General features: G+C 37.1%; 3 protein-coding genes across 3 annotated transcripts; all 3 read right to left on the reverse strand.

Moving 5' to 3' along the window:
* Positions 1-713: 713 nt before the first annotated feature.
* GTF2A1 (general transcription factor IIA subunit 1) lies at positions 714-24,287 on the reverse strand. The gene is made up of 9 exons (XM_026712697.2): positions 23,781-24,287; positions 21,890-21,991; positions 19,643-19,850; positions 18,198-18,262; positions 16,824-16,899; positions 11,135-11,268; positions 7,943-8,353; positions 7,044-7,133; positions 714-4,625 (listed from the first exon to the last, which is right to left on the reverse strand). The coding sequence occupies exons 1-9, from the start codon at positions 23,808-23,810 to the stop codon at positions 4,518-4,520; spliced, it is 1,224 nt and encodes a 407-aa protein (XP_026568482.1). The 5' UTR covers positions 23,811-24,287; the 3' UTR covers positions 714-4,517.
* Positions 24,288-41,354: 17,067 nt separating this feature from the next.
* On the reverse strand, positions 41,355-125,414 carry STON2 (stonin 2). The gene is made up of 7 exons (XM_026712672.2): positions 125,142-125,414; positions 113,069-113,196; positions 107,323-107,544; positions 102,519-102,716; positions 56,543-58,405; positions 50,527-50,729; positions 41,355-45,279 (listed from the first exon to the last, which is right to left on the reverse strand). The coding sequence occupies exons 2-7, from the start codon at positions 113,154-113,156 to the stop codon at positions 45,196-45,198; spliced, it is 2,658 nt and encodes an 885-aa protein (XP_026568457.2). The 5' UTR covers positions 113,157-113,196; positions 125,142-125,414; the 3' UTR covers positions 41,355-45,195.
* A 3,574-nt stretch (positions 125,415-128,988) lies between these two features.
* Positions 128,989-161,669, reverse strand: SEL1L (SEL1L adaptor subunit of SYVN1 ubiquitin ligase). Its single transcript, XM_026712712.2, has 21 exons — positions 161,540-161,669; positions 155,970-156,007; positions 155,212-155,431; positions 153,534-153,701; positions 152,172-152,277; positions 151,617-151,779; positions 149,867-149,920; positions 149,720-149,779; positions 149,271-149,352; positions 148,143-148,297; positions 145,496-145,552; positions 144,119-144,187; positions 142,496-142,573; positions 141,614-141,676; positions 141,053-141,140; positions 140,057-140,205; positions 138,372-138,537; positions 136,558-136,632; positions 135,959-136,131; positions 135,364-135,492; positions 128,989-132,925 (listed from the first exon to the last, which is right to left on the reverse strand). The coding sequence occupies exons 1-21, from the start codon at positions 161,640-161,642 to the stop codon at positions 132,722-132,724; spliced, it is 2,400 nt and encodes a 799-aa protein (XP_026568497.1). The 5' UTR covers positions 161,643-161,669; the 3' UTR covers positions 128,989-132,721.
* Positions 161,670-288,358: the final 126,689 nt, after the last annotated feature.

Here is a 288,358-nt window from a genome sequence, read left to right on the forward strand (position 1 = left end):
AATTTGAAAGCCCTCAGCTAAACCTTATTTGTGACATCTGCCTAATTGTATAGAATAACGGAAGAGACCTTGGAGGTCTTTTAGTCCAACCCTCCTGCCTAGGCAGGAAACCCTACACTTCAGACAAATGGTTATCCAACATCTTTTTAAAAACTTCCAGTGTTGGAGCATTCAGAACTTCTGGAGCAAAGTTGTTTTTCCTAACAGAATTTATACCCATCCCCACACAAACACATCACATTTCTACATTCAAATCGTGCAAAATCCCAGTAATAGTTTGAAATTAAACTTGAAAATCCAACATGCATACTACATGTTCATATTTCATTCCACTGGAGATTGCATGCACAAGACAACAAGATCAGGACAGTGCTTGCTCTACATTTTAACCCTCAAATGAAGAGATAAAAACCATGCTTTCAATTTTGTCCCAGAAGTAAATCATTAATTTTAGAATAAGCAAATGTTGAGCAAACTACAAGCTCCTATAGAAGTAATATTATGCATAGAAATTGAGAAGTCTATGAAAGGCCTATAAGTAGCACCTAAGATCTGTTTAACCGTAATATTATATTTATTTAACCACAATAAAATAGAATCCCAGCCCTGTATGTACCTGGTAAAAATGATCTGTATTCCTTTTCTCTGCTTGGCTTAACAATTTTGTCATGCTCTTTATGGAATTAAGTTAGAATAAAGTAAACACAGCTATATACACATTAAAGTATTTTAATACACAAAATAGTAAATAAAGTGGCAAGCTTATTTTAAATAACATCTTTAATTTTTTTTGCAAAGGCAAAATATTAAACTTAAAATAGGTCTTAGTACATCAAAATACTAAGTTTCTAATTGTATTCCAAGCATGGCCTTTGAAACACATCCTGTACATCTTAGGAAGAACATCCTTGATCTTTAATTGTACAGATCTTTAATTGTACAGATTTTACAAACATAATAAATATATTTACCCCCTTACACATAACAGTATATGTACAACAGCAGTTGACAGTAGTAGCTCAAAACAGCAACTAAGTATATTTCTCACTCTCTTAAAGTTGTTTTTGTACCCTAGGCACACAAGAGCGAATATGTGATGTCACATGCAGCTAGCCTGCCATTAGTCTTCCACTTAAAATCTTTTGTCCTCCTAAAACACAAATCAAAAACATCTCAACCAAAATTGTTATCCTACTGATCCCAAATGCTTGATTTCTTAGAATCTCTTACATAATTTAAGATTATGCAATATGAAAGAGATTCAAATGCAGGTTTTTCCATTGGATGTCCTCCAGATGGAAGGACATTTCAGGAGAAAAGCTATTCTAGCATTTTCTAAACAATGAAACTCTTTAAAATCAAATCTGTTCTAAATCACTTTTGCTGATTTTTGCAAAAAAAAAAATCAAAATAAAAGACTTTTTGAAGCAGAAGAGCAAATAATAACTTTTCTGTAATGGAACTACAGTTTATCCAGTAGTAATTTGATTGGGATGTTATTGCTGTTTGATGTATACAGAGAATGAAAACATAGTTGTGTTAACATTATTTCTAAAATGATATCTCTGCAAATCTGGTTGTAACAATCACTACAAATCTGCTTTTCCTAGAAACTGTTGTTCAATCACAATTTTAATCTCCCTTGAAAAAAGGGAGCAGAGTATTTGTAAATTCATGATCCATTTCTGTAGACATGACTGAGAATGAAAAACAAGTTGCAATAATAGACAAGTAAGAGAGAACTTGGATTGCCACTAAAGGGGGAAAATATTTTACACATTAAATTTAAATACTCCAATATAAAATCATTTGTGACAATCTAAAACCTTCTAAAAAGACAATGTTTAATGTAGATGTTTCAGATGATTGCACATTCTAGAAAGCCAGTAAGATTAGACTCAAAATATTAGGTTACAATTGAAGCTTTTTAGGGTATTGTTTACTAAAGGAGACCGATGGTCCTAAAACATGGAGTAAAACAGGTGTATCTGAAGATTGCAAAGGCACAAGACTTTCACCCTTTGTGTAATTATACTATAAATCTTCATATTAGTCTAACCAAAGTATTTGCTTTCTCTATTTTACCATTTTAAAGTGAAAAAGGTGCTCCTGTTCTCTGTGCAAATCTAAAAATAAAGCCCTTCTTGCAAACCGTTAATTGCTTCAAAAACAGAGGTACTGAACTATTCCAATAGTAACTACTTCCAATTCTAAGCCAAATAAGAACAAAAGCAAATAGTTTATTAATACTTAAGGATTAATCATGGGAACATTTGCTCTGCCTCTCCCTCAAAGGAATGATAATTTTAGTGAAAACCTAACAAAATGGTCTACTTAATTTATATTGTTAAAACCATGATTAAAATTCAAGTATGGTATAATACTTGTAAGTAAGCTATAGTCCTACAGGAAGCTGCTCCCATAAAATGTAACTTAAAAAGCACACTATTTGATTTTTAAAAAGGAACACTTGATGAAGCAAGTAAGAGCACAAGTTTGGTATATGACTGGCTTCCAGAAGAATTTCACAGGTCCTTTTATTAACACCCTCATCCAACCAAAGCATACCCATAATAAATTTGCAAAACATCAAGTCTGTTTCCATATAGACCTATTTATAAGTCACTTTTAAAGCTGTGGTATTATTTTAAAATAAATAAAAGGCTAGAGACAAGCCGATATTCAGTGTCCATGATGTCTAGAATGTTAATTCATTTGTACAGTATACGTTTCAGTAATGAAAAGAAACCTGTAGCCTTGAGTTTCACAGTGCTGTATTTCTCAATTGTTTTAAAATCTATATTAAACCAGGGTAAAGGACTAGGATATACTATGGCCACAACATACATAAGGATTTAATGGAAAATGGCAACTGATTTCAATGTAATCAAAAAATTGATATGTATAGTAGTGGTATGTCTGTTTATTTTATACAGTGGGAATAAGCTATTTGAAGATATCTACAAGTCCAAAGCCAAAACTCCACTGTACCCAAAAGAAATTCAGGTTCAGGGAACAATCAATATGGCCAGAAAATGAAGCCTTCAATTACATTTATGTGGTATAAAAATGCAAATACCTTACAAATGTTATTATACAACAGAATTAACATGTTTGGCCAGCTTTAGAGATAGTGTGGGATAGAAAAATTGCCCATTGCAATATATTATGAGTTTTCTGCAAGCAGAAATAACTGATAGATTTACATTGAAATGCAAAGAAATTAATTTGGGAACAGAAGAGAAAACTCAAATAATGGTGAAAAATTGCACTGGCAATTTTTCTTAGTATTCAAAATGTTTCATTTTTGTAAGAGCAGAAACGTTAGTATTGAAGAAAGATGGCATTCTTACTATCACATACTGTTTTCTTTACTTACCATTCCCTGGGCTTTTTTCACTGCTTTTCAGAGTTGGCTAACATGTGTAATACATATCGTGCAAGAATGAACCATTTGGAGGTGTGTTGCTTCCTTGATATGGCTGGTGTTCAGCCCTTTGCTCTTCATTAGGAAAGCCTGCATTGCTGAAAACCTGATTCCCACACACTATTGCTACAACAGAGAAATTTATCTTCAACAATACTTTGATATTAAATTATTACTTATTAGAATGAATGTGATTCAGTTCTCCAATTATGATTTGAGAAATGGAAGCTCCTTCAATGCTTTAGATCCCTTTTCAAAGTGCATAGTCACCTATAACTTCTGGTCTCGTTCGTCACTTGCAGTGCATATTCACTTGGCCTTTGAAAATACACATTAAGTTCACAAGTGGAATTATTTTTAAAAGATTACTAATTCGCTATTCAACCAACAAGTTACTAAATTGCTCAATCTTCAAGAATATTCTAGAATCTTTTCTTAAGAGAGCAAAGGGAGATGGAGATTTTTATCACTTTCATCCATAGGCTAAAGCACAACCTCCTTTTAAATAAAATATTCAGCATTATTAAATTTAAAATACAAATGAGATCTTTTGGTACCAGGATCAAAATTTATATAAAAGGCCTAAAACTGTCAATAAAATTATACATGGCCCAGCACAAGATTTAAAAATAGTTTACTCAATAGTAATTAGAACTCAACACCTCAGTCCTCACCAATTGGCTAAATCTCCATGTACAATTTTCAGCAAGATTCTCACCAAGCCCATTCCCCAGGGGAGCGTTTCAGCACAATTTATGCACAAAAACACATTAAGCCTTTTCCATAGTATTGTTACCAAAAAGAAGAGTTCCTTCAAATCAGCGGAAGGGGAGATTAAGCATCACATGCTAGTTACCTTTATCTATAGGTAGAAGTGGTTAATTAAGGTATTCATATAAAACCAGCTGTTGGACAGAGCTAGCTGCACCAATGCCTCAATTTTCCCATTTGAAGTAGTGTCAACATTGCCATGCTATTCTTCTGTCCTGGTAGCCTCAGTTTCTTTATGGGTCTGCAGGTATTTTTCTGTTGAAGTGTACTGTCCAAGTCTCAACCTTTCTTGTCTTAGTTTTGAGTTTATTTTCTGTATTCACCATTCTGCATCTCCAATGGCTTTGGAAAATACATAATCTCTGCCGTTAAGATTCATGATTCCATCTTTGAGGTGAAACTTCCACTTATTCTTACTTCTGTGTATCTGGAAAGATGGGATGAAAAAAAACAAGAAAGGTCTTGCATTTGGTTCAATATGTTGTGAATAGATGGTAAGATTTTTGCTTGTATGTGTGTGAACAGAGCAGCACTATTGTGTTTCTTGCTCTAAAAACTTTGTTTTAAATTAGGTACTATAAATATTCCAAGTTCCAAAGGAGGACATTAATACAAGTGTGTGTGTGTGTGTGTGTGTGTGTGTGTGTGTGTGTGTGTGTGTGATTATATTATATATATATATATATATAAGCTGAAAGCACCAGCCTGAGGATGGCAAGTGGGACCTCACCGAAATGTCACCAAGATACTCTTAATCTTACACGGGGAAAGACCCGAACACACCTAGACATACATACATACATACATACATATTCCTTTCTTTCATAGCTATGTCAAATAAATCACAATTAAAGTAAAAATAAAACTACTTCATTTAATAATAATATTAAGTGAAATAATATTTCTAAATAATATCCATCTGAAATCCAATGTTTTTTGTAAACATTTCCAAATTACCAATCCAGCATGCTAAATTCCTCCTGAAGCAGAAAATTAATGATCCTGAACAGGACCTTGGAAAGAGGCAGCAAGATCTGGACGCATCTGTTAAGGTGGTCCTCTCCTACATTCTCATTATTGTGCACGGAATTAGATTTATATGTAATAGTTGTCATTCAGTTGAGGATTTTTTAAATTGCTAAATATTTTCCAAATAAATTCATCCGCCTATTTACTGAAATAATTCTAATTGTTGGGAAATACTTTGCTAATATTAATGTAAGTATACAGTTCATTCAGAAAGTATTTAGACCCCCTTCACTTCGATCAGTTTTGACTGCTGATCCTGCAGCCTGATTCTACAGTTGCTGAAACTCATTTGTTTCTCACTGATCACTCAGGATCACCCTATTATGACAACATGAAAATAGAATTGTAGAAATATCTGTAAATTTATTGAAAAATCACATTGGCATAAGTATTCAGGCCCTTTGCAACAACACATGAAATTTAGCTCAGGTGCCTCCCATTTCTCTTGATCATTGCGGATATGTTTCTATACCTTGATCGGAATCAACCGGTGGTAAATTAAATTGGACATGATTTGGAAAAGCATACACCTCTCTATAGAAAGCCCCAAGCTGACAGTGCATACTGTAGCAGACAGAGCAAAAGCCATGAAGTCAAAGGAACTGCCTGCAGAGCTCAGACAGGATTATTGCAAGACACAGATCTGGGAAAGGCTACAATAAAAATTTCTGCTGCATTGAAGTTTCCTAACAGCACAGTGGCCTCCATAATTTTCAAATGGAAAAACTTTGGCACAACCAGGATTCTTCTAAGAGCTGGTCACCCAGGCAAAGTGAGCAATTGGGGGAGAAGGGCCTTAGTGAGAAAGGTGACCAAGAACACGATGGTCACTTTGACTAAGCTCCAGAGATCCTGTGTGGAGATGGGATAATGCCAGAAGGACAACCATCACTGCAGCTCTCCCTGGATCCCGACTTTATGGCAGAGTGGATAAACCAAAGCCTCTCCTCAGTGAAAAACACATGAAAGCCTGCTTTGCGTTTGCAAAAAAGCACCTGAGATACAAGATTCAGCTGTTTGGCCTCCTAAATATTATGTCTGGAAGAAACTAGGCACTTCTTGTCACCTGCCCAATATCATCTGAACAGGAAGCATGGTGGTGGAAGCATCATGCTGTTTGGGGGTGTTGTGTTTCAGCAGCAGGAATGGAAAGACTGGTCAGGGTGGAGGGAAAGCTGAATGAAGCAAAGGATAGTGATACCCTCAATGAAAACCTGTTCTACAACACTCAGGACCTCAGACTGGGCTGAAGGTTCACTTTCCAACATGACAACAATCCTAAGCACACAGCCAAGACAACACAGAGTGGGTTAGGAACAACTCTGGAAATGTCCTAGAGTGGCTCAGCCAGACTTGAACCCTATTGAACATTTTTGGAGGAACCTGAAAATGCTGGCTGTTCACTGACAGTCACCATCCAACCTGAGTTTGACAAAATTTGCAAGGAAGAATGGCAGAAAATTCCCCAATCCAGATGTGCACAACTTGTTGCATTATACAGACTTGAGGCTGTAATTGCTGCCAAAGGTGCTTCAACAAAGTACTGAATGAAAGGTCTGAATACTTATGCCAATGTGATATTTCAGTTTTGTTCTTTTTAATAAATTCACAGAAATTTCTAAAATTCTGCTTTCACTTTGTCATTATGGGGTACTGAATGTAGATTAATGAGTAAAAAAAAAAGAACTTCAGAAACCGAAGAATCAGGTTGCAGCATAACAAAATTGACAAAAGTGAAGGATGGTTGAATACTTTCTGAATACACTGTATGGACAGACGCATATAATAGACAAAGGCATTTGGCTTTATATATTACCTTATCATACTGGCACACTACAACATTCTCAGTGTCAAATAATTCCTGTCCTTCTTCATCACTAACATCATCTTCACTATTGAGAGGTTCCTGGAAGAGATTTCGTAAATCAATAGAATTGACAATTGCTTCATAATATAAACACAGCACTTTAGATGTAATGTAAGCATTTTTCTAATTACACGTAATCCTTGACTTACTACCACAATTGAGCCCAACATTTCTGTTGCAAAGTGAAACATTTGTTAAGTGAATTTTGCACTATTTTAGACCTTTCTTGTCACAGTTGTTAAGTGAATCCAGTTTCCCCACTGACTTGTCAGAAGATTGCAAAAGATGATCATTGCAACTGTCATAAATACGAACCAGTTGCCAAACAGCTAAATTTTGATCACATGACCATGGGGATTAAGTGTGAAAAATGGTCAGAACTCACTTTTCCCAGTGCTATTAGAACTTTGAATGGTCATTAAACAAACTGTTATAAGTTGAGGACTACCTGTACAATTTTTTTTTGGTTTTTCTTTTCAACTTTTAACTCCTCCAAATTAGAGATGATTGTAGTTGTAAGCCAAAATGCTATACTTGGGACTTTTGCTCTTTTGGTTTCCCAGCAATCCATTTAATTCTACCACCACTCTTCACTGAATCATTCAATAGTAGTAACTTGTTCTCTTAAATTCTAAACAACTGTTGTAAATCGAAAATATCCATGAACATGCTGGCATTTCTCTAACCTGTAAGGGGTAGCTTTCAATAACATAAAAAGAAAATAATTGACTCAGATATTTACGATTGATCCACAACAGAAACTACTATTCACTCAGCCAAAATGTACATATTAAAAATGCATCTGTAGGTATAACATAAAACAACTTGAAACAATTATCAAAATTTACCTCCTCAACCTGGCCATCTTCACCTCCATCCTTTTCTTTGTCTTCCTCTTCATCATCGTCATAATCCTCCTCTTCCTCCTCCTCTTCCTCAGATGATGTATCACCTGCTCCATCCACTTGCAACACTGGAACTGCCTGTGATTGTGCTGACTCATACTCTTCCTTCTCTGCTTCATCTTCAGATGATGTATCACCCACTCCATCTACTTGCAGCATTATAGGTGCCTGTTGTTGTGCTGCTTGTTGCTGAGGTTGTTGCTGACCAGCTGCAGAAATCTGTGCTTGTGCTGATGTAGGCGCAGCCACTGTTGTGGGTATTACTTGGGCTTTGTTTCCGGTAAATAAGAGCTGCTGAGGTTGAATAATCACTCCTGTCTGTTGCGAAATCCCTCCAGGAAGTGGGGTTATAAGCTGGTTAAAAATAAAAAATAATCCATGTATCATGAATATGGCTATACATCAGTGATGGCGAACCTTTTTGTTATGGTGTGCCGAAAGCGCACGCGCGCCGGCACCAACAATGCAACACCCCCCACCCCCCTGCGCATGCAAAATCCCCGCCCCACCTCCTTACCTGCACTGCACATGCGCGCACCTCCCAGCTGGTTTTCAGCCTGTTTGAGGACGTTTTGAGGCCTCTGCAGCCTCGGGAGGCCAAAAAACGGGCATTCCAGAAATACAAGGTGCCCGTTTTCAGCCTCCAGAGGGCTTCTGGAGCCTAGGGGAGGCCATTTTTGCTCTTCCGGAGGCTAGAGGGAAGCCTCTGGAGGCCAGAAAACAGGCCCATTTTGGCACTTCCAGAAGGCTTGTTTTTTGGCCTCCTGAGGCTGCAGAGGCTGCCCTCGAGCCCCTGGGAGGGGGAAAACAGCCTTGCACAGTGCAGATAAGTTTGGCTGGGGCTTGCATGCCCGCACAAATGGCTCTGCGTACCACCAGTGGCATGCGTGCCATAGGTTCGCCATTACAGCTATACATATTTCAAACCCCGAAAAAAAATCATCACATTCTAAAACTTCTTCCCATTTCAGATTGGCCACAGTTCAATCCAGGAATATTTTGGTTGTTCTAGTTGGGAAATTACTCCAGAAGGCTCCCAGAGTGATTTAACAGTGTGATTAGGGTAAGGCTGCTCCATATCATTCCTTCCCAACTTCCAGTCATCTCTCTAGACCAGGCCATAATCCAAATTCTTTGCTTCCTTCCCTTTTCTGAACACATTTTAATATACTGGTCTGGACATCTGTTCCTTTTTGTGATGGTATCAGCAACCGGATCTGAAAATGGCACATCCTATCACTCTGCTTCTTCCCCCAAAGTTCTCCTTCCTTTCATATGAAGTATTAGCCCATCTGTACTAATCTTCCCAGGGCTCCCTCTTCCTTTCTCAGCCTCAATTGCCACTGATGCCCCCAATCAAAATAATCCACTATCTCAACCAGCCACCAATCTTCATAGCAACTTCCATCAGCAATTGCCACTTATGTCCTTGGTTTTCTCATACTCTTAACTCAACCTGCCCCAAAAGCCACTTCAACATGGAACAATAACATTTTATCTATATTTGTTTCAGTCAGGTTGAAATCAGCTGTTCTGAGCAAGAAATAGCTTGTACATTAGATATTTAGTATATCCCAAAGTATTTTCAGAATTTGAATAATCTCAGAACTTGAATACAAAAATATCATTTTTATGCTTGAATACAAAAATATCATTTTTATGAGTGATCAATTACTTTTACGTTTCAGTATTTTATAGAGTAAGCATTTCACTTGATAAATTGATATAAGATGACATTGTCATAAAAGATTACCAGTTATTTTCTCATGGTTCTATTTCATGTAACGGTGATAGCTGAAAGGAACTAATTACAATAAGGATAGGCAATTTGGTTGTTTCTGGGTTCCCACTGTGCTATCTGCCTCTTTTTTTTTTTTTTTGAAGTGACACTTTTATTAATAATAAAAATAGGAGACTGGCATGCTGTGAAGTAAAGTGGTCTCTAGCACATTTATTTCCAAATACACCATTGGGCCCCACAGTGAACAGCGTATTACCTTTGGTGTTTCTTAACTGGCTAGGCATTTTTTGACAGCTATTCAGTAATTGTACCCAGAACATGCTCTCAAAATTCCAGATGTGACCTGCTCAAAATAGAGCTAGGTAAGCGGGGGGGATCTATTTTTGTTCCAGTATCAGCTTTGCTCTATTACTACAGTTATGTAGCCTTTGCACATGTAAGCAATATTATTTTTCACACACTACAGTCTAAAGCAGTGGTGGCTAACCTTTTTGGGCTCCTGTGCCAAAAATTGCACTCATGTACTCGTGTGCCAGCACCCAGAAGGCAATGTGTGCAGGGACCCCCATGCCCTGTGCATGCGCGTGCAACCCCCTGCATGTCTCTGTGCATGCACGCATGATTCCTGCGCCATGCATCTCTGTGCATGCACAAGAGGCCCCTGCGCACATGTCTTCCGCGCGCCCCCACATATGCACACCAGATACCAGACAATCAGCTGTTGGGAGGGTGCAGTGCGCAGTGCGGCTCTTTTAGGCAAACTCTCACATGTTGGCAGAAGAGGTTCTGCGTGCCACTTCCGGCCTGCGTGCCATAAGTTTGCCGTCACGGGTCTAAAGACTATATAGTGCTACCTCGGTATTCATTGTTAATTGGTTCTGGAAGGCATGATGAGTACCAAAAACGTACTACCAAAATATAGTGAGTTACAAGGCAGCAGACATCAACAAATTCTAGCTTGTGTGTTAAATACCAAACAAATGACAAGTACCAGAACAAACTTTTCATGTGAAAATACATTGAGGACCAAATTGGATGAGTTTCAATTCAGTTGAATACCAAGATGCCATTGTATTTAAATACAATTCATTGTGAATTAGGGTGAACAGAACAATTGTACTGATGTCTACAGGCATACAAGTGGAAAATTAGTGGAAGTAGATGCTGCATTAGTTGATGGATTCCTGTGGCGTAAAATAGTTTTTTTTATCAATACAACTAGGTCAGTGTGAAAATAGGAAAAGGGATTTGGGGGGGGGGGCAGATCCAAAATTATAGCCTGTAAACTAATTCAGTATTCCCTACATTACAATTAAGCAATTTTTAAAATCCAGATGGATTATGACATTCAATACAAAAGAAGTTTAGAAAGGTCTGCTTAACAGCAATCTTACTTGTTGAATAACAGGGGGCTGAACTCCACCAGGCTGCATTTGTGGTATAACCTGCTGCTGTAGAACTACTTGCTGCTGAGGCTGAATAAGGTATTGAACACCGCTGGCAGTTCTAACCACCTGTAAGAGTTGGCCTGTAATAAAAAGGAGCCTAGTTCAATATTTAAGTTATTGACTTAGGTAAAGGAGAATGAATGCATACTGGGTATCTACAGGAGCCAAAACCAATGGGTTCATGTAATATAAAATAATCATGAGTTTTAAACAGTCAAATAAAAAACAAGTTAGTATGCTTCATCTATAGAGGAAGTTATTCCAGAGACAGGGCAGCACAACAGAGAAATCATTATTTCTAGCTGATATATCAATAGCATAACCAAGACAGCACTGAATGTAGGTTTATGATTTATATTCAAAGTTATGGCATCTGCATAGCCTCTGCAGTCACAAGAACAAAATTTGTAGGGTTGGGGATCTGCCAGTTCTTACTACCGATTGCAAGGACAGTGCAGCTGCTCCTACATGCCTATGTTTTTCTCTCCATCCTGCTTCATTGGATCTTTGAACCTAACTTCCACCTGGCTGGCTTCTTATAGGACCTGAGCCTATTTCCTGTCACACTGGATCCCACACCTTTCGCATCCCTCCCTCTGTGATAACTCACTTCATTTTTTCTGAAGATCTAAGCCTCTAATGGCTCAGAAAATGATAAAACATGATTTTAAAACTCTTTACCCTGCCAAGACTCTCAGTATACCACCCATCTTTTCCCTTTTCTGTCTAGTGGAAAAGGTCGATAATTTTCCACATTTAAATTTCTACCCTTACATAAGAAATCCCTCTCTGAAAAAGGAACAGATTTAAATGGTTAATGGCACTTTCTTAGTATCAATTTCTTAGGGGGCAGGGGGAGTTCTAAAAAGGGAGAGAAACAACAACTGCCATCTGCGACATGGAGAACTTCTGTAATAATATCCTTTGCATCCAAGATTTTAGTATTTTTACTGATAGCAGATAAGTTCACGTCAGAAAACTTGCTGAGAACTATGCTATATTACAGCATCTTCTTTCCCAAACAATAACCATTCTTCTCCTGTAGAGGTAAAACCCTTAGATCAGAATTTGGAAGTACTGTCACTATTAGGAATGTAAGTCACCTAACAGCTATTTGGGTTGGAAATATATAAACCAGGATAGACATTTTATTACTCTAAGGGAATGCTAAAATTGTAATTGGGTGTGGTTACTCAAACAGCCATAAGATGGAGCCAGAAACCTGGGTTGTTTTAGTTTCAGAAGAAGTCTCAGTGAGTCTCTGTTTACTTCTGTTGGAAAGAGTTGACTGTTACTGATCATTGATGTAAGTCTGTTATTGAACTGTTTTTGATACTGGACTTTGATATTCAGATTATCCCTGAACTGAACACTGACTGCTTTACCTGTGAATGACTTGGATTGCTTGTTTGGACTTTGCTTAAACGTTTATTGAAAGTAAAAACCTACATTAACTGTACAATGTATCTGTGTGCTATTTGTGTATTATTCAAAGGCTACTCTCACTACGTCTCCCTGTATGCGCTCATTCTCCTAACAGGGAATTACCTCAACAGTCACCATCCAATAATGTTGCTGAACATAAGCTGCCTCCTATCATGTTTTCACTTAAGAGAGTAGTAATAGATGGACTACTGCTTCCAGCATGTCTTGCACAAGTGTCTTCATCAATATGCATCCAAGATTTAAACAATATGTTGCTTTTTAAGTTGCCCAGGTGCAAATTGCCAGTCTGAGAAGATTCCTGTTTTATAGGCATGAGTTAATAGATAATTGAATTTTTGAGACGTGGATCTGATCGTTTACAAGGCCAGAAAATGATCACAGATATCAGGCACATTTATTTGGGCATTTTCTCAAACATCCTGTTGCCATTTTTTTTTAAAAAACTGTCCTGTTCAGCTGCATGTACCCCAAATCTGCATAGGTTATTTAAAAAAAAAATATTCTTCTCAAAAATCATTGGGATTTACTCCCAGGAAGATGACTTCATTATATTTTATCTGAGCTGGTTAGTTTTTTGTGTGAGATCTGATGATTTTCTCCCACTTTCATACTATTTAAACTGTCATGCTTCCTCATCTTTATTATCTCCTACCAAAACACTATTACCAGGTTAAGTTCTATTTAATAATACTTATACTATAAATAAGCAATTTATACCTCTAGGACTCTTTCTCAATGTCTGAGAATATCTGTCAGAATACCATTAATGTTCTCTTACATTAAAATATCTTATAGTACTTTCAAACTGCATTAATCCAGGTGATCAACAATCATCTGAGATTCTTCAGAATTTATTTATTAACTACTGAGGAAAGGAACTTTGAACATATTTAGATGCTAAACATCCAACAGCTTTCAAAAACTTGAAATGTTTTGATGATGGACTAGATGAGAGAGAATAAGGCAAACAATGCATAAATTGTGTACATTGCGAATGAAGGAGCCAATGTATCTTCCTATAGAGAACCATTTGGGGCTACACAGAAGGGCCTCTCTCTTGAACCAGACAGACGAGCTTCTGGCACTTTAGGGCATCTTCAAAAGGAATCCTCTTATTAAATGACTAGATAGTTTCACAAATATAGGTGTCTCTTTGTCAATCAAGTTTATATTTTAGGCTTTAAAAAGCCCCAAAACTTTAAATATTGATCAGTACATAAATAGCAGCCAACCTAGATCCTGCAGTGTAAGTATCTTGTTATCTTGAACCTTGGTTAGCATCCTACTCTCAGCATTCTGAACTAACTGCATTTTTCAAATTCTTTCAAGAGTAATAGTAGTTTTAACTGTTCAGTCATATCTTAATCTTGGAGACTTTATTGGCAACTGCTCTCCATGCGACCCTGTCAAGCATAGCTTAGCAGTTGGATGTTTATCTTTGTATCAGTTTTGATAGTATCAAGCCAATGAGTTCTTTGTTTGCCTCTTCTTCTGGATCCACTAATCATTCCTAGCATCATTGACTTCTCCAATCAAGTTGCACACATGACATGGCCAAAGTAAATATTTCAAGAATAGCCCTATGCAAAACCATGTTGTATTACTAAAATATGACATTTTAGTAGTAGTGTAGAATACCACCTCAGTAATTGGTAATCACCTCTGGAGAACCGGTAGTGGAAATTTTGAATAGCTCAGAAAACTGGCAAATACCACCTCTGACTGGCCTGCCCCCATCTATTCTCTGCCTCCTGAGTCCCAGATGATTGTCTGGGTCTTCTTCCCTGCACAGAACGGAGCTGGAAAGCAAGTTATGGGGTGGGGAAGGAATGGGGATTTTGCAGTATCCTTCCCATCACGCCCACCAAGCCATGCCACACCCACCAAGCTATGCCCACAGAACCGGTAGTAAAAAAAATTTGAATCCCACCACTGAAGTCACAGCTCAGGAAGCATGATCTTTTTAGAAAGTCACAGCTGGTACATAGCCTTAATTGTGCAGGCATTTTCCTTACTAAATACAGCTCCTCAACTTATAACAGATCACTGAGTGACTGTTCAAAGTTACAATAGCACTAAAAAAAAAAATGACCATCACTTGAACTTACGACCATTGCAGCATCCCCATGATCACATGATCAAAATTCAGATGCTTAGCAATTTGTCATATTTATAATAATTGCAATGTCCTGGGGTCATGTGATCAGCTTCTGAAACTTTCTGACAAGCAAAATTAATGGAGAATCCAAATTCACTAATAACCATGTTACTAACTTAACAAATGCAATGATCCAATTAACAACTGTGACAAGAAAAATAAAAAAATAGGACAAAACTCGCTTAACAAAAATTTCACTTGCCAACATAAATTTTAGGCTCAATTGTGGCTATATCGGTAAATCTAGAGACACTGAGGTCAAAAAGTACTCCCAGAATACAGACTAGCTTTTTTAGTGCAAGTCCTTCCAAGCGAAGCTTCATCTCAATTTCCAAGTCCAGGTTTTATTATAGTAAACCTTGTCTAGATATAACTTCAGTCTATTTTCTTGCATCCAGTCCATTATAAAAATGGACTGGATGCAGCATTTAAAAGTTGTTGAAAATTGCTTCCTTGTTAAGGAGATATTGAATTGTGTGCTTGCATTATAGAATACTTTATTAAAGTAGTTAAAACTTTGGAGTGTTCTCCTTAATAATTTTGAGTTCTTGAGAACAGTGCAGTTTTCTAGGCAAGTTTTTGGAAACCGAGTTTTAAGAAAATTTTATTTATTTATTTATATTTTTACTTTAATAGTATTATTAAACTATTGAAAAATGTAAACTGACTTTCAAAACAATGTGGTACAGTGGTGAAGGTGTTGGATTACAAATGGAAAAGCCAGATTTTTTAGGCATAAAAGCTTCCTGGGTAACTTTGGCCGAGTTGTTCTTTCTCCATAATAGGTTGGGAACTTGAAAAAAATCGATCTAACAAGGCACTGGACCAGCATGGTAGATTACAATCCATAACTTTCAATATGATCTTTATCTTGTAGTACCATGTTTCTCTGAAAATACAACCCACCCTAATAAGCCCAACTTATTATTAGGGTGGGCCTAATATTACCCGTACCTCAAAAATAAGCCAAGTATGGGTGTGGCCAGCACAAGTGGGAGCACGGGTGCAAGGGAGGGGCAACTGTCCAGCTGCAGCTCGCTGGCCCCTTGGGGCAGTGCAAATACTATTTTTGCCCTTTTCTTTCTGGGCGCTTCTACTTGTTGGGTCACTTCCCTGAAGCCAGCAGCTCCTGGCCAGCTGCTTTCCTTTTTCCAGGAGGCTCACTGGAGGCACCAGCATGGGGGAGGCAGGCAATCCAGACACTTCATGCTGGTGCTTGTTCAGTGCAGCTGCAGGCAAGCCAAGAGACAGTGGGATGAAGGGGCCAGTGCACTGGGATCACCTCTGCCTCTCCCATGCCTCTGCCTCACACACCCCACCCTCTCCAAGACAGCCACATTCCTTCACTAACCTGCTTTCCAGCTCTGCGAATGAAGTGGCCCAGGGGTCAGGCAAGGCATGTGTGTGGGAAAGTAGGACACCCCTCAAAAAGATGGCCTAGCCATTTTGGGGGTGGGGGGTGGTCAAAAGAAAATAAGACCCTGTCTTATTTTCTAAGAAACATAGTACATTGATTTCGCTTCGGATAATTCTATCTGTAAATATCTCTATCAACCAAGATCAGCTTACATAAGCTGGCTCATACCTTTTTGTGTTTTCCTTTCCATATACTAATATTCAAGGGTGGGCTGCTGGGAGTTTGCAGGGGTTCAGGAGAGCCTCTAACTAAGATTCTGTACAGTTTGGAGAACCCCCAAATCCCATTCCTGGCTGGACCTGCCAACTCCACCCCTCCCAGGAGTCCCCACGCAGCCCATTTTGGATGCAGATAAGTGCAGGGCACGCACGGAGGCTCGAGGAGGGTGAAAACACGGCCTCACTGTTGGTGCAGGAGGCCAACCAAGCTACGCCCACCACCCAGCAACAGGCAGAGAACACTTTGCTGACATTTTTGAAGCCTACCCCTGCTAATATTGATTTGTTTACATTATTTTTGAATAGGATTGAAATAGGATTTGTTGCAAGCAGGCTGAGATTTTAATAAGAAGCACCATATAAATATTTGGCCTGAAAAATTAGATTATAAAATACCTGAATTTGTGAGTATCTGCTGAACAGGAGTAACTCCACCAGGCAGAGCCAAAGTGGCTGCTGTAGCAGCAGCACTCTGAAAAATAAATGGTTTACCAATAAAGTACAAAACATTAGTTAAATTAGGAAATCAGACCTGACATATAGCAAGACAGGGATTTATAGATTATTATATGCTAAATGCTTTTTCACTCTTATTTTAGTCAAACAAAGTCACATTCAATATCATACGTATTCTCATACTCTATTTTTCATTTAAAACATAATGTTCTATTCTTAATTTTAATGAATTGACTTGTCAGAAGTAGAACATCACATAAATCTTTTTATACAAGAATGTGGATTTTAGACAACAAGTGAAATTGAATGTTTAGGTTCTCTTCAAATTTAGAAATCAAATTGATATTTATTCAGTTCGTTGATAGATTTAAATCCAAATAAGACAGAACAGTATTTAAGAATGCAGCACAAATTACATTGCCTACGCATGCTGTTGTCAGCTATGCAAAATACAGCAATTCTGCCCCCCACCCCCAAATCTCTAATTGTTGATGTGACCCAGATTTGGTCATGGTTAAAGAACAGTTTACAGCAGCCCATGAAATTTTAATTATGATTATATGCTCCTATAATTTCATTTTCTTTAAATGATAGGCAAACAAAATGAGATGTAAAAATGTAGAGACCAGAGCTCCCTATTAGTATACTTCATTGATATAATTTTTAAAATATTAAAGCTAAAAACCTCTCAAGATTAAATGCAATGCCCTATCTTAAGCAGCATTTGTGTGTATGAATGCAAGGATGAATTTAGTGTTTGCTTGTCATTTTCTGAAAAATTATATTGCTTGTAAAACCAAAACTAATTCTAGTTACATACAGATGTGCAAAGCTGACATCAGTTATTACCAATAGTACAAACCTAGTGCAAAGTGTTTAAGAAACAGAGAAAATCTATTAATGGTTTAAAACCTAGGCTTCTTCTCAAATTTTGCAACCATATTATTTTTTTAAGAAAACATATTTTCCTTTGAATTGGGTCAATGAAGCATCTTTAAATAATTTAAGGGATTTTTCCAGTTAACAATAAAATAAATTATTTTAGTATTAAAGTCAATTAATTGGAAGAGACAAATTTTAATGGGAGTGATCTATTGGCATGAGATGGTTGCCTTTAAGAAAACATTAGCTTGAAGGCCGGAGATGATTCTATCTAAATCATGTTTTGTTAAAACAAATTCCTAACAACAGCTGAAATCTTGAACCTGGCTAAAATAGTAAACATAGGAAGAAAATATGTTGTTAAGAGAACTATCTTCCCTTATCTGATTTTTATCATGTACAGTTAAAACATTATGAAATACATATTATTACCATGGTTGATGCATTCATGTGCTGTATCATTTTGGAATCTGGCATAATAACTTGAGGCTGAGGTGCTGGAATAAAACAAGCAATCACTGCTATGACCATCATAAAACATTTTACAAGGTGTATTGATAACAAATTATGCTTCCTCTTGTATTAAATATACTTTAAATTCTGATATAAAAATATACAGTTGAGTAACAAGCAGCCTGTAACAAATACAGAAATCCTGTGATTAATTTATAACTGTTCTTGCAGTGGTGTGAAATATATTTTCAATTTGAAGCACATTCTACTTCCAAGTTAAAATGGCTGTTTTGTTAATAAAATTACTTACTTACTTATTTATTTATAAAATTTATTGGCCACCCATTTTACCATAAGGTAACTCTGGGCAGCTTATAATCATTAGTTATTAAATTAGTTTCGTAACTGAAACCTCAGCTTTGAGGTATAATTCAGTAAGGAAAACTCTACATTTGGCTGATAATATGCTTCTTTCTCAGCTCCATCATCTCCCTATCCTAGAATCCCACACTTTTCCCTCCACGAGGATGGGCAAAGAAAGTCTAATCAGAGATTAAAATGGAGCATTACTTCTCTGAAGATTTATTCACTAATGCCCACATGCATATTGTGGGAGTGGGGAAATATCCTTCCTTGACCTTAATTTTGTCTCATTTTGTTTTAAAAAACCATTAAATGCAAGTTGAATATTAAAAAAACTATCTCATTCAAGAAATTTGTGTGCCTGCTTAGGCTCTGCCACTGGCAATTTTTGGCAACTATTTTTCATCTGAACTCTTTCAACATTTAACCTATCCAAAGCCTGAATAAGTCTGAGAATTACTGCCTATGCATTCAATGATATACTTATGGCAAAGAGAATATCAGACACATACATACATTAATATAAAAATGGACCCTAAAAAAGTTGCTCATCCGTGAATTAGAATTTCACTTACATTTAAGAAACTATTTTAATATCAACTTTCCTGCATACTACATGGACATATTTTGCTTTCAGGTGATACTTTATGAACTCATAATTCAAATGGGCAACAGCTGGAAAAAACTGAAACTACTATGTCAAATATTTTTGTTATTTAAAACATTTAAATATCCACTATCTTATAACAAACTCTGGGTGGCTCCCAATTAAAATGACATAAAAACCATATTAAACCTTTTAAAATCAAACTCATAAAAACAAAAACTAGACAGTAACATCAACTGAGTTTCATATAAATCCTATGTGGTAGTGACTTGGGCCAGTCATTCTCTCCCAGACCAACCTATCTCACAGGATTGTTATTTTTAATAAAATATTTTAAAAATTGTTTTTGGTGACCACACAAGGACCTACACTACAACCTGGAGTGCCAGTAATCTCCTGATGACAAGATTGGAACATTGGCAATAATGCTCTTAAGATTCAGAAAGGGTCTTACTTTGCTGTGTTGCCGGAATAAGGACTTGCTGGGTCTGCTGGGACTGTTGCTGAACTGTTTGCTGTGACTGCGAATGGTGGTGATGATGGGAATGCTGTTGCTGCTGCTGTTGCTGCTGCTGCTGTTGCTGTACTTGCAGTAAAAGTTGCTGTTCCTCTGAATGAAATCCATCAACAGCTTTGGATTGCAGCAATTTATTTTCCCATAGCTGTATTTATTTAAAAAAAATATTTACTGGTGAGTAAATAACAATGTAAGTTATAAATACACTTTAGGTTATGTTTCTTTTTACCGACATATGATAGCTACACATTTTTAAAATGTAACATTGGAAACAATTTATCAGTAGTCAGCTGACTCTTTGTAGCATGACATCAATTTCTTAAAAAAAAAAAAAACACCCTGACTTCATTGGCCAATGTTGGGTTAGAGCAGTGGTTGCCAACCAGTGCGCCAGGGACCACTGGTGGTCCATGAGAAAATTTTGGTGGTCTGCAGAGAAATGTCATTCCCAAAGCAATTAATCCAGGCTGTGCGGGAACACAAGGCTGCGCTGCCCACAGGGCCCGCGGGAACACAAGGCTTGCGTCGCTTGCATTGCAAACAACACAAGGTAGTGAGGGGAGGGGGGGAAAGGGCGGAGGGGGGAACTTGCCCCACTCACCCCACGTGCCTGGCCTGGCCACCAGGCTGCTTCTTTCTTCTGCTTTTGAATGCACGCAAGGAAAGCAGCAAAGGTCTCTCTTTCTCTCCCCCAAACTCCACCAGAAATGAATCTTTGGGACTCTGCAAAGCCTCCTGCTCCAAGAGGCTGTGCTGGCATGACAAGTCTCACAAAGACTCATTTCTGGCGGAGTTTGGGGGGAGAGAAAGACTTCTGCTGCTTCTGTTGCTTTCCTTGCATGAGGCAAAAGTCTCCCCCCCCCCCACATGAACAGAGTTGGAGACAGTATCCTGCAATCCCAAATAAGGAATGATCGATTGGTAGAAGGGGGGGAGATTTTCCTACAGACTTTTTTTTGGGGGGGGGGGTGTTTCCCTGGGTCTCTGGTTTGCGGGATGTACAATTATGAATTTGATGGTCCCCGAGGTCTAAAAGGTTGGCGACCCCTGGGTTAGAGTGTAGTTGAAATTTAGTACGGACCATCATCCAATCTATTTTTGTATCTGTTGCATGGAAAACAAGGGAATAAAAGCTTCTTTTGAGTGTGTATCAATACCTATAGAGGAATACTTGAAGCATACTGGATAAAAGATAATTGGGTTTTTAATATTTTAAGAATGAATTTGAAACAGAATCATGTATTAACAAGGAACGTGTTATTGCTAAAATCTATAATTTTAATTGACATGTGAGACATTAGAGTTGAATATATAAAATGGCTAAAATTTTGGTTACAATATACAAATGGAACAAAGGGAAAATAGGTGGGTTAAAGTATTAACATTTCCATTATGTTCTAACATTAATGTTTTTAATAAAATGATGCATTGTCATATTTGTCACCAAAAAATGGTCTGGAATGCATAAAGGTGTTTTTAATCTTTGTTTTAAATATGAACATCATGAAGGGACATTTTATTATGTTTGGTGGATATGTTAAAAGCCAAAACTTGTGTGATACAAATACATACATAAATTCATTTTAAAAGATTAAAGCACTACTGATTAAAGTCATGGAACTGTTTTTATATAGAACTGTGGTAAAATTATTATATGCTCAAAAAGTGGAAAGGTTTGACACTATCCACAACGAAGGAATGGCTAGGAAAGAATGGTGTTTGCAGAGATGGCTGAATTAATTTCCTTGACCAGAGAAAAGATAACATCTACATTTATGGCTGAATGGAAATCCTTACAGACTTTTTGCATAAAATGTTTGTGGTTTTGATAGATAATAGAAAAAATAATTTTTGTAATCATAAGTGTAAGATATAATTTTGTAATCATATTTGCTGCAGAAAAAATCAGAAGCTCCTATTTCTTTTTATTCTTTCACACTGCACTTTTTTCCTTCTTTTTTCTATTTTGTAGTTTGTTAGTTTTTACGTCCTCTTTAAAACTTTTAATAAAGTTTATTAAACATACTCGAAGCATTTTGTATCTAGTTTCTTCACACACAATTTATTGACAGACTGATTTAAGCAGAACTATTCTTCACATGCCCAGCATTTACACAACCATGTTTATAGTCATCGCCTGCTAAAGGGTAAGAATTATTTGACACACATGAAGTTATAACTTACTGTTTTAAGTTCCACAAGGACTTGCTCATCCACACTTGCATCAAGAAAGACTTCTCGGACATCATTAATGACATCTTCAATCACAGACCTATACAATTTAGGCTTCAAAAAGTGACAAATAACTGTTTGAAAATGTTTATATATTCTTGCAATATTTCAAAACATTGAAGGTTTTTTAAAAATGAAAACCTTCATTGAGTGAGTGAAACATGGAAACCCCAAGTTTTCCAGCATACCTGCCTAGCAGAATTTCACTTTTCCAATGTAAAAACAAATTAAGACTATGGCAACTATGCATTTCAGAGCATTCATTACAGAGCATTCAAGTGCTCCTCTCTGATTTTTAAATCAAATTAATTTTGCTGTAGGGCAATATAGTCACAATGACAACAGTCATCAATTCTCAACTAAATAAAACTGGCATGATTTAGAACAATTCAATAACACCCATTAAATTTTTACAACATTCCAAATGTGAAAAATGTTTTAAGAGCAAGAAAAATAATTACATGAGGCATCTTATTACAAACTGTAGTGCATGCTGTTTTGATTTCCTATTGAAAACTAATTCAAAAATCCCACTGCACTCAGCTATAGTCATTCCATAGAACTTTTATAAAATAAAGGTGGGAAAAAAAATGATTTGTAAAAAATAACCTTATACAGAAAAATAAGAAACAGCAGCTATTTATCATGTGAAGGTGCTTGAAAAGAGCCAGCGAAAGCTTCTAACCAACAGACAGCGCTTTTTGGTCCTTGCCTATGTAGTGCAGGCACCTCCCAGCCTGCTTTCCACAGCTCTCTCCGTATTTAAAGGCTGATGTGGTGTTTAAATGGAGAGGCGGTGACGTGGGGCTGGAAAGCACCTTCCCATCCTGGCAGAGTCTATATTAGAGAGCGGCAATGGCTCTATATAAACAGGGCAGCCACAGGGAGGAGGAACACAAGGAGCAGGGAGAGAGAAAAGCAAGGGAAGCCATGATGGATCTGAGAGCACAAAATGAGAGCCTCCAAATCAGCATCAGGACTTCGGTTGGTCAGCAGGGGTTTATTTTGGGGCCGGTGGGGTGCTTATTTTTGAGTGCATTTGATTTGCATTGGGTTTTTTTTTCCTTAGTGCCTTAGAACCAGGTAACAGTGATGAAAGGGGCCGGGAGGGTTTTTTTTTTCCTTTTTTTTCCGTGTGACTGCTTATTGTATACCGATGTGAAACCGAGACTCAGAAACTGAGCCTGTCCTCTCTAAAAGAACTGAAAGGAGAAGCATAGAAAAGAAGGCGGGAAAGAAAAATGCTATTAATAAAAGCGCTTCCTGAAGAAAACTCGGATCAAAAGGGCCCTTTCCCTTATACAAGATAAATATAAAAATTCATCTCCCTGAGTGAAGGGAAGGAAGAGACGTTCTCTGCCAGACTAGGAATTAAAAGGTGCTTTTCAACCATTCGTTACCAATGCCTTAATAGTCTGCGGAAAGAGGCGCTTTCGATCACTGCCGTAGCAGGTTAAATGCTTGGGGGGCGAAGCCTCACCTCCAGGCACGTTTCTCTCCCCCCCCCCCGCCGGCCTTTCCTCCAAGGCGGGGAAAAACCGCCACCTCACTCCCAAACCTCCCCCCCCAATATTCCCTCCCCGCCCCCCATTCGCAAGAGACGAAGCGGGCTCCCTCCAGACCCCGCGGCGCCTCTTCCGCGATTCCCCCGAAGCGGCACCCAGCGCTCGCTTGCCCCTCTCCTTTCCCCAGAGGAGGGATGGACGGAAGCCCGCGAATCCGGGGCGCCTGTTACTGCTGCTCCCGCCGCCGTCCCGCCCTTGCCCCGCCACCCCCAAACCGAACACCCCCACCCCTCCGCCGCCCTCCCGTTCAGAGCCCCTTGCGCAACCCTAGTCCTTACCACGGGGTTTGCGTTAGTCGAGCTCGCCATGTCCCGCACCACCCCTGGTAGGACACACACACACACACCCCGAGGCAGGGCGCGCTCGACACCCCCCTCCGGACAAGAGCAGGCTGAGGCGAGCTAGGGTCCCCCCTTTCCCCGCTGCTGCCGCCGCCGCTGTTGTCCGCCTCCTCCGCCCTGTCTCGCCTCAGGGGCGTCCTCCTCAGCCCGGCTAACCCGCCCGCGCGGAAGAAGCCACCTTCTCGCTCTTCTTCTCTTTCCCCCCCCCTCCCCCTCCTCCTCCTCCTCCTCCGCGGCCCGGCCTCACACGGCGGCCCTTGGGCTGCAGCCGCCAGCCGTCTGCTCCGCTTGTTTCGCCCTTTATATAGCGAGTGCCGAGCAGCTGCGCGAGCGGCCAGAGAAAGGGGGAGGCCACGGAGGGGAGAAGGAGGGAAGCGCCGCGAGAAGGAGCGAGAAATCGTCTTCCTCCGCCTCCTCCCGTCGAACTTCTTCCGCCTTCCTGGCGCCAGAACGCGCAGAGGTGGGGCCAAGTCGGTAACCGCAGTGATTGCGCGACAGTCCTTTGGCCGCGAGCGGGATTTTTTTCGCGCTCCAAATGCGGAGACGCCGATTCCTAGAAGAGGGTCATCCATCCATCCATCCATCCAGGACAAGCAGCGATGTCCGTCCCGCAATGTTATCCTTCATTTTCTAGAGGTGCTTCGGAGATTTCTGCCATTAAAGGTGGAAAATAGACATTGTAAACCTTGTTTCCGGTTTCAGTGTTCGCTAGGCGGGAAAATGACCCAAGCTACGTGATCCGTAGACTGGTATTATCTTCTTGCTGTTCTTCCCTCGTGCGCAGAAAGAAAATACAAAGGTTTCATAATCTGCTGTGCTAATATCAAATGAAGACAAAACGATGCCAATGGCAATCGCTTTTTGAGGAATTGCAATAAAATAAGCAAGATTTAAAATAAGCAAGACCCTGCCTACCAGTAAAGTCAAAATATTCTCCATTCTTTCGATTACATACTACCATGAAGATGTAAGGGATGGAATTTTTGTTCGGAAGGAGCAACTCGATTTTTGATCTGTATTCGGATATATACGAGTTCAGATTCTCTTTTTGCTTTTATATAGAGTCTTGATTGATGGACATTTGATAAGTTTGGAAAGCAAGTTGGATATCACTTTTTTTGTGAACCTCTGGATAGTTAAAATGATGTGCTTTTTGGACATTTAATGGTTAGGGTTGACAAAGCGCTACTATTTTACTGGTAAAACCAGTAAAACATGTACTGTCACAAATCCAGTATTTTTCCAATACAGAGAAGTAGCAAAAGTCAAAATTATATTTTTCACAAACCGGTAGTGATTTATGAATCATAAGTTTTCTACAAAATTACTTATCAATGAAAATAGCTTCCTTTTTAGAATAGGCTAATACAACTTGGATCAAAATAAAAAGAATTACTATTGTAGCAGATCTATTGACAAGTAACTTGTATTACTTTTTTTGAAATGTTGTGAATGGAAGCGAGTGAAACTGATCGATACCTGTAACATTAGATACTGTATTGGCATGGAATGAGAAACCCAAATCTGTGCTTTTGTCTTGCCAATAGTTCATAAACTTGGTAATGTATAACAATGATTCCCATAAATGAAACTTAAAATGCACTAGTGTGCACTGTTTTCAGAGCATCACATGCCTTTTATCTTGTATTTCTGTAACTTACCATTTTTTCAGATACTGCTGTTTTCACATTTACTAACCTCAGAATCCTAGTTGACTGATACTCATTGGTTTTGTACATAGACATTCACAATCGTCCTATGGACCTCATTTTAAACAGAAGGCAGTGTATTTATTGAAAATGGACACAAGATCATTGGCCCAGTCTTTAAAAGCTATATGCTATTTCAATGCAAAGTGCTAAGGCAGAGCTGTAGATTTCATTTACCTCCAAATTCTATTTTATGTTATACTGATTTCATGGAATCAGACAACAGTACTGTATTAACCATAGAACATTTTTTTGAATCACAGTATATTATTTATGTATGTAGCCCTGCCCTTATATAAGAAATACAAGAGTCAAAACTAAAAAGAGCAACAGGGAGAGTGGTTATTTAGGAGGGACTGCAAACAAGTTGGTGAAAATTGAATATAATGTAGACACTGATTTTGGATAATTTAACAAAGTAAATAAACAAAAAGCCCAAGTAAGAGCAATCTTCTGTAACTTTCTGGCAAAGGTGGGTCTGAGAGGAAAGTACTTCAGACCCAACTTGCTTTATTAGATGTCATGGGAACAGTCTACAATATCCCCTTTTTAAAGTATGGGTAGACTTTCCCAGCCCATAGGGAGCTGCATGCAGCCATTTTTACAGCAACCAAGATCAATTCAAAATGTTGAAATGCTTTTTTAATTTTGTCTACAATTTTTTGTCTTGATTATTTTTTCTCTTGCTCATCAGCTATTACTTTGGAACCCGCTTTTATATCATGGTCTTACCCACTGTCAGAGTGATCCCACTGCCTGTTTAACATGGCTCTCTTGTCAATAATACTGTGACTTTTAACTACTAAAAGAAGCCCTAATCCCGTGACAGTGAACCTGTGGCACGCATGCTTTCTGTGCATGCGAGCTCTCGCCCCAGCTCAGCTCTGCTGTGCATTCACCCCTCCCACCAGCCAGCTGGTCTTTGGATCTCTGCTGTGCATCCATGGGGTACATCTGTGGGGCGCATGCGTGGGGTGCATGTGTGGCAGGCACATGTGCATGTATGGGGTGCATGCATGGGGGGACATGCACATATTGCATTTTGGGGGTCTGCGCGTGTGCATTTTGGGCATTCTGTGCTGAAAAGGTTAGCCATCACTGCCCTATTCCCTTTGTTCCTAAAGGAAATCAACCTTGACTGTCCTTGGAAGGACAGATGCTGAAGTTGAAGCTCAAATACTTTGACCACCAAATGAGAACATAGGACTCATTGGAAAAGCCCCTGATATTGGGAAGGATTGAAGGCAAAAAGGGAAAGGGACAGCAAAGGATGAGATAGTTACATAGTGTCATCCATGCAGTGGGCATAAGTTTGGCCAGACTCAGGGAGACATGGAAGATGGCCTGGCATGCCATGGTGTCACACAAGCAGCAACCAAATAACAACAATTCTCTTTGTAAAAGTTAAACATACTTGGATATGTACATCAGCTGTTTTAATAAAACAACAATAGTAAAATTACAAGGACTCCTTGACTTACTACTGTTCATTTAACAACAGTTCAAAGTAACAATGCCTTATGACTCATCCTCAAACTTACAACAATTTCACCATCCGCAGAGTCATTTGAGTGCAATCTGGGTGCTTGGCAACTGGCTCGCAATTACAACATTTGCAGTGACTTGCAGTCATGTGAACACAATTTGTGACATTGCCAGCCAGCAAAGTCAATTGAGGATGCCAGATTTACTTAAGGACCACTTGATTCACTTATCAACCTCCTGATTTGCTTACTGACTGGTAATTAAGAAGATGGTATAAATGGTAATAGAATTGGGTCTGATCATGTGATGGCTCATTTAATGACCACATCAGTAACCAAAATTTTGGTCCCAGTTGTGGTAATAAGTCAAGGAGTACCTGTACTAATCTAATGTTGCATAGCCTTTTCTGGAACAATTCATAATATTAGATGCATCATCAATTGCAATATTTGTTTGCTTGCTTATTTATTTATTCATCAAATTTCTTTATCAAACTTCTTAACCACCATTTCTCATAGAGGGACTCTGGATGATGGGCATGTATTGAAGTGGGATGTTATATACAACAACTTAAGTAATAATAAATTTATCTCTAAAATACCACAATTGTCTTTTGTTTTTCACAGCTAAAAAAAACCCAGTGTGGTTACTTCTTCCTTTAATCAAACTAAATGTAAAATGAATTATTTGACAGATTTTTGTATGAATGCTATTTTGAATGTCATTTTAAAACATTTACGTATTTAATTTACATGTAATTTAAAATAGGTTACAGAATCATGAGAAACAGCTAGCTATATTTAAAAACCTAATACAGAAGAAAAGATTATGGGAAGGAAATGCAGAAAAAGATGTTCCCCTTTTTCTGTTTTTTTTTACCCACAAGTATACCTGCATTTTTCACATCATTATCTCCTTTTTAATAACATCCATAAAATTCTCTCATTGCCACAGCATTCCTGCAATTCTATATCCTCTTTTACTAAATTCTTCCTTTCTCCAACTGAACATCCTTCTTTACCATCTAAAATGTCACTTCATCCAAACTGCTTCAGCACCAGCCACTATTTAGTCTTCAAATTAATTCAAAAATTGAGACTTGAAAGCACCTATGAAGCTGTGTTTTACTGCTAACAATAAACTGTAAAACTACTGTTTCCACAATTTTTTGCATGTGTATTAATTTATGGTTAAGGTTAGGGTTATTCAGTCAAAAAGACTTAAAAACATACATGCAATGGATTTCAAAAGTTTGAAATTACAGGCAGAGACTCTAGGTACCTCAAAAGAGAAAAGGGGATGGAGAAAGAAAAGGCAGAGAACTGAGATTTGGATACCAACTAATAAAATAATATACGTCTCATATTGACAATGTGGAATAAGAACAGTTCTGAAAAATTATTGGTTGACCACCTCTGACCCCAAAGCAACAATTAATGAAGTTAATTGCTTGATAGTGAGATGGGCAGCATATAAATGTAATAAATACATGAATAATCTTGCTTCTCATCCATCTCTTTCTGCTGCAAGCTGATAATACAGCTCATGATCTATAGTTAGTGTAATCCAAGTGAATGTGTACCATTCTCTGGTAAGTAGTTCCAAATAACAAAAGGCTGGATCATGAATTTTTTTGTGCTTATGTGTAGGACTTTTACAAGAAAAGCAACAGCAGCAGCCTTCCTGGCTAGAAATTCCTATAAAGATCAGTGCATAGTTAGACTGGATGTGGCCTACCATGCATCCTACATTTCTTGATTTAAAAAAATAAGTTTTTAAGACAATATGATACAAAGCACCAACTTTGACGCATATTTAATTGCAGTAATGACTGGTTCCCACAGTTAAATATGCCTCTAGAAGTTGGTGCTTTGTATTGTGTTGGCTTTTCAATTTATTTACTTATTTATTTATTTTACTTATTTATTTTTGCAGAAAATGTTGATTCTTTTGTGTGGTGAGTCTCCATTGCATAGCTGTTTTAATCAGAATAAATATTTCAGTATTTGGAAAGAGGGATTTCATAATGGATGTTACATGTCATAAAGCAATCAATGATTCAGCCAGAATATGTTCAGATTAATTTTCACCAATAAATGGAATGGTGGTTTTAAGAATGTCTGAAATGCATCTCCAAAGAGCTTTCTAAAGCACTTCCATCAATGTTGCATGTCATCATCTGTCAACATTGATTGTAGTACTCTGCAGTGTAGGTCTTTATGCACTATTTTCCAGATACAGTGAAGAATTTTGGAGTATCATACAAAATCCCGTATAAGAGTGTGACTTCGTTGTGTGCAGAGGTTTCATTATTCCAGATTAGTCTTTGGAGTGTTTTGACTCCAAAGTCTTGCTTATAACATTTATTTAAACAATAGGCCATCCTTTGATCTATGGTTGAGCATATTTTGTTGGGAAAAAATAAAAGAGAAACTTGAAAAGAGGACATATCTGAAAGAAACTCGAAAGGATTGAAAAAGTGTTTATAATTTTGCTTTACGAAGGAAAATTCAAGAGTAAAACTATAATCAAGAAAACTAAATTCAAGAAAACTATAAAATGCATATTTTAAAAAGGACAATTCAATCTTCATGTTTCATATGAATGTGAAAGACTGCATTAAGTGGTATCAATTGTATGGTAAAAGATAAATGACAAAAGTGAAGTTTTGAAAAATAAATAAAACGAAAAGACTGCTTACTGAAAGAAAGGGCTATTTTTTATGATAAGGTAATTGTAATACTGTACGGCCATGATACCATATAAGCCCCTGCAGAAATGTGAAATTATATTTGCAGCTGCTGAAAAAGCCAATGCGGTCATAGGCTGCATTAATAGAGGGATAGAATCAAGATCACATGAAGTGTTAATGCCACTCTGTAATGGCTTGGTAAAATCATGCTTGGAATACTGCATACAGTTTTGGCTCCCACAATGTAACAAGATATTGAGACTCTAGAAAGAGTACAGAGAAGAGCAACAAAGATGATTCGGGGACTGGAGGCTTAAACACAAAGAACAATTGCTGGAATTGGGTATGTTTAGTTTAATGAAAAGAAGGACTAGGACTGAACACATGATAGCAGTGTTCCAATATCTAAGGGGTTACCACAAAGAAGAGGGAGTCAAGCTATTCTCCAAAGCCCCAAAAGGCAGGAAAAGAAGCAATGGATGGAAACTAATCAAGGAGAAAAGCAACCGAGAACTAAGAAGAAGTTTCCTGACAGAACAATCAGTAGAATGATTTGCCTCCAGAACTTGTGGATGCTCCAACCCTGGAAATTTTTAAAAAGAGCAAGGGGTTGGACTGTCTAAGCAAGGGGTTGGACTAGAAGACCTCCAAGGTCCCTTCCAACTCTGTTATTCTGTTATATTCCTAGTGATCCTATTTTTTCTTCCTATTTTTTTTCCATGAACAAATCCTGTTAGAGCATTATCCTCCAGGATGGCAACTGGTATTATCTATCCCCAGTTTGGTGTTTGATAGATTTTATTGCCTTTCAAAGTGTGGCATCTCAGTGGTGTCTATATCAAGAATGATTCTCCAGAGGCTGCTTCAAAATGCACCTTCTAAAATTCTGTTCAGGAAATCAGCAAATAGAAAAGACATAGATGCTCTGAATTGCATTTAAAAATCAGCAATCTCACTAGAAACCAGCATTGTCAGTCACCAAATTCAATGAATGATAAATGCATGGAAGAAAAGACTTGTAAGAGTTTCTCAGATCAGGGTCTTCTCTGTTCTTTCAGGTTAATTCTGTCATCGTAGCCTTGCCCTCATTAGTGCAACTGCAGGAGCTGATATGACAAATGCTTTTTTTAAAGTTTTAGAAAATGCTGACAGTCACCTTTGACAGTTTCAGTGGGTTCTGTTGTTGCAAAATGCATCGCTGAAGTAAAACAGTTATGTAGTGTGATACTTGGGCTCCCTCTGATACACAAGAAGTCTTTTCCAAGCTATTTCTTCCGTCTGGCAAAAGCCAAAATTGATTCAGTCAGTTTTTAAATTGAGAAAAATGTAACAAAATAAACTCAGACGTATGCTAACTCCCAATGAGTTGTGTTGTGGAAATAAGGGCAATGAAAGAGGTTAGTTTCCAGAGTTTTTTTTTACTTGTCTTTCATTTTGAAATATACATTAGAATAGATATGATTCTATCTTTTATTTTTTATGAAACATTGCATTTAAAGCAGTGGTGGGATTCAAATTTTTTTACTGCCGGTTCTGTGGGCGTGGCTTGGTGGGCATGGTGTGGCTTGGTGGGCGTGGCTTGGTGGGTGTGGCAGGGAAAGGATACTGTAAAATCCCCATTCTCTCTCCACCCCACTAACCTGCTTTCCAACTCCGTTCTCCTGTGCAGGGCAACAAAAGAAGACCCAGCTGGGACTTGGGAGGCAGAGTATAGATGGAAGGGGGCAGTCAAAATTTCCACTACAGGTTCTCCAGAACTGGTCAGAACCTGCTGAATACTACCTCTGATTTAAAGGTTGAAAGCTGATTTAAACTTAAAAATCTGAATTAAATAAAAAAACAATTGATTTCTGCCCCCTAGATCTTATCTGCTAGTAATATAGTTTATGGTGTAGAGTGGTTATCAAAAATATTATAGAACATATGTTATTAACACCTACTAATAAGATTTATTTATCATATTTATATAGCAACCATATCACAAAATGTGACCATGGAGGCACACAATAAAAAATATTTAAAAAACAATAAAATAAAAAGCAACCCACAATTAAACAAAAACATTACATTTTTTAAAAAAGGCAAGGAGAGATCCATGGAAACTAACAACAGTGGAGCCACCCCACCAACTCACCATTCCCTTGGGTTCCCCAAGCCTGAGAGTGAAGCCTTGAGGGACTTGCAGAAAGTTAACAAGGATGGCTGCGGGGATGATGTTTCTCAAGGAAGGTGGCAGAGCAGAAAAGGCCTATCTCTGGGATCCCACCAGATGTAGCTCTTTAGCAGGCAGGACCTGTACCATACCTCTTCTGCTGGATCTGATGGCATGGGTAGATATAACTGGGAAAAAGCAGTGCCTCAAATTATATTGCATTTGAATTTAAAATGGCCTATTTTATAAACTAGATACCGACATCTTGACATCTTCATTATCACATTCCATAGGCCCTTAAAATGTCCTCAGGACTGTTTGGAAATGCCCTTAGGGTTGCACCCAGTTTATTTAGTTGGAACTAAGTCACATTAAATTCAAAACAGTGTAATAAAAAATAGATAATGGAAAACAAATATTTTATTTATCACATCTACAAATGTTTGGTAATTGTGATCTTTGCTTATATTTTTAGATAAGGCTGATTCATTATCAAGTACCCCTATTCCAATGCATTTAGAAGACACCAATGAAAGAAGACAATTCTCATTGTTAATTCTGTGTTAATTACAATTAACAGATGTGCTCATTGAAATTTTGGAAGCTAGATTGAAATCTTTCAATAATCTTCCACGCAATCATATTTTTAAAATTCCTTTTTTCCACAATGGTCACTTTGAGATCTGTAGCATTGTCCTGAGCAGTTGAAATGTTCCTATATTAATTTAAGTCTTGATATTGAAGTTGGGTCCATTAATTGTTTTGTACAGAGCTTCTCATATTTATCCTATGTAAAAAGAGGGGCACTATTGGCAGATGATAATGCACTGCAGTTCCTAATTGATAAGGTACTTTCAATCTGCATCTGCATAACCAACCTGTCTTCCCCTCCCTTCCCTCACTAGTTGTTAATTGTTACTTTGAAAAATTGCTTTCTGATTTCAGACTCTTTCTGATTTCAAATACATATTGGCATTCAAGAGGATCTTGACAAGCTGGAACAATAACCAGAAACTAGGAAGATGCATTTCAACATGAAGAAAAGCATATTCCTGCATTAAATATATGAATATGTATGAATATATATATATATATATATATATATATATATATATATATATATATATATATATCAAAGGAATGATATCTTGATGTACCACAAGCTGAACAGAAATAAACAATGACATGCAACTGCATAAAAGCTAATACCATCGTATGTTGTATTGACAACCTAGGCATTATTTCTCTGTCTTCTGCATTAGCAGACTGTCCATAGAATATTGTGTTGTATTCTGGGCAATGAATTTCAAGAAAGCCATTGTCAATTAACTAGAGTAAGTCCTCAAGACTTACTGTATGCAGCCATGATGAAAAGAGTGTTGGAGCAAAAAAAAAAACGTTGGCGGTATTGCGTATAAATAACCTACACTGTAGGAAGATTTGAGTTAACTTCAAGAATCTGAGCGATTGTCATTTGTTATAGAAATGGCTCGTTAATATGATTATGTAAAAGTAAAAAGTTGAGATTTGATGTTAATGCCTTATTCGACTGCTCCAAAGGGAGTCAGAAGTCAATGCCTTTTTTTCCTTTTCCCCCCTTTCTTTCCCCCACTTTTTCTTTTCCTTCCCTATTTTCCCTACTATTTACTTTTGTAATTTCTTTGTATGCTATATTATAAACCAATAAAAACTATTTTTCAAAAAGAATCTGAACGATTGTCAAATATGAAACCGTGAGCCTGGGTACTACCCTGAGGATCCTTCCCCTTCCCTTTTAATAACTTTTAAGGTCAAATTTTGCCCCATCTTTATTTTTTTAAAATTTTATATTGTTTTTGTTTTGTTTTATTTGTACACTACCCAGACTCCCTCTGTAAGGGAGATGGACAGTTTCTAAGTATGATAAATACTTTTTTTTTTTTGAAAAAATGATGCAACTGTTCACAATTGTTCCAGAAGACTGGGCAAAAAAAAAAAAGGTGAGTTTAAATTACAACAAAATAGATTTCAGTTGATTATCAAGAAAAAAAGATGCTAAAGATGAGAACTGTTCATTCATGGAACAGACAGCCTTGGAAGATGGCACATGATCTTGTAGTGGATACTGATGGTGGTGATTTCATTATTTTAAAAATAAATGAAAGAAATGTAGTGGATTCCTACACAGGGGAGAGGTTTGGACCAGATCATGTCTAAAATATTTTCCAATCTTAACATTTTATGCTTTTATGAAACAAATGAAAACAAATGGGAAGAAAAAAATGGCAAACTCGACAATACTGTATTAAAGGTTCTGTCATTATGAAATGAACAATAATATTTTGAACTTACAGTGTATAAAGTATCTACTTTGGCCTTAGTACAGCTTAAATTGAAGCCTACAGATATTTCGGTCATGTAAGCTTTTTATATTGTAAAACATCATGAAGTCATAAAGAAATGCCAATTTTTATTTATGCTTACCAGACTATATTTTCAAAACCTTGATCTAGAAATGTGAAAAAAATATAATTAGATTAATGATTAAAATTACAGCAATAACGTGCAAACAAAAATAGAATTAAAAAATAGAAAGTGCAGAAAATAACAAAAATAATATAATTAAGAAAAATATATAACAAAATGAGTTATCACCTTCAGCACAAGTAGTATAAATTCTTCATCCCCTAAAATACAACAAATTATCTCTTTTTTCCATATCCTATCTTTTATCCATAAACAAATTCATAAAGTTTCTATTTCAATTATGATCTCAACAAAAATTCATTAAGTGTCATCAGAAATACTGATATGTAAAATCTCCTTGGTCATATATTTCTCATACACCAAATAAGCTGATTAAATCAAATGTTAAGAAGTTATTCATAAATCTTATATTTTCTGCAGTCTTAATGGATGCCTGATACCACTGCCTTGCAATCATCACCATAAATTATGCCAATATTTTCTTGTCTGAACTGACTGCCAACTATGGCATTTTTTTTGTTAATTCTTCTTATCTGCTATTTACTTGCTTTAGAACTGGTAAGAGACCATGTGTGGGAAACTTGTACCCTTGCAAATATTGTTGTATGTCATCTCCAATTGCATGGGCAATACTTGGATATGAATAGAGTCAGAGTCTAACAGCTTTTTGGACTTGTTCCTCAACCTATCCCTGGTTAGGTTTTCCCTGGTTTTTCTTTCTCAGTTGCTTTGATAACTGATCATTGCAGGTCAACCAAATCTTTTGTTATTATTATTAACTTTTTGGAAAAAGTAAGTGTCCATATTAGACAGTAAAAGCAAGCTGTGATAGGTTGCATCCTAAAAGGAAAAAAAGATCAGAAGGAGAAAAAGAATAGAAACAGATTTGAAATTATCTGTTTTTTATTTTGTACAAGTATGCTTTTCTAATTTACAGCAATATGACAGAAAGGATGATAAAATAATTCAGATCAATATTTGCATATTATTGATTATGGATATTGGTCTCTTGAAACATTGATGCCAATAAAAATGTGCTTATTCTTTTAATTTGTATTATGATCTGTGTGGAATGTATGTAAATAGCTGAAATTCATTTGGATCCAACTCCTGATGAAAATTTATTTTATAACTAGCTATGTTCTGATTTTATTGATTTTATTTTTTAAAAAATTTCCTGACTCTGGCAGTGTGTGAAAATAAGTATCAATATTTTTTGTTTGTAATGTAAATGTCTATTTTTAAAACAATCTGTATGCATCTTCTTATATTATAAACACATTGACGTTGTGTATGTTTTATTGAAATTTAACTCATTTTACTAGATATTTTGTCACCCAGTATGCGTTACACTACCAACATCAAACCACAAGATGGCAATAGTTTCTCAAAAGGGGAAAATTGAATAAGAAGTGGTTAAGTATATCAGTGTTTCTTCATTTTGGAATTAAACCAAAACAACTCACAAAAGTGTCAAATATTGTAAAATACTGATGTTACTGGGCTAACAATAAAATCTATTTAAAAAGGAGAAATGACATATGTTTCAGTCAGAATTTGTATATGCATAGGAGTTTCTTCTTCTTTTGGCTCAATTCTTTTGCCAAATTGTTAACCAAAGTATAAAGAACTGTACATTATAGAAAATAAAAACTATAATTGTGCATTTTCTTTTACTTAGGTTTATTTTAGCAACAAATGCATCTCCACATTCACCTGCATTATTTTTTTTTCCTTTTCTTACTGATGCCTACGAAAGGAATTATACAGAATAAAGGAAAATAAATAATAAATTTCAATTTTGTTCTTGTGTTACATTGATCAGATATTGCATGTATTTGAACAGAGCTGCTCTCCCCACCTTATATAGTAAAATGCTGTCCTTTGACACCTAATTATAATTTAATAGTTAGCAGAGGATGTCCCATTTATAAACAATAATTGCTAATTTTATTGTTAAGCTGCCATACTCCACTCTGTTATATACAGATTGATGGATGCAGAGCAAAATTAGCTGACTATAAACAGGCTGGCAGCAACTCTCCAAGCCTGACGTAGAGAATCTCTTGTGATGGATAGGCAAATACTGTCCAGAGAAGTTTTTTTATCCAGCTTGCAAGTTTCTTATGGGAAATTCGCTTTTCTTTGGCATGGGCAAAAGGACAGGTGGACCAGTAACAAATGTGGTGTGTGGAGAGCTTATATTTGGCACTGTTGAATTACATCAATTTTTCCTGGCATTACTAGTCCGCATTCTGACCAGAAGAACATAGAAGCAAAGTGAGGAAGATTCCCAATCAAAGTTGAAGAGTTTTTAAAGTTCCCATGTTTTTTCTTTCCTGAGATATTGAACTTATTATATTGAACTCAGTGGTAGAGGTCATCTTAACGTTTTGCTAATAGTTTAGTCCATAATACTTAAGTGGTGAGAACTGTAATCTAAAAATACAGATTGCCTAATGAATGGTAAAGAGGCCAAAAGTGTTGGTCCAATGGTGTTTTCCTTCAGGACCTATGCAAGGCAAGTGAATAGCATCAGTGAAGATTGATAGTAATGCTCTCATTTTCCCCTATTAGCGTAATTCCATATACTGAAAAATGATCAGATCAAGTTACTTTGTGATTAAATGACCCATCATTTTTAACTACATCAGATTATAAAGGTGCATAGCACAAATTATGACATTAAGAAAATGAAATCAATGCCCTTACCTATACTTCATTCTGTTTTATGGAGCTTGTTGGATAATTTAACAGATAACAGATAATCAGAGTTGGAAGGGACTTGTAGGTCATCTAGTCCAACCCCCCGCCCAAGCAGGAGACCCTATACCAATTCTGACAAATGGCAGTCCAATCGCTTCTTGAAAGTCTCAAGTGATGGCGCTCCCACAACTTCTGAGGGCAGGCTGTTCCATTGGTTGATTGTTCTCATTGTCAGAAAGTTTCTCCTTATTTCCAAGTTAAATCTCTCCTTGTTCAGTTTCCATCTTTTATTCCTTATTGGGCCTACAGGTGCTTTAGACAGGGTCGCCAACCTTTTGGACCACTAATACATTTTTTTAAAAAAAAATATTTAATATAAAATTTTAAAGTTTTGATATATATATATATATATATATATATATATATATATATATATATATATATATATATACACACACACACACACACACACACACACACACACACACACTATATATATATATATTTTCTGAGGTTCTCATGGTATTTATATGTGGATCTTTGGTTGTTCGGGTTTTCTCCGCGTAAGATTCGAGTATCTGAGCAACGTTTCGATGAAGTCTCATTCATCTTCTTCAGGCTTCTGTCTCCGGCTCTGTGCTTCTCAGAGTAATGTGAGATTGTAGCTGCTTCCTCCTTTTAACTGCCAGTGGGGGTGGGACTTGATTCAGTGGGGGCTTGGCTATGTTCTGATTGGGTGGGGGGGTGTTCTCATTGGTAGGGGTTTGGCTGTGTTCTGATTGGTTGGGGGTTAGCCGTGTTCTGATTGGTTGGAGCGTGTTCTGTTCAGGTGGGGGTTGGTTGTGCTTAGGTTAGTCTTAGTTGCTGGGGATTTGAGCTGGTGAGTTGTGATCTTGCTGTTTGGCTTCTAGTTCGTGGTCCTGCTGCATCTTCATAGTGGGTGTCGGTTTGCTTCATGTATGGCTCAGAGGGGTTTAAAGTGGGTAGTGATGCAGCTGCAGTGAAGCTTCTGGTCCAGGGTCGTGTCTCATCTTCTGGGTGGGTGGGAGTCTGTTTTCTACATGGAAGTGTGGTGGTGGCATCTTGTGTGGCTCTCATGGGTGTGGGTCTGGTGTCCTTCTTCATGTTAGGTACTCGTCTGTTCATGAGGGCGGGTTTCCAAATGGCTGGAAGGCGGGAGGTGTCGTCTCGTTTGTTCATGCTGTGTGGGCGTTTTTTATCTCTATGGCTTCTCTGATTATTCTGCTGTTGAAGTGTTCGGTTTTGGCGATAGTTCTGGTATTTTTAAAATCAATTTCATGTCCTGTGGCTTTGAGGTGTTGGACCAGGGAAGAGGTCGCTTCTTCTTTTTGATTGAGTTCTTATGTTCTTCAATGCGTGCACTTATTCTTCTGTTAGTTTGTCCAATGTATGTGGTAGGGCAGGCAGTGCAGGGGATTTCGTATACTCCTTGGTTTTCTAATACTTTGTCTTTGGGGTTTCTTAGGATGGTGGATATTTTTCTGTTTGTGCAGAATGCTGTTTTGATGTTGTGTTTTGGAGGATCTTGCTAATTTTGTCTGTAGTGCCTTTCTGTGCTGGGTGGTGGTGTGAGAGTGCATGTAGATAGAGGTCTAGTACATGGGAGGAGGGCACTCTCACACCACTCACCCAGCACAGATCAATTCCGTAGCCAAGACACTCATCTCCAGAACAAAATGCTTAGCCGATGAACAACACCAAAAACCTAACTACACACTCTCACCAACGTACTTACAGCCAATGGATTCCAAAGAAAGAAGATTACCCACCTAATCCAAAAAGAAACCCCAACCAAAATCCAAGACAGAGAACAAGAAAACGGCAAAGCCCTCCTCCCATATATAAAAGGCACTACAGACAAAATTAGCAAGATCCTCCAAAAACACAACATCAAAACAGCATTCTGCACAAACAGAAAAATATCCACCATCCTAAGAAACCCCAAAGACAAAATCGAATTAGAAAACCAAGGAGTATACGAAATCCCTGCACTGCCTGCCCTACCACATACATTGGACAAACTAACAGAAGAATAAGTGCACGCATTGAAGAACATAAGAACTCAATCAAAAAGAAGAAACGACCTCTTCCCTGGTCCAACACCTCAAAGCCACAGGACATGAAATTGATTTTAAAAATACCAGAACTATCGCCAAAACCGAACACTTCAACAGCAGAATAATCAGAGAAGCCATAGAGATAGAAAAACGCCTACACAGCATGAACAAACGAGACGACACCTCCCGCCTTCCAGCCATTTGGAAACCCGCCCTCATGAACAGACGAGTACCTAACATGAAGAAGGACACCAGACCCACACCCATGAGAGCCACACAAGATGCCACCACCACACTTCCATGTAGAAAACAGACTCCCACCCACCCAGAAGATGAGACACGACCCTGGACCAGAAGCTTCACTGCAGCTGCATCACTACCCACTTTAAACCCCTCTGAGCCATACATGAAGCAAACCGACACCCACTATGAAGATGCAGCAGGACCACGAACTAGAAGCCAAACAGCAAGATCACAACTCACCAGCTCAAATCCCCCAGCAACTAAGACTAACCTAAGCACAACCAACCCCCCACCTGAACAGAACACGCCCAACCAATCAGAACACGGCTAACCCCCAACCAATCAGAACACAGCCAAACCCCTACCAATGAGAACACCCCCACCCAATCAGAACATAGCCAAGCCCCCACTGAATCAAGTCCCACCCCACTGGCAGTTAAAAGGAGGAAGCAGCTGCAATCTCACATTACTCTGAGAAGCACAGAGCCGGAGACAGAAGCCTGAAGATGATGAATGAGACTTCATCGAAACGCTGCCTAGATACTTCGAATCTTATGCGGGAGAAAACCCGAACAACCAAAGATCCACATATACATACATATATATATACATACATACATACATACATACATACATACATATATATATATATATATATATATATATATATATATATATATATATATATATATATATATATATATATTGTATTCAGCTTTGTTCGGTATTTTCCACGTCATTATAGTTGTGCTTTTAAAGTTGTAGCAACGTTTCTCGGCAGAATCTCATCTGCCATCATCAGAATTCTGTATTGGGTTCGTCTGTGAGTCAGACTTTTACAGTTGTTTCCGTTTCCGTTTCAGACTTCAGTAAAAGTCTGAGTCACAAACACAATACAGAAGCCTGATGATGGCAGATGAGATTCTGCCAAAATGTTGCTACAACTTTAAAAGCACAACTATAATGACGTGGGAAAATACCCGAACAAAGATGAATAATATAGATAGATAGATAGATAGATAGAGAGAGAGAGAGAGAGAGAGAGAGAGAGAGAGAGAGAGAACTTGCACACAATTCTTCGCATTCCTCCAGGCCTGGCTTGCTGAGAGGGGAGAGCAGCCCTACCATCTCTGCTGCCTCTCCCACGGCCCCAGCCATCGCTGCCCAGGGAAGGCACAGGAAAAGAAAGCAAGTGGAAACATAGCTCTCACTGAGGCGAAAGAGCGGAGATCAGGGGAGGCACAGGCAACAGAATGCAGTGCTTTTCAAAGGCGGCACTTGCATCTTCTCTTGCCTGTGCTTTCCTCGATCTCAGCTCTTCCACCCCAGCGAGAGGTATGTTTCTGCTTGTTTTTCCTGTGCCTTCCCCAGGCAACGATGGCTGGGGCCATGGGCGGGAGGGGGGGGGGAAGCAGAGCAGAGCACCAAGAGGGATGAGAAAACTGCTGCTGCCACTGCCCCATCCCTCTCACAGTTACTGCTATTAAGCCTGGTTTCATCCAGTCTATATGTGTACTTTTGGTTTTTCTTGCCTAAGTGTAGGACTTTACTTTTCTCTACACTGAATTTCATTTTGTTAGATATGGCCCAGTGTTCTAGTCTGTCAAGATCCATTTGGATCTTGAGCCTATCGTCTTGGGTGTTAGCTATTCCTGCCAGCTTAGTATCCTCTGCAAATTTCCATAGGGATTCCTTATGGTAATGCTTTGCAAAGTAGGTCTGGACATGGTTAGGATTTGAACCATCAGGAAATCCAAGGGCTAAAGACTAGACTGGAAAGTTAAAAGAACACCCAGAACAAGGCAAACATAAACCACTATGTATGTTGCAAAATTACACCCATGTAGTCACCTTTTTAGATGCATCTTGAAACTCTGAACCATTCATGTTTTAATAAGTCATTATATTATGGCATTATCTTTTCCTTTTGAACTATATAAATTAATGAACAACAATGTAAAAATGAAGACACCACTGCTGTGAATTTCATTTGCATTTATTCAACAATCCTTCCCAAACTCCAAAATGACATTTCTCTGATGGGGTGGAGAAGTGCCACAATATATTTTTAAAAGAATTAGCCAGTGTATAGACTTTTTCAAAGTACATTAAAAGGTAGAAACCTATTAAAAAATATGTAAAAAACAACAACAATCACATTAGTGCAAGAGGTTATGACTTATTTGTATGGAGGCACTGAACAATAACATAATTGCAATACAAGCCCTTTCATTTATCTTCAGAAGTCTTTAAGGACTTTGGGGTTGCTTTATGTTAGGTAACGTTTTCACAAAAAATTAATGGGATTCCCATTACAAACCGGCCAATACCATAGAAAGATGTTCCCATATATAGGACTTAAATCAGATGGTAAGTTACAATCTGAAATTCACTGGAACTGCATACCAGCAAGTTAATTAAAAGTGAATCTATATAAAGCAGATATTATTAATTAACAGTGATGGCTCATTTGTGGGACCCAAATATCAGCCAGGAATCTTAGCTTCTCCTCCTCAATTCTACAATTCCCTCTCTCTTGTTAAGTCTTGTTAAGTACAAAATGTGGCTGTTATTTGCTAATCATTACACATTCTCTTATACCTTAACTGTTGTTAGTACATTCTTCATAAGGATATATTCTGAAAAGGACTGACTGCTCAGACCATGTTAAGCTTGATCACTGAGGAAAGAATAACTTCTGGGTACCCTTAAAATATGTTAATATTTACATTTTAAACTCCCTAATGGGCCACTACTACATTACATAGAAATAATCTTCCCCATGTCCATTTCCCTTTGTCAAATCATTTTCTCTGAGATTAGGTAAAATCTAATTAGGCTTTCTGAATATTCTACCACACCCATATATCAGTGTGTGTGAAATAAGTATTTTTTAAAGACTTCCACTTAATCTCATGCTTAACCTCATTGAAAAAGGCATTCATCAATTTTTGAGGCAGATTTTAAATGAAGTTGAAGGGCTGGTTCAGACAAGCTTGCATAATATTTAAATACTTTATAAATATTGTGATTTACAACTAAATGTGCAAACCAACAACAGTAAACAATATTCAGCTCAATGCAGCTAGGAGACATAGGCAGATGTGCTTCTTGATGTGCTAGAATATGAAGTCAGTAATGGACATCAACAGGCCTTTTGTCCTACAGTTTACCCAAATTAGAAAATGCTATATCATTACAAAGGCAGGGACATTATCAGTATTGTGAGAATTATGTCTCACACAGTCAGTGAAAAGTAAGATATAGCAAAGAAAGGGCAGATGAAAACAAGCCAGGAAACTCAAAAGTGAAGACCAAATAGTCTGGTATATAAATCAAGAATAAAAGTTAAAATACATTACAGAAAAAATTAGTTCTTGGATCAAAGCAGTTGTAGAAAGTTGGTTATGGCTTTGCACTCTTTCCAGTGGGGACACAGTGGCTATTCCATTCCTTACCCTGTTACAGAAGATTCACTGTATGCTATAGATGTATGTTGTAAAGTCATCTATAATATATGTTGTAAAGATTGTAACAGTTACTATGGAGACAGACAAATGGAAGACTAACAGAGCACATCCATGAACACCAATTAACAGTCAGAAGACAGGATGAAAACTCCTTAATCTCACAACACAACACATGGACTGACTCAACCATAATTTCAACTGGGAAACTGAGCATCTTAGACAAAACTAAATCCAAAAGTGCTAGGGAATTCCTGAACATTTGGCAATCAGACAAATCTGCCATTAAGAGACACATAGAGATAAATTACATTTATATACCATTCAAAAGAGACAATTAAAAAGTTAAGAACAAAAAGACCAGAATATATTCTCTCCAGCAGCCAACAGCCAAATAAGCAGGGAATAACACCAGGCAAACAATCAAGCAGAAAACGATACCCTACTAACTCAAGACTTAAATTAACAATAATTACCAACAGAAAAATCACCAAAACTGGCAGGGCAAGCTACTGTATATGAACAGTATACAAACAGCAAAGCCCACACTTACTGTATTTGCACTGATGCTATTATCTAGTTGGATAATGAAACATCTGTAAGCAAACAACTAAGCTCAGACGGCAGCAAGGACTCTAGAGTTTACCCCTGAGCTCCACATATTCTCTTCTACTGAAATTGTTGTTGACCTATGAGAAAGTACCAATTACAGCTTCCCCTCCTTATACAAGTGATTGGACAGTAATTTCATCATCAAGCCCCATTTGCCAGAATAATATGGTCTGTAAGATAAAATATGTGAAATTTGCATCTAGTCTAGCTCTTGTAATTTATTTAGAACTGGGATTTATTACAATACTAGAATATTTCAGTCAGGATTCTGTGTGTAGGCTTTCATGGCATTATCCATTGGGCAGTGTTGTGCTTCAGGGTTGAGTAACTAGTCTAGACAACAGGTTTCTTGATGTCTTGCTGGCAACTGTGGCTGGCATTTTCAGAAGCAAATGAAAACCACCAGAATTTTCTGAACTCATACAAACATATCAATACCCATGGAAAAATACTCCAAATTCTTGCTTGAGAAAGTGTGATTATAGATATGTAGTTCCCCAACTTGGTGCTCCTCCCAATATATTGGACTATAATTCCTATAGCAATTTGTAACTTTTGCCTTTTCGGCACAGGGGGGATTAAAAAGAATATAGAGAATACTGAAGTTCCAATGTGTACGCATAGAAAGTTCTTCAAAGATATTTCCAGACATGTTTAAGAATATTCCCAGAAATCTGAAAACTAGAAACTTGATTCTTTAAAAAATAGCTATAAGCTGAGATTTTTCAAGAAGTCAAGTTTTCATCTCTATGAAAAAGACAGTGTGGACACAAGAATTCACAAAAACCTTCTCTGAACTGCCACCATGTCTACCTTGTATAACGTAATAACATTAATTACTTACTAACATAGAACATTATTTTTTTGAAGTATCTCTGAAATAAAATGTAGTGTTAAGACAGAATTTGAAAGTAGCATTATCAGCATTTACAAAAGTTAAGGAACTTTTTACCAACCCCATCAAAACTTAAAGTTCAGCATATTAATGTATGCAGTATGGTAGTGCTTTGAGGAACACATAGTAACCAGCCTAGCTAAATATATAACTAAGATTAAATCTATTTTCCCCAAGTAAGAGTGATCCAAAAGTCACCTAGTCCCTTTCAACTGGTAACTATAACTAAATCATGTCTAAAGAATAACTGTGGCATTTCAGTAAATTGCATAAAAGATTTCTGATTCGCCAAGGGAAGTATACAATATTTAAATATTCTTCTTCAAAGATGGCATACAGGAAAACTGAGATCATGTGTCTTTCATTTGAAGTTCCCAGTGGCTCTCTCTACCTATTGGTAGTTGATAGGAAAGGTGTGATAGAAACACAGAAAATCTGGTGTCTCTCTTCCATACCTCCCATCCCCAGGGCTGTTACAGATCACCTGGAAAAACTCCACTGAAGACTGAATTACTAGTCATCAGGACATGTCAAGTGTATGGTTGGAAAATACTTAACAAGATTAGAATTTTGACAACTGTAGCTGACAAAATACAGTTATTTTGCTCTAAAAGGTATACTGGAACAGATGAAAACAGGCTTGAGTGCATTGTAAGCCTATATACTTAGTGTAATTCTACCCAAACTACTCAGCAAACATATCCCAAAAGACTTTTTAAAGTATGTTCAGAGAGCAAAATGTCACTCCAAATATTTCTTGGTTCTTCGGACTACAGAAGGGAGGCATGGTGTTCCTTTTCTTCAATTCTTGTTGCTTCTATTGTTTTCACATAGCTACTTCTTCCTTTCATTGCACAGCACATTCCTTGGCATTATCGCCGTCTTCTCCCAAATTATCCGGATTCAAGCTTTTTTTCCTCTCTATTCCCACCTGAAAGAAAAACAAACACGTTTTGTGGAAAACAGCAAAAGGTCACCAGATTTTTGTTTTGTATATTTCACTCAAGAATGACTTGTCCCAAAGCAAGAATGGGCAATACTCCTCTGATTCACAGATGACAGGTATACAGAATTGACTCCAGCAAAAGCAGGTTCCGCTCATGCTGCCAACATGGGAAATACTGAAGTGGTGCCATGGAAAAGTGCCATTTGCAGGATGGAAAAGTCCACCAAATGTAGTGGACATATAAATTTGAGAGGGAAGGATCCCCCTAACCTTATATAAAACAAGTGGGGGAACAAACAAACAAAAACCCCACATATATGCAATGTGCTTTTTCTTTTTCTCCATTAGATTTACGAACATAGAAATTATACCGAGTAAGGGATAATTATAAGGAAACCCAGCTATTTGGACAACTTGTGGCAAAGTTTGATAGCTACTATTATTCTTTAAAATAATAGTAAATAAAGATAAATTCTAAGATAAATTCTGGGAGCTGGTGGAGAGTTGGACCTCAGAAGGCCAGGAATAAACATTAATTCTTGTGAAACTGTATTGTATAATTCAGATAAAAAGCTAAATTGCCATAGATGTTCAAAGAATGTGCTGTGTTTCATTTTGGTGATGGGAAAAATAGGCAATATGATTCCAAACAGTAGGTACAGACTGATTTTGGAAGGTATGAAATATCTGGGCATCCTACTTTGTTCCTATAAAAATAAAGATATAAGGAAAATAAAGCACCCAGGGTTTCAGCCAATGAGCCAATGCTTTGCCTACCAGAAAGTGTGTCTTCCATCAGAGGAGATAAATTGGGACAGGAAACACTGAAAGGATTTCAATGTTAATGTGAAAATACAGAAAGAATAAGACTAAGGCTATAGGCCAAAAGTGGTAGGAATGTTGGCTGGAAAGGTGCTGGATGGCTCATAAAAAGCTTCATTAGTAGACTAGAAAGAGTAGCACTGCCTGAGGAAAGCAAAAAATGGGATGACTCTAATGAAAAGAGAGCTAAAGTTAGCAGTTTCAAATATAAAAGAAAGACCAACATGTATTTATTTTACTTATTTATACTTTAAATGTATAAGGACAGCCAACTCACAGAAGAGTACAGATTGGAAACAAAATCCAATACATTAACTCAACAAAGAAATAAACAGATGAACATAGCCAGGAGGGACAGACTTAGCACAATACTGGATATAACCTTTTCAAGCTGACTCATACTCAACTAAGAGGCTGGGGAGACAGCCAAATCTTCAAGGCTCATTTAAAGAATAGTAAATTGGCGAAAGGCAAGATGAAACTCTTCCAAATATCATATCTCTGTGGAAATAGGGCCAAACTGAAATGTTGAAAGAAGGTGGAGGGTAAGAGCTTTTTGAACTCCAAGAGGAAGGTTATTACACTGTGCAGGTAGGATAACAGAGAAGGCACACTTCTAGGTAGATCAGGTCAGGAAACAGACTACAGTAAGCAGTGTTCCAATATTTGAGGGGCTTCCACAGAGTAGAAGAGGTCAATCTATTTTCCAAGGCACCTGAAGGCCAGACAAGGAAAAATGGATGGAAACTGTTCAAGGACAGATTCAACCTAGAAATAAGGAGAAATTTTCTGACAGTGAGAACGATCAACCAATGGAACAGCTTGCCTTCAGAAGTTGTGGGAACTTCATCACTGGAGGCTTTCAAGAAGAGACTGGAGTGCCATTTGTCAGAAATGGTGTAGGGTCTCCTGCTTGGGCGGGGGTTGGACTAGATGACCTACAAGGTCCCTTTCAACTCTGTTAATCTGTATCAAAGGAATCTTGCAACTACATTTGTGTTTTATCTTCCCTCCCTCTTTTAACTGATTGATTTAGGAAAGAGCCAGCCTGAGTATCTTCCTAACAGTATCTTCTTTCCAGCATTCAAAGAATACTTCTGTTCTTTTTGTTTCTGATTTTTGTTGTTGTTTTTGTTTTCTGTTGTTTCGTTTAATCAGAAACTGTCCCATTATCTCTCCCTTTGGAAAACCAATTGGTCAGGCTTGATTAACCCTGAAAATTTAATTTTTCCTTTTGAAGACTAACAACAGCTGATGTACTTAGGATACACAGTAACTGTAACTACGGGATGTTTTTACTATTGTCCTTTTTATGTATTTTCTTGAGTAACATTTTTATTTCTTCTTGTTTTTGAATTTTCAAGTAGATATACTATGCATTAGATTATTGAAGTATGATCAATATTACATGGACAGTATGACCACAATGCCGTCCAAACTGCAAAAACCTTGAGGGTTTCTTTGATACCATAAGGAACCAAGCACCTAGGGTACAGAGCCTTTGGAGAAGGGCCCCCACTATACATGGTAAGGACATGCATTGGCACAAGATGCAGAAGGGGAATGTCTCCAAAAAGATTTCTGCTCTTTACCACCATGAAAGGAATGAGCTCTTTAATGTTCAAATGAACAAAAAGGAATAAAGCCAATTTGATGAAGCAAGCAGCTAAAGTTATAACTTAATATTATGCAGTAGTTGGGGAAAAACAAGACTCATGTTACAGAGAAAAACTTGCGTACAAACACTAGAAGCATATGGAGTCATGGCAGTAGGATAGTAGCTTCTTTGGTGGTATCTATTGTTCGTCCTTGATTTGGAGACCTCTTATAACTGATCCAGAAAACAATGTGCAGAAGAAGCTATATGGTGAAGAAACATGATATGGGAAGGTGTAATTAACCTAAACAATGGAATGAAATTACACCTTGGAGTTAAAAGGTATGGCATAACATACATAACATAGGCCCATAGAGACACCAAATAAAGAAACATTAAATTAGCAAATGAGTCAAATTGTTAAACAGTAAAGAAGGGGCAATTTGACAATAAAGTTATTCTAAATCTAAGTCTAAATAGCAAGGTCTACGTAGACATGAAAGTATGCATACTTCATATCTATAAATGTGAGCCATTCTACCATTTTACAAATGGGAAAGATGTAAGCAGTACAACAGATGTAATATCCCAAAACCAAGAGACTTTAAAAAACATTTGAATGGCTATGACTAACACATAGCCCGCCTGTGCATGGTACCACTTACATAGATGTGATTAGCACATCAACCTACCTCTCATCAATAGCAATAGTAACAGGATTTAGACTGTTTGTATATACAGCTTCATAGTGCTTTACAGCCCTCTCTAAGTGGTTTACAAAGTCAGTATATTGCCCCTAACAATTTGGGTCCTCATTTTACCAACCTTGGAGGGATGGAAGACTGACTCAATCTTGAGCCATTCAAAATCAAACTCTTGGAGCTAGCAGGAAGTTAGCCTACAGTACTGCATTCTAACCACTGTGCCACTACGGCTCTTAAGCCATGGGTTAGCTTCTTCCACAGGAATGCATGACCTAAAGTACACAGAAAAGCACTTTTTTGGAAATAGGGAAGTAGAGCTGAACAGTATTAAATAGGGACAATTGAGAAATAGCTGGAGGAGAGCCATTGCTCAGAGATGAGCCTGTTGTTCATTGAAACTTCCTAATGGCAATTGGAGAGAAAGAGAGAAAAAGACCCAAAGAGACAAAGCCCAAGCAGTTTAAGTAATTCAAGACCTAAAAGGTATTCCTAGAAGAAAGAATATGAAATGGTGAGCTGAAGAAGGGAGATTTAAGTTGAAAATATGAGTGCATTTAGGCAAGACTGCCACTAATCAGCTGACTATCAACCTTTCTAGCAGAGTAAATTTTACCAGGAGAATTGAACTGAAACACTCTTGAAATATGTTGTGTTCCTGAGACTCTTTATTTCTCTATGTGCTGGTACCACTTATATAGGTGTGACTGTTTAAGATGGTTTAAGATGGCTGCTGTGTGATAGCCCTTTTGGTGAGCTCTTTATCCTCCTATTATAGCTGCTTTTATATAGTTGTAAAATAGTTTGTTTTTATCTAATAGTTTTATTGAGTTTAACTATCAAACTGAATGCCTAGGAATTCCAGGTAAAATTGACAGGGGAGGCAATCTTGTAATTTTCCTTAACCATTTGTTATGAAAAAGAAAGGAAGAGATGGAAAACAGTTGAGCAAAATATAGGAAGGCTGGGAGAAGGGCAGCAAGATTCCTCAGGGAAGTTGCCACAGAAGTGATTAGGAGAAGGGTAAAGGCTCAAGAAAAGAATGGCGTTGTATAGGCCAAGGAAATGTACTTTTGTCCTATAGTGAGCTATTGTCCTCTGCCCAGATGCTTGAAAGAAACAATTGGTAGAAACAAAAGAAGTGACTTGGGGGAAAGGGGGAGGGGCTTTAAACTAATAGAGTTCTAAGTTACCTGTAAAACAATAAAAGATCTAGCAAAATATTCAAGGAGGAGGTTTGGGCAAAAAAAGAAATCAATAAGTACAGAGAAAATTTTAAGGTTAAAAACTGAAATTTAACTAAAGAAAAGTAAATTAGAAAGAAGGACAAGGTGTTTTGAGGAAAAAAAATAACTCTAGGAAATTTTGAAGCAGAACTGAAGGAATATTAAGAAATATTTTTTAATAAGGAAAGAAAAAAGTAAGGATGTTTGATAAAGCAGAAGGATGATCAGATCAAGCACAAACATGCTAAACACTGTGGCAAGTCCAAAACAAATCCAAACAAGCAAGTAGGAGGATTAATGGATTAAGCAGGAGCCATGTCTAGTTGGACAGGAGAATAGGGCCTTTCCCAAATAATGCTATATGCTGTACATGTCTCCAAATATGGCTCTGCATAGAGTGTTATAACTCATGGGAGTGAATAATTCTGTTCTAACAAATAGGATGGCCCCTAAGGTCCCTTCCCATTCTATGATATGGTAATTTAAAAGACCATATTAAAAAGCTAAGTAATGCACAAACCTTTGTCCCATTGTAATTAAATGTGATTCTTCTGTGGCTCAGGAAAAAAAAAGCTTCTGATTTTTATTATATGAGCTCATATAATTTGAGATGTCAGGTTCTGAGCCTGGGGCCTCATATATTCTGCCAAAAAGCTGGAGATTGTTTTAATCCATTAAAGTACTGCAGGCAAGATACATCAGATAGCATAGAGGATCTGAGTATTCATACATTAGTGTTTCTGTAGAAGGCATGCTATCAAAAGTTATCTGAATGCAAAAATAAACAAACCCAGAAGCTCCAGTAAGCAACGCCAGCTTTGGAAGAAAACCAAAAGTGTGGGTGTGGGTGTAGGTGAATGGGTGGTTATCGGTTATTCAACCCTACCTTATAACTGTAATGTGCTGCATAATTCACCCACTTCCTCACATCAGTCTTGCCTTCCACAGAGATGGATCGAACAGCAGCCTTGGATGCTGAACTTGCTGGCATATCAAAGTCTACATCCACATAGCGGACAAAATGAGAAGGCACTTCCCGGTCTGAGCCAAGTTCCAAGTGGCAAAAGAAACAATGAGGATGACCTGCAGCTAAACAGAAAGGAAAGAATACAGCAACTGAGAACACCAACATGGAATCTTAGAAGAAAAAGGATGACAAATACCAAAAGAAAGCCACTGGATTATTCAAATGATTATGTTAAAATTCTGAGGTCAGCATTTCTGACATAAAATATGGAGACACTCAACTTATTTTTTAAAATCAAACTTGACAAGACACACAGGCATTAAATAAAGCTTCACTAGAATATTACTAATATCACATATTCTAATTCTAGAACATGTCTAAACAACTACAGCTCCTATAATCCTTACAATTCATCATCACTGTCAAAATTAGATAACTGAAGGGAGTTGGAAAGCCATACTGCCCACACATTTTAGTATTGCTACACAACTCTTGGAAGAGTCCTTCTGGCATTCCTTGCAATTACTGTACATCACAATGAATCTGGGAAAAAATACTTGAAAAACTGTCAGCTAATGATGGCTAAAGTCTGCTTGTCTCTTCTTTCATGCAGAATTATCACTTGACATCATATACAACAGTACCATAGTTAAGGCTGATGCATGGTATTAACAGTTCTACATGTTAATTTAGAAAAGAATAATCCAATGCATACAAGCATGGTCTTTTAAAATGCTCAATCCCAAGGCAGTAAGGAAAGCCCAGTTTCTTTTAAAATATAGATTGAGGTATGATACAGAGAGAAATAAGCACAACTCATAGTTCTTGGCTGATGACCACTGATAATCACTTTGAACCATGTACTGTCTTATGAAAAGTTAAGAACAAATGCATGATTTAATTGGGCTGCAAATCTTCGGTATACATTTGTGTAAGGTGCAAACAAAGGTTATGATTTATTACAGAAATTGTTCATAAGAAGATATTGAGGTATTTTTTAATGAAAAGCTAACATCAAAAAGAAGAAATAAATTTACTTAACTCCCCGCCCCCCCCCTTTTTTTACTAAATGTATTTGTCAGCTGCTCTTCTTGCTGTGAACTCCAGATGACTAATTTGCTCCCATTCGGAATTGTTTTCTCATGTAATTTTATAAACATATAATTAGGCTGAGAGAATATAAATTCTAAAGCAGGGGTGTCAAACTCAAGGCCTGGGGGCCAGATCTGGCCCATGGGGTGATTAGATCTGGCCCACAGGGCCACCCTGGAAACGGCGAAAGACTGGCCTGCAGTGCCTCTGCCAGCAAAAACAGAACTCGGGTAGGCTGCACACAGCCCTCTTGAGCTCTGTTTTCATTGGCAGAGGGTTACTTACAGGAGGCCGTTGCAGCCGAAAACGGAGCTCAGGAGCCTGTTTTCTCTGGCAGAGGGCTCGGGCGACCGCAGGCACCCCTGACCACACCCACTCTGGGCATATCCACTCTGTCCCTCCGAGGTAAAATACAATCCTGATGCGGCCTTCAATGAAATCGAGTTTGACACCCCTGTTCTAAAGCAACATTGTGATACATTGGATTAAACAGCAAATACAGGAGTATGGAACATGGTTGGTCAAACTTTTGTCCCAAATACCTGAATCTAAGTGTGCCTTCTTGCAATATCACAAAAATCACCAATGGCAGGAACCTCAGTAATACTAAAACTAGTAACTTTCTGCTTAAATATGTGAATTCTGTACTTGTCTCTCATTCAAATCTTGCCAAATGATCTTGTGCAGCCATGATCGGAGCCCCAATCTCTCTCTCTGTGATATAGGAATAATCCCATGTTATTCCTTTGTGAAGAGTTTTCAGCTTTGGCGTGATTGCTGTTACACATACTAGAGACAAAAATGGTACAGATGCCATACATCAAGATCACCTTTTGAGTATTCTCATGGCTATAAATCATGGTTTATATTATTTTGCCTTTCATGTAAGACAGAGGTCCCCAATCCCTGGGATGTGGCCCACTAGGAATTGGGGCATGCAAGTGGCTGGCTGGAGCGCATGCACCTATGCAATTCTACTTGCATGAGTGGCAGGGAATTGTATGTGTGTGTGTGGTGGGGTTACTGTGTGCATGCGTGCCAGCCTGCTGCTCACACAAACCAGTTCCCCTCTTGCCCCCTAGCCGGGCCACCAAGCTGCAAAGGTTGGGGACCGCTGATGTAAGATACCAATGAAATGATGCATACTACCAAGCTGAAATTAACTATGATAGCTAATGCATATATGTACATGGAAGGTTTCTTTTTTTTTTCTTTGACATTGTGGTATTCCTTAGTATAAATTATGTAGATGTTTGCTTAAAATATGGAAGGGCAGTCGTATCCTTTTCTAATATCAAAAGTTCTGTGTCAGCAATCAGTTTAGATTCCTGGCATGAACTGTCAATCTGTTCAGAAGTTTTCTGGATAGAAAGAGACACATGAGAGTGTCAAAAGAGAAGAGAGAATAAAGGACAAAGGGGCTGATAGAATGGGAAAATGATGTATCCTAGTTGTCTTTGGCTTTTGACCTGCTCACAACTTGCTTCAGCCAACAGATGAGTGATATGCAGTGTCAAATTATCCTGAATGCCATTCAATAACAATAAGATTGTTAATTTCTACTTTAGAAGCAGAATCAGGGTATTATTAATTTTTTGGTAGCTTAAAAGACGTCTCCAGAGTCTCACCATCATCTAGAGGAGGAGTAAAGAATGTCTGAGAAGCAAAGATCATCCAGTCTTCTGGAGGACACTAGCAATATGGAATCAAAATTGTTCACTATGTTTGCGGCATTATTTGGGGAAAGTTGCCTAATTTAAGAGTGTCTTTTTCTGTCTTTCTCTGCAACTGGGATTGAAAACTGCAACAAAAATCATGGTTTGTTTATCTATGAATTACTTAATAGGCTACAATTGTCTTGAACATCAAAACACATGTATCATAAATCACAGTTACAAGCCATTCTGGCTAAGTTCAAGCAATACCCAAAGCCTCAAACCAAAGATAAGTGGAAGTCAGTGTGACACAAAAACAAAGCCTGCTTGCTGGCATGTGCATGTGTATAATCTATACAATACTTTGCAAGGGATTTATTTTAAAACTTCAGCAATTTTCACACAGTACACATTGAGAAAGGGATGTTTGATTAAATGTTGATTTTCTACAGTGTACAGTCCCAAAGCTGTACTCTATTCTTATTCAATATGTGCTGGCCTGTTTTCAGGCTAGCAGCAAAACATTCCATGAATCAATATTTTCTCAACATTCTTTATTCTGCCTGATGCTGTCTAACTAAAAACACCCTTTTGTACTGAAGCAATGAATCATACGCAGTTGGGACAGAGATTTCTCACAGCCTATAAACAAGGCCCGTTATTTATCAGCCAGCATCAACAAATTGTTTATGGAGAAGCACACATCAGAACTTATCAAGCTGCTGTTGGAACAATACTGCAAAGAGCAATACTTTTCAGAGGAATTCAGCTTATCTGTTTTGATCTTACAACTTCAAACTGGCCCAACGTAACTTTTTTTAAAAAGTTCAGAGTTATGACATCATAACAGCTGTTTCTCAAACACAACAAAAGACAGCTGCGCACTTGCCTTGTGTCCAGAATGGACAATAGTTATTTCTGTGCATCACAAAATCAGTTTACCAAGGCCCAAGTGAGAAGTAAAATGTAATTATGCCAAGGTCATATGAACATCCATTGATTACAATGGCCCAATCATTTATATGCAACAGTTCTACAGTGTTCATGCAAAGGATAACGTTGGCTTCATACTACAATGTTCATGCAAAAGATAATGTTGGTTTCATACTTTTATTGGTTCATTGATTTTATTTGTTTAGAATCATATGGGAATCCAGTCTGTAAGTTGGTGGAGTAACCCAGCCTCTGGACTTAAATAATTAATATTATAAATATGTAAGCAAGTAATTTAGAAAATACTTTTAATTTTTAATTTTTATTTTTGTTAAGACTTTGGATTATATAAAAAGTACAAAGATACGTGACTGGACTCAAAAGATTTCTGGAATCAGAAGAGATCTCCATGTAGAATAGAGGAGCTCAAATTCTATGACCAATCCTTTTCAATTTCTGAGATCTTAACTAGATGCATTTCTAAAACTTTCAATTCCATGAAATACTTTTTAGCACTTCCAGTATTGTTTTGACAAACTTCCTCAAAATATATCAACTCTGGAACAAATTATGGAAGATTTTGTCTTCCTTTTTTATACCACTCCTCTATTACCTGATAATCTCTGCTGCTATTCATTTGATTATCCCTGACTTTATTTCATATGTGTTTCTTGTCTGACACAAACAGGAATGCTTTTCAGTATGAGAAAAATCATTCTGTTAATGGTTTTTAATCTGTTAACTAGAGCTAACTGTGATTCAGTGTCAACAATGGGCTAGAATTACTGTGCTGTAGAGATATTTCAATTTATTTACTTATTAAATTTCTATGACACTCATCTCCCCTACAAGATGATTCTGGGTGGTTTATAAATTTATAATATAATTTATTTAATAAATTTCCTATTCACTGTCCAATTTTACAGAAGATGGTCATGGGCTTTCAGTTGAAAAACATACTAAAGCTTCAATTGCTTGAGACAAGCAGTCTTATCTTTTCGTATGTTACAGCAACAAAGCTGATGGAACAGAAAGGAACTGACTCTGCTCTCAGTAGAGCCTTGCTTGTAACATGCCAGGAGATCAGGCATGTCCAGACAAGATGGTGCTGTACTGTAGTCAGGCAGTTATCAGCATTCTCTGAAATTCCTCTCATGAAGCCAAACTGCTGAGGAAAGATATGGTAGTTGTTCCCAACATTAGAGAAGAGTTAAAACTAATTTTAAAATTCTGTTAGTACTAAAATTCCAGGAGTTCTGTTCCTCAGTTTCAGTTGAGAACAGAGTATATTAGGTAAAATTTTAGGTGAAAAATGATTTCCTAAAGATTCAGAACAAAAGAACAACTCTGAAATCTCACACATGCTGAGCTACTTTACATGTGAGAAAGGTTGGCTGGTGCCTTTCACTGAAGTTTCAATTCAGAAAGTACTGGTTTTCCTGGCAGATTATCAATTACATCTTCAGAAGGCTCAATGTGTTACAGCTTCTTGTTTTTTTTTACAGCTAATAAGTCATGTGAGATTTGCCACAAGAAATAAAATTCTGAAGGAGGCCTGCTTAGTGATTGAAACTAAATAAGGGAAAAGTTTCATATTAGACAAAATAAAAATAGTTAGCAACCTGAAAAATATTGCATCGATACATTACCAGGTCCTTTGTTATCTTTCTCCTGATATTATCCTTGTGGAAGTTGAAAACTATTTGGCTGTTGGACAAGGAGTCTACTATATGATCAAATGCTTGATGATATAGCCACTTTATGAGTTGCAATGAGGGGTTAGTTACACTCTCTCTCCACCCCAAAGCATATTTATTGAAAGAAAGTTGAGGTACTACCGTGTTTCCTCAAAAATAAGACCAGGTCTTATATTTTAATTTTTGCTCCAAAAGCTGCATTAGGACTTATTTTCCAGTTAGGTCTTATTTTTTTAGGGAAATGCGGTACTAAATGTGTTCATCTGGCTGACAATCTTAACTGGGGATTATTTGGGAGTGTAGGGTTTATATTACAAGCATCTTAAAAAATCATGCTAAGGCTTATTTTCCAGTTGGGTCTTATTTTTGGAGAAACACCATATACAGATGATGAAATTATTGTTGTAGTTGTTGTTACTGCTACATAGTCATACTTTCAGAAAATGGAACAACTTCCATTTCATACAAGAACTGATTTGAATTTTTGAATACGATACCGAGAAACTATACTAACATGCCTTTCTTACAAGCTAATCTAATTCATGCCACAGTACCCACCAGAATTTTTATCAGGCAGGCGATTTATCCTCCACACAATGGAATTGAAAGCATGCTCGTATTTGGCAGTTCCTAGTGTTACTCTCATTGCTGGCTCGGAGCCAGACACGCTGGTAGATCCAAAGCTAGCAGTTTTGTTCACCTTTGCTTTCAAGGACTTCTCCCCAAGGACACTATCTCTCCGGAAGTTTTTCACCCACTTATGCGGCACAGGATAACGAATCATCACATTTTCACAGGGGACTTGACTTAGAGGATCTCTGTTGGATGAGAATCCTGGTGACATCATCAGCCAGCTCTGAAGCTCCACCTCAGCACCATTGACACTAGCCGTAACCCTTAAAGTAAAAGGCATGGTCTTCTCAGAAAAGACACTCCTAAAGCGCATCAGTTCAAATCGGCAAGCATCCAAAGGGTTAAACATAATGACACGAGCACTGGCAAATGCCTCTTCATCCACACATGAATGGAAATGGCAATCATTCAATTGAATCCACTTGGTAGTGGTGGTAGGCATGATGTCCTGCCGCAAAACAATTTCATTCCCTTTAATAAGAATGTCATTGAGGCCCAGTCTACACTCTGCCAGTCCAGAAAGAAAGCTGAGCACATGTACTCGTGTCAATACATTATGCTGCAAGATCCTGTTGTCTCCTTTGGCCAAAATTCCATAGAATTCATCCTTTACATCAACAGTGATTTCTTGCTCTTGGTAATTAAGTCCTACTGTACTTAAATCTGTTGAGGAAGCAGGCAAATCCATCAATGAATCCTGAACAGCTCTGATAAAGCTAAGAAAATCATTATAATTGGTGGTGCCTAGCTTAATAACCTGTTCCTTTTCTGCTATGTGAGAAACAGCTGGCTTTGGTTGGTATTTCTTTTTTTCTTTGTAAGTAATACGGTCTATTCTTACACTGTGTATCCTTCCATTTTCATCATAATTTTGAAGCTTGGGCTCTGAAACCTCATGATTTATTTCAAGCTTGATTTCCTTAAAAGGCTTTTCCAGTCCCTTTTCATAGAAGAGCTGCACGTATCTTCTGTCTTTCAGTTTGACATATATTGGACCCCAGTGTCTAGAAGACATTATATTCTTCTTTTCTGGTATCCTCAGCATCATTGGCCAGCCATCTTTTTGCTGAGGTGGCCCCAAAGTGGACAAGGTATTATAGAGCTCACTGGAGATTGTAGGGTCATCATCTGGCAGACTGAGGATGTTCAGCTGATCTGGATCACCAATATGAAGCTGCTTGAGTTGCTCAATAGCATCTCTATGTCTGAGGTGTGTACTTGGCTCATTGAAGCTAATGGAATCAGATTCCTGATGAAGGATAAGAAGAGAATCTCTTTGTTTTTTACTAGAGTTTCCAGATAGAGAATTGCCTTGGGTATGTCTATCCCTTTCCTCAAAGAAAGAACTGAATGGATTGATAGGAGAAGGTTGAACATCTTTTAGTGATACATCTAGGAAAGGATTAGTAGCACTCCAGGGCGGTGTTCCACCAGCTGATGGCACCAAGGTGATGGAAGAAAGATCTAGCTTCTGAACTTTAGAAAAATCACTCAAGGTGCTCTTGGGGCGTTCCCTTTTTTTAAAGGATAAAGGGGTGCTAGTGTTCACATCTATGACCTGTGTGGTTGCTGTTGTTGTTCCTTCTGATAATGGTGACGATTCTTCTTTCACAGGAGATGTAGTTATTGGAGAAGTGGAATTAACTTCATTGTCATCAAAAGTCACCCAGCTGGGGAAACGGGCTGTGGTTGCACTTTCATCATGGCCATTAATAGATGTGTTGTTCAGCTGCCAGATGCTGGCCTCCATACCTAGCTCCTCATCTTCAAGAAGAGATGAAGAATTGTCTGACAGAAGGAAAAAAGAATATCATTACTACACAATGACTAAGATATTTTTATTATACACATATTGATTACATGGTAATGAAGGAATGAAGATATTCCAGTAGGCTCATAAGGTTTTGTGGGAGGAACAGGTTATATTATGGTCCCTTTTATCTCATTTATATAGAAGCCATTAATAAAATCTTAGCAGAAATAAAACTACCCTTCTCAAAATCACTTTTCTTGTATTGTTTAAATATCTTTAAGTAAACTTGTAGAATCTATAAATATCTATTAAATAACTAACAGATATTATATTTCTTTTACAGAAAATAAGAGCAGACAGTTTTAAGGATGACCATTGTATAAGGTCTTTTCTCCTCGTAGGTGTTCTAGCTCTTATGTATGTTTAAAATAGATCAGATATTTTATTAAAGATAACATTTCATGTCATCACATCTGTATAAATGCATATTTATTGCAATGTCAAAAACCAGTTTTAGGATGGAAATATAGATGGGTAGTGGAAAAACAGACTCCTGTCTCTCATAAAGACAACGTAAAAGCTAGAGAATCTAAGCCACAGGACATTCTGAAAACAGAAAGACTCTAGTTTATACACCTGATAAAGTGAGTTCCAGTCACAAACACTTTTAAGAAGCTTTTTTTTTAGTCAGAAAAGATATTATCAGACTGCTATTACAGAGAAATGGTGTAGATTTTTTCTTCTTCACTATGACAGCCTGAAGTGCAAAATGTTCTGCCTACAGTGAGTAACATCCTTTTATGTGTTACTGTTCTTTTGCACTTACATCCAGCCTTTCTCTAAGAGCTCAAGGCTACCTCCAGGAACAGCAGCATTGATTGCCGAGGAACAATAGCAGAAAACTATTCTGTTCTACTTGTGGGTTTCCTATAGAAGAGGAATATGGGAAACAGGATGATGTATTAAATAGATCCTCTGCCTTGTTGCAGGTAAGATTCTTTTTATATTTCTAGACAAATTCTACTTTTCCATCTGCTTCTGTTAAAGAGATAGATGCATATATTTTGATATATAAATGTATACCAAAATAACAATTCCTGTAGACATAATAGTTAGATCTTATCACCACAGAATATGTAGGACTGGAGTGAAGTTTATTGATCAACAACAACAAATGGTAGAGCATAAAGTAGTAAAGCATTTTATTCTTTGTATATAAATACTTGACTGAAATCAAGAAACCATGTGAAAGGCTGAACAGGTATGAGCATTTGCCTTTAGCATATCCTCAAATCTAAAATATCTGATCCTACAAAACCACTGGAATGGCTTGCCTCCAGAAATTATGAGTGCTTCATCACTGGAGGCTTTTAAGAAGAGACTGGATAGCTATCTGTCTGAAATGGTATAGGTAGTGGTGGCAAACCTTTTCGGCACTGAGTGCTGAAACAGGAGTGCGCGTGCACCGGAAACTGGAAGAGCAGCTTTTTGGCGCACTGTGTAGGAGTGCCACAAACTGAAGCTGGTTTTCCAGTTTCTAACGTGCATACTTGCACGAAGACCACCTGCTCTTCCGGTTTCTGGCGCTCCCGCATGCGCAAAGACCAGCTGGCTGGCACACATGCATGCATCGGAACCCGGAAGAGCAACAGGTCATGGCTGGCATGCCTGGAGAGATGTCTTTCCATGCCACTTCCAGCATGTGTGCCATAGGTTTGCCATGAAGGGTAAAGGGTCTCCTACTTGAGCAGGGGGTTGGAGTAGAAGACCTCCAAGGCCCCTTCCAACTCTGTTCTCTATGTTCTAAATTAGACTAAATACTGAGGTTGTACTCTCTCAAAAACAACATTCATGGTACCATGAAGGTGAACAATTTTTATCTTGATCTCAATACTTCATGAAATATTTTAACACTGGATTTTCCAGAGTAAATGATAGCAAGTTCTTCTTTACTGCAAACAACTTAATTTAAGAACTAGATTATTGATCAACAGTGTAGCTATAATACTGGATATCTACCATTCTCTGAAGGGTAGTCAGAAAATAATTCTAAATAAAATAAACAAAAAAAGCAAAGAAAAACTACTGTAGTAGCTGCATGAGAATTTTGAACCATGTGGTCTTCAGTACCATGAATTTTGTTAAATAAAAATGAATAGAGTGACCAGAAGATGATGCCATAAAACTAAACTGTATTAAAAAATTATTGACTTTCTGATTAAAATAGTTTAATATTAATTGTTAATATTACTTAACATGTCTTTAATATTAAAATTCAATATATTTACTGCATGAACATTTTTTTTTGCCAGAGAAAAGGTCATTTATATGGTCAAATATTGCCACATATAATAACCAGGCCATTACAAAGCTTTCCATGTTATATATGCTATTAAAAATTATTTATTTATTTTATTTATTTATTTGATTTGTCAATCGCTTACAAGATAATAGGTATAAGTATAAACATGAGTAAGAATACAGGAAATAGGTACAAATAAATGGGGACAATAGGACAGGGACGATAGGCACGATGGTGTACCTATGCACGCCTCTTACAGACCTCTTAGGAATAGTAGATAGATAAATATGGCAGTGTGTATATGTATTTGCGTAGGTATGTCTCTATTTCTATGTCTATCTCTTTAAAGATCTCTATAATTCCCTAGAGGTGTTGCACAGGAATGTGCATAAGCTTATAGCAATAGCAATAGCACTTAGACATATACTACTTTATAGTGCTTCACAGCCCTCTCTAAGCGGTTTTATAGCGTCAGCATATTGGGTCTTATAAAAGAATGTTAAGTATAGTTTTTTATATAATGGCTCTATATTCAAGTTCTTTGTAAGTGTAAGTTTTTCAGACCTGCACCAAGCTCCAATTTTTCTTACTGTCTCATCATTTTGCATGAACATGAATATGGATTCTTGGATTTCTAAAAAATCTGTGCATTCCAGTTATATATGTACCCATTTCCTGTGGGTTATGATTGGAAAACCTCAACCACTCTCTTTTTGCTTTAGAATGTTATCAGCTATTTAAATCCACATAAAAGAAATATAGTCACTCTTTGTTTAATAACTATCTCATTTAGTGACCATTCACATATTTGACAGTAATAAACAGTAATTTAAAAACAACAATTTTCTGACCAATGTGCACATTCCCTTTCAAATTTCTTGCACCTGACAACAAAAGCCTTCAGTGTGAAACTGATTAAAGTCTGGTAAGTTTCCGGCAGCTGTGCAGTCATCAGGAAGGTTCTAGTCTAGCAATTAAGGTCACAGAGTTGAGTTTGCTCTGTACTGTAGAGAAAAGCAGTTCAGGTAGAGAGAGCTTCTTTAAGCAATCTCTGTCCTGCAAAGGGATAAAAGAAAAAGGAAAAAAAACTGAGGGAGGCTGAATGCAAGAACAGCAACCAATGATATTCACAATGTCTTTTTCAGTCACATGATCACCTCATGACCATTTTGCTTAGTGACCAAAATATTGGAATGGAATGTAGTCACTGAATGAGGAGAGAATGTATAAACATTTGACTACAGCTCATCCGTAAGACTAAGTAGCCACGCCCACCCCAGCTCTACAAATGGGAAAAATGCTATGAAACATCACGTGATGGCAATGTGAGGCGGCGAGTTTGACACCTGTGAAGTAGATAGTTTGGATATTTTTTTATCTTCTTTTGCTATTTTCATTAACTTGCTCTATCAGAAACAAAACTAATCTTCATCTTTCTTAAATTCTCAACTGCACTCAAAGAACTGAAGCAGCTAACAATGTACCCACACCAGGCAATGATGGGCCTCATCACAATTTCTTTTTGAATTAAGAATCCTCACTGGTTTAGAATACACTCAGCTTTCACCACTATTTGCTGTGGGAAAGGGATTAGATTAGATTAGATTAGATTAGATTAGATTCAACTTTATTGTCACTGCACATGAACACAGGCAACGAAATGCAGTTAGCATCTAACCAGAAGTGCAAAAACAGCAATGAAGTAGATAGATAGATAGATAGATAGATAGATAGATAGATAGATAGATAGATAGATAGATATAGATATACAGATATAGATAGATAGATAGATAGATATAGATATACAGATATAGATATACAGATATATATATATATATATATATATATTTGTTTTCTGAGGTTCTCGCGGGTATTTGTATGTGGATCTTTGGTTGTTCGGGTTTTCTCCCGCGTAAGATTCGAAGTATCTAGGCAACGTTTCGATGAAGTCTCATTCATCATCTTCAGGCTTCTGTCTCCGGCTCTGTACTTCTCAGAGTAATGTGAGATTGCAGCTGCTTCCTCCTTTTAACTGCCAGTGGGGGTGGGACTTGATTGGGTGGGGCTTGGCTGTGTTCTGATTGGGTGGGGTGTGTTCTCATTGGTAGGGGTTTGACTGTGTTCTGATTGGTTGGGGGTTAGCCGTGTTCTGATTGGTTGGAGGCGTGTTCTGTTCAGGTGGGGGCTTGGTTGTGCTCAGATTAGTCTTAGTTGCTGGGGATTTGAGCTGGTGAGTTGTGATCTTGCTGTTTGGCTTCTAGTTCGTGGTCCTGCTGCATCTTCATAGTGGGTGTCGGTTTGCTTCATGTATGGCTCAGAGGGGTTTGAAGTGGGTAGTGATGCAGCTGCAGTGCAGCTTCTGGTCCATGGTCGTGTCTCATTTTCTGAATGGGTGGGAGTCTGTTTTCTATATGGAAGTGTGGTGGTGGCATCTTGTGTGGCTCTCATGGGTGTGGGTCTGGTGTCCTCTTCATGTTAGGTACTGTCTGTTCATGAGGGCGGGTTTCCAAATGGCTGGAAGGCGGGAGGTGTCATCTCGTTTGTTCATGCTGTGTGGGCGTTTTTCTATCTCTATGGCTTCTCTGATTATTCTGCTGTTGAAGTGTTCGGTTTTGGCGATAGTTCTGGTATTTTTAAAATCAATTTCATGTCCTGTGGCTTTGAGGTGTTGGACCAGGGAAGAGGTCGTTTCTTCTTTTTTGATTGAGTTCTTATGTTCTTCAATGCGTGCACTTATTCTTCTGTTAGTTTGTCCAATGTATGTGGTAGGGCAGGCAGTGCAGGGGATTTCGTATACTCCTTGGTTTTCTAATTCGATTTTGTCTTTGGGGTTTCTTAGGATGGTGGATATTTTTCTGTTTGTGCAGAATGCTGTTTTGATGTTGTGTTTTTGGAGGATCTTGCTAATTTTATCTGTAGTGCCTTTTATATATGGCACATACATACATACATACATACATACATACATACACATACATACATACATACATACATACATATATACAGATATACAAAATATATAACTATATATTGATATACAGAATATATATCTATGGAAGGAATATATACAACTATACAGAGTGTTTATGAACATATTGAATATAAGTATAATGAACAGAGAGTTTATACAAGATATATTATGTATTATCAGGGGAAATATCAGTGTGTGTGGGGGGGTAGATGAGTTGAGGAGTTCAGTAAGGAGAACTTCTTTCCAGATGGAAGAAGGGTAAACAGTTTATGGGTTGGGTGGGAGGAGTCTTTAACGATGCTGTGGGCTTTTCGCAGACATCGTTTTCTCTGAATGTCCACAATGGCAGGAATTGGGATCCCTATAATGCGTTGGGGGTTTTTCACCACCCTCTTTAATGCCTTCTTTTCTTTAATGGTGCAATTTCCATAAAGGGAAAGGGAACAGTTTTGCTCAAGCTATGTTTCAGGTATTTCTTCTCATTGAGGAACCTCTGACCAATTATCAAAGAAATCAGGATTTGAAAAACACATGAGGGTTGCATTAGAAAGTACTTTTTGGTTGACCTACAATGCTGCACAATATCCAGTAGCATTCTCAATATTTCTGAAACTGCAATGTTCAAGTATTTGTGAACTGATTAATTCATTTTACACCGATCAAAAGATTCTTTACGGAGAAAACCTATCTATGTGGTTGTTAAGAGTCAACACCAACATGACAGGAGATAATCAAGTAATCCCTGAAACTCTAAATTAAAAGTTCATTTTTGATCTTATATTGTCTTTAATCTTTTATCTACATAATACAAAGTAAGCGTCAGTTTGATATAGTAGTTAAAGCATCAGGCTAGAGTCTGGGAGACTGTGAGTTCTAATTTTACCTTAGGAATGAAGCCAGCTGGGTGACCTGAGGCCAGTCACTCTGCCTCAGCCATAGAAAACAGGCAATGGCAAATCAATATGAAATATTTACAAGAAAAGTACAGGGACTTTTCCAAGTCAGTTGCCTCTGACTCGAAGATACACATGCACACAAACACACACAGCACTATTAAATGCAAATCTGCCTGAATGTACCCTGCCTGAATGTATATAAAATTGTGCTGTTAGGGTCTTTGATGATTAAACATAAGCTCTGTGTTTAAAAATAAAAATGAATCTATCATAAATGGAACAGGTTATGAAGATAGTGCCTAGTGCCAAATGTCTATGGAGATTCTCAGTCAACCTAGGTCCTAGGACAACTTAGTGTCAAGAATTTCTGTCTAGAGAGGAAAAGCCTGGAAAATACTGAAATACTGATCCACAGGATAAAAATCTGTTGGCCTTATTTATGAAATCTGAGGATGACATTTACTAGCTTCACTAGAGTTGTCCTTTGGAGGGCCCAGGGCCTTCCTTTAAACTTCCAATGCAAATATTTTCCTTATATGATTATACTGCTCATCTAGGTAAACAGTTATTATGATTCTACTAAAGAGAACAGCTTAGATTATCTGTTCAAATGCATGTTTCTATACTTTTATGTTTTCCGATAAGAGTTTTCATAATCTTTCTATTTTGGATACAATCTAATCCATAATGTAAGGAAATAAGAAATATTTCTTGTAAAGGTTTCTACTTTTAAAATATGGATACACACCAACTACTTATGCCTATGAACGTGTATAACACCTTCACATTTATATAGGTGACCTTGAACTAACCAAAACACAGAAAGCAAAATATCCCATTCCTGGGAACAAGTGCATCTCAATTGCACAAACACTTCAATATAATTATAATAAGCTACAGAATATACAACCAAAACAATATCACAGCTATTGCAGGCTGCGTGGGCAGCAAACTGTTTCAAAGAGGGAGGGGTTGGTGAAGAGCAGAACTGATGAGAATTCATAAGATGAGGAACAAATAGGAAATAAGCTTCCTTCTAACCACATTGTGCTGGCTACAAAATAGATTATTTTAACCATGTCTAGAAAACTTCTCCTTTATTATTCACAAAATGACATCTTGAAAATATGTTGTGTTTGTGTAAGAGACACTTTAGTAGGTTTTAGCCCAGTTCATAGTTGAAGCATATTCTTACACAAATATCTCAGGGATAAGTATTGCTGTTGATTTGCTTGGAATATTTTTATTGGCATTATAACTGTGTTGTTGGTGTTTGTTTGAACCATCATTTGTAGTATTTTAAATATTTACTTGGGGATTTTATAGAAATATAATCTGAAGTTTTGTTAACCTGACATCGTAAATTTTGACTCTAGGGTTTCAGTACTATAATTGATATATTTCCTTACAGTGTAACTATTATTTGGCCAGGAATAGGCTATAGGAATAAAAAGTAGAGGAGTAGCGCTCCCTAAAAACATAGTATGAGTTGAGGAAATTAAGGAGACATTGTCAAATCTCCCCTTATCAAGTCTGAATCAGTATCAGAATCCCATGTAATCTAGTTCTGTCGCAGGGACATCAGTATTATTTTAGAAATTCTGACTATGAGTAAGACAACAATTCCAAAAACACCAGAGATCTTAAGAGCAGCAACAACCTGAAGAAAACCTTGCTAAATCAAACCAGACTAAAAGTCATCTATTTTCTATGCTGTCAAAGTAGATGCTTCCAGAATACTTCCTCAAGAACCTGAAGGCTCTGAGATTCTACATTTTGGATCCCAAGTTATTGGTACTGGAGACAAATTGCCTCTGAGCCCAGAAATTGCTAACAACCATAATAACAAATAATCCTTAAATGAATATGCCTACTACATGAGAAGTTGTGGCCTTTTAAGATGTTAAATCTATAGCCATTCTTTAGAGACATGCTGCCAACTATGTTGACTTATTTCATTTACTTATATAATTTAATATCTGCACCCTAATAGAATCTTATCAAAGATAAGTGTGCACAAGAGATTCATTGCATCATATCCATACATGGTTGGAAAAAATGACAAAAAAACACATTGATTTAAAACCAGAGATATTTTCAATGGATATTATACCTGAAATATACAGTAGAGAATTGATATACTTGATTGTGAATGTATTAACAGCGGCTAGAATTGTATTTGCTAAAAACTGGAAAAATGAGAAAATTCCAGTGGAGGAGGAACTTATTAGAAAATAATGGAGTGTGCAGAAATGAGTAAATTGACATTTGAAATTAGAAAGCAAGAAGATAAACAATTTTATAAGATATGGGATTTATTTTCTCAACGGTTAGACAAAAAAACAGGGAAATGAAATATTTTATAAGATTATTTAATACAAGTATAATAGAATTGTAGAGAGAAAATAAATTAAGGATATATTATTATTGAATTGATTAATGAATGTTATAATGAAAGCTAAGTTAAAATGATGAATAGCTCACATAAAATGATGGAATGTTAGTAATAGTCAAATAAATGATTAACAATGACAATAATATACAGATATATATTTGATTGATAATATGAGAATTTATATAAACTAGAGGGGAAAGATTATGGAGATCATGCACAAGAGATTTGTATCAACCAACACTATATGTAACTGAAAGATGGTTTTATGTTTTATGTTTTGTTTATATATGTTTGTGTAAAAAAAAATTCTATAAAAAAAGAGATTCATTCCATCAGTATATGCTCCATCAGTATATGACCAGCTAGATATTTCCACAGACCTGTGGGTCAAAAAACATTAAGTGTGCCTCTTCAAACTATTCAGCTGTTTTTATGTCTGGGATCCTTAAAAATCCATTACTGTTAAGACTATTTCTAGAAACAGTTATTTTCCAGGAATAGAATGACAGGAACAAAAGAAAAGCATACAGAAGATGCTATCCATCTTTTATTAAAAGCTCCAAGCGAAAGCAAGTTTAGGCAAGCAGCTTTTTGTATGATACCCTTTCTTGTTCTAATTCTGATAAATAGCATAGTGCATTCACTTTAAACTCTTACCAAGAAAAGCACAAAGAATGAGATTTCCCTCCTCTTTTAACAAGGAAGATATATCAACCTACTTCTGTCTGTCATATTCTAGTTGGTGGAGTAATAGATAGGAAGTTTGGATTCAAGTGGTAAGAAGACGGATGCTATAGATCCACCAGGGACAGAGGAGATACAAAATAATTTTAAGATTACTTCATAACAGAAGAGGATGACTTAGTACATCAGTCTGATGGAACATGAAATTACTATTTTTATCAGTTGTTATATAGTCAATTTCCTGCCCAGTTAAAGGGTAGAGTTTTCCATAAAAAAATTTTTATCAGCTCCAAAATGAATGAGAAAAGCGTGAGCTCGCCTGCCACTTCCGCAGCCCAGTTGCAACCAGGTCACAGCCCAGGGATCCTCTACCCCTGATAATTAACAGATGCAAGAGTAGAATTAACAGATGCAAGAGACTGAGGCCAGAGTCTTTTATGTGCAACCATATAAATATATCTCTGGCTTTCGTGTTCCATAGTGTAGACAGTGGCTGGGTTCAGGCATCATATTAATCCATGCCTATTTTATTGTAATTGAATAAATTACAGTGGGCTCATATATATCTCTAAAGCATAAATTGTGATTTATAATCAACTAGATTACAAAATCCGCTAAGCCTAAAAGAACACTTTTGGTGGCTTGGCATGACATATGAATGGACACCTTGAACACAAGAGCCTTACTGCATTATTTGTCTATGTTTCTCACACAAGTTACCTAAAATGCTCACCTATAACTTATTTGTTGCATGAAAACACTATTTTTCTCCAGGTTAGTTCTGTAGTTTCAAAGACTGACATTTTCTTCCCCTCAGTACTCAAAATAACAGCATGTTCTTTTAGTGTGGAAAGTGCCTTTTCCCTCCCCAGATTCTTCAGTAAAATGCAGTTAATGTTGCACAAAGAAGAAATTGCAGATGGTGAGAAAAACTACCTGCACAAGATCTTTTGAGTTAATAAACAGTTATGTTTTTCTCAGTCCTGGTTAACCATAATCTTGTGGTAGAGGCAGACAAAGCAACTATATTTAATCTGTAGACAGCAAGCTAGAATTTAAGAAGAGCCATTCAAGTAACACTGAATTAAAACTGAACCAAAAATAAACCATTCTGGCAACCTGAAAGTAAATCTGGCAGAAAATAAGGTCTCTAGTTTCCTTCACCTCTCTCTGACCAGAATGACAGCCTGATGGCACTCCAACTGAGGGATCATGAAGCAACTCATGCTACTTCAATGCAGTCCATATTCCCCTTCTTTGGAAATGGGCGACCCTGGGGATTCCACAAACACAGCAATCTTTCTGTAGTTACGGAAATCTTTTTCAGGCCAGACATCAAGACTCCAAACAAAAGAAGAAAAAAAGTGGGTGCAGTTCCCTAAACAAGAACACTATTCATACACTGACCTTCATCTCTCGAGTAGAGGACCTTCTTTCTTTTTTCTTTGAGATCACTCAGTGACAGATACTCCTGTCAAGGAGATAAACAAACCTTCATAATAAAGCTTCGAATTCGGACACAACTGCAAACAATTGCAGGAAATTAACAGAAGCCAATATTGCTTTGTTATCTTTCTGATGTCCTTTTTTTTCTGTTTGTTCCCGTTGCGTGTGTGCAGAGATGAACAAAATTCATGAGGTTACCAGGGGTCGCATCACAGAAATCCAGGAAATGGAATTAACGAGAGGCCAGGACACTGTTTCCTCTCTACAATGTTTTGGACAGAAGGAACTAAAGTCCAGACTAAGCATTGAGGTTGCAATTTTAGAAGAAAGGCTAACCAATAAGATGACACAGTCAACGATGAGCAATGATATGATAATAATACCTACTGGTAATAATTTTGGGATTGCTTTCTACTTCATATCCCCAAAATATTTCCTTTTGGGGGAACTATGGAGTCTCTTGTTTCTTATGTTATAAACCTGGGTTAATTCTGAGTTATAATAACACAAGGCCATTAATTTTATTTGTTTGCAGGTGAGTGTTTTTCAGTGATGAAATTCTTTATCTTTACCAGGAAAACTTTTGGTAGTTATTCAAAGTATTAAAATACTACAACTGAATATTCCAATTAATGCATACAAATTAATTGGAATTAATGCATACAAATCTACAGCGCAGACAATTCCACGTAACAGTTTATATGAACTGACTCCAAATAGTTCTGGACATTTAAATATCTAATCTTTGTCCTGCTCTAGAATATTTTTAACATTGTGATTGCAACCACTTGCTCATAATGGTCTCATTTCCATAGCTAGTATATCCCATGGTGCTACATTCATGCTGTTAGAATTTCGGACCACACACTTATTTGTCTGTTCGATTTGTAAAACCACCTTATTATCTATGGGACCAGAGGTGGTATTCAGCAGATTCTGACCAGTTCTGGAGAACCGGTAACGGAAATTTTGAGTAGTTCGGAGAACTGGCAAATACCACCTCTGACTGGAGATTTTACAGTATCCTTCCCCTGACACACCCACGTCACAGAACCGGTAGTTAAAAAAATTGAATCCCACCACTGTATGTGACTCAAGACAGCATATAAAGATATGGCAGGCCTTTTAAAAGGACATATAGAACCATCATGATCAAGAGTTAAATGATGTAGGAGATTTTTATAGGCTTATGCTGCCTGAAATGATGGCTTGCACCATACATTTCTCCATGAAAATAATCATTATATCTTCTCATGAATGATCTTTACACATCAGTCTGTATTATGATTTCATTTTAATCACTTATTTGTTATGGCTGCACAACATCTCAGTAGCTGTGTCATCTGGGGAAAAGATGTGGCTACTTTAAAGGGTTGCAGCCAGATACCCACATGCTATAAAGTACTCTTTGGGGAACTGAATCTACTCTATTAAATGCTATTTTTAAGAATATGCATTCTGTCAAGACTGATTCGCACTTTCACCTACATTTTTCCTTCGCTCACAGCTTGACAATAACAGGGAGGGGGTGGATGGAATGCAAGGGTAGGAGAGGGTATTCAAGCATCCGTTGGCACGGTGAGACATTGTTGGCATCTCAAGGACACACTGAGCAGATGTCCAGGCATGACTGGCTGTTTCCCATAACAAAATGAACAGGAGTGATTGATGGACGTTTTGGACTGTGGGTGGAAAAGGGGGAAATAACTATGCTTGCTTTTGCACAGGAAACCCAGAGCTGGTTTCGCTTCTTCTATGCAAATGTGGTTTATTCAGTAAAGTTTTATATTCTTGGTAAAATAATATCCCAGGAGTTCCTTTTTTTGGATTCACCAACTGGATAGTGGATACATTCTTCCACAGACGTTCAGAGAAATCTACTATTGACCTCACTCCTTTCCTAAGAGGTCTATAGGGGGCGTGCATAAGCGCACCAATGTGCCTACCTTCCCTGTCCTATTGTTTCTTTTATTTTTCTTAGATGTATCCATTTCATGTATTCATAACTATGTTTATTCTTATATCTATTATCTTGTAAGCAATTGACAAATAAAATAAAATAAAAATAAATAAACTTTAAAAAGACCACAACAACAGAAATTTAAAAACAAAATAGACAGTAGTAAAATGTCTTCTGATAAGGTCAATTCCAAAAGCACTTTCAGAGTAACAATATGTAATCAATAAAGAGGTTTGATATGATAGGGAATTCAATAACCATGCAGTCAGGATCCTCACCCTATTAGCTACCAATTTACCTTCCTAATTAGCTACAAATTTACCTTCCTAAGAAGGTAAATGCAGAAAGCAACTCTTTAAAACAGATATTTTGGCTAAGGTAGCCTTTATTTGGCTGCAAATGATGACTTGAGCAATCATCTTAACTTAAACTGCCATATAACCCTAAAAAATATTTATCAAAAGAAGATTCCATTCCAGGTAATATACGTTAAGAATGTTATTTCATCACACCTAAATCTGACCCCTCCATCCCACAGTTTTGCTTTAACTTTTTTATATTCACAAAGGATATGCTTAACTGAAAAACCACAGATAATGCAGAAGAAGAAAAAGAACCCTCAACCTGTTGCTATAGCAGCAAAGCAAACAGAAATCTATGGCAGAGTCTGCTGTTTGTTCTATGAGCCAATCAATTTGAAATCTCTGTCCAACACAAGGTGTCGCTTAATGAAGTACAATTGTGTGATTACCCCTTTCATGAAAGATTATGTTTAATTGTTTCCTACAGTGTGTACTTTACAGTTTATTAGATTCAAATCCAGAAATGTACTAAATTTACATATCATCCTGAAACTCCCTTAGTGTCAAAGTATATGAAAAATAGATTTGTTTCATTGTTAACAACAAAGTACAGAAAAGGTCATTTTTGTAGCAGAATATCCCCTTCCTACCTGTAGATCTCAACAGCTGCAGATGAAAGAGGACAAGAGGTTAACACAGGGTAGCTATGCACCTCGGGTTGTTTTTATTTTTGTTTTCTGCAAGACTGCTTGTTACATGCAGAAATCTTTATATTTACGAATGAGGCCGACTTCAATCACATACAGAATATTGGCTTAAGTCACATTAACTATAAACTAAAATACTCCTTAATAATGAACTTCATTTGTTGAAATCATCTGGAAAACAGTAAATATCATACAATAGCCCAGTAGCAAGTAACTAAGATTTGGTTGTATACTAGAGGGAAAGTACGTTACAACTTTTGAACTCAATGAGCTATTGTAGACCATCATAGTCCATATAAACATGAGACCTGTAATATTTCCTATAATACCAGAGTTATTTTTGCTTCACAAGAGATGATTTGAGGATAGTTAATGGATTGATGTTTATTGGTTGAATAACTATTGCTTGTTTTTGTAATTTCAAAAACTTCAGATAGGGAGGATAAAATGAATTGCTTTTGCATATCTGTGTAGGCATCACACAGAGCAGCAAGGTAGCACAAGTGACAAAACACATTTTGCAATATTGTGGTACAAACTTTACTTGTTATGTAATTGTGTGATATGTTGTGATACAAGTATGATAGGGTGGTACTTGCATCATTGATGTTGTAATGCATTTTTGCATCATCACAATTAGGCATGGTTATGGATGGCTATGCATACGTAGACAGGCAGATAGCTAAATATGTCTCAGTCTAATTTGGAAGCACAGGAAGTAGACACCTTTGATTCCAAATGTGACAATGGAAAGAGGATAGATAACGAATCAATCCAACAACTCAATAAATATAAATTCTGAAGTTAATAAGGAAATGCCAGGCTTCAATTCAACTCTTCTTCTTAGGCAGCACCATAAGAATACAGTCTTGTACTCTTCTGGTTCTTCTGATATTCAAGGATTCATAGCTTTTCCTTTTAATTCAAAGGAATTTGTGCCAAGGACAATACCACTACCACCATTATTGATGTAAAATCATAGTGAAGAAAGGATCATGATTGATGATGTAGCTTGAACTAAAGAGTTGCAGAGAACAATTTATGAATTATACCCAAATTCTTTATTAAAATGTTGGCAGCAGTGACAGGAGTCCACCAAATTCCTTTTCTGAACCAAAAAAGTATAGTAGTATCTAACTGATGGTAAACGTTTTCTTTTTCTTAAAAGAGAGAAAAAGAAATACTATTTCTGTTGTGTCCAAATTTCAGAACTAAACTAGATTCTAAACAAGCTTTTTATTATCTGAGTTCTTTACAACAGAGGTAGGTTTATTTATTTTGCCCTATAAAGGTCATTTTACAAAAATAAATACAGTAGAACAGAATTTGCCATTTCAAATTGCTGTTACTACCACCAATTGCAAAATAATTGTTTCTACAGATGATAATTTTAAATAAAATATTTATTTATTAAGTAAATTTATTTATCATCCATCAACGAATAAATTTAATAATGTAATGAAATGACCCTGGATTACTTAAAACATGAAACATTAAAAGTGTAATATATAAATATAGAGTCTACTCAATTGTTATTCAGTTTGCTAAATGCAAATTCCAACAGCTCGGAATGCCTGGGCTAGTCTTTCTCCCATGCTTCAAGTCAGAATAGAAAAGCTTCAAGTCAGAATAGAAAGTTCTCAAACTATGGCCTGCGAGCCAGATACAGCTCGCCGAAGCCATTAATCTATGAGGATCATGAGGCTGCCCTGCCCACATCACCCCACTTATCCTCCGGCACCCACCTTCCTTCTGGAGGCAAAGGAGAGGAGGCCAAAAACAGGCCCATTTTTGGGTGGCAGAGTGGTTCCAGAGGCCGAGGCCAAAAATGGGAGGCATGGAGGCCTCAGGAGGCCAAAAACGGGGCCATTTTTGGGTGGCAGAGTGGTTCTGGAGGCTGAGGAGTCAAAGAACGGGAGGCATGGAAGCCTCAGGAGGCAAAACTCAGGCCTCCAGAGAGAGAGGGACAGAGAGAGACAGAGAGAGAGAGAGAAACACACACACAAACACACACACAGAAATGACCCTCACACACCCCCATGGCAGCCACATTCATTCTCCTGCTTTCCACCCCCAGGAGCATAACAAATTAAAGTTTACTTTCTGTGTATTGGTTAATTGACTGCTAAATTGGCCACGCCATCCCAGTCACATAACCACCTAAACACACTTACCCAGTCACATGACCACTTAGCCATGCCCACCTAGCTGGTCTGCCCCCCCAAAAGCCTGAGTGACCGTAAGTTGGCCCCCTGTTTAAAAAGTTTGGGGACCCCTGGTCTTATAGATCAGAATTCCTGCAAATATTTTAGTCCGTGTCTGGCCAGGACTTGACTCTGTAGGCTACAAACTGGCTGCAAGACAAAAAACTTAATATGAATGAAATAAATTCTTTCCTCTTTTGCAAGGCACAATGAATCAAGTATCACATTTTATCAAGGACAAACATTTTCTTTTGCAGAGGAGTATGAACAACAGTAGCAATAAATTGGATCATTATTAGTACAAAGGAAGGATACTTTTCATTTTCAACAGATAGCTAGTGCGGGGCCAGTATGTCTTACAAAACTTACACTGTTATCTTTCCAGCAGAAAACAAGGGAACAAGAAAAATAATATATAAATTATGATGTTGATAGATGAATTATTGTTAAATTATTCTGGATTTCGATTACTAATACACATACTTTGCATTTTATGAAACTACCCATCATAATCCATAATGTGGATTTTCTCAGTAAAGGGCCTTTAAACATTTCCATGGAAGTATAGTAGATGTTTTCCTGCAAGCTATTTTCACTGGACTAGAGCAACATGTAAATGATCTGACTGCCTGGTAGGGTGCCAGTTCTATGGCCGGATTGTGCTCAAGCAGCTCATATGACTGGGTTTACCAAAACTGAATAAATCTGAAACTTAAGAGCTATAGTTAGAGTTAGTTCTGATAGCCTTTTTAACATGATGGTAATATTATAAAGTCAACTTTTTGGAAGGATTTTCCAGTATTTATTTCACACACACACTTAAAAAGATAAAATTAAAACTAAAATGAAGAAAATGTTAAAAAAAAAGTGCAGAAAAGAAGAAAAAGAATAGCAGAAAAAAACAAGATAAGAATATAGTGAAGAGAAATAAAAGAAATATACAGTATAAAGAAACAGCTTCACTCATCAACACAAGTATAAATAATTGTAATAACTTATCACCTTCTATTAAAATACAATAAATGATTTCTTCTTCTCATACAGTATGTCATCTCTTAGCTGTAAATAAAACCTTAAAAGCTCATTGTTCAGTCCTGATCAGCAAATGTGCATTAGGGGTTACCGGAGATAACAACACACCTAATTTAACCTTGATCAAATCAAATAATTTATATTCTTTCATTTTATTTTTAACAATATTGATCTTTAACCCCTTTCAATAATATCTAGAATTTGATTTCATCTTTCCCCCTTCGTCTCTCCTCACAAGATTCTTCAAAACTTTAACAAACCTCTTTCATAAATCCAATAAGGGAAAGTTATCTAGGTCACATTTTTAGTTTATTATTTGTATAGACCTTTTAATATGAAGACATCAACTGGTTTTGTTTGTACATCCCATATAGCCTCTCTTTCCTTATCATTCTTATGACCTGATTTTTAAACCCTCTTTCAAATTAGTATCAGTCTTGTAGGTAAAACTTGTTCTTCTTATATATCATCTTTGAAATACAGTCTCTTTATAATGGCAAACACTTAAAATTAAATCCTGGGCCTATTCTTCACACATATTGTCCAATAGTGAAACTATTTTGTTCCAATCCTTATTGATATTAAATTTAAGCATTCTTCTCCTTTAATTATATTTTTTCTCTCTTTCCCTCTAGTGTCCAACAAAGTTCCATCCAATTTTTTCCAAGAAACAATAGCATTTTCCCATGGAAAGAACTGTAATAATTAATTTTGAAATCTTATTTCAAATCCTAGTCCATTTACAACTTTCAAAAGCCAATGTTAAGGATTGAAGAAAAACCACAGTATTATAAAACATGCCATTTTGAAGGTTCGTAATGGCTTCTCTTTGTAAATTAGTTATATCCAAACATGATTAAGAAATGAAACACTTGTGAACGTTATGTCCATAAGAGCTACCCTAACTCTCCCCTCCTCTCTCTCTTCTCTTTTCTCCTCTGCCTTTATTTTCTCCCAAATCCCTCCCCAAAAATTTAAGGGAATTTGGGGGACAAGAATTGTTCTTTTATTGGTGTGGCAAGGGTTAACATGCCCCATAATCTGGAACAAGAAGAGCTGGTTTTCATTTTCCTCTGCAATAATTGAAGAATGCTAATGTAACTCCCCCTTTCAATAATCTTTTCTCAGTGTCAGACATGTAAAGGTTCTTCAATCTCTCTTCATAGTATCTAGAAGGGCCTGACTTTCTGATGGCCTGTATCTTTACCTATTTCTCAGAATCATTCTTAATGTGTGATTCCCAGAAGTGGACACAGTACTTGAGATCAAATGTGGTCAAACCGAATAAGGTTGAAAAAACTCCTTTCCTTGATTTAGAAATTATACTTTCCTTGGTAACAGTTGAAAATTTCATTTGGCATTTTTGCAATTTTATCACATTGCTGCTTTTACTGAGACCAACAACTGCAAATTTAGTGTTTTTGTCCCATCCTTTAGTATTTGTTTATGTGTAATAAAAGTGTGTGTCTTAATAAAAGAACTTTGTACTTGTCACTGTAAAATTCCATTCTGTTGCTTGCAGCTCCTAGATAAAACTTATTATATATTCATTTGTATATCACCCCAAACCCAATGACTATGGATGGTTCAGCTAAAACATAAAAACAAGATGGAAATATGGCAAAACCAGGAAGCAACAGACACACAACCATTCCTCAATGGGGGCTACACCCATCCTGCCCAAAGGTATAAATGAAATAACTTCTGGGTGTTACTTCTCCCACTCAGTTTTATTTCATTCCATAAACATTACCTCCATCTCTTCATTCATGTCATTAATAAAAATCCTAAACCACAAAGGACTCAAGATTGATCTTTGCAGCATCTCGTCAATTCCTCTTCCCAAATAGATGAGGAACCATTGATGAGCCACTCTAAATATCATTTTAAGGAAAGCTTTATATGCATTTATTATAATTTCATCTAGCCAACATTTAACTGACATGATCATTAGCAAGGTATTCTATCAAATGACTTCCTAAAGCTAGTATGTATTATATCTAGAGTATTAAGAAAGTTATCTGAAGAAAATAAATATAGTTCATGAATGAAAGCAACTATACATGCCCCAAAATAATGCTGCAGGTTCCAATCTGGGTTGGTAACCAACCCAGGTTGGATCCTTCAAAATATAGTTTGCCAAAATTTCGGCTTGTAATTTCTACTGTGTAAAATAATTGCAGTATATCCAGGGATTCAAATTTTTTAACAACTGGTTCTGTGGGCATGGCTTAGTTGGTGGGCGTGGCTTGGTGGTCATGTGACTGGGTGGACATGGCTTGGTGCTCATGTTACTGGCTGGGAGTGGCCAACTCAACATCATTCACATTGAAGCACGCATTTCCTTGCCTGGCCTCTCGTGACTGTGGGGATGCTGCAACAGTTGTCAGTGTGAAAAATGGTCATAAGTCACTTTTTTCAGTGCCACTGTAACTTTGAATGGTCATTGCACACAAGCAAAATACCAGCAAAGGAGGGAAAGAAAACCTCCAGAGAAGTTCCAGACACAGGAAGTCTAGTCCTGCCAAGAATATAATAAGGGTTAATGGAGAGACAGTTTCTGTAAGCAACACCAGAATGTTTTCTTCCTGACTTCCTTACAGGATTAGGCCAGTAATTTCTTCTAACAACCAGTTCTCTGAACTGCTTAGAATGTTAATAACCAGTTCTAGCGAATAGGTGTGAACTGGTAGAATACCACCCCTGAGTATATCTAAGATGTTGGCAGACAATCTCTTTGTGAAATCCTCTTGCATCTTTCTAGGATATGGCCTATATATTGCTGAATTTTACTGTACTTTATTTTTTTGAAAACAGTGAGAATATTTGCTCCCCTACACTCATCTTGGCCTTCAGTTCTTCAGGATTTCACAAGGGTAATACATAAGGCATGCAATTAAACTGATTTTTGTCATTTAAATTAATTTAAAATGAAGTTATTCTTCAGCCATATTTCTATCAATCTGGTGCTTCAACCTTGCCCTTTTCCTGGCTCTTCAGTTTCCTGATGGATACATATTTGTTATTGGATCAAACTAAAAAATATGTGAGCTGAGTTGTTTGCTTTTTCATTGTAATATATTAATATTTATCTATTTTTATTAAGTAGCTGTTTTCTTTTTCTTTTCTTTTGAACACTTCCACAAAACCCTTTTTATTCCCCTTAACATCCTGCGTTAACTTTGGCTAATTTTACCCTTTTGCTTTCCTGGCAACAGTTCTACAACACAGAACTGAAAACTTTTGGTTTTTCACGAATCATTTATTCTGCAATAGCCTTTTTGCATTATTTCTCTATTTTTAAAAGCAATGTTTTCATGGTATGTTTAATTTCAGAGAGTAAATCCAATTCACTCACATACACCAGTACTCCATGCATTTTGGCTGAACATTGTAGCTGTGGTTTCCAGGGCATTGTCCCAGTGAGAAAAAAAGGCTGACTTCCATTTCTGATAGTAATGAGTTTTAAATGTACTCTGAATGTGTGGGGAAAAGGACGAATACAAATATATTGCAGTGATCCAGAACACCAGTAAAAGGAAATACAACATCTCTCAACCAAATGGATACTCATACAACTTTATCAAAAAATCACACTAGTAATTCCATTACATCACAACCAACACACATTATGAGAAGAAACACTACCATACACCACAAACATCTCAAAAACAAGTAACAGACTATTACAACCACACAGCATTGCTATACCATACAAAGCAACTAAAGCCCTCTTAAACATTTTAAGTAAACCAAATGACCCAATAGTTCAAGAAGAAACAGGAGATATCTATAATATACAGTGTAAGGACTGCCGCTATTATGCAGGCAAAAGACTAGCAGAGTGTATCTATGAACTCCAGGTAGACACATAGACAGAATCAACTGGAAAACTATTTCAATTGGAAAACTGTGAGTATTGTAAACTAAACTAAATCCAAAACACTAAGAAACTCCTAGAAGCATTCAGCCATCAACAGACACATAGAGATAAACCAAAGTTACATACTATTCAAGAGGCAATATAAAAGCTAAGAATGAATTTTTTTAAAAAACAGAACATATCCTCTCCAGTAGCTATCACCAAGTTAAACAGAAATTAATACCAGGCAAACTATCAAGCAGGAAACAATACCCTAAAATCAAGGAGGAAACTGCACCCTCATGAAAACTGGCAGGGTAGACTACTATATATAAACAGGAAGCAAACTACTCACTTGCACCGATGATGTTGTCTAGTTGGATAATTAAACATTTGCAAGCAAACAACCAAGTTCAGAGAATACCAAACTCTGCTATATAGACCATTTCACACAGAATATGACTGGAGGACCGAAATCTTGAAAATTCAGTTCCAGTTCCAAAAGCATTGGTTCTTTGGGCTTCTAATTGACCACCGAGTGCAAAAGAATAGTATGAACACACAAGAGTCTTTGTTTTTGCTCTGATTTCTTTCACTCTTCTCTCTTTTCCCCACCAAGAAAAGGGAATGCTCAAAAGTACATACTTTCTATCATACCATGTAACTTCCATGATGTACACTATTTGTTTTTTGTGGTCTTAAGTATCAGTCTTTAGATGCTTTTAATAAGCTTAGTTCTACTCACACATGTAACCCATTGCTTATAACAGCTCACCCTTTCTCAAGCCTACTGACATCAGTGGGATATGTCCAATACTTCCCTCTTTCTCCCTGTGATATCAGACAACACCTAAAGAGAGAAGCTATTCAGAATACCAGAACACCTTGAAATGATGGCTTTCTATTTCATATATCCCTCACCTTAGATGAGAATAATGCATTTGTGGCTCACTGGAAATTCAATGTACTCAATGAGATTGTGAAGCTATCCCAAGCTTTATAATTAGGATAGAGAAAACTGGTAGGCAAACACTGGCTTGCAAGTGGGAAGTTCTCCATTCCTGTTCCAAGCACCAGAAACTTATGACAATTTGTAATTGCCATACTAACTGAAAGAAGACAGAGGGAACTTATGAATTGTGGAATTTCTATCCATTATGTCCATTCTACTGATATGATTATATTAGAGATAGAATAGATGTAAGGCACTTCCACCGCAAATCCATAGACATAAATGATGGAAATTTCTGTCCATTTTACCCTCAGACATTTGCTCTTAATATCTCTTAATGTTTACTCTTAATGTCTCTTAATGCCCTTAAAGCTTGTATTGTAAACATACATTTAAACAAGAAAACAACACAAAACAGAACAAAGATGGCAGAGATAACAAACCCAGATGAGAGCAAAGAAAAAGAAAAGGAGGCTTCAGTTATGTTCACCAACAACAACCCCTTCAAAAAAATGGGGCTATTTGAATCTTGGGTGTATAATGTGTAGAACTGCATGCAGACTGGGGAGTTCTGAAATCCACACATCTTAAAAGCTGCCAAGATTGAGATATTGTGCTTGATGGTACCTTCTCTCTCTATGTACTCAGAACTTGCTCCCATCACTTGAGCTCTAATCCTAATGATATGTGAAGCTTGTATTCTAATGTTCATTAAACCTACTACCAATGGTTTTTCTATAGTAGTGTACTTATGGATACCACACATACAGCCAAGCAAAAAAATACTCCATCACTGCTTTTCCTCTGATATCCCTCCACTTCAATATGTGATAAGACCAAATACAAATAGATAGTGCTTGATATACAGTATATAATTTCTGGGTTTGGGAGTGAAGATAAAAAAAAGCTTATAGAACTGCAAGATTTCCACAAATACATTCAACATGTAAAAGTAGACTTCTAGTCCAAAAGATTGTGGAAGGAACTTCACAAAAGAAGTATGTTATAATGACCACTAATTGTAGCATTAACTTTTTTTATATCCCACTTCAGTAGATGCATTCTGCACTAGCCCAATACTTCTCCGTACCTTTAAGTTGCCCCAGAGCTCTCTTGTGCTATAAATTGTGACCTATTCAAAGGCAATTGAAAGAAGTCTCAAGATTCTTTGGGTGCGGTGGTGTTATTGGATAGAGACCAATTATTAAACACTATTTGGCATTTGTTCAGCCAAAGAGAAAAGAAGAAAACAAATAAATGCAATTCTACCTAGAAGAACATCTAATGATACAATTGTTATAACAAAATTATTCACTCAGCGACTTATAAAATTAAAGTCTTGGCTTTAAGGTCACAACAGTGATTTCCCAGGAAAGTTTATTTTCTTCAAATCTTATTAAAACCAAGATTTGATTACCTCGTTGCCATATCAATTATTTGAATGTAAGCCTGTATTTTTTTACACTATAGAATGAATTATTTTTCAGATGCCCCTTTTCTCTGACAGATTGCTAGATTTAATATTACCATAATAGTTGTCTATTTTAGTGTAAGTTATTCAGAAGTCTCACTAACTTTATCCCAGCAGTACATTTCAGTGTTGAATGTCAAACTTGCAAAAAAGTGAAACAGAAGATGAAATGAAACTCTTTTTAAATAAAAGGTTGTAATAATTGGTAGATTTTACAAAAGCAGGTTTAATTCATTAAAATGAAATTCACTGTAATTGCCTTTATGAACATGTAAAACAAATCAAAATACCGTACAGAAATACACCTGTCACTATTTTTAGATGTTGGCATGCTTTATGGAGCATTCTGTTGTTTATTTTAAGAAAACCGGAACAAACAAACCTTGGACTATCCCCAAGTAAGTAAGAAGCTTCTCCTTCTTTGCCATTCAGTAAGTGTGCTAAAAGCATAAACATTTCTTCTTAAAATGAGGAGCAAGCTCTCCCCTGATGAACCCAGTCCAGTACTATGTACAGGTACGTGTATGAGCCGATTTTTTTTTTTTTTTTTTACAAAAGTTAGAACCAAAAAGAAGCAGGTTTGCCAAGGTGCAGATGTAGGCAAAGGGTAGCCGGTCTTATCCCTTTAGGCTCCCAGCTCAAATCACCAGTTAAAAGCACATGCTCTTTACGCCACCTTAGTATTCTCAGGTTACACATGCAGTTAAACCTTCAGCACCAGCTTCAAAGATATTGCAAGCAACGTGTTGCTCAACTCAACCCCCCTCCCATTTCACATACAACATTTGCTTCTGTTTTTGCCTTACTGGCCATTTAAACTTGCCAGCCTCCTTCCCAAAGCTAAAATGAAAGAAATACCTTGTGGCACTCAGGAGATGGTGTCGTGTGTTAGTTAGTTGAGTAAAGTGCCTATTCGAATGCCTGCCGTGGTGAAGCTTCCCTTTGCATCACTGTAGGAGTGGTATGGGGCGGTATGCATTATACATGCTTGAGCAGGAGCTGTGGCTGTTTGCTTGCCTCAGTCAGCCCAGCTCATTTGGTGTGGGCAGGGCGTAAGGGGGGCGGGGGTGGGAAGATGGGAGAGAACTTAGCAGGTTACTTGCAAATCAAACAAGGCACACCCAGGGAGGAAGGAAGAGAGAGAGACTAAAAAGAAATAGGGAGCATAATACCTTCATATGCTTGGAACTGGCTAATGATTTCTGTGGAAAGGAAGTGATACGTGAAAGGAGAAGCACAAAAGACAGGGCCATAGAATCATCATTTGTTTTTTTAATAACTGCCTGTGGGCAACAAAACTCAGTGCTTAAAGACACAGTAACCCTATTGTGAAATAAATCTGAACAACAGAGACCATCCCATTTCTGGGATGAACAATCTTGCTTGTTTTTTTTTTTGTTCTTTTTGTTTTATAAAGAACTACTTCAGATTTAAAAGAAGTAAACTCTTAAAGATCCTGTTTTATTTATCTTAATTAATACTGTATTAAATCCAGGCATTTTTCGGATCATACAAACTGATGATAAATCCTCTTCTGACAATCAAAAATTTTATATTCCACAAGTAACTAGGTCAATAATAGGTGGTATTTTAACAAAATATTTTCTTCTAAAAGCATGCTGATAAACTACTAAGTAGTTGAGGGAATATTTTAAAGCAACTTAATTTACAATAATACCATCAGTGTCAATCATCTATGTGCAAAAGTCAACTGAGATTAAAATCAGAATTGAACATAAAGTCTGGAGTGAAAAAAAGCACTCTTATCCAAAGCACTGGCTAATATTCTCAAAGTTAAGTTTTCAGGTTTAAAGAAGAGAGATGAACTTGTAATATAGTCTTCCCTCATCTGATGACCTCCAGATGTATTGGGAAAACTCCCATAATTCCCAACATGAAAAACAATGGAAATAGGAATCCAACAAATCCAAAAAAACTCCAGGCTATTTTAATTTTTGACCCAGAAGTGGAACTTCTTGTTGCTCCTTGGAATCTCCTGAAGATGTCATGATAACCCATGAAGAACAATATTGTAGGCCTGCAATATCCATTTCCTTTTCCTCAGTACAGGCATACAGTAAATAAATAATAGAATACATTGAAACGTCAAAGTATTGGACAATGATACAATACAGGCCAACATTCATAATGATTTACATCATTGTACAAAGGTATTTTGCAAGTGACATCATCTTCATCAATTGCATGATTTCATTACCAAAATGAACATCTAATCAAATATACATATTTTTGTCACTTGTGTAATTTTGTTCTTATGCAAATTGCAACATTGCCATAATGACATATTTTCTATTTTGTCAATCAGGAACAATGAACATCTGCTACTGGTCTATTAAAGTGAACTTTTACCTGGACTTGGTTTTCCATGGAGGAGATTGCACATTTAATCTATAAAAACTCAGCAAAATTGGACTCCTGGAAAGCCACTTGCTAAAATGCAAACAATACAGCATTGTTTGCCTTTCAGCAAGTGGCTTACTGGGGTCAAATAATAGGCAGTAAATAATCAAATAATAGGCAGTAAATGATCAATACATCAGACTTGATGGTTTATATTTACTACTTAGTATTAGGCAGACATACATAGATTTAGTATTAGCTAATTACATGCGGGTTTATTTGTTTTTTAATTAACTTGGTATTAGGTTACACCACCTTGTGGCTAAAGAAAGTATAATTCAGAATTGACTTGAACAAAGTTCTGATTGATGGGCAAGAATATCATTAATGGAGGATGTATATTATGCTTCAGCCTGCATTATATATTTATTAATCCTTGTCTTTCTAATATAAATGAGTAAAATGGCAGTCAACTAAATGTATCTATTTTCTAAAGGATATTATTGTTGTTGTGAAGTCTGAAGTGAAGGTTTTTTTCTCCCAAAGATAGCCTTAGGAAGAAATCTTAAGCTTTGTCTCCTAGATAGAAGAGGCACATTTTACTTTTCTCTCAGCTTCATCTTTTGTGACCAAGAACAGACCTCAACCATTCTAGTCATTATCAAGTGATTATCATAAACCCTTTTCAGTCTTCTGTTCTCAAGACTAAACATTCTTGTTGCCTTCAATCATACGACTTTGCTTCTTGTCTTCTGATCATCATGATTTCATTTCCCTGAACCTGTTCCAGTTTCTCTGAATTCTTTCTGAGGTGTGGTAACCAGAATTGGACACATTACTTGCAGGGAAACTGGCCAATATTCTTCTTCTGTGGATCTGGATGAAATATATTTTCCTTTTTTTGTTTGCAACAATGTCCCATAAATGACTCATAGTTAGCTTGCAATTAGTTATTATTCCAAAATCGTTTCTAAGATTATTCCAAACACTATCATCAAGCCAGATATCTCCATTCTAGAACTGTGCATTTAATTTCTGTTCTCTAAGTGAAGAATGTTTTTTTTAATATTCAGCCCATTTTGCTAATGTATCAAGTTAATTTCAAGTTATTTCTATTTTTGAGGGATATAAATCTTATCTCATCTGCAATCTGTCTAGCATTTTCATTCAAATAATTAATAAAAAATAATTCCTACACGGCAGAAGACTGTGCCTTATTACCCCATTCAGTACCTCACTCCATTTTGATGAGAAATCACTGAAGAGCGCTATTGAAAAAGGATTTTATACGAACCATAATAGCTATGCCATCCACCTATTGCTTTACTTCAGGGGTGTCCAACCTTTCACCTTCCCTGGGCCACATTAGAAGATGAAAATTTGGTTTGGGCCGCACATAAAATAAAATAACAGTAACGATACCTGATCATCCCAAAAAACCATAGAAAACATAGTTAACATATTAAATTTATTTGGAAATGAAGTTAGTGAGATGCTTTTATTATTTATTATTAATTATTTATTAAAAATATTTTTTTAATCACTTTTTTTTATCACGGTTTATCACGGTTTATTTTCCGGCCAAATTTTGCGGGGGAAGAAAGCTCACCTGCCTCGTGCCTACCTCTCCTCCTGCAAATGGCCCGGCTGGATGCGGCAGGACTGGAAGGCAGAAGCAGCAGTGGCGGCGGGGGCAGAAGCGGCGGCGGCGGCAACAGCAGAAGGTGGTGCTCTGATGGCACCTGCCTTTTCTGTTGCTGCTTGGCATGGCGCTCGCCTCACCCCGCCTCGCACCTGCCTCTCCTCCTCCTCCTCACTGGCTCTGGCACGAAGGTTGGGGTGGGCACTGGGCCGCATTACGAGGCGACCTGGGCCGCATGCGGCCCGTGGGCCGCGGGTTGGACAAGCCTGCTTTACTGGTTTGCAAATCAGAATATGGGACATTTTGTCAAATGCTTTGCAGAGATCAAAATGTAATTACATCAATTTCACAATCTACTAAGGCTAAAAAAGAATAAAATCATTGCAAAATTTGGTACTGCCATATCTACATTGGTTTCTTGTGATTACTGCACTGTATCTAAGAAGTTTAGAAATTGCTAGATTGGTAGTTTCCTGGATCCTCCATTTTCCCTTTTTGGAAAATGCCTTAAGCACCTCTACTCATCTGATACTTCATCCATTTTTCAGAACACCTGAAAGGTAATTGAGATAGTCCTCACCTTACAACAGTTTGTTTACTGACTGTTCGAAGTTACAACAGCACTGAAAAAAGTAACTTATAACCATTTTTCATAGTTATGACTGTCAGGAATATAAGTCACCTAACAGGTATTTGGGTTAGAAATATATAAACCAGGATAGACATTTTAACACTGTCTCTTTAAGAGCACGCTAAAAACTGCAATTGGGTGTGGTTACTCAAATGGCCATAAGATGGAGCCAGAAACCTGGGTTGTTTAATCTTAGTCTCAGAAGAGAGTGTGTCTCAGTGAGTCTATTTTTCCTTCTGTTGGAGAGTATTGCTGTTCCTGTATTGGCTGATATTCTTGGATTTGATGTAAGTCTGATACTGAACTGTTTTTGACACTGGAATTTGTTATTGGATTATCCCTGGATTGAAAACTGACTGATTTACCTGTGAATGACTTTGGATTGCTATTTTGGACTTTGCTTAACATTTCTGGAAGTAAAAACCTACATTTACTGTACAGTGTATCTGTGTGCTGTGTATGTGTATTATTCAAACACTACTCTCAAATATGTCTCCCTGTATGCGCTCATTCTCCTAACAGGGAATTACCTCAACAATGACCACTGAAGCATTTCCATGGTCACATGATCAAAAATCAGATGCTTGGCAACTGACTCATATTTATGATGGCTGCAGTGTCCTGAGGTCATGTGATCCCCTTTTGTGATCTTATGACAAGAAAGTCAATGGGGAAGCCAGATTTACTAACAACCATGTTACTAACTTAACAACTGCAGTGATTCACTTAACAACTGTGGCAAGAAAGGTCATAAAATAGGGCAAAACTCACTTAACAACTGTCTCACCTGGCAACAGAAATTTTGAGCTCAATTGTAGTCGTAAGTTGAGGACTACTTGTACAAAAAGGTGCAGCCAGGTATCTACTAGTTCCTTCAGTACTGTAAGTGGCAATTCATGATTTATATTCATTAAAAGTAAATAGGCCATATCTGACCATTGACTATGAACCCTAAGCTTTAATTCTACTCTTCACAGTTGCCTAGTGAAATACATGCTCTCTATTTGGAGAAGACTTAACCAAAATATAAGCTGAGTACCTAGTGCATAAGTCTTTTGCACCTTGCTTACATTTTGCCATCTTCAATTAATAATATATTCATCTCCATTAATTTTGAAAATATCTAAATCCCTTTTTATTGTTAGTGTATATCACCAACCCTAGCATGTTATCAAGCTTAGCTTTCCTGATATTCCTACAGAATCTTCCTTTTGGAAATCTTTTGCGGCCTGAAATATCATGCTACATAAACAGCTTTTTTTTAAAAAGTGCTTAGTTCATAAGCTGAATAGAACATTCTAAAATAAAATATTCTTTTTATTTTGATTTGGGTGAAGGTGGTAACATGCTGATCAATCAGACAAGTGAATTTTAAAGTTTGTGACAGCCAGACTTTCTTATTAAGAAAAAGAAAGCACCGGGGTCCTCCCTTCTTCCAAAATACAAGGTTCTGAACTACTAATTGCTTTCAGATCCATGACAACTCCACAAAACACTTTCAGAGTGCAGCCATTACTGTTGATTCATTAAGGTCGTGATCTGAAAGTAGGCTAGGACCAAATAAATCCTCTAACCCAGCAACACCAACAGTTTAATGAAGATGTGCTCGGTCACCCTTATTAACTGGGTCTGTTAAGCAGAAGGGCTGCTCCATTGCTTTACTGTAAGGCACAATGGAAACTAATTTCAAAATAATGTTTTGCTTGATGTTCTTTAAAACTCATAACCATGACATAGAGGTCATTAATCAGTTAAAAGGGATAATCAATTAGTGACAGAAAAAAAGATAATCTTTCAAATCTTGCTGCAGTCTTTTCCTGCAATTTTATTTGATCCATGTCTGAAAACACAATAGTTCACAATGCCATTTCTTTGAGTAAGAAGTTGCACAAAAACCCTTATAGGCTAACTAATGCTTCTAGTAACAAAAGTGCTTCTTTTAAAAACAAGAAAGCAATAGCCTAAACTGTTATAAAAGGACTAATAAAAGTCAAACAATGAGAAAGGAAAATTTTAATACAAAGAACAAATTCTACCATTGCCAACAGGTTCAGCCAGTTTCTGTTCCCAATAAAATTTTATATTGTCCAACACAAAATTATGTAAGAGAACAACTTTCAGTTTGTAATATTAGACATGTGCACACTTAAAGAATATGAAATACTTAAATAATTAAAGAGTAGAACTAGTTTCATTTTGAACTAGTTTCATTCAGGATCAAACTAAAAGCTAAATTTAGAAAACTGAAAGTTAATATTATAGTATGTCAAGGAAAAATCCACAAAGGATTGAGAGAAAGCAATTAATAAATTTGGATAAAATACTAGTACAATAAATCTTACCAAGGAAATAAAACAGGTATGGGAGCTTGGTGTGGACATATGTATTTATTTTAATTTTCCAAAAGGAAAATACCTAATACACTGTTGTTTTCTAAAATAGGTTCTGCCTTAATCTGAGTAGTTGTGGGCTTTGACATGTGAATTTACCATGTTTAGTTTTTAATGGACTGGCATTTACACAGTGAGTGAGAACTGGCATACAATTTGAGAGGTCGTCTTAGACCAGGGCTATCAAACTCATGGCCTGCAGGCCGGATGCATCATGTGCTGGCCACGCCCAGTTTAGCGAAGGGGGAAAAAGTCCCGATATGTCACGTAATGCCCCTGTGACGTGGATTTGACATCCCTGTCTTAGTCTTCTAGCTTCTGCTAAAAGAACAGGTAGTAACCATAGCTTGGATGGCCTTTGTATAGTTTTGTCTCCTGCTTCTCCTTTTCTAGACCAGGAAGCCCTACTCATAAATATTCATGCTTTGGTCACCTCACATTTGAATTATGACAATGGGGATTGAAGACCACTTAAAAGTTACAGCTGGTCCATCATATACCTACATAGGTAGCATGGGTGTACCTTGAAATATCCATGTAATATAATTTGACTGCCTTATTCAGATTGACTTTCTGTGCAGCTCAGGACTAGGACTCTCTTAACAGTCCATTAAGCAGGAGTAAGTCTAGTGCAGTTTACTGTTCTTTCAGAAGAAAGTTATACCCATATTTACAAGAATTACGTATAGGACTGGACAAGTGATATGAAAGTACTAGGCAAATAACATCTTTGTGGAAATCAGGTGTCCAATTCTGCAGCTCAAGCCCAAATGAACATGAACGACAGTTTCCAATGATCAGTAATGGTGGGATGGTATGCTCATTGCAGTGTAAAGTGGCCCATGAATGCTGGGCAGATTCCAGCTCTAACCATATAGCAACATATTGATGATAAAGTATATGAGACCACATTCATGGAAAAACTGTGGCAGAAGAGGAAAAAAATCAGTTTAAATGGAACAGTTAAGGATGATAGTTAACTGCTGAGAGCAATGTCATGAAAACATGGTAGAAAAAAGGGATTATTGGAATACCTGGAGTGCCTGGCAAGGGGTCACTTTCCCAGAAAGGAGAAAACAAAGGAATGAAGAATGGGCAGATATTTGAGCATTTTAGGTTCACCTCTTGTTTCATCTTATGGCTAAGAATTAATGCAAAGCATCAAGAGAGATTATCAAAGCATTCCTTCTACATTGTCTGCTTATAAAACCCACCAAAAATGCGTTATATATTTCACAAAGAGGGAGGGGGGAAAAAAAAGCAGAGGGAAAGACGAACCAAAGTTGCCATGGAATAAAATGCCTGTTAGCTTCAGTTTTGAAAGAGATTAAGAACAGAAAAGACTTAAGAAAATCTTGCTAATCTCCAAGGATACTCTATAGTTCACACTGATATTACATTGCTTGAGGCAGTTGAGCCTCTACAAACAAATCAGCCCCGAAGCAAGAGAAGAAACAAGTTCCTGAAAGCAAAGCACCCAAAGTGTTCCAATTCTTTTATGCAAAGTTTCCCAACCAAATTCTAATGCTGCGCAGTTAGAGAACATCATGTCACAAAAGAGGCACAGCAAAGCCCTTTGGAGAATACTAACTGCCTAATCTGCAGAGCCAGGATTCTTTTATTCAGTATGATTTAGCTGTGTGCTATAATGTTTTAGGACTGGCAAGCATCCTACTTCTTCTCAACTCAGTTTAATACAGAGAACTTTATAAAGCATATAACAACTACTTTTCATCCAGTCAGGACTCTGAAGAGCTATACCCGAGAGACATAATTAAATGCCTCTTTATCCTACCTCTTTCCCCCTCCCCCGCAAACAATAGAGCTCTGTCAAAGTACCTTCAGGTGAGGATGCCTGACCAAAAAATCTTTCAGGATTTCTTTGGAATCTGCACATGAAATCTGTAATCTGAAGATTTTCTTACACATTATACAGTGTTTTCAGTGAAAATTAAATCTTCATCAAATTCTAGAATATCTTAGATAAAAATTGTGATGGATCATGTAACTGATAGTTATGTGTCAATTATTTGTTATACTTTATTTACATCACATATTGTTCTGAACCCATTCAAATAACAATGGATTTAATTCATGTGCCATAATTTTCACATTAAAATAAAATAACAAATTTGGCAAAAAAAATTGTTGATTTATAATTATCTGTTTTATTGTTCACAAACAATTGTCCAATACACAATAAAATTGCACCTTCAATTTTTATTTGTATTTCATCTTAAAACATAGAACATAGAATAATAGATTTGGAAAGGATCTTGGAAGTCCTCTAGTTTAACCCCCTGCTTGAGCAGAGACCCTATATCATTTCAGATAAATGATTGTACAGTCTCTTTTTGAAAGCCTCCAGTGAGGGGGAAGCTACAACTTCTGAAGGAAAGTTGTTCCACTGGTTGATTGCTCTCACCACTAAGAAAATTTTTCTCTAGTTCTAGGTTGCTTCTTTCCTTGGTTAGTTTCCATCCATTATTTCTTATCTTGTTTTTTGGTGGCTTTGGAAAATAACTTCACCCAGTGGTGGGATTCAATTTTTTTTTACTACCAGTTCTGTGGGTGTGGCTTGGTGGGCGTGGCAGGGAAAGGATATTGTAAAATCCCCATTCCCTCCCCACTCCTGGGGGATGGTTACTGCAAAATCCCATTCCCTCCCCACCCCGCTAACCTGCATTCCAGCTCCGTTCTCCTGTGCAGGGCAACAAAAGAAGACCCAGACAATCAACTGGGACTTGGAAGGCAGAGAATAGATTGGGGCAGGGCCAGTCAGGGATGGTATTTGCCGGTTCTCCAAAGTACTCAAAATTTCCACTACTGGTTTTCAGAACTGGTCAGAACCTCTGGCTTCACCCCCTTGACTTTGTAGGAGGCCCTCAAATAGTGGAACACTATTATCATGTGTCTCCTAGTTCTTTTCATTAGACGAGACATAATCTATTCTTGTAACCATTTTTCCATATGTTTTAGCCTCAAGCCCCCTAATATTTTTGTTGCTCTTCTCTGTATTCTTTTCAGAGTCTCAATATCTTTTTTTATATTATGAACCGGATGCTGTATTCTCAGTGTGCTCTTACTAAGGCTTTGTAAAGCAGTACTAGAATTTCATATGATCTTGATTCTATCCCCCATTAATGCAGCCTAGGATTACATTGTCTTACATCCATCCTATAATGAATTATTATATCCACCCTACAAGGAATAGTTAATGTTATATTTAATTACTTTACTCAATCTGTATATTTCCTGACCCCCAACAACTACATAATCACTTATATATCCATAATGGTTTAAATCCCCAAATAGTTTAAACTCTGGGAAGATTCTCAGAAATATAATGTTTAAATCTTTAATAGACTGCTTAAAGGGGAGTGGGATTTTTCTCCCTCCCAGCCTGATGTTGTAATCTAAGCATACTTATTAAGAAAAGGAACCATTGGATTAAAAAGAAGTTGATTGTGAAATCAGAGGTAAACATGTTTTAATTTCAGTTTTATGTTTGTCCTGTGTAATCAATTATTTTGGCTTCTGAATGCTTTACATTTACTCTGATGTCAGTCAAGAGTTAAATTGTCTGTTTATCCCACTCAAACACACCTATTAAATTTATATCTTTTCCTCAAAATCTCTTTAGGACATTTCAGGAAATTACAGCAGTGGCTTTTTAAATTTCCATTTCCATGTCTGAGCTATGATAACCATCAGCAAACCTCAAGCATGAGCTAATAAGTGTCTGGGCACTGCTGCCTGGAGCTCCAATTTCAATCAATTGGTTACTTCATCAAAAGCAGCCAGTCCCAAATTCAGCGCTTTATTTTCCTTTTTCCTTTTAATTGGTGTTCGAGGTGTTTAATGAGAAGAAAATTAAAAACAGAATTGTGAGGAAATCTAAACAAAAAAAAAATCCGCCATTTTCCTTTCCTGAGGACAAATTAAAATGTGTCTTGGATTAAAATAATGAATTTGTCAACCACATTATTAAAAGGATCACAGCCCACAATGTCAACACCAAACAAAATTATGTCTTCTTAGGGTTCTGAATTATTCTTAAGCCCAAATCAGATAAGTTAACATATATTTTTATTTTATGCTCTTTGTAGTATTTCTTCAGCAGTGTCAATATCAATTTTTTCATTACCATTCCTGATTTCAATACAAAGATTCTTACATTTGCATAGCACACCTACTGTAATTTCTCTAAAAGTTCCATACGTAATAGGTCACACTACATTACCATTCTCATTATTTTTTTTTATTAAATAAAAAGAAGAAAATGCAATTCTGATAAAGAATAACAAAACAGGTGCATCATCATTTTTTTTATAGAGACCAAAGAATGACAACTAAGGTGAGTTCAGAGGCAAAAATCACCATTTCAGAAAAAGTCGGAGCAATTCTAAAACATCACAGTTACAAAGCAGAATTAGGTGAAGTAAGATGGACTTGAGACTTTGAATCCTATTCAAATATTGTGATTTATTTGTTGTTCTAACTTGGTCACTTGGGAAAACTATCATAAACTCTCTAAATATTTTATAAATGGAACATAAAGGTATTAAGAATTGGAGAAAGAAACAGAAAAAGAGGAAGTGCAAACTTGGGAAAAACTGTTCTCTCTTAAATCCACGAAATTATTTTTTTTTAAGAATCTACCATACTTTTATTTAAAGGTTTTGAGAAATGGGGGAATAATTCAGAGTAAATTTCAGTGATTTCCCTGCTCTTTTTCAGTTATTGTATGTTTCACAGTCTTCTGACCGCCCGAGAAATAGACAAATTAGACTTAAAGTTTTTGACATTAAGAACTAGATGATACCAAACCTCACAGATACTGGCCTCTGATTAGCCACTTCTGTGTGTCCAATCAATCTCTTGAGCACAGCATATGTGATCTTCCACTGAGTCCCACATCCTGTATTAAGCTTTACAATGGCAACACAAACATCTAGTAGTTTTTTTCTCTCTCTCAAATTGCTACACATAGTAGATATAATTATTCTATTAAAATTGCATGTGCTAAACATACAAAGGGCAGGAGTGCATATCTTTTCCACCCAGTTCTACTACCTCCACTTGTCCCAGAAATAACTGTTCTTCAAATTAAACGATGATTTAGACTTTTTAATTCTCAAACAAAGACAGAGGAATATTACTCTTCCCCATTTCTTAAAGAGCAGTTCAAATATAAAAATTGGTTAGTGCATATTATAAACAGAAAAAAATGTAGATAAATAGTGTGTGAGAGAGACAGACAGAGAGAGGGGAAGAGGGAGAGAAAGAGGGAGGAAGAGAGAGAGAGGGAGAGAAAGCTGATTCTCAAATCAGCTTACTATGGTACAAAAATAATACCTGGTTTTAAAAGACATATCCTCATAACATGCCTCTACTTTTTAATGTTCTCATTCTAGTCAAGTGGGAAAATGCCTGAAGTTGAAGTGAAGATCTGCCTTGGATCTAGAACAATATTATTTTAATAAACCAGTAAGTGATGGTTACATATCTGACCCAGCAAGGTAAATATAGAGTTAAGTACATTTGCCCTGCATGCTCTAACAAGCATTCAAATACCGCTCAGTCTCTCTCACTTGAAGGGAAGTTTGAGCCATTCAGTGAACTGCGATGAATGAAAAATGTTTTATATGTTTTTCTATTCAAAGAAAAGCTACAGGTTGCCAGTATAGCCTTAATTCTGATTGATAGCCTCCACATTTTTTCTTAATTATATCATTTTCTTTTTATCATTCTTATTTGATGCTCAGCCAGAAGGACTGTTATTATATATACCATATTCTAAGTTGTATTCTACTTAGGTTTTGTCTATTTTAACAATGAAAATTAATCTCTGGTCCAAGCTGTGGCTTTTGCTAATTACTACTATTTCAATAAAGCTTCAGGTATATTCTAGCTGTCTGGTCATGATTATTCTAATGATTGGTATTTTGCTTGGCAATTAGATCAAGCTGCTTATCTCTAGATTTACAATAAGTCAGGTAAACGAAATTACGGAAAGTATAGCAACAAAACGTTCTGATTACTGTTGCTCAGTGGTGGTATTCAGCAGGTTCTGACCAGTTCTGGAGAACTGGTAGCAGAAATTTTGAATAGTTCGGAGAACTGACAAATACCACCTCTGACTGGAGATTTTACAGTATACTTTCCCTGACATGCCCACAGAACCGGTAGTAAAAAATTTTTTGAATCCCACCACTGCTGTTGCTCATGTATCATGAGTTTTCCAGGAAATCCCAAGTCCTATGGAATTTTCCAAACGGTACATAAACTGATATTGCAGATCTAATTATGAATCACCACCCTTCTGATAATCTCATGAAAGGAAATTGTGCATTGGCCAATCAGAAACCTATGAGAAAAGTGACTCATCCTAAAGTGCCCTCAAGTGATCACAAAGTTCAGTTACCCTTGATTATTACAATTTCTTAATTCCTCTTTTGTAATTAGTAGAGTAGCAGTAGATTAATTAACAAATCTGCAATTTCCAATCCTCATAGGACTAGAGTACCTCTGACAATAATTCCTGGCTCTCATTTGTTCTACCCAAACTCTGGATTATATAATCAACTGTTTTCATTTCTGTTGGAAAAAAAAGTCTGAATATTTTCCAACACTTACCATGCCAGATGCAATTTGAATTTTAAGTGATTGATATCTAGCAGATCAAATAGTTGGTCTCATTGTGATGCTGCTGCCATTGGGGGAGGGGAAGTATATGTTTTTTATATTGTGGATTTCTAATGTTGTAAGCTGTCCAGAGTCATCTTAGTGTGAATTGGGCAGCCACATAAATTTCAGATCCTCATAGTATACAATATATAATATGCTGCATCTAGATCACTACATAAAATATAAGAACGCTTACCCACCCATCCAAAGGCATAAGTGAGGGATTAAATTTTGTGATGAAACTAAATTGTGATTAAAAACACTTTTAAACACTTTCATCATTGTAAACATTGATTGCTTCATAGATTACAGCTTTCGCTCTCTCCTACATTCCAAAACTCACCAAAACTGCATCCAGTTTAGGGCACCACAATACTAAAAAGATGTTGAGATTCTAGAAAGAGTGCAGAGAACAGCAACAAAAAATACTGGGACTGGAGGCTAAAGCTTATAATAACACTTAGCAATAGCACTTAGACTTATATACCACTTCACAGTGTTTTACAGCCTTCTCTAAGCGGTTTACAGAGTCAGCCTGTTGCCCCCAATAATCTGGGTCCTCATTTTACCCAACTCGGAAGGATGGAAGCCTGAGTCAACCTTGAGCCTGGTGAGATTTGAACTGTCAAATTGCAGGCAGGCAGCAGAAGTAGCTTGCAATACTGTACTCTAACTACTGCTCCACCACAGCTCATAATGAACAGTTGTGGGAACTGGGTATGTCTAATTCAGGGGTCCCAAATTTGGCAACTTTAAGACTTGTGGACTTCAACTCCCAGAATTCTCCAGCCAGCATAGCTGGCTAGAGAATTCTGTGAGTTGGAATCCACAAGTCTTAACTTTGCCAAGTTTGGAGACCTTTGGTCTAGTCTAATAAAACGAAGGACTAGGTGTGACATGATCGCAGTCTTCCAAAATTGGATGGGCTGTCACAGGAAGGAGAGAGTCAGGCTATTCTCCAAATTACCTGAGGAAGAACAAGAAGTAGCAGATGGAAGCTAAGAGAGAGTTCAAAGAGAGATCCAATCTAGAATTAATGAGAAATTTCCTGTCAATGAGAACAATTTAATCAGTGGAACAGCTTGTCCTCAGAAGTTGTGGATGCTCTATCACTGGAATTTTTAATAAGCAATTAGACAGCCATTTGTCCAGAATGGTAGGGTTTCCTATTGAGCAGGTTTGTCTAGAAAACCTCCAAGGTTTTTTTTAATAGATTAACAGAGTTGAAAGGGACCTTGTAGGTCATCTAGTCCAACCCCCCACCCAAGCAGGAGACCCTATACCATTTCTGACAAATGGCACTCCAGTCTCTTCTTGAAAGCCTCCAGTGATGAAGCTCCCACAACTTCCGAAGGCAAGCTGTTCCATTAGTTGATTGTTCTCACTGTCAAAAAATTTCTCCTTATTTCTAGGTTGAATCTGTCCTTCATCAGTTTCCATCCATTATTTCTTGTGTGGCCTTCAAGTGCCTTGGGAAATAGTTTGATCCCTTCCTCTCTGTGGCAGCCCCTCAAATATTGGAACACTGCTATCATGTGTCCCCTGGTCCTTCTCTTCACTAGACTAGCCATGCCCAGTTCCTATAACCGTTCTTCATATATTTTAGTCTCCAGTCCCCTAATCATCCTGGTTGCTCTTCTCTGCACTTTTTTCTAGAGTCTTAACATCTTTTTTATTGTGTGGTAACCAAAACTGGATGTAGCATTCTAGGTGTGGTCTTACCTTCTAATTATGTTATTCTGTTTTCTGTATCCCTGGGTGTGTAAAATTGGGTAATATTAAAAATATTAAATTGACAACGATTAAGACTTCTGTATATACATCATATATTAGCTAACTTAGATTCAGATTATAAAATAAACCAACATTTTCTTTTTTCAGGAAAGAGTGGGAGAATTGCAACAAATTCTGTCAGAACAAGTAACCCAACTTTTGAGCCCAACCCTTTTTCTATGGCTCTCTATTCTTTTTATACAAAATCTGCTTCTAATTAGCTCTCTATCATTTAAAATGGCTGCTTCTAAAATTGGTTCTGTAAACCTCCCATCAGTGCTAAACCACATACTTCTGCTTTTTACCAATTATGATCTCATGATTCTTTCCCACACTTTTATGCAACAACCTTAAGTGGATTTTTTTTTATTTCAGTAAGCAGATCTATCACCACCTCTTTCCTTCCAGTACTTGAGACAGCAGGATTTTTGCTTTGTTTTGATGATGGAAAATTACACCTTTGCATGGATAAGTCACTCCAATGGTCAAATTGAAGTGATGTACAATAACACTTACTGTTACAGTTAATTCTCATCTCCATCCACTACAGAAAATACATTAATCACATATTAGATTCATAATAAGGATTTAACATACTGTGATGCTGTGATTATGCACCATAAATATTATTTGGCATATAGTTGTACTTTGCTTATGTAGTTGGTCTCTACCCAGAGCTAGTTTGCTCTCAGACATAGTTTCAACATTTCTCCATGACTATGATTGTACAATTGCCCTCTTATTCTCAGGGTTTTACAGGGTTAGTTTGCTTTAAGAAAAAAAGAAACCCTCTCCTTTATTTTTCCACTGTACTTTCTTCTGTCCAAAGAAAACTGGTCAAGGAGGGAAATAAGAAATAGCTACATAATGTATTTGGAGTCCTCTCTATGGAAACAGCTGCAAATATTCTTAGAAGCTGAATTATATGTAGCTAATGATCTTATTCAAACTTTGTACCTATAAAATATTTTTGTAAAAAAGAAAATTATTTTATAGTACACAACTTGAAGACAATGAACGTCTATGCTTATGTTGCAAAATGTATCAAACTTTACTGTACATGAATTTATCACAAAGCAGTGGGATGATCTCCAAAAACCCAAAAATACATAGGAATGAACAATTTAATTTCACCAAAATATTTTTTTTATAAAAGTTTTATGTAAGTTTTCACAAAACATACAAATACAAATAAAATATCTTTTTTTGAGAACAGCATGACCACTTATCACTTCTTCATACAGACATAAACTCAATACATATTTATCTTATACATTCTAAACCATATCTTATAACTATTTTCACATTTTTTCAATAGTTTCCCTTTCTTTACTTCCTATAGCCTTATTTTAAATTATCTCATCCCTTTCTTAATTCAATTACATATCTTTTTCTAATTTTTAAAATCTTTCTAATCAATGTTTACTTTCGTCTGTCCTGTTTACAATTTCATATTATCTTTTCTCATAAAACAAATTTTCCCCTGTAATTATTATTACTATTTCCCCTTATAACTATTTTCCCCTGGAGTGTAACGCCTTTGTATCTTTTTTCAAATCTTGTTTAAAAATTTAAGTTACATCTTTATAGTTATAACATTCCTTTTTTAACCTCTATTTTATAACACATAACTATTTTCAATCGAATTCTGCTTGGTACATTCCCTGAAAAGTACACACTAAATTCTTAAAAGAAAAAAGTATATATGTATGTATATCTGTGTATATATGTATAACAATAGTAAATGGAATAATTATTCTATTCAAATATAGCTCTACCATATTAATAACAATCTTTTACATTTCTATTTCTTTTAACAAACATTACCTAGTAATATCAGTTGTCTTTCACTTTAATCATCTATATTTCATATTTTACTTATTACTGCCTTTAAATAAAAAACAAAACAATAGTTATTAACAGTAGTCAATAAAATTATTATTCTTATTCAAATTCATCTTGTCAACTGATAAAAATCTTCCATGTTTCTTTTCAGGTTTTTTTTAACTTTCTTTTTAAATCATTAAAAGGCTTATTCTCTTTCCAAATATTCCATTATACATCAATACAAATTTTTTCTATCACTTTAATCATCTAAATATATTTTCTAACCCTTTTCTATTTCTAATATAACAATGCTATCCCATGCACCCTTGCAGAATCCTCTCCTTAAGTTAAATTTTAACCATTGTCCCTGTGTTTTTTAAATAGGTTTATACCTTTAATTCTTGTACGCTTTTCCTGTACCTTTATATCTTGTTTCTCTCCTTTGTAGCTTCTTTTCCTTTCCCTCTTCCCTCTCTTCTTCTCCCCACCCCCTTTTTCCTTTTCTATCTGATTCTCCCTTCTGTTATCCTTCCTTCTGCTTCTTCCTGATATTATGATTGCTTTTCAAATTACTCTTTTTTTGGGTTGTTGATTCAATGCTTAAGTTTTTAACTCCCCTTCCCCCTTTCCTTTTTTACCCCACTTAAAGTTGCTTGGTCATTAAAGATGGCTTCTTCTTTGTCCCGCCCTTCTTGTTCTGCCAGCGTTTCATAGTTCCAAATCTCAATTTCTAAAAATTGAAATACGAAGCCAAAAGATCCTCTTGCCTCTTGTGCTTCTTCTTTTTGTTCTTTAAGTCTCATTTTTAACTCTTCAAGGAGTGATGCCATTTAAAAAAAAATTAAACAACCTCCAATTGATTTTATTTTGTTTCATTAGGATCTACCACCCAAAATTCCAGGAATCATCCAATAATCCAAAACTATTTCTTGCTTCTTTTCTCACTTTCTTTTTCCAGGAGCTTTATTGTCTTGTAACAAAGTTTCAGCTACAATGTATCTTTTGCAAGCCTTAAAATTCCAGTATTGGTTTTTTTAAGTTCCAGGTGGTCTCCTCCGTTTTCCAGATTCCACCCTCGTTTTCTTTTTCCCTCCTCTGCTTTCTTTCTTTTTTCTTAAGAAAATTTTTAAATTATCCAAGAATCTTTATTCCTTTGACACTTTATTTTCAGCTAGAAATAGCCTATTAATATCAAAGTGGATTAGTATCAATTTCTTATTCGAATCTCTTCTTCTTAACATTCCAAGTCAATTAAAACTGTCAATGTGAGAGGAAGAAAGCCAATTCTGTTTCCTTTCCCTTTCTTTTTATCCGCTTAAGATCTTTTTTAGGAATAGTATTAGTCTTTAAAGTTCAGGTTCCAGGTACCTTAAATCAGTGGTCACCAACCAAAGTACCCTCCCCCAAAGCAATTAATCCAGGCTGTGCAGAAACACAAGGCTGCTCAGCCTACATGGCCCATGGGAACCCTTCCCGCCCACTCACTCCTTACCCAGAAAACTTGTCTGTTAAGTTGCTATTTTTCCTTTTTCTGACCATCATCTGTTCTGCAGTGCTGGGAGATTTAGATTAGCTAGGAAGCAGGAAATGGTTGGATTTCTTGCTTTTTAGCTAAGCAGAGCCGAACCTCCTTTAGGACTGAAGGTTTGCTTGCAAGCAAATTCAGTGCAGACTTACGGCAAGCAAATTTGAGAGACTGAGCTAGCCGATGGCCGATAGATAGATCACTGTATGATTCTGTGAGCAACACAAACTGCCTGCCTACTTTGCCTGATTTTGGATAAAAGTTGCTCTTTTATATAAAAAATTCAATATTTACATGCATGGTGTGTTGTGAGTTAATTTTGTGAGTTTGCTTGCAAGCAAATTTTGTGTGACAGACAGTTAGCCAATGGCAGATAGATAGATTTCTGAATGAATCTGTGATTCTGTAAGCAACTCAATCTGCCTGCCTGCTTTGCCTGATTTTGGGTAAAAGTTCCTCTTTTTTTATAAAAAATTCAATATTTATGTAAATATTTATAATATTTACATACAAGCCATTCCCAGCCAGTCACATGACCACCAAGCCACACCCACAAATTGGGACACACCCACAGAACCAGTTAGTGGTCCCTGGGATCTAAAATTATGAGTTTGGTGGTCCTTGAGGTCCAAAAGGTTGGTGACCCCTGCCTTAAATAGATGTTCTCCACTCAACCCAGTCAGTCAAGCTTTCTCCTTTAAACTTCCTCCTGCACAGTCTTGTCCGGTCGGGTTCTTTTTTGAGGTGGCTATTTCTGACCACCGCTGCAACCACCTTTGGGAAAGGGAGTAATGGCCAGCTGAGGAGGAGAGATGAGGCTCTCCTCAACCCAGCTGACAGCTCCCCCTTCTTCACCACCTCTACAGGGTGGCTTCAGCCCTGAATCCGGGTGGCTCGGGGCGCTCCAGTGGCGAGCATGGATCAAAACCATGCACGATCGCGGATTTCAGTCCATCGCCGAAGAAGCCCGAACCGGAAGACTAATTTCACCAAAATATTGACGGACATTATATGTATGGCTTAAGGTGAGCATCTTCCTACTTTGATAACATACCAGGCATCCAACATTAGAAGTAGTCCTGGGGTTACAACACTGATAGAGACTAGAGTTTCCATCACTAAACAATGTGTTTGTAAAGCACATGGAACATGACAGTGCTGTTTAGTGATGGCAATTCCACTACAGATGTGTGGGGTGTGTACATAGAAGGGTACAAGTGCAGACAGGAGCATGAATGGGTGTGAATGTAGGCAGGTGAGTGCTACAGAGTACAGGATCCCATTACTGTTACTTATTTGAAATATCAAATCGCAATGTTTCCCATCAATAATTTTTGATCTTCATTTTCTACAGCATTCCAACATTAATCTTAGGGTCAGGATAATTTTTTTTTTGTAGTTTTAAACACCATGCTTTTTTTAAGTAAACAGATATATAGAAATGGAAAACTAAATTAACTGAGACAATGGCAGGAGAAAATTAACTACATGTTTCACAAAGCAGTCCCTATATCACTTATTAATGGGGAAAAATCCTATCCTGGTTTAACTGGAAGGGCTGGAGATCCCAAAGGTGCTTTTTCAAAAGGCAACTGGATTTTGGATTTTTTTTCCTTGAAAACATTTTGCTTCTCATCCAAGAAGCTTCTTCAGTTCTGAACTGAACTGAAGAAGTTTCTTAAACGAAATGTTTTCAAAGGAAAAAATAAGAAAGTCCAGTTGCCTTTTGAAAAAGCATATGTGGGACAACCATGACCTGAATGACTAAAAGTCTCCATAGACAAGGGATGAAGATCTTTAAAATGTGAAAGAAGTACCAAGACACTGGGGCACTGTAAGTAAAACTTCAAGCACATGTCCAACATCTACTACCTCAATACTGGAGTTTGATAACTGGAATAACAGCATCCAGAATATAGGAACAAGACAAACTGGCTTACTTGATGCTGCCTGAAGTATGAGTGATGGGAATTCACTGGAAACAGATATCCTGAATTATGTAAGTTTATTCAACAACATTTGGCCAATAAAAGGGAAGAATATGACTAGAGTTGTCTGGAAGGAGATAACCTATAAATACATTAAACAAACAAACAAACAAATAAATAAATAAAGTGTTTCTTACCAGTTGAATCTTCAGCGGATGCTCTACCACTAGTCAAATCCTCTGTATTTATTGATTGAAGATCAGTGTAGGAAGGGGTGATACTTGGGCTGCTACTGTTCTCTGAAGTAGTTGTCCAGCTGCTCTCTGAAGTAAGAGGTTGTCTCTCTGAATATCCCAAAGGGGGACACATCCAACAAAATATTTTTGGAGATGACGCTTAAAAGAAAAAAATAAGTTTATTACATTTAATGGCATAAAAAGAGCTCTGTATAAAGGGATTATCAAATACAAGAAAGGAATGTGTAGAACATGGAACTTGTGGTTTGCCAGCGGCCTTGTTTCCAGACTAAACATATTCATTTAGTCCAGATATAGGCAAAATGGGGCTGCTTTTTCCTGGATTAGGAAGAAAAGGCAACTCTTCGGGTACAAATGTTTTAAGAGGAACAGTCTGAGTTGGCAAAGGTCAGGATTAGCAGCTGTTGAGGAGACATGGAAGTGCTGGAAAGATTAGGAGAAAGTACTGGTGGAATGGGATATTATCAGCGTGGTAGAGGGAGAGAAGGAAAGGATAACTATAAAAAGGTTGTTGAGACTCCAGAAAGAGTGCAAAGAAGAGCAACAAAGGTGATTTGGGAGCTGGAGGCTAAAACAGATTGCAGGAATTGGCTAGTCTAGTGAAAAGAAGGACTACAGTGACATGATAGCAGTCTTTAAATATTTGAGGGGCTGCCTCAAAGAAAATTAGGTCAATCCATTGTCCAAAGCACCTGAGACAAGCACAAGAAGAACAGATGGAAACTAATCAGTGAGAGAAGCAACCTAGAACTAAGAAGAAATTTCCTGTAAGTGAGAACTATCAACCAGTGGAACAGCTTGCCTTCAGAAGTTATGGGTGCTCCATCATTGGAGGTTTTTAAGAAGAGTTTGGACAGCCATTTGTCTGCAATATTATATGGTTTCCTATTTGGATTGGGGGATGGACTGGAGAACCTCCAGGGTTCCTTTCAACTCTATTATTCTGTTTTGTTATTTTATTGTTCTTTATATTATCACATGCATCCATCCCATCAAACCTAAAGAAGGTCTGGAATGGATAGGATATCCTACCATGGGCATGGGTTTGGACAAGAAGACCTCCAAGATTCTTTCCAACCCTATTATTCTATGTTCTTACTCAGAAAAATTTTGGCTGACTGCAACTTAACAACTTAATTTATAACAGAGCAATTTCTATTAACTGTGCTGTATAGTTACAATATTTAGATAAAGACACAAATCGCGCAGAAATAACAAAGCCAGTTAGATTGGCTAGGAAAAAAACGCTGAACTTGGTCATAATGAAAAGTAACAGTCTTTATGACATCAGACAGGAAAGACAGAACAGAGAACAAAGCAGAACAAAACCAATTCTATTAACACATCAAATTTCTTTTAAGTGATAAGCTTTGGTGTTTAGGCAGACTTTACAATTAAACTGAATGCTTCTATAAGTTAAGAGGATTAATATTAACAAAGAAACATGGAACTTAAATGAAGCAATTCTTAACTTCCTGATGTAAGGTGATGTAAAGGCCAGATTTACCATGACGATTTGGGATTTATTATGATGACAGAATTATTACTGAATTTAACATTGCTTTTTCTTAAACATTGTTTTGTTTATTCTGATTTGTTAGTTGCATTCTCATCCTTATCCCACATAGAATTAATAAGTCTAAAATTAGTAATTCTGAATTCTTCTGGAGAATTAACTCTGCTGGAAGGAGATAGGGACAGAAACCTGGAAGTCTGAGGCTTGCTGTAGATCATATTCAAAGTAACTCTTTAATATAGGTTATTCGGTTGCATGCATACAACTTTTATGAACTTTTCTTCCTTTGTAAACAATATCAGACAGTATATATAAAACTTACATATGCGTAGACTATATGTTCACACAGGAATGATCTATGCATGAAAAAAGCTAGGAAGATCTGCCTCTACTTTTATTATCCTTATCTCATGTCTGCAGACATTCATCTGTACATACTCCAAAAATATCTGAATATGGTTATAGTTTCTGCTTGAATGCCATATTCAAAAAGAAACTACCAATGAGACTATTAAAATCATAGCTATCATTCCATACACCCTGAAATAAAATTCCACCTGGTTTAATTTTTTTCTAAGAAATTAATCCCTCATGTCTCCAGTTATACTGTAACCTTGCAGTGCAATCCTATATTTGAAAGCAAGTTACACTAAAGCAAGACTGGACTTCTGACAATACTTCCAGCAACTCAACTACAAAAAGCTTTTACCCTGTCACCAAACAGTACTTTTAAAATCTCTTCATTTCTAGTTATTGCTTTCTTTCTGTTGCTATTAACCCTGACTTCGTATTATAAGTATCAAGTGAGATTTTCCCTATTGTGAATAAGTGTTCCCAAGGATGTGAGATAACTTGCTTGTCACCTGAATTATTTTATCAGGTGGTTATTTACTGGGGCTGTTATTTATCAAACGAAGTCCTTGAGAAGAGTGTAAGCTACATACTGCAATCAGAACAGATGTTTTCTAACTCTAGTTTTCATGCCTTAGTAAATTTTAGGTTGCAGATCAATCCTTCAGTAAATCTATTTGTTAGCCAACTACCTTCTGATCTCCCCGCCACAGGAGACAAATAGCTTAAAGGAGATGATCAAAGTAATTTAAGCCCTCATTTAGTTATTTTCTTATCATCCCACTAATACCATACTAGTCATATTCCACATACCATTACTTGTATAACTAGGTGAAAACAGGAATTTTTATTTAAGAAAACTAAAGCTAATCAAATATTTTAATCTCAACATTACATATTTTAAAACTGCAAACTAACCAGTAGTAGACCTTTGTTATGATAATGCAGCACATGTATGCAAGAAAAAGGCATCTGTGTCTTAAAAGCAATGAAAAATTTCCTTCTGGCTCTGAGGCTGAAGGCTGGTAAAAAAGAGCTAAAGTTGTTTCTAAATTGGACTCTGTTTCTAAAGCAACAATAAAAAAAGAAATAACTGTCTTCGTATTTCAAGTCTGTGAAATTCTCTTTAATCTAGCACAGCTTTTTAAAATATTTCTTTAAAATGCAATAAAAATAATCTGATGTACTGGGATGTAATATTAATTTAGTTCCCCTATTTTTCAGCTTAATTATTTTGTTTTAGTAAATATTCCAGAAAGAAGAGTATGTGTGAAACCCAATCCCCTGATGTTATAGTTTTACTGATTAGTTTAAATGAAAAACATCACTCCATGTAATTGTTTGGAATACAAATCAAAATTCAGATTAGATCCCCTTCTATAACACCTACCACCCATTGTTCTCCTAAAAACCTGTATCATTTGCTAACAAAAACTTAGCAAATAAGGCAACAACCAATAATATGTATGGAAAGTATTTTACAATATATTTGTTTAATATCTGAATGGTACACTGGGCAACATATACTTCTGTAAAATGGGAATGCTTTATATCAAGGCTTAAAAATTTGCTTCCTTTACCAACATGCTTAAGAAATATCCACAGTGCAAGTTGAGTCTTAAACATCCTATGTCAAGTAGTAAAGAAACTTCCAAACTTTCCAACTGAAAGAAGCTGAACTATATATTACCATCCCAGTTCCTCATTAATCCAATTAATATCCATTAGGTTGTGAATGCTAATTGAGTGATGATATGAATTCTAATCTAGGACATTGGAGAGTACCAGGTTGATAAAAGGTGATGTAAACCAGTGGTCGCCAACTGGTGGGCTGTGGTGTTTCCGTGAGAAAATTTTGGTGGTCCGCAGAGAAATGCACCCCCTAAAGCAATTAATCCAGGCTGCGTGGGAACATAAGGCTGCGCCGCCCACATGGCCTGTGGGAACCCTCCCCGCCCATTCACTTCTTACCTGGTAAACTACCCTGCTAAGTTGCTATTTTTCCTTTTTCTGACCATCAGCTGTTCTGCTGTGCTGGGAGATTTAGATTAGCTAGAAAACAGGAAATCGTCAGATTTCTTGCTTTCTAGCTAATCTTTAGTTCTTTGGCTCTGCTTCTAAGCAGAGCCGAACCTTCCTTAGGACTGAAGCACTGCAGACTCAGCTAGCCAATGGCAGAAACACAGATCTCTAAGTGAATCTGTGATTCTGTGAGCAACTCAATCTGGATGCTTGCTCTGCCTGATTTGGGGTAAAATTGCTCTTTTTTAAAAATAAAAAATTCAATATTTACATACACAGTGTGTTGTGAGTTAATTTTGTGAATTTTCTTCCTAGCAAATTTTATGGGTTTGCTTACAAGCAAATTTTATGTGACAGGCTCAGGTAGCCAATCTCACAGAACTCTGAAGCAGTGATTCTGTGAGCAACTCAATCTGCCTGCCTGCTTTGCCTGATTTGGGGTAAAAGTTGCTCTTTTTTATTAAAAAATCAATATTTATATAAATATTTATAATATTTATATACAAGCCATGCCCAGTCAGTCACATGACTACCAAGCCACAAATTAGGCCATGCCCAAAGAACCGGTTGTTAAGAAATTTGAATCCCACCCCTGCCTCTGTGTGTGTGTGTGTGCGTGAGAGAGAGAGAGAGAGAGAAAGAGACGGAGGGAGGGAGAGAGGTTAGCTCAGATCTCTCTCTCTCTCTCTCTCTCACCAACGTCAGCAAGCCACTGTCAGTCAAAATTCATATTAGTGGTCCCCGGGATTTAAAATTATGAGTTTGGTGATCCCTGAGGTCCAAAAGGTTGGCAACCCCGACGTAGCCTATTGTTAATCCCTGATATAATACAGAATAAATAAGTGACATTCCAACCTGTACGTAGATGCTCTGGTGAACTGTTGGTCCAGGGTGCATCTTCAAACTGGACCCATGTGCTAAAGGATGAAGGAAGATCAAGGCCTACAGCTGTTTTGTTTATTCTTTCTCCCAATTCAGCATGTGAAAAACTTGGCAATTCTCCATCTAGATTTTGGATGCCTTCGGAGGAAGTATCAGAAAAAGAAATAAATCTCTCAAGTGGCTGCCTAGTATGACCTGTAATGAGAACCACACTGTAAAAATTTGTAATATGGCATCACAATAATTATTTAAGAAGGACACACAACTTTATCATTTATTAACATATGTGAACGGTATAGACTAGAGTGACTTTAAAGCTCTTTGTTTGCTGATCAGGAAAATAGTCACACTGAGAATGTGACTATTCAGACTCTCTTCTGCTTCTGCCTTCAGACTTTCCTATGTGCTTTATTTGGACTGATTAGTAAGACATATGAACTCAGCTTTTTGTGAAATCTAAGCCCTGGTCTATGGCTTTGTATTATAGCTAAATCCAGCCAACAAAGCTTATTCAAAAGAGCATTGCCAAATAGAACCCAGTTATTATGTAGAAGAAATTGGCAAATATATATTAAAATTGCAACAGAAAACGAAGATACTACAGAAGGAAAGGAAAAGTAGCAAAGAACTCCCTTCCTTTTTGTTTTAGGAACTCCTTAGCCTTGAGTTTTTTTAATGGATAGCTCTGCCCAGGTTACCATTAAACTGTAAATGTGGAAGGAATACCATCAATGGTTTAGTCTGACCTGTATTTCAATTTGCACTAATAAAATTCTCATTTCTCTAAACTTAAATGTATCAAAACATACCATTGCATCCTCTTTCTCTTTTTTTAAAATAAAGTTTTATTGGGTTTTAACAAAACATAACAAATAAAACATCTTATTTGAGTACAGCATGATTCCGGGTTATCACATTTCCATACAGACACAATTTCACATGCATATTCATATTATGTATTTAACTTCATATCTTATCATTCTTTTTCCAACTTCTCACTATTTCTCCCTTTACTTCTCTTAATTTTCTTTTATAGTTCTCATTTTCTTCTTATTCAATTGCATTTCTTTTGCCTAAATTTCTATAACTTTTTATTCATTATACTTTTACTTTTGTCTGTCTTGTTTATAATTTCATATATTCTCTTCCAACATTATTAAAAAGCAAAATTCCCCCTTTGATTGCCAATCGGAGTGCAACACCTTTGGATCTTATAATTATTATCATATGAAATCTCATTAAACATTAAATTTGTGCATTCTAAAATTATAACATTCAAATTTCTAATATCTATTTTATATCATGTAACTCTCATCATTCAGACTCTGTTTGGTACTTCCCCTTGAAACTACACAAAGAAAATTCTAAGAAAATAGCAAAACTATCTTCTATCACCCCAAAATATACATATATATTTTCTTAAGTTTTCACGGGTATTTATATGTATGGTATTCAGCTTTGTTCGGGTATTTTCCCACGTCATTATAGTTGTGTTTTTAAAGTTGTAGCAACGTTTCGGCAGAATCCCATCTGCCATCATCAGGCTTCATCAGACGAACACTATACAGAAGCCTGTATGGCAGATGAGATTCTGCCGAAACGTTGCTACAACTTTAAAAGCACAACTATAATGACATGGGAAAATACCTGAACAAAGCTGAATACCATACATGTAAGTACCTGTGAAAAATTAAGGAATATGAATGAATATATGTATGTATATGTATGTATATGTATGTATATGTATATGTATATGTATATGTATATATATATATATATATATATATATATATATATATATATATATATATATGCAAGATAGTTATTCAAATTCATTCTAGTACTGGTATGAGCCTTGTAGATCTTGTAGATTTTCAATATTCATCAACCTTTGAAAACAATCAAAATGTTCCCCTCTCTTCTTCATTATTACATTAATTACCATTACATACCATTACATAATTATACAGTTTTATCTTATAAATTATTTACTATTAATAAGCAAAATAATTATTCAAATTCATTCTAATAAATTCCTTTATAAATCTTTCACATTTTTTTTCAATGTTTTATCAATCTTTAAAAACTCCCTTCTTTATTATTGCATTAATTATAAATAAGCATACCATTACGTAACAATACAATTTTATCTCTTAGATTATTTATTTATTTCATTTCTAACTCATTACTATATTCTACTGTCACAACACTATCTTTTGTACCTTTGCAGAATTCTCACTTTTAACTTAGTTTAACCATTATCTCTATGTTTTCTAAATGAGCTAATACCATTAATCCTAGTATGTTTCCCCTTTTTCTTTATTTCCTGCTTTTGTCCCTCATAACTTCTTTCCCTTTCTATCTCCCCCCCCTTTTTTTCTCATCCCTTTTTTATACCCTTCTCTAATTTTCCCTTCTGTAATTTTCTTTTCTGCTTTTCCTTGCTGTTATGCTTCTTTTTCAGACTACTTTTCTTTTTGGCTGTTCCCTTTAGTCTAAAACTTTTAACCCCTTTCCCCTTTTTACCACACATTGCATTGTTTGATCATTGAAAATGGCTTCTTCTTGCTCTTGAAGCTTTTCCTTTTGCTTTTCATAGTTCAGGATCTCCATTTCTAAAAATTGAAATATGAAGCTAAAGGATCCTCTTCCCTCTTCTGCATCTTCTTTCTGTTTTTTAAGACTCATTTTCAATTCTTCCAGGAGTGATACCATTTTAAACACTTTTAAACAACCACCCGATTGACTTTAAGTAAAAAAAGAAAAAGAAAAAAAACAATGCCAAAAACTTTTTTTAAAAAATCACCAAATAATCCCAGACTGTTCCTTCTTGTTTCATTCCTTTACTTTTCCTTTCTGTGGGTTACTGTATCTTTTAATAAGGTTTCAGTTACAATGTACCCTTGGGAGTCTTGTCAAAGTTTCACTGTTAATCCCCTTTATTTTCCAGGTGGCACTCCGTTATTTCATTATTCCAAGTTCCACCCTTTTACCTCCACTCTTCTCCTTTTTAGGGCTTTAAAATGACCAAAAAAAAAATCTTTATTCTCCTTTTAAAGTTGCCTATTAGTGTCAAAGTAGATTAACGCAAATTTCTTATTTAAATCTTCCTTTTCCATACCATTTGTAATTGTCAATATAAAAGTAGGAAAAGGGATTTTTAACATCTTTTTCTCTCTCCTTCACCGCTTAGAAATCTTCTTACAGAAGTATTCTCCTAAATACTTTTAGATTCAGAGTACCTTGCTTAGATGTTCTCTGTGTTTAGCCCAGTCTGTCCTGCTTTCCTCTTTGTCTTCCTCCTGCACATTCTTATCCAGTCGGGTTCTTCTTTGAGGTGGCCATTTCTGACCACCGCTGCAACCGCCTTCGGGAAAGGAAGTTTAGACCAGCCAAGGAGGAGAGATGTGGCTCCCCTCCACTCAGCTAACAGTCTCCTCCACTTTTCACCACCTCTACGGGATGGCTTCTATGGGATCAGGGCACTCCAGCAGCGAGCACAGATCGAAACCGCGGATGATCACGGATTTCGGTCTGTCGTCAAAGAAGCCCAAACTAGAAGTTGCATTCGCTTTCTCTTTTTAAACCATGAACTACTATATCCTAGTTGTGTAACTGAAACCAGTTCCTTAGGACTATATTTATCCTGCTTCCTTCCAGAAGCCAAGGAAACCAGACATCATGGCCTCATTTTACCTTTATTGCTATCTTCCGAGATATACTGAGTGAATGATTATATCTACCCAATGAGCTTAATGGCTGATGGGGTTCACTGCAATATTATATTTCAACATTAGACAATATTTTTGACGCTTGGCCTCTTTTCTCAAAAAACTTTTTTTAATCACCTAAAATCTTACCCTTTTCAATATTCTCCCAAGATTTTACAATTTTCATTCCAAAATCCAGTATTTTTTGTTCAAGAATACTGGAATCCTTTTTTATAATTTAAAATTTTACAGTTTTAAAATTACAGTGTGTGACATTCTATATCTGTCCCTTATATTTATTCAGATAACAGATAACCAGAGTTGGAAGGGACCTTGTAGGTTATTTAGTCCAGGGGTTGGCAACCTTTTGGACCTGAAGGCACCAAACTCATAATGTTAAATCCCGTGGACCACTAATATGAATCTAGCATGCTGTTTGCTGAAGAGCCTGGACTCCCACTGACAGGATAGGGTCCTTCAGGCACTTCGCTTGGCTGCCTGTTTCTGCAACCTTAAATATTCAAAGAGTCATTTGGACCCATTTCCCACAGAAAACAAAACACCAGGATCTCTCATCTCTCTTTCTCTCTCATCTCTCTCTCTCTCTTTCTTTCCCTCCCCCCTCTTTCTCCCTTTGTCCCTCTTTCCCTCCCCCCTTTCTCTTTCTCCCTCTTTCCCTCTCCCTCCCTCTCTCCCATTCTCCCTTTCTCTCTCTCTCATCTCTCCCTCCCCCTTCTCCCCTTCTCTTTTTCTCTCTCTCTTCCCCCTCTCTTTCTCCCTTTCTCTCTCTCTCTCTCTCTTTCCCCCCTCCCTGTCCCCAGGGGTGGGTATGGGGGGAAAGGAATCTCTGAACTGGTACTGCATGGTGAAAATCTGATGTCCGGAGTCCGATGAACCACATGCTGAAGACCAGATGGCTCGCGGGGAGGTAGGGCAACAGGGGTGATATGGGCGGCAGATGGACTCATACTCCTGGGAGATCACAGCATCAGAGCCCTTCCTGGGTGTACACTGGCCTGCAACGGGTTGCAGGGAAAGGAACCTCAGAACTGGTGTTACCTCCTGCCGCCATGTATCGAGGATGTTGAGCGACTTCCAGCGATATCCTTAGATGACGATGTTGCGTAGGGGAGGCTCAACCCCTTTCCCTCCAGAGCTTCTCTTCCTCCTCACAAGGGGGAGGTTCAACCCCCTCCCCTCCGGAGCTTCTCTTCCTCACCAGAAGCGCTCACATGCAAAGCGCTCCTTTGGCACCCGACAAGCCTCCTCATTCCCGCTGGGCATGTGAGCACTTCTGGTGAGGAGGAAGAGGGGGTTGTGACTCCCCCTCGCTACATCTTCATCTTAGGGCATCGTTGGCAGCCACTTCCTGTGGCTCAGGAGGTCCCCTTTTTCCCGCTACTGCTCAGCCTCCTCAATGGGCTGAAGCAGGAGGCAGCAGCCATGACACAGGTTTACTAGGGAGATTGCAGGATTGTCCCACCTCCCAACCAGCCATCTGGTCTTCAGCATACTGTGGCCCACCAAAATTTTCTCACGGCCCACCAGTTGCTGACCACTGATCTAGTCCAACCCTCCATCCAAGTGGGAGACCCTATACCATTTCTGACAAATGGCAGTCCAATCTCTTCTTGAAAGTCTCAAGTGATGATGCTCCCACAACTTCCAAGGGCAAGCTGTTCCATTGGTTGATTGTTCTCAATAACTGATACTATTTTTTATAGTAGACTATCTGGGATCTGATCAGGAGATTGGGATAATTACAAGGGACCTACTTATGCACAATGTTTTCCTTAGTCTTTTTAAGGAGTCTTCTTCTGGCAACATCCAATTGGAAAGTGACAAAATCTCACAGGTCGGGGGATGAGGATGGAGAACTGTACATGTGCAGAACTTGTATTCATTGCAAGCCACATGAGGTTTTTGCTTTTGACTATAGCTGAATTCAAATACTTATTCATTTCAATAAATATCAAGAACCTATATGCCATGAAAGAAGAGAGTTTTACCTTGGGAAGTAACAGAACGGTGAAGGCCATCACTGAAGGACACCCACTCAGACTGTGGGGAAGGAATGACGTTGGCCAGAGATGTCATGCCTGCTGCATTTTCCTATTCATCTTCATATAATCCGAATCTAATACAACAATATAGAACAGATACTCCAGCTGATTCTAAACTGTTTTTGTTTAAATGAAACACACCTATAAAGAATAAATTTTAGGAATATGTAACTTAGCTGTGTAACTTTGTTCCATGTAAGACATAGTCTATGTTTTTATCTATCACTCTAAATGACATTAATAATCTATATAATTTATTTAGCAAAGAAGGCCCAATCAATACAAAACTGATATAACCTGCATTTATCTCACTGTCAGTGTCTTAATCACCATATATCAATGCAGTGCCTTACTCTATTCTTTCTCTTAGAGTTTCCACAAGTTTTGCATTTCTATCATACATGCTTTTCTGTATTACATAAGAATGAAGATAATAAATAACATTATCAAAGTCAATGTTGTTTTATATTCTGCCTTGTAATGAACAGTAAATAGACTTACTAGTGCAACTGCAGACATAAACATGTACTGACATTGCTCTTCCTGCTTACAGTTCTACAAAAACAAATGTAATCACTACAATTAGTGGCATTTTTAACCTCTCAAATATTTCTTTATCAGCAACTACAAAGAATTCAATAAAGTCAACTCAACAAAGAAAATTCTCATGGAACAATGAATCAGTGGAGCATAATATGACCATAATGCTGAACAGAGAGTATGGGTTTTCTACTACAAGTTCTTTCACAACAAATTTCAAACCCCAAATACATTTCCCACAGCAGTCTGACAACACAACACGCTGCACAAAAGAAATGGTAACAGGTCTAGAATGCAGCTGCATCAGCAGTTGTGGGCATGCCCTCAGGACACTCATAGAACATCTCTGCTGTGCAAGCTAAAGTGAATTCCTGGATGCAAGTCAAGGTAGGCTGTTGATCCTTCATAGCTTAGGCCTGACTGTCTGTGGAATCACTTTTCTCTCATTGATTCTGCTCACTCCAGCATGTGTGTTCTGAATCCCATCCAGGAAATGATGTCATCTAAAGCAGAGTTCCCCAACTTTTATGGCTTTGTGGACCGGTGGTGGGGGGAGGGAGAGGGATGGTTCTGCTGCTTACAAAAATGGAGCATTCACACACATTTGCCCGCTGCTTGCACAAACAGATAGATTCATGCGTGCGCACCCACCCTCCACTTCCGCAGCCCAGTTCCAAATGGCTCACAGCCCAGTAATGGGTCATGGCCTGGGAGTTGAGGATCCCAAGAAGGGTCCCCAAAATCAGCCTTTTTCTGATATGGTACCTGTCCTCTGTAATGGTGTTCCTCAGAGATCTGAGTTGCATTTGGCCTGGCCATACTTTAAGCAAGCCACAAAATCTGCACCTTTCCCAAAGCCCTGCAATGTTTTGTGGAATAATTTGCATAATCAAGTCTTGTTCTTTTTGGTTTCCATTTATTTTGCCATTTTATTGACTTTTTAAATTGTTCTTATTGTAGAATTGGTCAATTCTTCATGTTGATTAAATAAAGAACTCTAAAGTACAAGAAAACTAATGCTCTGGGTATGCTCAAAGATGCATGCTCAAAGATGTCCTATCTGCCACAGAATGAGAAAAATGTGATATATTTATTTTAAAGTATTGTAAGTCTGTCTATGGTCCATAGTGTTAGTTTATAATTACATAGTACATCATAAAGCAGAAAATGAGCAGAGAAAAAAATTCAATGCAGTAACCATTGACAATCCAAACCATTTAAAAAGCAATAAATTAAAAGGAATTAAAAGGAAGTAGGAAGTAAAACAATCTACTTAAAAAAGGCTGCTTCTCCCTAGTCTTGTCCACAAAGAGGTCTGGAGCTGATTTTACCATAATACAGCTGCTTCAGGCTCCAGATTATAGATGTTATGAAGTGGCACCAAATGATTATTTTTACCATTACATGCTGCTGCCAGAAACAGGGAAAGGCTCCGGTGAAGCATAAATGCTAAAATAATTTGACTGACATAGGGTATTATGCTCTTTCTCAAGCTGCAAAATAGCTTGGATTATCACTGAAGTTAGTCTTGTAAACAAGGTCAAATATCATGTTATTATTTCTCTATCTTGGAAGAATTATGCCAGACTAGTAGTTTCTCTTGAGATGCTTATATACTCCTCTCTAGTTATAAAAAAATCAGTGATGAGTCAAATGTCGTTTATTTCTAATGCTATAAATTGTCTTACTGTTCTTTGGGAGTTATACCACTCAAGGGATTTTCCCCTCAATTTAACTCCAAATAAAATCCTGTAATATAGAGAGCATGGGTCAGTTTGGCTCAATATCACCCAAAAACTCTATGGTAAAGTTGGAAATCTGGAATTCCTTAGCCACTAGGATAGCAGTACCTCTTGGAGGTTCACTGAAAAGTTCAAGAGAGCAGTAAAAGTGAAGAAGGTAGGAAAATGTTAAGAAAGACATGCTGTGTTTATTGCTAAACCTCTACAAGTAAACTTCACCAGAGTTTGCAGTCTCTTTGTCCACAACCATACTTAGGGATGTATTAAATTTACAAACCAGAATTATTAAGAATTTAAGCCTGTAGAGATTACAAAACATCAATAAAATAATGCATATTTGTAAAAATTGTGTTATCTATAATTTAACACAGTTTGGCTCACAATACCGGTAGTCCTTGACTTACAACAGTTCATTTAGTGACTGTTCAAAGTAACAATAGCACTAAAAAAAGTGACTTATGTCCATTTTCACACTTACAACCTTTGTAGCATCCCCATGAACATGTGATCAAAATTCAGATGCTTGGCAACTGGATCATACTTATGACCGTTGCTATATCCCAAGGTCATGTGATCACTTTGGTAACCTTCTGACAAGCAAAGTCAATGGGGAAACCAAATTTACTGAGTAACAATTTTATTAATTTAACAAATGCAATGATTCACTTAATAATTGTGGCAAGAAAGGTTGTAAAATGGGACAAAATTCACTTAATAAATGATTTACTTAACAACAGAAATTTTGGGCTTAATTGTGCTCATACGTTGAGAACTACCTGTATATTTATCACGAGAGACTATTTGGTGTAGTGGCGAAGGCACTGGGCTAGAAGACACAAAGTCTTAGGCACAAACTCAGTTGTGTGGCCTTATATAAAATGCACAAACAATTCCATAAGAATCCACATACAATTTTAACATTTTTCAAGGGGAGAAAAATATTTGAAAAAGATGCTGCAAGAAAAGAAAACAAGGCTGAGAATGGTTTGGCTCTGACTGTGCTAATTTATGCAGCTTCTTTGTTCTTCTTGTCAAGGAAACTGACAGATTTTCTTCACAATTACAAAGTTTAAATACATCTCTATTACTGTATTCTATTTTCCCATGAAAGTTAGAAAACTACTGTACGTATAAAAAAAGAAGTCTGCAACATTTTTAGGAAAGCAGAAGCCACAGTATAAATAAACAATATGATTGCAAGATTCTCATTTAAAAAAATAAAGTTTATACTGTAGATGGTGTGTGCTCTATTTTGGTTTTGTTCCTGATAGGAATCTGTGCATGGTCCTTAGGAAAATATGAACTTTTCCTTCTCATTTAAAAAAAACTATGCACAACAAACCAATTTAGAACATTCTGAGCAGGAAGTTGGACACTTCTGAATTTAAGTCGTTCCACTGAAAATAGTTGAAAATAGTTTCTTTATCTTTATACAGCTACCCTGTTCTTGGCAAGAAAGTGAGCTGACAAGTTTCCTTCACAACCGTGACATTTAAGTAAATCACTCCCATTCTTTCTTTTTGTCCCATTAAAGTTATATTGTACACTATTTAAAACTTAAGTGTAAGAAAGGGTCTCAGTGCCAAGCAATAGTTTTACTTTAAGCAAGCAAACTGGCTATGCAGATCTCTATTCAAGACATTTAAGGTCACAGCACTGTTATGTTTTTGATTTTGCCCTTGAGACAGGGAGGGATCTATGGACTTCAATATTTTTCTGTTTTGTTTTTCCGCCTGACTGGTTCAAACTGTTCTTTTAGCTTATTGCATACTTAAATTTCTGGCTAAGTATATTTTGAATAATTTTCAAATACAGCATCAAATACATTTTCCCAAGCGGCAATGAGATTATCCTGAAAGAAAGATGAGGCAGGACATCTATAGCTCTACACACAAAATATATTTTATCTAGAGGTACAGAGGAAGCAAATGAGAAAACTTCCTTCCTTTTTTCTTTTTTAAGTATCCAGGAAAAAAACTCTCAAAAAGATAACAGAAAAATAGAATTGCTACTATAAGTATTGCTTTCCTTCATGTTTAAGTCTCTCCTTTTACTGTCATTGGTACATCACTCTTTCACAAAACGGAAAAAAAATGATAATTACTTGAAATGAATCTGTTGTTCAATTCAGCAAGTTAGTTTGTAATTTCTGAACTAATTTCTCATTTAGGCTAAGAGAGAACCACAAGCACAGGTGGGTAAATGTAGAATTTGAATTGCATTATTTATCTTTTCATGCCTAAATAAGAGTTACTAATTCATTTACACAATGAAAAATTTATAATACAGGAACAAGATTCTTTTTATTCCAGCTCAAGAATCTGGTGGCAAATAATTTGCCTTTAAAATATTTGTTCTTAAATAATAATCCTTCAGATTAGTCTTCCTCCAAGGACTCACAAAAATCTAAACATGAATACTGTCACAGTAATATTTTCCTTTATCTCTCAAATGACATTTTGCTGTCTGAGATGAAATTGTTCTCTCCTTTTTCCTCTCAATATTCAATATCCTTGTGTATCTCTGGGACCTCTCTGGAAATGCTATTTTAATTTTCCATGCTGCTTCAGAAAAACCTACCTTGAGCATGGCACACTCCAGATGTACAGTTTTCATTTCCACTCTTGGCTGAGGAATTCTAAATCAAAGGCCATATGTACTGTATATCTGCAGAAACTACCAACTATCAATGCTTCATTTAGACTATTGTGGGCATTTAAGTCATTAACCCACATTCCTGTGTTATATATCTCAGATTGCATTTGTTAATTCCCTGGAAATAATGTGGTTTTATTTCACTTTGTAGATTGCTATTAAGAGTCAGCACTAACTTGATGGCACACAATCAATCAAATGCATCCTTGCCTAGTAGAATATTATTTTGTCACATTTAAAATGCTAATATTTTCCAGTTTATTTTCCTTGGGTTTTTTCTGCTTATGTAAATTTTAAAAAGAAAAAAATTACAAGATTCTACTCAAAGCTTTCTGATCTACCTTCGTTCTACTTACTTTGAGTTTTGATTCTACAAATCCCTGGAGCATATTGCCTTGCAGCTCAGCAATTCCTGTGGCAGCAAATCAGCTGCATTAAATGAAGCTCAATTTCTTTTGGAGATGACATTGAATGTTACTGACATTCTGATGCTTACCTATCACTGATTATTGTCTGCTTGATTGTTTATTTGGTATTAATCATTGTTTATCTGAGTCTTGGCTACTGGAGAGAATACATTATGATCTTTTTATTTCCTTTTTAATTTAATTGTCTCTTCAGAATAATATGTAAATATGGATTACTTTTATGTGTTTATTGATGGATGTTTCAGGTAATATATTTCTTTTATATTTGCTTTTTTGATCATTAGCATAATCTTTTCTAATATCTACAATTGCATTGTAATCCCCAATTAAACACACATTCTCATTTCCTATTTCAATAATTTTATCATGCATGTTTTTATAGAACTCACTTTGATTTCTATTGGGCGCATATATCACAACCAATAATATATTTTTTCCCATTGTTAATTCCACTATCAATATTCTCCCTTTTGTATCTGTGTATACTAATTTAGATATTATCCCTTCTTTGATGTATATTGCCACCCTAATTTCCCTAATTTTTTACACTGTAAATATCTTTCATCTTGTTTTTTGAAGTGCACCTCTTGGAGGCATACAATGTCTATTTTTTGTTTCTCTACTTTGGAAAATACTCTTAACTGCTGAGCCATCATGCTATCCAATAGGGACAAGAAACTACATGAATTTAAGATGCAGAGATAAGTGCTTAGAGAGACATGTCCTTTCAAAATATATTTTCTCAAGCAAGTTAATTTATGTATTTGTGTTTCATTTATATATTTATTTTTTAAATTCAAGATTCATGCAGCCTGACTCCAAACGATTCTCAGCAGTTCACGGAATGCCAACATCATTCCCTGTGTGGCAACGCTCTTGATATTCTCAACTGACTAATTTTTTTCATTTAATTTCAATTGAGCACAATTATTTTCTTCACGCAATGCCTGAGTATTCTGTTTGTGAGTGGAAAACAACTTTTAGTCATAAATAAAGCATATTATTTTCCTCAAATTCAAACCCCATATTCTAGTTTTATAAAAACATATAATAAAATTTGTGTATAAAACTACCAAGAACTCTGCTTTTATTGAAAATTTTTGAAGAGTGGCTCACAGGTGCATAATTAATTTTGATCAATTCTTGTTCTAAAATTCTTTAGTTATTAATAGAATATAAACTAAGTTAATATGTATAAAAATATGTTCCAGTGCCAGCATGATGAGTAGAATGACTAAGCCAAGGAAGGTGACAGTATTTTCTACAATATGCCACTAAACAAGTTGTGTTTCTCTTAGCAGCAAAATTCTGCAAGTAGAATGCAAAAAGATATACATAACTTTTGTACACTGATAACAGTGCAGTTATTGCACTAACCAGATCCTTCAATGAACCAGTTTTAGCCACAGGTGTTCACCTCTTAAAAGTTGTTTTTTAGTGCTTGGTTAATGACCATTCAGTCAATAAGAATTTGAATTACAACAATGTTGAATGAGTAATGGTTACAACCAGCCTTCAAAATTCTGGTCACCTCATTACCTCTAAGATCACTTGATTATGATCTGAGTACTTGGCCATTGGCTCAGTTGTAGCATGCCATGGTCACATGATAGCAATTTCCAACTTTCACTGTTGGCAGAGAAGATCACAGGTTGCTCAGGTAAATCTCCCTCATCTGTGTACTCTCCCCAAGCCTTGCTGCACTCGCACTGCACCTCCCTGGCCACTCACACACCCTCTTTTGCCATCTCCTACCTGGCAGCAGTCACTTACCTTCTGTTGACCTGCTTGCAAGCTGCCTGAGATTTGAAACTTCCTGTCCCTTTCCCGCACAATGACTTTGGTTGTTGGAAGCCAGCAGGAATCTTCAAAGAGGTGCTCACTTGATGGCCCATTATCCTTGCTTAATGACAGCAACAGGGACTGCAATGTTTTCTATTGCTATGCAATGCAGCCATGTGATGTCATGCTTTATGACTGCATCATTTAGCGATGGAAATTCTCGTCCCAATTACCACTGTAACTCAAGGAATATCTGTATGTATGCAAACTTTCAAAACTCATCAGCCTCAGAGTTGAGTCATCTGGGTATAATTTTGAAAACATGTTGAGGATCTATGAATTGTTGCTTAGCAACAGGAAGGGTAATCCACATGGATTTCCTCTTGGTGGAAATGAGAGCTATAAGAGGCTTGGTGAAGCTGTCAATTTCCTCATGTCATTGTGTCATTTCCCCAAGCCTGCTTCTTTGTGCCTTGCTGAGGAACTGCTACTTGACCAAGCTGAAACCTTTTCCCATGAGGAAGGATCAACTATGTCAACTACTTAAATGGAATCTCTGAAGGAGCAGGCAGTATTTCAGAACGTAAGGTTCATCTACTGCCAATTGCTAAAACCACCACTATTGAAATAAGCTACTAATGCCCTACCCAAGTTGACTGTAGAAACAAGTCTGACATCATATGAATGGAACATTTTACATTTAAAACTCCAGCAGAAAATGGTGGTTTTTCATGATTGCAAGGTATGACTTTGATTCAATAACTCAGAGAGGAATACATTCCCCTCATTTCTGGGAAATATTTACAAACTGGACACATATCAGTAAAACTAGGAACAGCTCAATGTATCTATTGATAAGAAATTGTTTCAATATAAAGAAGTTGATCGATGGGCAACTAATCCTTAAGGCATCTTTAAAGATTTAAAGCATTTTTACTGTACCTACAGTGAGGTTAGGAAGAAACACCCATTACAGTGGCTATAATGCTTTAGAAATGACTCAAAGAAAGAAAGTGCTGTCATACAACTTCAAAGCATTCTTTTTTGCAAATTATTACCAAAGGATTACACAAAACTAATACACAATTCTGTTCTATAACATCCTATGGCAATTCTATCAAGGATTGCTGCTTGAGGCTGCTATCTCCTAGTATGGTAATGCAGGGGCTGTAAATCTTGTAGCAAGAATTGATCTCCATAGGTTGGTTGCTTAGTGATCTTAAAAGCAGATTAAATAAAGAACAGTAGAAATGACCATGCTCCTTATATGGAAACTACATTTCTAGAGGCTCTTTACTTTGAAGATCACATTCTTGGGGGCAGCAATTTAGAATTGTTGAGGCAGGGAATATGACAATATGTACATCATAATGTCACAATGTAAACTCAATTACTTACGTACTTATGGAATTTGCTTCTTGATGACATGATGCTGATTTTGTCATTTTCTTTGTGGTGATCAAGGAAGAATGATATTGATCAGTAAGTAGCAAAGGTGATCTGATTCAACAAGCTTTTAAAAAATGTTTATATGCTTGAATAAAAATATAGACAAAGTTGGGGAATATAGATTTCAAAACTTGGTCAATACTCACTCTGTGTGCAAGAATGCCAGCTGAAAAAAAATCTATAGGAAAAAAACTTCTTCCTCAGTCAATGTCAGAGAACGTGGACAGTTAACATAAATGCCTACTTGAGGTTGTTTTGTCACAGAGGGCAATACTAGGTATTGCAACACAAGGATTTTTTTCTGCAGGAAAAAAAATGGCCTATCTGATTTTTTTCAAAATAAATAATTGCAAAGTCAATTTTCATAGACTTTTTTTATTCTGTTAAATGATTTTTACCTTTATATACTGTTCTAAAAAAGAAAAAAAACATTGGTATGTCCATTTTGTAAAAAAAATTACATGGTCTGTACTTACTTTTTAACATGACTGTATAATAACCCTAAAGGGAACAAACAGCTTATCTATTGGTATGAGCTCTGTTACTGACAGTGATATTCATTTTATTAACTTTTAATTTGATTCCTTTTTGTTGAGACTGTTTCTCAAGTTCTCTCCTTCATCTTCTCTATTTCTCTACTGTATTTTCTCTCAAGCTTTACTCCTTTATCTTTCTACTAGATTTTCTAATGTCAAGTTCATTGGCGCCTGCATTCCTTTCAGGTATCTTGTACTATGGTTTCCTACGCTTTGCTTATCCAGGTCCTCAGATTTCAGCCTATCAGAAAAGGATCAAGCAACCTGAGGCTACATGCAGTCAGTGGAATCCTGTTTCATCTTAGTACTAAATTTCAGTTGTACAATTGCACAAATGTACTAGAACAGTTTCTCACTGCATTTACATGAAAAGGGCAATAAAATCTAAAATGCAAATTTAAAAACTAATCTCCTCATAAATATCACCTATGCCAGAGGTGGTATTCAGCAGGTTCTGACCAGTTCTGGAGAACCAGTAGTGGAAATTTTGAGTAGTTTGGAGAACAGGCAAATACCAACTCTGACTGGAGATTTTACACTATCCTTCTCCTGCCACGCCCACCAAGCCATGCCCACAGAACTGGTAGTAAAAAAATTTGAATCTCACCACTGACCTATGCCCAAAAGATGGGAAAGAAACCAATGCTATATATGTAACATACTGCCCCGGCTTTCTATAATTGCTCCATCTGTATATTCGTAGATATTGTACTCTCAAATTGCAAATGGAGACGTGGGTACTCTATTTTTCTTATCTTCATTTTTAAGTGCTTTGGGTTTTTTTGTATTGTGAACAGTTGGTGGGATGCATCCACAGTTTTGTGTACTTAGCCCTCCACCCCCACCCCATTTCCAAAATCAGTCTCTGATCTCTAAATATTGTTCACCACTGACATAAAATTACAATGTCTAGGATTAGTGTGACATGTTAATTCAATCAAACCCAACCGGGTTTACTCCTCAGAAAATAACTTGCAAACATGAATTGGCAACCCTGACTGTTCAAAGCCCTCTTGATCTTTCCATGCCATAACATAAGCTGAGGTATTCACTACTGCAAGCACAATACAATATTAATGCTTCCAAGTTTTTTCCCTCATCATAAAAGCAGAACTCTTCAAATGATAAAATATGATATTTGATCCTCCTTTCTTTCAGAATGCTTCTAGTTCTCGAAAATCTGGCTTATTTTGTGTTACCTTTTAAGAAAGGGATATGTATCACACATGTAATAAATGTTTAAGGTGAGGAGTGCTCCAAGATGTTTTGACACCTGAGGTACACATAACCTCTCACCCTTCCCAGTGACATTAGATCCCTTTCTCCATTAACAAAAACTGAGGGTCCTGGCTGGTATTAATATTAGATAAGATATTGCTAATTTTAGATGGTATGAATGCATAGCATTTTGTAAATTACTTGATGCCTCAATGTTGATATTTCATTTTTACTACCAGAGAAACAGAAAATTGTAGATGGATTTTTCTGCCCCAATGAGAAAATATCAAGACTGATTTTTTTAATCTATGCATCTTGATTTGGGGTCCAGAGTTGGGTGACCCTTATTGCTTTGCTTCAGGTAGAGAAATTTAAAATATCCTCCCTCTTTGTTCTAAATAATACTCCTATATTAATTTAGGAAACAATAGTTTTACCACTCCCGCATATACTGCATTCTATTTTTTACTACATGCTTTTTTCTATTTAGTCCATTACTAAATCCCATAAAACAACCAATACGAGTTATAAATTGTCTTTTCAATTTTCTATCCTTGAAAATGCCAACTAAAATATGAATATGCAAGCAGATTTAGCTGGGTTCATTAAGCATAAGAGTAATTGATGCATTCAAAGCAGGAGAATGGCAAGCAAGACATATTGTGAATTTGCAAATGTTGAAAGCTTCATCTCCACCCTCTCCCCGGGGTTATTACGAGTGCATTCTTTTAGAAGAGGCTTTAATTTGTGAAATCATCCTCAGTCATAACCTCTTACAGGGAGGGAATCCAAGTAACATCCCCTTCAGTTGTAACTCTCCCATCCCTGTCTTACACTTGCTTGAAAATGTCCATTAAGAGCTGCAGGGTGGGTTTTGATTGGTAGAGCAGTTCTCTGGCAGCACTTTGACAGGTGGCTGGGACATATGATGGAAATATATTTATTTCTTCTTTAAGCAGGTCGTTTTCTTTTAAACTGCCCAGGTAAAGATCTTAAGAAGGAACGCTTGAATGTGGCAGGATGCAAAACAACAGGATGCAGTTAAGGCTATTCTCATTTCCTTAATAGTAACTCCCATCAGGAGCCTGGGAGTCCATTGCATTGTACAAGAGGAACATTCGGGTGGAACATTACCAGGCTATGACCAGTGCCTCAAGACACCAGTTGACCACAACTCACTCCTCACCCAAGCTATACACAAAAGTGCTATAATCTCGCACTGGGCTGGGGGTGGTGGTAAAGCGGCCACTCTGACTTCCCCATGCCAGCCGCCGAAATTATATTTTAACGGAGGTTTGAGAGAGAGAGACCAGACCGCACTCTTAACTCCGGTCACCCTTCCTTTCGAGCTGCCCGCAGTCTTAAGCGAAGGCGAGCCAAGAAAGGGAAGGGGTAATGAAGCGGCTATTATCTGGTCTTTGTTCCAGCCCGCCGCCGAGCGATGCATTCTTCCAAGCACGCTCGGGTCCCCTTTGATCCATTTCAGGGATTCAGAAGAGGGAACATGGCCGTGGACGTGGTTCTCCTCAAAGGTGAAGCTCCCTTACACCACAACTGAGCAAGGGACGCTGAGCAGATACGAAGAGGGAACCGTAGCGGACTCCTGGCTACGACTGGCCGGGGATCCACCACCTGCTCGTTGGGTTCGTAGAGGGAAAAGACAGATTACCTGCGGAACTCCCTGCAGTTTGACTCCCTCGCTCGCTCCAAGCACGGAAGAGGAGATAGTGGACCGCGCCGGGGAAAGTAGCACTGAAGTAATACCAAATCTCCCTACAGCGGCAAGAAAGGTAAGCGACAGGCGTCAGCCCCTTTGGAAGTGGGAGAGCAGCTCCTTCTCTCCTTCCCACCCCCCCCACCCCTTAAAAAAAAATAGAAAAGAGCCAGAGCTTCTCTATTGGGCCATCTGCCGAGCCGGCCGGAGGAGAGCGAAAGCAAGCTGGGATTGGCTGAAGAGGGTTGTGGGCGTGGAAAGTTGCGTATTGGAGGCGGTTTGTTCCCTCCCTTGGGCTGCCAGAGTAGTGTAACGTGGGTGCGCTGGTTTTAATCCTTTGCACGGATACACAGATGTGTAATAATTTAGTACCACCATTCTACAAACGTGCGTTAGCTATAGCTCTTAAAGATAAACTTAAAATGTTGTTTCTGCATTTTCCGGAGGGCAGTCGAAATGGAAATTTACTGATTTCAAGGAGCAATTGATAAAAAGACCTTACTTTTCATTACAATAGTCTTCCTGGATTTCACTCACTTAGGTCCAGAGCAATTCCCTTTGGCATGGATTTTATGACATTCTATAATAACAGTGTTAACATTTATTTTCACACATTGCCCCAAGTCACAATGTAATTCGTTTGATTTTGACACAGCATATTGCATTAAACTAACCACTGTAGCAAGTAAAAAATAATTGATAGCTTATATGTGCAAATCCAGACACTGAAATGCACTTTTATTAATCTTACGTTCCAATAATAATAAAGAAGCCAATGTGATTAGGAATTTTATGTAAATTATGTCAGACAACATCAGCTCCAGTGTATTTGTTGCTTATAAGAAATCTTGCTTTAATATTTTGTAAGTTGGCCTGAGTCACCTGTGTGTAAATTGGAAAGGAGGGGTGGAACTCTAGTTTTACTGGACTAGGAAGAGAATGAATATGTTTTAACTGCAGCAATCCAGGGTAAGTATAGTACATAGAAAAAATTGTAAATGATTTCTGCATATCTTTATTACTTTTGACTACAGGTAGCCCTTGACTTACAATCAATTATTTAGCAACTACTGAAAATAGTGACTTATGACTGGTTCTTAAACTTACAAACATTGTAATATCGCAATAGTCATGTGTTTAGAATTATAAAAATACTGTATGCTATTGAATTTTAGAGCAAAAGCTTCTTGTTATATCTAACTATTGAAAAAAGTTGAAATTACTTTTTTTTTATTTTTTCCTCATTTTTGGATTTTTCCTTTTTTATTTTACCTTTTGTAGAAATTTAATAAAGTAACACACATACACATACACAGTCACTGCAAGGAGATTGGTTGCCATATAAAATTATATACATAAACCAACAAATTATATATGACAAGGAGGAATAAAATTTGAACCAGTTTGGTCTAGTGGTTAAGGCTAGAAACCAGTAGTCGGAGTTCTAGTCCTGCTTTAGGCATGAAAGCCAGTTGAGTCACTCACTCACTCTCTCTCAGCCCAATTCACAGAGTTGTGGGGAAAATTGAAGGAAGGAATATTAAGTATGTTCATCGCCTTGACTTGTTTATAAAAATAAGAAATGTGGAATAAAGAAAAAAAATCTACAACAGTGCTGCCCAATTTTTAATTAAAGAAACCTACCATATACAGGAATATATTCAGTGCTTTTAAGATGGACAATTAACAATTACCTGAATTTGATGAAAATCTAAATCAATGTAGTACTGTTCCTTTAATATGGTCAAAACAATGATAAAACCAACAGGATTAGTCTATGTCCTGCAAAAAACCCCAACAACTTTGATATACTTATTGAGATGGGCAGCCATATATATTGAGTAAATAGATAAAAAACATAAAAAGCATGGGTTGAATATATATCTTTTTTGGTACAATACTTTTTAAGTAGTTAATATAAATTTTCAGTATCATTTACTCAGAATAGGGCAGGCACAGCTATCGGTCTGTTATTTGATAAACTCAACTGTGCAACCCAATACTTCAAGGTTACTGAGGAATACAAAAATCAAGCTACAGTATATATTTCTTTTCTTTTGAGCCAAGACTCTTTGACAGTTCTTTTCTCAGCCTCGACATTGAAGTGTACCTGTTTTACGTTTACATAATGATTCTGTCTGACTAAAAACAGCTCAAATGTGAGTCAATAATCTGGGTAGTTCATGCTGGAGAGGAGTTCAGATTTGAACAATTTCTCCTCAAATGTACAAGCTCATGCCTGTGACTTTGGGAGCGGTTTTTTGCAGATCAATAAAACAAAAAGAAAGGAGTTATAGAATTAGACCATATTATTTCATTCTGTTCAACATTAATTCATTTTTTCATTTTCCATTTTTTATTTTTTCACAGGCAAAAATTATGAACTTAATTCATTTAAAATACACACACACACACCACGCAGAGCACAATCTAGGCAAGAAATATTCTAATTATTTTATTGGAAATTTAAGCTAGCTCTTATTTCTCTTTTAAAATAAATGCAAAATATCCACATTATATTGCAATTTCCTTTTAAAATATCTCAAATCACTTTTAAAAATGTGATTCCAAAAATTACTAATGTCATGAATATAAACTAACAATGTCAGACTAGGAAACAGAAAAATGAGCCCAATAACTCACATCTAGTTTATTCTGTATGTAAAGCAAAAATAAAAAGTGGAGATGCTAAAAAAACTGAGTAATGCAAAATAAACAGCTTTGTCACTTATTTTAATGACACCTTTATTAAGGGTATATTCAGTTTAATAGTTAATATTGTCTATTTTGTAACACAAGTGCTGGATTATGTTAATACTACTGAAATATTTTTAAATATGTTTCAAAATAAGTTGGAAGTAGATTGGGATGGTTATGTTTTAGTGAACCTTTAGAACTATTGACGTACAATGATTTAATTTCTATTTTTACCTCATGCAGTGATTGACTGGCGGTGCTGTTCATTGTGACAGGCAACTGACTTAAATTTGTCACCAAAAATCAGGTTAGGGACTTGTTTAATATCACAGCAGCACTGTCATGGCAATTTCCCTAAGCACGTTGAGTCTTCCATTATAGTATGCATTAGAGTGGTTGCTCTTACAACTATCTAACAGAAAACAGCTTGCCTGAAAGCACTGAGGTCTGGCCTTATTACATTATGGCTCGCCTATTTCAATCTGGTGTTACAAATCTGCATTATTTCTCAAATACTGTTTTCTTTTTAAATGTAAACTCTTTGAAGTATAACAAAACTTTGTAGTAAAGTGATATTTAAAGTTATCAGGAAGGCTATACTGTAGATAAATGTTTGTTCTTTAGAGGGAATGGGAAGATTAGTATTGTACAAAGAATTTCGTTCCCATGGTGACTGCTAAACAGAGCATACACCCCCAAGGGTTGTGAATGCCCACAGACATATGCTGCCAGAAGGCAGTGGAATGTTCTTTGCCCATTCTTATGCTGGAAGCTGTTCTTATGGACATAAACTGCTTTCTTTTGTCTAGGCTTATTTATGTATATTGCAGGCAATACAAAATATCACTACAAATGATACATATATAAAAACAATGCTCACTTATTGTTCCAACGCATTCATTGGGTACGAAGTACATAAATACATAATTCATAGCAATTATGTTATGAACCATCATTGGCAGGCATACATGATGGCATGTATATTTTAAGACTCAATGAGAAAATAAACAATGGATTACAAATCAGTATTGAATTTGAAAGATGGGAATGTACTGTTTTATCAAAAATATCTTTAATAAAAGGCAACACAAGTTCACTTACAGCATTCATTACAGGCCAATCACCAAAGTGGCATCTTTATTTAACAAGATATAATACAAAATGAATCTGTACATTTCTCTATTAACAGATTTTGTTTACAGCTATATTACACTTTTCCAGCCTTTATGCTGCATCATCTTAAATACAAAAGAAAATTTACAAAACCCCTTATACACACTTAGCAATTTATCCTTTTGCCAATGCATGTCAATCCAAGCCACACAGATTTATTTCCTTTCTGCAAATGCATTCATTCAAATCATACAAATTCTTTGAAATAAAATTCAGTTTATTGTGCTATTTAAAATATTAAAAGACTAGAAGGGCCTGACATGGGGATCATTACAAATAGCAAGCGGAGCATTTTGGCTCAAGTCCAGCTTCAGATAGCCAGGACTTGCAGCATGTTTCTATCAATATTAATTTGCACTAAAGCCTTGTGTTCAGACAAATGCACCAAGCTTTCCACTCGTATCAATTGAATCATTTACACCAGGGATCTGTGGCATAGAGGTACATGGTCTTAGTATAATAGTGTTGCATATGCAAGTGCTTGCACCTGCTTGAAACCTTACAGATTCAGCTATTGGATCTAAAAGTGATGGCTACACCTTTAGTGGAGTGTGGTAAATTTGATTTCTTAAAATGCAGAAAAACTTGCTCTCAGGTTTCTTACCACTATTAAGGAACAGAATTAATACACTGGAATACATTCTCATAGATCAATATTCATTCTCATGCACAGCCACATTACAAATTCTAGATTAAGATGCATTTATATTACAGAGGAGGAATGCAGATCCTAACAACCTCACCAATGTGGTAAAATGTTTGCCATAATTTCAAATACTTTTGACTAAATCCTCAAAACAGTTTGGCCTACACAGAATAAATTTTGCCATACATATGCATAGCATGTTAATGCAGCTAACAATCTGAACTGTAATGTTCAAACAGTATATAATGATATTCCCCAAAACATTCTTCTGATATTTTCATTTGGTAAAATAAAGAATATTTTTTTTAAAAAAAGGTTGGGTAAGAAAAATTATGAAGTTTAAACAGAACTTTAGTGCCTACTATAAACCAATTCTATGTTCTAATCCTATTTGGCCTGCTATAGCCATTTTGTTTTTATAATAACAGCCTTTAAATTCCAGTAAGTTTAGAAGAATGCCTTTCAATTATAACAATTTGTATTCAGAAATTTGATTCCTGTCAACTAGCCTATTTAGATTAAGTTTAATTAACCCTCTTTCAGAAAGTAAGTGGGTTGCTTTCTAAACTACTGCATATTAAAATTTAAAAATTAAAGTCTCTTCCTTAGCATCAACAGAACTAAAGTACTTCTGTTCTGGTAGTGTTCATTTTAATTAAAAATAAATGGTAAAAGTTCAATTAGAATAGATCAGAATAATCAAAGATACAATTGTCTAGGCAAACAACCTGAAAATCTACAAATTCTTAAATCCCTGAGTTAGCCTGATGCTTTTCAAAAAGCACATACAACTTAAATATTGATGAGGCAACACTAAAAACAGGAAGCATGAATATTGCTTAACCTGACTTTTGAAAGCAAAAAGTCAAAAGGGTGTAAAATGTGGCAATTTTGTATCTTCTTTCAAGTGCTAGACATTAAGTGAAATTTAAGCATATGGAATCCATTGTTACATTCCTGTAATTAAGGAGCAGAAATAATAGCTCATCATAATAGTTAAAAGTAATGTCAGAAGGAAAAGTCATTGGAAATTTTTCATCATTTTGAAAAATTACTTATATTTCAGAAAAAAATAATTTCAATATGATTTGGATTTTATTTATGTTAATAAAAGTTTCTGGAGGTCATCACCAAAGAATTTATACACAATACACACAAGGGCAGACCATTATTCAAACTAAAGACTTGGGACATTTTTTCCATTTGCGCCTTTTATTAGAGAAGAGGCAAGGTTTCTTGAGACAAGGTTTTTTTTTCTTCTGAAATAGCTAAGTTTTCCACAAATTATTTAAAAAAAACTACAGTCCAAATATCTGAACAGATTTTTGTTTCCTTTTTTTGACATTTTATATTCATTGCAAGAAATTTTTCATCTTATCCAATGTGTACAATAGAAAGTTCTGTCTACACAACTACCTTTAGTAATACTGCTGCTAAGACACATGCCTTGCTGTTAAAACAGCTTCCTGTAGATATAATCAAGCCTGTTAAAAATATCCTTGTATTTTAGATTTATGCAAACTCAATTTCTGTCTCCCCACTTTCATTATAAGGGGACTTTTGTTGTTCCTGTCATGTACTCTAAACTTACACAAGGGAGCCTACTGATATATACAGAAGTTGCATACTTCTTAAATGCACTTAATGAGGTTTAGTTTCCAGAGAACAGCATTTAATTATATTTCTTTCTAGGGTACTCCAGATTATATAATGCACTAGTAGCAAAAAGTATTTTTTTAAAATTAGGCCTTCAGCTAAAATCTGTTGTTTTCCTAGTCTAGTACTTAAAATCTTCATAAATTAATATTACAGCAAAAATGTTATTTTCATGACATTGCAAGGGAAATTTTGGGATTAGATTTTCTACTGCAACTCATATAACTCATCACTGTTTTGAAAATGTCCATGTTTCAATCCTAGCCATGCGTTCTATTCCTATTTTGCAAAAGTTTAAAAATCACATGCATTCTACCCAAATCTGGCATAGCTGTAAGGTTGTTATAAAACAACACTGTTAGGATAGCCTACCATATGCATACTCACTGACTAGTTCTCAAAGAGCCATGTGCAGTATAACTAGAGTGCATATTTTAAAGAGATATGTAGATAGCAGTTACATTAATAACACTTACTTGCACAATCTTCAACCCAAATAAGTCTGAATCATAAGAATATATTATGATGGACTGAAAAGCAAACCAATGATATCCAATGAGAAAATACTTCAGAAAAAAACCACTGAAATAAAGAGGATGATTAACACTGGTGTTTTTTCAGCCCATTGCTTGGATAACCTTGGCATACTTGTGAAACAATAAAAAAAAGGAAGACTAAACAAGCCGCCTTGTATACTTGGGAAAAGATATACCAGAAAGATTGAGTGTGCATAATTCAAGCAAGTCTGAATGCTAAACAAAAAGGTTTCATCTTATTTAAATAGTCATTGCACAAATGTAGTTCGTATTTTAAACCTGACCTCTAGAAAGAGTAGCCCATGAATATATATTTATTTATAACTGGTCATTCTAAGTTAAAGCATCCAGACCCTCATGGCTGATGCCATTACAAAGGTTTATGTTGGTTTCAAAATAATTGGGAGAACCGTAAAATAATCACAATCACAAACATCTGGAAAAGACAACAACCATTTACTATAAAGAGCACAAGGTCTAATGTTCTCATATTAAACTTAATATATTTCTTTTTGAACAATCAAAAGCCAGTTGAAAAGGGCACTGAATGAACTAAATATAGTAGGCATCACTTTTGAAGTAGCACACTTCTTTTTCACAAAATCTATTTTGTTATTCCATTGGCACTGAAATAACATTCCACTCCATTTCAAAAAAGATGCATATCCCTGAAAAAAGGCGTAATTCTAAACTGCTTTCTCAATTCAATACTTTTCTGAATCTTGTGTGCATGTATCTATTTGATCTGAGTGGGACCTTTGTCATAAGATCACAAAAAGAGTCCTAGCTAGAAATTCCAGTTCACTTTGTTGAATCTCCAGCTGCTACTATTGGGGTGGCTGGGGTTCTGGAGCAGGTTCTTGAGGAGGTACCGCTGGTCGTGGCCCCGCAGGCCTTGGGACTCCTTGATGTTGCCTCTGCCTGTAAGCTATTACTGTGCCCAAAAGTAAAGCAATGATGGTCATGAGGTAAAGGTCCCACTCAGGGCCGAAGAGTTGGTCCATGTCCAGGTGTGAGAATATCTCCTTGACCTAAATAGAAATATGAAAGGGGGGCAGGGGGGAGACACAATTAATTATTATAGTGTAACCACAATGTGTATGAAATTCCTCATGGTTTCAGCATCTTTCTAAATGACAAGAGTGCTATGTTTGATGGATAATAACAGTGCAGACATAGACATTTGATAAGGGACTCATTTTTACAAACATGGGAGAAAATTTAAAAAAAGCATTATTTGAAAATACCAAACTGGATCTCACCTATGGAAGCTATATTATATCCAAATACAAGGGACATTTAAAAAATGATTAGATATAAAGAATTGGTAGATGAACAGGGGAAATAAAAACACTGGATAAACTAAAAGAACACAAGGTAATATTAAACTGGTGGGTATATTTGCAAATTCAAACTAAATTTAAGAAAGATGTAAAGGAGCTAGGGATAAAGATTTACAAAAATTGGACCAAATCTTGACAGTCAAGGATATAAAAATAACATATAATTATTTACTGGAGGTAGAACTAGAGGAGGAAATTGTTAAGGGACCAATGATTGCCTAGGTGAGAAATGCGGGTCATAATATAAATTTGGATGAGTTGGGAAAAGACTTGGACTGAGAACTGGAAACTGACTTTGTTGACGGAATTTAAAGAAAATCAATATAAAATGTTTTGCAGATGGCACTTAGCACTGGCATGACTGGTAAAAATGTATCCAACCTTGAAACCAGAATGCTGGAAGTGCAAACAAAAGAAAGGAACGTTTTTCCATATGTGGTGGCAATGTATAGAGGTCAAAAAATACTGGAAGAAAATACAGAGATGGCTTTTTGAGATTACAGAATATAAATTGAATTTGGAACCCGAAATATTTTTATTAAGTATGATCAAAGGAAATTTGAGTCAAGATAAAAGATTCTTATTGTACACATCTTAACTGCAGCAAAAATCACGTTAGCACAAAATTGGAAGAGTGATAAAATATCACCAGATGAAGTTTTGATTCAAAAAATAATGGACTGTGCTGAACTAGATAAATTCACTATGGAACTCAAAGGCAAAGAGGATCAAGAATACTATGCGACATGGGAGAAGTGGTACGAATGAGTGAAGGATAAGGATAAAAATAATGTATAGTCACAAAATAAGAAACATGTATATACAATGACACAATAACTGTTAATAGAAATGAGATTTTTGTATTTTTCTGTTTTTAAAGAATATTAAAAAAAACAGTGCAGCAGAAATAATTCAATCCTGGTACGTTTGATGCAGGAAAATATTTAGTTTCAAATTTAGAACAAACCTAATAAATGAGTTCAGATCAGTCACAGTTAGGTGCAACTGATGCCCAGAATGTTTTGATTGTTCCAGATTTGGGATAAAACATCTGAAAGAGGTGAGACATGTGCACATGGCCTTCTCTTTTCTCTACAGAGCAGCTGCCAGAGCAGTGTAGGCCTAGTGTTCTCAGTATATCTCCAAGTTTTCCTTCAACTGCCACCATGGCTCAGCCTGCACATACGTCTGCGCATATGTCTGCACATATGCACTTTCCTTAACACTAAGAAGGAAGCTTCCACTAAAGCTGATCTCATATGCTGGTCATCCCCTTCCTCTCTTCCACTGATTTATGTGCCTGTCTGCCTATTCTTCATGCTGATACTTCTGTTGATAAAAATGGGCTCCTACAATGGCATATTACACTTTCCTTTAATTTCCCTCCCTCTCTTTGGCTGTCAGTATTCTTTGGCTTTTTCCCCATTTCACCCAAGCCACTTGTGCCTAAAACAAATGACACACTTGTTTCCTTCTGTGGACAGGCTAAAATATGCTATTTTGCTAAAGCTTAATAGCATTTTATTTTCATGCTCACAAAACATCCTGAATGTCTTCTGGAAGGATATACTGGACTAGATGCAATTTTCATACTCTGCGCTTTGATGGTAGGAAAAGTCTCGGCTGAGAACAACTTCCTTCTCAAGTTATAGTTCTTTCAGAGGACTTAATCTGGAGCCCAAGTTGAAATGAAATGTGTTCTGAGGCTAGACAATTTTTGCAATACTTGGAATAGCATGTTTGGGTATCAGAAAAGTTTCTCACAAGGATAGTAATTAGAACAGCCAGTTTTGTGCAGTACAAGTAGTCCTTGGTTAAGGATCATTTGTTGAACGACTATTCCAAGGCACAACAGTGCTGAACAAGCGGTACTTACAATTGGTCCTTGAAGTTCTGGCTAAACTGAATTGAAATCAAAAGCATTACATCTGACCAAGAAATACAGAGATTTCACACCATTACGATAGAATGTAAATAAAATTCAAAATATTTTCTCAGGCCAACCCTAGAAACTGTTCTGTTAAAAACCATTTATATTTTAGGTGTGTGTATGTATGTGTGTGTGAAAGAAAAGCTATCACTACTACACAGATTACCAAATAACCATTTTCTTCATCATTACTTACATTGGTTTCTTGCACATACTGGAAGGCATAAATAATTCCTAACTTGCAAAGTGCAAGGAAGACAGGAACCTGAGCATCAGGACTAGCATCAGCTGCCATATCATAGAAGCGTTTTGCAAGGTGAATGTCCTACAACATATACAATACATGACATTTGCAAAAACAGAGCTAACCAAATCATATGAATATGAATACAGGGAATCTCTTTTCTTCCTTTGGTGTATATCTCACAAAAATTACTTGCGTGTGTTAATGGGATAAAATTTAATATTGTTTTTTTATAATGCTTATGACAGTACAATAAAAAGTTAACAAGAACTTTGGAAATGATGGTTAGAAATTGTTATACCTTGTGATTTTGACTGCCATTACCATTTTGCAATTTTATCCATCAAAATAATCTCTACTTGAAGAATAATATAATAATTTGATTATTTTGTTCAAATGTCTGAAATGATTACTTGCAGAATCTTCTGAAGTTTGGTTGAAAACCATATATTTACTATACTCTTGTTTAAAAGCAGAGGATTCTGAAAGTCTTTTGAAACCTGTTTGTGTTATTCCAAAATATGGGAATAACTATGCACTTGCTTACCTGCTTAATCCCAAGTCCTTTTTCATGCATGTATCCTAGGTTGAACATGGCTTGGGCACTGTGCTGTTGCTCTGTTGCCAGGCGGTAATGAATAAATGCAGTCTCATAATCAACTTCGGTGCCAAAGCCGTAGAAATGATAATCGCCAAGTTTTAGTCTAGCAGCAGTGTAACCTATCAAGAAAATAAACTCTATGAAAGGACTTGTGAGTAATACTGCTTATTTTCCATTCCTTTCAAGATGTTCTAATTAATGTACAGACTTGTCCTGAAGACAGAATTTGTATCTGCCTCCAGTTCCTATTATTTAGAATGTGATTTCTAGGTTGAATTACTTCAAAAATGATGTTTTCACTTCAAATTGACTATGGCAACTAGTACAACGAGCATATGGATGCAGAAGCAGCCTCTGATACCCCAAATCTATCAAATATATTTAGATTCAGTTTTCTATTAAAAGATGTGACACATTTCAATCAAGATCTACTTTCAGCTGTTAAACAAGTACTACAACACTCCTTAGTATAATAAAAAAATCATCCATAACAGTTCAGTACTTGCTATTGCTAGGAAAGTGGACTAAATTCTGAAATGACTGACCTTGTGAGGCTGCTCTGTTCCAGTGTAATAAGGCTCTGGGATAGGTTTCATTCTCTTCTATTATGCTGGCTTCTTCTGTAGTGTGAGGAGAAAAAAGTGAGTCAGTAAAGGTCCAAGTTATTTCTTTTCCTTTCATTTAGTATTAATCATGTAACCCATTTTGCTGTTCTTCCAATGAGCAACACAAGAACAGGAGATGAACAGAACTTGAACCTGAATTACCTAAACATAGAATCAATACCCTTGCTTGCAAGCATGTTAACTAGTTGAGCGATTGTGGTCATCACTTAATTCCACAAAGTTAAAACCCAGTAAAATCAGAACTCACTAGTTGTCTCAGATGCCTGGACAGAGGATTTATCATCATCCTATTTTATTATGAGAAAAGGCCAAAAACCCAAAATAAAAATAATAGGCCCGAGTTTCATAAACTGAATTCTTGGATGGAGCAAATGTGGAAAGGGAAATTATTGAATATGTGACTGGAGAGTTATCTTGGTAAGGTTATGTAATTCTACTTAAGTAGTAACGAAAGTAAGTGAAATCTAATTTGGTTTCTGACTTCACCCTTAGGTCTCAACTGCCATTTAATGGTGAAATATAACTTTCAGCTTGGCAAAAGGTTGTGGATCCTGAATTTTAGGCATTTTGTCAAATGTATACAAAAACCAATTGCAATCCAGAAAATAATATTTTGGCACATCTGAAATACACACTGGATTTAAGAAGGAATACCACTCATTTCTACTCTAGTGAAGAAATGCAGAAATGCTTGTTCTTATACAAACTGTTTGTTGTCTGTGAATTTAATTTATATTAGCACTGCCTTGCTCATATAAGTCATGCAAAAACCATATCGCCACTGAAGTCATATATTGAGATTTTAGGTTATGAGATTAACTTTCATAAATTGAATGGGATAGAATGAATTTAGAAGCTGATGCAATATTAGATAACTGGCTAAACAGTTGTTGTTGTTTTTTTTGCAAATATAAAGTTATCTAAGCTACTTAAATTTGACCTAAAGGTTTACAGCACTAAATTTCAGCATTGCTAATAGACTATCTGCAAACATAACTATTAATTTTTGTTGCACGTAGGATGGTAGATACTGATAAGCAAAGAACAGAGGAGATGAATTCAAAAATATATGCATAGTAATTGATACCCTAATGTGTTTTGGATGAAATCTATTATTAAGGGGATAAGCAGAAAATTTACATTGGCTGAATCAGTTCAATAGAGTTTGCTATCTGTTAGCAATGTTAAACACCATCTGTTTATGTATTTTCAACCATTCACTATTCAGTACTGGGAAGAAGTATTAATAACTAACTCTTGGTTATTTTTATATAGTTAAAAGTCTACAAATTTATGTTATTCAATTTTATTAAAATAGAACTTGATTTATAATTAGTAATTGATGTATTAACATCATCTATATATATGCATATATACATAATTGAAAAAGGAAATAAGATGAATGTTTTCATTTTGAAATGGCATTTAAATAGAATTTTTCACTTGAGGCTAAGATTGTAATTGAGCAATCAAAGGGGGAAAAAAAAGAAATATTTATAGTTTATAGTTCTAGAGTACTAATTTCAGGATTCTACTGAATTTTTAATTTTTTTTCCATGGGGTTACGACTGTGTGGATTTATGCTTCGTTCATAATTCATATGAATATTACATTGATATATCACATGCATTTGTGCATAGGCAAAAACAGCTAAGCAAAAGTAAGAATTGGATGCTAAAAATTACCGTTGCATTATACTAGACCAATAACTCAAGGAACTATTTAATCCTTACTTTGATCAAGAATGAAAGCAGCATTGCTTTGTGCAACCTCATAGCCTTGTTCTGCCAAAAGGAGATACTGAACAACCGCAGAATTCGTATTGCCATCTTTATAGCTGTTGTAAGCAGTCATGAGTCTCTCAGACCAACGGCCCCGTTCACACACATTTTTAAACAGCTACAGGGGGAAAAAAAGGTAATTTTAATTGCTTTAGTGGTTATTTGGAAATATATTGTAGTTGTAGAAATAATTATCTTGTTCATAGATTCTCCACCAACGTTCAACAGTGATGCAAGAATGAGTAAGAATAATTCAAGCATTAGACAGAAAGATTATCAAACCTGTTTAAGAACTCACTCAACAGCACAAACTCCCAACAAATGTTTCTAGATTACATTAAATTTTATAGCATTGAACTTTTTCAGACAAGTTCCACAGGTTCATTCTTGAGAAGCCACCAAAGGTCCAGAGTTTGGTGCATTTAGGGAAGAAGAGCGAATAGATTTCATCAGTAGATGCTGCTGTTTTAGTAAGCTAATTCTGTTGTTTGAATTTCTCTTAGAATTCATCTTACTTTATGTGAAACTTTAAAGAACTTGGAATAGCTCATCTTAATAAGCTGGCTGAAATTTAAGCCTTTTGTTATCCAAATCAACAGCAGAGACTTCAAATTTCTAGGTTCTGTCATATCTCAAGACCTAAAATGGACACCTAACATCAAAAACGTCATCATAAAAGCACAACAAAGAATGTTCTTTCTGCGCCAACTCAGAAAGCTCAAACTGCCTAAGGAGCTGCTGATACAGTTCTACAGAGGAATTATTGAGTCTATCATCTGCACCTCTATAACTGTCCGGTTTGGTTCTGCAACCCAACAAGACAGACACAAACTTCAGAGGTTAATTAGGATTGCAGTAAAAACAATTGCTACCAACCTGCCTTCCATTGAGGACCTGTATCCTGTATGAGTCAAAAAGAGGGCTGTGAAAATATTTACAGACCCCCTCACATCCCGGACATACACTGTTTCAACTCCTACCCTCAAAACAATGCTACAGAGCACTGCACGCCAGAACAATTAAGACACAAGAACAGTTTTTTCCTAAATGCCATCACTCTTTTTTAAACAAATAACTCCCTCAACACTGTCCAACTACTTACAAAGTCTGAACTACTATTACTATTAATCTTCTCATCACTCCTTATCACCCATTCCCTCCCACTTGTAACTGTATAACTGTAACTTTGTTGCTTGTATACTTACAATTTATAATGACTGTTTCCGAGTATGATTTGATTGCTTATTTGTACCCTAAGACTATGTTATATCTTATTATTCTTGATGAATGTATCTTTTCTTTTTATGTACAGAGAGCACATGCACAAAGACAAATTCCTTGTGTGTCTAATCACACTTGGCCAATAAAGAATTCTTTCATTCAAATAGATGACTTCACTCTTTAAACAGAAAACTGTATTCTTCATAGAAAGCCAAGCCCTGCATTTCATTTGAATATATTCCAATTAAAGTATTTCCAAAGTAATACTAAATTATTTGAAACAGTTCATTGCCATTGTACATGCTTATGTGGCCCCAAAGATGACCCACCTTAACACAGCATTCAGAATTTCATTAAAACAAGTGCAACACTGTCTATTGATTGTCCCTGCATTTAGGAAAACAACCGATTCTTACCTCAACAGCAGTATGACAGGACCGCATGACTCCAGTGCCAGTGGCATGCATCTGTGCTAAATTGTAGAACGCCAGAATATGACCCCCTTGAGAAGCCAGGTTAAAATATTTATAGGCTTGCTTATAGTCTTTCTTGACACCAATGCCATCTACAAATAGAAAAGAATCAGCAGGAGTAATTGAACTGATGTCTTTTGATCTGTACACTCTAAATTTGATCAATGTTGCTATTTCATTTAGTTGACAATAATAAGATTCACCAGTTCAGTCTGAAATTAAAATACATAATACTAAATGAATTTATGAACCATTCAGTTTCCCATAATTTAATAATAAGTTTGATGCAAACCTGAAATCTTGCTTTCTGCTTGACATATTATATTTGGTGTCCTAACTTACAGTTCAACTTAAAAGAGCTCAGCTTCCTGATCCACTTCCTGGATCAATATAACCAAAAGCAGTAAAGTAAGACTTTAGGTCACCAAATAAAACTTGTCAATTTCAGTCTATGAAAATATGAATTGTGGCTTCCATTTGCTTTGTAATAATTTTCCCATACTATTTATGAATGAGTTTTATTCTTAATATCTTCATTAACTTCATAATCTGTCCAAAGAGTTTCATTTATTAGGCAGTTCAGAAATAAAATCGTACATAATATCCCTCAATTAGCTATACACTTATATTTATTTTTCCAATTGTGAAACAGAGATACACTCTGATCTGTTATTTAACATTATTTAAGGATACATGTTAAAAGATCAATAATACACAGGCAAAGGAAACTGATTCAACAGTGATACTTTTTAAAATGACATGCTTTAAAGATTAATAGCCTACATTATCGGCTATTTTTATGAGATGAAAGTTATAAATATTTCATTCTTAAAAAAGAAAACCAAACTCAATTATTCAATTACTTCCAACATCTTCCTATAAGAAAATGACATATCCAGTTCCAAAATGTAAATTCTGAATATAAGAAAGGTCTCTTACTATAGTACATGGAGCCCAGCTGAAGCTGTCCATCGACCCATCCTTGCTCTGCTGCCTTCTGGAAATATTTCAGGGCCAGCTCATAATTCTAAAGGGGAACACAGATGATGGAGGATCAGTCAGGATTCTACACTGAAGTACAGTAAAAATCTTCACTACAGTCCTAAATCTCTTTTATTATGTTTTAATGTGAACACATATATTGATTTTAAGTGATGAGTAAAATATGAAACTGACTATACATTTCATAGCTTCCATTTTCTTACACTTTCATTTGATCCTATGTTGTTCATTCTGCCAACTTTGCCACCCTCAAACATTCAAAATGTTCTTGGATACATTTCTTCTTTGCTACCTCTTATACTTGGAATTGTTTACCTGAACATTTCCACCCACCTAAAAGTATATTTTTTTCTAATTTCCATTTCAAATGGAACTTTACTTTGTATACATTTAAGTGTAATACAAAGGGCTATATAAACAATATGATTCTAATATTGCAAAACCACCCTCCTCTTTTTTTAACAGAGTTGTTACTGCCATTTTCCTAAGCAGACTTACCACTGGAACACCTCTTCCATATAAATAAGCCATTCCCAGACCACTCTGTCCTACTGGATTGCCCTGAAATACAAGAATGTGATTAAAATCTAACTCAAAACTAGTAACTTGTAAAGAGATGGGAAACAAATATTCCAATCCTGAAAAGAAGTTTTTAAGTTCAAAAAAATGTCATGTTTCCTAGGTTTTATTTTAATGTGTATTTGTTAAATTAGCAACCCCTTTTCCCAGGCTTGCCAATTATATTATTTGCAATGGGAAATTTAAAACTGTTTGAAAAACTTCTCCAAGCTCCCTGAGGTTAAATTCATGAAATGTTTTGAGTTTTTTCCATATAAAACATAAAATATGCAAGATACTGAATCAATGGGGCAGTTTTGCCTTGAGCAGAAGACAAACATTCTCTATTTTGTTCACTTCATTACTAAACTGAAGAATGTCCAATCTTAGCCTATCTTTAGTCCGGTAATATAACTATCATTAAAATAGTATGTCAGGACAAATTGGACATAAAGCCCTTGAAGAAAATAATCAAACTTGCACAAACAAATTATACTGTGTGGGACAAATGACAGACACCACGGTCACTCACATGTCTTACACACATGAGTAATCATCATGGGAAGACAACAGGAGAAACCACTTAACTGGTTTAGTAATTAATGTGGAAGGTCATAAATAGAGAGCATTGAACGTTTGTGATTTTTGAAAAAATCATTTTTTTATCTGGATTTTCTGAATATATCAGAAACAACAATTTTCCTCAAAAACAAATACATTATGTGTTTGTTGTGTGTAGAACACTTCATTTCAAAACGATTGGCTTCCAGAAATCCAGTTGTATACATTTGAGTTCTTGTAACCAAGATTTCAGCAACCTACCATGTCAGCAGCTTTCTTAAAGTACTGAAGAGCTGTTTCATTGCTTTGAGGTACAATATCACTTCCTTCTGAATACATCTATAAAAACAAAACATAACTTAAAGTTATTAAGAGTCTAATTTTATAAAAAAATATTTATTCTTTGGCATAAGATCTGGCCCATTTAACACAGAACTTCTTTTAATTATACTGAGATTAATAAAAACCATAATAATTTCATTTAAAAGTTGTTTAAATGTAAAACAATTTTGTATAATTGTTTTAGTTGATCAATGCATGTATCATTACAGGATCTTAGAAGAAAGATCCTTCTTTCGAGAGAAAGAACAGCCTATTGTCCTTTCAGCCAAGATTCCTTTTGGCTTGATCTAATGGAGATATCCAATAATGGACTAATATTCCCCTCTCATTCTGGAAGCAAGATTTGCATGATCCAGATTTGCCTCTAGGATCGGTTTTCCTAGTCTAACAACTTTTATTTTGTGACGGGAAAAAACAAGTGTATCTTGAAGGGTCCATTAAAAAAGAAAGAGAAGGGCGAAAAATCTCCTTTCAACCCATGTCTCAAAAACTAGAGTGAAGAAGAAACAGCATCTCTATATCTATGGACACTTTCCTGCAGTTGTTAAAGGTCAGCCAGCCATTGATATTTTAAGCTGTAATTCTGAATATCTGTCTCATCAAACTAATAGAATTCTACAATAAATGTGCAATATTCTTCTCTCAATTTAGTATGAGAAAGTATCCAATAATAAGATGTACCTAAGTAAATCTCAACTCTTGGGAAGTGGCTGAAAATACTATGGAGAAAAGTATGTCAGATTTTCTCCAGGAAAATTGTCTTAATCACAATTAGACAATGTGTGACTTATTTGGTAGACCAGTAAAATCTGAAGATACGTGAAGGTTTCTACCATAATAGCACCATAAAATTGACTCCTATGGTTAAATTAGCAGTCTTTTTCTAAATAAAGTAATCCTCTCAATCCTTTTTTAGAGTCTAAAAGAAATTATGAATAAAATTAAGTGTATAACGTTGATATTTCCATCCCAAACCGAGGGCCTAGATTATGCAAGTAAATTGTGAAAAGGTTGGGTTCCCCCATTTCATACCCTCATTACATAAATGGATAATTTATGCATATATAAAACCGTGAATGTGGGTTAAGTACAGAAATCTATTGTGTAGATTTTGTCCATTATATCTGGTTTTGTCCATTATACCTGAATTTTGATAAACTGAAGTACAGAGTTTAGTGTGAAGTTTTGAAGAGGGATCTTGACTATCTCCTGAATAATAATGTATGTGGCTCCTATAGTCAGGACAGATAGGATTTGTAATTTGTAATTATATTATTTTGGTTTACTTGGACTTTGTATAAAATACCAATTCTAGAAAAATGTTTATGGTAGCTAAAGCTATTCCCTAGATGGCCTAAGAAGGTTTAAGCCTTCTCTGTTGAAGTTATAATATCAGATACTGCTTTTCACAGGAATATTTAAATAGACAATCAGACTGACATTTAGCCACCTCTTATTTTCTACACCAATAAATCCTTTGACTGTAGTAGTAAAACAAAAGGTAATTTCCAAACACACAACTCAAAGACAATTGTGCCTTACCTTCCCCAAAAATGCCATTGCATGTGAGTTGCCAGCATTAGCTGCTTGGTTGAAGTATTCAAAAGCTCTCTGGAAGAGAAAAAGAGTAGAAATATAAATATGTGACAATAATTTTTAATATAACACCTGACATTCATTCGTTTAAAAATCTGCATTAGAGCAATAGATACTGTATACCAGTTTTATATACCTGAATATGCTAAAATGTGCAAATTCAATAATTATTTCACCTTTTACGTGCTAGGGCAGTATCGTTTGTTTGATAGCCTATCCATACCCTGGGTTATTTGAAAGCAATTCCACTGTGATAAATAGTGCTTAATTCCAAGTAGGCATATCTTCAATGCACAATTTTTGATCCATCAAAACCATGACTTGAAATCTTCCTTTTAATTAGCTGAAGAGTGTAAATTATGACTATTACACCATTTTACAACATGATTTTATGAACCCTTGGTATCAATTTAGCAAAGTAGGCCTGGCCAACACACTATGAGAATGAAGGATGTAGAGGAACAAGAAGGCATTATTCTATTTCAGAGGTATTATTTTTAAATGTTCTTCAATAGAAGCAATTCCTATTGGTACAGTAGCAATGCAAGGGGAATGAGAGCTGACAAGAAGCTGTTTGCTTTATTACTAACTATAAGTTTATAGTAAATAAATTTAATGGAATTATGTTAAACAATATATTTAAAGTTATCATCTTAGAACTGTATTATATTTTAAAAATATCTTAGTTTATTTTAGTTGCTTTACTGAGATTTTGATTGCATCATTCCAGTAGCATTTCTCAAATTTGATAGCTTTAAGACATGTAGTCTTCAACTTCCAGATTTCTGGGATTTAAGGTACATGTATCTTAAAGTTCCAAGGTTGAGAAACACTGCTTTACTTAATGTAGAATTTATTTATTAAATTTCTGGCCACAGGCATAGTCTATACCTCCTTATTTAATATCAAAATCGAATTAAACATTTTTTTTTCTCTTATGTGAATTGGTCATCTTGAATTCCTACCAGCATTATTAGTAACTTTTGCTGCTCATTCAAGCAAGTGAGCATCATCTTCTACCCTTCTGCATAAACTTTTCAACGTAAGTCCACACAGAACAAGTTGCAACGGGCAATATGGGATGTATTCGTGAGCTGCAGTAAATGCATGCTGATCAATGTCAGGTATGAAGTATGCAATACAAGACATTTGTAACTAACTGGAATTTGGCTCCTTGTGCATTGACCACACTGAACACTGAAATGCTTTCTAGATCTCTACTGTTACATTAAGAAGACAGCTCTTGCAATAAATAACTTTTCAATTACAATTTCATTTTACAAGTTAAATGTACCAACATCTTATGTATTGCACTACAGATACCTGATGGTTTTGCTCTACTCCTCTTCCTCCATGCAGGTGCAATTGTCCAAGTCCTACCTGCAACAGTAGTTCAAACATGTTATTCAGCTTCCTATCAAGAAAGCATGACGCATACTCTGAAGAAAAGGAGTATTAGAATGTACACAATAAAGGGACAACCTCCAAATCAAGAGGTGAAGAAAATATTTTAAAGAAAAACTGCCCTATTGCAATTTAAAAAAAAACCAGTAATTTCATCTCAGATTGATGAGATTCAATCCTTGCTAGGTTTTGTAGAAACTAATGGTGACAGGGCTTTGACACTGTCAGGTGGCAAATAAATGTAATAAATACATATCAGCCCAGGCTCTATCTCCTCAGATTGTTAATCAGGCTCTGCAAAAGGGTGCTTTAGAACAATCACTCATGAGACGCTTGTCACCAAATTCATCTTTTTTTCCTGAACTGTACTATAACTATGGCAAGCAGCCACACAATTGGGAGAAAAGATACAACTGCCTTAAATTGCCTCAAAGTACATGATCTTCCACTGTAATGAAGAACATTTTCCCCTCAGAGCACAGCCATGCATCCACATGAAATTACTCCCTGCATATTAAAAATTAATCAGAAAAAAAATCCTTACATTTATCCCAAACATCTAATTTTTTGCTGATTAACATTTCTTTATAACAATCCAAAACAATAAAAAGATGGGCAATGAGAACAAGGCAACACTCTGTACTCCAAAAGTAATCAAAAGCTGATGAGCAATACTGGTTGTTATCATGAGAGTTCTCTAATAATATTTCGTAAGGTATTGCTCATTACAGTGTTCTGAAATGTTAATTTGGAAATCATGTCTTTGCTAGCCTGTGTAAAATAATGCCATGCAACCACAGCTCACTATATTAAGTTTCAGGACAGAGAATGCGCAAATTAGTTTTAGCAAAAACTAAATCGAAATGACTCATAGAAGTACTCCTAGAATTTTGTAGAAAGGAAAGGAAAATACTCTCCCAGCTTTGTTTTGAAAATATAGTATGCTCTACAACCAACCAAGCTGCCTTTTAAAAAACTTTGGAGGAACTCACATTCTTTAAAAAGCTCCTTTAAAAAATGTTATATCTAAAGAGTGTAGTTGAGTATTCCCTAATTTGCCTTCTGATAAACTCTCACCATTCCAACAAATATGGGGGGGAATTAGATTAGTTCATGTTTTTATTCTTCAGTATCTTATCACCATTACTATCCTGCTTAACTGACATATACCCTATTATTTTCAAGACCCTTAGTTTGATCTGATTACTTGCATCATTCTCTCAGTAAGTGACTTTATTGTTGATTTTAAGAAGAGCCCTGTTATAAAATTCTAGGTTACCTGAAGAACCATCTCACCCTGCTAGGTCAGGAGCGGCCCACTCGTGCTGACAGAGAGGGCCTACCACGGATCCTATCAGTCAAAGTCTGGCTGTTGGATCCAGAAGAGCCTTCTTGCTATAGCACCTGCCTTCTGGAACATTCTATCCTCCCTTCCATGGGTGAGATCTGCTCCCACCTTCCGCTCCTTCCACAACAGCCTGAAAACCTGGCTCTGCAATTTGACTTGGGGACCCAATGTGGGAGTATCAAACTAGAGGTGGCTGTTAGATTGATAGCAAACCCCACCTCTCCTCCTGCATTCCCTGCTTCTCCCCGCTCATCTTTTAATCTTATATTATTGTATTTCATTGTTTATTTTGTTGTGTCATTATATTGTTATTGTTACCTTAACCTTTCTTTTCATTTCTGTTTTTCTGTTGTAAGCTGTCTACAGTAATCCCATGGTGATAGATGGCAAATAAATTTAACATATCAGCAAACAAATACAGGTAGTCCTCGTGTTACAACAGTGCATTTAATGATTCTTTAAAGATACAAAGGCACTGAAAAAAAGTAACTTTTGACCATTTTTTACATTTATCACTGTTGCAGCATTTCCATGGTCACTATCAAAATTCAGACGCTTGGCAACTGGCATGTATTTATGATGATTGCAGTATTCTGGGGTCATGTGATCACATTTTTTGCAACCTTTTGACAAATCAAATGGTGAATCAAAAGTGGGGAAGCCAGATTCACTTAACAACCATTTTACTAACTTAATAACTGCAGCAATTCACTTAACAATAGTGGCAAGAAAGATTGTGAAATGGGGCAAAATTCACTTAACTGTCTCAATTAGCAACAAAAATTTTGGGCTCAATTGTGATCGTAAGTCGAGAACTACCTATAAATTCACTTGTTTTGTTTCTGGAGATGGGCAGTCAGAGTGCTTCTCTCTGTTGCATTCCCATCTTTATTTCTCCTTCTTTCTGCTCCAGCTGTAAACTTTCAAGTGTCTCTTCTCTGTTTCCAGAGACTAAACTGCAAGAATGTACCTCCACTCACTAGCTAATCAGTAAATCAGCTGCAACTGTAAGTCTCACCCCTCAGACAGTGAAGAAAGCAAGCAAACACAATGCAATTGAAAGAATAAAACTTTTACTAATTAGGCAAAGAAGCCTTCTTCAGTGAAGCTATTCAACTCCAAAAACTGGCCAAATTCCTTATTCCTGTTCACTCAAGTCTAAATGGAGCTCCCTAACTCACCTTTCTCTTTGCCCTCTTAGTTTGACGGTTAAAGTACCTGTGCTTGAACATCTCCTTTTTCAGCCAAGAACTGATAGTATTGTATTAAATCTTCCTCCAACATTCCACTAGCCATTCCTGGATTTTCTATTTCATCTGGCAGACGAATTCTCTGAACCACTGTGCCTCCAGTCAGAGAGATATCACTAGCCACTAGAGAGAAAGAACAGGGCAGAAACATTTAATCTTATCTTTATATAATTCAAGATCTAGTGCATATCATACTTTTCATACACTGAATTACTGAAAGGAATCTTCACCTGTTCTAAATGCCCTTTAAATAACTGACACACACATATTTATAAGGAAACTTATGTTTTTCATTGTCATGTGATTCTGTGAAAGTATATAGAAATTGCTACAAGATGAAAAGTAGCCCCCCCTCAAGATTACCTCCAAATTATGGATAATTTCCACAAAGAAAAATGTTCTAGGGATTTGTAAATGAAATTTATAGGGGGAGGGGGGAAGAGAAAAAAAGTCTGGAATTTGTAAATTAAATTTGGGGGGGGGGGGAGACACAACACTACCATGGGACAACTAATTTAATAAGTTTGAAGAGGTTCTGGTTGCAATTTCTTTATATAAATATTTGTGGTGCCAGCTAGGTCTCCTAATAAGAGGGTTAAACAAAACCAATAAGTTAAAGCAAGAATACCCATTATTGCAAAAATAACAAGTAAACCTGCAATATCTAAGATAATATCGCATCAAAGAAAAACATTCATTATATGTTTGCAATTCTATTATTTCTTATGGAAAACTAAATAGCAGAATTCTGTTTGCATAAGATTTTTTCCCCCCTCTTCCCCAAATGTGCTGCAAGATATCTGAATGTTCCAGAGCAAATTTATACCATGTAAGGGATATTGAAATGTTCCCCCTTCTAGACCTTGTGACAAAATCTTTTATGTCAATTGAAACAAACATCAGATTCCAAGCTTCGCTTTTAGCATGAGCTGGTTACTAGCCATCATATAATCTATATAACCAACCACATTTCTATTTAAAGGGAATGAACTACTCCAGTTTAATGACACAAAATTATTCTGTGTATATATTAGCTAATGGAAATGTATAGATCTACCTCTCCATCTAACTGATGTATATAAATATATGTACATACCGTGGTTAGCTACTAGGCGATAATGCGTAAGTGCAGATTCACAGCTCTGAAGGACACCTATTCCAGCCCAGTACCGGTAGCCCTGGAAAGAAGCAACTTCTGTCATAAAGCAAGTACCGCTTTCTTACATTTGAAAATATTCAAAACAGACACAATGTGTTTTTGTTAAATCATTAGCAACATCTTGTTTCAATGAACTTCAGCATAGAATGCAGTAAGTAAAAACAATAAAACTGAGCAATTCCAAAACCTTATACATAAAATTACAATTACAATATTCCTTTCTAAAGGCCAATAAATGAATATCTCTTCAAGGTAAATTTCTGTTTTCATTGGGATAAATTCTCAATAAGTACAAAACATAGCTATAAAATGTAGAAGGCAAGACTGCTATCAGAATTTTGCTGTTTTGTATCATTACTTGTATGGTTGAAAAAAACTCTACTTACCAAAATCATGTGTGCTATTAAATTTCCTCCAAGAGCACCGAAAGTATAATAAACTAATGCCTACAAAAACAAAGTGCAGCTAATTAATTGTATTGTTCTCAATGGCATACTAACAGAAACAGACAAAAGATGGCGGCTTTGCATTACCTTCGCCTGGCTGGAATCAACACCAAGACCGGAAGCATATAGAAATCCAAGAGCCTGAAAGAAACATTTTTAAAAATGGCATTTTTACAAGATTACTTTCATTAGGTATGTTTTCAGAATCCAAATTGAATAGATAATAGCATTATATCCATATAAAAGGTGAACTAGTACCACCACACAATTCAGAGGAAACCATTCCATCTGACCTTTTTTTTTTTTTTTTGGCATAGTGTGTGAGCTGCGATGATGATGGAGAAGTCCATAACAAGTGCCACACAGATAATTCCTGTGTGATTTTTTTTTAAAAAAAAGACCACAGAAATCTGCATGGCAGGTTTTGTTTTGAAACAGATACAGAAAATTTGACACAAAATAGCAACAGCAATAGAATAGCACTTAAAACTTATATACTGCTTCATAGTGCTTTACAGCCGTCTCTAAGCGATGTTACAGAATCAGCACATTGCCCCAAACAATCTAGGTCCTCATTTTTCCAACCTTGAAAGGATGGAAGGCTGAGTTAACCTTGAGCTGGTCAGAATCCTGGCAGTCGGTAGAATTAGCTTGCAATGCTGCATTCTAACTCGTGCACCCCCACAGCTTTTGTAAGGAATCCCCCTTATATCTCCTTCATGAATAATTTTATGTGTTTATTTAGTGGTGCTAATACACTGCTCTAATGTAAAAGATATATTGGGATATTATAATTTTACTTAATTGCAAATGTCAATAAACAATACAAAAACAAGCAGTAGAATAGAGTACTACCTTGCTTGGGGCCAGTTATCTGCAAGGCCATCACTTATTCAAAATGAAATTTGTTCACCAAGAAGTGCTTATAGAGAATGCTTACTGACAGTCCCCATTATGACAGGACTGCAGGAGCTCCACTCCTATAAAATGCCCTCTTCTCAATATAAGATCAGCACCTGAACTTTTAGTATTCAGGAAACTTTAAACAAGTTTTTCTAATATGAATTTAAAACACAGACACAAGTGTTTAGACACACCTGGGTGTAATACTAGATTTTTCTTGAAGATACTTGAGACTATGTTTTATGAGAAGATGATAATTTATTATTTATTAAACCTGTATGGAATCTGACTCTTAATGACTCTGGGTCACTTGATTTCACAGTTTTATGCAGAAATATTAGCAGTATCTGAAACATCTAAAGTATTGCCCATATTGTATTACAATGTGTTTTGGATGATTTCAGATCTAGTCTTTTTTAATAAAGTATATTGCAAGGCTAATAGTTTTTGGCTACAATTCTTGGATAAAATGTTGGAATTTTTCACGTTAACAGATCAATGTCTTAAAATAATAATCCATTTTGTATAATCTTAAGATAAAAACAATGCAACTTTCAAAATGCTTATTAAAAATAGAAACTGTTTAAAGGGGGCTAGCTATCAATCTATGTTGGAAATATAACATATGAAATTGGTTTGTTTCCTTATTGTTCCTTTAGACTTTGTAAGTTAATGAATATAATTTTATATATGACTATGATAATGATCTATCACTATTGTTGTATGTACACTGAGAGTTTATGCACCAGAAATTCCTTGTGTCTAATCACACTTGACCAATGAAGAATTCTAATTTTATATAGATGAATTTTATATAGATGAATATGATTTAAAAAGTGAGCATACTTTTCAATTATATACAACCTCCTGCTTCAAAACTTTTCATAATAAGAATGACAGATCTATGGACCTTGAGAAAAAAAGTTATACATACTGTTTGACCTTTAGGAGATCCTTCTTCAGTCAGTTTCTCGAACAGTTCTTTAGCTGATTGAATATTTTGTTTCAAGTAGTCACCAAACAATAATGTGTAAGACACTCTTTCCATTGCCTTAGTATGATTCATGTCAGCTGCTCTCAAAAAATACTGATAAGCCCTTAAAGAAGAAAACATGCATGCTGTTATTCTTATTTTTATTGCTGGGGTGGAATTGAAATGCCAAAGTTATTTTTTTCCAGTTTGTTAGGTGGGGTGGTTATGACAAAAAATATGTATTGAACCTACCAAATCTTTAATAATTTGGGGAGCAGGAAGCCACATCATGCTAGTGATGTGGGCTTGGGGGCTTATTGATTCGCAGAAATAGGCACTTGTCTACTTCTATCTTAAGTTTTAACTAATAGGTAGCATTTATCTGATAAGCTGTATCTTGTAAAATACATTTGCTGAATACAGTACTGGCAGAAACTGACATATAGGTGTCATTATTAAAGGCTATTGATATCCTTCAATCCAGGAGATATGAGCTACAGAAAGAAGACAACTCACTCTTTCTTCTGGGCCTTTTTCCTGCTCTCATTAAGAATTTTCATCCCTGTTTGGTAAACATCTTCCGCTTCCTGCATTTGTTTTCTCTTATGAGACTCCTCTTCAGCTAATAAAAAGATTTTTAAAAAGGTTAATTAATACTCACTACAATGTTGATCATTTTATCCTGAGACCATGTATAACAGGCTTTTTTGTTAAACTATTGTGTTTTGCCATTTTTCTTATACTGTGGCAAGCAAATTACTAAAGGCTCTGGAAAAAAACCCAATCATATATTAAAATAGAATATATCTATTATAGATTGATTGTATTCTTAGAAGTCAGTCTTCATTATACATTTGATGATTTTTTTATTTAAAAAAGCAGTATTTTTTAATTTAAAAAAGCAGTGTTTTTTTAAAATGTAACCCCCCCCCCCCATACAGTTATTAGGGGATATGCAAGGCATTTTGTGGTATTTTTAGAGCAAAAATATTGAAACATACTCCCCCCCCACCCTCCAAATGAGCTGTTTGGAGCACTTCCCAAGTTCCAAACCATCCTATTTTATACTGAAAACACATTTTGCATAGAAATCAGAATATTTTATGAAATTTTATATCTGACAGATTTTTAAAGTAAACATTCTGTGTAACTGCTACATTTTTAATTTAAAATAAATGGAAATTAAGCTTTGATTAACTCTATTGATAGAAATCTGTCTAGTGATCAGCGAGTTTTGTATTTCAGCATAGAAAATAGATCATATTACCCAGAACGATATATTATTTTAAGCAAAAAGCTGACCAAGTAGTTGAAATCATGAATAAAGTTTAAAAAAATGCTTCTTTATGTTTATTGTTTATTCAGGATTATTCTTCTATAGTTTCCAAAGCTTTGTAAGTGTGTGGATAAAATATTCACATATTCAAATTACCCATAGATTGCTTTTTTTCTGAAGCATTAACTGTATTAAATGCCAGCATCTGAACTTTAAATCTAAGTTCTGCTATGAAAAACCAAGCGCATGAGTAATGTATTAAAAGTTCTAAAATAGAAAAAGTAAAAATTGAGCAGGGAGTTAATAGCCACATGTACAACGTTAGGTTAAAGAAAGAAAGGGAGTTATTTCATTTCGCTGCTTAATTTAACTCCTGCAAAAATATAAAAGGCATGTTTTTCGGTCCTGAAAAATACCTTTGGGAGATCTGCTTGTAAGCAATACTTGTATTGGCAACAGCTCCCATGCTAATAGTATGCATTTATCAGAATGTACAAACACAATTTTTCACATTCATTTGTATCTGTCTCTTACTGAATGACATCCATTAATTTAAATTCATGAAGTCTGAAAACTGCATTTCTTACAAAAGCCATACTTACTTTCACAAAACCCCCACTTTTGATCAGTCTTGTAGTCATAGGTTGTGGCACACCATAGTCTCCCATCTTCTCTCCCATCTGCAGTACATTCAGAGTATTCTTTCTCCATAAAGAGAAAGGGGAACCGACATAACTCACCATCTGCAGTTCCTCCAATAGCTGTCAAAACTAAAACAAACAACCCATTTGAAACACCCTGAAGTTAAAATGCCTACCAAGTCAGTAACTGTTGGTAAATGTTAAGTTTTATTTCTTACAGCTTTCCTATGTAAATATATACATTTTAAGGCATTTCAGGGAGCTTATAAACATTTTCATCATAATGGATATGCAGATTCAGAAGAACAAGAAATTGAAATAGATAACAGAATCACATATGAATTGTCAAAAATTTTGCCAGTCAGAAAATTCTCTACAGAACGAAATGCATGAAAAATTATCCCCAGGTTGTATAGCTGAAAGCCAACACTAAAGTCATAAAATCTAATCAATTAAGAGAAAATAAACACAATGAAATTGTCTAATTCAATTATTTAAGGTAGAATCTGATTAAATCTGTTGATACAGTACTCATGTTCATTTTAATGCTGCAATATTTATGTAATAATTTACTGTTAGTCTTTAAACTTAATTAAAAATGGATTAGGATTTGAGAAGAATATGATCTCTTTACAAGATGAAATGCTATTTTGAAATTTACATAAAACTAGGAAATGCAACTTGACGTGGCATTTGAAGAGAACTGAAGTCAGAGAGTATGTGCTACATCTATGATACAGCACTGAAAGAGAGCAAGAATCACTTTATGCTTTCTTTCAGTGTTATAATTAGATGTGTGAAAAGTTTCATAATGATTAAGGACTTCAGATGTTCCTTTCCTTAATTTTTCAAAATATTTGATCTTAAAATCTATTGGGACATTTCAAATTGCAAATGCTTATTGTATCATAAAGATTGTCTGCTTATATTCAAATAAAACTATATGCTAACTAAGTACAATAATAGCTTATCTGTAACTCTTTCTCTACCATATGCATTGCAGAGACAGATTCCTACAAGCTAAGATTCAAATAATCCACTTTATGATTTAGAATTATATGTGAATTCAGATAGAGTTCTAATCAACAAACAAAATTCAAGGATTTATTGCACTGAAACACAAGATATCATGAAAGAAAGATACCACTTCTTTCTTTCAAAATACATATTGCAATTCCTATTCAGATTTGCTTCTCGTCTTATTTTTCTTGATTAATGTTCTGAAACCTGCCCCCCTTGTCTACCAGTAATTCCTGCGCAAGTGAACAGCATAGCTGTCTTTTCAGATAACCTATTAGGAAAGATAAGCATGCAGTGATGCAAATTAATTCAGAATAAGGTTTATTCCCACAAAAAGCTGTAGGCAAATATTTTAAAAGCTCTCATCCTGCGGCTGAACCATAATTGACTCAAAACAGCCTACAGAACTCAGAGCTCAGCAGTTTGTTTAGGGTTAGAAACAAAGCATTTTCCATTTTGTAAGTAGTCTTGTTTTCAGTGCATTAATGCATACAGTTGCCTATTTTTAAGTCCAAGTTCTCATATATACTGACTAATCATATCTGAGAACTCTCTTTGACAAACTTGCTTTCATTGAATAATGTTACTATGAGATATACTATATAACCCACACAATCACCTGCTTTTTCTGCTTCTACTTCTTCCAAGTCTTTATTTAATAAGGCAGACAATTCTAAAGAGCTTAAGCGCTCCATAGTCCTTTCCTTGTCCTCTTCTCCAAAACCATCTCCATCTTCAGCTAGAGCCTCTGGATCTTCAGAATCAATAAAGATCTGACCTGCTACCACTTGGGCTCCTGCTGAATGATCTTTGACTTGTTCTTCAGAAGGCAAGGTTGACTACAAAATAAATAGGGGGAAAAAACATAGTTTTTGTTATGAAATACAGCAAAGTTGGTGTTTCTATTTTATGACAATTGCATGCAAGAAGTCAAAAGACACAAATAACCTTTAGGATAATGTAAACTACTTTGTTACAGATTCCAATTTATTACATTTTCTTCCAGAATCTGTTTTTTGTTTTAAAAATATGTCTATTCTCTACTACCAGCAACATTGCTTTCATTATATCTCATTAGATATGACTTCCACCAGCTTCAACCAATGCAGCTAATGGACAGTGCAACCAATAGTCTCACTGGAAATTAGCTGACAATATTTCCCATTTTAATTCTGAAATGACCTGCGTGGAAATAATTAAATAATCTAAGATTTTTCAAATTATAATCACCGAAATAAAAATAATTTTCTCTCATTTAAGGTTTTATTCATCCATGAAACTTAGTTAAAGAATTTTTCATGGTAATTATATATTGTACTAAAAATTCATAGCAATTCTCCACTATGAGAAAGGAATACCAGACAAAAGACTAGTCACCTTTGATTCAAAAGACTCCTCTTGAGCAGCTTCTTCATCTACAAAATTAAAGAGGATGATTTTAACAGTAAAATTTGTGAATAAATCTTGTTCTTAACAAGTGGCATTAATTTTATCTCAAAGCTTCTGATGATAAATACGCAACTATTAACCTACACTTATGACATTACTTCATGCATAAATGCAATATGTACCCAAAGTTGTATAATGATGTGCTTGAGATACACCAAGAAATGAATGTATATGTAATTATAATTCATAGGTTATTTGCAAATCAATAATCCAAATCAGGAAGGATTATAAAGCATAGGTCGTCTTTAGTGAAAAAATGAACGGTAGATATATTTCTTATTACTTCTTTCCTTCACCAGTAACTAAAAATATCACAGGACTATCTAGAATAGTGGCAATTGGAACAGAAAATACAGATTGTTTCATTAAAGAAAGAAATCTTACATTTGCAAAAGGCAATCTGGAATTAACTATGTAAATAAAATAGAGTTTAAAGATAAACTGCTCAATCTAATTCAATCAGTTATTCCAAATTAGTCAATATGCTAAAAACGTATAAAAGATATTAAATTTTTCCTTCTCTTGCTGTAAGATGCGAGTTTACTTCTTTATTTTGAATAGTCATCAAGCACCGACACATTGCAATAACAACGTGACTGATATTTATTTCTATTTACAGTATGTCTATTTTAAATTTTTTAGATCAGCTAGAATCCTTAGGCAGGAGGGAAAAATGCTTTAGACGAAACAGAAGTAATATAAGAAAATAAAATAGTGATACATGGAAAGAGCCAAAAATAAGGAACTGAATGGAGCAGAGACAGGAGGTCTTCTAATTGGAGCTTCACACAGCAAAGTTTATAAATAAAAGAAAAAAATCTATAATACATTTTGATCAATGTTGTAATACAGAAAATAGATTAGAAATCACTCTTTAAGAACTAATGTTTCATAAAATTTCCAGGCTAGTAATATAGACTCTAACTTGATTTATTCAGAAAAAGCAGCATATTTAGCATCTGTAATGAGAAAATCATTGTAATTAGTATCAAAAAGACGGTGATATCACTTGAAAAAATTCAAATAAAAAGCAGATACTAATATTTAGTGATCACGATAAATCACAAGGTGTCTGTTTATCTTAGTATTATGTGTGCAATATACTATTTTAATCTAAACCCATTAAACTATCAAACCAATAAATGTATTGAAATGATTTGTATCTTTAAAGTGAAGCAAATTGGCTGTATTTCATTCTCATTGCATCATGTTAACATCTCTCTGAAGGAACAAGCTCTATATTAAGTTGCAGGCAAACACATTGTTAACTGTCAGCAGATAAGATGTTCTTTCCAAAGCAATGTATCATAAGGAAAACAGGTTCTGTTTGTTTAGCTGTCTTTTCCTTTTCAGCTGGTAAAGATTTTGTAGAAAAAATGCCAGCAAAGAAGTCTTAGCCTAGGTTCATTATATTTCAAGGACTCAACAAAAAATAAGTAGATTTTAAAAATCAGAAACCCTGTTGGGGTAAATAGTCAGGTTTGGTTTTTTAAAAGCTTATGCTGAGTGTATATTAAAATACAGGCACATGCTAATTATTGATTCCCATGAGAAAAAAATAAGGATTATTAACAATTCCATATCAATTAACTGAATTGTTTTTCTAATATGAAAACTCAGAGTTTGCCAAAGATGTGACTCGTGTTATTCAGAATGGTTCCATTCCAACATAAAAGTACAGTCAATAACACTGCAATTTACAAGACTTTGAGTCTTGGAAAATTATATCCAAAGCCTATTCCATTCTCTTCTTTTTGTTAGAAATTCTTCAACAGTGATTTTATGTGCAATCTACTGATATTTACAAATGGATCAATTTAGTCACATGGCTTCAAATGGCTTCCTCGTGTCCTTTCACTGATGCCACTTGGTTCTCCTACCATAGTTATTCTGTTCTGAGAGTTTCTTCCTAATCTCAGCTTCTCAATTGCATTGCTGGATGTTAATATTGAATGAGAGCTCTGATTGGGCTAATTTCCTCCATAACCAACTGAGCAAGTACCTCTCATCAAGGTGACTGGTTACTGTAACAAGTCTTTTGCCACAGGTGACCTATCACATGTTCTTTCTCATGCACAAAAGTTTGTGACATGCAACAAGTAATAAAAAAACTAGTGTAAAACCAAAGCTAAGCAAAAAATCTTTCTATATATTGTATACTGGGGTCTCACCTCTATTTGTCCATGGTAAATATGTAAAACTACTGATAATGAGACATTCAAACAGGGCACCTGTAGTAATTTCTACAAACCCATCAGCTAAATTAAAGCACACAAACAAAAAAAAGTTATACTTTTTTAGAAAGTATCTGGTAGGATATTAATCCAGGAACAAACTAGAAATTGCAAATAATGTTCAGTTAACTGCAGAAAAAACCCTTAGAAATAAAAACAATTGATCCATGATATTAATATAATTTTCAGCAAACTTTAGAGAAGTTTCCCCAGGTAATGGTGATAAACATGTTGGACTAGGATGGATTCAAGTCTACTCCCAGCAATGGAATACTCTGACTTTGAACTGAATACAATCTCTCAACCTGCTCCACAAGGCCATTATGGTAAAAATAGTCCTAGGTGGGCCATCTTGAGCTTCCAGAAGGAAAGGAAAAGCAAGAGGTAAATCTAATTGGGGGGGGGGGCAGGGGGGGAATGATCTTTTTATACTTTTAAGAATCCTGCAATACGGCCAATTCCGAAGTTAAAATCTAGAAATCTGCAGGACAATAACTTAACAGAAGGATGCTTCAATGATTTCCTATACCACAAAATATTATATCCCCAACATTAAAGTAAATCTAATGTTCAGGAACCTAGTAAGTCTGGAATAGGATTTTTTTTAGTTCTGTATATCCATGAGCCCAGAAATGTTTTCCATGGCAATGTTAATAAAGCTGGCAATGACCTATACTTAAAAGTAGAGCCAATGATCTTGAAATAATCCAATCCTATTTGTAGAAATTCCTCAATACCTTGGTTTTTAGGTATGAATAAAAGATAAATTAGTCAACATTTTGACTGAAACATTAAATTTTACTAGGGCAGTTAATTTTTAATGGTAGAATTATCTGCTTTATTCCCTTAGTCAAACCCGTTAACTGACTTTACAATCTCAGCTATTAAAGTACAATGGGAACAAGGCAGAATAGAAGTAATCATATATACAGAATCCATGTAATTATAAGTAAAAGTTATATGGGAATATGGCAGTGGCTTCCTAATTGGATGTCCAATTCAGCTATCCAGGCAATTGCCTCTGGTGCTGCTTCATGAAGATCTTCTAGGGAACCAAAGAATACATGTCACGGGAAATCTTGCACAATAAGTTTAATAGTATGTGTATCACCACAATCACAACAAGGGGAATTTTTCCATTCCCACTTATACAGGGCTGTGGCACTTCTTCCAGTATCACATCTAATTCTGATCAATTTTGATCAGATAAAGCAATGCAGGACAAAATCAGATGATTTGGTAGAGGGATCACTATTGGTCAGGCCACAAGAAGGTACCTTATACCATTCCTCTCTCCAGGCATTCTTGGGAATAATAATATAAATCCATCTCTACTGCTTTTCTTTTTACATATTATGACAACTTTCTCAGACATTCAAGGCAGTGGATGTCCATTAATACCATGAACCTCCCTATCTGCTGATTTGCTTCATTGCTTACTTCATTGCTAATTTCATTTATTCATTTATATATTTCAACTCCTTCCTATTCCACACTGCAGAAATGAGCTCATATATTTCACAAAACAATAAGCATCACCATCTGGCATCTTGTGCTTTCCAGAGCATTCTGGCTACCCAGACAATGAATATAGATTTCTAGAGTAGAGAAATATCAAGGAAAAGCTTTGGGAGGTATGGCAAACTAATCTTTGAAAAAGACAGATAACTGAAGAACCATCAAGGACAAGATAGGAGCTTTACCCAATGTAATACAGGATGGATGCTCCTCATGAGATGACAGCAGGATCGCAATCTCCCACAGGTTGGAGTACCAGGAGAGGAAAGGCTCAACCATCATGCTCACAGCCACTATGGGGTTTTTTAAAGGACACTGACTTTGCTAACCTCACCTTCTAGTCACTTTCAGAAGTGACTGCTTATTTAACTATCTTAAGGCTATTAGAGAACTGAAAAACTACCTGATGAGGTTAGTCATTTTTGAACAGAAGAAAATGTAACCATACATTAAAAAACTTAAAACATAGGAAATAAACAGCAAAAGTAATAGATTTTTATCTAAGAAAGTAATAAATTAAGGGTTTAGGCAAATTTGGAATATTGTGCCTGTTACTCTGAAAATGATTACACTAAAACAGCTTTTTGTGGGAATTTTTTGTGTTTGTAACCTTATGGGAAGGCAAAGAGATATCAAATTTGCATATTATTGTGATGAAGTTTGGAAGTCATTCCTTTATATATTTCTCCCCCCCCCCAACTTTTCCTCTATTTCTCTTTCTAAGTTTAGTTTGTAACAATATAATGTAATAATCAGTAAATATTTGGTAGAAGCTTTTGAAATTTTGATAATGTAACATATTACAATAAATTAGTATGGGGGGGGGGTTTGTTATCAAGAAATGGCTTTTCAAATGTGTTATCAAGAAATTACTTTTCAAAAGACAAATGTGTACCTTATCAGCAAAATATGAGAACATGTCTGGTACAATGCGTTTTAATGTGCATTAATGGCTTCAGCTGCAGACATAGATCATATTTACAAGCTTGCGCGGGCAAAAAGGAAATCATAGTCACCACCTTGAGTTTTTATAAGATGGGATATAACAAGTGCCAAACACCTATTATTTATGCACTTGTTTAGGTATTTGTAGACTTGTACAGTATGTTATGGGGGGGACGGAGTCAAAACCTTTAACATTTAGTAAAGCCCTTAATAAACACACCTTTCCATTCCTCCTTTAGCAGATCATTCCCCGTTGTGCTCTACAAAAAGCCCCCCCCACACACACCTTACAACAGGTGTTGGGGGAGTATCTCTTTTCTGCTCTGGGGTAACCCCCCCCAGGTCTTAGCTTTACATAAATTGCAGAGCAAGTGCCTTTAAACACAAAGGGGCCCATACGAAGATTTATTCCTCCGCCCTGGATTAACTGGATGTTCGCCGCCTTGAGTTACTTATAAAAACGACAAAGGAGAGATATGAATTTAAAAAAAACCCGATTAGATATAGTACTGAAGTGAGGGGCTGCAAATGCTAAACGTAAAAGCTAAAAGAGAGGCTAAACTGCGATGATTATATACCCTTTCTGGGAGGTTGGGGAGAAAGGACCACTAAAAGCAACTATTTATTCCAACGCAGTTGACCCGGTTCTCGACTGGCCGCCTCTCTTACCCCTACTGGCTTTCGGCCTTCTGCTTCACCCCCATCTCTCCCACCCCGCCGCCGCCCTCTCAATCAGGGTCTCCCCTCGCAAACTCGCCCCCCGTCCACAAAGCAAGGCCCACCGGAAACGCTCGTACTGACCGGCAGCAGCCAAGCTGATGGACGCTAGCAACAGGAACAGCGGCAACCCCACCGCCGCCCGTGGCAGGAACCACCGTGGCCCAGCCCGCGACAAAACACCCATCCCGCTGAAGACGAAAGCGACTCCGCCGCGGCGCTACGAGAAAACCCGGAGAGCTGCCTCCTGCGCTCCGTCCCTCAGCCGCCTGACGGCCAATCAGGGCACCCGCTCCGGCGCTTCCAATAGCGGCTCGACGCTGGAGACGACGTGTTTTCATTGGCTCGCGTGTTTTCTGACATGGCCTCTCTGAATTGGCCGGTAAAGACTCCGTTGCCAATGGCGGAGCGACGCGTCAATGTCAGTCTCGCGGCCAATCAAAAGCCGGAGAGGCGGGCGACCTATTAAGACACTTCTGAGCTCTGGTTATTGAGGAATTACAAACGCGGAAGGAAAGGAGAGGGGAGGATTAACGGCTGTCATTGCAGGATGCAAGGATTCCCTCACGTGGGAGTCTGTTGGGATTTAAAAGTTTTATTCTGCAAGGAAAGAGGGGTGTAGACTAGTGTTCTGTCAAACGCAGAACTTTTAAGTGGTGCGGACTTCCAGAATTCCCCATTTAGCAATCAGTACAATAATGTATGTTTAGGCAAGCTCCGTGGCCTCACCATCCGTAGCTTGTGAGTTCGATCCTAGGTTAGAGGCTAATAGGTGGAATAGACTCTCCTGCTTGAGCAGGGGGTTGGGACTAGATGACCTCCAAGCTCCCTTCCAACTCTGTTATTCTATGTAAGTTCAATGCATGTGCTGAGAAATCGGCCGGAAGGACTATGCAAAGACCAGGAGACATTGCAAAATGAAATCCAATTCAAACCTCTGAGGTCAGGATCCACCTCACAATTGTTGCTCATCACAATTATACATTGTAACGACAAGCAAGAATTTCTGATTTCTTTGAACATTCTCTCTCTCTCTCTCTCTCTCTCTCTCTCTCTCTCTCTCTCACACACACACACACACACACACACATACACACACATGAGATAACCGTGTGTCGCAGCGTGTAATTTTCCTCTGCCCCTCTTTAATTTCGGCATTAGACAACTAAAACCTATAAATGACATCCCTTCCTGTTTGCAGTAGTAGAGGGAAGAGGAGGGAATAATTACTCTGCAGACGGGTGACATTTATATCGCTAAAGCCTAACATAATTTACTTGGCTTACATTACAAATTCCTTGTGTCTAAGCACACACGGCCAATAAAGTATTATATTTTGTAAATTTATTTCATTTACATCCTGCCTTCTTGCTTAAGTAAACAAACAGCGTTTTTGGAAAGATCTGTTTGCAGGTTCGGGAGTGGTACAAACCCGAGCAGGATACACATTCATCATTTCCTATTGAAGAGATACTTTTATTAGAGTAAAGTGCATTGCATTTCAAAAGAAAGATTTTTTTTTTCATTTTCTGCTTATTTACAAGAAGCTTCTTTAGCCTGTGGCTGTTATTTCTGCTATCTTAATCTTGGAAAGCTGATGGCTTCATGTAGTAGAAAGAGAGAATTATTGAAGTTATGAAACTTTATTTTAAAAAGTATTCTTGAGGAGTCTAAAACTTGCATGAAAGAAAAAAAAATCAAGCTTCAGTTAGGAAATAGCATAATGATAGAAAGTTAATTCTATCGCCAAAAACTTGCACGAACTACTAAAATTACGGAAGGGAGAAGACTGAACTGAGACAGGAAATGGCGATTGCTCTGAAAGTATCAGTCTATCCAACAATCCATGGTTTATAGAGCCCCACAAGAAAGGAGATAAAAGGGCAGAATCCCGCTGAAAATTACAGCCCCTATGTGTCAAGACATTTAATAGGTACAAGAAGCCACTCCAGGCCAAACTGGATTCCAACCATAACTCCTATTCTCTACTTTCTTTTTACTTCCTTACTCTCCCTTTAATATTTTGCTTGTAGTTTTTGTTTTTGGTTCCTTTATTTTCTACCAGATGCCTGCAAGATGAAACACTTTTGTTTTTTAATCTAAAGCTAGTACTAAAATCAAACATGGATATTGTTCTATTCTACAGCAGACTTATGACCACAATGGAACCCAAAATTTCTGTTACTAAGTGAGATAGTTAAGTGAATTTTGCGACCATTTTATGACCTTGTCACAGTTGTTAAGTAACATACAGATGAAACTCGAAAAATTAGAATATTGTGCAAAAGTTCATTTATTTCAGTAACGCAGCTTAAAAGGTGAAACTAATATATGAGATAGACTCATTACATGCAAAGCAAGATAGTTCAAGACGTGATGTGGCATAATTGAGATGATTATGGCTTACAGCTCATGAAAACCCCAAATCCACAATCTCAGAAAATTAGAATATTGTGAAAAGGTTCAATATTCTAGGCTCAAAATGTCCCACTCTAATCAGCTAATTAAGCCATAACACCTGCAAGGGGTTCCTGAGCCTTTAAATGGTCTCTCAGTCAGGTTCAGTAGGAATCACAATCATGGGAAAGACTGCTGACCTGACAGTTGTGCAGAAAACCATCCTTGACACCCTCCATAAGGACAGAAAGCCTCAAAAGGTAATTGCAAAAGAAGTTGGATGTTCCCAAAGTTCTGTATCAAAGCACATTAATAGAAAGTTATGAGGAAGGGAAAATGTGGAAGAAAAAGGTGCACAAGAAGCAGGGATGACTGCAGCCTGGAGAGGATTGTCAGGAAAAGGCCATTCAAAAGTGTTGGGGTCTTTCACAAGGAGTGGGCCGAGGCTGGAGTCAGTGCATCAAGAGCCACAACACAGACAGATCCTGGACATGGGCTTCAAATGTCGTATTCTTCTTGTCAAGCCGCTCATGAACAACAAATGCCAGAAGCCTCTTACCCGGGCTAAAGAAAAACAGAATTGGTCTGTTGCTCAGTGGTCCAAAGTCCTCTTTTCTGGTGAGAGCAACTTTTGCATCTCATTTGGAAACCAAGGACCCAGAGTCTGGAGGAAGAATGGAGAGGCACACGCTGCAAGATGCTTGAAGTCCAGTGTGAAGTTTCCACAGTCTGTGTTGATTTGGGGAGCCTTGTCATCTGCTGGTGTTGGTCCACTGTACTTCATTAAGTCCAGGGTCAACGCAGCCATCTACCAGGAGATTTTGGAACACTTCATGCTTCCTTCTGCAGATGAGCTTTATGGGGATGCTGACTTCATTTTCCAGCAGGACTTGGCACCTGCCCATACTGCCAAAAGCACCAAAACCTAGTTCAATGACCATGGGATTACTGTGCTTGATTGGCCAGCAAACTTGCCTGACCTGAACCCCATAGAGAATCTTGCCAAGAGAAAGATGAGAGACATGAGACTGAACAATGCAGAAGAGCTGAAGGACGCTATTGAAGCATCCTGGTCTTCCTTAACACCTCAGCAGCGTCACAGGCAGATAGCTTCCATGCCACGCCGCATTGAGGCAGTAATTGATGCAAAACGGGCCCAAACCAAGTACTGAGTACATATGCATGCTTATATTTGTTCTATGTACAATCCTTGTTTTATTGACTGCATGTAATTCTAATTTTCTGAGATTGTGGATTTGGGGTTTTCATGAGCTATAAGCCATAATCATCACAATTATGCCAAATCACGGCTTGAACTATCTTGCTTTGCATGTAAAGAGTCTATATTAGTTTCATCTTTTAAGTTGCATTACTGAAATAAATTAACTTTTGCACGATATTCTAATTTTTCGAGTTTCACCTGTAGCTGTTAAGTGAATCTGGCTTCCTCATTGACTTTGCTTGTCAGAAGATCACAAAAGATGATCACATGATCTCAGGACACTGCAACGGTCATAAATATAAGCTAATTGCCAAGTGTCAAAATTTTGATCACATGACGACAGCAATGCAATGGTCATAAGTGTGAAAAATGGTCATAAATCATTTTTTTCCACTGCCATTATAACTTAGAACAGTCACTAAATGAACTGTTGTAAGTTGTCAACTTTTCTCATCAATTTTTCTCCTGCTACACATTTGATTTTGGCTTAACTTTCTACGTGAAGCCAGTGGTTATGATTTATATAAACCTAGTTAATTGGGTTTTATTCAAAAATAGTTAAGAAAGCCACACATGATCAATATTCCTAACGTGATTGGTGATCGATATTCCTAACTTGACCAGTAAAAATAAAAATTACTTTTCTCAGCATTACATTTTTTTTTGTTAATTAATAAATTAATATCTCATTGCCTTTAAAAAAAACCCTGTTAAATATTTATCTTGATGTTCTGGGTCCTTTCACTCTGGTAGTAGATAGTTTATTATATTGGGATTTCTGAATATTCTGAGGATATTGAACTAGGTGTGATTAGTTCCTGTTACATGCTAAATTTTGTTCGCTCAGTGGCAATAGCTGAATAGCTCTTAAATGACCAGATTTATAAATACCCAAGAAAAAAAGCTGAATAAGCCACAATATAATTGAACATAATTTTTTGGGCGTATAAAATACTGAGGGCAGTTGAGAATAATACAGCTAAATACAACACATTTAGGGTAGTTTGGTCTTCTGCAGATTAAATTTTAGTCCCATATTTTTATTGTTATGGATTTTCATTACTAGAACTTGCAGAGATAGATATAGGTTTCTCACTAGGACAAAGAGATGCTATGCAGATTCCCATCTGTCTAAAGGCACTGTTCAGCTTGATAACACAACTGAAAGATTTTCAAAATCAGTTAAACATATACTGTATTGATTTCTTTTTTTTGTACTCTGGTTTTCTTATCTAATGTGCATCTTCAATAATGCCTCTTGTTGTCAGCCATTTCTAAAATCATATTGAACTTCTGGCATCTCCTTTGTCATGTAGTACTCTAATCTGTCACTTTATATTGTCTGTCTTTCTGGTTTTCTCAGCAAAATGCAAGAGTAGTTTATCATTGCTTTCTCCTGCACAATATGAATCAATGCTTTTGAAGACTGCAAAAAATGGGAGGCAATGACATATGCACCTCTGGTGTACAAGTAATCCTTGATTTATGACCACAGTTTTGCCCAACATTTCTGTGGCTAAGTGAGGCATTTGTTAAGTGAGTTTTGCCCCATTTTACAATCCTGCTTGCCACAGTTGTTAAGTGAATCACTGCAGATGTTAAGTTAGTAACGTGATTGTTAAGTGAATTTAGCTTTCCCATTGACTTTGCTTGTCAGAAGGTCACAAAAGGTGATCACAGGACTGTGGAACACTGAAACCGTCATAAATATGTGTCAGCTGCCAAGCATCTGAATCTCAATCATTTGACCGTGGAGATGACGCAACTGTCATGAGTGTGGAAAAGTAGTCATAAGTCACTATTTTCAGTGTCTCTGTAACTTTGAACCATCATTAAACAAACAGTTGTAAGTTGAGGACTACCTGTATTGACTAGCATTGGTGGCTTGAGGATTTCAAAAATCTGATATCCAGATGATTTTTCTATATTTTCTCTGATCATTATTATGCTGACTTTTAGACAATCTTTTGCTTTCTGTTTGTTCGATAAGAATTATTTATTTATTTACTTATTTACTTACTTCCCACCTTTATTCTTACAAATGACTCAAGACAGTGAATATATCCAACACAACTTCATCCTCCTAATTTTCCCATAACAACAGCCCTGTGAGGTGGATTGGACTGGGAAAGACTAACTGGCCTAACTGGCTTTCAGGGCTAAGGAATTGTATTCAGTACATTGATGCATAGTAGGAAAATCTCCAGGTTACATATAATGGAAATGCTTTTTAAATAGGAAATTATCACTATGGGAGGTGGGGGAAATATACAGCAATTAAGCTACATAGAACAAGATAGAATATTTATTGAAAAGTGTAGCATGGACTTTTGTAGATAACACACTGTGCTTTTAAATAGACTGGATTCCTATAAAACTGCATGTTAAATTGAGAGAAATTAATACCCACTATACCAAATTTATTTATAACTAGGGTTAAATTAAGAAGCTCAAAAAAATCAGTGAATCTCTCAATAGCAGTATCAACATAGATACCCATAATTACTACTTTAATTGTGGGTATCTATAGATCAATACTCCCTGTCTCTTCTGGAATTCTGAAGGTTGCGATCCCAATTTACTTGGATGAAGCTGAGTTACAAAAAAGAACATTTAGACTAAAATGATGTTGGCTGAATAATATTTAGGAAATATTCGTCTCATCATCAGCCTAGTATGACTAAATCACAATATGTGCTAACCACAAGGTTGCTCTATGGCTATGACCTTGATTAGTACCTTCCAGGACTGGCTTGCACTCCTGCCTGAAATTGACAAAACCTTAACCAGTTATTTCCTGAAGGCTTTTTTTTTTTTGCCTCTGAACAGGTTATAATGCATTCTTTCTGATGCTGGAAAGTATAATTCCATATATATGTAGTTACATGATTCTGGGGTAATTTTTTGCTGTAATATTTGTTATGGATGTCAAGAAATTTAAAAAACATGTCTTTCTTTTTGCTCCATTGTTCTCTTTTCAGTTATTCATGTTCTCCATTGCCTGGTATCCCTGTCCAAGTCCCAAAGTAACATCAAAAATATCTATTTAAAAAGTATTTAAAGTTGATTAAGAATGTATGCATCAGACAAAAATAAGAGTGTTGATGCAACAGATTGTGCTTTGAATGATGAAGCTCAAACAAAAGAATAAAAGGCAGATCTATCAACCTGAGAGAACAATGTGTTCTAAAGGAATAGGGAGTTAACTTTGAGCACAAATTCTTATACCATTTCCTTGGTTATTCACTGCATTTAGAAATCTGGGTACACTGGCTAACTTCCTTCAGGAAAAAGGATTTGATTATAGTATCTTTTGGGGTGTGGAGTGGGTGGATGGAGCCATATCAGCTAATTCAAAAGGACAAAATTTCTCAGTAAGTTTAATCTCAAAACAAGGATACTTTACCTTTAAGTAGGCATTTAATTCTAGAAAAGTCTGAGGCAACAAATTTGCAGCAATGATTTTGTAAATTTATATATATTAGGCAATAACTTTCTAGCTTGACTGTTTTTTTCTGGTATGTTTTGCACTATGGCACCAATATATGATGTTGGATGTGGATGATGGGACTTGCAGTCAAATTATCTAAGGTGCTGTCTTAAAATTGTGCATTTTAACAAGAGAGTAACTTAATAATTGTTTGCCATAAAAGCACAATGTAAATGTTCTCCTGATTCAAGCTGCCACGATTAATTCTTGTGTTCCAACTAATTCATTAAAATATATTCAGGACTTATCACTGCCTTCCTAATGGATAAAGCCCATACCATTAAATGCTCACATTTTCCCCCATCTCATTATTATTTTCAGCACAGAGCAGACTACTGTAATTTTCTCTTTTAATATCTTTTCCCATCTCCAGCAACATTTTTCAACTGTAATTTTAGTTAAAACTAAAGTCATAGTTTAAAAATGGTTTAAACACAATGTCAAGCTTTGGAGTAAGGCCAGAAAGAGAAGTCAGTTTATGCTTAGGCATAAGACTGGATGGATAATTAACATAGTTTCTTTGGTGCTAATTGTGCAGAGAATAGATTGCATCCCTGGAAAGGAGAGAAATTGTAGGAAATGTTGGGATTACTTCATAAGCTATAGTTTTAGGTATTTTGTTTAAATTAGATTAATAGTAAGCATGGATCACACAGAAACAATTATCAGGGAAACAAGATTACTTGGAACTCGATGTTGAATTTTGGAGCAAATAAAAGGATGGGATAAAATTGGTAACTCCCTCCCTTTGAAATATAATTCTTGCAGAAATTAGACTGGCCCCTACTTTGACGCTCTTTCATAAGGCCTTGAAAACTTAACTTTTGCCAGCAGGCTTGGGGAACCCAGAGTGGGTTGAAACCATAACAATCTGGGTACTCATTTTACTCACTTCAAGTCAGCCTTGAGCCTGTGGGATTTGAAGTGCTAAATTGCAGGCAGCTGCTGATCAGCAGAAGTAGCCTGTAGTACTGCAGTACTGCACTCTAACCATGATGACAGTACAAGTCACTTGAATCAGAGTGCAAATAGGTGTGTTGCCAGGAAAAGGACATAAGACCAGCTCAAAAAGTATGCATTCTCCTAACCATTTCAATAGGCTCCAAATCGATTGGCAATCTCCATTTTATGCTCTGAATTCATGGAAAGCTAACCCTAAGTGGGTTTTTCCAAATGGGATTTTCCTATGTATTTTGCCAGGATATGTACATAAATCCAGATCAAATGGTATGCACCCTCCTAAACATAATGATGGGCTCCAAATCCATTGGTGATCTCCATTTTACTGTCTGAATTCATGGAGAGCTTACCCTAAGTGGATTTTTGGCAAATTAGATTTTCCCATGTATTTTGCCAGGAAATGAACATAAGTCCGGATCCAAAGATATGCACTCTCCTATCCATACCGATGTGCTCTGAATCCATTGGTGGTATCCATTTCTCTGTCCGAATTCATGGGGACCTAACCCTAATCCTAAATGAATTTTTCCCAAATGGGATTTTCCCATGTATTTTGCCAGATAATGTACATAAGTCCAGATCAAAAGGTATGCGCCCTCCTAAACATGACGATGGGTTCCGAATTCATTGGCGATGTCCTTTTTACTGCATTAATTCATGGAAAGCTAACCCTAACCCTAAGTGGATTTTTCCTGAGTGGGATTTTCCCATGTATTTTGCCAGGAAATGTACATAAGTCAGAATCCAAACGTATGTACCCTCCTAAACATAATAATGGACTCTGAATCCATTGGCGATGTCCATTTTACTTTGTTAATTCATGGAGAGTGGCTGGATGGAGTCACTGAAGCAGTAGGCATGAGCTTAAATGGACTCTGGAGATGGTAGAGAGCCTGGAGAAATGTTATCCATGGGATTGCAATGGGTCGGACATGACTTCGTAACTGACAACAACAAATACTATACTATTAGGATAGTAACTTTTTATTTGTGATCTGAATATATGAGATTTGCTGCATATTTCCCTTGTTTTTAAAACAATAAAATAGGATTTATTTAATAAAGCCTGTGTATACATTCCACTTAAAGAAATGGAGTTTCAGTAGTTATCATCTGTATAAGATGTAATAAACTGGGCAGGTCCATATATATAAAAGAACAGAAATATATGTGTAATTTCTCATTGTCAAAATATTTTTTTCAAAAAATATGGACTTTATTCACCTTGCTAGTTGTGGAAAAATTTGTTTTTAAGAACAGTTTTTCTCCAGTATACAGTATATCTACTGAGCAAAAAACTAAAAAGTTTTATCAGAGTGACCATCTCTACTGTACTGGAAGTGTGAATCCAGTGCATTGACTTTCCAGAAATTCATGACCTACTATCTCAAATGGACAATGAACTATAAATACGGAATCAAAGATTTATTCTTTGTCTGTCACTTTGCTAAGAAAATATCAATCTTGGGTCACATCTTTCTGCTTTTCTTCCATGTTAGCTTACTTCCTGGCAGTTGTAATTAGTGAGGTGTTAGGTTTTCTCTATCCCTATCATGCATTTTCTTAAATAAAGCTTCTGTTATATTTAGAAAAAAACTATATCACTAATCAATGTTTAGGTCAGAATCTTTGTCTAAGAAATGTTTTTCGTACACTTAGATTTCTTATATGTATCCATTTCATGTATTCATAACTATGTTTATACTTATAGCTGTTATCTTATAATCTTGTAGTACTTATACCTGTTATCTTATAATCGCTTGACAAAATAACATAAAATAAATAAAATAAATCCAACTTACAAAATACTATGCTAAACGTGTGCTTTGTAGTGGAGATGGTTTATAAAACAACAGAGATTGTTATAATTCAAAATGCTTTACACATTTAATGCACGAACTTTCCTAAATGAAAGAACTCCATTAAACTATTTTACAAATGTGTTTCGTGTTCAAAATATATTTCAAAGTGCCATAAAGTTGTTTCTGATTTTTCTATAATAAGTATAGATGGTATTATGCAGGTAAAGATTGCAAGTAGCTTCATGTCAAGTACTTCCTTCTCTTTTTCTACAGACTAGTTCAATTCCTGCCATGCATTTTATCATAGGATTAAAAAAAATAGTAATCACAGCAAAGCTGGGAATAATTAGAACTGTAGAAAAAGACCTATATACGACATGAGCCAGAAAGAGGGCTGGGAAAATATCTACAGACCCCTAGCATCCTGGACATAAACAGTTTCAACTTCTACCCTCAAAATGATGCTATAGGGCACCACACATTAGAACAACTAGACACAAGGACAGTTTTTCCCCCATACCATCTCTCTGCTAAACAACTAATTCCCACAACACTGTCAAACTATCTAGAAAGGCAGTATTTCCATCATTATTCTCATCTTCCCTATTCCCTATCACCTTATCTTCTTATGACTACAGCTTATAGCTTGTATCATATGATTTAAATTGTTTAATTAGTATCCTAGTATGTTTTATGTTGATTGCTTGTTTAGTATCCATGACTATCACTAAATGCTGTATCCAATGTTTTATGATGAATGTATTTTTACAATGACTATGATAATCTATCACTATTGTTGTATGTACAGTGAGACCTTATGCACCACAGACGAATTCCTTGTGTGTCTAATCACATTCGGGCAATAAAGAATTCTAATTCTAATTCATACATTGACTCAGGGCCAAGCAAAATAATCCAAAAGTTTGAGAAATTTTTTGAGTCCTCCAAGCACTGTTTATCAGGAAAGATGTTACTTTAAAAAGAAGAAAAAGAGGAAGTCTTCTGACCAAGCTCCCCAAACACAACAAACCCTCTGACGTGAATGCAAAAGATTCCTTTATTAGGAATGCTGGCAGCTCTGGCAAAAAGTTTCTCTCGCAAGCTTACAAGTTAATCTGGCTGGAAGATGAATAGTTGTCTGCCACACTTATTCATCTCTGCCCCCTGCCTTTTATCCCCCAGCCTCTCTAGCAGAGTGGCTCTTCCTTCTCCAGGATCGGCACACGGCTTTCCACTGCTGTCCTCTTCTCTGCCTTCTGCACAGCAGCATGTCAGGCACTGGACCCAGCCGTTCTTCCTCTTCTTCATCAACCACCACCAGACCTGGGGGCTGTTGACTTTCCATCTGAAGGCTGACGGATGGCCCAGGCTCTGCCTCTGCCCCTGCCTCTGCCTCTCTCTCTCTCTGCTAGGTCCATTCCCTCTTTCCCCTTGGAGCTCCCAGATTGCCTTGATGCTGACCCTGACTCCCATGCCTCCTCCTCCTCTAGTTCAGCTGCTGGAGGGGCCAGTGGCTGACAGGCCACAACAGGAAGCAAGAAAATGGAAAACATAGTCCAACATATTTAAATCATGAGATCTGCAGTGCATAGTTAATATTAAGTATAACTGGTATCAGATAATATCCAATTGTCAGGGACAACAAATGGTTGCCTCTCCCTAGCTCTGAAAATGTATGTTATTCTTTACCATAGCACTTGGAGCAGCAACTTTCTGTTCTTTCAAATGCACAGCTATGTTCCAACAAAACAATTATCTGACAGCAATGCATATTGACATATTGACCAGGCATAAATCTAATAATATGTATTATGGGATTTTCCACAGTTTTTTGATAAAGTGGGCAGATGATTGCTGGAGAGTCATACCAGCAATTCACAAATTTTGGACATGTGATCAGCTACAAAACAAAATTTATCAAAATACTATTTGTCAGTTCATTCTAAATCGAATGTAGGATATTCCTACCCACACCTGTTTAATTTGAGAGTTTCCCCATAAAATTGGTGGACTTCCAAGCAAAGCACTGGGCTGTAACATTTCATCATTTTTTTTTTTATTTTCCAAGGAAGCTTATATTCAGGCATGGCACAGCTCTAACAAGTTTTTAATTTGTTTTGAAAGCATTCCTATGGAGCATAGTTACTTCAATGAACCATTCCCACTAGATGGCAGTCCAACATTAACAGTGACATTCTTTCCCATTAATTGAAAACTGTTGGAGCTTAACAGCTGAAATGCTTGAAAGACCATTGTGCAAGCTTCATTTATTGTCCCATGCTTTCAATTTAATAAGGATTTTTTTTGAAAAGCAAAACCAAAGTAAAACAATGAAACTCCAAACTTAAAACGTGAGAGATTTATTTTTTGATGGCTGTATATATCGTCTATATATGTTGGGACTTCAACTCTGAAAATTCATAGGCAATTAGGCAATGGTTATCATTAAAAATATTTATTATTGAAATGGTTATATGACTGGCTAGCTCAATTGTAGTGACTATTCTAAATGCTAAATGTCCAATTTTGCTTGAAAAGGGATTTTTAAAAAGATAATTGGACTAATTGTGGCTGAATGCATAGTTAAGATTAAGTATAACTGGTACCAGGTACTGTCATGCCCCTGGTGGTGACTGACTCTGAAGGGAGAGGAGGAACAGCCAACAAGGAGTGGAAGTGTGGCTCTGGAGGTTGTGGAGGAGGCTGGGGAAGGGCAGAAGCCAGCTGGGCAGTCAGAGGAAGACCCAGGGCCATCCCCTCTCCCTCCTAGGGCACTCAGAGGGAGAAGAGGGTAAGGGAGAGACATGGTCTACTGGGGAGAAGAGGGCCTTGATCCTCTTCATGGGCTGCAGCTGTGACAACTGGCTAAGAGGACGGACATGCATACAGGTGAGTGCTGGAAAGAAAGCGTGGAAATATCTCTAGTTTGTTGTTCCTCTCTGAGTTTGGCATCCTTCCCAGTTTGTGTTCTGATATCTGTGGACATCTTCAAGCCCTTATCTTGCCTGGTTTGTGTTGTTTTTTGCTCTTTATAATTTAAACGGTATTTCCTCCTTCTTGTAACTGCTTGTGTGAGAGTTTTTTGTCTCCCAGCAAGGGTATTTATAGCTTGGAAGCAAAGTGAAGGAATAAAAGGGGCTTCACCTGTGTGTGACTGTTGATTTTGTAACCCACCCTGGGTCATCACAGGTACCAGTTTACTGTACCTTTATGTTAGGGTTATTTTTAAATGATTTTTTTCCTCAAAATTCATCATTTTAAAAGGATTTAAGGGTACAACTTTACTCTTTAATTGTTGCCTTAAGAATTCTCTCAGAAGGTGAGATAACCATATTTAATGATAATAGTTTAAGTGTTTTTTGTTGCCATGTTTTTATCTGGAGAAGTTAGCATCATATTATTCTACCTATTAATTCCTGCAGATCAAGTTGGAGAAAATGTCACCTGTTGAGCCCAATTTGGAAAAATAAACGGTGCCACTTCAAGTTTAAACAAAAAAGGTCTTTTTTTGATAAAGAAATCCACCCCAGATTTTCCAATATAGGTGGAAAAATATTTGCTACTCTTGCTGTTCTGCTGATGTTCTTCTGTTCTTGAATTAGCTAGAGTCATATTTCTGGACTGTAAAAAAAACAGACAACTACTAAATAGAAGGAAAAAAATAACAGAAAACTCACAAATTCACACCAAAATCTGTTTAAAATAATATCTACAACTTATTAGGAAACATAGAAAAAACTTAGATGGGTGTCAAGTTTAAAGAAAGGAATAAGGCTTTAGAAATGTGACAGATAAAAGAATAAAGGCTAAGGATAGGAATAAAATCAAATCCAACATTCCTTCTCTTGCAACACATTCTATCTTGAAAATTATCTACTGTAAGTAGGCTTCCTACATTATAGAAAATCTTACCCACAACTTGTGGTTGTGGCAACTTAGATTTCTTTCTTTCCTAATAGGTACCTGCTGTTCCCTGGGAAATTCATAAGCATGAAAAGTCATCAGCAAATTGCTCTCTTACTATTTACTTTCTATTTACTTTCAAGTGAGAATTGTTCTTGCTCAGGGTTATTTGGTCTTCATAGACTTCCCATACTAGATTTAGAAAGAATTATTCTACAGCTCAACTAAGGGTTGCATTCTGGGCTTACCAGAATCCCAGATGATTCTATCCTATCTTGACTATTGGTGTTGCTCCCTAACCCTGATTGAAGTGGTGAAAAGATGGTGGGATAACAAATAACTCCAGAAACAAAATCTATTAAAAATATAAAGTTTTGTTAGTTTAAGGGAGACTTCTCCAGTATAGTAGCCTCCAGATGTTTTGAACTATATCTTCCAACTATTCTTGGTATGGCCCATGGACATGAATTATAGAAATTATAAATTACTGTCTAACCATTTTTATTGTTGAGAAAGATTGAAATGAAGGATCATTTTTGTTTTAGATTCAGTTTAAATACTTCAAATGGAATATCATATATAATAATTTTCTAGGGAAGGAGGAAATTCATCTCTTTGTGAGAACTTTTAGATGATGCCCTTGAGAACTACCTGAATTGATATTTAAATACCATTGGCCATAAACTATGAGTCAGTGATATCAGGTTATGCCCTATGCATGTGTTTGCCACAGTTCTGAGAAAATTTTTAACTCTATTAAAATTTTATTTTTTTTAAAAAAAAAATCCAAATGTCTCCCTCTGCCCCTGCCTTCATCATCTTTAATTGGATTTTAGTGGTTGGTATTAATATGTTTTATATACATATACTGTACATATACATATACAGATTTTAAGCTGCCCAGAGTTACCCTGTGGTAAGATGGGCAGCCAATAAATTTTACAAACAAAAATATGAGTGGTTTTGCGATTAGGTAGCTTTGGTGGGAGGAGATAGCTCTCTTCCTCCTATTTCGTGGAGGGGTCCCTTCCTATTTGGGAGACTGGATAAGCCTTGGAAACCCTAGTTCCAGCTATCCTGGATACAGTTTTCTTCTGAAGCTATGAGGCAAGAGGTTCCTCAGTGGCAGGAAATCCCAACCCATCATCCTCTGTTGCAGTCGCCACCCCCATCGCTTGCAGCCATAACAAGGGACAGATGTACAAGTTGCTGCTTGTTGCTCTTAACATTCCCCCTTCACAATGAAATTAGCAGTTCCCCATTAGCAGCTGGAGAAGCTGCTAGTCAGCAATATGGAAGAGAAGAATACCAGCATAAGACCCTTGTGCAGCATGATAACTCAGCAAATGGCTGTATAAACACTCTCTATATCAGGGGTGTCAAACTGGATTTCTTCAAGGGCCAAATCAGCATTGTAGTTCTCCACAGGCTGGCCGGTGAGGGGGGAATAGATGCCACCTGCAGTGCTCTGCTGGACAAAATTGGGTGTGGGGGTCCGTTTTTGGCCCATTTTTGGGCCCTTTTCTGGTTGTTTTTCAGCCCATTTTCAGGCTGTTTTTCAGCCGGTGTTTGGCCAGGTTTTTGGTCCATTTTTGGGGGCCCTTTTTAGGCCATTTTGGGGTGTTTTTCAGGGTGCTGCAGGAGGACATGGAGGGTGAAAATGAGGCATGCCCACCCCGCATGCAACTCATTTTAGCCACCAGAGGCACTATGGGCCAATCCTTTGATAGTAACAGGCTGGCCCCATGGCAGTATTTAAGCACCTCGCGGGCCGGATTCAGCCCACAGGCCTTGAGTTTGACACCTCTGCTCTATATCATACTTCTCTCTCCGAAGTGGCAGAATTTGGTGGAACAGAAACCTATTTAAAGCCCCTTTAAGTGCTATATTGTAGTCTTAGCTTTCTGTCTTTTATCCACTGGAGTTTACATTTTGCTTACAGAGACTGTTCTTTTGACAGAAATCTGCGTGACTTTTCTTGTTTCACACATTTTTGCAATATTTCATGTCTTTTGCCTTGACTTTCCAGGTGGGAGCTTAATTTGGTATACCAGCCATGGTGGCCTCAGTTGCTTGGCTTCAGCTGTTGAAGAAGCATTTCATATTTGCAGAATTTGTTAACTGGGGTTCCATTTGAAGTTCTCTGAAGTTCTCAGCAGCTGAGAACTTTAATAATTTAATAAATAATAATTTATTAAATAGCAATTAGCCAGCCAAAGGAAAAGGTGTGGAAAGTGACACTCATATTTTTTTCTTCGTTCAAGCTATGCCTGAGACATCTGCTAGGCAAAACCCAGGCAGCTTTTGAGCCATATGCTGTACATTTCTGGCATGCACAGCACCAGCCAAAGCAGCACAAAACATTTTGGGAGTAATATACTTCCCAAGATCACTGTCACAATGAAAGGGACTCAAGGGAACTCTCCATTGTATCGAACCTCATTCAATATAAGCACAGACACTCCCAATAGGCAGGCAACTGAGGCTGTTTTCAGTACCCTCTGAATTCCTCTTTATAAAACTAGCTAGTGAGGCTGACAATGGCATTAAAGAGATAGGCTGAACGTGCTTCTTTCATCATTATCCTCAGACAGAACAGTTATTTTCCAACTTCTTGGAAAGGACTAGCTGTGGCACAATCCAGAATTTGCATTGATGAGAAGAAGGTGACTTGTTTGAATGATTGAAAAAAATCCCTTTGGCTTGATAGCATTTTTTCCCCTGTGCTTCAGCTGTCTCTTGTTTTCATCATACATTTGCCTTAATTGCACAGAAGTGAAAGAAAGAACTTGTATATAGGAGTTTGATGAATTGTCCTGCAACAAGTTTGTCCTGTGGTGAGTTGTCCTGTGGTGAGTTATCTGCAGTGAGTTGTCACATTGCACCTGCTAGTTGCTCTTGGATGATAACTCTCATCATCTCTAGCCTGTGACCATTCTGCCTAGAGAGCGACATGTTTTTCCTACATCCCAATTACATCACCCACTGGATTGGGGCTGAAAAGGTGAAAGTGGAAGCAGTATGCTCCATCCCATGTTTGGGTAGACCAGGTTGCCTTGATAGACTGGTCTCACAGGGAAAAAACACTTAATCTCTCCCCTGGTATAGCTGACAAAGAGAGGATAGCCCGTGAGGAGAAGTTAATATATCTACCTAATAGGAAGATATATTTTAAATATGTATGGCTGAGCTGCGGTGGCACAGTGGTTAGAATGCAGTAGTGCAGGCTACTTCTGCTGACTTCCACCTGCCTGCAATTTGGCAGTTCAAATCTCACCAGGCTCAAGGTTGAGTCAGCTCTCCATCCTTCTGAGGTTGATAAAATGAGGGCCCAGATTGTTAAAGGCAATATGCTGACTCTGTAAACCACTTAGAGAGGGCTGTAAAAGTACTGTAAAGCAGTATATAAGTCTAAGTGCCATTGCTATTTCTAATATGTAAGAAGCCTGGGTTTGAATTCCAGAAGGGTATGGCTAGTTGACAAGAGTCAAATAGCTTGAAACAGATCTATACTAGTCTCCCTTTATTTCTTTGTTGGTAAATATAAATTAAACACAAAAATAGTTTGTTGCAAAAGCAACTGCCTGCAAAGGAGCTAAAGGTGAAAGCGGAAGCATCTCGTATTTGGGTAGACCAGGTTGCCTTGATAGACCGATCTCACCAGAAAAAAACACTTAATCCCAACTTAACATTTGGTACATGAAGACTTCTGTCCTGCCATGCTTGCTTTTGCTTCATCTCAGCTATCCCCTCCATCCAAGGAATCACTGCCTGCATCAATGCTCTGCCTCCTCCACTGGTTCCTCCCCAACAAGGTCTAGAAAGCTTCCTTTGGCAAACAAGTCTCTGCCACCCTGCCATCCTTGTTGTGGACATCCCAGGACTATGCCCTCACCCAGCACATGGGATACAGGCCAGCAGAAGAAGGGAGAAGATGGCAAAAGTCAGCCAGGGCTGGGAGGGGTAGGTGGCAGCTGCAGAGTGCGGATGGCCAGAAGGGCAGCATTGGGGAGACATAGCTGGGGGGAAGTTGAAGTGCATGCTATGTTTATAAATCTGGGCTGATTGATAATTTCACTAAATTTGTAAATACATCCTTTTCCCAGAAATCTCATGTTGGGGTACAAATTATATCCTCAGAGGTGCAATTAAGTCTTCCAATTTTACCTTACACCATCTAATACGGTCAACCTGAAATGAGATTTGAACCAAAGGATATATTCTTAACTAGCTCCAACTCCATCTATCCATCTAGATCAGCGGTCGCCAACTGGTGGGCCGTGAGAAAATTTTGTTAGGCCGCAGAGTAATCTCACTCCCAGAGAAGTGAGATTCACTCCCAAAGCAATTAATCCAGGATGCGCAGAACACAAGGCTGCTCAGCCCACATGGCCCGCGGGAATCCTCCCTGCCCACTCACTCCTTACCCAGAAAACTTGTCTGCTAAATTGCTATTTTTCCTTTTTCTGACCATCATCTGTTCTGCTGTGCTGGGAGATTTAGATTAGCTAGGAAGCAGGAAATGGTTGGATTTCTTGCTTTCTAGCTAAGCAGAGCTGAACCTCCTTTAGGACTGAAGGTTTGCTTGCAAGCAAATTCAGTGCAGACTCACGGCAAGCAAATTTGAGACTGAGCTAGCCAATGGCAGATAGATAGATCACTCAATGATTTTGTGAGCAACTCAATCTGCCTGCTTTGCCTGATTTTGGATAAAAGTTGCTTTTTTAAATAAAAAATTCAATATTTACATACATGGTGTGTTGTGAGTTAATTTTGTGAGTTTGCTTGCTTGCAAATTTTATGAGTTTGCTTGCAAGCAAATTTTGTGTGACAGACTGAGCTAGCCAATGGCAGAAAGATAGATTTCTGAATGAATCTGTGATTCTGTGAGCAATTCAATCTGTCTGCCTGCTTTGCCTGATTTTGGGTAAAGGTGGCTCTTTTTTATATAAAACATTCAATATTTATATAAATATTTATAATATTTACATACAAGCCATGCCCAGTCACATGACTACCAAGCCACACCCACAAATTAGACCACACCCACATAACTGGTTAGTGGTCCCTGGGATTTTATGAGTTTGGTGGTCCTTGAGGTCCAAAAGGTTAGCGACCCCTGATCTAGATAACAGATAACAGACAATCAGAGTTCGAAGGGACCTTGTAGGTCAACTGCTCCAACCCCCCACCCAAGCAGGAGACCCTATACCATTTCTGACAGATGGGAGTCCAATCTTTTTTTGAAAGTTTCAAGTGATGGCACTTCTACATCTTCTGAGGGCAAGCTGTTCCATTGGTTGATTGTTCTCACTGTCAGAAAGTTTCTCCTTATTTCCAGGTTAAATCTCTCCTTGTTCAGTTGCCATCCATTATTCTTTATGGCCTACAGGTGCTTTAATAAAGCTTGACCCTCTCGTCTCTGTGGCAGCCCCTCAAATATTGGAACACTGCTATCATGTCTCTCCTGGTCCTTCTCTTCACTAGACTAGCCATGCCCAGTTCCTGTAATTGTTCTTTATATGTTTTAGTCTCCAGTCCCCTAATCATCCTGGTTGTTCTTCTCTGTACTTTTTCTAGAGTCTCAACATCTTTTTTATAGTGTGGTGACCAAAACTGGATGCAGTACTCTAGGTGTGGTCTTACTAAGGCTTTATAGAGTGGTATTAGTACATCACCATCCATCTATCTATCTATCTATCTATCTATCTATCTATCTATCTATCTATCTATCTATCTATCTATCATCTATCTATCTATCTGATTTATGCCCTACTGTTCATTCAGGGATTCAGTGTGACATACATAGTTCCCCCCTCCTCCAAATTTTCCTCAGAAGAACCACCTGTTGAAGTCATTTCAGCTAGGAGTACCTTGCTCAGAATGATCAAGGAGAGAGTTAAAACTGGATATTCTTAGTCTCTGATATCAAGAATAACATTTTAAAAAGTGAATTTTGAAGGTAATACAAAGAACTGACATGGCAAGAGCAAGTATAATGAAATTAACAACATGCAATTAATATGATTACTTTTTGAGATCACAATCCGGTTTATAAAAAGGTTTGTTTTCAACTATTTTTCATTTTTATCAGAAAGCAATGATTCTTCTACAGAAGTTTGCAGTGTCTAGTCGGAAAGAAAACGATGAGTGAAGTGCAAGTATAGCAATTCACAGATTGCGTTCAATAATATTAATCAAAATTAGAATTGGGGGCCTTTTTAGCAGAGGGGTTACTGTGTGCAAATATTTTCTGTTGTATAGACTCTTAGACAACTCTGAGCCAGATGAGAAGTTTTTAAGGCAAAAATCTCAGTATTATTTCCCTTGTGAGTAACCAAAGAGGAGCTTCACTTTTCTCCAGGCCGGTACTGTTACAGACAATGGCTGATTAAGGCTGAACAGAAACTTAGCCTAGACCAGCCTTTGAACATTTTGTCTGGCTTTTAGAGATCTCAGTTGGACTCTGTGGAACTGAGTCTCATCTTATGACAAATTTCTTTTCTTTGCAATTCTCTTGGATTGAGTCTCTGGTGATCAACTCAAACTCTTGTTGCAATTTAATCTTTCAGATGAAAGCAAATTAAATTAAAATCATCAAGGGGAACCATAACTCTTCTTAACGAAAATTTTCATTAAATTCCTATGAGCCACAGATAGTTTTGGCAGGATTTGTTCCTCTTTTGATTAGCCTTAAAGAGAGTCCGCTTATCCTCTCTCCCACTTCAAAGGCAAAAACGGCCGTTCATTGACATGTATCATTTTGAAAAGAGGTGTACTCCTTACAATACAGTATCTTTCTTTCACAGATCAATGCTTTTCATTCAGGGTTGGAGTTGTCTGACACATTTTTGTCACTGACATTTGCACACACATTTCTTCAATCATAATGTGCAAAAATAGAGAAGACAGTCTGCTGTTCAGAAAGAAAGGTAAATTCTCCACTGCAAATTGCTGGAAGGGCCACACTCAAGGGAAAAGAGTATGAAGGATCACAATAATTGCAAAGTAGTAATGATATTAATTACTGCTACAGCTACTCATTTCATCCACAAGATCCAATTACATACATCTTTCTACACAGCCTATTTACAAAGTCTTAAGATAGTAAAATAAAAACAAGTCAAAAAATAAAGTGATTTCTTTTGAAATACCACCTTTATCTATTGAAAGTTCAGAAGTGATATTTTAGCTGGAATTTATGAAATTGAGCTGTTGCCCAAAGGGAGAGCTTTTATGGGTCACATCTATTATAATCAAGATCCAAACTGGTAAAACATTTAGGAATTAACCATTTTTCATTGGAAGTGAATATTATGAATTACTCCCACAGAATTTCTTCCGGAGAACTCTGACAGAAACTATCTATTTTATAGTTTTATAAATCAGTCCTATCTGTTTGACCATCCATCCATCCATCCATCCATCCATCCATCCATCCATCCTGTTTTATGGTTGAAAGCAGCAGTGAAGCACTAATGGATCTGAGGGAAATTGTAACATGTGTCAAATAAAAACCAGGTCAACATCTGTCAGAATCAAATATACCAGTTTGCCACACCACAGGGATGAGCATAGCAGATCTAATACATGTTTCAAGGTCAGAGCAAACAAGTGCAGGCACTGAAGAAAAAGTGTCAGGATTCAGTATGACTAAGAAAGAAACTACAGATCTTAGACACTCTGTAGAAATGAATGTTCATTTTTACATTCCCATATAGGAGAATGTCCCTCAAAGCCCAGCTGTCATTACTTCAACAAAGCTTCTACAAGCTTTCTGTTTCAAGTGTTCACTTCATCTTACTTCTTGCACTTTCATTTATCAATCTTATTTAGGACCTAGAAGAAAAAAAACCAAGATAAACTAAACACTTTTTCACCCTCCACACTTTTTTTTTTGAGAATATGTGGTGCAAACTTATCCCGAACCTGCAAAATATTTTATAGGGTTATTATATGTTACACTTTAAAGAGTCAGAGTTTATTAAGCACTTCAGTTTGGTATCATTAAAGCAGTCTTTTTTCAGGCTTGCATATCATATTGTAGTTCAAAAGACACTGCTTCTCTAATAATTCAGATAAACATTTTGTTAGAGGTATTGTATCTGGGCTGTGACAAACTGGACAATCACTAAATGGGCTACTAGCACTTTTCTGCTTGATGTTGCTCCAGTCTAGTGATCATTAAGATTTTTTTCAGCCCAGATATGTTAGTTCTATATGTTTCATATATATGCCTTAAAATACTTCTTTTAAAAAATTTGTACAGTACTAATACATTTTAGATAGAATTTTAGATTTAAAAATCTGAAATAAAATATAAAATTGTTAAAAATAACAGGGACAGAAAGTAACAAAGACATCCATTTGATGGCAGCAGTGAGGATCAAGAAGAAACTAAACTTAACTTTTACCTCATTCCCTTAATGATTGATTGCAGGATGAATAGCTTGTTCCTCGTTACAAAAATGGCTAAGCAGTTAGTTCATGACCTAATTATGTTATGTTTGGATTATTGTAACTGTTAAATCTGGGAGGACGGTTCAAGAACGGAGGCAAGACTCAGGTAGTAACAACAGCTCTTTATTTGTGACTTCAGATCTGAGCAACTAACCCCAGCCGCAGCAGCCCCTTATATAGGGCTGGCTGCAGCTAGGCAGCCAATGAAGGCAATTTGAGTTTGCCGCTCTTGGCAGGGCCAATCGCGGCAGCCCGTTTACTGGCCAATCGCATCAGTCTATGGCGACCAATCACGATTGGCTTTCAGCGGGCCAATCAGATTTGCAGGCTACGAGCCTGCTAGTCCAGAACACCCCTCCCCTCTCGGTTCCATTTAAGGGGTAGAGTAATATAGTCTCGCAGGTAGGCAGGTCTTCGCACCTGTCTGCCTGACTTACGCAGTTCCGCTTGACCCTGTTCAAACCCGGGTTCAGATGGACTGCTTGCTGGATCAAACAGGAACGGTGAACCGGTGTCATGGTTAGGGCTCTCCTCTGGTGCCTCCGGGGTGATGGAGTCCTCAGCCTCGCTGTTACTGTCATGGCTCCCGAGGCTCGCTGAACCTGCCTGGTTGCTGCTTCTTGGCGAAGCGTTCGACTGTCCAGTCTCAGCTGCAGCTGGTGAGTGTTGCCAACCATGGTGCGGTGATCTCGATGTTAGCTCGGAATAAACAGGTGTTGGTTCTAATTCTGTGTTCACTGCTTCCCCTCCCCCCTAGTGTCAAAGTTAGGGTCAGGGTTGGAAGATGTGGTTAGTCTGGAGCGCAGTTGGTCAATATGGCATTTCCATGGTCTGCCATCAGTGGTGAGTAGATGGTAGGAGCGGGGGCCCGTAACTTGAGTTACCTGGGAAGGAATCCAAAGCGGATCCCCAGAAATTTTTTTTGCGAAAACAAGGTCTCCTACCTTGAAAACACGGTGCTTGCTGCTGGAACCCAGGGGCTTTTCCGGGGTGTAGGCAGGGTGTAAATGATCTAGAGGCAATCTGAGTTTCCTGGCCATCAGGAGTTCAGCTGGGCTCTTGTTGGTCATGCTGTTTGGTGTGATGTGTTGTAGGAGCAGCATTCTAGTGACTTTGTCGTGGATGTTGCCTTGATCATTTTCTGTAGGGTTTTCTTTGTAAACTGAACCATTCATTCAGCCTGGCCATTCGCCACAGGATGAGCCGGCGATGTGAGTGCGTGTCGGATGCCCCGTTCCGCTAAATACTGTTCAAAGGCTAAGGCAGTAAATTGGGGCCCATTGTCAGAGACCAGGACATCTGGTAACCCGTGTGTGGCGAAGAATCTGTTCAGTTTTTTAATGACCGCCTCAGTAGTGGTTGCTTTCATTTTATTGACCTCAAGCCAGTTTGAGTAGGCATCAACAGTTATTAAGAAGGTGTGGCCTCTCGTAGGTCCCGCAAAGTCAATATGAATGCGAGACCAAGGACCCCTGGGTGTTTCCCATTCTGTTGGTGGGGCTTTAGGTGGAGCTGAGTGGTTTTCTTGGCATTTGTTACAAGAGGCGACCCAGGTTTCAATTTGTTTGTCCATACCTGGCCACCAGGCGTAACTTCTTGCCAGCGCTTTCATACGCACGATGCCCGGGTGTCCATCGTGTAGCATTTGCAAGACCCTTTTTTGTAACTTAGTTGGTACAACAACTCGGTCTCCCCACAAAACGCACCCTTTTTGTGAAAAAAGTTCCGTTTGTCTGTTCTTAAACGGCTTAAACATTTCCTTAGTGTCGTAATCTGGCCATCCCCTCTCCACCCAGCCAAGAACTCGTGCCAAACAAGAGTCTCTTTTGGTTTCAAAGGCGATGTCTTGAGCCGTTAGTGGAGGTGATGGCATTGTCTCTATTTGCAGTACCGGGAGTGTGGGAGCTGGGTCTTCCTGTGGCTCGGGTAGCGGTGAGTGGCTCAAGGCATCTGCGTGGGGAATAGATTTCCCCGGGCGATACTTTAATTGATAGTCGTAGGCAGCGAGAAATTCTGACCATCGCGTCATTCTGGGGGAGAGAATGTGTGGAGTAGGTTTGTCGCCCGCCAGGATCCCAAGTAGTGGCTTATGATCCGTTATAATAGAAAATGCTCTCCCATAAACATATTCATGAAATTGTTTTATTGCAGAGACAATAGCAAGGGCTTCCTTATCTAATTGGCTATAGTTTCTTTCTGTTTTTGATAGAGTTCGTGAAAAAAATGCAATTGGTGCTTCTGAGCCGTTTGGTAGGACGTGGCTTAGGATGGCCCCTACCCCAAATGGTGAGGCATCACACGTGACAGTCAAAGGTAGTGTCTCGTTATACTGAATTAGTACTGCCTTTGAGGTAAGGAGGTCTTTTACTTGCTGGAAGGCGTGTTCCTCCCGATGTCCCCAAATCCAGGATGTCCTTTTATCGAGTAGTCTATGAAGGGGCTCAGCAACAGTCGCCTTCTGGGGTAGGAAGATGTTATAAAAGTCAATAAGTCCCAGGAAGGCTTGGAGGTCGGTTTTGTTTTTGGGTCTTGGGGCATTTTTGATAGCTGCCATTTTTTTTTCTGTGGGGTGGATTCCTTGCTTGTCAAGGAGGTAGCCAAGAAACTCCACCCTTTCTGTGCAAAGCTGGTACTTTTCCTTCTTAACCTTGAGGCCAGCGTTTTTGAACCTCTGTAGGACTGTTCTGAGATGTTTTTCTAATTGGTTTTTTGTGGGTGCTGCTATTAATACGTCATCAAAATAGGGCACGACCCCTTTTATCCCTTGTAATAGTCTCTCCATCACGCTTTGAAAGATGCCTGGGGCTACGCTTACACCAAACTGGAGCCTGTTGCATTTGAATGCACCACGATGTGTGACTATAGTTTGGGCTTCTGCAGTCTCGAGATCAACTGGTAGCTGTTGATACGCTTGGGCCAGATCTAATTTTGCGAATATTTTGCCACCCCCAAGTGAATGCAGGAGATGTTGAACAACTGGCACTGGGTAGGCGCTCTGCTGTAGCGCATGATTGAGGGTGGCCTTGTAGTCACCGCAGATTCTTATGGACCCGTCAGGTTTTATGGGGGTGACAGTTGGTGTCTCCCATCGGGCATGGTCAATAGGTTCTAACACGCCTTGCGCAATTAATTTGTCCAGTTGCTCGTCAGTTTTGGATTTAAGAGCAAAGGGAACTCGGCGTGGCTTTAGACGAATGGGTGCTATGTCGGGGCGAAGATTAAATGAAATAGGGGACCCCTTGTACTTGCCTAGGCTTTCGTTGAACACTTCTCGGAAGTCGTGGACGAGAGCCGCCTCCCAGTCATTGTCCTCAGTATGATGGATGCCAGCCATTCCCATTCCTAATGGCGCGAACCACTGAAGACCCAATAGACTTGGCCAGTCTCAGTCTACGATGGTGAGTGGTAGAATTGCCTTATGTCCCTTGAACAAGACCTGCACATGGCGGGTACCTGCGACTGGAATCCGGTTGCCTTGATAGTCTTTCAGTATGAGTCTCTGACTGCTGAGGTCTTGGCGTCGGATGTTGGGGATTAGCTGCTTGAGTGTTCTCCAGGATACCATGGATAGTGATGACTCAGAGTCAACTTCCATGTTGCATGGTTTGTTTTCAATTGTGACCTCTACTCGGATCTTTTTAGCATCAAGTGATGAAGCGTGGCCGATGGTGATAGTTTGATGAGCCTCCTCTCGTCTGGGGGCGTCGTTAAACCTTCGGGGTCTGCTGTACCAGTTCCACTGGTTGCTAGAGCGGTCCCTTTGCGTGGTGGCATTGCCATCGTTTCTCTTTGGGCTGCTCCCTCTCCGTCTGGGGCTGGAATTTCTCTTGTTTCTGCGTACCTTCGCGATGTGTCCCCGTTTTTTGCAAAAACGGCATATGGCATCTAAGAATCTGCATTCGGATCGGGGATGGTTTCCCCTGCATCCGGCGCATTGGTAGTTGGATTTGCGACCCCGCTGGTCCCGTTGCTCATGTTCTGACCGGAGCCTGTGGACTTCTTCTTCCTCACTGTCTGAGGATGACTTGACGTCTTCGTGATGGGTGGTTGATGTGTACTTGTCTGAAGGTTTCCCAGCATCATTGGTGGGTTGGCGGTTGGTCCCGCTGGTTCGACGCATTCGTGCTGCCAATTTACGAGTGGCTTTGGCTGCTGTGGCATCTGCTATGGCATCTGCAAGCGAGATGTCTCCCTTGGCCATGATCTTGCTCTGGATGGTTGGGTCTCTGAGGCCAAGGACGATGCGATCTCTCATGGCTTATTCAAGGTTGGCGAAGCCACACAACCCACCCAGTTTCCTCAGGTCAACCACAAAATCCCCAACGCTCTCACCTTCACGTTGGTCCCTCTGGTAGAACTCATGCCTGCGAATGAGAGTTGGCACGGCTGGGGCGTAATGGTTGCGCAGGATGGGAGCAAGGGTGTCCCAATCCATGGTTTTAACTTCAGCTGGCTTTGCTAAGGCTTTAGCCATCTTAAAAATGGCTGGTCCACAATGGGTTAGAAAAACGGCTCGTTTCTTTCTGGGCGTGGCATCTTTGAGGTTGTTGGACTCCAGGAACATTTGAAATCTGTCCATGTATGAGTCCCAATCTTCGCTAGCTGGATCAAATGGTGCGGGTGGTATAGCGCTGCTGGCCATGTTGCCGTCGTTGCGCTCTGTCAGCCACGTGCTCCTTCGGCTAGCTCAATTCAATAGCTTCTGTTGCCTCCGCATCCCATCCTCGTCGCCAGAGTTAAATCTGGGAGGACGGTTCAAGAACGGAGGCAAGACTCAGATAGTAACAACAGCTCTTTATTTGTGACTTCAGATCTGAGCAACTAACCCCAGCCGCAGCAGCCCCTTATATAGGGCTGGCTGCGGCTAGGAAGCCAATGAAGGCGATTTGAGTTTGCCGCTCTTGGCAGGGCCAATCGCGGCAGCCCATTTACTGGCCAATCGCATCAGTCTATGGCGACTAATCACGATTGGCTTTCAGCGGGCCAATCAGATTTGCAGGCTACGAGCCTGCTAGTCCGGAACAGTAACAGCCTGGTGGCTTGGTAACTCCAGACTTCACCCTTTGATTTGGGTTCAGAATCCTGCTGTTTGTATTGTTTTGGCCCTCCTTTATTTTATTCCTACTTCTTTTATCACATGCCATTAAACTGCTAGATAGTTCTGAAAGATCCTCAAATAAATTGACACAATGTCATCCATTTGAAAAAAAACTGCTGGTAGCTCATGAACTTGTATGAGTAGGAAATGACCAAGCTGAGCCCAGGTGGGGTCAAACACCACGTCTTTCTCGAGTCCCTTTGCACGTACAAGAGATCTAAGTCCTGCCCACTTTGAATTCTGTTGACTCTTATCTACCGCCAAATCTCTTTGACTGTTAGTAGTTCAGATTCTTGTAGAGAACTGTACCATACAATAAACATGTATATTCATTTGAACTGGCTGGTTTCCTGAATTCCTGTGCTTGATAGTATGTGTCAAGCGCCAGGGAAATCAGGAGATTCAGACAGTTCAAATGAGTATAAAGATTTATTGCAAGCTTAGCTGACCTCAAGAATCTGGTCAATTGATCATTAAAGGGAACGCATGGCAGTTAAGAAAGGAATTCAAGGTGGGCTGGACTTGACATGTTTGACCCCTCCTTTGGCTCAGCCTGGTCATCTCCCACGTCATGTTGGATTCAAACACCAAGTCAAGGTCCAGGGATTCCCTCACATTCTAGAAAAGTCATGTCCCCTGTGAGAATTTTTCCCCAGCCACAGTTCTTTGGAACTGATTCCGACCAGAATTATGGTTGGAGTCATTTTTTTTTACATTTTTAACAAATAAAGGATATTTAAGTTTTCCAGTCCTGCTCCAGTTAAATGTCTTCACTCAACTCCCCTCCCCCCACATATTGATGATTGTTATCAATCCTTTCTAATATTACCAAGAATTTACTGTGAGCCAAGAGGACCCCCATTTAAAGCGGGTGATAACTGAGCTACTGGATCTTCTAAAGACCCCTCAGTATGCCCTGACATCAGCTGAGTTTCCTAATGCACTCTAAGACAGTTGTAACAACCTTATCTAAGAGTTCCACCAGCATCTAATTCAGAGGAACCGTGTACCTTTGAAACAAAGATGTTATCACTCCAGTCTAAACCTTGGTTTGACATGACAAGCCATGTTATTAATTCCCAAAAAGCTCTTGCTACCATTTACCAATGTATTCACTTTATATTGACAGCCCCACAGGATCTGCCCAAGCAGCAAATATACTATAAACAACTGCTGCGTGCAAGAAAAAGGGAGCCATGAAAAACAACTGAACATGATTCATTCAAGTAGAATTTTCTACTTAAAGAAAAGTGTGATGGAATGTAGTCAGGAGGTAGATCACCAGGGGAGAGGGAGTGCATTCCTGGGGAGTAAGAGACAACTCAGTCAGATATTATGTGTGAGAAAAAGATGGTGAAGACAGCTCCTCCCTAACTGTTCACAGAGTATATTGCAGAATGCAGATAATAGAGTCCTCAGTCTGTTAAGACTTTATCTATAAGTGTGAAACAATAAGGAGATCAAGCTTAGAAAAATTGCCATGTATCATTTTTGGTTTGGGGTCTGACCAAAGGATACATCCAGTTTACCATATATGTTCCTTATAACATACATTTCTTCTCATATTTTTCATTTTTTAAAATAAAAGTTTTATTTAAGTTTTCACAAAACATACAAATAAAATATCTTTTTTTGAGAACAGCGTGACCCTGGGTTATCACTTCTCCATACAGACACAAACTCAATACATATTTATCTTATACATTCGAATCCATATCTTATAACTATTTTTTCATTTTTTTCAATAGCTTTTCCCTTTCTTTACTTCCTATAGCCTTATTTTAAATTATCTCATTCCTTTCTTAATTCAATTACATATCTTTTTATAATTTTTAAAATCTTTCTAATCAATGCTTTTATACTTTTGTTTGTCCTTTTTACAATTTCATATTATCTTTTCTCATAAAACAAACTTTCCTCTGTAATTACTAGACTGGAGTGTAATACCTTTATATCTTTTTTAAAATCTTGTTTAAAAATTTAAGTTACACCTTTACAGTTATAACATTGACTTTTTAACCTCTATTTTATAACACATACCTATTTTCAATCAAATTCTGCTTGGTATATTCCCTTAAAAATACACACTAAATTCCTAAAAGAAAAAAGTACATATGTATATGTATATATGTTTATATATGTATAACAATAGTAAATGGAATAATTATTGTATCCAAGTACAGCTCTGCCATTAATATTAATAACAATCTTTTACATTTCTATTTCTTTTAACAAACATTAAATAATAATAATTTAATAGTAATATCAGTTGTCTTTCACTTTAATCATCTATATTTCATATTTTACTTATTACTGTTTTTAAATAAAAAATAAAACAATAGTTATTAACAGTAGTCAATAAAATTATTATTCTTATTCAAATTCATCTTGTCAACTGATAAAAATCTTCCATGTTTCTTTTCAGTTTTTTTTAACTTTCTTTTTAAATCATTGAGAGCCTTATTCTCTTTACAAACAAATATTCCATTACACATCAATACAAATTTTTTCTATCACTTTAATCATCTAAATATATTTTCTAACCCTTTTCTATTTCTAATATAACAATGCTATCCTATGCACCCTTGCAGAATTCTCTCCTTAAGTTAAATTTTAACCATTGTCTCTGTGTCTTTTAAATAGGTTTATACCTTTAATTCTTGTATGCTTTTCCTGTACCTTTATATCTTTCCTGTACCTTTATATCTTGTTTCTGTCCTTTGTAGCTTCTTTTCCTTTCCCCTCTTCCCTCTCTTCTACTCCCTCCACTTTTTATTCCCTTTTCTATCTGATTCTCCCTTCAATGATCCTCCCTTCTGCTTCTTCCTGGTATTATGATTGCTTTTCAAATTACTATTTTTTTTTGTTGTTGCTTCAATGCTTAAGTTTTAAACTCCCTTTCCCCCTCTTTCTCTTTTTTACTCTGCTTAAAGTTGCTTGGTCATTAAAGATGGCTTCTTCTTTATCCCGCCGTTCTTGTTCTGCCAGCGTTTCTTGTTGTTTTTCATAGTTCAAAATCTCCATTTCTAAAAATTGAAATACGAAGCCAAAAAAATCCTCTTTCCTCTTGTGCTTCTTTTTGTTCTTTAAGTCTCATTTTTAACTCTTCAAGGAGTGATGCCATTTTAAATTTTTTTAAACAACCCCCAATTCAGGGGTGGGTTTCTATTGGTCTGTCTACCTCTGTAGAACCAGTAGCTCTGAAGAGCAGCAGACATAGAACTGGTTTTTTGTCTGCTGATGTTTTGGCCACCCACCCACCCAGGCTCTTACCTGATCTTTATTTCCTGATTTTTCAACTTCAGCTGCTGAACGAGGCACAGCTGCAGTTAGAAAAGCAAGAAAAGAGGGCTGTTTCAAAGGCTGCTTCTCTGCAGGTAGCTGCTGCTGCTGATTTACAGGCATGCAGCTCACAGCCTGCAGGGAAGCTCATAAATCCCGAACCAGTAGTTAACCCTGTTGTATCCCACCCCTGCCCCAATTGTTTTTATTTTGTTTCATTAGGATCCACCATTCAAAATTCTAGGAATCATCCAATAATCCAAAACTGTTTCTTGCTTCTTTTCTCACTTTCTCTTTCCAGGGACTTTGTTATCTTGTAACAAAGTTTCAGCTACAATGTATCTTTTGCAAGCCTTGTTAGAATTCCACTATCGAATTTTTAAAGTTCCAGGGGGTCTCCTCCGTTTTCCAGATTCCACCCTCTTGTTTCCTTTTTCCCTCCTCTGCTTTTTTTTTTAAAGAAAATTTTTAAATTATCCAAGAATCTTTATCCCTTTGACACTTATTTTCAGCTAGAAATAGCCTATTAATGTCAAAGTGGATTAGTATCAATTTCTTATTCGACTCTCATCTTCTTAACGTTCCAAGTCAATTAAAACTGTCAATATGAGAGAAAAAAAGGCAATTCCCTTTCCTTTCTCTTTCGCCACTTAAGCTCTTTTTTAGGAATAGTATTAGTCTTTAAAATTCAGGTTCCAGGTACCTTAAATAAATGTTCTCCATTCAACCTAGTCAGTCAAACTTTCTCCTTTAAACTTCCTCCTGCACAATCTTGTCTGGTCGAGTTCTTCTTTGAGGTGGCCATTTCTGATCACTGCTGCAACCGCCTTTAGGAAAGGGAGTAATGGTCAGCTGAGGAGGAGAGATGAGGCTCTCTCAACCCCACTGATGGTTCCCCCTTCTTCACCACTTCTACGGGGTGGCTTCAGCCCCGAATCCGGGCATCTCGTGGTGCTCCAGTGATGAGCACGGATCAAAAGCACGCACGATCGTGGATTTTGGTTCATTGCCGAAGAAGCCCAAACTGGAAGTCCTTCATATTTTTCATTTTTGTCTATGCATTTGCTTATGTGAAGGTTCCCCAGACTTTTGCTCTGAAAATAAATAGGTAATTATTCCATAAATCCCCAGCCATGTGGGGTATAACAGCTTTGCTTAGCAAAAGTTGTCTTATATTTTTGCTTGTCTGCTAGAAATAATTGTGTGCTCATTAATTTTGTTTTTGACCCTGGAAATTCAATATGGAAGCATACCAATGCTTCACTTCAACTTGGATGATTACTATCTGATTCTCTCTAACAATACAAACCTCTTTGACAGCATCATGTAGTTCTGAGCTTGGTGTCAGAGGAGTCAAACAGGAGAGATAGTATAAATCAGAGGTCCCCAAACTTGGCTACTTTAAGACTTGTGGACTTCAATTCCCAGAATTCTCCAGCCAGCTATGTCCTCCACAAGTCTTAAAGTTGCCAAGTTTGGGGACCCCTGGTATAAATCTTGAGGTGGAGAGGTACATTTGTATGGGAACCCAAAAGTGATGGGAAAAGCCCATCTAGGCTAGTATTAGACATTACAGATAAAATATACTCCAGAGATTATTAATAAAATAAATACATTTAAAGAGGAAAAACAAGAGCTGGTTTGGTGTAATGGCTAAGTCCTCAAGCTAGAAATCAGGAGACAATGAGTTCTAATTTTGCTTAGGCGTGAACGTCAGCTGGGGGACTTTGAGCCAGTCACTCTTTTTCAACACTAGGAATCAGGCAATGGCAAACAACTTGTGAAAATCTTGCCAAGAAAACTTCTGGAACTTATCCAGGTAGTTGGCAGGACTTAAAAACTGACTCGAAGGCATCAAATAAATAAATAAACCTTATGTATTAAATACAGTTCCAAAGAAACTTATCACAGAGTCTTATAGTATATATGTACTCTAAAACTGGGATGAAATGTCCAGGGGTGGGATTCTACCAGTTCGGACTAGTTCTATAGAACTGGTTGTTATGATTCTGTGCAGTTAGGAGAACTGGCAAATCATGTGCCTGGCTGGCCCCTCCCCTCCCCTTCCTGCCCACTCAATCCTTATCATGCATGTGCAACATTGCGTGCATGCCTGACATCACTGACTGCGTTCTTCTCTGCCCAGTCACTCCTTAAGGTATTTCTTTTTCTCTTCCCTCCTGATGATCAGCTGTTCCTATGATCAGCTGTGCTGGGATTCCCCTCGCTTACTTACTGTTTTGTCCAGGAGGCTTCCCTGAGGCCCAGGAAGGCAAAAAGTGGAGGGGGGTGCAGGTCCCCCCGCCCCCTCCATTTTTTGCCTTCCTGTGCCCCAGGGAATCTTCCTGGAAGCAAAAATGCCCCCCGGAGGCTCCCCGGAGGCCCAGAATCCCCAAAATGAAGCATGGGGGGGAGGATGCTGCGAGCCCTCCTATGCTCAGTTTTTTTCCTTCCTGGGTCCCAGGGAAGCCTTTTGGGAGCAATCTCCCCCCCACCCCCACAGGAGGCTTCCTTGAGGCCAAGAAGGCCCAAAAAACCAGGGATGCATGTGCTGCAAAAAAAAAATAAAAAATCCATGCCGACCCAGCCATGCCCACCAAACTGGTTGTTACAAAATTTGAATCCCACTCCTGGAAATATCTGTACCTTTTGCTTAGCTTAGTTTGAAATTAGCTACAGGGTCTTCATTTTGGTTAAGACAGTTGTACAGAGACAGAGAATTAATCCTATTTCATAATAATAATAAATGGAGTATAAACACATGGTGATAAAAAGGTAAGTCAAAAGTGAGCATCGAAAGGGAATTAGAGCCATGACTGAAAACAATCCCATCTTTCTGGAATGTTCTATCATCTCACAATTGTTCTGGACTTAATTCGTGCCTCTCATTTTGGGTGTCAGGAAGAAGGGGCAAAATAACAACAAAAAAGCAGCTAAGGGATGGAACCATCATTGAAAAATTATTAAATATAGCTGCTGGACTAATAGTAGGTTTATGGCCATATAAAATATAACCCAGGGAGATTCAATTACTGCTTCTTTCTCATAAAAAATATGCATAATTTGCCTCAAGATAGGAGCACAGCCGGATATGGCCTTCATTAATTTGGTGCTCACCTTCAGTCCATAGGATCCAAGCAAATGCTTAAATTTTCTAATGACTGAGGAGAACACAAATTAAACACTTTACCTTTACCAATAGCCTTGTGTGAGACACAATTACAGCCACCATAGAAATGAAATGCATGCAGAGTCAAAAATGTTTATTTTTTTTAATCATTTGCAATTTGTCCAGTTGCAGATAGCCTGCTTAAATATTTTATCCATTCAAAGTAATGTGTTTTTATATGCCACTGCACACAATCACACTGAGTGCCAATTCCCGATGTTAATGTAGGGTCTGTACCCATTTTGCTGAGTTGTAAATTGTAGCAATGAGATTTCAACTTTTTTTTTTGTCCAGTAAGTACTAATTATGTTGGAAATTAATGACAGCAGTCCTTTTGTCATGCCCTGTCAGCTTTTCTGGATTAAATGCAAATAGGAAATGAAAGAAGCCCTGTTGTTCAAAAGGGTGCTGCAATTGAATTGCAGTCTGCCAGGATGATATAGCTACCCAAAATATGAGATTTTGACTTTGCTAACTAAAAAGTCTACATTTAATGGTTTTTGCTTTACTACCTAATGGTCTTGCAGCCTACACTCAAAGTAAGCAGAATTTTCTCTATGTTTTGGAAACAATTGGAAAGGACCTTGCAACAGCCAAAACACGTTATTCTTCATAAATTATACATAATCACCAATAGGTTTCAGCTAGTCTCTCATCTTCATGGAACCTGGATTTGTATGTTTATTCTGTAGCTAATTTTTAAAGTAGCAAAAGCATAGAAAACATGACTTTTGGAATCTCTTTCCAACCCCTTTTCAACAGTGGTCAAAGTAGTGGCCTGTTTTTTTTTTCCCCTGTGGTGGCCTAGTGATTAAGATGCTGGGCTTGTCAACCCAGAAGTTGGCAGTTTGAGAGCCAAGTACTGCATAACGGGGTGAGCTACAGTGGTGGGATTCAGTTTGTTTTTACTACTGGTCCTGTGGGAGTGACTTGATGGGCGTAGCAGGGGAAGAATCCTGTATAATTTCCAGTCAGAGGTGGTATTTGCCAGTTCTCCAAACTACTCAAAATTTCCACTACCGGTTCTCCAGAACTGGTCAGAACTTGCTGAATACCACCTCTGGTGAGCTCCCATTCTTGCCTAAGTTCCTGCAGTTTGAAAGCATGCAAATGAGAGTAGATAAATACTGTCGGTACTGCTTCAGTAGGAAGCTAACAGTGTTCTGTGTACCTCTGTATATAGCCATGCCAGCCACATGACCATGGAAGGGTATTCAGACAACACTGGCTTCCTTACTAAGAAATGGAGATGAGCATCATCCCCTAGAGCAGGGGTCACCAACCTTTTGGACCTCAGGGACCACCAAAAACATAATTTTAAATCTCGCGGACCACCAATATGAATTTTGACTGACGGTGGCTTGCTGATGTTGGTGGGAAAGTCAGTCCCATATTCCAGAGGTGCAATAGTCACAGGACTGGCCCTTTGGTCATCCCAGAGCAGCTGCTCTTTTATCTGGGTGCACTGGCCTGCCATGGACTGGAGGAGCTGCTCTAGGATGACCAAAGGGCCAGTCTTGTGACTATTGCAGCTCTGGAATATGGGACCGACTTTCCCACCAATGACAGCAAGCCACTCTGGGGAGATTTCCCTCCCCCGCCGTTGGTCTTACCTTCCAGTTTCAGCTCATGAGGCTCTACTCAAGGTAAGGTTTGCGCTCGGCCGAAGGGTGGGGGCCAGTGGGTGGGTGGGCCATGTGGGCGACACAGCCTTGTGTTCCTGCTCAGTCTGGATTAATTGCTTTGGGGGGAGTGCTTTTGGGGGGACATTTCTCTGCGGACCACCAATTTTTTTTCACAGGCTACCAGTGGTCCCCGCCCACTGCTTGGTGACCACTGCCCTAGAGTCTCTGCGGACCACCAAATTTTTTTCACAGACTACCAGTGGTCCCCGGCCCACTGCTTGGTGACCACTGCCCTAGAGTCAAACACAATTGTATTTTGTAATGAATTAATGGAAAGAAAATGCACATGCTTTTTTCTCCATGGGTATTAATGGGAGAATATGTCTGTGTGTATGCATTTGCTAGGCCTTTAGCTAGGATCTAAAGAGGGTGGAGGTAAAAGTGTTGCCTCTCTCTGTGTGAGGATAGACATGTAAGTGTTGTCTCGGTGCTTGTGCTTCCTCTTTCTTTGGTGTTGTAATTGCCTGCACAGAAGCAAAAGAGATAATGAATAAAGTAGAAAGTTTCTAATAGGGTTCTTCTGACAGCCATTCTTGCAAGTGGCTATATTTTATGGAGTTCCCCCCCCAAATGGAAAACAAATGATTGGGAGATCAATGACCTGCCGAGTATCATTGTGGGACAGAACAGCTATTTTCCAGAGAAAAGGATGAGAATTCACTGTTGGGATAGACATAGCAGTAACCATAGCTTGAATGTAATGACAGAAGCTTTGTAATAGGTAGACCTAAAACTAAACCTAAAACAGTTTAGTCCTGAATGTTCCGGTGTCCAGGGAACCAAGCTGGCAACTATATGAAATCCAATCCTGGGAGAATTAAGTTAATTTACCTGGGACTAACATTTCATATATGTTCTAAATATGAGGCTATGTATATGCTGTGGAAAAGAGAAAGTGAATATCAACTCTTGTTCTGAGCTGTTTAATTCTTTGATTGCTGGCTTCTAGTATTTAATTATATAAAGACTGATTTTGTGTCAGAACATTGACCTGATAAATTCAGTACTGTCTACTCCATCTGACAGTTATTCCCTTTGTCTCCAAGTGTCAGCAGAGTCTCAGAGTCTCTATCAGTCAAGCAGTCCAATATAATTTTGTTAAATGTACTGTGAATTGAATCAGGGTCTTCTTTATCCACAAACATGCACTCTTTTATGCAACTATGATCCATTAACCAAATCTCAGTTTAGACAGATATGTTTCTGCACATAGAGCTGGCCTCTCATCTATGCAGAAATGTAGAGAATAAGAAAAACAAACAAACCATCACCTCAGATGAAATTCAAGTGCATCCATTACTCTGCATGCAGAAATAAGTGATTAACGCTGGCAAAGGTGGTAGTTGGGTGTCCTTCCAGTTCAATGACATTTTTCAAATTTTAATTTAAGTGTAATTCTTAACAAAATGTTCACTAAACTGCACAGATTAGATAGGCAAACAGCACCATCAATGCTTCAGCTCTGAAAAACGTTTCTTAACTCTCCTGTGTATTTCTACCCCAATTCCAGCCATGTGTTCTGGTGCATTTATCTGCCACTAGGTGGCAATGTAGCAACACTACTCGAGACTTGGCTGCCAAACAGCAAATAAGGTATAAGCCATTCTCAATTGAAACGCGCATTAATTATGGTAAGTACTTATTCACAATAATATAGCTAAATCAAACAAAAATGCATGGAAGCATGTTTTTTACTTCTTATACCTGGTCCTGGTATAATGGCTTCATTCTGTTTAACTTGGACTGCATAATGTGCAGCCTTTTTGTTCTTCATCAATTTCATGGCAAGCACAGTTCCATCCAAGAATTAAAAAAAAATGAGCATAAACTTAAGTGTAGAGTTACACATCTGACTATAAAAATCCAGGTGATCACCAGAAGGCAGGAAAGAGAAATGTAATCATCTCTCTGTTTCTCTCTGGTGGCTGTCTGAATGCTGCTGTCAAGATTAGAATTGGAAACAGTGCCTATTTTGCATATGCCATATCTACATCTCTCAAATGCACTAGTTTTACTCACCTGGCATCCTAATAACTCTGGCATATATATTTTGAGGAGTCTTTGCAGCCCTTAAATTTAAGTAATAGACTGCCAATTGTTCCACTGAAAGTAATGATACACGCTGGAAAGCCATAACAAATAAGACAGTGCACAAGTCAGGAAGCAACAAATTACTCACGTCCAAGCCATTTAGGAATTCAGTAATAAGTCGATAGAAATTACACATGGAATCCAAAGAGCAGTTAGTGAAGTTTGTGCAGTACATGAATCAAATGGTTTCTGTACTTTACTTAGCTTAGCTGTATGTCAGTAACAGGAAATGCTTTAAAGTGCTTTAATAATTTCAAGTGTCATTCCAAAGTAATGCATGTAAACATATAGTGATACACACTTCTGTCATTTATGTAACCATACAAATGGAGCTTTTTCTTAAGGATTTGACCATTTCCTTATTTTCAACAAATGAATATAAAAGTCAGATCAATGGAAGACAGGAGATAAATTTATTCTAAACCTTAATATGGTTTGAATCTTTTTGGCTTATTTGTGTTGTGTGATCCTAGATATTGTGGCTTATAAAAGCACAATGTATGTCTCAGAATGATGTATGAATCCAGCCTATACCAGAATATTATTTAGGTGTCCTGAAAACCAGAGTATTTATTATGTGAAAAGCCTGATTAAGGATTTAAAGCAGGAGTGTCTAGAATTGGCAACTTTAAGACTTGTAGACTTCAACTCCCAGAATTCCTCAGTAGACTTCAACTCCCAGAATTCCACAGCCAGCATAGAAAGTCCACAGTTCTTAAAATGACCAAGGATGGATATCTCTGGCTTAAAGCCTCCTATTTCTTTCCTTTTCTTCTCCCCATTTCACTTGTACAATTATTCTTGAATAATTTTGATTTTTGGAAAAATAAAAGCAGTTACACATTGTGGCTTCCACATGAGTTATTATGGTCCTTCCTAGTGGAAGAAGTCAGCACAGATACAGCAATAAATGCTCTGGTTTTCAGAATGTTTGAACCAAAAAGTAGCAGTTGGAATTTGGAGACACTGTTCACAAATGGTATGAAGTTGTGGTCTGCTGAATAATAAGCCATAGTTGTCTGCTTACTTGAATAAACACAATTGACTTGGTTTGCATAGTGCACTAAACTATGAAATGTGGTTTCCAAGCCACAAAGACTTAGTTCATAAAATACTTTAAGCCAAACCCAACTCAGTTATCATTATTAAGACTTAGTGTAATATATGAACCAGGAGAAAGAGAGCTGTCTATTGACCAAAAATGAAACAACTGGGGTTAGATGGCAAGTGTCTAAGCAAGTGACTAGGACTACTGCATTCTAGGAATCTCTGAATTGTAAGATGGTAACTTAACCTAAGAACCTGTAGGTGCTGTTTGTGGTTTCTAAAATACTTTTCTAAAGGTCATCTTGAAATGCCTTTTCTTCAACCATACTATAACCCAGAGTTTACATTCTCTCTGTGCAAGACTGTTTCTGCTACCCCACTTCCTGTATTGCATTCTCCAGTTGTCAATAAATTAAGATGGAGTACAGGTGTTGCTTCCTTTTATCCTTATGTTCTGTGTCAAGGGCCTTTAACCGCAAATGCCATTTAAATTGTACAATTTTGTGGTGCCCTGAAGTTCAGAAGTCAGTTTGCCCAAGCTGGCAGAAAGATTCTTAGTGGGTTTTCTTTTTTTTAGTGTTGATGTATTGTCTGGGCTTCACAAAGCAAAAATCTATTTTTGGGACAAGAATAAAATTATTTATTTAAATTTATTAGTGATCCAACACCAATGAAGTGTGAGCAGTGTTAGGAATATAAGTCACCCAACAATTATTTGGGTTGGAAATATATAAACCAGGATAGACATTTTAATACTGTATCTTTAAGAGAATCCTCAAAGTGTAATTGGGTGTGGTTTCTCAAACAGCCATAAGATGGAGCCAGAAACCTGGGTTGTTTAGTCTTGGTCTCAGAAGAAGTCTCAGTGAGTCTCTGTTTCCTTCTGTTGGAGAGTATTGCTGTTCCTGTATTGACTGATATTCCTGGATTTGATGTAAGTCTGATACTGAACTGTTTTTGACACTGGAATTTGTTATTGGATTATCCTTGGACTGAAAACTGACTGACTTACCTGTGAATGACTTTGGATTGCTTATTTTGAACTTTGCTTAAACCTTTATAGGAAGTAAAAGACCTACATTTACTGTACAGTGTATCTGTGTGCTGTGTGTGTATTATTCAACACTTCTCTCACTACATCTCCTAACGAGGAATTACCTCAACAGGCAGCATAGAAAGTTAGGAAAAACACACACACATAAAAACAGCTAAAAATTAAATTAAATCAGGTGTTCAATCCAGATTATCTAATAAACAACAAAATCGATAAAACAAAAGAGCCTTAGACAAATAATAAACATCATCACCAGGCCTGGGACCAAAGTCAGGTTTTCAAAACTTTCTGGAACCCTAGGATAGAGGGTGCCCTCTTTCTCTTGGGGTGGTGGGGGCTACTGATGTAGAGGATAGAGGCTACATCAGAGAAGGCATGCTTTCTAGATGGCAATATTTAATATAGGGGATCGGGAGCACATTTTCCTCTGCTGGAAAATACTGGATAGGCACAAATGATTGGAGCCAAGCAGTGCCTCAGATATCTAGACCTTATGTCATGCAGGGCATTATAGGTAACAACCACCATGTTGAATTTCACTTAGAAGCCAATGCATCTCATGTAGCAATGGTTTACTTATTTATTTATTTACTGTATTGCACTTGTTAGCCAGGGATCACTGAGGTGGCTGGCTGCCTCTGTGAAAGGAATTTTTGGGGCAGTGTTATCTTTACCTGCGGGACACCTGAATGCCAGTAGGCAATCAGGGGAGGCTCCTTTCTTGTCCATCTGTGGTTTATTCACTCACGGGAATTGAGGTGCCGAGCTGTTGACCTCAGTGGCATGTAGGCTCAGTGTCTTACTATGTGAGCCACATACCAGTGGTGACATATGGGCACACCAAGAGGTGGCCATTACTGCTCATGTGCCTGCATTCTGAAGCAGGTGTAGCTTCCAGGTATCTTTTAAGAGAAGCTCCATATGGAGCACATTGCAATAATTCAGTTGTGAGCTGACCAGGTGTGAGTAACTGAAGGTTCTCCTGATCAAAGAAAGGGTCCAACTGCCAAGAAGAATCTATGCAAAAGCTCTCCTGATGACAGACATTTAGTATAACAAATACATTCTGACTCTTTCCAGGACCATATTTTAGGGAAGGAAATTGTTTCTGTATATCAAAGTGGTTGCATCCATACTTTGAATATATTTTAAACCATCCCATAGGTCAATACTTTTCATGCTAAGATATATAACCACACAGATTTTAAGGGGGGGTGTTTTGCTGTAATAAAGGCTTGAACCGAGCAACCATTGAATTGCTATGGAAAAGAATGGTCTCTCTCGCTTCTAACAGAGAAGTGGTTCTGCTTCATGTACCTCTCTTTCATAGCAATCACTTGCAATAGCCCAAAGATGCTAAGAGCCTATGAGGCAATGCAAAACATCCAATTTGTGTGAAATATGTTGCCTCTTTGTCTCAATGTGGTAAGCAGCAGTTGCAGTAGCTGTATAATTATACCAAGGAAATTCCCACCAGAGAACCTGTTGGCAGGAAGGCAGTAAAGGAGGATGGGTAAATTATGAGTGCAGTGTCATACTGTCAGTTTTCAAGCTGCACTCTTTTTGTACATGTGTCATGATATGATATTTAGATACAAAAGGTGTGAAGCTTCTATCATAATGATGCAATGCTCCTTTCTCCAATTAAAAAAAAACTGCACAGAGTTCTGTTTTCCTTTCTTAAAATTTGGAATTCTGAATGCAGTTGTTTATCTGCTATTGTTTAACTGACAAAAAGAGAGAAAGCAAGACAAAAAAAATATATAAAAAGAAAGTGTTTAAGTAGAGCACAAATATTTTTTTCTGGCTTCTGCCTCCACTCAGTTTTTAAAAGATATGAGTTCAGATGAGCATGCATAATTATGTGTGACTGTAATAAGTAAGATGAAAGTAATATCTTGCCAGTATATTACTGTATATCTAGACAACAAATATCAGTCCAACTGTCTGGGCAATTAGTATTCATCAGTCACTGCAAATTGTTACATGAGCGTGGGGAACCTTTGACCCTACAGTTGTTGCTAAATGGAGCACAGCAGTTCTCACAATTAGCTGATGATTGGAAGTTACCATCCTAACTTTAGCAAATAGCAAAAATTGCTAACAATATATTGGCGGAGGAAAATGTGCAAAAGAATAAACTTTATGTAGAGAAGGTGGGAAGCATAAACAAACATATAACATCTTTTCTGAAAAAAATAGAAAAGTTGAGAGCAGTTTTTGTTTCAATATGAAAGACAGATGCAACTGAACTTACTGGTGATTATTCAGTTAAATACTCATCTAGTTCAGATCCATCAAGGATGTAATGTGTTCAATAGGCATAAGAATATTCCTGGATAATTCCTGCTGAAGACAAGAAACCAGACAGTGAGTTTAGACTCGGAAACAGAGCACCGCAATTTGGCTCAGAATTACAGTATATTCAATAGCTTATATATACGGTTCCCCCACTGTCTTTATCCAGGAGTGTTAATCCTACGGTGGATCAAAATACTTATGACTACTGAGGGAATCTCTGGTTTGTGACTTTTCCCCTCTTTCTCTGTCCAATAAAACTACCGGTAACCTTGTTGCCTTATCATTCATGGATTCTTTTTGTTAGTTAGAAATAAACATAATGTACTGCAATTTCTTTGTGGTGATCTCTCTCTCTCCCAAGCTTTAATGGAATAATTTGTACTCTGTTCACTTACTCACTGCCCAATTCTTCAGGATCACATGATCAGAAAAATGTTTGGAAATTGTCAAAATATTTTATCAAGAAATTTCTTTAGGATATAAATAAACTTTAAAAAATACTCTGCTTGCTCCATGTTTATAACCCACTGAGTATTGTTTTACTTGCTAAAAGGAAGAATTGATTTCCAATGAATAGCGGGTTCTTCAAGTTCAGAGGAATTCAATGAAAAATATAGATGCTACTTTCTGCTATTCCAAGAATAAATTTAATTGTGGCCAAAAGCTGAAATTTGAGGTGAAAACCAGAATAGATGAGCATCTATTATGAGAGCTCTAATTCTCTAGACAAGGTTCTAATGTTGGGCAAGGTGGAAGGGATGGGAAGAAAAGGATGAACAACAGCAGGATAAATGGATTGAGTTACAGTGATAATGGGGATATGATTGCAAACCTTGAAAGACTAGGTTAGGAACAAATCATCACGGAGTAAATCTGTGTAGTTGTTAAGAGTTGATACCAACTTGATGGCACATCATACAGAATAGAAACAGATGGTAAGTTAGTAAGAATGGGATCATCCATAGGTTTTTCTAAGAAAGGAAACATTATCTCTCAGCAGAAGAAATCTCTATTGATTACAGACCAGAAGTAATGCCTAGTACAATCCTTGGAAACTTGAAAATCTTTAGTTATGGACAGGTTTTTCCCCCAAGCGGTTTAACCTTTATCATGTATAACTTAAACTTATATACTGCTCCATTTCTTGATAGTTTGTTTTGCAAAAGCAGGATAGTCTTTTAAAGACTAATCTATTATGCTATGATAAACTAGTTGTACTAGTTGTAGTCCCTGAAGTGCCTGTGATTGTCATTGTATGTGCATGCAGAAACCACTGATTTCTCAATGTATTCAGTGGGACTAACTGGTGGAGGCGGAATGATTCTATGTGTGGGCATGTGAGCATTCCTGAGAATAGGAATCTGATTTGTGTATTGATTTGTGAGACAGTATTTTAACTATAAGAGAAAGGAAATATTACAGGATCCAAATTGGGTCACTCACTGGGACGAGAGGTTTAATTTTCCAGGCTTTTGGACTCATGCTGGAGCCCTTCTCGGGGAACTTCTCTGTATAGAATATGTGCTTTGGGCTACACTCTGGTAGAGAGAAGTTCTCTGAGGATAGGTTCCAGCATGACTATAAAAGCTTGGAAGACTGAGCTATGTCCAAGTGACTGTTTTCTGACAAAGGCTTCCTGAGACAGTAACAATCACGCACTGTTCCCCAAAACCTTTTTTTATTATTTCATATGCATTATATGCAATTATATGCATTCACAGCCCATAATGAATCCCAAACAGTTTAGGAATAGTCCAACAGAAGTCTGCCACAGTCTTTCAGGATGAGGCTGATAAGCACCCACCTTTATCTCCCTTGAAATGCTGCCAATGACTAAATTGCCAATTAGATGTACAAGGCCAAACAGAGCACAAAGTCAACACAGACCTTCAGATTTTAAACCAACCAGAATGAACAAGGATGCTTCCTGCAAAGGCTCATGTCCCTTTGCTCTTCCTTTATGTCTTATGGAAGGGGCCAATCATCTCCAACCCTTACTCCCAAGTTGCCCCTTTTATTTTAATTGTGATTGCTTTCTGGCAGCTCTGTGCAAGCACGCACTGGGAACAGGCTCCCCCTGTTCCTCTGCCTTGCTGATATCAGATTTTATAGGCTCCGGAGTCAACACATAACTATCAGATGGCACTGGCCCCATCTCTATGTCAGACTCAGATCCCTCATCTGAGCCCTCCCCAGACTCCAGGACTGGTCCATGTTCCTCCCCAGTGTCCGACTCTGCTACCAGCTCCGCAGGCCGCCGGCAGACCACAACAGACTTATCCAGATTGGATCCTGCAACATTATCTTGGGACACATATATTTGCTTCATTCATGAAAGGAAATATATTCAAGAAAATGTGTAGATGTAGGCAAAGCTTAGTTAGCTACATTCTGCCAGGAAGAGAATTGGAGTGCACATATTTTTTTACATGCATGCCTAGGAACAAAACAAAGGAACCTAATATTTATAATTTCTTAGACAATAAGCAGGCAAAATGCCAAAAAGACAAGCCTTAACTTTCTGATTATATCTTACTGTCCATGTGGTCAGTAGGTCATGAGGTGCTACAGAGTCAGTGCCACTGATTTTATATTTCCAAGCTATCTTTCCTTTAGCTATAATAATGTGTCTATTGCTCAAGTACAATGCCCACTGATTTGCCAAAATTTCAGTGCTAAAGCAATTTTCAACAATAAGATATATATTGGTCTTGAGATGCTGTTCTTATTATTGGTGAAAATCATGTATATGTATCTGAGTCCCTCTCTATGATCTTCTGCCAGTGGTAGCATGAGTACTCAGGTCTTACATACAAGAAGGCAGCAGGCAACCTCTGCATTACATGGGGATTTGATGTACATAGTTCACATGGTTCTTCTACTTATACATCAAGAAAACTGCTTCCAATAAGCCATCTGGACTGTATCTGTCTGATAACAGATATGTGTAAGAAGCCTGTTCCAGTAATCCCATAGCTAATTGAGAATCACTTACTGGTTGTACATTTGGAGCCCAATCAATCCAGAGAAATAAATCAACATCTGGAAATATGAAATGGTTTGGATGAAGAAAAACAGGTGGATGTGGCTGAGTAAAGGGTTCAAACTATATCAAAGCAGTAAAGTCACTCAACAGCTGAGAATGATAAACTTATACATTTTTTTTGGCTAGGGTGTATGTGTGACATAATGAACCGTAAAGATTTGTTGTGAACAAACTAGTTTTATGAAATTTGTGAGGAAAACGAAGTGTCAAATCAGATTTTAGTTTGACTTACTGATAAGAAACCCATAATAGGTCACATTCTCAAACGATGAAGGAAACAATGCGATTACTTATATGGGATTCAATGGTCCATAGCACATTGAAATTGGAATCTAGGCATTCACTTATAAAAGGCATGGAAAAGATACAGGGCTCAAATATTTGTTCTCCAAATAGAATTATGCTTGCTGTGTTGATGAGCTAGGATTTAAAATATGTATCATTAGTCTGTCCTGTCCCAGCAGTTCTCAAACACCCACATGGTTCTCCCTTTCCTTACTTAGCAAATGAATAAGTAAAAAAAGTAAATTTCCTTCCTGCCTTTTCTGACCCATGAGTGGCATTGTAGTTTCAAAGGTGCTTTTTCCAAAAGGCAACTGGACTTCCAAAAAGGCAACTGGACTTCCTTGGTTTTTGAAGCTTGAATGGGAGAAACTTCTTGGATGAGAAGCAAAATGTTTTCAAACAAAAAAAAAATCAAGAAAGTCCAGTTGCATTTTGGAAAAGCCCCTTTGGAACAATCATGACCTGGATGGTTGAGATTCTTCATAGACATTTAGTGGCATCATAGGCAAAGGGAAAGCCTGGGGCTAGCATATGTGAATTTAAAAAAAAGAATCACAGGGTTTTTTTTGCACGAACAAGTCCTCTCTTGCCCTTCTAAGAATGAAATTAAGAAAATATTAAATTTTGCAATTTATTTCTTCATAGTGAAAATTTCTCATTAATTAATATAAAGAAAAAAGTATTTTCTCAGTTAATCATTGGGCATTTTGTATACTGTTTGTTGATTCTTTCATCCTAGCTTATCTTTATCTAACCCACTAAATAGATTTTAACTGATTGAAAGAATCCTCTAATGCATTCTGAAAACCAGTCCAAATCCATTTTTTTCTTTTCTTTTTCTCCTCTCTGAGACTTTTGTTAAATAGTTAATTTTCTGGTGTTTAATCCATGAATCTTAAATCTCTCTCCAAAAATGTTGTGTGCCTGTTATTAAAGGTTTTTTTTCTGCACCATTTTTTTTTCCTCACAGGAAACCTGTGTTGTAGGACAGGGGTTAATCCTTGTGCTGCTGAAATTTGGTGTTAAAGCTCTGATTTGGGGCAGATTTGAGGAGGAAAAGGAATGGTGGATAGACGTAATACATTTATTTTGCTTTAAAACAACTACTTAAACAAAAAGACTGAAAATTCACCCCCATCTTTTGCTGTCATCATTATCACATTTCCTGTTTATATAATTTGAAGTCATTAATTAAATTGAATTGATTTCTGTTTTTAACATATAATAATTCATTAACCCTCTTGGTTAAGCCTGGAAATGGAGTGACTTATAAGCTGTAGCAATAAATAAACAAATTAACAAACAAATTAGCTTCTGGACACAGAAAGGATTTTTCGGTCTTTGCCATTGCTCACTGGTACAAATATTTTGGGGGCTGCAAGCAATACTTATCTGAGTAATTAATCAGGGAGAAATTTCCAAAATGTCATTAATGATCAGACAAACATTAACTTTATTTTACATTTAAATTATTTTTAAGTTTAATACCATCAACTAAATTTTATTTACATATTTAATATTTTTTACTCTCTGTCAGATAAACAATTAAAATTCCATAGTTTGTAGATTTCTGAGGCTCCACCCAAGTCTTAAGGAGCTATATGTGGACCTATGGCCACAACCTGTGCTGCTTTGTTTCAGCACATTGTTGATTTGATTAAATATGTATTGTTAAGTCATTTTTGATTCCTAACAATCACATATATTTTCTCCATGACAATCTATCTCTAATTTGTTCTTTCAAATCTTCCAATGGTATTTTCATGCCACTATAATTCAGCCCATTCCATCTTGCTACTGGTCATCCTCTTTTTCTCTTTCCTTTACCTCTTATATATGGTTTTTTTTTTTGCAATTTAAAAATCATTTTGAATGATACTTTTGCACTGAAATTAAAAAAAAAACAGCTAATTGCAAGTAATGTGTTTTGTATATTTTTGTTCACAAATATAAATAGATTGAACTTAGCTGGAAATAAGTAAGAGAAGAACTAGCTGAGCCACTAATGACTAGTTTTCATTCTTTCTCAAGACATTTTTTATAACATGTTATAAAACCCAGGTATTTGGACTGATGACAAAAAACCAAAAATGAAATATCTCGTAGACAGTTTGATGGTCACTTCCATTAGCAGAAAACAGATTGAAGACTGGCAGCAACTGGCAGAGAAGTTAGCTACAGAAGGTATAGCAGAAGGTGAGGCTACTGTGACAATCCATTTCCAAAATAGATTAGAGATAGCCAGTCCTCTTTTTGCCCCAAACAGAAATGCATCTTCTATGACATGTCAAACAAGAATCTTGGTATCTCTTAGTATAGTCTCCCCTGTATAACCATGGATGATTTCTTGGTTTTCGGTTTTCTTGCTTATACATTGTAACTGGTAATCATTTCTGATTGCCAGAAGGCTGGAGGTTTAGCTGAAGGCATAGGATGTAGGCAAAAAGAAGTCTTTTAATATGATCTAATTGAAATATTGCATTATTGGGTTTTATGATGCTCTGGAATATATTATATGAAGTTGAGTGTTATGATTATACATCTCTATTTGCCACAGAAAATATCACAGTTTAATTTACTGGAATGTTGACTCAAATGAGTCCTAGTATTTTGCAAATTAGTGGCATCAAGTCCATTTAAAATCTGCAAATGTTTGATGAATCCTTTTGTTATTACATCAAAAAATCCAATTACAGTTAGTATGTCAATCTATTCCTCCACAATCTTTCAACCTCAATTTGTAAATTATGGTATTTTGTAATTTTTTTGTGTGTTTTTTTTCTCATCAATTTGGTTATCTCTAGGTATTGTCATATCAATGAACCTTTCTTTGTTCTTTTCCATAACAGCAATGTTTACTGTGTTAAGACTTAAGTGCTTCCATGTTTGAATTTTAAAATATAGAATTTGTTTTCATTTTGCATAACTCTTTTGGGTTCCAGTGGTGTCTGCAAATAATAAAGCTGGTTTTTTTTTAACATGAGTTCCAGTGGGCACATATTTCAATCCTATCAGGGATTTGTTCAGGCTGATTTTGCTAGAGCCACTAATGAGAGGATCTAGTTTTATCCTTAGTTTTTTTTTAATCTCCATTTGACCTATCAGAAAAATGTTCAAATTTGGCTTTGATGGTATTGCTTGGCAGAATTTATTTATATGATTATTTCATCATTTTTGTTAAATGTTTCAGTTTTGAACCACAAAACTTTTGATGTTTTTCAAAATCATGCATACGGAGTGATTTTCATTGCCAGGTAATAATCTGACTTTAAATTATTTGCCTCTTGCATTCCTTTTTGGTTTTGTGGTATTCAGATGCCTTTTCTCACAAACTTCTACAAGTAGAATCTCTTTGTTTACTTTTTGTTAATCATTTATATTAAGTTTTTATCTTTCCATTGTTTGTTTATTCATAGTATGCCTTTACTATATCTACTTCTGGATAAATATCATCTGTAAATGTCATTTTTTTGGGTGAAATGCATGAATTATGGTCCATAATTTCCTTAGTCTAGATTTAGATCTGATCTAGCTTGTCCAATCTAGGCTGGGTCTAGTCAATAATCCTTGCCAGTGGTAGGATTCACATTTTTTTACTACCGGTTCTGTGGGTGTGGCTTGGTGGGCATGCAGAGGAAGATACTGTAATACTCCAGTCAGAGGTAGTATTTGCCGGTTCTCTGAACTACTCAAAATTTCCGCTACTGGTTCTTCAGAATTGGTCAGAACCTGCTGAATACCACCTCTGATCCTTGAAATATATAAATTCCAGTGACTGCCCAAGTTTTGATTGCTTTAATAATATTTGTGCTATGTAGTATAAATTTAATATTTTTATATAACTTGGACAAATGGCCATGTAATACATCAGGTGTTTCCATTAATCTTAAATATTACATAATCTTCTTCAGATACTGGGTGTCGAATGGTGTTTTGATTTAACAGATAATCAGAGCTGGAAGGGTCTTTGTAGGTCATCTAGTCCAACCCCCACCCAAGCGGGAGACCCTACACCATTTCTGACAAATGGCAGTCCAATCTCTTCTTGAAAGTCTCAAGTGATGACACTCCCACATCTTCCAAGGGCAAGCTATTCCATTGGTTTATTGTTCTCACTGTCAGAAAGTTTCTCCTTATTTCCAGGTTAAATCTCTCCTTGTTCAGTTTCCATCCATTATTTCTTGTCTGGCCTTCAGGTGCTTTAGAAAATAGCTTGAATCCTTCCTGTCTATGGCAGCCCCTCAAATATTGGAACACTGCTATCATGTCTCCCCTGGTCCTTCTTTTCACCAGACTAACCAAGCCCAGTTCCTGCAACTGTTCTTCATATGCCTTAGTCTGCAGTCCCCTAATCATCCTGGTTGCTCTTTGCACTTTTTCTAGAGTCTCAACATCTTTTTTATACTGTGGTGGCCAAAACTGAATGCAGTACTCTAGGTGTGGTCTTACTAAGGCTTTATAGAATGGTATTAGTACCTCACTTGATCTTGATTGTATCCCTCTGTTAATGCAATTTAGGATTGCATTAGCTTTTTTGGCTGCTGCTGCTGCACTCTGCTGGCTCATATTTAGCTGGTTGTCCACTAAGACTCCAAGATCCATCTCACAGTTATTGCTATTGAGCCTGGCTTCACCCAGGCTATATGTGTACTATTGGTTTTTCTTGCCTAAGTGTAGGGTTTTACTTTTCTCTACATTGAATTTCATTTTGTTAGATACAGCCCAGTGTTCTAATCTGTCGAGATCCATCTGGATCTTGAGCCTATCTTCTTGGGTATTAGCCTATCTTTAGCCTATCTTCTTGCCAGCTTAATATTATCTGCAAATTTGGTAAGTTCCTCTTCTATTCCCTCATCTAAGTCATTAGTGAAGATATTGAAGATACTGGGCCTAAGACGGAACCTTGTGGTATCTCACTGCTTAGTTCCCTCCATGTAGACTTAGACCCATTAAGGACTACTCATTGAGTACGGTTTGTCAGCTAGTTGTGAATCCATCTGGTGGTGGTGCTATCTATTCCACTTTTTTCTAGCTTACCCAGAAGTAGGTTGTGGTCTACTTTGTTGAATTCCTTGCTGAAGTCTATATTATGTCCACAGTATTTTGCTGGTCTACTAATTTAGTCACTATGTTGAAGAATGAAATAAGATTGGTTTGGCATAATTTGATTTTAACAAACCCATGTTGACTACTAGTTATTACCTTACTAGATGTTGGCAGATCTGTTTTTTTATTATATTAGCTTAGATTCATTAGCTATAGCCCATCATTTCCTATAACTTTTCCTTCTTTAATTGCCAGATAGCACATTTGCCTAGGTCAAATTTTGTTCTTCTATGTTCAGTAAATATGAGGACCACATTCAGTAGAGACTTGATTTCAGCTTTTGATTTACTGGAAAGTTTTATGTCATCTCTATAAAGTGAGTGGGTTATTTTTAAGCTTTGTTTTGTGACTTGGTATTCACAATTGATTTTATTCAGGATATTTATCTGTCAAATCATTGCTAGTTCAAGGAATAATAGTCACAATAAGACTCTGTGATATAGGTCTTGTTTCATTTTTACTTCTCCATTTATCATGAGGTTGGTTTTTCATGAAGTTGTTAATATTTCCTGAATTTTTCCAATGTTTCTGCTCATTCCAAAATTTCCTAGTATTTTCAGTTGCAGCTAAGAACAAGTGAATCAAATGTCTTAAAATAATCTATCTGGGGTAATTTAAAAATTCATTTGTATTTTCTTGGAGCTCTGAAGAATCATTTTATCAAATGGTAAGTGGGCATTTTTCCCGTGTGAATTTTTGCACGTTCCCCTTCGTTCCAATCGGAAAATGGCATTTTCTTTTAAAAAAAGCCTGTATTGGATGTGCTATAATTCCAGTAAACAACTTTAATGCTGTGACAGGTTAGTTGTAGGCTTTTAATTTTCAGTTCCTTTTCCCCTTGATTTATGTACTAGAAATGTTCTTTCAGTTGTTATCTACTCTTTATTTTTTGTTATTTGCAGAAAATCATTCAACAAGCCTGGAAATGTGCTTCTGTGGTGTTTGAGCCAAAAGTGTAATTCATCTTTTCTTGGCCATTCAAGTTTTGATTGTTTCAATCTGCATTTGAGCTATTTCTATTATTTACACTGTATCTTCCTTTTGTTTTCTATTAAATTCTGTAAATGTTATTACTTTTTAATCACTTTTCCACGAAGTTTACCAATATTCAATGCTTTTTTTCCTCAATCTGGATTTGAAAAGGCTTTATATTTTTCAGCTTCTTGACTTCAGTAAAGGAAATTTTAGTTCTAAATGTGATATTTTTATTTAAGCTTTAATTTATTCTGCAAATCTGTCCATTTTTTTTACTTTTGCAATTTTTTCATTATGACTTTCGTTTGATAAAAGCCTTTGACTTCCTTATTTTAAGTCCAGGTTGTATTGATATAATAGAAGCAATGGAATACATAAGATAGTTTTTTTTTCTTTAACTAAGTTGGAATTATTTTGATTGCCATGTTAATGTCACTACAAGATTGTCCAAATACTTTTTCTTTTTTGGTGCTAATGATATTCTTTCTGTTTTTTGCTTGTTTGCTTTTCATTTCTCAGTGAGATCTGTTTTCTAATTGTTTAGCTACAATGCTTCAATTTTTCCAAGTTTTACACCATTCTTATGAATGTCTGAATGACATTCTTCTAAAGTTTCCACAACTTTATTCAACTGTTAGTTACCCAGAATTCAAATTATCTATAATTTCAGGCTTGCTTAGATAGTAGATAGTTATTATTCTCTATCTACTAAATAGCTTCCACCTCAGTTTCAGAGAAAACCTTGCTTTTCGGGATAATACAAAGCCAGTATATTAGTTTCTATCAAAGTAAAAGCTGAATCTGGGAATTATTGTTATAATTGTCATAATCAATACCACTACCACCACCATTGTCATCATGATGTTCCTAAAATTCAGTTTGAAAGAGAATGAAATGGTTTAGAAAATAAAAACAGAACATTAAAAATAGCAATATAGTATAAAATACCCATTGTAGATTAGTGTCAAAACAGGCTTGCCTAAATATATATGTGCTGTATATTTTTTTATCATAATCACTTTTATTTCATTTTGTTTTGTGTTCTGCTAACCATTACCTGAACTGTATATCACTTAAGTATATCATGTTGATTTCTTGTTTCTATTACTTAAATGCAATTTCTGAATGTGCACTGATGCTAATTATCTGGACAATTTGTAAATTTTATTCATTGCTATTATCTCATATAAGAATCCTGCAGGGCAAGTGCCACAACTTTGAAGCCAAAAGTTTAAAGAATGAAGAAAAAAAACCCCAATTCTTGACTATAATTGCTGTGATTATATTGTTCAGTATAGGATTTTAAAACTTATGAAGAAGTTGGGAAAGAAGATTACCAGCAAATGTTGAAATATCTCATTGAACCTAGGTTTGAAATGGGTTAGAAACAGGAAAAACTGGAAACTTTGCTACAAAAGCAACTACATCATCAATGGGAAACAGTTCAGTTGAGTGCAATTTCACCACTAAGGATACTGATTCTAGAAAGATAATCAGTACAATGAAGTAGAAAACATTAACTTTTATAAGATAGACAGCCTGTGAATCTCATGTGTGTGTTGTGGGAATGCTTGTGAGTTGGAGCAATAGGGTAATTGAAGCAGAAAGTCACCAAGTCCATTTCAATTTTTTAAAATAAAAATATCTATTTACTTGAGCAACTTGATCTAGCTGATTCTCTTAATCATGGTATCTAAGCTTTAAAAGACTAGATTTAATTTTAATTTCTTAGCTAAAAATTGTCAGGAAATGAGGTTGGAGACTGGAAGTAAAATCCTATTGGTGCATATGAGAGTACAGCATACTGAGAGTACAGATTGTAGACTTATAATATTTGTTGCAATATATAAAATGTAGTACAAAGATTGCAATACAATCTTAGGTTCAGTTTGGTAGGAAAGAGATTAAGATGGAAAATCTGACCAGAGATATCTTTACATTTTCTTATCTAAGCGAAAAAAAAAAGTAAAGTTTTAAAGTTACAGTATGTCTTTACTGAAACAAATAATTTCTGCAAGTGATACTGCTTTGACTTCGTCAAATATCCAAATATTCTTTGTCAGACATTGCATTCTGGATTCAAATGAGCATCTTTGCAAATCTGATCATTACATCTAATACCTTTGACTTCAAAGGAAAGCCAGAGTCACATTCTTCATGCTGGTGATCTTTTACATTGACATAGGAATGTAGTGCTTTCCCCTTAAAGTAACATTGAAAATTTGGAATTGTCCCTGTATTCTCACAAATGACAATTAACATTAATTTCCATGTGGCCTGTCTGTATTTTCCAGACTAGTGCTCAAAATCACTGGTTAAACAGCCATGTTTTCATAGATGTTTACATGTGTTCCCATGCAGATGTATGCATGTAACATTATAAAACTTCAGAGTTCCTAAAATGAAACTCTTTGGATAATCTACAATTTGTATGGAAACAACTGACCAGTTAAGCCATTGTTCTCTGATTTAATGAACAATTTCTATATGGTACTATAGCTACAGGTACATTAAAGCATATATGGATAAAGGGCCTGCAGTATAGAATGCAACTCATGATCTGAAATCACATATACATTTATCTAAAGTGGACTGGTTCCTTCTTTGGATGCATGGGCACTGTTTCCAGGGATTCCAAAGCCTCTCAAGGTCCATGGAAATGTTTTTGGCTCTTCCAAATCATAGCTGCAACAAAAGAAAATGCTACAGCAAATGTAGTAATTTGCTTTAATTGAAATACATATGTATACACCATGTACTCTGTTTCAGGATAAGCACTATTACAAAAAAGCACAAAGTTTAGTAGTAAGAAAATGAACTAAAGGCAAGGGGGAAAAAAAGGAAAAAAAAAGGAGATTTAACTACAAGTAACAACACTAACCCAAATCACCGCATCTCTGCATACCTCTCTATCTTTGCAAACCATCTTGGATTTAATGCAATGTGGAGGAAAAGTTATTATCTTAGTGACATGAATAGATGTGTGAAAAAGTGATTTGGAGACCAAGAATGAATGAAAATGATGGCCAGGGAGCATCTGCTTAGTAAAAGATCTGTCTGTTTCAAATACATAGTTTAAGTATATGAATATATGTAGAAAAGAAATGCATTAAAACATGACTTAGCTGATAATTTATAATGAGAGAATTAGTGAAAGAAACAGGATTGATGAGATATTCTGAATGTGGAACCAATAATGAATTAATAGCATTAAGAGTAGATATTGGGAAAGAAAAGGCATGGAACAAAACAAAAAAGAAAAAAGAGAATGAAAGTAAAATAATTTCCAGAAGAGAAATTTGAAAGCATAGCTATTAGACCGTTGCCATGGTCAGATTGCTTTCTGATTGCTTTTAAGCTTGCTGGTGCTACCATATCCCACTGGTGACCGGGCCCGTTAAACTGATTCAGCCCAGGCAACTAATGAACCTGAAATCTATAGAGCAACTTGTCTGAAACTAAGTCATGGCCTGGAATGGATGTATGGCTTAGGTCATAGACTGGATGGCTCTTTGGAATCTTCTTTCCATATACATACCCAATGGTATACTTTGGTTTTCTGAGGAGCTTTGGGAAATGACGCATATGGAGTTTATGTACTAGTAAAACTCTAGTTGTCATGACCTTTAACTGGGCAAAACATTGCATCAATAAAGCAACAATTTTTAAATCAAGGTACTTCACATGAGCTAACTTACTGAATTTGTACAAAATCCAGAATCCATGACTCCCAGAGGAATGAAATTTGGGTAAGTTGTGACTGCTTCAGGGCTGTTGGCTGCTGCTGCTGCTGCTATGGTCATATGTTCTTCATTTTCAACATTTCATTACAATTTCCCAGCTGCTCTTGCAATCCCTGCTGGAAAGAAAAGGAAAGGAAAGGAAAGGAAAGAAGGAAGGTTTCTGATGCTTCCTTCCAGTTCCACTGCTCCGCCCCCCAAGATCATTCTGTTTTTCTGTAAATATATTTGAAACAATGACCCACTGGAACACACATTGTCAAGTGCCATCAGATTGGGGATCTAACTGAACAACTTTTATTGCATATGCTGGTAGTTGCCTTGTTGCTCTGTTTCAGATGACCTGATTCCTGTTGCAAAGGGACAGGCCACAAGACCATGTTCAGGGGCACAGAACTGAACATTCTTGCTGTTTTGCAAATAAAGCCACTTTGATTCTGGTTAGGTCCAGATGAAGTCTCCAAAGCAAGCCTTGTGTAGTTCTCTGTAGTAGTTTGATCTTATGATTCCTGAGAAGTGGACAGGTCTGTTTGCTTAGCTATGTGATAGATTCAAGTCCCTCCTGTATGGTTAAGCCAGTGCAGCAGATGACATCTAGCTGGATCTATGTTTTGGTGTCAGCTTCTTCCACGGAAGAGGTGCTCCTTTCAGCCTTGATATTCCTTCTCCCCAGGAAAACTGCTGGACCCAGCAGTCCTGGACAATTATTACCCAATCCCCATATGGCTAGAGTAAAAGAAAAATGTGCCCACTCTATTGCAATTCCTGCCTTCAGTAATGATCTCTCTACCATGTCCAGGAAATTATTGGGGTGTATAACCTCCATTTCTATTTAGTTTTAATTTGGTTCAATCTGCTTTGGTTTAATTTGGTTCATCTGCTTTGGTTTGTTGTGGTTTTTTTTTAATATGTTCTGTTCTTTTTTAATTGTAAGTCATGCAGAGTTGTTTACGAGTTGGGTAACCTATAAGATAGATAGACAAATGACATCATATATCTCATGACATCACTGCAACTGATGCAAATTATTTGCATGATGATATCAAGCTGCATGTGATAGCATGATGATTATACAGTGGAATAGCTGCCTCCCCTGTTATATGTCCTCTTCATTTGGGACACGGTGTTTTTAAATTCAAAGGCTCCTTTTTCTGAGGGATGTTATTCTGCAGTGACTTATCGCTTGACTCTTCCATATGGATGGGGAACCACCTGCCAGCAAAGCAGAAGGCAGCTGATGAGCAGGTCATTTCATTTAATACATTTTACTTCTCTCCATCCATCTTATTACAACTAATTCAGACTGGAAGGTAGAAAGCTCCTATGATGCAGAGGAAGCTGGTAGATATGGAAGCCACTGAGCACAGTTTGACACAGTCTGATTCATTTTTCATCAATCCCACATTTATAAATTGCCTTTTTTGCTGTTAGTTAAGCCTTAAGTTTTCCCACAGGGAACCAAGGAAGAATAAATGGCTTTGTATCTATTAGTTCTTACTTAAGAGCTACATCTTTTTGGTCAAGGCTATATTACAAAAGCTTTGGAGCTGACTGACTGTTTTGCCCGTTTTTTTTCCCCTTAGAGTTTGAGTTAAGCAAATTGCTAAAATAAGATAATTAGAAACAATATACTACCTAATTATGGCTTCAGTTAAATGCAGTGCCTGGAGGTCCAATAAAACAACATTCAGGTGGGCATTATGAAGTAGACCCAATCATACTTTTTCCTTCATTTAATGAAACTTTTTAGCTACCATGGGGACATCACAGCTACATCTTGTGTAATACTCATATTTGACAGCCAAAGGAAACCGACAAAATCAATCTTAGCACCTTTCTACTGTGTACAACATGAGATAGTTCAGTGTAAAAAAAGAGCTCCTATTGCAAGTTTCAGAGGGAGGTAAATGTCTCCAAACGTATTTCCAGAATAATACTTAAATACCCAAAGCAACAAAAATTTACTAAGGTAGGACAAAATAGAAGTCTTATGGGTAAAATATGTTTAATACTGTACAGTTGAGTATGATGCAGGCCAAGCAGTAAAGGAACTAGAATATTGAGAATATTAAGAATATATGCTGGGTGCATTCACAATAGAGTTGCTATACAGTGGTGGGATTCAAATTTTTTTACGACCAGTTCTGTGGGTGTGGCTTGGTGGGTGTGGCAGGGGAAATATATTGTAAAATCTCTAGTCAGAGGTGGCATTTGATGGTTCTCCGAACTACTCAAAATTTCCACTACCTATTCTCCAGAACTGTTTAGAACCTGCTGAATACCACCTCTGTTGCTATAATGGCATTGGCCAGTTACAGAATATCCATCCATTAGTTGGCAAATGTAGTCATCCTGACAAATTTGTGGCATCCCAAAGGCATTCCTCTAAAAAATAGAGGGGGAGAAGGAAGATAGAAGATTAAAATAATACTATACTAGAGTTTCTTTTACGTCTTTCCTCTGGCTTACAGCAGTTTGCTCCCAATGCAATATAGAACAGTAACAACAACAAAGACACAAAGACAACTAAAACAAACCCTGCTTACAAGAGAGAAGGTAGGAAGTGCTAGATGAGTTGAATGAGCAACGTATCATTTTTCCTTTGGCTTAGAAAAATTTAATTCTCTTTAGATGTAGGGTAGAAGGGTACTAAGCAGCTTTCCTGAAAATAGTCTGAGTGATTTTTTTTTAATGAATTCTCCAGTACCCATATTCTCTGAAGTTGAACTACCCAGTATTTAGACTCCACCCACACAAGTCTTATGATCAAATGAATAGCCTCACAATTGATAGAAACAAGCTTCTGTTTCTGTTATCTTTATTAGACAAAAGGTTATTAAGCCTTGATGGAGTCATGTGCTCTCAGTGAAATATGTGACTGAAAAGCTGGTGTTTACTAGACTTTGTGGGTGAGTGTTGTAAGCTCTTGGAGAATAGAAGCCTGTCAGAAACCTGTTTTAAAGAAAACTGAAGAATGGTTAAATATCTGCACATTAAAAATACTGCACTTTTAAAAGTTCTTGATCTTAATTATCTTCAGAAGATAATGAAATATTTGGGTCTGTTTGGTAAGTTAAACATTCTTGTTGATTATATGCTGGATCTCTGCTGATATCTAAATAGGAAGGACTTTTCCTACATCTTAAATCAGCAGTGGACTATATCCATTGATGTATACAGGCTGCTCAAATTATAGCTTGCAATTGGTATTAAATATGCAATTTGTAATTTATTAAAGAATGTGATGACACTGTTACAATATATGTTTATCATTGGCATAATCTATGCTTTTATGTTTAAAAAAAGCTGTAGAATGAGTTAGATTCCATATGTTGACTATGTTGTGTTTTTTTTGCTAAATTTGTGTGGCATTACAGTTCCTAATCGTATTTATTAAATTACATTATTGAACCAATGGAGAGAAAGTTGAAATCTATTTTAAAAAATAAATGTTAAAAATAAAAATATATTGTGATCTATCATTTTCATATTGGCATTGGTAAGGCTCTCTAGACATATATTTAATTTTGATCATAGATTCATCCTATCATTTTTTCTGCCCATGCAAGGTTAAATGTGTATTGTGATGTGAATTGAGATGTGAAGTTAATTATGAATAACAATTTTTAAAGAAAAATAGAACTCATTGGATAGGTGATTGCTGATTTGGTTGCTTGTCTAAGATATGTAGATTAAGTCATTTCACATAGGACTGCACAAAGATTGAATTCTTCAAGCATTCTTAAATTAAATTCAAATGATAGAGAAGAAACTTGTATAGAATTGGGTATGTTTAGTTTAATGAAAAGAAGGACTAGGAATGACATGATAGAGTGTTCCAATATCTAAGGGACTGCCACAGAGAAGAGGGGGAGGGTCTATTTTCCAAAGCACCTGAAGACTGGACAAGAAGCAATGGAGGGAAGTAACCTAGACTTAGACTAGAACAGGGGTATCATACTCAATTTCATTGAGGGCTGCATCAGGGCTGTGGTTGAATTTGGGGGCCAGCTGGGTATGGCCGACTGGGTGGGTATGGCTGACTGGGTAGGCATGACCAGCTTAATGCTGGTCTGTTTCCTCTTCGCACTTTCTTGAAAATACTTCTGCTGGTGGATTTATCTTGGTGGCCACACTTGCAAATACAATGGAGGTATGAGAAAGATGCAGAAACATGGGTTTTATCAATGGTTAGAGATAAGAAATTAGAAATTAGATGAAGAAAGAGCATTGTTACGATTAAGTAAAATATGAATGTTGTCTATAATTATAGGTATGCTAATATAATTACTAGGAACATAGTGAATATAATTATAAATATGTTTAGAATTATTCTGTATTATTGTTGTTGTTGTTGTTATTTCTTTCTTGTCTTTTGTAAAATGATATGCCTATCAATACACTGTATTTAAAATATTTATATATAAATAAATAAAAACTTAACTGAGAAAAAAAGAAAAGAAAATACTCTTGCTGTCAAGAGTCCTGCATTTCTAATATATGGAGGAGCATATATTAGAGACTGCAGAAAACGCTCCCAAGTTGCACTTGTCCCTCTCTCTTTCTCTTAAGATTTAATAAACCTGTAAACATGTTTGATTTTTAGCAGGCTTGATTGTTTATGATGTTTGTATCTATTTAATCCTAATTTATGCTTTCAATTTGTTTTTGTTTTTTAATTTTTTGTTGAAAATTCAATGGAAAGGCAGGGTATAAATCAAATAAATTTACCAGGGGAAAGCTTTTAAATTAAATTAAATGTCCATTAATTCCTGTATTTATATTAGCTACATTAATATTCTTTAAAAAAAACACATGAAAGCTCTACTAGTGGATAATTTAAGTTACTCAGGTCTTCAGTGTTATTCACAGCATCCTTATTTTGTTTGAGATTCAGTGCTCAGTTGGAGTTTGCACAGATAAAAGCAGAATCCATGTATATCTTTGATCTGTTCAGAGAATTATAGAAAGCTGACTGTTTATAATTTTATCTACTGCAAGATTTGTAATCATCTATGTAATTTTTATCCAGGCAAAATCTCACCTAGAATTGTTTTCCGACAAAGCAGTGATGCTATGAATAAGATTGAGAAATTTAACATTTAAATTATACATAAGCACAATGCCTCAGCTATACTTTGAAATATCTATTTATACTTATCACTTCAGGTGGTTTGGTATTGCAGGAAATCTTGTGTGTAGATCTCTATTCAGATGATAATTATTCTGGACTGCTTGATTTCTGGTTCCATTCCTTCATTTCTGCTTGCATTATCTATCTAAACCAAGGATATTCTGATACCTGAAATTCCACCTCAGTATTCTTGCGGCTTATTCTAAAAGCCAACTGGTGAGGTCAGTTTTTGCAAATGCAAAAATATGTATTCCTGTTTTTTCTTTTTTTTCTAATATTTCTTTTATTTTTTATAGCTTGTATTAGTTTTTATCTGTTTAATTGTAATGTTTAATAAAATTACCACACCACATCTATTTACATAAGAAAAAGAAAACATGAATTTGCTCTCATCAATCTGTTTAGCAATCCAAGATATTTACTATATATATTACTATTTCTTACTTTGGTGGTGGGAGAACATTTTTATATGTAAGATAACATTGTAATAACATGAAAAATCTTTCAACATTTTAATGTTATCATAGCCGTTGATTGGAAAATGTTTCCAATTCTACTTGTTCTTCATCCAGAGGCTAAGACATGTATAAACAATTGAATTTTACAACTTTTATTATTTAATTCCTGAATTAAAAAATATACATGTAGACATTCATGTGCAACTTTTTAATTCTATGTGGTTGGTCCAATCATATTCAGTTCTAGAAGAATCAAGATAGGATGCCAACATATCACACTTATTCTTTGTGAACTTCCTAAAGACTACAATTGCAATCATTTTTCTAATTTTCAGCAAAGCTTGGCCATTGATTGTAATAACATGACAAATCTTTCAACATTTTAATGTTATCATAGCTGTTGGCCAGCTCCACCTTGGCACTTTTCTCACAATTCTTGGAACTTTTCACCAGAATGTCTTTTTCTAATCCAGTTCACATGGGAAAACAATTTTTTGTACATCTTCTTTAAGCATTTCATATTTGAACTTTTTATTTGCTGAAATCTTCCTTAGCAAACATTTCTGCCTTTTTAGTCTGTATTGAGTGGGTATTCAGCAGGTTCTGACCAGTTCTGAAGATCTTGTAGCAGAAATTTTAAGTAGTTCGGAGAACCAGCAAATACCACCTCTGACTGCCCCTGCCCCCAATCTATTCTCTGCCTCCTGAGTCCCAGCTGAATGGCTGGGTCTTCTTTTGTTGTCCTGCACAGGAGAACGGAACTGGAAAGCAAGTTAGTGGGGTGGGTAGGAATGGAGATTTTACAGTATCCTTCCCCTGCTACACCCCCAAGCCACGTCCTCCAAGCCACAACATGCCCACCAAGCCATGTCCACAGAATGTCCACAGAACCAGTAGTAAATTTTTTTGAATCCCATTCACTGGTGGGTGTCATGAATACCATCTTTCAGATATGCCCATTCATTCAAACAAATTGCATAATACTACTATGCGTACCACTATGCCATGGCATTTTCTAATGGTTGGCATGATATGCTAGCAGCTGTGTCCTGGCATTAACATTGATATAAGGTTCATTTATTACAGTGGTTATACTTTACATCCTGAATAAGAACGGAGTAAGGCAGGGTTGTGTTCTGGCTCCTTTTTTGTTTAATTTATTCTTATCTGACTTGGCCTTTCACATTGGACGTATTGAGTCCCACGCCCCAAAGCTGTCAACTACAAAGATCCCGCTTCTCCTTTATGCTGATGATGTGGCCCTCCTTTCACTGTCAAGGCCAGCTCTGAAAAGATTACTTTCTGCATTTGGGTCTTACTGTGCTGAGAACCACTTGTGCATTAATTATGACAAATCCAAAGTATTGGTGTTCTCTAGAACCCGGAAATTGTATAACTGGGCTATCAATGGAAATGCTGTTAAGCAGGTTTTCCATTTTAAGTATTTAGGTATACAATTTCAGGACACCGGTGCTTGGACTAGACATCGAACCCAGGTGCTGAATTCGGCCTCCTGTACTCACCAGCAGATTTTAAGATTTTTTTTATACCCAAGGAGGCCAGTTTATTCCTTCTGCTCTGCGTATTTACAAAGTCAAAACTTTGGCTCAAACTCTTTACGGAATTCCCATATGGATACGGGGCTTCAAGGATTGTATTGAAAGAACCCAGGCTGTCTTTCTTACTTCTGGGTCTTCCTCCTTGTGTTGGTTTTGCTCCGATGTACCTGGAACTGGGCACTCGATCAGTCAAATGTATGGCATGGATTAACACCTTTAAATGGTGGTTTCGGGTGCTCTATCTGGCAGTTCCTGGTAGCTACCTCTTCCTGGCGTTTGCTGACTCTCATATTTCTCGTTGGGAGAGGGAGCTGATGAAGAAATTACACCTGCTAGGTTTTACGTGGGATGCCCTGGGAGATTATGGCCTTAAGGATGCCAAATTTAGGGTAGTCCAATGGCTTGTGGACATTGACTTGCAATATTTACAAGCCAGAGCTAACAAAACTTGCTCCCCTCTGATTTTCAGACAACTTAATAATTACGGACTGAGGATGGCCTCCTATTTTTACACTCTAACCATTTCCAAGTATAGAAGAGCTTTTTCCTTAGCTCGCTTTAATGTCTTGCCCTCAGCACTACTGGATGGGCGATCTAAGAGGCTCCCGATTAACGAGTGGCTATGCCCTTGTGACAGAGCTGAGGTTGAAACTGTGGAGCATGTTCTTTTATATTGCCCTATGTATAATGCAGGCAGATCTAAGTTACTGTCTCTCCTTGAAACAGACCCTTCTAGACCCAATGTTAGTAATTTGTTCTTATATTGTCTAGGGGATGACTCCCCATACATCACTTCTCAGGTTTCTAATTTTTTTTAAGAGCTGTAACCATCAGAGGAGAATGCTGTAATTCCCCTAAGTCAAGTTTTTGGTGTCAATTGTTCATGATTAATTTTCCCATGTTCTTTTTTTGTTGTACTTGTGTTTTGGTCTGTGACTGCAAGTAAAGTATTATATATATATGGCATTCAGCTTTGTTCGGGTATTTTCACCACAGATGAACACTATACAGAAGCCTGATGATGGCAGATGAGATTCTGCCAAAACGTTGCTACAACTTTAAAAGCACAACTACAATGATGTGGGAAAATACCCGAACAAAGCTGAATGCCATACATGTAAGTACCCGCAAAAACTTGAGAAAATGAATATGTATGTGTATATATATATATATATATATATATATATATATATATATATATGTTTTCTGAGGTTCTCAAGGTATTTGTATGTGGATCTTTGGTTGTTGGTTTTCTCCGCGTAAGATTCAAGTATCTAGGCAACGCTTCGATGAAGTCTCATTCATCATCTTCAGGCTTCTGTCTCCGGCTCTGTGCTTTTCAGAGTAATGTGAGATTGCAGCTGCTTCCTCCTTTTAACTGCCAGTGGGGGTGGGACTTGATTGGGTGGGGCTTGGCTGTGTTCTGATTGGGTGGGGTGTGTTCTCATTGGTAGGGGGTTTGGTTGTGTTCTGATTGGTTGGGGGTTAGCCGTGTTCTGATTGGTTGGAGGCGTGTTCTGTTCAGGTGGGGGCTTGCTTGCTGTCGGTTGTCTTTAGTTGCTGGGGATTTGAGCTGGTGAGTTGTGATCTTGCTGTTTGGCTTCTCAGTTCGGTCCTGTTGCTCTTCATAGTGGGTGTCGGTTTGCTATGGGCTCGAGGGTTTGAAGTGGTAGTGATGCAGCTGCAGTGCATAGACCAGAAGCTGCACTGCAGCTGCATCACTACCCACTTCAAACCCTCCGAGCCATACATGAAGCAAACCGACACCCACTATGAAGATGCAGCACGACCATGAACTCAAGCCAAACAGCAAGATCACAACTCACCAGCTCAAATCCCCAGCAACTAAGACTAACCTGAGCACAACCAAGCCCCCACCTGAACAGAACACGCCTCCAACCAATCAGAACACGGCTAACCCCCAACCAATCAGAACACAGACAAGCCCCACCCAATCAAGTCCCACCCCACTGGCAGTTAAAAGGAGGAAGCAGCTGCAATCTCACATTACTCTGAGAAGCACAGAGCCGGAGACAGAAGCCTGAAGATGATGAATGAGACTTCATCGAAACGCTGCCTAGATACTTCAAATCTTACGCGGGAGAAAACCCGAACAACCAAAGATCCATATATATATATATATATATATATATATATATATATATATATATATATATATATATATATATATATATATATATATATATATATATATGAATGACATTATTGGTAGTTACTTTTTTTGCAGTATGCTTCCTCTTTTCTCCTGTGTATCCTGCAGATAGTTGACTTCAAGTGGATTTCACTACCTCATCTTCTTTCTTCAACATCTAAAGACACAGCAATTGTTGTGAGTGAAATGGGCAAAATATTTCATACCTTGATTAAAATGCCAGGAGGTGGGGGTAATGGTCCATAAACTGAGGTCCAGTGTATCCCATGATTGAAAACTCTGCTGTTTTATAAAGTATTCATTTTATGGTAGGGTATCTTAAAAGAATGTAGTAAGACATTTCCACCTATCTTCAAGTACAGACTGTCCACCAGGACACTCTTCATATATATTGTCTCCTTTGTATGACATCCACTTAATAACTCTGAAAATAGCTGTTGGGGTTTTCTGATGTACAGCTGGCTATACATATGTTAAGAGTCTGCTTTCCTTTGATAAGGACTCTTTTAATTACAGAATACATTCCCCAAACATAAAATAGAGAAAAACCCAAGGTCAACTTGAGAATATACAGAGCTGTCGCATCAAGGAATCTAGTATACCTTAAGGCTAGGGCCACCGGGTAACTATCTCTTATTGAAAATATTCTGCATTTCTATTACCTGCCACTTTCTGAAAAACCAAGTGTTCACGCAATAATAAATTTAAAAACATTGTTTTTTTAGAACAAGAATTTCTTGTTGGATGTATTTGCTCTCAAACCATGCATTTTAAAATCCATTTTTCTACATCTTTGGGAAGAAATCTAAGGAAAATGCAAATACTGAAGGATAAGAACATTACCAACCGTATGCTATTTTGGGAAATGTGGATCATATATCTTCTAGTCCTGTAAGTCACAAAGATGGAATATATCTACCTCTAGGATTTATATCCAGATTATTTTTTCTTGAGGTTGTGCTCATTTGAGGAAGCTTCCTCATCTGTTTAGTGATGCCCTTGAGAAACGATTTTTGAAGAAGGCAAAGAAAAAAATTCCTTTGAGATATTCTATTTCACTCTGGATTTTTTTTTATCATATTCACAGGAAAGAAGTTCTGGAATCTGGCCTAACAATAAAATGGCTAGTGTGGTGTTTTGTCTTTTATGATGTTTAAATGAAAATACTTGAAAAGATAAATGCTACAAGTGTATCACTGATTTATTGTTTATCATTTCTAATATACTACTTCATACCCTTGTTTTAGTTTGTATATTTGGTCTCCATGTTGATCTTCCTTTACATTATGTTATGCATCTAATTTTTCCTATAATTTCATCAACTCAGTACTTCTTCATGCATATTTTTCTCATTCAATTAGATGGATACTCAACAACCAATTTTTTTAAATTTTGCAGATATAATGTCTATATTTGCTATTTTTACAGGCCCAAAAAATCTTCCAGTTCTTCTTACCTTGATCTGTTTTAGAAATATTTGTTTGATTATTTCAATCATGTTAAGAATTCAATTTTGATATTTTCTTTAGTTATGACTTGACTGTCCAAAATCATATAGTTTCCCCAAACCGTCTGAAAAAAATATATGAAGGTAGAAGTGAGATTACAGAGGAAAAGCTGCAGATCCCCTGCATATGGTCACTCAGAAGCCATTAATTCTATATCAATTAGTGGCATAGTATATACATATTTAGGCCATTATAATATTTAAATGAGTAGTATAATGGTTAGTAGTAGTGGCTAGATTGAAAAATGTAAGATAAATTTCTACCTGATATATCCTGTGATAAAGCCATACTAGCTGTGTTTCTACCATTCTACTATATTTCTACCATTTTTCATTTTTCAAATACTTAATCATGGCAAAATTCTGATTTTTTTTTTAAATGAAACAAGCTGATAGATAACAGGAACTAGTGTGCAATACTGTCAATTTATATGAATATACTATTACTATATCATTTATTTCTACTATATTTTGTATTACTTCAAATCTATCATTGTAACAATCTCTCTCTCCTCTCTCCTCCCTCCTTCCCTCCCTCCCTCTCTTACACACACACACACACACACACACACACACACACAGAGAGAGAGAGAGAGAGAGAGAGAAAGTTCTGGCTCTTTAAAAAAAGTCCAAGTTGTATTTCAAAGGTGGATCCAATGATAGATTGTAAGACATTATGTTTGAGTGTCAGCATAGGCAGAACTAAAACTGTGGGAGTGATCAGTCAGTTCCAACAAAGATAAATGTTGTATCTGGCTTTCCATATTTCATCATGCCAACTATTGGATGTTGGTTTCCTAAACTGATAAATGTGGTGGTCAGGCATGGTGGCATCCCATGACCTAACAGTCTGCAAGAATACGGCTGAACTGTCTTTGATGAGGTTGATGATGACAAATAGCACCTTGGAAATTTCTGTGAATGATGGTATGTCAGGTATGCTGCATTTCTTTAAAAAAAAACACATCTTGTACAGCCTCTAAACGTAGCTATTGTGTAGCATTTTATTCTATTTTTGTTATTTCTTGACATTAGGTTTATTTCCTTGTTTCATAATGATACATCCCCAACAAGTATTTGTCCAGAAAATTGACATCCATTTGTTGAGCATATTATTCATTATCTAAATTTAGTCCTTCTGGACAATATTTGCCCAAAGCTAGAACATTCAAATTCACTAAGATAAATATATTTCAAAAGAATGTTGTCCACATTCTAACTCTGAAGACTGGGGTGTGAGAAACGTTGTAACTAAGGGTGCCATTCCAAGGAGAATTAATAGAATTTTACTTTGCCCACAGTGCTAATTACAGGCAAAGTAAGAGACATCCAGGAAGTGTAAGAAATTTAAAATGGAAGCCACCTAGCTCATAAGAAAGGAATATTATATCTGCTAGTGTCTGCTAGTCCAGAACAAATACTTTCAAGAAATTTCCTTGAAAGTATGTGTATATAGCAACATTTGGAAATTACAAAGGCAAGTGTTGAGGACAGAAACAGGAAAGTGTGTTTTATCTTTTATGAGCTTGTTGTATATAATATAACAATACAATACAATAGATATTTGCTTATGGGGAATAAATAGCATGCTAATGAAGATGAATGAAATCATGTATAAATTGAGTTAAGATTACTTTTTATTATATGGGATGCTAAGAGAGGAAGTTATGGAATTTGCAGGTGATATCTTCAAGCACTTGTCATTTGCTCCCCTGAATTTTATGGATACCCATAGGATGAGTGAAACCTGTGCTAGAGAGAACATATTAAATACAGAATTCAATTTTGTGCACATGACTGGGGCAGCTAGTGCATGTGAGTATTCCTAAGTAGCTGTCAGAGTTTCAGAGTAAGCCTGGTTAAGAAGTGAATATTGCAAGAACTATTATTGTAAAATGCAACAGATTTGTTGAAAGCATGCTGGAGTTTTCCCTTGTCCCTTAATATGCCAAGTAGAATAAAGGTCAGGTTATTTTGAATCTCTTTCTCATGCTTCTTTTTTCCCCGGAGTTAAGTGGTCATTTACATTCTCTAATTTATATTGTTTTGATTTAATGGCACTGTTAAAAGTTTTTGCATTTCTTCATCTACCTGATTTCTGCAATCCTTTAAAGTAGCTCAGAAGTATTCTTCCTCTATAGTTTGGCTAGAGATCTCCAGAACAATTAAGCCTAAAACATGTGTAAGTACCACACCAAATTGAAATTTAAGATTTTTAAAGGAGAGATTATACTGTAGGGAAGGAGAGCTCTCTTGGTGGCTAAAGGACACAGGTTAAATTTATTAATAAGGGCTACAGTCTACAAAGTAGGTTGAAGGATACATAATACAATTAGTACATGAAGATAAAATGTTTTCAAAAGTTTTAGAATTAATAGAAAATTATTTTGTTAAGTATTCTAGCTACATTGGGCAGAAAGAAAGGAATCTGAGTTCCCATGAAAACCAATCTTCTCTTGTTCCCTGCACCTCTATGATTTACTAAAGAAAAGCAAAATTATAAAGGCATGTTATATACCAAGTGACTGTCTTGGTTGCTAGCTCCTATGTCATAACCCTTAGAAATCTTCCATTGATTTTAAGATCTGAATTCTGATAGTACAAATTGCTGGCTTTGGGCTTCTTGTTTTAAAGATGGCAAACCCAGAGGAATGTAATACAGCACTAAAATCCCATGACCAATCCTTTCCTCCCCAAACCCATAATATAAGTAATATGCCTCAACACAATCATTTGCAAGGAGGATATATGTGCACCCTTTTACAAATCATGTTTTTTTATATGAATTGAACAGATACTCAGATACTGAAGCAACTTGTAGTGTGCACTATAGAAGCAGAATAACTTCCAGGATGAAACTGCCTTAGAAGCATATTGAAAATACTCGGTGGGTTTTACTCAGATGAAACTCAGACCAACAAGTTTTTTAACATGCCTTAGACTTTCAAAACTGATACAGGAAATAAATATAAATGTAGATGTGGATAAAGATATTTTCAGCAGTTTTTCTCTAGTGTTCCTCATCCAATTTTATTTTCAATCACTTGCCACGAACTACATAAAGGTAAAGAAGAAAATGTATATGATAAGCCTGCTGTGACTGGGCATCACCTTTCTAAATTAAAATTCTCCCACACTTACTAATCTCATTTGAGAGAAACCAAAGCAATTTCTTTTCCAAAGTTGCCTGACAACTGGAGTGGTGTCTGATTAAATCTGTCTATAATAGGCACCTCTCTATTCTCTTTCTCCAACTATAATGTGCTCAGTAACAGCAGGTTAGAAGAGCTTGCCCTGGGGAAGGGAAAGGAAGAAGGGGGAAATTTCACATTTTGATTGTTCACAGCAGGAATATCTGATAGAGGGTTTTTGGTTTTTTTTACCTACCTATCCTTACAACTCTTCTCATTTTTAAAAAAGTTTAGGATTGCTTTTCTCCACTGCTGCTTATCTTTATAATTGTTTGCTTACCATTATAGTATTAAAGCTATAATGCATAGTAAACAGAAGCAAACACACACACACACACGTGTGTGTATGTAATATATATGTGTATGTTAACATAGAATAATCATATATATTTATATGATATATATGATTATTCTACACTAAGATTCCTAGTTTCAAAAAGGCCTTGTATTTGTTACATTGTTATGTTTGGTGTCAGCCATCAACCTAGAAAAGAGGTCAATATGTGGCCCTCCAGATATCTGTTGAACTATGAACTGCATTTCCAAGCATCCCTTCTGTCTTATCCTAGTGACTAGAGATCTGGAGATTTTATTCTATTCTATTCTATTCCATTTTACTTATTAATCAGAGTTGTATTGCACTGCATTCATAAATAGACTCTTGGTAGCTCTCATTAGCAATGTATGGAGATTCTCAGTCTGGGAGAATCTCAGAATTCTCCCACTCCCATTAGCAGTGGTAATTAATAATAAAATTATAATATCAAAGAACATATAAGATAAATACAGTAAAAACATGGTATCATGCCCCAAAAAGCCCTTTGGAAAAGCTGTTTTCACCTTTTTGGAAACACAGATAATTCTAACGCAAAAATTAGAATGGCCTCAAATCTGCTCCTTCTATGGCACTCTGTAATTGAACCAATCCTTTTAGAGGGCCATTGGAAAACAACTCTCAGTCTAATCTCAGGAGGATTGCATTATCCCTTCTCTCGGTCTCTTGTGATCAGTATTGTATCCATGGCGTGCCTCAGCCTGAAACCTGATCTGAACCAGTCTAGTTAATCTGCTTCTGCCAGGGTCATCTGCATCTTATCACATCCTGAACAATTTTTCTCAGAAAGAGAATTCTACAAGCAGCTTTTTCCATTATACTACTCTTTAGGCCATCTGCCACATCCTCTTCCCTGCTCTTAACATATTATTTCGGTTTTATTGAAGTTTACTTTCATAAATATTCTGAACATTTCAGAGTTTCTGAAAATCCCATTTGTAGTCACAAGATTATGAAGATCTCTCAGAGAAATGTAGTACATCATTGGATCTATGTGAAACCATCACCAACATCATTTTTACAATTTTCTTGTACAGTTTGTGTGATTTACCTTGCCTTGCCTTATAATGTTAGGTCTACACTAATATTAGGCATAGGTCTATAGCAGGGGTGTCAAACTCATGGCATCATCACATGACTTATTGTAACTTTTCTCCCCTTTGTTAAACCAGGTATGGGCATGGCCAGCATGTGACACATCTGGCCTGCAGTCTGCAAGTTTGACAGCCCTGGTCTGTATTATATTGCCCACGCCCGATTTGACAATTAAACTAGATTTTAAACAATCAGTATCCTCTGCCTGAGCCATTTTTCCTCTTTTCTTCTTCCCCTATAAAGTGGACAGATTATGTAAACCAGTTCTCTTCTTGAATGGTTTTGCTTCACAGTGCGGTTCTTTACTAATAAGTGCTAACTGCAAATTAACAAGCTTGGCTTCATGATCTTAATCAATTAGCTCTTCCTAGTGTGACTGATGCTGCAGTCTGCAACTAACAAAATTCCTACCTTGACCTTAATAAGTTAATAGCTGACAGCTTTCATCTCCTGAACAGCTCAAGTACACTAGGCAAACAGCTGGTGTGATTGCATTCCTTTCAGTGTGAATTTCCTATTGTGTACCTGTTTACTCTCTATTCCTGTCTAATGAATGTAAATATAAATACTAATTTCCTGCTGCTTAATCACCCCAGCTTCAATATAATCATTCTAAAGTGGGAGGGCAAGAGGGGGAACAATTTATAAGTTTTGCCTTGCAAAACCAACTTGTTTGTGAGTTGAAATCCAAGATCCTCCTTGCCACTTGGATTCATTGCAGTCAATTGAGGAAGGACCTCTGACACTGTAACTCTATTTGGGAACAGCTTCTTAATAAACCTTCTTAACAGCTTATTGCCATAATGGCATCTCCCTTAGTGTTCTCTTTCTTTGATATAATCCTGTGAATTCTAAATTAAGTGTTGATGCACAAATTAGCAGCAACATTCTGTCATTTAAATGTTACAAATAGATGAGGTCTGCAATAAATATTGAGATATATTTTTTATGAAACAATTCTTCCTTAAAGTTCTCATAAGATAGTATGAGAATATTCTGCTTTCTGGTTGATTTTTCTTTCCCAATTGTCTCTCAGTCTTCTAAGCAAGATCTAGCTTCCTTGAATTGATGAAGTTTATTTTGGAAATACTTTTTATATTCTGCAAACCCAAAATGCTATTATCTCCCAATTTGTTTTTCTGCAAAAAATTTTGGTGGTAATCTGGTAGTGCTCACACCATTTTGTTGTTACAAGAAGAATTTGTGCTAAAGTGTTTTTCTTCCTTTCTCCCAAATGATAATCATATGAAAATGTAGATTTAAATCTCTCTACAACGAGGAATATCAGCAGGTGGCTTTTTCCTAGTTATTGTCTCTCAATAAAAATATTCCTCAAAGGATAACATCTAAAACATGGTGTGTATTATTCCAAGCTGTTAGGAGGAAAGGTGAGTTGTAGGAAAGGCAAAGGGCAAGTCAGTAGTATATATATGAAAAGAGCAAACCCACTCCTTTCTACATTGATGATGTTACCTAGTTTGGTAATAAAACACCTGCAATGAAAAAAAGCCCAATTCAGAGAACACCAAGGAACACCTAAAAGAAAAGATTTTTATACCCATGGCCAGAATTCAAACAATTGGACTCAACATCCAGTTGATCACATTGCAGATGTTTTATTACCAAACTAGGTAAAATCATCTGTAATTTGATGATAATAAACATCTATTCTGGAATAATGCCCAAAAGTGAGAGATCATAAAACAAAGCAAGTATGTACTCAGATACTGAGACTGCTGAGTGCTACAGGTAATATCTACTGAATCCTAAACCAAAGTGTTTTAGGATTTTTTTCCCTGCTCATGTTAACCCAGCTGTGTCTTTTGGGACACTGTAGAGATCAGACTTAACTACATTCCCTGATGACATGAAAGCTTTCCACAAGTTGGAGTCTTATGAAAAACTCAGCAGCCTTGACAGCATTTGTGGAGTGATGGAAAAATCTAATCATTTCTGCCTGTCTGAATCTCCCATGGTTTCCTCCCGCATGATCCAAACAGAACTCTGCATCCTGTTGAGCCAGGAAGCTTAAACTGCAAATGGCTATAAAGCAGAACCCTTTTTTCTTGTTTCAAGTTACAGCTAGATTGCTGCAAATTTTACAGCTTAATAGAGGTAACTCCATTTCTTCTTGTTTATCAGAACATATAATTGGAATATTTTTTTTCTCTGACTGAATAGCCACATTGGAATTGGCCATCGGCCTAAGCCATAGTTTGCTTATCCCTACCCATCTTATCTACCTAACTTATTGTGCTGCATTTTTATAATAAAGTTTGATTGATACATAAATACATAAATATAGTGGTTTCCTTTCTGAATTAGAAATATTAAGAACATGTGGAAAAAAAGAGTATGAAATAACCCAGCCCAAAACACAGAAAAGCTCAAAATCACCTACAAAAAAAAAAAAAAAGGAAAATATAACTAAAATTAGTTTTTATCAACCCACTACTGGTATGCTTCTCCATATCATCTTATTTTTCCAAGCCATACATCTGACACATCCATTACACAATTTCATTTATTGTCCTTGGTTCTTTAAACTTCAAGTATTTGTTTTTCAGTTTTTTATCAATTCCATCAAACCATGTTTTTTTTCAGTCTTCCCCTTATTCTAGACCCAATTATTCATTCTGTATTCATATATTATTGTTGCAGTTCAATCTTTGGCCTATCTTTCTATATTTCCGAATCATTTCTATATACTTCTTTCCTATGGTCACTCACTTTTGTATTTGGTGTACATTGATTTGATACTCATACATTATTGACTATCTTTTCTTGTACTGTATCATACAGATTTACTATTCAAATCAACTCCTGGCATATCCAACTCTCACATTCATATAATAATCCTATACCCAGCCATATTGGGTCTTTCAACATTCACTCCGCACAACAGATTACCTACATCTTACTACTGGTAAGTAGTATTACTTTACTACTTTTCTACTAGCACTTGAGTCTTAAAATCTGTCAATTTTTCTATTTTAATAAACATTCCAGCAAAATACATTCATTTACTTTTCTAAATTTGGGGTATTTCTGTATCAATGACCATCACTCCCTCCATTTTCCTTTTAAAACAAAAATACTTGGACTTTTATTCATTAATTTTTATATCCATGCTTCTTTTTTGCATCATGTAATCTAATATTTGCAGCATTTGATTATTGTAGTTATAATGGCTGTGCAGAGTCATGTGTGTTGTGACAATAGAGGCTTTCATCTAAAGACTTTAAAAAAATTAAAATAAAGAAATTATAGATTAGATTTACATATTTAATCATACTGGTGCCAAATCCAACAGTCTTTGTAAACAGTAAGAGGCACCAGATAATTTTGATCAGCATAACATAAACACATAATAGGCCACAAACTCAAACAACCCCAATTTAAAATCAAATAAACTCCCACTATTTTGTGCAAGTGAGGATCTTTAGTTTACAGATTATCATACAATCTGTGTTCCACCACCAAGGAGATATATGCATTCATGATTTGTTAGTAAACCAAAATTAGCTAATTTTGAAAAAAAATTAGTCTAAAAATATTTTGGTTATGTGCATTGGCAGTTATCATTAATCAATACTTTAATTCTAGGATTTGATCTTAAATATTTTTTAAAAAACTGCTGAATTATTATCATTGAGACTTTCATGATACAATTCATTTCCCTTATATGAGTTAGAAAATGCCACTAGCCTTAAAATCTTTAAGATTGTGCTGTTATAGGAAGCTTAATTAAGTCTATGTACAATGTGCTAAATAATTGATAATATAACCATTTATATTGCCCAAAAAGAAGAAATGATTTTTTAGGAACACAAATTACTGATACTTTTATGGTGGTTATAATTTAGAGCAGTCCTTCCTTTGAAAAATTGCTGAAGGTCAATAAAGTATTTTCTGATTTCACTTGGGATTCCCTTGTAGCCCCCTAATCTGCAGCCTGAAGACTGAAGTGTCAGAGGAAAAGTAATTGTTCAAGAGACAATGAGTATCCCACCTACTTTTATCTCTAGCCTCATGTCCTTTTTGCTACAGTTCCAACCACCCATGTAATCCACATCAAAAATAGCCTTGACACTAAAAAGTTGCCAACTTCTGCTTTATTTGCAAAGCTGAGCAGAATAATATCCATCCTTACCATGTATCTCCAATGTATGTAGTAATAGTTGTAAATGATGTGTTAGAGACCAGTTGTAATTTTCTCTGCAATATAAAATTTGATGTAAGCCCTCCCAGAATCTGATAGTACAGCCTTACACAATGCTGAAACAGAGAGTGATAAATGAAGAAAATTGTCAGTTAACCCGCAGGTTACCTTTTACTGGAAAAAGAGCAACTCTTACTAACTCATGGATATTTTGCCCCTAAAAAAGAGGATTTTTAAAAATGGTTTACAGCTTGCATTTCATACTTACCACCTCTGCACTCACATTAAGTGGCAGATATCTAGAAACTCATTTTCTGTGTTTCAAATCTCATATCCACAGAGAAATTACAGTAGGTGAGGATATGATTTTGTGAACTGGCAAAGAAACATGAATAGGTTTCTTTTAGAAGCTGTTTGCATGCCTTCTCAGAAACAGACAAGAGACTCTGCAGAGACACAGTATCAAGTTTCCATATGAATGAACATGTAGACATTTGCCCTCTAAATCCAAGCTATGATCCACTAATTAGAATGAAGAACCGAGATAGTTTCCCAATCAACAGCATTTCCTGTCTCCAATGCTAAAATTGAAAACGTATTTGGTATGAAAAATTCAAAATGTACTTAAATTGCTCTGTGACATGAGGGACTTTCTTCACTGGTTAATTTGCAAAGAAAAATAGATTGTTTAAAGTGAACCAAATTAAAGATTTCTTGCCCATGGAATGGCTGCATGAAATATCTTATTTACAAATGAAATCTTTTGGCTGATTACCAAAAAAAGGTGCTGGTTTTTAGAAATAAATGAAAGTTGTACTATGTCTAATTTTTCTGTTTATTCCTGCAATGTGGAAAATATATATTACATATAGCAGCTTGATTGTTTTTTTTATTTGAAAAAAGCAGTTCTAGTAGAATGCAATCTTGAATAAAGTGCTGATGGACAGTACACAGAAGGTGCAAAAAACCTTGTTCTTGGATCATTTTCCTGTTTAATCATTGCTACTCCCAACCTCCTTCTGCAGAGGACTTCCAGAGCTAGTTTAAAGGACTGTTATCTTAATGCAAAGCCACATACTTAGCAAATGCATATATACAAACATTCTCTGCAGTAAAATAATGTCTAAATGAAGAACTGTGAGCTATCTTGTAGCACCATAGTGACTCTCCTCTGCCCATTGTGTACATATTCAGATAACATCTATTTATTGTTAGATTATATTCTGTTTTTCCTCCTCCAGCATTTTGAAGCAGCTTACAAAACTTCTAGAGCTTTCACTTTCTCAATTCCTCTCAAATAGCTTCAAGGAAGCAGAGTCTATGTAATATAAAACACCGTATACATGCATTTGACATTATCCTCAAGACAACTTTTAACACAGCCAAGTTCTGCAAACAAAATAAGGCACATAATGTCCAAAAACAGATGAACTTAGAAATGGCTTACCTTAGCTGCTGGTTAAGGCTTATTCCTAAAGTCAATGAAGGACTGACTTTTATTAATTAAAATTGCTCCTATTTTAAGTGGAGCATTTATCTTTAGCATTCTTTTGAGTTAAATGTTTGTTTGTTTGTTTATTTATTTGTCAAGCGATTATAGGATAACAGGTATAAGTATAAACATAGTTATGAATACATGAAATGGGTACATATAAGAAAAAAAAAAACAGGAGGACAGGAATGGTAGGCACATTGGTGCGCTTATGCATGCCCCCTACAGACCTCTCAGGAAAGGGGTGAGGTCAATAGTAGACAGTCTAAGGTTAAAGTTTTGGGGTTTGGGGAAGAAACCACAGAGTCAGGTACAGTATTCCAGACATTGACCACTCTGTTGCTGAAGTCGTATTTCCTGCAATCAAATTTGGTGTGGTTTACCTTGAGTTTGTATCTATTGTGTGCTCTTGTATTGTTATGGTTGAAGCTGAAGTATTCATTGACAGGTAGGACATTGCAATATATTTTATGTACTATACTTAGATTGGACCGAAGGTGGTGTACTTCTAAGTTGTCTAGGTCTAAAATTTCAAGTCTGGTGGCATAAGGTATTCTGCAACGAGTAGAGGTGTGGAGAACTCTTCTTGTGAAATATTTCTGGACTTTCTCAACTGTATTAATATCAGATATGTAATACAGGTTCCAGACCGATGAGCTGTATTCAAGTATTGGTCTAGCAAATATTTTGTATGCTCTAGTTATTAGTGTAATATTTCCAGAGAAAAAGCTACATAAGATTAGGTTAACAACTTATTTATTTATTTGTCAAGTGATTATAAGATAACAGGTATAAGTATAAACATAGTTATGAAAGTTACGCCTTTTTGGCTATGTAGTTACAGTGGGCTCTAGCACTTAGATCATTAGAAATGAATAGTCCAAGATCCTTGACAGAGTTTGGATCATCAATAAGGTCTTGACTATTCAGCTTGTAGTTTATTTTCTGATTTGTTTTGCCAATATGTAAGACAGAGCATTTATTTGTTGAGATTTGAAGTTGCCATTTGTTTGACCATTCTGAGACATAGCCGAGGTCTTTTTGAAGGGTAGCAGTTTTGTCTGTGGTGTTGAATAGCTTAACATAATCAACGAAGAGAATGCAGTTGCTCTTAATATGATCACAGAGGCCATTAATGTAGAGTATGAAGAGAGTTGAACACTGCTTTGGGGGACACCACCATTGACAGGTACAGAATTTGATAGGATGCTCCCAATTTTGACCATTTGTTGCAGTGGTGGGATTCAAATATTTTTACTACCAGTTCTGTGGGTGTGGCTTATTTGGTGGGTGTGGCTTGGTCATGTGACTGGGTGGGCATGGCTTGGCCATATGATTGGGTGAGCATGGCCAACTCAACATCACTCATGTCAAGGGGCGTTTCGACCAGTCCCTCCCCTCCCAGCCACTCCTTGTTACTCCCAGCCTCAATGTATCTACAGTTCTGTAAAAAAATTCACCTTTTTTTGACTTTATTATCTGCATCCACATACTATACATGTACTTTTATGGACCACTGAAAGGAGGAAATGGGTCACATGCTTTGTCCAAGAGTGTGATAGGCAGGTCACAAACAGGGTTTTGAGCAGTTATAACAAAGAAGGGGGGGCAATGTAGTTTCCAAAGCAGCAGAAGGCAATACAAGAAGCAATGGATTGAAACTGAACAAAGAAGAAGCAACCTAAAACTAAGGAGAAATTTCCTAACATTGAGAACAATTAACCAGTGGAACTGCTTGTCTCCAGAAGTTCTGGATGCTCCAACACTGGAGGTTTTCAAGAAGAGACTGGACAATCATTTCTCTGAAATGGTATATGGCAGGCAACCTTGGCAACTTTAAGACTTGTGGACTTCACCTCCCAAAATTCTGGGAGGAATTCTGGGAGTTGAAGTCCAGAAGTCTTAAAGTTGCTAAGGTTGGAGACCCCTGGTATAGTGTCCCTTCCAAAGATTATTCTGACACCTTTGCCTGGCCCTCCACTCAGACTTGGCATCCTCAGTTTTCCTACCTGAGCAGGGGGTTGGACTAGAAGACCTCCAAAGTCCCTTTCAACTCTGTTATTCCATTATTCTTAAGTTAAATAGCTAAGACCCTAATTTGGATCTCTCTCTTTTACTCCCTCTGGTCTAATGGATTAATAAGATTTTTAGAAACCTGCAGTTGAAAGTTCTTTTAGGTCTCCTTACCCTGAAGACCCAATTTCATTTGGAATTTAATCCCAAACTAGAGACAGTTGACATTCTCATCTCTGCTACAGATGAGGCTGTCAGAAAGACTTTTTGGCAGGCACGCAATGCCTTCTCCTCAGCGTCTCAGCACTAATGAGAGATGTGGCTCTACTGGCCAGGCAAAGCCTCTCATTTTGTACAAACCATCTGCTGCTGGCAGATACAGACTTATGGATGGCATGGGCGGGTCCATTCAGGGCAGAGAAGTCCTGCTGCTTAGCCCAGCAGTCTGGCTCGAGCCACAGGGATTTTTAAAAAAACAATTATTTTCCCTACGGGAAGCTACCTAAATGGGAAGTGTGCCTCTGCCTGCATAACTAGAGGGAGACCCTCCACCCCACAAAAGCCAATCGCTTGAAAACAGCTCCTCTGCTACCCGCCCACCCAATTCCCCCTGCCTTCCCCATGGGGGGAATTGCAAATGCGGTGTGCCATTCAGGTGGGAAATGCCTGGAACACAATAAAGCCCACCCACTCACCTCTTGCTGGCAGGCTGGTTAAAGGGATGAGAGGAGAGGCGGAGAAGGGGAGCCAATCGGAGTCCTCTGAAAGAAGTGGGGGTGAAGGAAAGTGCAGTTTTCTGTGGATGCCTTCCCTCGCCTCTTTGCCTGGATTCCCTCCTGCAGTCTCCTTAGTGCTCCCCCTCCCCAGTCTATTTTGATTGCAGGCAGAGCCACATTGCCTTTTGCAAGCCTGCTGTCAGTGAAGCTGGATGCCGGTGAGGCCTGGCTTTTTGCATAGCTTTGTCCGGCTATAGCGGGTGGGGGGAGAGAATGGCTTCCTCCCCAGGCCCCCATTCATTTGCACCCCCAACTGGGGAAGGAGAGAGTGTGAGCAAGCCAAGGCCTTTCCCTCCAGCCTTTGCCCAAAGCCCCTTGCCACACCAGGAGGTTGAAGTTTGAATTTCTTCACCCCCTCCAACTCGCATGTACCTTGGCAATGGGCGTTTCTCTCCACCCGCTTTTCCAGCTACTAGATCAGGGGACGAACCTAGCTTTGCTGCCCATTGCATTGCAAATAGGAATCTAAAAGCCAAGAAAGAAAGGGAAGTTCCTGCACAGTAAGGCTGTCGCTACCACCCACTGGCTCTGGGGGACTCGTGTAAGCGGCTGCAGCGGCACTTTGCACAAATGGCCCCTGGACCTCTTTTTCTCTCTTTCTCTTTTCTCTTTCTTTTCTTTCTTGTCCTTCTCCGTTCCTCTCTCTTTCTTTTTCTCTCTTTCCTTCTTTCTCTCTCTCTCTCTCTCTCAAAGCCATGGCTGGCCAAGCGCTCTTTGCTACTTTCATTTCTTCTTTTTGGAATCAAGACTGGCTGAACAAGGATCACTAGCTGCGCTGGAAGCATCCCTTTGGGTGACCCATCTCCTCCTCCTTAGGTGTGCACAACATCCTCCCCGTCCCACCATGGCTGCCAGTCATGAGAGGAGGGGGAGGGGGAGACAGGTTGCCCAAAGAGACACTTCCAGCATGGCTGGCGATCCTTGTTCAGCCAGTCTGGATTCTAAAAAGAAGAAATGAAACTAGCAAAGAGTACCAAGGAAAGCCCAGCCGTGGCTTTGAGGGACACACACACACACACACACACAGAGTGGGGGAGAGAGAGGGAAAGATAGGGACCTGGCCACTTTGCTATCCCCTGCCATCACCCTTACCTTCTCAGGCCAGGCGAGGGAGGGGAGGTTGAGGGGCAGGAGGACCAGCCCCTTCAGGCAAGGTGAAGAGGCATTGACCAAGCATGTGAGAGTAGAAGCCTGGGAACGGTGGCTCCTGGCTCAGCCAGCCTGAGGGGCTGCTGCAGGCATATTGGGACAAAGGCGGCGAGAAGCCCTGGGACATCCGCCCACCCACCTGCTGGCTGGCCGGGCCGGGCTGGGCCGGAAGAGGCATGTCAGCCAGGAGAAGGAAAAAAATGTGTTCTGGGAGGGCAGGCAGGGGGATGTCCTGGGGCTGTTGCACATGCGTATTGCATGTGTAGCAGCTGCACACACGGTGCGCATGTGCAGCAGTCCTGGGACATCCGCCCAAGCTGCGCCATGGTCACCACGTGGTTGGGAAAGCTAAGAGAGTGACCGGGACAAGTGGGCAACTGGGCGACCCACTTCAGGGGCATGGCCAGCCAGGAGTCACCACTAGTTCTGAGACCCATGCCAAATCACTGCTACTGGTTCTTCTGAATAGGTGCAAACTGGTTGAATACCACCTTTGATTTGTTGTCTGTTTGACAGGAATGCTTCTATCCAGTTATGCAGGTGTCCAGAGATACCATAAGATTTTAGTTTTAGGAGTAGTTTGTCGTGTACCACTGAATCAAAGGCTTTACAGAAGTCTATGTAAATTGCATCTATCGCTTTGCCCTGATCAAGTTGTGTAGTCCATATGTTTTTTCAGTGTAAGAGTTGCAGATTACAGGATAGGGTTTTTTTTTTTCTGAAACCAAATTGTTTATTAGAGAGTAGGTTGTTTGTCTCTAAGTGGAGGATAATGGATTGGTTAATAATTGATTCCATGACTTTACAGGTGACGCAGCATACAAAAAATTGCTCTGTAATTTTCAACTAGGCTGGGGTATATATTATCCTTACCTTCTCCATTGATTTTAATCCTTTGGTGTTAAGCCTTTTATCTTTCAAATGTCTTTTTGTTAAAATTACTGTTTTATATTTATTTTAATTCTTTTAATCTTTTCATCTCTGGGCCTATTGTTACATATTTTTGGAGATGGTTAATGATTGCAATAAAAATTGATTTGACTGGATTTGCTTGATGGAAACTCCCTTGTCTGGTAAATTATATTGAACATTTAAAAAAAAGTATTTAGAAGATTTTGAATTTTCTTTAACCAAAAAATAGAAATAAATAATTTTAAAGCAAATTTTCAGATGATACATAATTCAGGAACCCCTGAAATTAAAACTGGTTCTGCAAAATTTAAAGAAGGTTCTCTTAAACTAAGCAAAAGTGTCAACAGTATGGCAACCAAGAAGCCATAGGAATGTGGGTACAATGTCGTTCACACAGAAATAAGAATAATTTATTTATTTATTTTTATCAAATTTATACAGCTGTCCATCTCACATAAGTGGCTTTGGGCAGCATACAATAGTTAAATAAAATCATAGTTTAATTTTTAAAAAATAACACTCATTTCAAAAATATAATCATTAGTAAAAATTTAGAAGAATTATTACAAAAAGTAGAGTATATAAACTATAATACAGAGAGAAATATACCAACAACATATCATCTGCTATAGCAGAGCCAACTTAAAATGTTGCCAGTTCCCTGGGACCCCCAAACCAGGTCTTGAGAGACTGCCTAAATATCAACAGGAATGGAATGGACCAATTTCCAGAAATGAGGGGAAAATCTTCCATAAGGTTAGTGCCTCCTGGGACCTAACAAATGTAAGTCCCTTGCAAATGGCACCTGAAGCATGCTTTCTCTGCCATATCTAATAAGATAGACTGATGTAATTGGGGACAGGTGGTGCCTCTTGTGGTCCCATGCTGCGATGGGCTTCAAAGGTTAAAACCAGCACCTTGAATTGCACCAGTGAGGAAGTCTGGCTGGGACTGTAGACGAGGTTGCAGCTGACAGCACATTGAAATATGCTCATTATGAAAACTAACTAAAAGATGTGAGCAGGCAGTGGAGGAGGCAAAAATAAAGAACACAACTGTGAATTATTGATTAGACTAATTGAGTTTAGCATGCTCTTAAAACATCAGCCAAGCAGATCCCATTGTAAGCAAATAATGTCCAGCTGACCAACTTTCTCAGCCAAATTGTATTGAAAAGCATATTCAAGTTAATATGAAATCAAAGTGACTAATAGGCAGTGATAATTTCATCCCACAAAATCACCTAATCCCTTCTGGTATATTGGCCATGACTACTTCCTATGGCAGTAAGGTCCAATGTTCTCTAGGAGTTGCACAAAAAGTTTTTTTTTCTTTTTACTTTTAATGACCAAGTTTTCAGCATTATGAGTGGGAGGGAGGAACATTTCTTTCTACATGCTCTCATTTTTTAAAAGCTAAAAATCCTAAAACATTAGTGCCCCAACAGGGTTTGGTTTGAGTGGCTGATGGATTAAGAATATTTCAAATATATGAAGAATGGTTGCAGGAACTATGTAAGTCTAGGCAAATGAAGAGAAGGACTAGGAGTGACATGAAAACAGTATTTCTATATCTGAGTGTCTGTCACAGTGAAGAGGGGGTTAACCAATCCTCCAAAGCACCTGAAGGCAGGACAAGTAAGTGATGGAAACTTATTAAGGACAAATAAAGAACAGTGAGAACAATTACTGGAATAGCTTGCCTCCAGAAGTTGAAGATGCTCCATCACTAGAGGTTTTTAAAAAGTGGTTGGACAGCCATTTGTCTGAAATAGTATCAGATCTCCTGGTTAAGTGGGGGGTTAGAGTAGAAGTCCTCTAAGGTTCCTTCCAGCTCGGTTATTCTGCTATTTCTGCTATTAATTAACCACACACTAAATGAGACAATCACATCCTAAGCTACATTGGACTTCCAGGTCAGCAGACATTCCACTTTTTGTCACTCTTCACAATGCTAGGTCTCAGGATGAAATGAATGTACAGTAGATTTGACATGTGAACAATTCATAATTCAACTATAGCAATGATCAATGGCTTACTTGTTTAAGAAAGAGCTGTAAAGTTTCATGACTTTGTGGCTACTGAATGCTTATATGAAATAGGATTTCAGGAACTTTTGAAAGACTCTGCTTCTGGAAAAAAAATGGGGTCACAATTATAAACTGGGTACTGGACTTGATGTATATTCAATTTAATCCATGGGCGCTTCCAGGGGTGGGATGCTACCAGTTCTCCCCAGTTTGGGTGAACTGGTAGCTAATGTTATCATTTTTAATGACTGGTTTGGCAAACTGGCAAATCCCACCCCTGGGTGGCCCCACCCACGCTGGCCCTCTCCTCCTATGAGTCTCCACACAGTCCATTTTGGATGCCAGGTAAGTGCGGGGCCCACGCAGAGGCTTGGGGAGGGTGAAAAACAGGCCTCCCAGAGGCTCCAGAAGGCCAGAAAACAGACCTGTTTCTGGAGGCCAGGGAGGCCATTTTCGTCCTCCTGGAGGCTTAAGGAAAGCCTCCAGAGCCCAGTGAGGGCAAAAAATGGGCCTCCTGGAAGTTTGGGAGAGCCTCTGGAGCCCAGTGAAAGCTGGCCTCCCACTAAGGTGCAGGAGGCTGACTAGGCCACGCCCACCATGGCCACACCTACCCGGCAATCGGGCAGAGAACTGGTTGCTAAAAGTTTTGAACCCTACCACTGGGTGTTTCTCCATTCAATTTTTTGTAGTCACACACAAAGCAGGCCATGTCAGAAGGATTTCTTGGGAAGCTCAGTCTTGTACTTAAGAAGTGATACATAATTTATACTTCTAAATTATGGGGGAAAGTTCTTTATTCTTTTTTTATTAGGTCACAGTTTGAATATTATGTCTAGCTCTGGACACCAAATTTTGAGAAGGATTCAGAAAATTGGAAAAAAAAATCAGGCAAGAATTATTAGGGGATTAGAACGTATCTCTGTGACAAGGGATTGAAGGAACTGATTATGTTTAGTTTTGAGATTTGAGATGAAACAACATGTGTGAGGGAGGGAATATGACAGTCCTTTTCAAATTTCAGAAAGAATGTTAAGTTGAAGAAACTCAAGATTCATTCTCTTTCAGTCCACAATATAGGACATGGAATAATGGTTTTATGTTAGAGGAAAGAAGGTCCCACTTAATGTTAAGGGGTAAAAACCTTTTCAGAAAGAGAAATTCAACAGTGGAAATAATTACATAGATAGGTGGTGGATGCCTTTTCAATGGATGTAATTTAACAGAAGTAAGACAGTCCTCTGGCTGCGATGCTTTAATCTGGAGTCTTGCATTAAATAAATGGTGGACTCAGTGGCCTAAATATCCCCTTCTGACAGTGATTTTTGTGAAATTCTGAATGATTTATACCATGCCACCTATAAATCCAGCTTGTTCTTTGTTAATGCACATTCTTTTATGTTTCAATTTTTGAAAGTTCTTATCATTATTTTTAAAAATGTCCTAACTTAAATTCTCAAACTGCGATTTTCTAAAAGGTGAAGGCTTAATCAGACTATATCTAACACTTTCCATCAGACTTTACCCCACTTAAAAAAAATATTAAGAATTATAGGGATGTAATACACATAGTAAAGACTAAATACGTTCCTATAGCTGTAGGTGATTAGAATCTAAGCCTGAAAGAAGTACAAGAAAAAAAAAATATTTGGGAGAATTGTTAAAGAAGTTTTTGAGAAATAGCAGCTGGACAGCTCCTGTGCAATTGGGTTAGGTTATTGAAGAGTAATACTGAGAAATAATAATACTGAAATGATTAGAACTATATAGCAGCTAATCAAAGATTCTCTAGAGATTCATGTTCATTTTTTTGCAAAAAAATGCATGTACAGATTCTGGGAATGGATTAAAAAAGAAAAAAAGGACAACATATTACACTATTGCATTTTTAATCTGCTAATCTGTAATAGGATATAAACATCTAATTTTGCACAGATTTCTAAAGGAGAAAGGTCTTAAGGACATAATAATGGGCTGACATGATTTAGATTAAAATTTTATTTGATATAATTATTGGTAATTATTGTTTTACTTCTGATTCACTGGGAGGCTCTATTACTTGCTTGTGTTTGAGTTTGAATAAACGAACTGTCATGTATTGTATGCTGGCTGGGGAATTCTGAAGTCCAGACATCTTCAAGTTATCAAAAGTAAGAAACACTGGATTATAAATGATCCTCAAGATCCTCTCCAATCCTTAATTCTATTATTCTACTTTCTCCATAGATTACTCTCCTTCATGAAGAACCATTTCCCTGTATCCTTTTGTAAAAGACTTGAAAGAGGGAAAAAATGCAGTTTTAAAAAAATGTTAAATATTGTAAGTCACAATTGAAGTAGTAACTATATAGAGAGAAAGCTGGGTTTACTTATGAAACAGTATAAAATATGATTATTTTATCTATTTAAGTTGAGATGGGTGGCAAACAAATCAAATCAAATCAATCAATCAATAAACACCTGTATAAGAGCAAGTCTCAACAGGTGGCAGCTTTGTCAGGAACTAATAAGGATTGTGTTTCCTTAGGGCCTGTCCTGGGACCATCAAGGAATTTCAATTGTGTAGATTAGACTAAACTTGAGAAGAAAATTCTAGAAGATGCCAGTGACAAACTGCTTCTGTACTGTTGCCAAGAGAACTGCAAGGATGTTTCCGTGGAGTCACTGAGAATCAATCACAACTTGAAATAACTTATCTTGAATTTTGTAAAACACCAAGAAGAAAATGAAAACATCATTTTTATATTGGAAGTTAATAGCTAACTATGGGAAACAGGAAAGTTGGGGCAAAAAATTAAAAAAAGCTAACATTGTAGCCAAAGTGAATCTATAGGAATTGATGAAAGCAAAAAGCCATTGCCAATACTAGCGTAGGAAAGTAACAGCCTAACATGAATGCCACATTGAGCAAATCTGTCTTTTTCTCTATAAAGTAAGTCATATGGAGACCGTTAGAACACAGGAAAATAATATGTAATGAATTGGCAAGCGAAATATCAGCTAAACTTCACACCATCTTTTTCTATTTAACTGAGAACAGGACATTAAAAAGATTTTCTTAGTATAACAAGAACAAAACTATTCTGCCAGATCGAATTTTTAATATACGCACAGCTACCTTGGGTCATTTTGTTGAATTTATTGTGTGTGAACAATGTTCCTACTAACTATTAAGCTGACAGCATTGAGACAATATTTACAACAATGATCTCACCCAGAAGAGCCATGAGGAAGTTGAAAGGCCTTTGTTTCCTTCCAAGGAGCAGTTTTAGAATAACTATCAAGGTAAGAAAAATGTCATTCAGGTGGAAATGCTTATGCTTCACATTAGCGTTTTCAGATTACATTTTTTTCTTCTGATTCTGCTTGGAAGCACATTTTACTTTGGCAGTTTTGAGATGAATTCTAGATGAACTCTGAATTGCTCTATGGACAATTTAAACAGCAGAAGCCAAACTGACTCATATTATGTCATGCCTGACAGAAAGAAGTATTTCTAGGAAATATATTCTAGGACTGTGATGGCAAACCTATGCCACATGTGCTGCAGGTGGCACACAGAGCCATTTCTGCAGGCACGTGAGTTTCTGGAAATACCCGAAGTAATGAAACGGGCCTATTTTTTGGCCTCCAAAGGCTGCAGAGGCTTCCCTCAAGCCTCTGGGAGGCTGGAAAAGGCCTCAAATAGGCCAAAGATCATCTGGGAAGTGCCCGTATGTGCAGTGCGGGTAAGGGGGTGATGGGGGGATCATGCACACATGCGCAGGGGTCCTGGGGGCCATGTGCATTGCCTTCTGGGTGCTGGCAGGTGAGCGTGAGTGTGCACGCAATTTTCTGCACAGGAGCCCAAAAAGGTTAGTCACCACTGTTCTAGGAGCATCTGTAGTGGGACAGGGGAAAGGTTTTTTTTTTAAAGGATGGTGCCTGTGACTATGAAATCAGAGCCCTGATCTTAAAAGAAAAAGACTTCTATTATGTAGTTATAGCAATCTTGACTTTTTTTGGAAATTCATGCTAGCAGATGAACACTTTCCTTTCATCCCTTAAATAACAGCGACCAATTCAATTTTCCCTTGCTTACTTTTTGCTAGCTAAATATGAATGTATTTCCAGTTTTATTATCATTAACATTACAGGATATTTTTTTTTAGTTTTCTGCTATAAGGATCTGGCACATTTTACCCAAGAGTGGTGATAGATCAATCTAAGTCAGGGCTGCCAAATTCCCGGCCTGCAGGCTGGATGCGTCATACACTGGCCATGCCCACACAGCGAAGTGGGGGGGGAGTCCTGATATGTCATGTGATGCCACTCTGATGACATGAGTTCGACATCCTTAATTTAAATGATAGTGCTCTGACAAAGGCTTCCTGAGACAGTAACAATCACACGCTGTTCCCAAAACCCTTTTTAAAAAAATTTCAGTGGCTGTGAATTATATGCATTCACAGCCCGTAATGAGTCCCAAACAGTTTAGGAGTAGTCCAACAGAAGTCTGCCATAGTCTTTTGGGATAAGGCTGATAAGCACCCACCTTTACCTCCCTTGAAATGCTGCCAGTGACTAAATTGCCAATTAGCTGTACAAGGCCAAACAGAGCACAAAGTCAACACGGAGCTTTAGATTTTAAACCGACCAGAAGGAACAAAGTTGCTTCCTGCAAAGGCTCATGTCCCTTTGCTCCTCCTTTATGTCTTATGGAAGAGGCCAATCATCTCCAAGCCTTACTCCCAAGTTGTCCCTTTTGTCTTAACTCTTCTTGCCTTCTGGCAGCTCTGCACAAGCACGCACTGAGAACAGGCTCCCCTTGTTCCTCTGCCTTGCTGATATCATATTCTGGAGGCTCTGGAGTAAGCACATAACTCTCAGATGGCGCTGACCTCATCTCTGTGTTGGACACATATCCCTCATCCGAGCCCTCCTCAGATTCCAAAATTTGTCCATGTCCGTCCCCCCCCCAGTATCCGACTCTGCTGCCAGCTCCACCGGGCACCGGCAAACCATAACAGATAGGATTTTTAAAACTCCACTCTGAAAAATGATTTTTATTGTGTATTTAGAGGACCTAGAAGTAAACTGATCTGACCCTCTTCAGTCCTCTCATCCACAACCTTTTTGTGTCTAATTTTTTCTTTTGGGAGTGAGGTGAGTGTGTTGGCCCTGAATATAATAGAAGTATAATAGCTGCCATCTGAAGCATAAGTATTGTTACTACAGCACTGATTCTAAGCTCTAATTGGCTAGCTCTGAAACTAAACCAGTCTTGTTATTTGGAGAGAGAGGGGACAGGAGAATTAGTTTTTGTTGCATTCATTCGTTCATGCATTCATTTATTCTATTTCTTAACCATCCATCTCCCTGTGCATACAACAGTTTTTCAATCTTATTGTCTGAAAATAATGTCTAAGTCTACTCTTCTACCTCTATTCACTGGTCTTCTGAGCAAATGCTGAATGTACAACTGAAGTTGGTTCCATTGGCAGAATTCATGGGTATGAAGGGTCTTCCTTTGAAGGAAAAGACAGTGGTATATCAGCTTGTCAAGTTTGTTAATTTTGATCCAGATCCATTTTTAGATAGAATATGCTGTTTTGTTTCATTATTCAATTTTCACCTACTATTTAAGAAACATGCATATTTTTTCTGTGCAGTACAACATAGTGACTAGATAATGCAGTACAACATAGTGACTAAATTAGTAGACCAGCAAAATACTGTGGACATAATATATTTAGATTTCAGCAAGGCATTCGACAAAGTAGACCACAACCTACTTCTTAGTAAGCTAGAGAAAAGTGGAATAGATAGCACCACCACTAGATGGACTTGCAACTGGTTGACAAATCATACTCAATGAGTAGTCCTTAATGGGTCTAAGTCTACATGGAGGGAAGAAAGCAGTGGTGTGCCATAAGGTACTGTCTTGGCCCCAGTACTCTTCAATATGTTCATTAATGACTTAGATGAGGGAATAGAAGGGGAAGTTACCAAATTTGCAGATGATACTAAGCTGGCAGGAATAGCTAACACCCAAGAAGATAGACTCATGATCCAGATGGATCTTGACAGACTAGAACACTGGGCCATATCTAACAAAATGAAATTCAATGTAAAGAAAAGTAAAGTCCTACACTTAGGCAAGAAAAAGCAAAAATACACATATAGACTGGGTGAAACCAGGCTCAATAGCAGTAACTGTGAGAGGGTTCTTGGAATCTTAGTGGACAACCAGCTAAATGTGAGCCAGCAGTGTGCAGCAGCAGCCAAAAAAGCTAACACAATCCTAAATTGTATTAACAGAGGGATACAATCAAGATCAAGGGAAGTACTAAAACCACTCTATAAAGCCTTAGTAAGTCCACACCTAGAGTATTGCATCCAGTTTTATTCACATTATAAAAAAGATGTTGAGACTCTAGAAAAAGAACAGAGAAGAGCAATTAGGATGATTAGGGGACTGGAGGATAAAACATACAACGAACAGTTGTACGAACTGGGCTTGGCTAGTCTAGTGAAGAGAAGGACTAGGGGAGACATGATAGCAGTCTTCCAATATTTGAGGGGCTGCCACAGAGAGGAAGGGGTCAAGCTATTTTCTAAAGTGCCTGTAGGCCAGACAAGGCATAATGGATGGAAACTGAACAAGGAGAGATTTAACCTGGAAATAAGGAGAAACTTTCTGACAGTGAGAATAATCAACCAATGGAACAGCTTGCCCTCGGAAGTTGTGGGAGGGCCATCAGTTGAGACTTTCAAGAAGAGATTGGACTGCCATTTGTCAGAAATGGTGTAGAGTTTCCCGCTTAAGTGGGGGTTGGACTACAAGGTCCCTTCCAACTCTGATTATCTGTTATCTGTTAAGATAAAAGCTCTTTCAGCTCTAGCTGATGAAAAAAATGGCTAATAATGCTGTGAAAGAAAAGCTCCAGACTCCTATCTAGTCCCTACTTAACAATATCTCCATTTAGTGACTGTTCAAAGTTACCAAAACACTAAAAAAGTAATTACTATTAAGTGAGAACTACCTGAACTACCTGAATAGCCAATTATTTCCATCTCAGTTGCAAAAGGCATCCCCCATCTAAAGCACTAAATGTTTCCAAGATGATCAAATAGACAGGTGGAAGTTCAATGGTAGAAACCCAGCTTTGCATGCAGAACAGCACCAATTTAATTTATGTAGGGCTGTGAAAGTCTTTACTTTGAAAATCTGGAATATATACCAATCAGTAATCACAGTACTCAGGTGGACCAGAATTTAATTTGTTAAAAGGAACTTTCCTTTTCTAGAACATAGAAATTGTTCTCTGGCAAATCAGATGAAATTGTCACAGTTATGAAGCTAAATGGCCAGTGTTGTTACAGTGGTGTGCATGCATGCACAAATTACAATATGCTACAACTTTACTTTTGTCCCTGGAAAAATTCCTATAAATTTCCATGTCTGCAGCTGAACTCTTCTGTGTTTCTCAATTAGGCAGAATTCGCAACTTGGTAATGCACACAGCTTCATGCAAGGTAGGTGTGAATGCACTCTACTGGGCTTTGCAAATCCTGTGAAAGAAGTGCTTTGGAACAGATGGGAATGGTGTGAAACACTGCTTTCTGAGTGGCTAAAATAGCCAGATATCTTTTCATGATCATCTATATCACACACATAGATATGCTACATACATACATACATACATACATACATACGTATTTACCTGCATCCTAACATATAAATACATATAAATATTAATCACTGTCCATCTTGAATACATAGCAGAAAGAAGAAGCTTGAGAGTTCACAAGCTATATGGTACAAAACTGTGGCTGAGTCTGGATGTTCTGCTTCAAATACCACAAAGCCTCCTCCTCCCAGAAGGTAACAAGGAAAACAGGTTGTGAAGAGGATGTGTAGTGTTCCATACAATGCTGCGGACCCTGCTTAAGCCATGCTTATGTGCTATGTCTCGGATAGACAGGAGTGAACTGCCAATAATCTTTTCTGCCATTCTCACCATTCTCTGCACCGCTTTCTTGTCTGAAGCAGTAATGCTTCCCATCAGACTGTAATGCAATATGATAGGATGCTCTCAATCGTTCCTCTATAGAAAGTGGTAAGGACATGGGGAGGAAGATGTACTTTTCTCATGCAATGCAGAAAATGCAGGTGCTGCTATGCCCACTTCACCAGTGTCTTGGTGTTGAGTGACCAAGCCAGCTTACTTGTTAGCTGCACACCCAGAAATTTGCTGCTGCTAACCATCTCCACAGGTGAATCATGAATACACAGAGGTGTTTGTGTCTGCCTTTTCTGAAAACAACAATGGTCTCTTTAGTTTTACCAATGTTTAAAACCAAAGCTGTTTTTATTACACCAGTTTACCAAACCTTGCTTCGGGGCTGTCAAATTCCCAGGCCACGGGCCAGATGTGTCACATGCTGGCCATGCCCACATCCAGTTTAGCAAAGGGGAAAAAGGTCCTGATACATCACGTGATGCCGCTGTGATGATGTGAGTTTGACACCTCTGCTCTACCTCTACCTTAAGACAATCTTTAGCAGCTCCTGAAGCCGACACATCTTGACAAGGGTGGAAAAAAGATGAATCTGCTTTCACCATCAGCAGAAGGGTTCTTTAGGCACACTTTTCTGAAATATTTGTACAGGACGTAACTAGAAATATGTGAAATTATTTTAGGTAGGATAAGCGAATTAGTGCATCTTCTTCACTAGCTAGCATCATCATTAAAATCATGAAAACATAAGGGGGAATGAAAATAAAATAAAGTGCAAAGCTGGGTGAAGCCCAGAAGACTTTTAATAACACTCTTGTGGAAAGGAACAATGTGGCTAATGTACAGAAAAAAAGCAGGCAAAGATGCAACGAAAAGTTAGAACAGCTTTCATTTGGTTTTTTTATATAAAAAATTAAACATATTCTTTTAAATGGCAATCTGGTAAGCTATTCACATAATGTAAGAGTTTGCTGGAAAAAAACCTTTATTCTGTTTACTTAATAAAACATACAAAGTTATTTCCCCCCAAATGAATATTTGTAGTAAAAACAAATGGAAACATATCTAAGAGAAGTTTGAAGAGATCTGAATGGTTAGAGCTTCAGAACAATAAAGATAAGAGTGTTATTTGTTTTCTTTGTTAAAAAAAATTCAATATCCCTCTGAGAATTTTATAATGTAGTTTATATTATTATTTATGAGACACAAGACCCAAATTAACACATTTGGCCAGTGTACAACACCAAAACAGAGTTATAGCTTACATCTGGTACATTTTGAATTAGTTTTTTGAATATAGTTAGAACTAGGATGCAAAAAAAGAGATAATAAAATAGCTTTATTGTGATCACTGAAATCAGACACTTTCTGGTTCCTATTACTCTTTTTTTAATTTCTAAACTGTCGGCAACACAAATGTTTTAAAGTATAGAATAAAAATAAACAGTAAAACAAAACATGAAGCAAGAATACTAAAATAGATCTTGAACTAAAATAAGCAGCAAAATTATGAAAAACATAAATCAAGACTACAGTATTGTCTGAGAACTTAATAAATTCCTTATCTATATTAAATCTTTTTGACAATTTTTGTTCTTGAACCATTTTTTTTTTAAAAAAAATATAGCACCAGCTGGGCTTCATTTATACAGTAATAGGAATAGAGAGTTTTGGGATGGTTTAATATTTTTGACAGAAGATTTTTAGTGGGTAAGGCTGTTATCCAAAATAGATGTGGTCATTTCACATATGTGGGCTGAGATGAAACTTTCTGTCTGTTTTCATGGTGTTTGGAGGGTTTGAAGATATGTTTTTCTTTAATTGCGTAAAGTCTATTTTGGGACTGTCTGTATATGTTTTCATCTTCAACAGGGAACAAAATTATGCTTTTGGGACCAAATGCTTTAGAAATTTCCAAGTTATGAAACACAGCAGAATTGACTTTTTAAACACATAGATTACATCCTTTCAATCTGTATATATTAGGTTAAATATCATTTGGTTTTGGGCTTGCAATATCTGTGTGTTTGTCACATTTTATAAGGGTTTTCAAGTATACAAAGAAAAGAGGTTTATACATTAGACTTTTGAAGAGATGAAAAATGGGGGATATTTACATTTGTGTTTTGCTTCTGGACTTTTTGTTTACATGTTCGACCATTTTAGGGGGACTGGACTGCATGGAACTGTCTTCTGATTTAGAACAGCATGGTTCCTCTCATGTGTTTAAACTGAATAGAACCTTGGAATTTGTAGTGGGATTCTACAATTGATAGGCAATTGTCAAGATACCTTTTACATTTGAATATAAAACACAGACCTGTACCATTGTGAGGACATTTCTGATAGAGCTAAATCTGTATGAAATGTAGTGAATGCCAGGTATTATGTGTGAATGAATTATACCAGTCTTATAAATATGCACACCTTTTCCTGGAAAGGAAGGTTCACACAGAATCTTTTGGCATATTCCTTCTCAATCAAATTGGGTGTTTCACTACATATTGGCTTTGGTTTGCATCTATCTAACTTGAGATGTAAATTTCTTAGATGTATTATTGACTTGCCCTGTGAATGTGGCTGAAGGCATAAAGTGCAATTCAAATATATTTCAGCATCTGAAAACCTCTGTTATTTGAAATTATTAAAGGATTTTGCATCTCTGAAGCTGGAAAAATACGGTCTCAGCTCTGAACTGTTAATCATTTGTCCTTTGCAAGGTCTTTTTTGGAGGGTATTTTAGAATAGGGAAAAATAAAGGAACGACTATTTGTAGTTAGCCATGGCTGATAAAGTAACTAAGAGTGCAGGATTGGCTAAACCATGATTTAAATTCTAAAACCTCACCTTTAAAATTAAGATTTATTCTATTATGAACAATATTTTTGTGTGTGATTTTCTTCCACCTCTTAGAAAACTACTGTATAATAAAGGTGAGATTATGTGTACCATGTTGGATATAGCCTTACCTAAATACAGAAACAAACTTGCAACAAATGGGAAAAAAGGAATGGGAATGATAGCAACTTCTGACTTTCTACTAGCTTCCCCATTGAGTTTCCTTGCAGGAAGCTGGTAGGGTGCATCAAAAACCTTTCCTTCCTTCCTTCCTTCCTTCCTTCCTTCCTTCCTTCCTTCCTTCCTTCCTTCCTTCCTTCCTTCCTTCCTTCCTTCCTTCCTCTCTCTCTCTCTCTCTCTCTCTCTCTCTCTCTCTCTTTCTTTCTTCCTTCCCTCCCTCCCTCCCTCCCTCCCTCCCTCCCTCACTGTCCTTATCTTCCTTCCTTCATTCCACCCTCACTTTTGTACAGGGAAAAAGAGTGGGGAAGCCAGTAAAAAGTTTTGAGTCCAAGGCCAGCAGGCAGGTAAATGGCTGCTGCAGGGTGAGAGACAGAGTGCAGAGAAGCAGAGAGGTGTAGGTCGGGAATGGTACATGAGTGTATGTGAGGCATGCTATATGGATTGGGAAGGACTGTCAATATACTGCGTATGTATGTGGGTATACTATCAAAATACTGCTTATGTATGTGGGATACCAGTAGCTGATAGGTTAAAAACAACATCCTGTCAACTTGCAAAGTACTCTCTAGATTAGACTAATGTGAGCATGCCCAAAATAACACTAGGCTATTGTTAGGAATATAAGTCACCTAACAGCTATTTGGGTTGGAAATATATAAACCAGGATAGACATTTTAATACTGTCTCTTTAAGAAAATGCAAAACTGTAATTGGGTGTGGTTTCTCAAACGGCCATAAGATGGAGCCAGAAACCTGGGTTGTTTAGTCTTAGTCTCAGAAGAGAGTATGTCTCAGTGAGTCTCTTTTTCCTTCTGTTGGAGAGTTTTGCCATTCCTCCTAATTGACTGATATTCTTGGATTTGATGTAAATCTGATACTGAACTGTTTTTGACACTGGACTTTGTTATTGGATTATCCCTGGACTAAAAACTGACTGATCTTACCTGTGAATGACTTTGCACTGCTTATTTTGAACTTTGCTTGAAGTTTCTGAAAGTAAAAAAACCTACATTTACTGTACAGTGTATCTGTGTGCTGTATGTGTATTATTCAAACACTTCTCTCACTATGTCTCCCTGTATGCGCTCATTCTCCTAATGGGGAATTACCTCAACAGCTATCATGGTGTTTGTGGCATACTTCCCAGTGTGCCAAAGTATTGTATCATTGATAGCAAGAAATTGGACAAGTTACATGACAATCACTGAAACTGTTAATTTAGTCTAATGTTTTCAACCTTGGCAACTTTAAGATGTGTGGCATTCAACTCCCATGCTGATGAAAGAATTGTGGGAATTAAAGTCCACACATCTTAAATTTACTAATATTGAGATTCATTGTGATAGTATATTTTCCCCTTTATATTATTATTTCTTATAACTCTCCTGTTCTTAGCCTAATTTGTTTACCCTGAAAGGGAATAGCATGATGGGTAAATTAATCTATCTATCTATCTATCTATCTATCTATCTATCTATCTATCTATCTATCTAATCTATCTATCTAAAAGTACGTTAAAAAACAAAACACTTCTGGGATCCACATGAGAAGGCAACAATATTGGCATCAAGGGTGCCTTTTAATTATTACAGTTCTATGTTCATATATATGAAGCATCATTGAGCTAAGAATTATGGAATTAGAGAAAAAAATCCTTTCTTTTTTTAGTAGAGAAAATTACAATGGAAAGTAATTTTGGAAAAACATATTCTCATTAAATAAATATCACACAGTATATTCCTAGCCATTTTCATAGCTAGCTTTAATTGGAGGTTATGATGCACAGAATAACATCAGAGTAAAGGTTTGCAAAGTAGAAATTATAGGAACCATAAAATTTAATTTAAATACTTTAAAGTTAGGTCTCTCAGAATTCATGGTAGATGTGTGATAAGAATACATCATTACTCTGCTGCAACACAGGATTTTTGTACTGTCAAATGATGGAACTAGACAAGAACTTATATGGTTTCAGAACATTTGGGTGCAACAATTTATTTAATTACATTTTGATGCCACCCAACTCCAGAAAGATTCTGGGCAGCTCACAATGTAAAGGAGCCATGGTAGTACAGTGGTTAGAATGCAGTATTGCAGGCTAATTCAGCTCACTGTCAGGGGTTCAATCCTTACCAGTTCAAGATTGACTCAGCCTTTCATCCTTTCGAGGTTGATAAAATGAGGATCCAGATTGTTGGGAGCAATAGGCTGACTCTGTAAATGGCTTAGAGGGGGCTGTAAAGCATTGTGAAATGGTATATAAGTCTAAGTAGTATTGCTATTGCTATGACATTATTAGAATCTTTTATTGGCCAAGTGAGATTGGACACACAAGGAATTTGTCTTGGTGCAAATGCTCTCAGTGTACATAAAAGAAAAGACACATTCATCAAGAGTCAAGAATCATAAGGTACAACACTTAATAATAATCATAGGGTACAATAAGCAATCAAATCATACTAGGAAACAGTCAATATAAATCATAAGGATACAAGCGACAAAGTTACAATCATACAGTCACAAGTGGAAGGGGTGATAAGGAGTGATGAGAAGATTAATAGTAATAGTAATACAGGGTTTGTAAATAGTTGGACAGTGTTGAGGGAATTATTTGTTTAGCAGAGTGATGGTGTTTGAGAAAAAAACTGTCCTTGTGTCTAGATGTTCTGGTGTGCAGTGCTCTATAGTGTCATTTTGAGGGAAGGAGTTGAAACAGTTTATGTCTGGGATGTGAGGGGTCTGTAAATATTTTCACAGCCCTCTTTTTGACTCATGTAGTATACATGTCCTTGATTGAAGGCAGGCCAGTCGTAATTGTTTTTTCTGCAGTCCTAATTATCATCTGAAGTCTGTGTCTGTCCTGTTGGGTTGCAGAACCAAATCAGACAGTTATAGTGGTGCAGATGACAGACTCAATAATTCCTCTGTAGAACTATATCAGCAGTTCCTTGGGCAGTTTGAGCTTTCTGAGTTGGTGCAGAAAGAACATTATTTTGTTGTGCTTTTTGATGACATTTTTGATATTAGGTGTCCATTTTAGATCATGTGATATGATAGAACCTAGAAATTTGAAGGTCTCTACTGTTGATAACTAACACTGACAACAACATGGTTACAGAAGATATCAGATATCTCTAACAGACATCTGTTTCCTGATCTGAACTAACCTGAAGAACTGATAGAATCTGGTCAGCTTTTCTATGTAGGATAGATTAATGTTATCTTATTCATTTCTTCAAGCAGTAGCACTGCCCTTGAGGTCTTCCTGGTTTTGATTTTTTTTCCCTCTCCACTTAGATGAAAGGAAATCCATGAGGATGGACTGTCTCTGCATTATAGCCCAATTTATGCAAAACCTGACCCAGATTTATTGATGGTTCTTTCTCCCCTCATAAATTTCTTCATTAATAAGATTAAATTTCTCTAAACAAACTCTCAAAACCAAAAGACAAAGCAGTTTCAACTGTGTTCTGCAATGTCTTTGATGTTTTCCTGAATTTTATTCTAATTTAATTACTGATAACTGTTTATGTAAGGATCTGCCATTTCTACAGGGAATCGTTTGCTTGAGTATTATCAGGAAAAAATAATAATCCAGAAATGAATCATGTTGAATGTATAAACACGGCTACAAAAAGTAAGGTGCTAAATCATATGATTCAGAGTTAGAAAAGTCTTTCTGCCTCTCCTCTGAATTTCTTCTTCCCCAGCTGTTTTATATTTCTCTTCCTCAACTTTAGATTTTATTATACACCTGGGAAACACTTGCTTATTTCACATTATTGTTCACATTTTTAAAATCTCATTTTGATAAATTGCTATTGATGCTTGACTTCAATTAGCACAGGGCTTGATAACCATTGACTAAAAATAAATACATTGCTTGTTGGTTCCACTGTGAAAAATATTAGGATTCATTAATACACTGTCCAAAACCAATTAATTTGAAATGATACATTTCAGTTTTAAACTGAAATGCTGATGCTTTATTTCAGTTGAATTCCTCTACCACCACTACCCATTCAAATTGGTAAGTTGGTATTCATTAAGTGTTTATTTATGAATAGTCAGTATTGAAAAAAGTCCTCTCCAGTAGTATTTTTACTCGGAGAACTGAAGGATCTCTAATGAATATGAGGCAAGTGTCCAGCTGTCATGAAAAGATAGTCTATGGTCCCAATTAGTGATGTTGCTGAAGTATTTTCTTAGTTTTTATTATAAACCTCTTCAGCTTGTAATGCTTGGCTGTGTTCCAATTCTCATACTTTTCTGGACTGAATCTGGGAAGATTAGAAGCCAAGAGTAAAAGAGTAGGCAAGACTATTATCAAAACTGTGCCGGTGCCACAATAGCCAACGCTGAGAAATTGATTATTATATGTGATCAAGTAATTTTCAGTTCCTAGAGACAACATATATTTTCTCCATGACAATTTATCCCTACCTTGTTCTTTCAAGTCTTCTAACGGTGTATTCATTGACATTGTAACTGAATTCATCCACCTTGCTACTAGTTGTCCTCTTCTTCTCTTTCACTCCAGCTTTCACAGCATTAGAAGTTTTTTTTCCAGAGAGTTAGGTGCATAGTGGATCAGAGGTTGGATAATTTGAGCTGGCTCATTTGTGCCTTGAGCGAAAACTCTGGGTTGATTTGTTTAATGTTCCATAAATTTATTTTCTTGGCTGTCCACAGTATTCTCAGAAATGTTCTTCAAAGTCTTCAATACTCATCCTTTCCTGTATCTTTAAATGTAACTTTCACTTTCATAAAGGGTCATAGGACTTGCCTGACTCTGTTCTTTGAAAGTATAGACATACCACCTATACAGTGAGAAAGTTGTGACAAATTTGTTGCCATGTAACATTAGAGCAAGAGACTCTGGACTTGGCAAAAATATCCCTCCAAATTCCTAGATTCTGCCTTAGTTGATATTTGGTATTTTAAGAGCGTATTTTGCAATTTCAATGAAACAAGTTATTTGATCCTTGTCCTTGAAGCTTCTATTAAGTCTTGGTAAGACCATACTTAGAATATTGCATCCAGTTTTTGTCACCACGATATAAAAGACTCTTTTTTACCAAATAATTTTTCATTTTTTATATATGTCTTCAAGTGAGCAATGTGATTCCAGGTTACAAGATACATACATAGTCATGATTACATTTCCAGTTTTTTTTAATCTAATTTTGTATCAAATCATTATCTATTCCATTTTTCTTTTAATACATTTTTGCTTCATATTTTGTCATTCATTAATCCAATAACAAAAACATTTTCATCCTAAAACATATTTTCCACTATTTATCCCCTTTTATTTTCATTTCCATCTTACCACTTATTTGTTTTACATATTATCTTTTTTTTACTTTCTCAAAGCCGATGTATAGCAAACAAAAAACAGAAACAAAATAGAATATCAATATAGTCATTCTTAATTATTACCTTTCAACTAACAAGAAGTCCCTATTTACTATTTTATATACATGTGTTTCTTTTCCCCACCATTCAGGATCCACATGGTATTTCCCCCCAATCTAAAATGAATTTACATTTATTCCAAAAATATTCCTATAACCATTTCATATTTCGTCTTTGTTTCCATTTAGCCAAGTTTTACCTATGGAATTATATTTTATTTTCATTCATCACCTTTTTAATCATAATATAACAATCTCATTACAAATACTTTACAATAAAATCAATTATAATTAACCATATTCTTTGTTTTTCTAATATCATTTGTATAATTAATTGCATTTTCTATTTCATATATAATATAAAGATAAAAAAATTAATAACAATACAACCATTAATTTCTTTTACTCTATACTCATTTTTCTCATCATATAATTATATAATAATTATATAATTATATAATAATATAATATTCTTGCAGTGAATTCTTATTCCCCTTTAATTCTAATTAAGCTTATTTCTTTATTTTTGAAAAATAATTCTCAATAAACTTTAAATTTCAAAACTCTCTAATCTATATTTCTAAAGAACCAAAATATATTTCCATGTGGAATCCCCCCTTTATTTTATCTTAACCATCATCTCTTAGTCTCTCAGCCCTGTAATTTCTTGTAATTTGGTCTGTTTCCCTTTTTTAAGCTTTTCTGGTCCTTTCTCTACGCTCCTCTTTTTTCTCCTTTATTATTTTTGTTTTCATCTCCCATTCAATAATTCCCCCCCCTCCTAATTTCTCTTTTGCATTTTCTTCTTTTATGGCCTCTTCTCTTGTTTAATCTTGAAAATGTTTTCCCTTTTATTTATCACATCTGTCATTAAGGTCTTAATTTTAATTCTGTTCGTGTTTTTTTGCAATGTCCATTGTTCTTTTAGCTCTTTTGAGCTGGTTACCTCTTTCTTTAACTCCTCCTTCTTGGGTTTTCTTTGTTCTTATGTGAACTGAGTCACCATTTCTAATTTTCCTGCCAGTATATCCCATAGTTCCATGCTTTCTTTTATTTCCCTCACATTTTGCAGTTCTAAATTCTTTGCACATTTCATTCATTTTGCTTATTCAATTAAATTGTTCTGTATTTTATTTAAAAAATAGCGTCTTTTATTTTAATCTTTGCCAGAAGTATCCATTTATCTTAGTTTCCATTGTTAATCCTTCTGTTTCCTTATCACAGTACCAATCCACCAAACATTCCCAAGATACCTTCACTTGTCCCTTTGCTGTAGTCTTTTTGGTGTTTCCAGGGTTATTGTTACATTATAATCTTTTATTTCATTTCCAATTCACACATTTACTAAATCAGTAGTTTTCCATAACAGCAAGAAAAAAGAATTCCTTTAACCATTAGATGGTGCTTTTACATCAGTTTTCACTTTCCACCTTTTAAAGTTCTTTTTTTGGCGCTTATATTGATTCCGCTAATTTTCAATCATTAACTATTATATCTTTTAAATATAGTCAATTACAACAAATACAGCATTCTAATCAATGTCTAACCAATGCTAATTTTTGTATAGTATTCCAAATTTAATTTCTAATTCTGTTGTTTAAAAAAATTCTCAGAATAATATCACTTCCATTTCAGTCCTTTTATAGTCCAATTTTGTTTACCTTACAATTTTCCTCTTTCTTTCCAATCGCTGCTTCCACAATCTTTAACAAGGGCTCGTTCCTTCTGTTTCTCAGGGTTTCCTTGAAAAATCCAAAGTATTTTGTCTGGTCACACACCACTCACCACTTCACTGCTCCAGCACAAACTTAGTTCCCAGATAGCTTCCCACCTTCAGGGCAGCCATTAAAGACTGCCGCTGCAGCCTGTCTTCAAGGGGAGTGTACTTAGCCAAGGAGGGGAGATACGGCTCCCCTCGACCCAGCAGGGGGTCTCCCGCTCTTTCACCACCCGTCCAGGGTGGATCTGGTTTGGGACCCTCCAACAGGTAGAGCACAAATCAAAGCTGCATATGACCGCAGACACTGATCCATCTTCGACAGAAGTGCCACTGGAAGTCCCAAGATGTTGGGACTCCAGAAAGAGTGTAGGGGAGCAACAAAGATGATTAGGAGGCTAAAATATATGAATGGTTGCAGGAATTGAGTATGTCTAGTTTAATGAAAGGAAGGATTAGGGGTAACATGATAGTAGTGTTCCAATATCTAAGGAGCATCCACAAACAAGAGGGGGGGATCTATCTATTCTCCAAAGCACCTGAAGACAAGACAAGAAGCTGTGAAAAGGGAACTTCATGAGGACAGTGGTGACACCCAAGCAGGAAAAGCCCAAAGGGAACATCAGGCCAGCCATAAAACAAACTTGCATAGGAAAAGAGATTTAATAAAAGGTATTGAAAGAAGCCCCCTAGACAAAAGCCAAGTAATTAAGAAAGCTAGGGAAACAAGAAAAAGAAATCCCTTACAAACAAAAGGTCATGCCAAATCAGCAAAACAAATAGACAAAAGACACAAAATAAATTCCATAGCAGACAGGAGATTGCCACCAAACAAATATAAGAAAACATTAGGAAGACAACCCCTGACAGGATTTAAAACATTAAGAAATACAAACACAAGCACACACACACAAAAGGAGAAAAGGTATAAAAATCAGGGGTTTATTATACAAAGATGGCTAGCCCCAGGAACGCAGACTTCTTGCTATCTCTTGCCTTCCTGAAAAATAAAAGGAACCCGCTTCCAAGCAGTTGTCTGTGTCCTTGCACCGGAGCCCTCCCAGCAGGAAAACCGAATCCTCAGAAGAAAGGCATTTTGCAGCCTTTCAACAAAGCAATGGAGGGAAACTAATCAAGGAGAAGCAACCTTGAACTAAGGATAAATTTCTTGACAGCTAGAACAATTAATCAGTGGAACAACTTGTCTCCAGATTTTATGGGTGGTCTAACACTGGAGATTTTAAAGAAGATATTGTCTTTTGTCTGAAATACTATAGAGTTTCCTGCCTGAGCAAGGGCTATACTAGAAGATCTCCAAGGTTCCTTCCAACTTTGTTATTCTGTTAAATGATTTCACATCTGCATGAATTTTTACAGCTAGGAAGCCAAATTGCTGTTTTCCAGAGACAAAGAAAATTTTCTTAAGTTAAACCTTCTGCACTCAAAAATATGATTGACTATAGCCCTATACAGCATGGAAGCATAAACTCTGTTAGACTGAAGGCTACCCTTAACTTTTAATTTGTATATTGAGAACTGTATTCTTATAAATTTGTGACAAGATAACCATGACATTTAAATTATATTTAAATATTACGTTAGTTAATATGATTAGTCCTGTGCTGTCTCACTCATGCACACACACACACCACACATACACACCACAGATGCAAGGAATCTTTACTAAGAGCCTGAATTGGTATTCCCCAGCAATTCACTGTGCTGGTACCCAGCTCAACCCCAATGAGTTCCACAGGCTACTCAAATGGAGCCAACACTAGTCCTCAAGGCAAAGCCAAGTCCAGCCCATTAGGCCAAAGAAAGTTCCAGGACAAAGTCAAATCCACAGGCAAAGACAAGGCAAAGGAAACAATTGAAGAGACATGATCCAAAATTCAAGGCAGTAATATACAGCAAGAAAACAATGGTTTTTCCAGCATCATCTTCATCTGTCTGCTGTGCTAAATAGCCAACTTCTGGTGCAGTCCATCAAGAAGGGTGAGGCTGCCTCCTTGTGAGTAATCTGGATGACCTTAGCTGCTCCTGCCTTTTCTCTGCCCTATGCATTTTTGGATCAGCAGTAGAAAGCAATTCTTCCTCATAGCTGACTAGCTGCAGCTGTGTGCTTTCCCACCTGAAGCCTCAGGGCTTCCCTGCTTTAGCTGTGTTTCAGCTAAATCACTCTCAGATGGCTGCTTGGAACCATTGACCAACTCCCCTCCTGACACATCTGGAACTGGTTCATCTTCTAGCAAGCTGACATCTGGAGAGGTATCTGGGGAAGCATGGGAGAGTCATCACGCTAATATATGTACTAGCTATCTAATGAACAATTACAATTTGGGATGACAATATTTGGAGAACTTTTTACCAGCTATATCCTAAGCTTTTGAGAATAACTTTTGGGATTTGGGCCTGAGCACCCAGAAGTATGTTGATTTTTTACTGCAGTTTGGACTGTATGCAAAATTGCAGAATCTACTTGTTCATTCTTTCCTTGAGAACATGGATGGCAGAAATTAGCATGGTATGAAACCTGCTGAAGCCCCCAGTCCAACAGGAACCAAGCCAAGTGCTCTCTCCACCCTTTAATTCCCCTGTGGTAAAGACTCCAGTAAAATCTGATAAAACAAAATGCCTTAATTTTTTGGCATTTGTAAACTTTCGATGGCTGGATTGCCTCAAAACCATTGCATTATGATTTTAAGATTACAGAATATAGATATGATTGATCCCCATATATTCACATATATTTATAATTTCTATTCTACCAAAGAGCCTGAATCCAGAGGGGAAAATACACCATAATAAGAAAAAACACCACAATCTCCAGATGGGTGAAAAGCTGTGCTTGACTGTCAGTCATCTCATTATTCTGTATAAAATTGCAGTTTTTTTAAAAATTCTTCATACTTTCTTAAAGCCCATTAGAGTATTCTTTTCTTGTTAATTCAGTCATTTACATCTGGAGCTGAACCACCTGCTCAGGTGTCAAGATTCTTGGCAAAAAAGAAAAAAACAAAAAAATTGCATATGTTAACATTTCTGTTTTGTGGTTGGAATAAAGTTTATTGAAACACCAAGACAAAATAGTTTATTGAAGAGAGGTTGGACAGACTTCTGATACATTTAAAGTAGATTTCAACCTGTTCAGTGTTTCTACTTTAATACATTGGTTGTAATTTCTTGAGCCTGCTGAAAGACAAGGCCTGGTTCAGATACAGTCAAACATTAAGCTGTATGATTTTAAATTACTGTCTTTTGGAAAGGATATGTTACAATGGATAGACTATAATTCATGGTTTAGTGTGGCTGAATCCAGTTAATTGTAATTTATTCAATAAGTCACACTTAAACAAATTATATATTAGCTGAGGGTGAAAACTTAAAGATTAAGGAATACCATGTGAGACCCAGAATCCTTATAAAATTATGACAGATCTAAAGGCAAAACATTTTTATTCTAGCTATTAGGGTTTTATAACAAGGAATATTGATCTGAAAATTAATGCGTCAATGATGCAAGGTAATTGTTTCATGGGAAAATGGCATGACAAATTACAAATTAAATCAAAATTAATAATTTATTAAATTTATATATGCTGTTTCAACTCTAGAAAGTTTTCAAATTCTTAAAAACATTTAAAAACAAAACAAAAGGAAACAAAGGAACAAAGATGGCTGAAATAACAAACCCAGATTGGAACAAAAGAAGAAGAGGGGTGTTAATCAGCTTTGCCAAAAGCCTGGGTAAACATCCATGTCTTCAGGGCTGTTTGAAATATTAGTAGGGTGGGAATCTCATTTCAGAGAAGGCATTCAAACCTTGTGTCTGAACATCTGGCCATTAACAGGAAGGGGAAGCCCGACTGTGCCTTTGTGACCAATTCTCTTTCTGTTTTGAGCTTTCTGTATGTATAAGAACTTGCCACAATATGCTAATGGGATATATTGATTAGTGTTATGTGGATTCACAATACTGACCTTGGCCCAGTCACTTGTCTTTCAGCTTAATCTACCCCAGAGTTTGTTATCAGACAGGAAATACAACTGACTGAACTCCTTTGAATAAAAAGTGAGATATTGCAAATAATGGGCAAGACAGATATATTTATCTGAGATACAAATATGTTTGCCCTAACAGGTTTGAAGTGTTTTACATATTCAAAGTTCATTTTTTCGTTCAACATGTCCAGAGCCTTTGAATATTGGCATAATATTTATACCTATATTCCTGATGGCGTGAAACACAACATATCAAAAACACCCAAATCACCTCATTTTTAAGAAAGCAAGATGAAGATGAAGGAAAGCTACAATTCAGTTGTTTCTGATATAAATGGTGTTGAACTGTACTTACTGCAACAAAATGGGCACATCTCCTTCATCAGTCTTTTTCATTTTTTTGCTTTTCATCTTTTCTCCTTCATTATCCAGATAGCCTAATGACTTTATTTTACCTTCTCAAGTCCTCTCCCTTAAAAAGGAAAAAAAAAATCAGACCAGAGATGTTCCTTTTGATTTGCTGTCCATCTTGCTGACTTTTTTTTTAACCGTCTGCCATTGTACTGGATGCCAAACATGAGCAAAAATGTATAAAGTCCCCCTTGCCTTTAATCTTCATATATTTTGTGAAGATGAAACTTAAATGTGATCCATCTTTTCTTTTCTTTTCTTTTCTTTTCTTTTCTTTTCTTTTCTTTTCTTTTCTTTTCTTTTCTTTTCTTTTTTCTTTTGGGTGCCATTCAGCCTTATGAACAAAGCTCCCGAATTTTGATGCCTACCTTTATCCTTTTTCAGGACCTCTCTAATATCGTGGGTTAGCATTGAGCTGAGGATGCAACTTCTGTATTGATGGACTCTGTTCCATATTAACATACTTGGAGGATCCCCTTTCTGATTGGCCCAGAGAGACTGTTCAGGGATTGGTTGAAGAGACCTGTTGGGATTGGTCCCTAGGAATCACCCGCAATTGGCCGGCCCGATCGCGGGAGATTCAAAGAGCTGTCATTGGTTGCAAGCTGCGAGGAATCCCTATAAGAAGGGTTGCCGCAGCTCCAAGGTCCAGCACAGATCTATACATTGAAGAAAGCGCTGAAAAGTCACACTGGTCTCGAGTCTCTTTTCGTGCAATAGAACACTGGCAACAAAGGTGGGATTCTGAGACAAAGAGACCAGTCGAGCACGTGGCAACCAGAGCTGAACAACCAACGAGATGGCCAGCAGCAACTCGCCACCCGCACCATTCGACCAGATGGCAGAGGACTGGGAATCGTATATTGAATGATTCCTCATGTCCTTCGAGAGCAACAACCTGAAAGATGCAAACAACCAGAGGAAGAGAGCCGTATTCCTAACACACTGTGGGCCCGCAGTGTTCAAGATGGCCAAGGCATTGGCCAAGCCCAAGGACATGAAAGAGATGGCATGGACAGACCTGGACCGGCTACTACAAAACCATTACACACCGGCTGTTCCCAACCTCATCCGGAGGCATGAGTTTTACAAATGAGACCAGAAGGAAGGGAAAAGCATCGGAGACTTCGTAGTGGCTCTGAAGAACATCAGAGGTGCGTGCAGCTTTTCTGACATGGACAAGGCCCTGAGGGACCACGTGGTTCTCAGATTAAGAGACCCCACACTCCAGAGCCAGCTGATGACTTGAACAGACATCACGGTCACCGAAACCATCACCAAGGCCACCACAGCCGAGGCCGTGAAAAAGTCAGCAGCCCAAATGCAGCAAATGAACACGATAGACCGGCTAATACCCACGGAAGCAAACCCACCCCCGGAAAAAAGACCAGAGGTAAGCCAAAAAGCCACGACCACGCACCACGAGGACGTCGATTCCCTTTCCGAGAAAGGAAGAAATTCACAGACTCCAATTGGAATGAGACAGATGGGAGCGGAGAAGTTGTAAGTCAGGGTTTCAGTGCGCCGGGTGCGGAGGAGACCACCCCCGTTCAGAGTGCCGGTTTCTAGACGCCAGTTGCCGGCACTGTGAAAAACGGGGGCACATCGCCAAGGTCTGCCGAAACAAGAAGAATTACAGCCTGAGGCGACGTGACAGCACCCCCCCCCAGAACGAGAGACCGGCATGCAGAGAGCCAGTGGAGCCGCGAAGGCAGAAGCTAGCGACTCAGCGAAAACCATCGGAAGGAAGAAACCCACCAGACGGTCACTATCGGACACTCGAACACAACCGATGCCAGAAAAGTGCACGTGTAGGTCAGCATCGAAGGCCAGCAGTGCAACATGGAGGTGGATTCCGGATCCTACCTCTCCATAGTATCCTGGAATACAATTAAGTGTCTAGTACCCAGCATATGCAGACGGGAGTTAGAAAATCAGAGACTGACTCTAAAAGACTACCAGGGGAACAGGATCCCCGTGGTCAGAATCGGACATTTTCACGTAAGTTTTAAAGGACATGCAGAAGTACTCCCACTAACCATCATGGATAGAGACCGCCCAAGCCTGCTGGGGTTAGAATGGTTTGCGCCATTGGGGATCGAGGTCACTGGCATCAACCACGTCGGTGAAACAGACTGGGAGGAGAACCTCATGAAGGACTTCCAGGATGTCTTTGACAGCAAATTAGGCAAGTAACGTGGGTCCCCAATCTCATTTAATCTGAACCCAAATATTGCCCCGATCCGTCTTAAACCAAGACGAGTCCCCTTTGCACTCAAACCAAAAATTGATGAGCAATTGGACAAGCTCATTGCACAAGGGGTCCTGGAGCAGATAGACCACGCACGGTGGGAAACCCCAATAGTCACCCCAATAAAGCCAGACGGGTCCGTGAGAATCTGCGGTGACTACAAGGCCACCCTCAACCACGCATTGCAGCAGAGTGCATACCCCGTCCCAGTGGTACAGCACCTCCTACACTCGCTGGGGGGAGGAAAAGTATTCACAAAGCTCAACCTGGCGCAGGCATACCAGCAGTGGCCAGTCGATGCCGAGACAGCAGAGGCACAGACTTTTGTGACCCACAGGGGGATATTCCATTGCAAAAGACTCCAATTAGGAGTCAGCGTGGCCCCAGGGGTGTTCCAGAGTTTAATGGAATGATTATTACAAGGAATCAAAGGGGTGGTGCCTTATTTTGATGATGTGCTAATATCAGCAAAGAGCAAAAGCCAATTGGAAAGCCACCTCAGGGAAGTCCTGCAAAAATTTAAAGAGGCAGGACTCAAAGTAAAAAAAGAAAAGTGCCAACTATGCACTGAGAAAGTAGAGTTCCTGGGGTATTTGTCAAAAATGGAATCCACCCCACCGAAAAGAAAGTTAAAGCAATCAAAGAAGCCCCTAGACCACAGAACAAAATGGAGCTGCAGGCTTTCCTCGGACTTATTAACTTTTATAATGTTTTCTTGCCACAGAAGGCAACAACAGTGGAACCCCTACATAGGCTGTTAGACAAGACAGCCACCTGGTCCGGGGCAGCGAAACCCTACCACTGACCGTGACCTGCGACGCTTCACCATTTGGCATCGGAGCCATCCTAAGCCACACTCTGCCAGATGGGAGAGAAGCACCAATCGCATTTTTCTCCAAGACATTGTCCAGGGCAGAGAGAAATTATAGCCAGCTGGACAAGGAGACGCTAGTAGCAATCACCGGTGTGAAGCGGTTCCATGAATACCTGTATGGTAGGACTTTCTCCCTTATCACTGATCATAAACCACTCCTGGGAATACTGGTAGGGAACAAGGCCACCCCAAACATATTGTCACCATGGATGACAAGGTGGTCCGAATTCCTTGCTGCCTACAGCTACCAACTAATACATCGACCAGGAAAAAGCATCTCACATGCCGACACACTGAGCTGCTCCCCCCTACCTGACCTGGAAGATGACCTGACACCCACCACATCTATACTGCAGATAGAGACGTTACCCAACCCACCCATGACCGTGTCAGACATTGCCAAAGAAACTATTAAAGACAGGCAACTAGCACGGGTTTTGAACTGGGTGGAAAAAGGGTGGCCGGAAACCAATGGGGGCGACCAGTTTAAACCTTTCTGGAACCATCAGACTGAACTATTTACACAAAAGGGATGCATATTATGGGGGGACAGAGTTGTGGTTCCTGGGACATTACAAACAAGAGTGCTGGCCATGCTACATGAGGGACACCCAGGGATCATCAAAATGAAAGCCCTAGCCAGGAGCTACGTATGGTGGCCGGGGATGGACAAAACCATCGAGACATGGGTGGCAACATGCAACAAATGCCAGAGATCCAGGCCAACCCCCCCTTCTGCACCGACCCTCGAGTGGGAGATGCCCAGGGGCCCATGGTCAAGAGTCCACATAGATTTTGTGGGACCTACAAAGGGACATACATTTTTGATAACCGTCGACGCTTACTCCAATTGGCTGGAGGTTAGCATCATGCAATCAACAACAACAGAGGCCATTATCAAAAAATTGACAAAACTATTCACGACCCACAGACTACCGGACCTACTAGTTTCAGACAATAGGCCACAATTCACGGTGTTGTCATTTGAAAAATTCCTAGCAGAACTAGGCACACATTAACAGCACCCGCTCACCCGGCGGCTAATGGATGGGGGGAACGAATAGTCCGGTACACCAAAGATGCACTAGAAAAAAATGGACACGGGGGACATGCACGACAAAATAAATAAATTACTGACAATACAACACATAACACCCAGCTCGTTGACCAACAAAAGCCCAGCAGAACTGCTAATGGGCAGGAAACTATGATCACACTTAGACAGATTGAACCCAACATACAATCCCGAAAAACCGCCAGACTCTTTCAGCAAACACTGCAAATTTACACCAGGGAACTTAGTCTACGCAAAGAACCTTAGAGGGGACCCACTCTGGATACCAGCCACAAGAACCCAGGTGACAGGCCCCAGGTCATACTGGCTAGTAACAGAAGATGGGAGAAGCTGGAAAAGGCACATAGATCAGCTGAGGTCAAGAACAGCCGAAAGGAACACCGACGACACGGAAAACACAGATAAACCATACAGGCCATACCAAATAGACAAGAATAAAAAAAACAGGGGGGGGAAACCCCAAACAATAACCAAAGGGGAGGGGAACCCCCCCCGACAACACAACACCAAACAGAAACCCCAAACATTAACCAAAAGGGAGGGGAAAACCCTCCGGCAATACAACAACCCACAGAACACCCCCCCACCAACACCAGCAGGCCAGAAAAGAAACCAACACTACTTACCGGCAGACGACTTTGGCAGAAAGGAACCAGCCACAGAACACTGACCCGAGGCCTCTCCTGGAAGAAGCAGCCAAGCCTACTTGACCGACCTGGACAGACCAGGCGGGAGCGGCAGAGCTGAGACCAACCCGGGTAGACCGGGTGGGCGCGGCAGGACTGACTCACCCTTCCAGGAGGTTCCACCGAGGAGGACAGGAGAAACAGAGATCCCGTCCAAACCAGCTGAAGACAACAATGCAACTGAGCTGCGCAGGTCAAGTAGGCACACCAAGAGCCCCGCCTACTTACAGGACTACGTTACGTAGGTTGTACTGGACCAAGAGGGGAGGGGTGTTCCATATTAACATACTTGAAGGACCTCCTTTCTGATTGGCCCAGAGAGACTGTGCAGGGATTGATTGAAGAGACCTGTTGGGATTGGTCCCTAGGAATCATCCGTGATTGGCCGGCCCGATCGTGGGAGATTCAAAGAGCTATCATTGGTTGCGAGCCGCGAGCAATCCCTATAAGAAAGGTTGCCGCAGTTCCAAGGTCCAGCACAGATCTATACATTGAGTAAAGAGCTGAAAAGTCACACTGGTCTCGAGTCTCTTTTCCTGCGATAGAACAGACTCTGTTGAGCAATTGCATGTGCTCTTGTTCCATGTCAGTTCTCCCAGTTCACACTGGGTGTGACTGGGCCAATATCCCTGGATTAAATAACTGGTTTTGTTTTTTACGCTATCATTGGGGATAGGGCCCTCTTCAGGGTTAATGTCTTGTCACAAAGCAAGATCAGTGTTGTATCTATCCTTGAAGAGAAAAATATTTCTTGATTTGGTCTTGGGTGAGATGACAGCAGGGATAATGTTCCTGTTTTGTTCTGTTCTGTACTTAGCCAAAGGCCGGTTGCATTGATTGCTCTGATTTTGAATTGATGGGAGCTTATGAAGCAATTTTAAGCTCTTACTTAGCATTGACCTAGCCTATAACGATCATACAAGCAGGGTCAGCTATCTGGATCTGCTTGAAGGAGTGGAATTGGTGCATTTGTTCAGCTGTGTTTAGTCTGTGAATTAATGGGAGCTGGAGATTTTTGTAATAGTAACACTGTACGCCTTTTCAAACATGGCTAAAGATTTCAAGGATGGTGAACAGGATACGCATATAGAGAGCTTTTTCAAGAGAGTATTATGGGTTATGTAATACCTTTTCATAGCTCCTACAGCACCATTCATTTCTGAGAAGTGGTGTGAATGCTTGAGAATTGGAATGGAAAGGGAACAAATGTGATGTAGCCACTAGACACGTCAGCCATGTACTAAAATAGCTTTCTTTGGAATGTGCAATGATTTTGAACATGAGTCACATCAACATGCTGAGTGCTTCTTCATTGTTAAGCCATATTATTTATACATGTGTTTTAGGCAAGAAACAGAGAACTGGGAAATATCTAAGTGAAGTATTGCTGCTCCATTAAACTGGAATTTAGCCAACCAGCCTCAGTACTTCAAATGGGCTATTAGTCTCTGCTTTCACCATCTCCCCTTAAAATGATTTATTTGCCATATGTCATTGCATAAGAGTCTTTAAAAAAATACTTTAAGCTCTGAAAATTTTTCTGCTGATATGTAGTTCAAATAAAGGAGAATATCTTTAAAATACTTTTTTCTGGAGCAATCTCTAAATATTAGCTAATGAGGGGCTTCTTCTCAGCCTTCTTTGAAAAATTTTAAAAAAGTGAAATAATCATTCCTTTATGTGTTTTCTTCCAACTTCAGGTTGTGCTTGTCTGAAAGACTTAACTGTGCTATTAAAATTTAGTAGCTTAGCTATTTAATGTCAGGTGGGAGAGAATTATGACCCAATATTAGCATAAGTGGCTGGATGACCTTTGATTTTTTCGCCCTCCTGCTTTCTTAACTTTTCAATGAAATTCATGCGATTGGTCTTTCCAGAGAACCGGCATGCTTTGCAAATGATCTTTGCAACATATTGTGTGCAAGTGTTGCATTCTGCTGATGAAAATGGAGTGCAGTGAAGCAAGCAGAGGTGGCACATTTGGAGCTAATGGAAGCAGCCACATATGTCTCATGATTAAAAGTGAGAAAGTGTCTAGAGTTGTTAATTTGTCCCCCTCCCTCCTCTCCCAAGTGAAATGGACTAGATCCTTCATTGAAAAGAATGAGCCTCACTGGGAAACAAATAAACATGGCATTCCCAGGAGGGCTATTGGGAATATCTTGAGTCACTATCATTAATTTGCATACTTTATTGCCTTAAGTTAAATGGAAGAGTATTAAAATTTTATTTCTGTCTATATGTCTTTCTTCGGTAATAGTCTCATTATTTTTAATAAGAGCTATAGTTCACATGCTTGTAAAACCAGTATAGCAACCTATCTATGGAAAGATATGGAATTGGAAAAACCTTATAGGATAGGCAATCATATCTTGTAGGGTTTTGGGAGGCAGGGAATGTGCAATACTTATGAGGATAATGATAAAGAAAAGGAATGCATAAATTGAACAGCATGGATAACTGCAGTTTGCAATGTGTATATGTGTGTTTATACTGACACACACATATTTGCAAACAAAATTATAATGGGAACATTTGACTGCCACTTTCCCTTCATCTCTCTCTTTTTCTTCTGCTAATACCACTCCAGTTCCCAAGATACTACTATGTCTTTGTAGTGGCCTGCTTAACCTTCAGTTATAGATTGCAAATCATGCAAAATCCTTCTTGTCTGTGCTCAGATAAAACTTGCCAAACATGTTTCCTTCTGACTTATGGTTAAATCATGATCTGAAACTTGAGACCTCTTCATTGCATTATGTGTGTTTAACTAATGAAATTGGCTTCATGGGAGCTTAGTTTAATAGGCCTAGGTTACAAATGAGGCTTTGGATCCCATTAGCATACATTTTAAATTGGCCTTTTTTCACTGTAAATGGTCACAATAACTTGGCCTCTTGGTAATAAGGATGCCTTATGCTTTAGAGTTTGCACTGCTTATAAGGGTGATTGATTTAAATGGTTTGACTAGGGCTGACCTATCAAACATTTTATTTATTGTTTTAAAATCTACCACTGCAGCTAACTTCATAGAAGCTAGAAAGAGTTAGCTTTTTCAGCTGCATTCTCAAACTCACTTATGAAGAGCAGAATCATCTGCAGAGGGGTTTTAAAAATGTCAAGATGGTGGCTGTGGTTGTGTGAATGAATCCCCACTTTTTTTTTTTTAACATGCACATATATAAAAGGAGGATAGGACTTCAACTGTGCCATTGTGTCTATTCTCTTAATCTCCCTGCACATCTCAAAAAAGAATACTGGAAGGCCCATGAATTTAGGAGTATAGTTTTTGAGAAAACATGCTTAAGGAGTCTATTATACTTCTGAATTTTGGTATGCCTATACATACTCCATTCTTTTAAAATTACTGTTGACATTTGGCAGCCTCATAACTATGTGTAACCATCAGGAGGTTAAGTATCTCTTCAATCTTCTAATTTTGCTGTCCACTAAGCACAAAATCCTATGTCTATTTTCTCCTTTGTATATGAGATTGGTGTATGTGTTTAGGGCTATGCAAAGCATTGGAAAGAGGCACTCCACAATACACGCAGACACAAAAAAATCCACATCTCTTTGAACTCTAAAGCAGCCCATTTAGATAATTAAAGCAATGTCTTTCTGTCTTAGGAACTTTTAAGGTATACTGACTTCAACTCCCAGAATTTCCAAGCCAACACTTAAAATTATTGAGCTTGAGAAACACTGAGTTAAAGTAAAGCAACTGTATGTCACACACATGTGCCGAGGTGGCTGGGAATAATTTCTGAAGCATCTATTCAATCTTGGAAAAAGATGTAGGTGCTTTAATGATTGAAAGACTCCATTCATCTGAACACACTGCAAAACACCACCTTCAAAGGCTTTGCCTGGCCCCAGAGGTTATGTAGTATGTAGGAGAGTGTGTGTTTGAGATAATAGTCTGGTTTCTTTTGGCCTTCTCTCTCCTTCATATTTCTTCATTTATTTTAATCTTGGACATCAACACAGAGATGTAAAGGGGAAAGGATGAAGATCACTCAAATGATGATCAAATGTTATAATGATGTGCAATCTCTACTATTAATGCTGCATGCTTCCTGGAAATTCTAGGGATCCAAGCACTAGGATACTTGGTAGGCATCAGGATAGCAATGTTAATCTTATAGGCAGTACATGAAAGTATGAACAGAAATTTAACTCTGCTATTATTCCCTTTAAATTAGCTTCTAAGTGGTAAATTACCAAATCTATTATTCACACTTAATTCCTAACCTGATGAAAATTAATTTTTCTGGTAGCACAGTGCCTTTCTCCTGAATGTACCACCTTTTAAAAAACTGAGTTGTAGAACATATCATAATATGCTATGTAATATTCATCCTGTTTGATCTTTTTAACATAATCTAAGTTTCAAGTATATGGAACAATGACAATCCCACAATTTCCTGATTAATTTCACTTCTACCACTTTTTCAATCATCTGCATAGCCTCAACTCCCAAACACTTTAACCACTGACTTCTCTTGTGCTAAGTAGATCTAACTCAGGAGTGTTGCGATGATACGTTGTTATGTGGCATGTCACAACTTTTTCCCCCTTTGCTAAAATGGGGGAGTGGTTGGCCAGCACATGATGCATACAGCTTGCAGGCTGCAAATTTGACACCCCTGATCTAACAGAATATGATTGCTATGCATTCATCATTTGTGAATTATTTACAGTCAGAATCCTGAATGTATTTAATGAAACACAATTGCAGTTTTGCTTCACATCTTTATTATCACATGGGGTGGGTGGTAGAAGGGCACAACCAGTAGTTGTGTCCTTATCGTTCTTCTACAGTTACATTTGCTAATTGTCTGAATGGCATGTAAGATTTATTTGATAAAGCTTCACTAAATTATGCACTTAGTTTTTTTTACAATAATTTACTGTCAGTAGATTTATATCTGTGTATATTTGTTCCATGTCTGACACATGTATTTAATCTGTTTTATAAAACTTCTATATTATTTTCTAATTTAAGAAAAATCAAGAAAATTCACATCCATTGTCATGTGAAATGTTTCCTAAGAGTTTTAAATGAAATAAATCCAGAGGCAATATCTAAACAGAAATTGCATCGTAAAATTTGGAGATGTACTCACTGATGGGAAAACTCGTTCTCACGGGAAGATTCATTAGCTCATTAGAAACATAGGCCAAATGAAAATTTCTATCTTGAATTTGTTTTCTTAAGTTTTCGCAGGTACTTACATGTATGGTATTTAGCTTTGTTCGGGTATTTTCCCACGTCATTATAGTTGTGCCTTTAAAGTTGTAGCAACATTTCGGCAGAATCTCAACAACAACTGTAAAAGTCTGACTCACAGACGAACACAATACAGAAGCCTGATGATGGCAGATGAGATTCTGCCGAAACGTTGCTACAACTTTAAAAGCACAACTATAATGACGTGGGAAAATACCCGAACAAAGCTGAATAACATGCATGCATACATACATACATACATACATAGATATATATAATATTGACCTAATATACAGATAACCATGCTGCTTGTACAGCCTAGTTATTATTGTGCATTTTATGTGTTTTGTGTTATTCCAAATGTGATTGATTCTCTTATTTTTTTAAAAAAATAATGGTCTTTTAAAGCTTGTATTTACTGATCAGGCCAGATAAGAAGAGGTTTAGAAGAAGACAAGTAAAGGCAGCTGTAAGATATCTGAAGGAGAGTTAAAATAGTCTTCCAACAAGTAAAACTGAACTCTCTAAAGAGAGTTGAAGGCTGTTCTCCCAGCAAACAACCAGAAAAGAAATCTAAAGAGAGTGTAGCCAAGAACTGGTAGGATAAAAGACTATGGTGAAAAGGAACTGAAAGTTAAGAGTGTGGCTGGAATTAACACAGCATCAAGAAGCAAAGAACAACTCATCCATTTTGGCAGACAGTATAAATTCTTGATTTATAGTCACCTGCTTGTAGGCCTCAAAGGGGTACCAGGAAAAGAAAAAAAAAAGCAGTAAGACTAGAGCACTCTGTGAAGAAGTTAGTAAGTTAATAGGAGTAAGCTCTAATTGGAGATGGGCTAAGAAAGGTATTGACAGAGGAAATAGGTATAGTACTTTAACTTTAGTAAAACTTCATTTGTTTTCTTATTTTATTTTATTTGTCAATAGCTTACAAGAAAATAAACATAAGTATAAATACAAGAAATGGTTATGAATAATTGGGGACAATAGGACAGGGTCGATAGGCACAATTGTGCGCGTATGCACACCCTTTACATATTTCTTAGGAATGGGTGAGGTCAATAGTGGTTAGTTCGAGGGAAAAGGAGTGTGGATTTGGGGATGTGACAACAGAGTCTAGTAGTGTGTTCCAGGCATTGACCCCTTTGTTGCTGAAGTTGTATTTTCTGCAATAAAGTTTGGAGTGGTGTACATTAAGTTTATATCTGTTGTGTGTTCTTGTATTGTAGCAGTTGAAGGTGAAAAAGTCATTGATTAGTAGTACATTAAAGCAGATTATTTTATAAACTATGCTTGAGTCAAACCGTAGGCGGGGTAGTTCTAGGTTGTCCAAGTTCAAAATCTCAAGCCTGGTCATGGAGGGGATTCTGTTGCGAACAGAGGAGTGTAGTACTCTTCTTGTGAAATACTTCTTGACACGCTCAATTGTATTAATGTCCAAAATAAAATGCAGATTCCAGACAGCCAAGCTGTATTCAAGTATTGGACTAGCAAAGGTTTTGTATGCCCTAGTGAGTAATTCAGTATTACCAGAGGATAAGCTTCTTAAGATTAGATTTACAACTCTTGAAGCTTTTTTGACAATGCTGTTGTAGTGAGCTCTTGCACTTTGGTCATTAGATATGAATACTCCAAGGTCCTTGACAGAGTGAGGGTCATCAACGAGGTCATATCCACCTAGTTTGTATTTGGTGTACTGATTTTTTTTACCAATGTGTAGGACAGAGCATTTGTTGGTTGAGATTTGGAGTTGCCAATTGTTTAACTATTCAAACAAATTGTCAACTCTGAAGCTAGCCTGACTGAGGCCATCTTGGAGGCTTCAGTGTTGCCACAATAGTGCTGAGGGATGGGGAGAGGGGAATAGAGATAGCCGGGGTTTTGTAGCCAAATAGAAATGGTTTCCTGAGAACCAAGGGCATTCCCACAGGTGGTTGAAGAATGGAGGAATGGAGAAATAGTGTAAGGTGGAACTTCTGGTTTGAGCTTCTTCAGCGACAGACCAAAACCTCGTCTCTGTGAGGCTTCGATCCGTGCTCACCGCTGGAGCACCCCGAGCTGGCTGGTTTCGGGGCTAAGCCACCCTGTAGAGGTGGTGAAGAGGGGGGAGATTGCCAGCAGGGTTGAGGAGAGCCTCATCTCTCCTCCCCAGCTGGCCATTACTCCCTTTCCCAAAGGCGGTTGCAGCGGTGGTCAGAAATGGCCACCACAAAGAAGAACTCGACCAGAAAAGAATGTGCAGGAGGAAGATAAGAAGAGAAAGTTTTGGTTGACCGAGTCAAACAGCAAAAGCAACAGATAAAGTACCCTGGAATTGAAACTGTTAAAAAACAATAACATTGTTCCCTAAGAAGATTTTTAAGCTGTGAAGGAGAGAGAAAAGGGAAAAGATTTGGTTTTCTCCTTTTCCTATACTGACAGCTAAGAGACTTAAGCAAGAAATTGGAAAAAAATCCATTTTGACATCAATAGGCATTTAATGCTGAAAATAAAAAGTCAAAGGGATAATAAAGATTTCTGGATAATTAAAAGCTTTTGAAAACAGGAAAGGAGAGAGAAAGAACAAAAGGGCAGGATCTGAAAGGAGACGACTGCCTGGAATTAAAAAAGAACTTACAGCAAAATCTCAACAAGACTTCCAAAAGATACATTCTAACTGAAATATCAGAACAAAAACCCCAGGAAGAGAAAGTTGAAAAAGAAATAAGAAGATATAACTCAGGACTATCTGGATTACTTGATGATTTTTGGGTTCTTGGTTATTGTTTTGAATGACTAAAATGAATCGGGTGGTTGTTTAAAACTGTTTAAAATGGGTCCACTTTTAGAAGGACTGAAAATGGAACTTAAAAAGTACAAAGAACATGCACAAGAAGGGAGAAGTTCTTTTGGCTTCGTATTTCAGTTTTTAGAAATGGAGATTTGGAATTATGAGAAACAACAAGAAAGAACAAGAAGATTGTGACAAAGAAGAAGCCATCTTTAATGAACAAGTAATCTTAGATGGGGGAAAAAAAGGAAAGGGGGGAAAGAGAATGGAAAGTTTAAGATTGGGAAAAACAACTCCAAAAAAAAAAAAGAGTGAAAAATGAGTATAAAATTAGAAAGCAACAGAAGAGGGAAATGCAGAAGAGAGAATTAGAACTAGAAAGATAAGGGGGTAAAAAGGGGAGGGAGAAGATGAGAGGGAAGAAAGAAAGGAAAAGAAGTTTAAAAGGACAGAAGCAAAATATAGAGAAACAGGGCCTATTTAGAGATAATGGGTGAAAACTTAATGGAAAAAGGGATTCTGCAAAGGTACATAAGATAGTATGGTTATATTAGAAATAATTTTAGAAAATATGAAACAATGTATGATTAAAATGTCTGATAAAATAGCTATCGTAATTCAGTGGAATGCATTGAAGTCTGACTTTTATCCCTTATGGTAGGGGCAATCACCTCCCGGCCTTACTCCCAAGTTGCCTCTTCTGTTTCAGCTGCTCTTGCCTTCTAGCAGCTCTGCGCATGCACGCACGAGGAAGAGGCTCCCCTGGGTCCTTTACTTCGCTACTGCCAGTCTCCGAAGGCAGCACCCCACTCCCAGATGGTCCGGGCCCCATCCCTGCATCAGATGCAGAATCCTTGTCCAAGTCCTCTCCAGACTTCCTGACTGGTCCCCTTTTTTCCTCACTGTCTGACTCCACTGTCTGTACTGGCTACTGGTGAACCACAACAGAAACAGTTCTGTTTGCTATGGGTGTATTACTTGGAACTCTGACACTAATATTCAACCTTTATATCTCCTGAGTACAAATAAACTTGCATATAGATGAAGCATCTTCCTACAGTCATGTTGTGTCTGTACATTCTAAAAATAAACCTGCAACTCCAACTTTGAAATTTTCATTATATCTCTTTTGGGGATATATTCAGCCATTCATAATGGAACTCCTTTTGATGAATTAATGTCTAAAGGAGCCATTTTTATTATATTTACAGAATTGAAAGAACTTTTTTGATTTATCCCGTGCTTTTTTTTTTGCAGTTTATTAAAATTCAACATTTATTGTTTAATCTATTTGGTTCAGATGTAATAACTGATTTTTAGTTCCACAGGGTTTGACAGGTTTTTGAAGGGATCCATTGCATTTTTATTAAGGAAACATAATTTGCTTGTAAGGAGTTGATTAATTTGACATTATTCATGTGGCCTCTAGAATAGTATGCTTCAAAGTCCTGGCCTGATAAAATAGTTGAACATTGCTTTACATAAGGTGAAATTAGCTTCTTGTTACTTAAAAACCAAAATATATTGCTTCATGTATATTTAATATTTCAGATAATGTTAATAGGAGTTTGTAGCAATTGCCTTGCTGCTGAAGGAGTTGGAATGCTGAAAGATGTGAACTTGTTATATCTTGGATTAAAAGAAAGGGTTTGTAAATGTGGTTCCCCTGTTATGTATTAAAGATGCACTTGTTTGCATTCACTACATTTCTTGTATCTAGAATCTAAAGTATCAAGTATTTTTTAGTCATAGGGACCAGTTAAAAGAATCATTAGAAAACAGTGGAAGAAGAAATCTTTCTTTTTTGAAGAAACAGGTTGTTTGATAATTTGTCTGTATTGTTTTTAAATGAAGAATCAAGGAAGAAATTTCTTGAGTAAATAATAAATTAATGAATTGATTGGGAGCTGATCCATTTATAATTTTCTAAGTTTTTTATTATGATTAGTAATTTGATTTTATATTATTAATACTGTTATTTTATATGTCTGAGTACTTATTCTTTTGTTAATTAATTAAATAAGATCAAATCAAATAAAAATATGTACGATATAACCAGACCAAACCATTCCACTCTTCACCAATGATTCATGCCAAGGAAAAAGCAAAACAACATATAAGCCTTAATGACTAAATTAAAAGCTGAATTCGGTGTTATCTGCTCAATCATTACATTAGGATAAATATCTTGAGTAAATAATAAATTAATGAACTGAACAGGAGCTGATCCATTTACCATTTTCTACGTTTTTAAAAACTTATGATTAGTAATTTGATTTTATATGTACCTAAGTTCTATGTACTCAAGGAAAAGGAGTCCACATCACTATCTCCTCCTGACTTCCACAGTGTCACTATAAAACGTGATGTATTATTGTTGATACCTAAAGAAGTCAATATGTATTTTACTGACTATAGAAAGGCCTTCAATTTTATGTTGATCATGTGAAACTGCAGACTGTCCTTAGGAAAATGGTAATCCCAGAATGTCCCATTACACTTATGCAAAGTTTACACACAGATCAGTATAAGCCACAGTCCAGATAGAAGTTGGTGAAACAGACAGGATCCAAGTTGGCAAAGCAGAGAAAAAAGGATGTATACTCTCTTGTTTTATTGATTCAACCTATATGCCGAATATAAATTGGACTGGAAAAAGATGAACGAGTTTTAAAACTGGAAGAAATATCAATGACTTGTGCTGTGTTTAGGGCATTCTTTGAAAATCCAAAAGATCTCTAAATTTTTAGTAATGAAAGTCAAGGATGATAATGAAAAAAATGGGTCAAAGATTAAATATATGAAAGGCCAAACTAATGATAATAAATGTAGCAACTAGAAGAAGTGGTGGAGAGCTTCTGCCTTTTAGGTTCAACTTAACAAACAGATAATTTGCTTGATGCCCACAGTATTTCACTTAACACTTGTAAGATAAGATAACTTTTTAGTGCCATTTTTTTTAGTGTGAGCACACGGGCCCACATTAAAAATGAACTTCAGTTGCCTGTTCTCAAGAGAAACAGTATATCTACCCAAACACATGTATAACACACATATACACATGTTGTATGCATATATAAATATATACTTGCATCACACATACACACAAATCACTGTCCATTTTGAATATGTAGTGGAAAGAGGAAACTTGAGAATTCACAAGATTGTTGCTATAAGGAACAAAACTCTGACTGAATCTAGATGTTCTGCTTTCGATACCATGAAGCTTCTTCCCAGAAGGTAACAAGGAAAACAAGTCAGGAAGAGGATGTGTAGTGTCCCAGACAATCCTGTGGAATCTGCTCAAGCAATGCTTATATGCTTTGTCCTAGGTAGAAGGAAGTGAACTGCCAATAATCTTTCACATACTCACCACTCAGCATCACCTTCCTGCCTCAAATAGTAATGCTTCCAAACCAGAGAGTAATGCAATATGACAGGATGCTCTTGATTGTCCCTCTATAGAAAGTGGTAAGAACAGGGGAATGAAGATGAACTTTTCTCATATGACTTTTATGGCAAAAAAGGTTGTAAAATTGAATGCAACTTACTTAATAACTACATTGCTTAGTGATGGAAGTTTCTGGTCCCAACTGTAGTCCTAATTTGAGGACTAATTCTATGTGTATTTCACCAATATGCATGATACTTTACCAAATGTCATGCAACATGTTGCAAAACATATAGTGCAGATATCTTTGAATATGATCTTCCTTTCTAGTGCCACCAAAAGTTGTTCTGAAATAGTTTGATAATTAATCTTCAATAGTTTAAAAATTATTGAAGATATTGCAGAGATTATGCAATGCTAGCATAATATACTTTCAAATATACTGGTATTCTTTCAGTTATTGCAAGACAAAGGAGTTGGTATTTCACTCAGCTTGCAATAATCCAAGCGGTTCTGCCTCATTCAAAAATTGTAGATTTGAAGCTCAGGCACCATATGTAAGAAATGATACTGTCATCCATGTAAAAGATTAAATGAGAGTTAAAATATATGTGTTGGTGAATGCATTAAAAGCAAAATTAAAGTTATCTCATTGAATTCTAATTTAACATAGCCCTTCCCAATGCCACTTTGACTTTGCCAACATATTTTGGAGTATTGCTTCATTTGTACACTTCATGGTCATTTATCTTGCATGCAAGCATCAAAGATCCACTCTTTGCTCATATGCAGTAATTTGGCTGCTTGCATGCAGTGTCAGTTGTTTGAAATTTTGCAAGGACAGCATTGCTCCGAGCGACTTGTTTTATTGGTTCTGAATTGTATTAATTCCATATGCTGCTGTATATTAATTTGGCTCTGATTCTCCTTTGCCTTCAGTAGGGATTTTTTTAAAGTATGATTTATTGGCAGGCTCTTTATGCTATTGGCATTAAATTGAATATGGGTTAATTGGTAGAAGTTCTGGGGGAGTTTTATGAAGAGATCAGCTCTTTTATTGCTATATATAATGAGCTTCCAATGGTTCACTGAGTAGACCTCCATCCACCACAAGGGAGAGGATTTAAGCCTTAATTTCTAGTTGGCTCTAAGTGGTTGTTTCCCATTCAGCTACTTATCAAGGGCAACATCCCCCCCCCACCATCCTGCTTTGTCTAAAAGAAGAAACAGCAAGGGCAGGAGCTGTTGTGACTTGTGCTTTGGCACTCTTTATCAGTTGTAGCCAAGGATTCACAATCGATTGAATTTAATGACCATTGGAATGTAATGAATTCATTCAGCTGAAATAAAATTAATACAATAAAAGTTAATCAATAAAAGTTAATAAATAAAAGCATGGGAAGCTGGGATTTTCTGCTCTGTTCTGGGTGCTGGTTCATTGGTGCTCCCATCTTTACTGCTGGAGTCCAAAGGTCCAGGGGGACCAGGACTCATTACTTTAGTCATATCAGTAACCAGCAGCAAACCCTCTATGAGGTGTGTTTTTTTCCTTGCAGAGGGGTGGCTTGGATCTGAGCTCCAGTACAAAGAGTCAGAGACACTGTCCATACCTTCTCCAAGCTGTGCAACTATGCTTTGATTAAGAGAGTCATAGTTACTCCCACCAAAGTAAGCCTTATTTAAGGCAGGAAGAGTAATTTCTATGAAGTTACTGAAGAGGTCAGATTTGCTAACTTTTTAAAGCAAATTGAATAATCTCCAGTGGTATTAACCCAGTGGTTTTTTTCCTTTAATGCTAACATTTTTTCTACTAGCCTTTTTAGTTCAGGAGACCTCCCTTCAGTTATCTGGTTCTTGTTTTCCAGGACCATTCAACTTTGGAAAGCAAAAGAGTTTGGCTCTTTCAACCTACTTTCTCTGCCTGCTGGATCTCTGAACCAATTCCTAGCTTGGAGACCTATCTTTGAAAGAGAGATCATCTTGAACAGCAGTTATTGGTACTGTTGGCAAAAAGAGAATTGCAGCATAGAAAGAGTCTCTCTTTGATGCTTCATAGCAGAGTCTTTTCCTCATGCAAGTCAACTATTACCTTAATTCCTGGAATAACAGTTGACAGCAAATAACAAAGATGTATATCCTTGAGTATCTATTTGAGTATCTGATAGGTGGTGAGTAGAAAGAGTTGCAGATGGACAGTCCCTTTTGCTACCAGTGAACTCTTTGAGGGTGTAGGTTTAGAGTTCAAAGAAGTCAAATAGTTCAAATAGTTAATCATTATTTGGTAGTAGGGATAGTTGAATCTCTCTTTGCCACTTCATTATGCAACCCCATCACTCCATCATCAATAAGGTTCCATTTGAACACATTTCTGCAAAATATTTGCACAAAGCCAGGACCAAGTCTTGACTGGTTTTAACTTCTTTTTTTTTTTTTCATATAAATTTTATTGAATTTACAATTAAAAAAATAACATAACAACATTACATAAGAAACAGAGAGAGAAAAAGAAGAAAGAAAGAAGAGAAAGAGAGAGGAAAAAAAAAAAACGCTCGGTCTTGTGACCGAAAAAGAAGAAAAAGAAGTATAAAAGAGAGAAAAAAAGAAACAAAGAGACGGAAGAAAAAAGAAAATACGTTAAAACCAGACAGATATTCTTTTTGACAGTCTACAAGATCCAATTCTCCTACCTTACTTTAAATATACACATCTTATCGCTATTTATGGTTATTTATGCTTATTTATGCTCATTGAACAGTTTATCTCTGATATAACCAATTATACCACGTATTCCAATTATTATCAAATGCTGAAGACTCTTTATTTTTAAGAGCTATGGTTAAATTGTCCATTTCTGCGCAGTCACATATTTTCTGAATGACCAATTGATCTGTAGGTAAACGGGATGATTTCCAGCACTGGGCAAATGCTAATTTGGCGCGTTAGAATATGAATTATTATATATTTCGTCTTTTTAAGAAAATGTTTATCAGAGATCCCTAGTAGGAAGAACTCTGGTTTGTATTCAATTTGTTCTTTAGTTATCTCCTCCAGCCATTTTCTAATTTTTTGCCAGTATTTCTGGGCTTCTTTACAGGTCCACCACATATGAAAGTAGGTTCCCTCTATGTTTTTACATTTCCAACATTTTGGACTAGAGTTTGGGTTCATTTTCGCTAACCTACTGGTTTTAACTTCTTTAGCTGAGCCATTTTTCATAACTCACCTCCTCTCCTCATCCCTTATTCAGTACAGTCTCAGGTGGATATTTTCCATTAGATGATGATGCTTCATAAAAGGGAACAGAACAAAACTGAAATAATCTACATGTCCCTTTCCTTTACATGCTTTGCACAGAGTAAATAAAGAAAAGCACTATTTGGTGGCAATCCTGAAAAGCTGAGCAGCACTTGCCCCATCTGGTGGGGGAAACCAACTTTCAGAAAGTCATCCAGTGGGTTCAGAGGTGGTATTCAGTAGTTTCTGACCAGTTCTGGAGAACTGGTAGCAGAAATTTTGAGTAGTTTGGAGAACCGGCAAATACTACCTCTGACTAGAGATTTTACAGTATCCTTCTCCTGGCATGCCCACCAGGCCACACCCACAGAACTGGTAGTAAAAAAAATCGAATCCCATCACTGAGTGGTTTGCATTTTTGTAAGACATGGGCCTGGTTGGGAAGAAACCAGTTCCAGTGACCCAAGAAAGACAAGTGGCTATGATTTCTAGAGTGATGCCAATTTGCAAAGGCTTGTGCACTTCACAGGTCTGTAAAGTAGATGTACCCCTGGACTCATAGCTCCTGCTAGAAGAGCAATTGAAGGCTGTGGTTAGGGTAGCATTTGTCCAGGTGCTTGATTGGAACACCAATTACAGGTTTACATGGACTAAGGGGCATTGAAGATGGTTAATGCCACCTCTTGCTTAGTTTGCTATATCTGGAAAACAACATGAAACTTTCAACTTTAAATATCTACCACTCTAAATTTCCATAAATTTCCTTATTAGCTTTGTTGCAAGGTTTATAGGTATTTGGGGGCAGTTTTGTGAGTTGTATGTCAGCTTTTTCTACTAGCTCATTTGTTAGTAAAATTAGCATCTTGCATTATTAACAGGTAACTAGAACAGGTAACTAGAAGTATTATTTATTGAAATTATTTATAAGCCTTTTATGATAAAAAGCCCAATGGAAAAGCAGGATTTTATTATTTATGCTGCTTCCAGAGGAACAGTTAAGTTATATATTTCTTTTTGGACAGACTTAATAGTGAAATAATTTAAATTCATTTTTAAAAAAGTGTTCTGAATTTTATTTAGGGTTAGTTGCCTTGAGTTTTCAATGTAGTAGATAAGGGTTGAGGAAACTGCCATGCAAATCAATATTGCAAAAAAAAAAAAAAAGTTTTTGTATACAGTAAAATCTCAATGTAAAACACTAACAGAAAAGCATCTCTGAATTCATTTCAATTTCCCAGGCACAGGAATGTGGCAGCATGGAAGCTTCTGGTGCTAATATGGCTTCGAAAAGTTGACAAATACTGAGTTTAACATAACTAATTACTTAAATCTTAATCTGTGCTTTCAAAACATCATATGGCAAAATATCTGTTCATTCTTTGGGCAAACTTAACCCCTTTCAATAATATAATAACATTACAGTCACCTGATCCCTAGGTCTGTTATGGTTTCTTAACTGTGTATTCTTCTGGTGGTATTTATTGATAATGATCACTATCACTGCCTATATTCCTTAATTAAAGCTGAGGGCTGAACCTTCTGACTCAGTCCACATTGGACTGCTGAAGCTTGTGACCAACCTCCACAATTTATCACTATTGGTGGGATTCAATTTTTTTTACTACTGGTTCTGTGGGTGTGGCCTGGTGGGTGTGGCAGGGGAAGGATACTGTAAAATCTCCAGTCAGAGGTGATATTTGCTGGTACTCAAAATTTCCACT

Source organism: Pseudonaja textilis, chromosome 1 (genome assembly GCF_049901715.1).
Source record: "Pseudonaja textilis isolate UNSWEBS1 chromosome 1, rPseTex1.2, whole genome shotgun sequence".
NCBI lineage: Eukaryota > Metazoa > Chordata > Lepidosauria > Squamata > Elapidae > Pseudonaja > Pseudonaja textilis.

Coding starts and splice junctions, on each gene's coding strand:
- GTF2A1 (XM_026712697.2), bottom strand. CDS start 23,810: ATGGCGAGCTCGACTAACGCAAACCCCGTG. Junction 16,900..18,197: donor ACATGAATGCATCAACCATG/GTAATAATATGT, acceptor TTTATTTTTCAG/AGTGCTGCTGCTACAGCAGC. Junction 4,626..7,043: donor TAGTGTGCCAGTATGATAAG/GTAATATATAAA, acceptor CCATCTTTCCAG/ATACACAGAAGTAAGAATAA.
- SEL1L (XM_026712712.2), bottom strand. CDS start 161,642: ATGGGTGTTTTGTCGCGGGCTGGGCCACGGTGGTTCCTGCCACGGGCG. Junction 153,702..155,211: donor AGTAGAAGCAGAAAAAGCAG/GTGATTGTGTGG, acceptor TGTTTGTTTTAG/TTTTGACAGCTATTGGAGGA. Junction 149,921..151,616: donor GATCTCCTAAAGGTCAAACA/GTATGTATAACT, acceptor TGTTTCTTTCAG/GCTCTTGGATTTCTATATGC.
- STON2 (XM_026712672.2), bottom strand. CDS start 113,156: ATGACATCTCTGGCCAACGTCATTCCTTCCCCACAGTCTGAGTGGGTG. Junction 107,545..113,068: donor CCGTTCTGTTACTTCCCAAG/GTAAAACTCTCT, acceptor TTCTCATTACAG/GTCATACTAGGCAGCCACTT. Junction 102,717..107,322: donor ACCAGAGCATCTACGTACAG/GTTGGAATGTCA, acceptor TTTTCTTTTAAG/CGTCATCTCCAAAAATATTT.